Source organism: Aythya fuligula, chromosome 1 (genome assembly GCF_009819795.1).
Source record: "Aythya fuligula isolate bAytFul2 chromosome 1, bAytFul2.pri, whole genome shotgun sequence".
Classification (NCBI taxonomy): domain Eukaryota; kingdom Metazoa; phylum Chordata; class Aves; order Anseriformes; family Anatidae; genus Aythya; species Aythya fuligula.
The window spans coordinates 78,346,610-78,560,937 of NC_045559.1; the positions used below are offsets into that span (position 1 = coordinate 78,346,610).

A 214,328-nucleotide genomic window follows, 5' to 3' on the forward strand; every position below is an offset into this window, starting at 1 on the left:
TTCCTGCAAATCTTACTGTGGGAATATCAAGCTGCAGTGTTAGCAAGAATAGTTTAGTAGAGTAAGCGATCTTGGTTGGATAGTCTTGTTTGCTGCTTTACCTGGGACTCTCATCCTATGAAACAGATAAAATAGTCTCTGAAGTCAGTCATCAGTGGTAGTAGCAGAGGAGTCAAGTGAAGAGGTTTTTTACCCATAAACAAATTGCTACAAGCCCTCGGAGCTGTGGTTTCCAAATGAGCTCTATCTAGCTGAATATATGGGATATATGATGAGTGGCTAAAACATGTGTCGGGTTCTCACTGTGCCCTTGTGAGGGCAGACCCTTGTCTGATAGGAAGCTAGAGGTGCATTTATTTTCCTACTTTGTGTTTAACTCCAAGTCTTTTTATTGTCTTTTGGACACAGGCATGGCCTGAGTAATTTTTACATTAGTGATCTACATGCCCGTATTCTACTCTCTGAAATTAAGCATTGTCAGGCCTTCTGTTTCAACTTCTCTATAATCTGTTGCAAAGGATCCTCGGCAGGAGTTGAGTGTTGATGGTTCACTTTTTTCTTTTTTTTTTTTAATCTCATTGTATTGTACAACACTGTTTGTACACTGGCTGAAGATTAAGCAGTATAGAGAGGAACAGATTTATACCATGAATCTACAGATTTGAGCAGAGATTCAGGAATTTTCATTTTCTGAAGCAAAAGTTTGTGATTGTCTGTAGCAGGCTGAGAACATGGTGGGGAATGTGCATTAGTTCACATTTGTTTCACTTATCCATAGCTGAACAGCCTAAACCAATATTTCCAAGAGATGTGAATAGGAGTTTTCATTGCAATGACAAGTGTGCTCTGAAAACTGTTAGAGGTGATGACTGCAGAATTCTCTTTAGCTAGGGCTGGTTATGTATCTTGCCTGGGTCCAAAACCAACCCTTCCAGAAGACGAAAAGGACAAGAACAACAACAGAATGCCAGCCATCTGCTCCTACCTGCCTCTTACCCTAAAATATGTTTTTCATTTAAAAAAATAATAATTTCAAAAATATGCCTTTTGGATGTTGTTTGGTGGTACAGTTATGAGATGAACTTGTACATTCTGCCCATGCCACTCCCCATAAAAACGTAATAAGGAATTTTAGGACCACTTAAGCGCTGTATGATATAATCTCATGAAGAATTAGGACTGAATGAGCGTAGTCAAATTATTGAAATGGAAAATCTTTTGCATGCAAACTTTTGGTTAAAATGTAGGTTTGAGTGAAATGGCTTGATTCATTTCCATGCTTGTATTTGTCAAGTCTAATTTGAAGTTTTGTATAGATATTTTTACATTAACAGCTGGAAGAAAGAGTAGGTACACAACTGTACATGAATTGCCAGATTCATCCCTTTTGCAGTTCTGCTGACTTCACTGGAGCTAAACAGAGTTTACGGGTACACAGGCAACTTTTTTTTTTTTTTTTTTTACCAGTGGCACTGCCACTGGTGAAAACAGGGACAGCCTGTGGCTCTGTGCCAGGCCACATACTGATGTGAAGAGGCTTGTGTAATGCCATAAGCTTGTCTGTTACATCTGCAACAGAAGTTGCACTAGTATCTTGAAATCTTATTACTTAGTCTCCTTGTGCTGTTCCCTCTGCTGCAACTTCTACTAGAACTGGGTACATTTTACAAATGCTGTTTTTGTTGTTGTTTGTTTTTTTTTGGGGGGGGAGGAGAAGGGAGAGAGAGGTGTTTGTTTTTTATGTACTTTCTTTTCTGTGCTGTATTTTTTCAAGAAAGCTCAAGAGTACATAATGGTTTTTGGTTTTGTTTTTAAGTAACTTGTTTTAGACAAGAAAAATATATCCTTACAGACTTCATAGTTCCTATGAATTCTGTAATCATAGTTCCTATGAAGTGGGATGTATTAGAAAGTAACTACATTTATTCAGCTTAGCAGTTGAAATTCCCATTTGTATCACTTATTATCAAGATTGCTATAAATAGCATGAGAAAATAATCTGTTGAATGATAAATATTGATTTTTCTTGATATTGCTTTGCTAAGCACAAGAGTAATCAAATCCATTATCTGACAGTGCCATGTATCTTCATGGATGAATGCTGGCAAGTATGGAAACACACCTGTGATACCTCATTTAGCTTAATGATAATCATATCTTCAGAACTGATAATAAATCTGCCAGACGAGTATGCAGAGCATAAGATGCATGGCATAAGTCATTAAAACCAGCACAGAGGGACTCCTAGACACATTGCTTAATCTTCTTATGTGTCCCATGTGCCAATGTCTGCACGATCTCATCAGACCAGAGTTGGTACATCTTCAATTTTACACCAGCAGCTTCACAGAGACCAGGCTTCCAATAAATAGCCCAAAAGTTTTGTTGCTGGAGAAATGAACTGCAAAATAAAATATTTGATTTTATGGCAAAGCATCTGTAAGTACCCAGGATCTTAAAACTTCCGGTTATATACAGGCATATGGGCCACCATCATAGGATGCTTCTTGTCTCCTCTATGCTTACTATATATTTTTACAGTATCTAAAAAAAAGAGGATTTAAGGTCCTTTTTTTTGGTTTCTTTTCAGGAATTATGAGCAAAATGTGAACAATAGAGAAAGCCAAACACTGTTTTACCTGCAAAGTGTACATTTTAGGTCCACCTTGCCTACTGGTCCTGGGGGTGAAGAGGGAGCACAGCTCTTCCAGAGATCATTGCTGCGTTAGTGAAGCCTCTGTGTGTTTTCTGGGGCTAAGAACTGGTCTCTCTTTCTTTATCTGTGGGAAAATGTTTTCCTCCCTACTTTTCTTCCTACCTTTAACACCACTGCCTCTCCAACACAGCCTTGTAGAGAAGCTGATTTTTTACCATTTTTTTTTTTTTTACTTTTATATTTTCCCCCTTTTCTTCTGGGCATGCTACAGCAAGAGGTGCAGAAGAGAAGTTGTGTTAGGTTATGCCCTGACACACCTCTTGTGTGCTGGACAACCGTGTGTGCTCATGCGTGGGGTCACACCTGCCTGCCCAGGAGCCTGGGCAAAAGGCTCCGCTTCCCTTATTTATGGCCAGTCTTCCTTGCACCATGTACAGCTCCAGGAGGTGTCCAAAAATTAAAATGCCATGATATGTGGTGATGAGAGGTGGCGAGAGTCTCTTTGAACTACTGTAATTTTGGCTCTGAGAGGAGTGCATAAACACCAGTGGGAGAAGGCCAGAGAAAGAGTGCCAAGGAGAGAGGATAATCAGAAGGAGAGGCAGAACAGATATAAAAAGGTATGTTATGTGATCCCCTCTACACGGTGATGAGCATCCCCAGCCTGTGACCTGCTCCAGTGCTAGTTACAAATGTCTCTGTGCCTATGTGACAGCTCTTCTCTTGCAGCTTCTGCTTTGCATCCCCTCCTGCTGGCTCCCTGCAGCTCCCCTCCAAGGGGTGAATCGTGGTTTGGGTTGCAAGGGTGAGGGGGACCAGCCACAGTACTGGGGCACTGTTTGCAATCTGGATTTTTATGCTGGGATTGGTATGCTTAAGCATTACATACCAGTCCTCTCAGCTTGTCTTCTCACTTTGCTGGGGAGCATTTGGGTCTGTCTGAAGCCTTAGCAATGCCTTAATAGCCTTTATTGTAAATGAATGGCTTCTGGGCAATGACTCAACTTGAGTGGCTGTCAGGGAAGAAGGAACCAGCATAAAAGTTAACCCAAGATCCTTAGTTTGGGGTCCCACCCCTAGTCCAGGTCCTGAGCTGCAAAATGTCCATGGCGCAGTGGCTTCAGCGTATCTCATGAGGCTGTCAGAAAGAGATGTATCTGCTCTCGTGCCAGCTTCACCTACTGGGACTGGTCAGAGGTGCTTGGAGGAGCAGAAACTTTCTGTGAAAGCTGACACCTCACACAGCCACTGCCACGGCTTGGGGTTGGCATGAATTTTGAGTTGGTGTGTGAGCTGTGTGCTGCTGATACCCTCTATCCCACACACAGATGCAGGCTGTTTTGCCTGTGAGGTTGTTTACCCTTGCTCCATTTGAGACAACAAAGGCTGAAAATACTTCCCATAATTTCTGTTTGCTGTTGTCTGCAGAGCAGGCAAGGTTTATTTTTGCAACAATCTTCCAGTTTGGAAAGCACCTTCCTGTTTGTGCAGCGTTCCTCCAGTAACAGAGTGATACGTGCCCTTTGAGCACTGGAGGAGAGGCAAGATGTGACTGTGCTCTGCAGAAACACTGCACAATGCATCTGGAAGCATGTTCTCTGCTGATTCATTTAGTTAATGGCTCAGGAAGAAAAGCCCTTTGTGTATGGATGATAAATAGCAGCCAGTGCATCATAAAGCAAAAATCTTTGCTTTTTTTTTCTTGTCTTTCCTTTTTTTGTGTGTGTGTTTTTTTTTTTTTTAAAAAAAAAAAAAAACACAAAAAAAACAGGCTTCTCACCCTCTCCAAGCTGCTATACTGAGTTATTCCTCTGACTTATAATACTGTTTTTAAACCTTGTCTACACAAAGGGAGGAAATGGAGAGGGAATCCCCATCTCCCTGCCTCAGCATGGAAGGGGCTTGCCCTGTGCTGCTCCCATGGGAAAGACTCTGCACTGGTGACAAGTGGGTGAATCACTGGGGGGGACTATCATCTATATTAGCTGTGGTTACAAAGTGACTGAAAATAGGCAGTCTCAGAAGGCTGTAACAGAGGTGATTGTCCCAGACCCTCTGCAGATGCTGGCAGAAGAGAAAGCTAACAGCAGTGGGGCAAGTAGCCCCCCTAAGTTGAGCCTTTTATCTGAAAAGGGAGCTTTTGGAAACTCCAGGGGTTGCATCAGACTGCCAGTGCCAGCTGTGCACGTCCATAGCTGTCCTTTCAAGGGACTTGCTGAATAATGGTGGTGGCTAGTAATTAGGAGTATGATGAGGAGTGCAGTGTGGTCTTACACCTCTCCCAGCATCCTGGGGTAACCACTCAATTAGTCATGGGATGAGAGGAAAGAACCTTACACCAGTATGTACCCAAACTTACTTTGTGCTCAGGGTTACGCTCAGCAGCTCTTTCTACCCCAAGTGTGAGCTAGCCTGGTTCAGTGGACAGGGCACACAACCTGGAGGAGTGGGTGTGAATTCCTTCGGTGATAAAGCAACATCATCCCTCTACCAGAAAATGCTTGGCTATTTTAACTTAAAAGGTCTCCCAGCAGTACTGCTGGCATTATGGAAGGGAGGTGATGGCAAATGTGAAACCCAGAGGAGAAAGTGCCTCCCTCTAGCCTGGAGGATGGTAGCTAAGTCCTACAGGGACTTAAAACACTCTGATGCTTCCTTTTGGCTGATTTTCATGACTACATGGTTAGCAGCCCTGGCTTTTGTGAATCCTGTTTTTAGGAGCATTTTATCTGGAGCCTGAGCAGGCTCCAGTCTGGTGGTGAAGGCTCCTCCTGTGAGTTTAGCTCTTGGTAAATAAGTGTGTGGGCAATGGTGAGCCTATCTGTGAGTCCTTGCTGTCTGTCCCTCCCAGGCTGAGTAACCATAAGCACAGGAAAAAGAAGGGGGGGGGGGGGGGGGAGAGATTGAGGAGAGGGAACTCCCTTTTCCGCTTTGAAAACTGACCGTATAAGTGTGATGCTGTCAGGGAGAATGTTATAGGTGCTCTGAGTCCACACATCCTTGAGAAAAGAAGGATCCAGGGACACCTTATAGTGACTTTCCAGTACTTAAAGGGGGCCTACGTGAGAGATGAGGAGGGGCTCTTTGTCAGGGGTATAGTAATAGAACACGGAGTAATGGCTTTAAACTGAAAGAGGATAAAATCAGATTACATATTAAGAAGAAATTCTTCCCTATGAACATGGTGAAGCACTGGAAGAGGTTGACCAGAGAAGCTGTGGATGCTGCATCCTTGTAGGTGTTCAAGGCCAGGCTGGATGGGGCTTTGAGCAACCTGGTCTGGTGGGAGGTGTCTCTGCCCATGGCAGGGGGGTTGGAACTAGATGATGTTTAAGGTCTCTTCCAACCCAAGCCATTCTGTAATTCTATGATAATCAGATAATTAGGTTTCTGATCCAGGAGCACTTTTTGCTGTCAAAGGTATTTGCACAAAAGTAACCACAACATGGTTTTGATAGCAAGAAGTTATCTGGAGAGGGTTCAGAGGCAAGTCTGGAACTCTGTAGGACATTTTTACTGGTGCCTGCAAACCAAATGGAAAGTATTCTGCTTGCAGAAGAGGTGGCAGACAGAAAACCAACACTCAGCTTAGAGACAATACACAGATCACATCTGATGTGCAACCACTGGAACACACTGGTAAAGGGGCCTCACGTAGCCACTTCTGAGAGGGAAGAACAGTGTTTTGAAGAGCATTGGTATTGCATGTCAAAATACAGTAGAAAACAATTTAAGATAATAGAGCTGAGCATTCAAAAATTAGGAAATGTTGCTGTGGAGGTGCAACCTGTATTCAGCCTCTTTAGTGCCTATGCATTATAATAGTGAGTGATCTTGTACTTAAAGACTCATAACCTCTATGAAACTGTAATTAAAGGCTCATAACCTCTGCCTCAGCCAGTGAGTAGCCAGTAATTTGGATTTTTTGTGTCTTTTCAGCCAGAGTGTGACGGAGGCCATATTTACTCCATGTAATCTTACTTCCTCACTGAGTAGTTAATAATTTCCATGTGGCATTTTGATATTTTGATGACGCACATAGCATTGTTGGTGAGCGTCCCACAGACGTGAAAATATTCACATAATACCCTGCAGGAATAGGCACCATTACTGCAATTCTCTTCTGTATCTTTCCTTTAAAGCTTGGGAGCTCAGGCACAAAAACAGTTAAGTTCACATATAAGTACTTGGCATTGAACTAAGACAATAAAGCCATAATTCTCCAGGAGGTGCAATGTTTTGTTGTGCATTGCTCTTAGAGACTTCAATTGCTGTCATGTGTGCCCAGCACTGCAGAAAAGTTAAGTACTTTACCTGAAACACATAGAAAATGAGGAATACAGTAAGAGGCCAGGTGTGTGATTTGCCCTACATCACTCTGGGCCTAAAGCTGGGACTCTGTCTGGTTTTGAGGACATCACTTTGTCTTCATCACAAGGTCATTCCTTCTCTTCATTGAGTTCCTTGATATTAGCACCTTCAGTGTGCTGCCAAAAGGGAAGCAGAGGTCTTGCAGACCTGCATCATAGTGCATGAATACATGAATCAGTTTTCTTCCATGTTTTTCATGTTAGCATCACATGAGATTGTAATCTTAATGTAATTTATTCTCTGCTCCTCAGGTGTTTTCACTATTGTTGTTGTTAAATAAATGGCAAAATCTACATTTCATGATGTAGGGTCATATTGGCACACATAACGATTATTAGAAGTTTGGAGACTTTGATATCATCATCTGAGCTAAGGAGTTTGCTGGTGGAGCTTTTCATAGCACTAGTGTTTCAAGGCAAAAAATGCCTTTCTGTCTTTTATTCTGATTGTTTGCATAATAAGGCTGTTACATTTTCTCCCAGGTGTTACTTGTACCTGTCATTCCCCACACTCATCTTTGCCTTGTCAACTTAAAGATTTGTCTGAACTACAAATCCTGTACAAGTTTATCCCATACTTGAGCTCTGTATTTGTCCTCCTCACTCTGTTTCCAACTGACCCTTTCTTCCATCCATAGTTTTTCTCCATTCCCTTACTTTGATGCCAGAAAGGAAAGTGGGGTGTAAGAACTGTGTGGTGACACTAACCCCCTACTTATTCACTTAGGGTTATAGTGGTTAGCATATTTTGAAGAAATGCCTTTAGCTTCTGCATGGGAGATTTGAGGATCGGCACAAAGAAAGTTCACTGGCTACTCCACAGTTCTTCATTTTTCTGCTGAAACAAAACAATAAAAATCAAAATTGTCCCAAAGCAAAGAGCATAACCCCCATGCTCACTGAACCATCTTGGCAATGCAGAGACCTGGCTGTTCTACATATTTCCTTATAAAAGAGATCATTGTATAAAATGCATGAATGCTCTTGGAACTGGTATCTCCCTTCTCCCAGCTCCAGGAAGCGCTACAACCACTGAGCTGCGAAGTTATGCCTCTCTCTGAATGTCAAATTGTTCTGCATATTGCAACACCAGAACACTGATGAAGGTGTGGGCATGAGAAGACCTGCTCTCCGGGTTGCAGCACAGCAAGCTGTTTCTGCATCTGGCACGTTGCTCTGTTGTGTCTTGTGCAGTCTCTATAGGAACTTAGCAACACACCCAAGATAGTGAGTTTTACAATGTGACCATGAGGTATTTAGTGTAAAGGTGAGGGAATTAATATGAACTGGTTAACCAGAACGGCTGACTAGAGATGGAGAAAAATTTCCCAAAGCCAAATCAGTAGCTTCTATACAGTGGATACCTCCCTTCCTAAGATAAACAACAGGGCACTTGGGATGGGAAACCACCAGTAAGCATACAAAATGCCTGTCTCCCTTGATGGCCTTAACTCCAAATTACTCCAGAGCAAGGCACTCTGGCTTTCAAAAATGTCTGGGCAACAGCAACATTCACTGCCGGGGAGGCTGGGTACTGCTGGGTGAGGTATGAGCAGGTTAACCACAAACTAGGACTGCTTTTATGTTTTTCCCTTGCAACCTTGTGTTCCCACACTCTTCCTAAGGACAAGCCTTGCTTTAAGTCTTGCTAGATGTATTTTGCTTGTGTTTTATTGCCAAGCCTAGGGGTGGGCAGGGAAAAGACTAGATAACTACGAATGAAACCAGTAAATTTCCAGCGTGTTGTCGCACTGGTGGCAGCAAATGGGAGCAGAGGGATATTTGCAGGCATTCCTGAAAGACTTACACCTCAGGACATGTTTCAGGAGCCTTGTGGCAGCCTGAAATGGGTGTGCCAGGCCTGATGCTTTCAGATTTTAGCTCACAGGGAGTTTCTCTAAGGAGGGTGGAGAGCCTTCTCTCCTCCATGCAGCGCATGGCCAATAGCACACAGACCAGAACTGGTGCATCTATCTGGGGAGTTGTATACGTGTGAGGGATGGAGATGTTAAGTCCCTTGGCTAACAGAGGGCTCTTGGGGCACCTCCCTCCTGTCATGTCCTTGGAAAATGCATCATTGGCCTCTGGAGTTTGGCATTATGTCCTGTCCTCTGGGCACACCACAGATGTCCATAAGCAAGCACACAGCAGCAACCTTCCCAGGAGGGCAGGTGAGGCCATCTCCTCCAGGGGGAGCCCAAGGCAAGAGACGCCCTACCCAGCTCCGACCAGGCTGAGGATATTTGTTTGGCATTAAAGCACTACTGATGTTCCCAGGAAAAGCCTGATGGTTATTTACAGATGTTAGGTGTGTATTGGGCTAAGTGTAGGTGAAGATTTTGAACCGTGCACTTCTGGAGCTAGGGACGTGCTTCGATGCCAGAGATATTTGATGGAGGTCCAGCAGGAAGATACAGATGAAGGTATTTCCCAGAAACCATACTCATTTCCTTTCTAAAAAGCAACAGGCACATCTCTAACAAAAAGCAAAAGCCCTTCACAACCCCATTGCCTGCAAAACAAAGGGTGTACAATAATTAAATGGTTGCTAGACCTCCTCCCCAACCTCCTCGTTTAACTTATTTGAAATTTGCTGAAACTTCAGTTCATACAAAAAAAAAATAACAATAAAATCAATTTCAGGCAAGCAGCATCAAGAGTTCCATCCCAGACGCTTGAACTCTGACAATAATATGTAGCTGGCACCAGGCTCTGATCAGAAAAAGGATGGAAGAAGATGAATGGATAGTAGTAGCTGCAGGGCTTATTTTACAGGCAAATATGACACACCTTGTAAAGCAGAATACTTCTAGAAGGAAAAACTTCCAAGCTTTTTAATAGAAATTTACCCTAGGAGCAGAGAGGGTCTTTGCAGAAACCCAGAGGGAGGGAAGGTTTGCTCACAGCCTAACAAAATGTTGTTGGAAGTGAGTGGCTCCCTATTTGGCTCACATTTGCACAGCAGGGAAAACACAGGAAACAGCTTTCAAGATATGCTGACAGGATCAGGAAGGGGAACTGATAGCAGCAAAATCTGCTTTTAATAACTGCGGTGCTAAGCCAAGGGTGGATCTAAACTCGTCCTTGCTAAGAGAAATTTTTTCTTTCTAGTGGACCTTGGCATATTATTGGGGCTGCTAATCCAAAGACAAAGGGACCTTGATGTGAACAGTTTGGCAAGCGGTGCCTTTATTGGTGGTTCAGCTTCCTGCCTCATTTCCACCTTCAGTTTTGTTTCTTTTTCCTTGGTAACGTTCTTGATCATGAGCACTCCATCCTTCAAAAACCCATAAAAGATGGGTGTGGTTGATCTAACCTTGGTTGCTAACTGACCAGAGCATCACAAGAGAGAGCCAGAGGACAAAATCTACAGCTTCTCTTCTAAGAAAGCAGCTGAACAACAGCTGTGTCTGTGATAACTTTTCCCAGACAACTGCCCTATGTAAAAGACAATTGTTAATTATCTTGCCAGACAGGTGATGAAGTATTTTCCCTATACTTAGTGCACTTGCTTCTGTCAGGAACAAATTCTTAGTTAGCCCACAAGTGGTACATGTTTCCAGATGTATAAAAGAAATTCATTCTCAGTGAGGTCAATAACAAGTGGGGCACTGCAGGTGCCTACAGGAAACTGTCCTGTTTATGCTTAACATCTGTATCAATAAGCTTATAGAGATAATAGAGATAATGGACTACACTCTCCCTGTGCTTGCAGGTTACAGCAAACTGGGTGGACCAGTCAACATGCTTAAGGGCAGGGCTGTCATCCAGAGAAATAGACATGCTGGAGGAATGGGCCAACTGGGACCCTATGAAATTCAACAACAGTAATTGCAAAGCCCTGCACTTGGGAAGAAGTAGTCCCACTACAGGTTGAGGACTGCCAGGTGAGGAGGTGGGCAGCTCTGCTGAGAAGGCCCTTCATATGGGGGGAGGTCGGTGTAGACAGCAAGCTGAACATAAGCCAGGGGCGTGTCCTGGCAAAGAACACCAACAGCATCCCAGGCTACATCTGCAGGCTATATACATAGTGGATTAAAGAAAATCATAATACTTAACTTGTCAGCACTGAGTAGACTACATCCAAAATACAGTGTCCAGTTTTAGGCTCCCTTAATATCAGCCATTGACAAACTGGAGCGAGCTCAGTGGAGGACAACTGAGATGGTCAGCTTGCTGGAGCATATGCACTGTGAGAAGATGCTGAGGTTGTAGTGTTTGTCCAGACTGGAGGAGACTGGGGTGGGGTGTGGAGACACACACTCACCTAATAGCAGCCTTCCAATATGTGTGAGGAAGTTAGCAAAAATAGAAAGCCATTTCGTCTGTCCTCTCTCTTCAATATATTTACATTATATTTGCCACCTTCCTTTTTTTTTTTTTTTTTTTTTTTTTTTTTTTTTTAAAATGTGCACACCATGCAAGAACCTTCACCCATGTGTGGAGGAAGAGCAGCAGAACCACATATTGTGTGAGAAAGATGGGAGTGGGAAGAAAATCCCTTTCTGTCCCACAAACACAATCTGAATGCTTGCACAGCCTCCAAGCAAATTAAAATACAGAAAAATACAAATTCAGTGAAAATAATTTTCTTTGGATAGTGGCTAGGGTGATTCTAATGTTTGAGGGTCTACAACTCATACTAATCCCATAGAACAAAACAAAAGCTTTATAAGAGCAGAGGTTCCTGGGGGCTGTAGTTTCCTGATACCAGGGACAGAGCAGCTTCCCCTAGAAGAGACACTGCTTAAGAAGTAGTTTCTCATTTATTACGGACACTATGATGACTGAGGCCAGAGTTGGACTGGATACAGAAGGGCAGCTGGGTTTTTCACCCTAGGTCATGAAACACAAAGTAGGTCTCTGCTCACCCTTGTGATGTGAGAATTTTTACCCAGTCAGTATACTAACAAAAACTGAAGACAGACACATGGCAGTGGTTAATTTGGGCTTTGCCCTCTCTCTTCTCTCTGCCCCATACACCCAACCCAGCACAGGCAGCCTTGGTGCCATGGAAGATGAGGACCAACCAACCTGTTATGTAGCACAACACAGCTATGCAGGCTACAGGACTGGCCTCTACCCAAAAGAGGAGACAGACTTCACTGGCATGTCCAAACAATAATGATTTTTCTGTCTTCAGTCTCACTGGTAATAAAGTCACAGTGAATCGCAAAGGATGAATGAGTCCCATACAAGAAGGGGCAAAACAGTAACTTCTATTGAGCACCCACTGCCACTTTTAACATCTGACTGCACACTGTGCCCTGAACAGCCTCCACAGAGCATGCACAACTTGCTGAGAGCCAGCCCTATCTCCCCTCTTCCCCTATGGCATGGCTGATGGTGGGATGTAACCTGACATTCTGAGGTGCCAGCCTCCCTGCTGGCCCCTCATTCTGCAAGTGGAACCATGCTGGAGCACAGGGTGAGGTAGCGATCACAGAGACTGACAAACCCCAGCAGCAGAGGAATGTCAAGGATAGCAATTAGACAGATTCTTTTAATTACAGCTCCCAAACATTTCCAGCACTGAGGTGAGACTGTGGCTTTGGAAAAAGCTGTTGAGTGCTGCCTCAGCTTTCCACAAGCAGAGGCAGTATATGCATAAGCTGAAGGTGCAGTTTGCATCATGCTTCACCCATTTTTCAAGCTGAAAAACCTGTCAAGCAGCAAAACTTCCCTGGCTCTCCTCCACCCATATTCCTTCCTTGTTCCAAGCCCCAGAGCAGCATCTCAAGACAAACTCCTTGTTATCAGCAGGACCTGCCATGCTAATGTTGATGCAGCAGGAGCCATTTCTTCAGTAGGACAGAGCAGCAGAAACACAGCCATCCAGTGTGTGGCAAGTTCGGATTAAATGTCAGTGTTGAGAACAAGGCATAAAAGGTCACTTCTCAGCCTGAATATCTATTCAACATTAAATAGGCAGTTAGAAAAGAGAAGCATTCAAGTGCCATGAATAGCTGCCTTGTGGATTCATTTTGTAGAAGCCATGCATGTGGAAGCCTGTGTCCAGCAGTGGAAAATCTCACTAATCTATTTTTATCATTGCCAGCAAAGTCTGGCAGCTGTCTAGATGTTCTAGGTTCATTTAAAAGTGACTTTTGATAGGGTTCAAGGTCCTCAATGCTGACAGTTCAAATTAGGTCATTTCCTCAGAGCTGCCAACAGGCAGAAACTGAAGAGGTGGCTATCTTATAATCATCTTAATTATACAGTGGCTGTAGGCATAAACCACCCTCTAAACATAGAAGCACAATGAAACCCAGCCTGGACTGTGCTAAGTTTGTGCTTGTGCATGTTCTCCTCAGCTGGACAAGCAGCTGTCCCTGAGGGACAGCAACCCCCTCACCAAGCCGTCCCAGGAGCCCATGAGACATCCCCCAGAAATAGCAATCTGACTCACCTTTGTGACCAGCATCTTAGTCCTCATCACTTTTTTTCCCCTGCCCAGTTGTTCCTAGCCCACCTCTGTGACATGTGCTTGGACCACAGATTTAGCCAGAAAACACTGGAGTAGTAGAGATATATGAGCAGTTCCTAAAAACTGTCTGCAAACATTTCATAGTCTTTTGTCCTGATGGGTAGAGGGGACATAGGATAGTCCTGATCCAGATAACCTGTCAACATAAATCCATGTTTTTGCTACTGAAGAATTCCTTTCCTGAGTCATAGATATCTACAGCTTCTCTCCACCCTTTACAAGTCCATTAATTGCTGAAAGTCAGAACATGAACCAATGGTTTCAAGTTTTTTAAAAATGTCTGGTTAGATATATTCTCCCTCCCAATCTGTTGGCTTGCACCTTTCTTTCCACTACTGTCAGCTTCTTCCCACATCCCATTTCTACATTTCAGGGACCCATTTTCATTATACTTGATTCTATTTCTGGTGTGCTAGGACTCCTTTAAAATGACAGTGTGCTGTAATACAGCAGACTTTCCCAGCTCTACTTTAAAAAGAAAAGCTCTTTTCCCAGCGATAAATCCTGTTCCTGTGGAAAACCAGGTTCGCCCTACCTTCTTCCAACATTGCTGGCCACACAGCAAGCTTGAGGCTGTTTCTGATGCAGGCTAGGTCTGATTTTAAAGTATCTTTCTTCTGGTAAATACCTCAGATTCCTGGATCCAGTCTTCCCAAGAACTTCATAAAGTCCTTGCCGCTTGGCCAAACATCTGAGCTTGCAGCAGCATATGCTGTTTCCTGGTATAAATTTCCATATTTTGTACATTTATTCTTCCCCACTGTCCTTGGCTAGCTTACAAGAAATTAATAGCTATATTAATAATAATAATAATAAGCTAGCTAATAACAGCTAACTTACAAGAAATTAAACTTTAGCAGTTTGGCTTTATCTTCCCTTGTTTTCCTCACAGCAATGGAAAACAGGCAAAGCTGACAGCAACCTCAGAGTAATACAGTGCAAAACCCACCAATGCCTCCATACACACAAAACAGAAACCAGCAGCAAGCTGTGCTCTGCCACTTTGCCACGTGCATTTTGGCATTGTGCAATCTCCACGCATCATCCATTTGACAGCACTACAGGCAGTGCTTTATGTTACTGCATGACATAAGACTTACTCCCATGATCAATTAACACCTCTTGTGGTATCCCAGTCCAAGCAAGTATTTAGACCAGGGCTGCTGTTACCCCACTGTTATCCCACAGCTCTTTGCTATCCACAAAGATTTCCCATATGTAAATATGTTAAAAAAAGTGACACATCTGGCCACAATATTACTCCATGTCAAGCAAATTCAGTGCAAAGGATTAGCACCACATGTACTTAATTAAAAAAATCAGTTTATTTCTGTAGACAAAGCTACTTATGGCTTTTTCCTTTCTTCTAGTTGCTGATGGGGAAATTTGGATAGTGAAAAAGACGCAAAGTACTTTAACTCTTGCACATTTTCCCTTATGTTATAGACTTCACAATAGACACCACATTCCACCTCCAGCATCTTCCTGCAGTCCTTATGAAACAGTACTTGCTGCTCTTCTGAGCCAGCCACCCAGAACAGACCTTTCCCTAACAGTGGGCTCAAGTGTCCTGACTCATTTCACACTTCCTTCACAACATTAGTCACTTCTGACATGGCACCTGCATGGAAAAAAAAAAAAATCACTCTAGTATTGCCTCAAATGCAGTGTTTTCCCTTCAGTAGTGTAAGTCCCCATTATCCCTTAACAGAAAATCTGTTATCCCTTTTGTACTCTTAAGACTCTACATATTACTATTTCACACAATATTCTGCTCCAGGTTCAAGATAATACCACTACTCAGAGAGTCAATGCTACAAACTGTGCATTGTTTTTTTTTTTTTTTTTTTTTTTTTTTTTTTTTTTTTTTTAAATCATTGTCATCACTTAAAACCAAGTTCTTAGGAAAATGGACCCAGTTGCTACTTAAAGTCAACTTCCTCAGAAGCATTTGTTTCTGAGAAATATTAATTCCAGACCAGTCTGCAGGTCTGAGGACTGCAACCAGGTTTTGCACCTATAGCTCATATTATTGCTAAAAGGAAAGTATTATTCAAGTAGTCATCAGTAGCTCTCTTCTCTGATAAAAGATTTAGCTATTTGTTCATTACTCTGAAAGCATCATCTACACATACAGAACATATAAGAAAGGCTAAAGACTGTGCTATAGTACTTCAAAAAAAAAAAAAAAAAAAAAAGGATGGGGTTGGCATCACAAGTGTGAAATGATACCGGAAACACTGTAGTTAAGAAGGCAATGTGGTGAAGTAGAGATTAATGCACACAGGAAATCCAAATTCAGCTCCTGTAGAAAAAGGCAACAGTGGGAGGTGTAAGCTTAGTCTTCTGGCTATTCAGTCGACTTCTATGCCAGTTTGAGAGCTTCCACTATAGCTGATGCCAACCAGCTGTACTCATGCTGTTACACAAACCCACCTCATGAGCTGAGGTGCTAAGCCTGCAGCTGAGTTCATTCAAGTCTTTAAGATAAAGAAATGCATGCTTTCCAGCTTGACTTTTTGTCCTGGAAAATTAATTCTGTTCTAACTGAAACCAGGACACTTTTTTAAATTGATTTTTTTTTTTTTTTTAAAGAAAGTATATTAAATAGAATAGTACAAAACATTACAGAGGAAAGCTGTATGACATGCCACCTAAGTCCTTAGGCAACTGCAACACAAAGGTAAGACATCCAAGCATTAGTCTATAGCTACAGTCAGACCGCAACCCTCCACAGTCCTGACATCTCACAGTAAATGAGTTTCCTTACCAGTGAAAGGTGGGAACTACCAGGAATTTTATGAAGGACAAAGATCATAAACTCCTAGGAATGTAGCTGAAGTTTTACATGACAGGAACATAGAATTCAGGTATAGACCTTACCAGCAAGTTGTGCTGAGGTTTGTAGGCAGTCCCCATCAGGAGATGTTTTAAAGAAAACATTTTTAAAGGCCATTTAGGATTGGAATTACAGGGAAAAAAATGCAATTCTTTAGCTAGGGTTTCCAAAATAACATCTGCTCCCTCCCACATCTACTTTTAGACTGAAACAGGATAGCCACAGTTGTAGTTGCTGCTGTGAGCAGTGACTGCAGAGCAGTACACTGACTTCTAATACAACTTTTGCTCCCTCCCTCCCCACTTGGAAGTTTAAGATTTGGCGCACATTCTGTAAGCCCTTGAGACTGTACTTTGCAGGCTTTAGAGAGACAAAGCACAAAGCCAGCTACAAAGAAAAATCCTATGAGCACACATTACAGGAATCTGCCTTGTCAAGAGACTGAGGCCACATCAGATGCCCGAGTCATATCAGCACACAGGCTGATATAAGAAAGCCCACCTGACTCCAGGGGAAAGCCCAGCCTGTTTGCATCAGGGTACCACTGCCTGCATATCACCAGTGTGACAGTCATCCTTTACCATCCTGTGTGAAGACGAGAGTAAAAAAGTTACATCAGTAATATAGTGTGTGTTTGTTATATATATATATATATATAAATATATATATACACACACACACACACATAATAGAAAGGAGGAATCCTATGCAGTGATAGACTATGAATAGTTATCTTCGCATTCTTTGGAATCTTCTTTAAATAAGGCATTGATATCAGAATTATTTCCTGTGTTATGCTAAAACCCCAGTGATTGAACACACATGTTATGCAAGCTCAAATTCATCCTACACATCAAACAGTATGATTAATAGACATAGAATCACAGACTGGTTTGGGTTGGAAGGGATTTCAGAAGTCATTTAGTCCCAGCACCCCCCTGTCATAAACAGGGACACATTCCACTCAGGTTACTCATAGCCCCATCCAACCTGGACTTGTACACTTGCAGGAGTGGGGCATCAACAGCTCTCCCCCACAAACATACAATACATCTTACTCTTTATTAAGTATCAAATTGTCTCCAACATAAATTACATCCAAATTACATAAGTTTCAAGAAAGTAAGATATTTTATGTACAATATTTGTCTTGAGTCAGATATACCTTTATCATTTTAACCTATAGCATAAAAAGCAAACCTACATCAGTACCAAATAAAGCATTAAAAAGGTAACAAATATATAACTTTTTAGAAATGCTTTGAGAACGCTAGAGTTAATGACAAAGATTTTATAGTGCAGGTGTCTTGGATTTCTAGCTCTTAGACCATTTCTCTGTTTCTGCGGATAGCACAGCAAAGAACCATACTGAATATCATGCCGAAAATCTGTAAAGAAAACAAATTCATTAAGAATTGTGGGGGAACATTTTAATCAAAATGTAGACAAGCATAGCTGCATAGCCTGTCTTCCCTGTTTAAAGAGCAAGTTAAAATTTTATTCTGCAGTTCATGTCCCTGCCCCTCCTTTCCCTTACATCCCAAAGTTTCAGTCCATTCTCACCAATCCCCTTCTACCTAAGGGCTTCAAAATAGAATAAAGCTAAGTACTGTTGTAGTCTCTTTAGAAATCTTCAACATACTTTCCTGCATCTATACCGTATTTCCTCCAGAGAAGTCAAACAAGTGCAAGTTTTCTTACAGCACAGTTATTTCACACCTCTAGCAGAGTCTCCAGTTAGAAAGGAAACAAAAAATCCCTGAGAGACAACCAGGATTAAGATTTGTCTGGTAACATGACAAATATAACTTCACCTTCCATACACCACCCTCACTTAATACAACTTTGCCACTGCTAAAGCTACAAGGAGGAAGATCCAAATCCAAAGCAGAAGTAGGGAAGTCCCAGACATGCCCCACCTGCTGAGCTGCCTCAAAGCCATGAGACACACACCCTTATCTTGCCAGTACTTGTCATTAGTGGAATGGGCTTAGACTGCATCGTCAGACATTGTTCAATAGACTTGTGTATTAAGTACCCTTGGCCATGCAACTACCATTTAATCTCGGAACTCACCATTATAACAGCAATACCAAGGCCAACTGCTCCAATCACATTCAGTTTTGATTGAAAGACATCATCGATGGCTTTAGGACACGACTGAAAAGAAACAGAGTTCATTAGTTTTATATGTATGAAAGATGCATTTGTTTGCTTGTTTGAGTTCAAGTCTGCAGACTGATGCTACACCTCTGACCAAGTCTATCTGCATTAGAGATGAAGACTCATCTTCCAAAAGTAGTTTTGAACTGGCCTGTATTTTCCACATCTTTATAGAGAGCCAGGGATGCTTCCAAAACAGAGTTACTAGAGAAATAGTAACCTTCTTTTAGAACTGAAACCCCCTAAATGTCCCTTGTCATCAGCTACAGTTTATCAGGTAGTTCAGGATCAATAATGGTTGTCCCAGAGCTGGCTTTTTACTAATGGCTGTCAGCATTTAAGCTGCTAAATTGCTCAGCTCTTCTCAAAAGAAATTTGAGGATGGTCTTGATACTTCCAGATATTGTAACTACAGACAGTTAGTTTATTCCACTAAAGACCACAGTGAGCTGCTGCAAACCACTTATTTGTTCCATATCTTTCTTGGAAGAAAGACTGATTTGAGTATTGAGGGGATATGCTAGCAAGAATGAATCACTTAAACCAGAGCATCAATACAGTACTACTACCTAAGAAGCCATGCAGATCAGCCATGCTATTACATCCTTTCAATCTTAGAGTCTGTCTACTGTTTCTTCTACAGGTGGGACTAGGCCCAAAACACATTACAAGATGAATTCAATAGATAGAGCTGAGACACACAGAGTAACAGCAAAACCTGCTTACTGCCTCAGTTATACCCATATAGTCCAGCTCAAACCAGACAGGCTGTACAGATGAGATCAAAGATGCAGTCTAAACACAGACTGACATGTTTCACTTGGTCAGACATTTGAGGTCAAAAAAGGACATTTGCAGGGAGGAAGACAGCAGAAGTGATGTGAAAAAAAAAAAGTCAAGACACTAACTGACAACTCTGCATCTTAACCACCTCTGTTTCTGTGGAAGAACTGATACAGGCTGCCTTGGAACATAAGGCAAGAGCACCAAACTATTTTTAAGAACCACAGAAAGAAGGTAGTAAGAACCATTAAAAATGCCTCCAGTGTATGTGGCATACAGGCACCTTTGCAGCAGTATTTCAACCATAAAATCTGATTCAGAGATTCTGTTTCAGAGCAACATATCCACACAAGCAGGCTACCAATGCATTACCCACCTCCCATTTCCAAAAGGGAACCTTCTTAATAAAATTTCAGATTTGTTCCCTCTTCATGTTCTCCTTGTCTCCAAGAGAAAGAGAAAAGCTCCAGTATAGTACCAGGATAGGAACAGCCTAGAGAATGGAATTCTCCAGCATTTTATGGGAAGTTTTGATCTTACTTCGTCCATCATGCCCCTGAATTTATTGACAAGGGCTGCTCATTCTATGTGCAGATTCACACTGATTTCCTGCTGATCCTGTCTACTATAAGATTATGTTGTTTTCCCACAGGTGGATGTATCATGTAGATCCATCCTGATAGCTGCCTGTCAAGTGTGACATAACAATTCACTGTGGACTGAAAGATTTTATTCACAGACATTTCTCATTCTACTCATCTAGCAGAGCTACTAAAGAATTGCATTACCGTTACAGTAAATGACTCAGCCAAGGACTTCTTTGGACAGGTATCCATGAACTGCTGCTCAAGACTTCCTGCAATACCACAACAATTCAACTACAATAGAAAACAGGATAAGAACCAGGTTAAATAATCCTTATTTTTGTTCTGTACTTGGTAAAAGGAAAAAGTAGATTACATTAGATTTTATTACAGACCTTAAGCAAGTCTGCTTAGAAGTGCTGCCAGTTTGACTGCTATAAACCTATTTTTAAAAGGCTTTATTGCATTAAAGGACAAGATTCTGAAAGTAAGAGCTAAATATCATTAAATATATGCAAGCACACATATTAGTGTTGGTGATGGCTTGTACTTACAGATGCAAAGGTGGAATTCTTAAACATATGCAGCTATCCATACTATGGTGTCTTTAGATCAAGGCCACAGATTAGAGTTTCCCAGCTTGCTTTTAAGTTCATTTAGGAAAACCAGAACTAGTCCTATATATTTCAAAGGTTCAAAGGGACAAAAAGGTATACTGAATTCACTAGTAGTATACAAAAATATTGTCCACAATTTGTTACTAATGCTTCTTTGGTCTCTTCGAGCCAGTAAGGTACTAGTTTTGTGCAGGACACTGGATGTGATAGAGAACAGTGTTAAATTGCATTAATTCCTAGTTTAACTATGTACTTACAGCAAAATGAAATGCTTTCAAGGTTTCCCTGGCAGCTGGTTGAGATCTCTTTTCATAGGTTTCCTTGTAGAAGTCCTTTAACTCTTCAATAACCTACAAGATAAGAGTTGTATACTGTTACTGTTTTACCTTGATTAATAGTTATAGAAAACTTGTTTCAGATAAAGCAGTCATTAGTACTTCTACAACCTACAATACACATCCTTTTGACATATAGAAAGAGTGGAAATAGTCCATTTTGCACCTGGAACAAGTGAACCTAAGATCACCTTAAAAACCAGACCTGAACAGTTAAATTCTGCTTTCTCTTCCAAGCTATGAGCTCCTAAGAAGAGTGAGAAAACTGTCTTCACCCATTGGTTACGCAGAAGTATTTGTTTCCTACTTATTTCTGTAACCCAGAAGTCACTATATTCCTGTTGCATAATACAAGCAACAAAACAACCCTGAACCTGATCAACAAGTACCCCCATATTTAGCATTTAGGCTTCTAGCTTGTTTCAAAAACAGAATTCAGTTTATTCCACACAGCATATCTGCAGACAAAGTTTCAGTTGTTTCTGATGTTTAAGACTGTTACCAACAAAAAGAAGCCTAGAGCCACATCTACATTACCAGAGCTTCCTGGGCATAGCAGGACAGTTCTTCTATACCTACAAAGCTTTCCTCTCTAGTAGCCAACAGCACCTCCTCCATCCACATCAGCCAGTTTTGCTTACACAGCTGGCTGAGGAGGGATAAAACCACTCCTACTCCTGAGGAACAGCTAGACCAGCAATAATCTGTTGGACTCTCAGCCTTACTGAAGGGTAAAAATGGCCTCATCCACAGGGTCTGTACCAAGAACCACCCACAGCTTACTGCCATGCAGTCAGGTAGACCAGCACAGCAATGCAGTATTCAGAGCATGTCAACATGCACAAAAGAAAATGAGATACTATGGACTCAAACCTGAGAAGCACATAGACTTGTGAGGCAATAACACAAATCAGTCACTGCTCAGATGCAGAAATATTCAGCTTTTAACTGCATTAGCCAGCTTTTCTCTATAAAAAAGAAAGCTTCACTGATGGCCTACTTCACTTCACAGCTTAGACAAGTACTGCTTGAAGACACCTTTAAAAAGCAACAGCACCTTGGATTCTGGCTTCACTACAGCCTCCTTTTTAAGTCTTAGCATTTACTTAGTTTCTCATATTATTTGGCTGGAATGAGTCTCTCATCTCCATTATCCAAGTGATTTGTAGGAGATTTCACTAGGACTTGTACACTTTTCAGTAGACTTCTACAGGCACACATGCCCATCAACTTTAAAGCCAAGACAAAGGCCAGAATAAGCGTCGAGAAAATTACACTAGCTTGAGAACTGCAGCTTCAGGAAAAGAAACCAACACATTTGTATTTAAAAAATCATGTCACTGAAAGAGTCAAACTATCAGGTGTGTTCTTTCAAATAATGAACACCCATTTTGAGGTCTCAGACAAGAGATGGTTTTTTTTTTTGGTTGTTTAAGAGCAACCTACCTTTTCTTTATTTGCAAAACCCCAGATGGCAGCAGCAATTTCAAGGGCAAAAATCACAAACAGGAAGACAAAGAACTAGAAAAGAAAGACCGTGTAATTAGTCAAGGCCATCATACCACAAAACAGCAGACATAACACTAGGGACCAGACAAGTTTGCAAGTGTGTAAGCCTTGTGGGAACTGTCACTCAACCAGTTTTCAGTTGATGGTTTGAAACACTGGTAAAAACAGGGAATATTGTGATCAGTCAGTACTTCCTCCTGGCAGCATCAGAAAGCCTGGCAATGTTTCCCAAGCAGAAATCCTGCTTTTTGATCAGTGTTAATTAAAACCAATCATCTGTTAGCTCAGACTTTGAAGTTGCACAGGTCACCCAGACACATCAACAGTTAACACTAATTCTTTTCTCCAGTTTGTCACCCTTATTGCTTTAGTACTCATTACTTAATACCCAGCATGCCACCAACTCCCTGAGAACTAATGGTCACTTCTGTTGTCTCCTATAAAAACAGAAATAAAAGCATCATCTCTGTGTTTAATTGACTACCAGGTCCAAAACACCCCAACCATTCAAAGGCACTTTGAAGAGAGGTTCAGAACTAAAACAAAGGGCTAGAGGCATCATTTTGCAAGAAATATAAAGCTTCTTGCATGACACATAAAGGGAATTGTTCTTTCATCAGCTATAGTAGCCTTTTATTAACAAAGTCTTCTGGTTATTTGGATGAGTAGCTCCACCAGAGGTACAGATGTGCCCGAACCCAATAAGCCACTGGCCCCTCCAGACCAAAAACAATAGGGTTGCTTTCCAACAACTGACTTGAAGAGCACTTGTCAATTAGAAAAGCCCATGCAGTGATTACAAACAGTAGAGGCTTGTTGTTTCAGGGATCCAATACCCCAGTTCTTCTCTCAGAGATTTAAAGACAGTGTTCAGAATTCAGTACAAACTGTTAATAAATAGCACTAGTCTTACCAATACTTTTATTCTGCATTCACACGTATTCCCAGTCTTCATACTTTGAGTAAGTGAGATTTAGACGCTAAAGTCATCATGCTTTCAAATGTAACATACATATTTGGATTCAGTACCAGAAATGGGAACCAAGTGTCTTTATTTCATATTTTAGCATTATGTAGGTGACCATGAGTTAAACCATTACGGAACCCAACCAACCAGCATCTGCTCCCTTTAACTATGCAGCCAACTGTGATGTTGGCTGCTCTTTTCTTTTCATGCTTAAAATTTAACACTATTGTTTAAACACTTGCACTTACCAGGCCAAGCATACACTGTGATTCCTGCAATGCACCACAGCATCCCAAGAAGCCAACCAGCATCATCAGTGCACCGGCTCCAATTAAGATGTAAACTCCTAGAAGGAGAAAAAAAAAAGAAATGGGTATAAAAGCTAGTTGAGTCCTCAGCAGCAAGGGATAAGATTAGTTGCTCCACAAATAAACCTTGGCAAAAACTAGAGCTAAGTTTCTTTACTGAGGTGTTCCAAGCAAAAGACAGCTGTGCTTAATTGTAAAAGCAAGCATCTCAAAACTTGTGGGGAAACTATTGATAAATAAAAGCTTCAGCTTATGACAGTTGATGTGCACCACAGTTAGTTTCGTAAGTCTTAGAAAATGGGCAAAATAATGCTACCTGAGCCAAACCATAAATACACATTTAAAAACTGACCCAGAAACAGAATTATACACTTATTTTCAGATGAAGCGTGTGCTGCAGTTAGTTGGAACTAGTGATTTTATCAGTATTTGAGAATGCTTGATATCTACCAGCTCCAGGAGGACAGGTATCACAAGGCATCACAATGATCTGCCGTAAGACTTTAAATGCTTTCCTACCCTGCTTTTCCATCAAAAACACTGACTTATTTTGTCAGCCACAGTGGTGAAAACCTATGCTTCAACTACCTAATCCAACAACCTCTAACTACAAGTAATTCAGCATCTTCTGCCTTTAAGAAAGCATATACTTCTTTAAACCAAGTGGTTAAGTTTGAAGACCACTTTGACCAGAATTCATATAACAAATGTGATGGAGCACAGAGGGCAAACGCTTCTGGGCTAAAGGACTCCCTTATGCCAAAACATCTCCCCCTAATCTTGGGAACTACCAGCTAAGGAATGAATTATAGATGCTCAGCCACTAAATGCAGCAAGAGGTAGCTAGGAAATCATAAGTTACAAAGGATGGCAGATAAGTATCATTGGAGTGGTGAAACATGATATGAAAAAGAGTATCAGCACAAAGCATTCCTTTTGAATATAAATTAGTATACATAATACTGTAAGAGTTTGACAATAGCACATACGTTCCTTTTGAGAGATGAAGGGATACAGCTGTGGTTTTGCGTAGCTTGACATTTTTATCAACACAGATAAAAAGTTCTGGTCTCTAGAGACCTAACCAATGTTACTTAAAGAAAGTTATACTTAAGCATTTGCAAGTTCTATTTTCTAGATGCACACTGACAAATATTAACTGCCAAAATAAACATCTACTTAATTAAGCATATATAGCTGAATATTCCTGACATTCCTTATCAGCAGGAAATTCCGACATTCATTTCTTTACCCCAATTGAAGCTTTTTCCATCATGGGAAGAAAAAAGTCCACCAGAACCTCTTATTTAAAAGTTTATTTTCAGTAGTATAGATCACTTTAGAGGTAATTGACAGATTCTTTTAACATACCATTGAAAACAGCAGCTCATAATTAGTCCCGTAAGATGTCAAACAAATAATTCCTATTAAACTTTTTAAGAACTCAATTTAACTTAGAGTTTAAGTAGTTTTGTTTCGCTATTTTGCTGCACGCAGCCAGTGGCTTAAATATCACATCATAAAACTTTTACACATTTTATGAGGTAAATGAGTTGTTTTAGACTACCCAAAATTAGACTGGTTAAATATTTTGTTCAACTGCTAAGTTTAGATTTGTTCCTTTCCCAAGGTCCCACTAAAAGCATCTGGAAACCTCCTTGGCAGCTGCAAGAACAACCCAGCTTACAACCATGTCAGCATATTAACAGCTAAATACAAGCTTTCTTATAGATGAAGAATCTGCATGCCTGGGGACTGCAGAGACTTCATGTAAAAGTATCTTGATATTCCCAACTATGGCCCCTAAAAAAGCCTTTACTCTGATTCCAAACAGTATACTTAGTAGGCACAGGCTACTCTGGTATCCAAAAAGGACAGTATGAATTGTACCTATCAGGACGACTTACACTGTTTTTACTGACCCCTTAGACATTTGGATGCTGGAACAGCTCAAGTAACTCACCACAAAAAGAAAAAATTACTTGGCAACAGAAAGACTGACCTTAACCATGCTGGGGATGGCTACTTAATGATGCAGCACAGGACACAGCAAGTCCACATGCTACAGTGATATGAAATATGTATAATGAACACCCAAGTCTAAGGTGGCAGATGTGTGTGAGAAAGGTAAATATTTTATTTCTCTGTTCCCAAATGTTGGAAGTCTTCAAGCTCAGCTATTGTTTCAAAGGAGTTTGAGCCCTCCACAGATGATTACCAAAGGAACGTGTTCCTCTGTTCAAGCCCAACAGTGGGAGTAGAGATCAAAATCTTTCAGTTAAGAGTTCCTAAGCAAGTCAGATTTTAAGACATTAGAATTAATAAACTAAAACCATGCATCTCTATCACCTAGATAGCAATCAAGCCATCCTAGCTTGCAAAAAAACCTTGACTAAGATCTTTTAAGACCTGAAAATATTGAGGAGTAACTTCTACCTGGCCTATGTAAAACAGTGATCTAGGTTGACTGTAACTGTTGTTCATATAGACTAAGATATTGGACATCCTTTTGAATATAAATTAGTATACATAGTACTGTAAGAGTTTGACAATAGTATGTTCCTTTTGAGAAATGAAGGGATACAGCTGTGGTTTTGGGTAGCTTAAGTTAGTCAATTCAGAGAAAAAAAAATAGTTATTCATGTCACTAATTTTATTTTAGAGTGAAATTTTGCTGACTCACATCTGCACAAAGCATCAGGAAGATACATTTGCCTTGTTTACCAGGAGTCCCTGGTGCCCACTAACAACACTTACAGAGGCAGCCAGCCCAAGAGACACTACCGCTCTTAGCATTAGAGCTCAGAGCACCAGCCAAGGGGAGCTGTTCTCAGCCTGACTGAGGCTGAGAAGGACTATTTTTTCCTGTAGCTTTGAATAAAGGCTTATAAGTAACTAGGGACTCCAGGAACAAAAGAGTAATCTATCCCACTGAGTTCTCATCTCACACCTTACCTGTATAAAATGTTGTGTTGTTGGATTCCAGTTCAAAGATGCTTTTGGTCTGTGAATCAAACCGAAGCCATAGTCCAATTGCAAGAACTGCTGTTCCTGCAAGCTGTAAGAACAAATAAAACCTTGTTAAATAATACCAGTTAATATATTCACCCCTGCATTACCAGCAGCATCAGAAGTAATCACAGGATGCAGCTCTTATTTAATATGCTGGTTTTCTGTCACCAGATTGACGATAGGTATACCAGAACAAGAATAAAATAAATTCCTGACATGAGGCATCTTGTTGACATATCTGCTTACATATTAGAACTCTAACACAGGAGAACAATGCCATGCTTGTTTTTAACTGAAAGTCCTCTAGGTTTACAGAACTGCCAAGTGTCAGATTTTCCACTGCTGTCTCCACCCATGGTTTTGTTCTGGGTGACTGTAACAACACTGTGGCTTAGTGATCTTATATCCTCACTATGAAGGACAGGTATAATGCAAGGAAAAGCACCTTGTGATTTTTAAGGTCAGCTAAAAGTTTTAGCACATTAAACAGCCTTATGAGAGAGTACAGTATACTGCAGTCCTGAGTTTAGAAAGAACATTCTCGCTTGCAAAGCAGGAGCAACCTAATATGCTAAATAACCACACTGACAAGAAGCAGAAAATAAAGGCTGCTACAATAGCAACATTGCTGTGTGTTGATCCAGAACAATACAATTAAGTTTTAGATAATATTTAGGTTTTAATATATTGTCTTTGCCTGTATGCCTCCAGGTTCCTTTTGACATAGGTGCTCGTGTTTGTGGCAAGTTTATAAATAAAGTAACTTCTGGATGAAACATCTGGCTGAAGGCATCACAGAAGTGTTGCAAGAAATAGGGAATTGCACTCATGTGGCAAATGCTGCCAGTTTGTTTTGAAAAGACCAAGAAGCCTGACCTTACATGCTCTAAGAAAGCAAGCTGAGGTTTTCTTCTGTGGAAAAAAAAAAAAAAAAAAAAAGAAAACACACACAAAAAAACCCACCAGAACAGGACAAACTAGGAAATTAGACTGTTTTCCACCTCTTGCTTCTTTCATTTGAACACCATTTAACTAACAGAAGAAAAGTTCAAGACAACTATCATGCATATAGCAACAAATATAATTTTACTAGAAGCAGTAAACTTGAAGCTTAGGAAGTCCAGAACTTCTGTTGGACTAAAAATGCATGAAAAGCCTCATCTTTAAGAAGTCCCTTCTAGAAGTCAACAACATTATTTATCTCCAAGAAATTGGGAAGTGTTTACTTTAAAATGCCAGTTTTCAGCAAGAATATGCAAAGAATTCCCACAGAAGGCTTAGACACCACATCTAACCCCTGGCCCTGTGCTCTCCCCTAAGGGAGAGCAAGAGCCCTTTCTGCATACTGCAGGAATATTTGTATTTACTGAAGGCAGGCACACCTTTGTTGCCTATAGCTATCTTTTCTAACCTCCTAAACCTCCAAAAGTCTTGGAAGATCAATACAGGACAAAGGATCAAGTTAAGCAAGGGTTTAAGGGAAGATGCCCCCCTTGTAGCTTCTCAGCAGGAAGTACCCTAACTAAAGTCTTCAAGGGCTCAGGTATTAGCAAGGAAAAGTGAGAGGGTCAACTCACAGAGGAAGCCAACCCTGCTGGAAAAACAAGCACTACTTGTACAGCAGGCACCTGCGTGCCAAGCCAGCCCCAAAGAGGAGCTGCAGGGTTGAAGCTGGGAAAGAGATGAAGTGATACATAATGCATAAGTAGCCAAACCCAAACAGAGGTTTCCAGACCTATGCAAAGGACACTGTTACTGTCTTGTATGCGTAGGCACAGGCTTACTCACAAAGCACACGGCAAGAACAAAGCCTGCACAACTCCAAAGCCTCCCTTGTTAGAAATATGCTGACAAAATAATTTGAATTATGCTGAAGAACCTTGATGTAGTACCCAGTATGTTGTAACAGTGTACTATCTCAATTTATCATGCTGTAGCACCGCCTCATGGGAAAGGAGAGGTACAAGAAGGGGACTGGCAGGGAGAGGAGTTGCTGCTCCAGCATTACCTGGAAAAAAGCCTTTACAATCTCATCTCACTTCACTACTTTACTTCAAACACCAGGAGGGCTTGGTGTTGGAAAACACTTATAATGCACTTCTAACTTACCATCAAACCACACAGTATTTAATACTCTGCTAAAGCCCTACTCTCTGTGGTCATTTAAAAGCCTTCAGCTTTTATAGGCATCTGGATCTGGAGCATCAGAAGAAACCTGCAGCTTCTTCTTGCTTTAAGAACCCCTGAATTTCAGAGCCAAGAGCCTAAGCATGCTTGGTTGCATACATCTAGATATTTCTGCTGTTTGACAAGCCTCAGTGTTCAATCAGGGAGATGAAGAGCTGTGCTGCAAATGGTACAGAGCACAGCAAGATTTTGTACAACTAAAGCCAGAGTTTGTACCCCAGCAGATCTTTAGAGGCCAGACTATGCAGACTGTGGTAAAACTATGAAACAGTACACTATGTAGATAATCTTACAAGTCCAAGCAAAGCAGAAGGTTGTGTTAATGATCTTTCAGATAAACAAACTGGTTGGTTAACATTAGGAAGACCTAGCATACTTGATATGGCTCCTTTTAAAGTACAACCTTAATATGCACACACCCACACAACCACCATAAAGTTCATTGTGGTGTTTTCTCCTTTGGAATGTGGCCATCCAGTGAAAGAAAACAGTGTGATCACAGAGAAGCAAGGGATTTACAATTGGACAACTGAATAGTAATAATGCTTGATGTTAGCAAACTACTCCATAGCACTAAAACTCCTATGTTTAAAAAAAAACACACTCCTTTTCACAGTACCCTAAAAATTCAGCTCCCTCTTGCAAAAAAGAAAAGTGACTTTTTGCTAGTTTCTTGAGGAAAGCAGACTTGTGTTTAATGCTTGTGTTCTTACTACCCATGATGACCACTGAACTAAAAATAGAAATTTTAAAGCTGAATTACTTTCTTACCTTCAAGACTTCACATTTTCAACAAAATACTAGAGTAAGGAGAGATTTGGGAACTAACTGAGTCTCAGAGGAAGAGACAAGAACAGCCCCATTTGCACACCTTGCTGGCAGAAGCAGCAGCTCAGGCTGCTCCAGCTCACTAGCATGCAAATGCACAGCTTTTCTGTTCCCTGATGCTACTTCGGCAGCTTCCAATAGCAGTGATGTGATAGTTTTAGTAGCTGTGTTTTTCCTCCCTGGTAAAGGGGTTCAAGCTCCCTGCCCAGCTTGCTTGGAAGCAGAGCCACTGGTGGCAGCAGCAGATCTGCTCCAGAGGTTTTTTCATTCCAAGTGTTTTCCCAATTTAACAGACCAGCGTTCTGCATTGTCATAGGAGTTGAGTAATACCGGATATTTCTAAGTAGAAATATCTTGTACTGAAACAAATGTAACAAAGAATAAAACTGTCTCTTCCTGAAGCTAGCCACTCTATATATGCATAAGACCTACAAAACTAAAACCAACTGTTTTTCTGTGCTTATGAAATATATTGGAAAAATTTTGTAGTAACAAGTAGTGGCAAGGGAACTCGGGAGACAACTTTTACCAGTCTGACCAAAATTTGTAGTTGAATGGATACTATTCACTTACTGTATTGGAAAAAAGTTTGTGGCAGCAGTACTCCCGTAATAGCATTTCTGGCACAGGTATAATACAGACATCCCTCCTCAAGCTAGCTATGCTCTCCTTGTTTTTCCATAACCACTACTAAGCATCTTAGAGCTCCCAGCTCATTTCTCCTTGACCCATGTCTGTTTTACAGCCACAAAGGACATATGCTAAACAAGGATAAAAATCCCTGGTTATTCCTCCTCTAGTCCTATGGAGGCATCTTGTCATTTTTGGAATCACATACAAACACATCTCCATTGCTTCAAATGCTCTGCTCCTGAATGCATCCCCTTGGCTGCTGCTACAGGAAAAAAGTGGCCTTTTCAATCTTTTCAAATACAGCCCTACACCTCTTCTAGCAGATCTGTGTGCAGTATTTCTCCCACCCATCCAGTCTTAAACTTAGAAGCGCCTTCCAAGTCAACCCTTCCCACTGCTAAGGGCCTGCTTATTTAAGAGTACATCATGGCATTTATCTTCAACACTAGGCTTCCAAAAGATAGCTGACAAAGGATCTGTACCACAGCAGAAGACAGTTACTCTATAATTGAGATGAGAAAAGCTGCTGCCTCCAGAATAGATTGGCTATACAGGATTTTCTGCCTTCTTCTTTCCACCATATTTTAGTTAGCTTCAGCATCAATTTGTAGTGCCAAGTCACTGGGGAAACTATCAAGCAATTTCTGTCAGAACTTTTTTGCAAAACTACCTGAGGTTTCACAGATAGTCTCCTAGCTTTCGCAGGGAGTCATTAGGTTTCATGGTATTGGTGTAAAAACACATTAAAAGTTACCACATGAGCTGTTCAGGCTACCAATTTCTACTTTTAACAACATATCCCATGATATAGCAGTGTCAGCACACAATGATGCTACTTTGGGAACCTGGCAAGCTTGTTTTAGATTTACCCACTCTTTTGCAAGGGCAATTTTGTTCAGTCCCTTCTAAACTTGTCACCTTGAAAAAGCATGATCCCCTCAGTCACCCACATGCTGCAGACACCTCACAGCAGATCACCTTTCTACACATAGAACCTGCTCTCAAGGGGCTAAAGGTCCAAGCCCAAGCAGTTAGCAAGTCCTGACAGCTGGCTATTAAAGCCTAGACTTGAGACCCCATAGGAAGTACTCCCCAGGTTACTATCACCTCTTCCTCTACATCCACAGCACAGAGGCAGGGACAGGAAAGAAATGAAATTCTCCAGGAAATCTTGAAGTATGGATTGAAGCCCATAAAAAAAAAAAAAAAAGACAATTTTGTACAGAAAACTCTAGTTTCTTCTATGTTAGCACAAAGGCCAAGCCTATAGACAACTTGCATCAAGTTCATGGCACTACCTCTAGCAGAAGGTAAATCTGCATGTGGAAATATAACATTTAAAAATCAAGGTTGTTCTCAGTGTTGTCAGCTCAGCATGGCATATCACAGAAGACTAAACGTTTTATTGTCATAAAAAGGTATGTCAGGCCTCTACATGACTGTTCTTTATGTAGGTTTTACCCAGAGTATGCTAGGAGTACACTGAAAAAGCCATCATCTTCTCTTTACATCAGAGAATACCATACAGCTAAAAATGAATTCAGATCTTCCTCTGCATAAAAGACAACCTCACCACGAGGAAACCTTAGGTTTCCATGAGGAAAGAACCTCAACATGCAAGAGAGCTTATGAACAGGACCAGGAGCATAACTTTTGCAGAACATATATGCAAAGAAATTGAGAGCATTAGAGGGCACTACAAGGAGTAATGAAGTGCTTGTTTCTGTCCTGTTACCTGCTGGTGCTGTCTAAATGAAGACCCATAAATGGTAAAAACAGATTAGGTACAATGTTACTCTAAATCCGTAATTACAACATTGGTGTTATCCACAAGAAAATACTTTCAAATTTCTGAAAAACACCCAAACTTTCCCAACAGACATGCAATGAATGCTAACGGTTGTATAAGATGCTGCAGCTATTTCAAAACTTTGACGGGGGAGGGAATAGGTTGGAAAGGAAGTATTTTCTTTCTGCTTAAGCTGGTCTCAAGAATGCTGTGGGCTAAGTTGATGTCACAACATTTACTGCAATAAAATGGTGTTCCAGTACAGTAGGAGCAGCATTACAGAATTCCTGAGCCACAGCCAAGACCAAGGCCCATTTCATACAAGTTCCTATTCAGAAGGAAGTCTACTGTACTCACGATTTAAATTGCAAATACGAGCTGGGACAGCTAGAACTACAAATACAAGTGGCTGACTTCTGAACCCAACATCCTGTAGCTCCATTCCTGACTTCACAAGAATTTTGCCTGAGTTAAAATCCTTTAAGCTGAACCAAAGCAGCATTTGGTTCATGCACTGCAGTCAGCAGCTAATCAGTTGATTACAGAAAGCAAAACAAACTTCTATTGCTTTTGTATGTCTATATATGCACACAAACATGTGTATGTGTATATTTCTGTCTAGCCAGCAAGTTGCCTTCTCTACTTGAAGAGAAAATATCCTCCGAGGAAATCAGAGCATCGAACTGGCTGTTCCAGGTGCAATATAAATAGCCAAGATTATATACCAGAGCAAAGTCACACATCTTCAAGTTAAAAGAAGAGACCTCTAGGCCTGATCTAACTACTCTTGCTTTAGCAGGAACTCCCATAGACAGATACACTTGTTTAGAAAAGACAAAACACACTCTGAAGGTCTCAGATTGTAGAGTCTGGACAGGATCTTTGCCTGATAACATGAAGGAGCAAGAAGGTAATTCCTTGCAAAGACTCAGCATGAAATCTGACCATACACTACAGCACTTCCTTGGTTATAATACATTAAGTTGTAAACATTAACAGCAGACTTCTTTGTATTCCAGAAAATTTACTAGGGAAAACTGGCATTAAGTTTAATGATGCAAGTCCTGAATTTTAATCATCAGAAGCAAGTTAGCAGAAGGAGACAGAGGCACATGGTTGGTATACGCAGCCATGTCAGGAGCTCACACAACACAAAACTGCTTGGAACAGCCTCCAGTTTTGTTAGGAAGAGACTTTGTCACCAAGCCTAAGTAAACCCAGTGAGCTCAGCTGGAAGTGCTAACTCATTACACAATTCAAGGTAATCAAGCACATGCTCACACCAAGGTTATTCAAAAACAGCTTCAGTGAGAAAAATGCACCATTCAATTTAAGGAACATCATGGGATATTTCCATTGTTTTCTTGCCCAACTCAAGCTGTGATGGCAGAAAATCTTTACATCGGGTCTTTATAAAACCTTTATGAGACCACACACCTCCCTTCCCCACCCCAACTCAAACACCAAACTTTCAGAAGACTTGAACTAGTGTGGCTTTGATTACACATAGGACCAAAGATGACAGAGCCAGCACACATAATATTATGACAGAATAACAGCATGCAAGCACACTGGCCATAACAAAAGCAAGGGAAGTAAAAAGAAAAGCTAACAGTCTTATTATGCTTATAACCTAGCTCAGCATCCTGTGGATAGCCTCTTTGGGAAGGGTATCAGAACAGGGCAGAGCAGGTAGTGGAATTTTCCAGGACTAACCTCCCAATTTATGTGTCAAACATGTACAGGCTATGCAAAAATGCAGACAGTACCTTTGGAGATGAAAAATGAACTGAAGGCTTGAACCACTAGCCCACAACATCTGCTACATAGAAAGTAGCATCTACTGTGCAGACAGGCACATCTCTTCCCCTGAAGCTTCCTCTTTTCAGAGTCTGAACCCCTTAGCTCTTGCTCGCTGTCTTTCAATACAGCTATGCCCTACTCAGTGCTCAGCCAGTTGTGAACCTACAAGTCTCTAGCATGTGTCATTTATCCCACCTCCCCCCACTCTTTTCAGGTTGAAGAACCTTAATTCACTTAATGCTTTCTGACAGCAGAAACCCTCCTTTTCCTTTCCCAAGTATTACCAACCTTCCACTATGTTCCTTCCAAGGTAGGCAGAAGACCAGAGCAGCACACAGTAGCTTTTCATGAAACTACTGGAAACCCTTTTCTTCCAGCACTTCACCCCTGTGACAGTGGTTGCCTCTCAGCCCACCAATTTATAATCCTGGGCTGTTTCCTGATCCTGTACACATTACTTGATATCTGCCTGCAGTGAATGTCACATACTGCTTCATCACATTGCCTCTTCAAGTCCTCCTGCTATGCCAGCATGCGCTCATCTTTATCATTCCGGATTGCTAGCCTAGCACTAAAGTGTTACCTCACATACTATCCAGTTTAGATAAGAACGTATTGACTACCATGTAGTTCGTGCATGGGAACTTTGCCGGTTCTCTCCACTGCAAGAGACCTCTTTGCACCTGCCCTCATCTCGTTCCTGCCTCTGCTCAGGGAGGGGCTTTATACCTGCCGGGACCTTAGTCCAGGACTGCTTAGCTCCCCCAAGAACCCTTATTCTTCTAGGAGACAAAGTAAACTAACACTAATGAGCACTCACTCCTCCTCCTACATAGGTTCAGGCTTTTGAAGGCTTCAAAGCTACCTTGATTCTTCATTCCCCTTACAGTAGACATTCTCTTTCTTCCAGTGTCATGTTATCTCCATCTGTACAACAACTTTGTTTTAATAGAATCTTCTCCTCTTCCTGTTCCAGAGGCATAACATATGCCACTCAACATCCTCCAGAAAAAATAAAATAAAAACCAAGAGCATCAAGTTTGCTGCACCCAGCTCCCTGGCCCAGAGATGGGTGGCAAACAAGATGTTTTTATCTAAGCACAGTGCATTGATAGTTCTGAAGTAACTGAAGTGTGACCCCAGCAAGTTTCTAAACCAGCATTTTTTCTTGTTTTTGTTTCACAAGCTTTTCATCAAGAGGTCAGTTCAAATTTGTGAGGGATTTGGAGTCACAGACAGGTTGTTACATAGAACATTCCTAAGTCTTCCCTAAACACACTTAGCAAAATAAAAACTTGCAGAACTTCACTCATAGCACACTTTCATACCCAGACCAACTATGGTATTTAAGGACTCTGGTATGCCTCCTAGTCCTAGTGTGTAGAAGTAGGGTATATTAGTTGAGTTTGCTTTGGTAAGTTATTACTAAATCTTACTTTTAAGTTATCTTATTACATTTTTTTTTTTATTTGAACTGCCAGCATTTATGAACTTACTGTCTTTCTTTGGACATAGCTTCAACTGACTTTCCCTTTTTTTTGGTTTTAATAACCTCCCATACCCAGCTGTTTTGCTCTTCCTGCTTCTTCTTACCCTCTTTCAAGTCTCTTATGAAGGCAGATACATCACCTAATATGACTACTGTAAATACCTGCATATTTGTTGCAGGCTATTTATATTCCTCACTTCTGCTTTTGAGGCAAATTATTTTGAAAATAAATATATAAACTTGATCACAGCTTCATGCAACCTTTTATTTTCTGCTGGTCCAGGAGGGCACTGGCTCTAACTATATCATTGTCACCACTGCCAAGTACCTCTTAGACAATAACATCCATATTAATATTGTATTTGAACACCCCCCCACGGGCTGTTTTAGTGGGGTACAAATACCTATAGTGAGCCCTAAGAGCCAAGGACTACTACAGCTAGCTTACAAGCAGCCATATCCACAGCAGGCACCAGCTGTTTACATTTACTGCCTACTGATGCAAGCAGCCACTTGGAGAAGCAGCAGCATTAGTCTCCATTAACTACTCTCTTACGAGGAGAAAGAACATTAAAGGCAAACAACATTAAATTCAGACGTCCAACTTCTTGAGAAGCAGTCTTAACTTCTGAGTTATGCCACACTTCCTGATCACACCTGGCAGACAAGAAACAGTCACTCCAGAAACTGCACTGAAGACATGAATTCCACTCGTGGTGGTGTGCTCCTACAGGTTTAAGAGTCTCAGGATTTTCTCAAAGAGGCGTTGCCGATAAGACATGATGCAGACGACCCAGATTTAGCTGAGGGTTCCCCTAAGACAGGTTCATGCACAAAACAACAAAGACTCCAAATGCTAGTTTGCAAGGAATTAGTTCCACACCCTGTAACAGCCCACACACCAAAACAGTCTCCAGAAGCGCAACTGGCAGTAAAAGTTTCCACACAAGCGTGGTAATAAAAAACAAACAAACAAAAAAACTGCCTTTACATCGAGCACCCCCCCCCCCCCACACACACACACACGCATTAACAGGCAGGGTACGCAATGGTTCCAGAAAAACTAAACGAACAAAAAATAAATCAAGAAAAAAATCGTATCAATCGTATATAAAAAAAAAGGCAACGAGATAACTACGAACCCTATCCAGGCTCTCTTGCCGACTACATGGCGCGTTAAGGCTGCAGCAGGTCCCTCAGCCTCCCAGCTCCCGAAGAAGCGGGCAGAGGGTCCCGGGCAGCCCCTCCGCCCCGTCCCCCTGCGGCTCCCTTACCCAGAAAATGAAGTTGAAGCCGAAGAGCAAGTACTTGATGCACTTGGTGCCTCCTTTGACGGGCATCCTGCGGGCGGACGAGGGGACAGAGTGCGTATGGAGGCCAGTCGGGGAGCAGCAAGGCCACCTTCTTCCAGCGCCACTCCTTAAATCCGCCTCTCCTCGCCTCCACCCGGGGCTCTCCTCCCCCGGCAGCCTGGCCCTTTCTCCTCCCCCTGCACAATGACTTGTGCCGGTGCCCTCCCTCCGCACCTGCCCCGTCCCCCCGCCTCGGGGCGCCCGTCGGTGATGCTCGGAGGGCTGGCGGTGTCACCGGGGGGCTGTCGCCCAGCTGCGGGCCCCTCCCGGCTGCCCCCGTAGTCCCTGGGTAGTCCCTGCTGGCATGCTGCGAGCGAAAAAAGGGGTGGGGGCGTGCAGGACGGTGCTCTGCCGGCTCCGATGTGGGTTTGGTTTGCCCTCGGTGCCTCAGCCTGGTTTAGGTGGGTGGCGGTGTAAGCTCACGGCAGTTGAATCGCTTTCCTGGCGGCTGTGCAGAGCTGCAAGAGCACGGTTTGGAAAAAACAGGTGGGGTGTTGCTAACCGGCAGCTGAGCGTGGTGCCTGGTTGTGCGCCTACCCTCAGTTCACCCCAGTTGTTAAACAAAGCTTGTAACTTGCATCTCGGTGAGGATGTTCCTGTCAATTTTAAAAGGATGTTCAACACAGCTTCTGAATCTTTTAGGAATTAAGACTGAGGTTTCATACCTTTATTTATCCTTAATAGCACATGATTAGAAATTCAGCAGTTACTGAGAGTCAAAAGAAAACCCAGGCAGAACAGAAAGCACAGAAAAGAGTTACTGAAATGCAAATAAAAACATGTTGGAGTTGTTGCCAAAATAAATGATAGGATAGAGTACATTCCAGAGCTGATGTGCTAGAGGAGACATTGAATTGGGCAGCTGCTTCCCAGAGCAGGTTGCAAAATATTGATATGTTTCCACTAGAAAGCAAGATAGAAAAGTACAGCTAGGAAAAATTCAAAGATGATCGTGAGAGCACAAGCAGAGCCAAACCAAGAGGCCTCTATCAGTGCTGAACTGCTTGGAGCAGAAAGAGACCATTCTGCTGCTTTTGATTTGGGGCCTCTGATGCAATGGGCCAGTAGCAGCTCACGGGCTGGACTCCTGGGAGCAGGGTGAATGGTGCTTAGCTCCATGCAAACTCTGCCCAAAGTGTATTGGTCTGTTATTTCAGTTGGCAAAGGGAACCAGAGGGATGGAGGCTAGCCACAGCAGTACAGATCCAGCAAGGCTGGAAGTAATAAATGTGTGCATGTGACTCTTGGGGTAACTGTCAGCTGGGCAGAGGACTGAGTGAAAGTATTGTCGCTTTCTTGAGCTTTGATTGATTTTCTTGATGGCTTTATTTTATTTTTATTTTTAACTTTGCCATAAGAATCTATGTCAATGTCAGTAATATGACTTCCCTTACCTTTCTAACGTTAAGGATAAAAAATAGATTTAAAGCAAACAAAGAAACATATTATATATATATTAAAAAAAATGGGTTAAGAAAAACCATGATAGTACGAAGCTTTTCAGGCTTACACTGTATTAAAACTGCTTCCATTAAAATTCACGGGTGGTAGCCTTTTGATCAAAGGCAGAAATTGACCTGATGGATCAAAGCCTCCTGTGAGTTTGTATTGATTTAAAGCTAAACTCTCCCCATTCATCCAGGGCATTTATTTATCAACGTGTGAAACTGAATTAAGCATTTTTAGTATTCTCAAGAATATGGAGTGAAAATAGTTAAAATTCGTGTTTATGTGGCTTTCTTTCTTTCTTTCTTTCTTTCTTTCTTTCTTTCTTTCTTTCTTTCTTTCTTTCATTCATTTCATATGAAGGATAAGGAGACGGTATTCATCTTGCAGTCTTTGAGAGTCAGATGATCTGGTAGATATGTCTCTTAACATAATCTGAGCTTCTCTGACTATTGGAATGAGACAGTAATCAATTGAATTTCTGCAGAATAGAAAACACTACCGGAAATTAACGAGTCTTGTAGAATTACATGAGAACAATTACTATTTTAAAACCTTGCATTTACATGAGATAGTAGGCCATAATATTTTGCACCAAGTATTTATTATCTGCACTTAAAATCATACTTGATGATTAAAGTGTTATTTTTCTCCTACTGCAACAGAGATGAACAAACTCAGAATACTGCTAAGAAGAAATCTTGGGTTTACCAGAAGCCTCTTAAAATTACCTATCTAATAATCTTGGCAGGACCCTGATTTAGTTTTCATATACAGACCTGAATTATTTTCTCCCATTTTACTTTGAAATGTCTTGTTCATGCCAGTATGGAAGAAGTGTTTTTTTGTCATGGAGAAATGTTTTCCCCTTAGACCACACTATCCAAAAGATAGGATCCATTGATTAGCAAGGTAAGGGGGAGAAAGGGTTCCTTTCCAAACTCTATTAAGGAGTGGTGGGAACCAGTGGTAAGTACTGCAGAAATTCTGATGTTTACAGTCTCCTTGATGCATTTTACCCTTATCTCTACATACATATGGAAGGACTACTGTCCTTCTCTCCTCTTTGTATAAATGATTTCAGGTCTTTTAAATTTTTTCTTTCAGTTCCCTTAACCATCCAGGGATAAACAGTTCAAAACACAGAGAGATTAAATACAAAGCTTTCCCTGGTGAAGTGCAGGGAGTAAGTTTCCCAAGAAGCGCAGATTACAGTAGGAAAACAATAACGATTTTCTTCCCTGTAGAAAAACAGTACTGTACAAGCCAGTCAAATACACACACACACTCACACACCCACAATTTGTTTTGCTTGCTTTTTAACTTCAGTGATATTTTTTTATTTGTAAGTGGATGCTCAGGTATACTATGTACTGGGCTTGATGCAGCTGTCAGGTGCGGGAGGGGGCTGTAGAACCAGCCAGCTTCTCTGCTGTCACAGAATTGAGAGTTGATGATGACCCAGGTGACACAGTGTAGGCCCTCTGGCCTTCTATTTCCTCCTACCTTTCAAAATCCATCCTTGAGTTCATCCACAAAACTTCAGGACAAGTATCTTAGTTCTTCCGGTTTAACATTTTCAAGCAAATTTTAAAGATCCTTATTTCATTTATTTTAAATACAGCAATAATTTGAAATGGTGTGATAAATGAGTCATGATGTGTAAGTGGCTCCTGCTGGCTTTTGCACTGGGGCTGTGAGGGAGAGATGGGTCCTAGAGCTGGAGAGTCAAGATTTTCATGTCATTGCAAAGATGACTCATAGGATCTGTCATTCTGATAAGAATAGGGCAATAGCATTTGCTTTTTCCACTGCTAGAGGAGAAATGTTTAGTGTTTGGTAACATAACAGTTAAATTCTGGATGACCTCATGCTGTTAGGAAATCCATCCATTCTGGAAATTTGTCTGCCTTCTTCCATAGGAGAAAGGTTTTGAATTCACAAAGCCCCATGGGATTTCATTAGAAATTGGGTCTTCCTCCACTACTGGAGGAGTAGGTGGAAGTAAAGACCTGAAATCAGACCTCTTTGTTTTCCACATTTTTAACTCACTTTTTAAAAACAAAATTTGATGAAGATTATAAGAGATTTAGGCACATCCTTGCAAATATTTGGCATCAGACTTTTGTGTATAATACATTATACGTATATGTGTATAATACATTAGTGATTATATTTGTGTATTTGTGTATAATACAAATAATATTGTATTTGTGTATAATACATCAGTGATAATATCAGGTGTGTGACTGGAAAATTTCTATGTGTACTTAGGAATTCTTTTAAAATTGTGTCATAATCAGTTGCCATTTTCAAGTTCTGAGATAAAATTCATGGGACAAAAAGCAGAAAGATTTTGCTCTTAGTTGTTTAAAATAAGTCTAAGCTTCTGTTCCAAATAAATCAGACTCTCACTACTACCAATGATAAAAGTGCATTGTGTCAGGAAGGAAGGATATGGAAAGTGTCATAGTTTTACTAAGGGAAAAGAAATCACACATGCTTTTTTTAATTGACACAGAATACAAAAATAACCCCTTATTTTTTCATTGAAACAATTTGACACTATTGAATATATACCCTACTGTTTATTTTTCAAGTGAAATAACAGTTTATTAAAAGTCTCCTACTGCAGATAGTAATATTCATAACTCATTTTCAGTATGTGAGCAGGCTTGTGTTTGTAGGATCAAGGCCCAAATGTTTTAAAAACAGGATGCTTTTTGTAGTGACAGATTCTGTGACCGTAAAGAGTTGCAAAATCCCTTTTTGGAAACCATGACTGCAACAAGTATGCAGCTGTAACGTGATTCATCTAACTACCGCTGTTTTGATGCCTGTGTGTGTCAGACCTCTTGGTGTAGGTGAGGTTATTTTGAGATCAGAGAACACAATTAAGTGGGGCCGCAGGCTGAGGCTGTCATTGAGGTGCGTACAGGTAGGGGGGTTCTTGAGCACGAGGACCCACCATATGCCACATCTCCCTTGCTGTATTGCAGCACTGGAGCATGTGTGGTGATGTGTGACAAGCCCTTCCAGATGTCAGATTAAAAAATCAGGCCATCATGGGATCATGTAGTATTTTTGTGGAAGGAGTGGGAGAAAGGTCCTGGCTTTGCAAACACATGAGAGAAAGACACAGGTAGCATCAGGAAACAGAGAAATGGCACATGATCTGTGTCTCAACAGCCAAGAAAAGAGGTCACTGTGTTTTCTCATCATTCTAATGGGTAGGTGCCAATGTTCACCAGAGGTGACTAACTGTAAACCTTATTCCTTGACTGGAATTTTGATAAGTGGTGGGTTAGCTTAAATTAACTTGCTGCTCTCAACAGAAATGCTTCCCCTGATGTGAGTGGCTGGCATAAGCTCTCATGTATGCTCTCTTTCATTTTTATTTGGCACTTCATGCTAAGCTGTCCCTGGTTTTCATCTGTATGTCCAGTGGAAGAAATAAGTCATACACATGCCTCTCTTAAAACATCCAGTACTTTTTCCAAGTACTGCTCCCCCAGGGCTTGTCTCTAGCACTTTTATGCTACTGGAATTACAAGGAACTACCTGTTTAATAGTATTTCCATTAAAATGTGAACACTGCTGTGTGCATCGGGCATGCTGTTGTATATCTCAGGCACAGACTATTAGCAGAACAGATCAGAAAATGGTGTACACAGTCCTGTGTGGCCCAGACAGCATGGCGACTCAAAGTAGTGCTTTTCCAATAGATAACAAGTGCCTGTATTTAACAGGCTTTCTGGAGGCTTTTTTCCCCCTTTAAAATAAATGATGACTAGGTAACGCCCCAATTCTGAAAATATTTCTGGTCTTTGCTCCATTCCCACAAGTAGCTCCATAATCTTTCACAGATTTATTATGGTAGTCAGCATTAACTGGGGGGGGGGGTTGGGGGGGGGGGGGGGGGAGCAACTCTCTCCAGATATAGGTCTAGCCCTATGAATCTCATTCATCTGTACCTGCTTGGCTTGAGCTGTGTGTGTTGGCTGCTGCTGTTTGTTTGACCAAGCCAGGGGGAAAAAGTTCAGTGGATGTGGTTTCAGAGGCAGTGGCAACACTGAGAAGAGAGTGTTTTGTTAGCATTCTGTCACGTAGCACCCCTAATGCTCTTGTGCCTTTCAACCCTTGTACTCTTTTGGGATCTGCTCATTCTCCCTCTGCTTCTTGCTTTCTCCCTTTCCTTCTATTTTTCCATCTTATCTCTCTTTTCTTCCATTGCATCCATTGCAATATACTAGGTATTGACATCTTGCACTATGGCAGAAATTCTCCTTGGTTTTGCCTGCATGTGCTGCATGAGATAGCTGCCAGGACTGCATGTACTGTGCTGTGCTCTGCTGGCACAGCCAGACATAGATTTCCAGGTGATTTCCCCCAATTCCCCAGGTAGTCCCAGTGTCCCTCTGTCACATGATCCAACTCATGAAGAGCCAGACAGCACAGGTTAGGGAGACACTCGTAGTTTTCTTCTTGGTGCTGCTAGATCTGGCTGACTGGGAAATTGTCATGATGTTATTTTAAATCTGAGATTCATGGTTACATTATTAGTTTTACAATTTAAATTTCTGAAGCAAGCAATCTGACCACACTGGTACTATTTCAATTAAACATATTTCTAAATACTCTTTACTGTATAAGTGTATTTTTCACACTTGATTAGTAACATTAGAGTTACATGACCGAACATTATTATTTTTAACTTTCATTCAATTTAAGAAAGCAGGAAAGGTAATATTTTACAAGGGAGAAAGTGGGGTTATTTTCCCTATTTTTTCAGGTATGTGGAATTGTTCCAGAAGATTATTCCCACTATAGACTGAAAATAAGCTTTTTTTTTTTTTTTTTTTTTTTTTTATACAAATGCCAAGAACAGAAAAAGATAGCCAAAACAAACAAACAAACAAATAATAGACATGAAGATAAAAAAATAGCAAATAGTGCCTTTCATTTTTAGTGACAGAGGTTTAGTATTAGGAAATGGTATTGTTCCTAACAAACAAGATGCTCCATAAGCTCTGTTTTCACAGACAATTAACACAACTTGATTTGCAATTGGCTATTTGAGACTGGCTATTGCAGAGTAACTTCATATTTAAACACTGTATTTGAAAGGGAGAAGGTTTCATTTCTGTTTAACAGCATAGCCATTGCTGGTGAAGTTAAATCCTCTGTTTTAATTCTGAAATAGCACTCATCTGAGGGAGATGACCTAAGAGATATTCCAGCATAGGTTTAATTAATAAAGGACTAGATAAGGCTGACTTTGTTTTCTAGCACCAATCTCTTCAACTTTATTTGTCAGACATGTGGATTTGAGTTTAAGCTTACAAACAGCTTAATTAACAGGTAATTAAGGCAACTACTCAAACTTCGGAGTATAAAAAAATGCTGATGTGATTGATCTGATCACAGATCAATAAATGCTGTTTATAGGACTGAGATTTGTGTTTTCTATTAATTTCTCTTCTATCTTAATCATCATCCCTTCCAACTCCATTCCCAATTACTTTGTGTATTTTGTCGGTTCTTTTCTTTTTCTCCCTTCAGTTTCTTCTCTTTGTCTTGAGAATCAAGGATAAGAGGAGGAGAGAGTGCTGAAGCGAAGTTGCAGATGCAGTTGGTATTGCTCCCTCAAATCTGTCAGCCATGAACAAGACACAAGAGGTGTCAGAAAAAGTTTTATTGAACTGTATTTAAGGAAAACACACACACGCACACACATACACAAAAAAACCTTTATTTATTTTTTCCATTTTGGTGATGTCAATGCCTTTAATAGTTTCTGTGAGATAATCAAAAGAATAAGAATAGGATTTCCCAAATATTTCTGGTTACAGAATCTTAGTGTTGACATGAGGTCTGCAGTCATTTCCTTCTGATCTCTCTGCAGATTGCTTCATAGCTTGAAAAGCCTGGTAAAAATCACTTCCCCTTTTCATCAGCATGTCTTTGTTTATTTCACAAAATCCTTCCTGCAGACTTGGAAAAACATTCAAGGTCATATAGCAGCTGCTGCTTTATAACATTGTATATGTCATCTCAGCCAGTGTTACAGGAGGCCTATTATTATTATTTGTAGGAAAACTCCTAATAGGACTTTAATTACCAATGTGATATTAGGTCACAGATTGTCTTTTTATGTAAGATTCCATCATATAGTGGGGCCTGCTCTTTAGAAAAGGAAAAAGAGATGCAAAATTGAAGATGGGAAATCACTGGTTGTTGTGATTCAGTCTACAAGAGGAAGGCCAAGTCAAATTTGAGCTGATAGCCTCATCTTCTTCCAGTGAAAAGGGCTCAAAGGTGGTTGTGTTGACAATAAGTGCAGAAGCACAGCAAGATTTATCAGTGTGAACAGGTTGTTGAACATGTCTTCCCCTTTCCATACAATACCATTAGGGGCTAGAGAATGTCCTCTCATCAAAGAAAAGACGCGATGGGTAAAGCAAAGCAGCATTATTTTTTATATCTCACAACTGTTCTTCTGTGTTTCGTCCTCTGAATCACACTACCTTGAAGTAATGGACACACATTTCTCCAATGGCTCCTCAAATCATTGTTAATTACATGATGAGTAATTAAACCGTCCTGAAGAAATCTGGGCTAACACATGCCCTGTGGCTTTCTCAGGAAGGCTTGTTTCCACAGGAAGACTAGGTTTTCAAAGAATAAGGTGTTCTAAAGCCACAGCATTTTAGTTTCTCGTGTTTTAGCTTGTGTCATGTTTAACTGGAAATCTTTTCTTATTCTGGAATAAGGAATAGCTATTATTTTAATTATGTTGACATACATGTAGCTTTTGAAGGAAAAAGCATATTCCTGTTCCAAATGAGTTGGGCAAAAAAGCCCTAGGTTTTTTAATTGTGTGATTAGCCCAAAAATTAACTTAACTTTGCTAGCCACTCACCTTTTACTCAAACTGTAGTTTCTCATAGCCAGTGCCACAATATTCTTTGATTAAACCACAGATGAAACTGGTGTATGAAAACAAAGATCAAGATACAGCATGATTGATAATCATCCCTTCTGTGCCTATCAAATCATGAAAAAAGAATTCAAAGCCTCAATAGAAATGCAGGGTTTGGTATGCACATTGCTGAATATCCTCCATACTTCTCAAGGGGGTGGAGTTAGAGTCTTTAACTTTTAATTCTTTTTTTTTTTTTTTTTTTTTATGTAATAGTGCCTGAGATAAATCTCCATCTGAGAAGTTAAAGAGTTAAAGAGGTGGCAAATAAGCATTGTATTATTTTTTATTCTTTTCTACACTGACAGATTATTAAAATCCTTTGGTTTTGATTTAGGATAGGATGTTATCTTAGTACACTTCTAAATTTAAAATAATAATTGTACTATACATAACAATATAATATCACATATTGCCACCTAAAAGATATCTTGGATCTGTAGCTTTCTTTTCCATTTCTGAGACAACAAATAATATCCATTTGTTTCCATTGTGTGAGTAAATCATCATCTTGATGAGCAAATGACTTCAGTTTTGTAGTTGATCAAGCAACCTCATGTTGGCTTTCAGGCTTTGAAACACTGTCAAAGCTCACTTTAGAGTGAATCTCATGGCATGGAGATGTGAAGGGGTGGATGAGTTCATCTCCAAATCACTGTGAGCAAGTCTGGCTTTCATAGTAAGCAATGAACATTTCCAAGGAAGTTGTAACATTTTTTTGGTGTTCCAAGTTGAGTGCTGTAAAGCCAAACTGTATAGGGAACATCTGACTCTGGAGGAGTCTCTTTAGAAGGCAATACATTTTGATTCCAAACTGAAAAGGAAAAAAATGCTAGTAATCAGCACTGTTAAACTAAGGAAAAGTTATTTGCTCTTCAGAAATCTTCTGAGATACCTGAAGGCATTCTCTTTCAGGACTGGACTAAGTATTTTTATTTTCCCCCAAATATTACAGTTGCTTAATAAAATCTCTGAAGACTTTTCTTGGAGGAAGGAGGGGTAATATCTCAAGGTAATCTATAGGGCAGGGGATTGAAATAAGATTGATGCAAACCTGGATAATGTATGGCAAGGAGAAAAAATAGATGCAATAAATTTCCTAGAGCATCTTGGAAAGAGTAGTAGCATTTTAAACAACCAGTCTTTAAATGCCAGTAGGCTGAGGTAAATTGTGAGGTGTGTCTCAAAATTTACACATGACTCTGGTCTACCAGTGACCTCAAAACTTCAAGAAATGCCAAGCAATTAATCACCTTCCTAATAGAATATGACAGTCTTGCTTACATATATGCTTTGTATTGATCCTTGCCTGCTGAATTTATATTAAAATTAGATTTTTACCAAGTCCACTGTACCTAAAAATTGTTAATAACCTATTACATATCTGAACCTGAACAGAACTATATATGAAGCAAGCCTAAGTTCTGCTTGTCCATGTATGCTCTCTGAAGTGTTATAAAGTCTGTGGATCCACTATTTCTAGTTAATATTAAGATATTAAATGTGGATACAGACGTAATATAAATACTGCAGCTTTGCTTTTTTTTTTTTTTTTTTTTTTAACCTTCCATTACTTGTGTACAAACTTGTTGCCATGAAGCTAACCAGTGTTTGTTATGACTCATCATGGAAAGTTGAGAAAATGTTTGGCTTGAATTACTAACCAGTCAGTTATATATAAAGCAAGAATGGGTGGATTTTGTTCAGTCTCCAAGTTTAATATTGACTTAAGCTGTAATTCTCAGTGTTATGAGTGTCCTTAAATCATAGGAACTTATTCTCATTAAAAATAAAGTTATTTTATAAATGCTTACCTGTGAGTCAAGCACCCAAATACCTGTACTCAAGTCTCTAATATCTTCAAATTAAATGATTAATTTAAATTTCTAAGCTGAAGATATTGATCACTATATTTATTCTGAAGTAAGTCATAGAAAATATCAAGCGGGTCTGCTTGATTTCCTTTAAAATTACATTTGTGCTGTCAAATGTGACAAAGGCTGCTAAGTAGATAGGAATGGAAACTAATTGCTAATAAATAGAGCATGGTGTGAACAGTAACATTGGAATTCACATGGTTCAACTTTGAACTGAAGAAAGCACCTATAAGTGTTTACTCTGCAGAATGGCACCCCTTTACCCTGTATGAGTGGCCACTGCCCCCATCTCTGTTCCAAGATGGCTCTTGACTTAATTTCAAGCATGTGATGAGTGGTTATCTTCTGTAGTAAAAACACATGGATGCCAGAGAAGAATGCACTGGCCCTCCTAACAGGTGGCTACCAGGTATTTTTTGAGATACTCTGTGTTAATCCCAAACTGTTAGCATCCTGAGATTGCATTTCAGGGCATAAGCAAGTATCCCTTAGCCTGTAAGAGGAAACACTGTGATAAATGTCCATCTGATTTCTGATCCATTTGATGTGTTACCTTGTTGCACACATGCTCACTGAGTTCTTTTGTTTCCTCCAATTTTTGTTCTCCTCTTGCACATCTCAGGTTTTTCTGTAAATCTTTGTTCTCCCTGCTTTGCGCTGCTTTTTAGCCACAACACAAACTTGGTGGTGCCACAGAGGGGCTTGAATCATTTCTTTAACTTTCTGGGTGGAGGACAGAAGCCTTTTCAAAAGAATATGTAACACATTGTGCAAAGAGCTGGGTTCATACTTCAACATTATCCTGGAGCACACCAGGATAATCAGCAAGTATGCAGTACTGAAAATTTGCCAGCTCTGGAGGACTGGAATATATTTTTCAGAAGGCTGTAAGAGTTGAGTACACAGCTATTCTTTTCTGACTGGAGAGGTAACATGAAGATCTCTCTCTCTTTTTTTTTCTTTTCCCTCCAATTCTCAGCTGCCACTTGGCAGCAAAGCTTTTAGAAAAGTCTCCCACCCCCATTTGAGTACCTAGATTAGACATGAGTATTTAAAAAAAGCCTCTGCTTCTGTATGAGGTCATTCATTTTGGTAACTAAAGAGGAGCTGACACTTGCAAAACTCAAGGGCTGGATTCTACCTAGGCTTTATAGAACGTGGTTTCAATCTTGAAATTAGACAATACAGAAACAAATAAAAGTGATATTTGTGATGGATGCTATTACTGTCATTTGCCATTTAGTATATTCTCATCCTTTAAAAGTCCATGGTCATGCATCTAAAAGGGAGAAGCTCTGCCTTGCCTTGGATGCTGCCTCCTGGTTCAGTCAGGGGGATGGAGAACTGTGCTAACCAAGGAGCTGCTGCGCCCAGGGTGAGAGACCTAGAAAACAAGCTTGTGGAGCCTGGGAAATGACTGAGGAGAACGGGGAGCTAGGACTTCAGTGGAGGAGAAGGTGGAGAGGCTTTTCCAGGGATCATAGATGACATAGTAGCATCTGCTCCAGCCCAGGATGCCTCAGAGCTGGGCTGAGCGTGAACCTGGGAGACAGCGCTTGTGTTGTTCTTTGTCCTGCTAGCGCCAGGGGGAGAGGAGCTGCTTATTGCTCTTCTGTCACATCTCGGGTTTCTCTTTTAAAAAGTTTCTGGCTTTGGCCTTTTTGACAGTTTCACTGTCAGGCAGATGGGACAAAAAACTGCATTTGGGAGACAAGACTTATTCCCTTATACTCTTACTTACACAGCACTTGTATGCTCATTTCCATTGACCTGATATTTGGTTTGGGATGAAAGGGAGGAGAAGAATGTCATTCTCTCCACAGATTATTTACTTTTTGTGTCTGGGAATAAAGCCAATATTTATTTTTCTCTATTATATGTCACTTCTGTGGTCAAATCCAAAAGTGACAGCCTTCCTATTAGCGAGATTTGTAGTTGGTCTGTTTTTACTTCAAGGGACCCTCAGTACAGATAGCAGCTACCCAGTAGGTGCTTTCCTGCTGAATGCAAATCCTGGTGTCATTCTGTCAGTTTGAGTTGCCATGCTTAAAGGCGCATAAAAACAATTATCCCAGAGACAAATAGATTGAATTGTATTTGCACAGTTAGAATAATGTATCTTGATTTTTACCATGGTGATCACCATTGTATATCGGGTTTAGGCTTTGCCCAAAATCTGTTATAAAGCTCAGATTTAATCTGTTCCTTGTCATGCCTGATCTCATGGTCTGCAGGGGCTTGTGCTTGCCAGAAAGGATGTTTTCCTAGTATCTGAAGATCTGCCAAGTTACTTATCAGAGCAAGACTGGTTCTGTGTCAGCAGAAGTACACAAGAGTAATATACATATTGAGGAGCAGGAAAGCCAGGGAGACAGAGAGAAAAGTGATTGGCATGTGACAGAGGAAAGGCTTCAGTACACAACTTCCCATTGTAATGTATTTGCTTTTTGGAAGATGCACATCTATTTGTTCCCCCTCACCATAATACCAGGTCAGCTTCCTATTGCTGTTCTCTATGACAGTTTGGAGTATTTTTCTCAGGACTCTTATTTAATCCTGGCTGAAGATTTCAGAGTCCTTGACTTTTTCGCAGTAATTGTGTGGTGTATGCAATGCCTTATCTGTGTGGTTGTTCTTCCCTGGTTCTTAATCTCCTCTCCCTGCTCCCACCCAGTTCCCTCCTGGTACGGACCCCTTTTTTGTTATTTTCCACATGAGGCATCATAAGATGTGCAGATTGGTTCAAATGGTTGGATAGAGGAACAATGAAGGGACTGGTTGACCAGGTGCATGAGGTTGTGAGGGACTTCTAGAGAACATGGCTGAGGGCCATCATGTTCTCACTGTTATTCAGTAGCTAACAGAAACAATGGCATCAGCTGGGATCCAAATAGGCAAGAAATCCTTTGTAAGTAACTGGTATGATTTCAGTATTTTGATATCTGACAGTCTTTGATCTAGTAATTTAGACTGCATGCTTATAAGGCATAGTAAATTTTGTAGACAATCTAAGTCAGTGTGAATTTTGGGTGATTAAAATCTTCTCTAGCCTTAGGTGAAAGGCTCTCAGCCTCCATTGTAGAAGGGTGTAAGGCTGTCTTCCTTTGCTACTGCCCATGCTATTACCCTGTATTTTTTACCCCTTTCAGTGCACAAAGCTTTGTCTAGACTAGGATTTGTGTCAGTTGCGTGATTAGCTCCTTGATGGCTGTAAACTCTAGCCTAGACATGAATGTGTCTTTCTTCACTTGGAAAAGCTTTCCCTTCCATCCATTCCATAGGATTAAGGTTGATGAGTTCAGTGCATGTGGTAGAGATCAGTGTTTTTTCTGGGGTGGTGCTGATGCTATTTGTAATGCAGTAGCAATTAGCAGTCTGAGTGGTGGACCTGGTCCCTTCTTTAAATGCTATACAAATTGAAAATATCAACAAGGTGCCAGTTCTAAAACATGTACAGTGTATGCAGAATACAGGAGACAAAAGTTACCTGTTGATAGAAGAAGCACAAGAAACAGTGAACCAACAGTGGTCAGCAACATTGGCCACAGTCTTGACAGTCCTGAAGACGAGTCACCATCAAGGTCCCGTTCTGCTCCTTAAGGACACCCTGGTAAAGGTGGTGGTCTGGAGCAGGTCAGCCTATAATCCTGCTTTTTAATCTTTAACAGTATAAACAGTGTCAGTCGTTTATACATTCTTTTATTCCACTGAACTGCTCAGCTTGTGTACTGTACTGTGCAATGACCAGCTAAAACCACACTGTAATGTCCTTTGGGCATTATTCTACTCAGAACATCCTGGTTAGATTTATCTTCCTGCATAGCTGATTGGCATTTTGGGGTAAATTCACAAGCCTTCCTTTGTGTCCACTGAGAATCCTTCAAACAGCCTCCTTGTTCTTCTGGTGTTATACCCATTAAGCAAATTCTTGTATGAAGAGAGGCAGTGCTGTACTGTTTAACAGGAACTATGGTTCCTGATTTTTCAGTACAGCTCTTCAGAGACTTTGCAGCGTTGTCATTGGAAAATGCTGTTTCATCCCAAAATATGTTGTGCCTTTGGTACCTTTGGTTTATCACCTTGCCTGATTTCCTTGTTTTTCAGTATACTGCTTGATTAGGCTGTTGTGGAGAAGGGGGAATCTGAGGCATCTAGGAAAACTCCAAAGCTGGGATGAAAACTTTTTGGAAATTAAGAATTTTCCAAATGGCTTTTTTTAAATATCTATATATATATAGATAGATATTATTTTTTTTCCTCAGCTAGGTCCAGTTATCATTAGATTCAGGACTAACAGGAATTTCCAGGCTTTGACCTTCTGCGCAGCCCTTTGGATGAGGAAGCAGGACAGGAATTTTTTTAATTACATGTCAGATTTTCCAGGTGGAACATTAAAAAATACACATATGTTAAGTAATTTTGTAAACAGCGGGAGTAGCAGAGTTGAGTTTCCTACAGGTCTGTCTGTACCTGTACCCCTGCGACTCATTCCTACTGTAATGACACAATTTCTCTTCCTCCGACTATCCTCTCAGACCTCCACATGACCTGCATGTTTCATCTCTCCTGCTGTCACCATAGCCACCCCATAGAACAGGGACTTCCTGCTCCCTCCTGTGTTCACAAATTACAGTCAGAGTGGAAGACAACATTTAGTTTGTAGCTGAGTGGATGCTTCAGTTTTTCCTTTGCTAGGTTCATTATTTTTTTTTTTTTTCTCCCCTCCTTTATATGAGCTTGCTGCTATTGATTATATACATAAGAAAATCATTTGGTTAAAGCTGGCCAAAGAATTAAAAAGATTAAACAAATGGTGTGTGGAACTGATGAACTATGTGCTTAAAAATCTCATTTTCCTGAAATCAGCCTTAAAGTACATCCTTTAGGAAATTTTGAAATTTATTTCTAGTGGTTTCAATCCCCAGCTATGAGCTAGATGCCAAGGCATCTAGGTCCCATCTTGTGGATGGGACCTCAGCATGAACTTCAGGTCAGTGCCCATGAACCACCCCTTCAGGACAGAGCCCTCTTATAGTTTAATCACGTATGTGAATATGGCATATAAGTTGCTTTATCTTGTTCAACAGATATGGCAGCTTGAAGTATTTAATTTGTCACAGGGTCTCTGGTGGGACGGAGTCTGAATCTTAGCCCATATTTGTTATTTTGTGGTTACTGATGCTAGTCTGGTTCTTACTAGTTATTGGAAATTAAGGCTTGAGTGCTTTACAGCTTTGCTTTGAGGATCACTTTCTTTGTTTTGTCTTCTGTTAACTGGTCTTTTTGCTCTAACTTGAGTTACAAATTTTAGACTATGTTACAAATAGTTAAAATTAATGTTAAAATATGTAAAGCTTAATTTACTTAGAAAGCTTGTATTCCCCAAATGCTCTAGGGCCTGCTAAATGATCCATAAATTTTTTTCTACCTACCTCACTCAAGCTTTCTTTCTGTTTTCTTCCTGCTTGGGTTTGGAACAGTGTTTTTTGTCCTGTGTTTGTACAGCACTGAACATAATTGGATATTGGTCTGTGAGTGGTCCTATAGGTACTCCTAGGAGGTCTGTAATTGACATCTTTTTCTTTCCTCTTTATAAATAAAACACTAGTTGTGGGATGTGTTTCTACTTCTAGTTATATGTAATCAGCCCAACATTTTTGAGTCTGGAAGAAAATGAGCATGTGCTTATAATAAATGTTTTTCGTTGTCTTTCAGTGAATGAGATATGGCTGTGCTCCACATTTATAATGAAGTTCTTTAGATAATTTAATATTTTTTTTGTTGTTGTTGTTGTTGTTGTTGTTTTTTTTTCTTTGCTTCCCCGAAGAAATCCCAATGCTATAATAATAATATCATGCTTTATATAACATACTTTTTTTTTTTTTTTACTTAACAAAGTAGTTATTCCATTTTTTACACTATCTTGTACAGAGTAATTGTTGGTTCTGTATGTTAAAGAATCAATGAATTTATTTAGCTTACAGTGTTAATTAATGTAGTGGATGTTTACTTAAAATAAATGAGAAAAAAGCTCCATGAAATCAGTTTTGTCAGTATTATGAGCTTCTGCCAAGATTGTAATTGCTATAAAATTATCTCTAAGCAACTAGTAATGACACCTGTTGTTATATATAATAATATCTACTGCATATCTCTGCCTTCCCGTTCTCCCAAGAGTCTGAAAGTGGTACTACGTCCTGGGATGTATTTATGAAATTAGAGGGAGAAGGAAAGAACAAATAAAAAAAGAGTAGTGAATGACAGTGAACATAGTCCCCAGTCCAGACCGATGAGCAGGGGACATGAGGGAAAGCGAGCATGAATGTATGGCAGCTCTCTGGCATGTTCTGTGGATGAAGTAAGTTGATGGGAGGGGAGACAGGTTTTCTATTGAAATGCATCTGTATTTTTATGGACATATTAGCCAGGGTTGTTTTTTGTAGACTGTGAATGGCTGCAGAAGCAGTGAAGTGTTGTACTGCTCTAGAAGAGAAAGTATGTCACAGCATGTTAATGAAATAATTTATACTAAAGTAAAATGGATGAAGGTGTGTTAACTCTTGGAAACCTTTCATTTTCCCATTAGAGTTGAGAGATGTTTTCAGACTGTCTTGAAAGGTGAAATGGGAAATACCTTGCCAGTTAATGTAACAAGAGAGAAAGGTGCTTGTCATCTTCTGACAGCCCACTACATTCAAATCAAACTTGGTACATGACATATTTTGCCTGTTTCATAAAAAACATAAAATCTTCTCTAGCCTTCTGAAGATCTACATACTTGAATATCCATACTCAAATCTCACCTTCCAGAAAGAAAAACAAACCTCTGGAAATCTAATGTGAGATCAAGAGATCAGTTTTATATGTTTGTAGGGCCCTGAGCATTTCCAGAATTGTTTCTATGCATATTTTCAAATGCAGTACAGGTGATGCTGAACCTGTGCTGTCAGCAGGGGAAAAACGAGGCAGAAGAAAGATGTGAACAAAACTAAACAGTAAATAAACAAAAAAAATATATATATCCATGCTTACATAAATCCTCAGGCTTCCTTATAAATGGCATTTTTCTGTGAAGCAAGGAAAGGAAAAAATAAAATATTCAGCTTTTGTTTGATACAGAAAGCCAGAATGACATTTAAGTTTCTTGTTTTCAGAACAATTCAGGACTATTATTATGTTAAGTTATCAAACATTGATAAGCAAGGCACAGTCTTTTTTTTTTTTTTTTTTTTTCCTTCTTTTTTTTTTCTTCTTCCTTTCTTAATTCTAAAGATAAAATCTTTGGAGAAGGGCTTGAATAACAAAGCAGTCCCTAGGCAACATTGAGGCTAATATTAAGGCTGTTCAAATACCAAACCCTTACCAGAATGTAAATTTTATACAGTTTTCATGCCACTTCACATGGAGAAAAATTGGACTGCTTGACCCATGTATTTCTGTTAAAAACAGAGTGTTCAAGTTAAACTTAGAAGGTTTTCTTAATTTGTAATGCAATTCATTTAAAATTCTATAACTTTTGCAACTCTTCAGTGAGAGACAAGCCCCGTGCTCCAGTTCCCTAATTCCTGCATTTGCACTGTTGACTTACCTTATGCTATTTTGGAATCTTATGGTATCTGGAGGGTTTTAGCTTTTATTTAAATGCCAAATAAGGGATTTGGGAGTTTTTGTGAGTATCTCATCTTTGCTTTTCATCTTAAAGTATATTTGTAGCTATCATGCTAGTAAAGAAGATCTTGTAAATGCTTACCTTGCATGCTAGGAAAAAAAAAACAAAAGGCAAAAGAGAAAAAAAAACAACAATTATTCTAGAATTTAATTGTTGTTTTATCAGTCTTGTGATATTAGGATGTGTACTGTAGCCCAGTATCTGAAGAGAAAACAGAAGCTAGAAACAACAAAAAAAATTTGCATCTCCTCCTATGCTTACAGTAGATGACTGCAGGAAAGAAAGGGTGGTGGTGGGGAATGTGCATAAGACACAGATTTGTTGATCACATAATGGTGTCAATTGTTCTCTGTGAGCAGTGAATGTTTCTGCGACTTAATTGTCCTCCACAATGAGTAACATGCTCTGTCTTGCACTAGGATAAATCAGTGTTTCAGAAAGAGAAACACGTGACTTTGTCTTAACAATCTGCTTATCATTAGACTATGTTGTTTCTTGCTCAGCACTAGAAAAATGAGTTAAACATGAAGGGTGTGCATGGATGTGACTACTTTCTAAAAAGTGATTAAGAAAATGGAATAAATGTTTCAGGTGAAATTCTAGCTTCCCTTGATCTGATGTAAGAGACCTCCACAGGCCAAGACTTCAGTCTTGGAAATTACTCTTTGTAGTGGAGACCTTTAGAAACTCCCTTTGAAGAAAAGGGGAACTGGCATCTATATGCAATTTGCTGTAAATCATAACACTCTTCCTAATCTTCTACAGCTGTTTTGTTCGTGTGCAAAAGCTTCCTAACACTATAGTAGCATTTAGATAAATTTTCTTTTTGTAGCTCATATTCATATGACAAAGTCAATGAGTCTGAGAGCATGTATAAATATTTTATTAGAGGAGGCCAATGTGAATACTGTAATTAAATCTCTGGTGAAGGTATGAAAGTTGAAATCCCAGAAAAGTTGAAATCACTGGAAAAAATACTCTAATGGACAGGATCTTTCTTGTCAACTGGTATCTCTCTTCTCCTGTACTTTGGCAGCATTGACAACATTTTTCAGGGAATTGGTTTTTTTTTTTTTTTTTTTTTTTTTTTTTGCCACTAGTTACAACAGCAGTCGATATCTAGCATTCTCTTGCTAAATGTCATTAAAAATTCAAGTTAGATATTTTAAACTAGTTTGGCTAGAAATGTATACTTTTATATAGAAATATTTTTATACTTGTATAAATTATTCATGTGTATGTATATAAAAGTTTTGCAGGATGTGGTAGGTTAGTAGTTATGTTATGCTACTTGTGCTTTTTATCAAATTTGGTAGCTTTATGAAACAAACCTTATAAATCTTCAGTGAGATCACAACTTTGACAAATAGTATTAATGCAACATTAATTCACCTGCCTTTAGGATTTGTGGTAACATCATTTGGGTCACCAGAAAACCTAGAGTGATGCACAAAAACAAAACCCACCAACAACTGAATGCTCATCACATTGATTATAGCTAGTTAAATGATAATCACCCTTCTGAGACAGTATGTTTCTAGTAGTCTTGATAGCATCTCTCTCTGCTCTATGCTATTTAACATTACCAATCAGTGAGCTGGTGGAAAATGCTAGTGAGGGAGGTAAGGGGTATGAACTAGAAAGGCAGTATTTATGCTCATAGGGATAGTACTGGTGTCAGATAATTAAACATGGCTCTCGTTCTGGTCTCTACATGTAGAGAGTTAGATGAGTCATGAAAACCATTTGAGATGGGGAGGGGGGGATGGAAGGAGGAGATGGAGAGGGGGCGGGAATGTCCTTTAGGGAGGGAATCTAGGAGTTCAGTGAGTAACTTGATAAATGGATAGTGAAGAACTGGCCTGAACTCACTGTACAGGCAGGAAGGTGGAGAATACATGGTAATAGATATTCCTTTACTTTTTATATAATCCAGTGTCTGAAAACTGTATCTGGGCTACCTGAAACCAGAGTTACAGTGTGTTTTTAACCAGGTGGGATGTTAATTGCTGTAAGAGTTTGGCAATAGTTAGATCAGGTTTAGACATTGAATGAACACTGATAGTATTCTAGTTGAAATAAGAATTAATTTAGGACAGTCCTACAGGGGTCAGCCTTGAACACAGCAGCTCCTACTGCCTCTGGACTCTGGCTCAGTTGAGCAGCGGGAGACATTTAACAGTTGCAGCCCTAAATGTAAACTAAATGCACCTCAGGAAGTCTGTCATTAGTAAATTCCATCATTAGTAAACCTCCCTGGACCTTACACCAACTTCATACACAGAGTAGAAGATGTTAATAAATATATCTCTGTTTGCACACTTGTGATGCAAATACAGAAAGTATTGTTCTTGTCTTACTACAGAAGGGGATAGGGATGAAATTGCTTCTCAAACTGAAAAGCAGCAGCATGATGTCTGTTTTGTCTCTGTCCTGGGAAAGAAACACCTCATTCTGCAAAATAACCACTTATGCTATTTAAATCTCATCTTGCAATCTATGTTTTGTAAGCTGTTGTTTCTGTTGTCATATTTGCTGAAATAAGCAGATTTATACTGACAGGCTTTTGGTTTTAGGAACAAATGCACAGCTGCTTACATGATAGGTGTTTCAAAATCAAAGCATTAGTTGTAACAAGCTTCTGTAAATTTACAAATACCTTTAAACTTGTAATTTTTCATATGCTTCTTTAAAAAGTCACTGAATCAACCTCAAAGCATTCTAGCATTGGCCATCCTGTCAAGAGACTGCATACACACACACACACACACACAAAGATATCCTTATTTCTCTTTTTTATTTTTTATTTTTCTGCAAAATAAGTTGAGAAGGGTGTCTATGATATTTAGATTAGAGGCTGCTTTACAGGCTGTATATATTAAGCTACTGTATTTGCTTCAGAATGGTTTATTTAACTTGCAGTGGAGTTTCACCCAGTGGCTTTCCCAGTGCTGATCTGTGGCATGTGCTCACCACCCTCACTAGAAGTGTATGAAGGGTGCAGATCTCTTCTAAACAGATCTGCTCATCAGCAGGGATGTGCTACTGTGGTGGTTTTACCGTGCTGGGCAGCTAAACCCCACAACCGCTCTCTCACTCCCCCTCCTTTAGATGAGGAGGGGGAGAAGTAAAGCAAAGAACAACTCACGGGTTGAGATAAGGTAATTTAATTAAAGGGAAATAATTATAATAATTAAATAAAGACTACCATGAACTAAAATATTTAACTAAGGGGAAATAAAAGGGAAAGGGGAAAAAGGGAGGAAAACAAACAAACAAAATAAATGAAAGCTATATGGAAGTGCAGAGGAAAGAAATTACTCTCTACTTCCCACAAATGAGCGATGATTGACCACGTCCTTGAAGCAAGGCCTCAACGCACGCAGCCGGTGTTCGAGAGGAGGACCGACATCTTCTCAACGAGAGCCCACCCCTCCCCTCTTCTTCCTGTTTCCACCTTTTATTGCTGAGTGTGACATCACATGGTATGGAATATCCCTTTGGTTGGTTTAGGTCAGCTGCCCTAGTGATGTTTCTCTCCTCACTTTTTGCCCACCCCCTAGGAGGGTTAGAGAAAGGCCCAATGCTGTGCCACTGCTGCTCAGCAGTAGACACAACACTGGTGTGATAACACTGCTGTTCCAGCTACAAGTACAGAGTACGGCACTGTATGGGCTGCTGCCGGGAAAGTTAACATTCCAGCCAGACCCAGTACAGCTACCCTTCTGCACTATATTAGTGGAAACTTTTTAAATAAAAGAACAAGAAATTCCAAGGTTATTTGCGTGCTTGCATTCATGTTGCTACTTCCCTGGTCCTTCTTGAGCTGTGTTTGTAACTATCTACCCACCATAAGTTTTTTTTTTTTTTTTTTTTTTTCCCATCTTTTGGACATTTCTGTTTACTTTTGCACCTTTCTCAGCACATTAATGTTTTCCTATCAGAACAGATGTAATTGGTAGATGTAGAAGAATTAATGTGTATGTATATTTGTATATGCATGCATTGAATGATTTGTATATGCATGCATTGAATGTTCACTCTGTTTAGAACAGGCCAGATAAATAGAAAACATCCAACAGGGTAACTGGGGAGTTGGTAAAGTTAATAGCATGCAAGTACTGAGTACCTTGCTTAGAAAATCCCATGCATGCAAATAGACTGTGTAAATCAGGAAGGTTAGATTTTTTGATTAATTGGGAGAAAAAAGGAAGGAATATGAAACCCCAGTTCCAGAGAAGCTGGGGAGAAAACTGTTGAATTGGCTTCAGATTGACTTCCTATACACAGGGAATTTCAACCCAGGGGTAGAGGTTTAAAGCATTAACAAGTAAAAGAGAAGGAAGCAGCTGTTTGCAAGAGATCCCCTCCCAGGTTGTGCTGCTCTGCTTTAGGAACACCACCTTCCCAGGAATGCTAAAGCCTGGATTGGTGTCTGAGAAGTAGAATCAAGCATACATCCTCAAGGTGATACTTAATTCACATGAGAGACAAATTGTCCATAGACCAAGAGAAAAATAATCTCTCCCCTGACTCTTTGTTCAGTTTCTGGTGACTCTTTGCTATGTATGCAAATTTATGAGGTTTTTGGCTCTTCATTCAGCACAGACTAGAGCAGCACCACTGATTTCAGACAAGCACTACTAGATGACACCAGCTGAAGACATCAGTCTATAATATTATTACTTCCTAGAGGCTTTATAAGGTCACTGTACAGGAGGTAGATCTTTTGCTTTGACAATTGGCTGGAGATCCCTGGGCTTACAGGGTGCGGCTTGGCTTGGAAATCCCCATTTTGGATAGGACGAAAGGGGCTGAAGCCAAGCAAAGCACTGATTGGACTGCCACGTAGCAGGCTTGTGGTCTGGAGCTATGCCAAAGAGCTTTATGGTAACACCAAAGGTCCTTCAGGCTCAGGTGACTCAAAGCGTAACCCCCGTCAATGCAGTGGCTTTAGCTGAGATCTGCAAGGGTGCTCCATTGCCTCCTGGTCTTGGAAATCCTATGAACTTACCACCATGGAAGGAGTAGTAAAAAGGATTCTCTTTAATAATGCATAGTTACGAGGGAGAGTACCAGAGCATTTGTTTTTTCTTGTGAATTTCTCAACATGTGGAAGGATGTCCAGAGGCTGAGGGCTTACAAGTACAAAATGTGATTTCCACCCGGGTGTTCTCCCTTCCTCTGTTAGAGCAGTGTCTTTCTTTAAATCGTGTACCACTAACAGTGCCAGGCAAAGGAACTGGGCATTGACGACCAAAAAAATGCACTGAAGCCCCAGTAGTTCATACTGGACCAGAATGGATGGCAATGTTTTGTTTTCCAAACAAACTTTCTGGTCTTTTCAAATAAATGTATTCTGCTAGTTCTTCCTGCAATTTGATTTACGCTGCTGTGTGCTACAAATACAGCCCTGCTAGGGCAACTGCCACGGGGACAGATCATAGTTCCATCCTTTTTGTAGTGCTCTGGTGTTGAGGAGCATCTTAGATGTCTGTTTTACCATTCTGAGATCCTGCATGGCACAGAGCCAGCAGAGAGGCAATGTGCAGCCTCTTGCTCTGGTTGCCCCAGGGGCAAGCATATACCACTACTGCCCTGCTCAGGGGTATTGGGCACTCTTCTAGCCACCCCTGATGAGAATCCCTTACTTTTGGTATTGTACTGTGCTGCTAAGGTATGGTTCATTTGTTGTTTGAGCTGTTACAGATGTCTGCATGTCCTCCTTTCTCTTGAATATCTATAGTTGTTTTTTTTTCCCTACATTTGCTTATGCCCTTAAAATGTGCTGAGTAATTATGCAGTATAAATCTCATACAGTGCTCTTCTGCATGGGGAAGGTTTTACCTCTAATACTGACTTTAGTGATGGTCACCCCCAAATCAATACTCTTTTTCATTACTAGAGCACTTTGTTCATCTAGCTCAGAATTTTCCTAGGAGAGCAGTAGCCTAGACAAAGGGGAGGGTTCAAATACAGGGTTATGACTTTTCCAGATGATCTTCTCATATCCTGGTTTGTGTTTTTTATTTGTTTGTTTTTTTGTCTTTTGCCTTGAACAGGGGGAGGGTAGGAGGTGATGCAGAAGAACTTTTCTAAGCATGTACCCTGTGTTATTTCTGGCCTTCTGCTCTGGACTTCCAGGATCTGTCACAGGAGGCTCATATTTTTGGAACTGTTTTCTTATTTTAGCTTATTCATTGTTACTTATGCTGAGTTTCACTGTTGGGTCATTAATAGAAAAGCCAATGTGAATCTCTTTTGTAGAAAACACAGAGACATTCCTTCCCTCATTTTGGGGTGAGGACAGCTATCTTGTTTTTTGGACCAAAAGCTAGGATTTTGGTGGCTAACAGCTGTTGCTTAGGAGTAGTTATGAGAATGAAACATAACATTAAAGTATGGAATTTCTGCTTCCACCACTCAACAGGGTAAGCCAAGAGCTGCATCTGATTCGTCCTTTTACTAGCCTGTGGACCTGCCCTTCATCAATTTGTCTAACTGGCTTTTGACACAGTGACTGTGCTGTCTGAAAAAAGTACATCCTTTTGCCTGTTTGAAAGCAACTCCTTGAGAATTCCAATGGCTACACCAAGCCTGTGTACTGGCAGAAATGATGAATACTTATTTCTTGCTTACCTTCTCTGTTCCTTTTGTGATATGGCAGATATTCGTCATACTTCTCATTTTCCGTCTGATTTCTGAGACTGGAAAATTTCACCCCTTGCTACCAAACTCTCCCTATCTCTAATTGTCATTTTATCTTTTCTTTGTCCATACTTAGAGAAGACTGGGAGGTAGAAGGGAGCTGAAGAGATGCGTTTTCTCTCTTGTATTTTATCTTTGTCTGATTTATTAAAGTGACAGTTTAATTAAAAAAAGAAAAAAAAAGAAAAAAAAAAAAAAGAAATATCAGATATGCTCACAGTAATAAGTACTTAAAAATTCTACTGTTTCTGAGATAGATAGACCAAGAGCACAGGCAATATTCAAAATGAAAATATGCTTTGTATTTATTGGATCGCATAATACTTTTTTTCCTTACCTTTTTTCCTGTAATTCTTTCACCTTTTTGAGTACTACTGAGCAATGAAGCAACATGGCTTCCTTTCCCATGAGTCTCTGCTTAAGAATTTTCTGCTGACAAGTCATGTCTTATATTCTACTACATTTTAATGTAAACTGTCTTTCATTTGATTTTTGTGTAGCATTTGGGATTTGAGTCTATTCAAAATGCTAAGAACATTCTAGACCTCAGAAAATCAATTTATGACTTTGTCTGCACAGATGAAGTGATGTTTATGGAAAAAAACTTTGTCCAGAATAGAGCACTTCAACTCAACATGCTCACAGCAGAGCTAGAATCAGCCTGAAATCTTCAGATTGGATGGCTCTGTTTGACCTATGTGTTGACATCCCAGATTGGATTGTTTCTCTCTAAAAACACAGTTTCAAATAAAATTTTGTTACTGGAGCTAGTTGGAATTTCTTTTGTATTTTCCTTGAATAAGATGAATTCCTCTTACAGCAGATGCTTGTATCTTTTAGATAGTCTTAAAATGACATCCTGTGTTGTCTGTGTTGTCTTCCATAGCTAATCTAATTTGCTAGTTCCTAAGTGCAAAATCTAAATTCATTATTGCTAGACTTTAGTTTTCCATTTTGCCTACATCAAGGTATTGTTTCTGTTCAGGCCCTGTATGTTTCATCACTGTTCCTACATTCTGTTGCAGATCTCATAATACAGACACTTTGCCTCCATATTTGCCTGTGTCAAGAACTTGGTGGCAACTGTGGCATTCTGTTTAATGACTTGGTGTGTAATATATAATTCCAAGTAAATACTGGACTTGTTCAAATACTAGGTCATGTGTAGCAAAACAAGTGTTATCTATATTTTCTCTCAGAAGTCCTATTCCTTTAAAGAAACTATTTATAAGGGACTTTCCAGCAACCGTGTACTGTACTTTATATATTTCCTCCTGTGTCTCAGGTGTATTATTTGTAAAATTACATGTCGGAATTGCACAAACATTACTAAACCTCATAACAGAGCAATGTACAATGTCAGACAATAAATGTGCTTTTTACCATTTCCTTTTTTTTGGGGGGGAGGTGGGAGAAAACTGAGCCAGGAGAGGAAAAAAAGGAAATTTGTTCTTTGGGTGTAGCCCAATTAATTTTCTTCCTTATGTCCTCTGAGGTCTCTAAGGCACTTAAGAGGTGTTGTGATGTCTAGCTTATCTCAGCCATCTATTAAATGTTGGCAGTGGGAGTTGGAAGATGTCCCCCTGCTGTAGAAAAAGACTCCAAACACACAGAAAAAGGCATTCAGATTTTTGAGGCTCCATTCAAGTTCAGAAATCTGCCTGCATGTAGTCTGCTTCTCTTCAAGGCAACCTTTGGTAATCTCAGACTCGGGGTTTACTCTCTCGCTGGTGTTTCAGGTAATGCTTGTCAGCATATGAAGGCAATCACACAAAAGCTAGTAAAGGAAGACCTCGGCCATCCATCACAGTTACAGATTAAGTAATCCTGTATTGTTGAAGAGATGACCCCTTTTTATAACAATGGTAAAGAAATCACTACACAACAAAAACAGTGATGTCCCTTTTTTAAGGGGTATTTTAAGGGAGTCTAACTATCATGCATGTGCTAAACAAACAAAAAAGTTTTCAAAAAAGTTTTTGAAAACTTTTTCAAAAACTTAAAGATACCTGTTAAATTTGCATAGGAAGTTAACAAATGAAGGGATTTATTCAGAGCTCAGACACTAAAAGGATTAAGCCTGAGAAGAAGACAGAAGACTATAGTGACAGGAGACCTTGTTCCCCATACCAGGAATAATACCAGGACTTGGAAATCATCTCCCTTGGTGAAAGGTTTTAGGAACATCTCTCTGAAATTACTAATGCCCAGGATCTCAAAAGTATCCAGGACCTGCTGAGACTTGGCAACTGGACCCAAGAATGATTCCCAGTCAATATTATTTCTCTGTCTTCATCCAAAACCAGAAAGAGAAGCAAGATGAGAAGAATAAGAGGCATCTTGCCTGTTCTCTCTGCTCACTTTCACACCATTTCTGCCTGTTGTTCAGCTATAACTTCAGCCCTGAATGCTGTTTCTCATGAAGAGGTGCTAGCTCTCTCCATGGAGTCATAGCAGGTTTAGACTGGGTAAAGTCCCTGCAAGTTTCAGCAGGGTCAGAGGCTCTGTACTTACTGGTTCTTCTATTAAGAGGTTCCTGCATTTTGCTGTTGTGCCCACTAATGCTTCTACACATTTATTTGACAAAGATATCAAAGATGTATTTTATTTTTTTTAAAGCCTCAGCTTGCATATTTTTTTTCCCATAGATTTTTCTCCTGTGGAAGTGTAGAGGAACCTTTTGGGCAGAAGTCAGGGGAATATTTATTGTTCTTTCCTGGTACTTTATTGAAACAGTAGGAATTGCTAGGAACCCACAATCAAGGGATATCTCTGGAAGCACAGTGAGGGCCATGACTGCAGTGGATGCCAAGTTTCTGTATCCATAGAAGATTTTCTTGGGTGGTCCCAAGGATCTCCCCTGATGCTGTCAGGTGTTGGCCTTGCATTGCCATGAATGCAATTGGGACAAACCTTATTGCTATTGGAGAAAAGGCAGGAGCATCTGACTGCAAAAGATCCTGACAGGAAATATTCATTTAAAAACCTTTCTCTCTCTCTCTCTCTTTTTTTTTTTTTTTTTTTTTTTTTTACATGGAAAGTGAAAATTTAGCTTTTCTTCCTTCCTTCCTTCCTTCCTTTCTTTCTTTCTTTCTTTCTTTCTTTCTTGTGTTTCTGTAGCACAGTTTTATGACACTTTGACATGCAAATGTCATGAATTCACACAAGAGAAAATAAGTATGGCTAACAAGATCTGTAACTCTTCAACCTAAGCAGACACATCACCTAAACTGCCTTGAAAATAATCCATTGCCATTATGCAAGGATCAGCCTAGTTACTTGTAGAAACCATAAGGAAAATTGCCTGGCGGAAGAAATTATTATAATATATTTTTTTCTATTTATTTATTTATATATTTTAAGTGTTGCACTATTGGTTTTCTAAGAAGTGTGTGCAGGAAATACCATTCTCAGAACTGCCTGTGTACTAGGAGCTCTCAGGAGGCGTGTTTTTATTGTTTTGCATTGTTTTTCTGGGGTTAAAGTAAGGACCTGATTCTGTGAACTAGTGGCAGGATATGATTTACAGGGAAATGTGTTGCCTTCTAATCCCTTTGGTATTACTATTAGCTACTGAAAATACGAAGTGTGGAACATCGAGAGTAAAATTTGGTGTCATCTGCTCTGCATTTTTTGCTTAGTGCTGTACATATGCCCACAAAACTTGTGCCCACCTCTGTAACAATATGTGCATGATTAACATATTGTTCTAGAGGGTATCTCTATAAGTACAAATTCAAGGACTGGACGCGTTGATCTAAAAGAATATGACAAAATTTGTGCGTGTTTCATATGTGGTGTTAAGGGTAGAACAAAAGCATTACTAGCTCTGTTTCTTTTTCCTTTCACCTTTAAAGAAGTTGTACACATGAAAAAATATTGCATGTGCTCTAGTCTTTGAGACGTGGAGTATTCTACTATTCCTCTTTAATAGTTGTCTTCAAGCAAGTGTGCTATTGGCTCAGCCAGTGAGATTTGTCACACATACACATGCAAAATTTATTTCAAAGCCTTATCTGTCATGTAAGTTTTTAATACTACTTCCCCTCATTGTAACTTTCTGGCAATTAAGGCCATTGATTTACACCACAGCAATTTAAACTATTGTTTTGAGAATCAGGAGGATGTGACGTTTGGTCTTTATCTTTCCTTTTAAATGAGCAAGAGTTCCTGGCTTGTATAAAAACAAGAAATTTCAGACCAAAGCCATTCCAGTCCCTTCTCTTGAGGGAACAATGGTGGTGTAGAATAAAGGTGGAAACTGGAGGAGCTTCTTTTTCATGTGCAAGAGGAGTCTCACGCAGAAGAAGGTACATTACTTTCTAATTAAGTTGGTGATAAAAATTACAGAGGGAAGATATTACTGATTTTCTCCTGATTTGTTAGTGGCACCTGCTCTATTCAAATTGGGGGAAACTTCAAGTGGACAGCTTAAAACAGACTGAAAGATTGAAATAGGCTGAAGAGAGGGTTTTTAGATCTTGTATTTTATCTTTGCATGCTTTATAAAATCAAGAGATTAACAAAAGCAGTATCAGATTTGGCCACAAAAAAACAGTACATGCACTAAAAATACACCAGCAAGTGTTCTGAGAATAATGCCTATTGTTTACCACTGTTTTGTAGTCACATTCCCATGCAGTTGCCAGTTCTTAGCTATCTTGCAGAATTAACAGCCTTATGTCAGATTGGCATTTGCAGCATTATATGACCAGCTTTTATAATAGATGCTTTCCTTACTTTTGCAAATAAGGTAAAAATTTTATTTATGTGGCTGTTAGTTGGACCTACATAACTGACATCAGTAAGTGTGTGCCTGTAAGGTGAAATCAGGATTTGGTTCTGTGTAATGTATTTAAGTATTTAATTGGAGGGCTCTTTTAAGAAAAGGTGTGTCTGATCTCCTGGTATTGATATGTTAAGTATGGTATATTTAAGCCTCTCTGGTGGCTTAAACATGATCACTGAAATTAACTCACCTAGATAGAGCTCTGTGAAGCTTTCATCCATTAATTACTAAATGTCTGTCCACAGAACACATCTGTAGTTCACCATCTGCATAGCACTCATATTATTATTTTTAGAGGCCTGACATTACAGGATATCGTTTATAGACATATGGGCAACAAAAGTCAACATTGTAATTGTAGAAAGTATGAGGCAACAGTAAAACTGATTTTGGTGAATGGAAGTTTCTACCCTGTGTTTCTAATCTTTGCACCATTTCCTCCCTTTACTTCTCACCCCTTATCTCAAGTATATTATCACCCTGAAATCAATAGAGTACCACGTGGTTATAATGGTCTGCCAGCCAGGCCTGTTAGTTGGTGTAGAACCGTTATATTCTTTCCTTTTGATGGTGTTGGGCAAGATGCAAATCTTATGCAGCAGAGGTGACTTCTCCTGGTTGGCAGATCCGGTTTGAATGGCTTACTTCTTTGTGTTGGGTTGTCTGATAAACAACACAGTGTATCAAAGAGCTTTGTGTGTGCAGTGTACTAACTTGGGTAAATCAGAATACATGTGTATGCTGGGTTGCATTTCCTGTGAAGGTAGCCCATGTTTTCTTGCAGTGAGAAACGAAAATGGGACCAAAGAATTATACTACTTACTTTTCAAGGCATGGCTGGATAACTGAATTACTGTGAAAGTCTGTATGGATTACAGCTTTCTGAAATGGTGTAGAACCTAAAAAGTAACTTTATAAAAAAGGAAAGAAAATGCTGAGATGTTGTGAAACAGACTAAACACCCTAAACTAAGAATATTCTAATATCTCTCTTCATTTTTGACAGATGCTTCTCTTGGAAGTTCTGCTAACAAATCTACTGCTGGGCGCTGTAATAACAGGTAGGAAAACATGTTTGTTTCCTAATGCCTTGAAACAGAAATGTATTTTCATTGTTTCTTCTGTGAGATTGTTTTCCCCCCTCTTTTTACCCGCCTTATCCTGCAGTCTTGGAGTAGGCAGCATTCTCCTCATACTGGAGACATCAGTATTTCACAGAATTTCACAGAATTTTCTAGGTTGGAAGAGACCTCAAGATCATCGAGTCCAACCTCTGACCTAACACTAACAGTCCCCACTAAACCATTTCCCTAAGCTCTACATCTAAACGTCTTTTGAAGACTTCCAGGGATGGTTACTCCACCACTTCCCTGGGCAGCCTGTTCCAGTGCCTCACAACCCTTTCAGTGAAGAAGTTCTTCCTAACATCTAACCTAAAACTCCCCTGGCTCAACTTAAGCCCATTCCCCCTCGTCCTGTCACCAGGCACGTGGGAGAACAGGCCAACCCCCACCTCGCTACAGCCTCCCTTGAGGTACCCATAGAGAGCGATAAGGTCGCCCCTGAGCCTCCTCTTCTCCAGGCTGAACAAGCCCAGCTCCCTCAGCCGCTCCTCGTAGGACTTGTTCTCCAGGCCCCTCACCAGCTTCGTTGCCCTTCTCTGTACCCGCTCAAGCACCTCCATGTCCTTCTTGTAGTGAGGGGCCCAAAACTGAGTAAGGTTGTTCCTTTCTTTAACTTTCAACAAGCACTATGTTAAGTCACAAAGACTCCCTGAAGCCAGTGATGTTTGTCTGCCAAAAGTATGCCTGAAGTACTACTACCCTATTGTTTATGATGGGATTGCAAGCAGGCATAAATATATGAATATATGGCATCCCTTAAAGCACTGAAATTAGCCTTGTAGGGTTTAGGTCAGTAGAAATAAAGACAAAAAAAAAACCTTTTCAGTAATTTGTACAATACAAAAAAAATTACTTGATCCTATGGACTGTCATGCCAGATATACAGTGTACTTAGAAAATAGAGCTAAAGGCCCAGGACAGGTGATGTTCAGTGGTAAAAAAAATCCAGCAGATAAATTCCTAAACTACAAAATGAATGTTTTACATTGCAAGTTACATTGTGTTTCAATATTCAGGATCATCAGGTTCTTTGCTTCATGAGTCATCAGTTTCACGTTGCAGCCTTTTTGGGAATGATCATATCAAAACTTTTGATGATTCTTTCTACAATTTTGCTGGGGACTGCAGCTACCTCCTCGCTGGGGACTGTCATAAGCGCTCCTTCACACTCTTAGGTGAGTTTGAGCTACTACTTAAAAATAGTTTCAAATGAAAAATGTTGTAGGTATGTGACATGGCCTTATGCTGGGGAAAATATTGTTGCCCTTTGTGATAGGATAAAACATTGCATAAAAGGATCTTAGATTTTCTTCTGAGAGTAGGATTGCTTCTGAGGATATTCCGTCACTTTGGCTTATTCTTTAGTAATACTTATTGTTTAGTAATATAGCTCATGCTACCTAAGCTGTAAAGAAACAGATATTTTCTTATTGAGGGGAAGTGAGACCTTTTTAATTTTTGAATTTGATAGATGGGAGTGATTGTTAAAGCTGAGTACAGGAATAGGAGCCACATGACCCTGTAAAACTGATTTTAACCATGTGCTAAATCCCCATATATAAAAAAAAATTAAATCCCATCTTGCAAGACAAAAAGTATTTGAATTAGCAATGTTATTCTTAGGGACATGACAGATGATAAGATAACCAAAACCCTATGTTTCATAAACACCAAACTCTTTTGGTAGGTATTCTTAAATTCACTAAGAAGTGTTCTGTACTAATTTTAGTTTAAGCTGATTTTGTGCTAACTGTAAGTAAATTGAAGTAAACTCATCCCATCACTCTGAAAAGGAAAATTAAATTAAATTTAAATAATTTTGTTCCTAAATTTAAATGATTTAGCACATTTTATTTATTTATTTATTTATTTATTTATTTATTTATTTTAAATGTGGAAGAACTGACCAGTATATGTGAAGTATGAATTCATTGCAGTATTTTATTTGGACAATTAAATCTTAAAAATCATGAGCAGAGGCATTATATCTATATTAGGTACCTAAGTATAGTATAGTCTATTTTTGATTCCTATCTCAGCATATGTACATGGGTTTGTTTTGGTTTTGGATACTGGGCTGTGAAGTACAATGCATGTTGCTGAGTAAAACATTTCGGTCTGGGCAGAGCTGTCTACCTCTGAGCAGGAACTCCAGAACAGGTGCTGCATTGTGCAAGCAACCAATGTAAAGTCAAAGCTAGACAATGAAAAAAAGCAGGGAAAGGATTATGTGTAGTTATATGTCGTTCCAATCCCCCCCCCCCCCCCCCCCCCCCCCCCCCCCCCCCCCCATACACACTTTTTTTTTTTTTTTCTCTCTTGGAGTATAAGAGCATTGTCTACATATCATCTGTGCTTCTCCTTTTGAAAAACTGAGGATTTGCCCCTTGCCCCCTCCCCACTGTTGGATAGCCAATATTGACATACACCCTTTAAAGACTAGCTGAGTTGGTTACAGGGCTTATCAAGAAGAAAGATATGCAGACTCAGTTCTTCCTACAGTTCAGTGGATTCTACCCTCTTCTCTTGCTCCTGAGCTATGGGGTTGTTTTGGGGAGAAAACTAGGGAGAGAAAGAGTAGGAAGCAGGGCAGGTTGTTGGTACATCTTCTTGGGAACTCTTCCAGTGTGCAAGGTAGGATGAAGAATTCATGGACTAGAGACAATAATGGGAAAAGCTAAGTCCCCCACTGGTTCCCAGGTCATGCAGCTGATAGTGGACAATACCAGCCCTCATCCTGGGACTCTGTGTTTTACATCATCTATTTTGTCCTATAGCTGCTTAGATGGCCCTTGAAAATGTTGAAAATGTTAGAAGATACGCTCCCAGCTCTGCAATGTGTTCTTACAAGTTATCCTCCTCAGTCCCAGAGCTAACAATATTTGCTTATTTCCGATCTCTTTAGGTGACTACCAGGATGGGGAGAAAATTGGTTTTTCTGTGTATCTTGGAGAATATTTCAACGTTCACTTCTCTTTAAATGGAAGCGTGACACAGGAAGACAAAAGGTACTGTTGGAACAGCAAGTATTCCAGCAGGAAAAACAAAACAAACAAACAAAACAAAACAAAACAAAACAAAACAATGTCCTTTGCATGTCATATTCTGAGAAATTATCATTTTTCTTCACAGGGTTTCCATACCTTTTGCCTCCAATGGTTTATTTATAGAGAAGGAGGCAGGTTATTATAAAATGTCCAGTGATGAGCATGGCTTTCTTGTGAAGATTGATATCAGTGGGAATATTCAGATATTCCTTCAAGAAAAGTACTATAATAAAACCTGTGGGCTGTGTGGCAACTTTAATAAATTTGCTGAAGATGACTTCAGAACTCAGGAAGGTAAGACTAAGACTAACTGCTTGTATTGTGATGTACTTACTCTCTGTGCACCTAACTTCATGGGTCATTCAATGATAATTTTGCTGATCCAGCAAAATATTTCCACAAAACCTGTCAGGTACCTCATCTTGATGAGCTGAAAAGCTGTCCAAGTTGTTTCATCTTCCCTTCCTCTTAAAGAGAATTGTTGTCATCTCATGGCTGAGCAAAACTCAGAGCTATGAATGTAACCCTCGTATTTCAACTTTCAAGGTTTTTACAAATATGAAGCTATGGGCTAAGTTATGTGTAATTCGGTGGTCGTGGTGAACCAACTAGGAAAAGACCCAGAAAATAAAAAGATATAAACAATACTTATTGATTCAACTTCTAATTTATTAGTGAGTTAAGCAAATGAGAGAAAGAATAGAGATTGTTTCAATAGCCGAATATGAAATATGAAAGGGGATAGCTGCTGGCAAATTTACAAATGGATTTGGCACAGGATGCTGTTCTATAAAGCGGTTGTGCTTTGATGACATTTCTCTGCTCAGATAGGTTGTTGTGTTGGAGGTGCACCTTATACCACAGCAACTCCTAGCAAGAGGGAGAGACAAGATTGCTTCTGCTGGTTTCTGCACATTTGTGCAAAGCCTGTTATTGCGAGTAAACACTAAGGGTTTTGGAAAAGCCCTGAATGTAACTTTGAGGGACCAATTGTGATTCATACTATTTCATAGTGTCTTTCAATTCTTAGCATTCACTTGAAGAGAAAAGGTTTAGAGTAAAATAAGTTAATTCATTAACATGTTAAATTGATAATGTAAAGTATTTATTAAAAATTAAAGATATAGAAAATAGAGACAGACAAAGTAACTTGGAGAATAACCTGGCACTGCTCCGGGGGTGTGCATTCCTGACACTTGGGGTTCATAAGCATGGATTCAACATACAAAAAGAGCTGATTTCAAAGTATCTTAAAATTATTGATCAGCCCTTCAGCACCGTAAATAATAAGAAAAAAACTCATCTTACAGAATTGCTTGTCAGGACTTGAAAACTTCAATGTCTGAATGTGTTGATATATGAAGTTCACATCTTTTTCTTGGGACAGCATAAAGGGGGCAAGACTACTATAAACAATAAAAGCAGCAAAGGAGACTGTATTGCCTTGGACTGTTCAAATATATGATACTCCAGACTGCTGCTCATGTTTAAATGTTTCTTGCTGTATTTATTTAACATGCCTGAAGATTTATCCTCCCTTTTATAAAAACAGTGCTTTCCCAACTGCAGATTTCTGAACATAATGAAGTCCATGGCAGGGTTACTTGTTGGAAGAGCTGAAAAACAGAGAAGACAATAAGAACATGAATAGCTATTGCATAGTTATAGCTATTGAATAGTTATTGCATGAAGATCCTGACTTCTGTAATGTGTGGACACACAAATCTGTGCTTTTAGCCTAAAGAATAGACCCATATCTCAGCAAATCTGAAAGTTTTCCACTCTGATACAATAGACCTTTCATTTTAGCTGATCTAGAAGGAATTAAAATTGATTATGGTTGAATTTGTTGTATCAGTGAGAGACATCACCACTCCCACGCATTGTTTATTCCCTTGGCAGCTCTGCTGGCAGGGTGTCTGATATGAGCTTCTCTTAATAGGCTCCAAGTAAAATCAGCTTTTTATTAATTCAGTCATTTTTTAAGCTGCTGAAACTAACTTCCAGATGAGGGGCAACCCAAACAGCTGGGAGAGGTAAACTCTTTAGAGAAGGATCAAGAAAGAATATTGGTAACATATATAACAGTTTACTTTTTTTTTTTTTTTTTTTCCCCACTGCATTTTTTATTTGCTCTCCCTTTAGCTTGATTAGTTCTCATAAAGGTCAACCCAACCCAGGATGTGAACTTGATATAATGACTTAATGAACTGAGGGCACAGAAGGGTTATCTTAAGGTTGTCTGCAGACTGAGCCTGGCCATTTCAGTGTGTCCATAGCTTCCTGTTAAAATCTGGGCATATCTAGCCTATCAGATTGGGCCCTCAATTCCAATACATTAAATGTATTTCTGCATGGGATTTGTATTGACAATAAATACAATAATATCTGTGAGCCCCAGAATAAAATGTATTGTAAGTACAATGCACAAAGGAAAGACTAACGTGAAGATTATAGGATGTCATCTGGGAAACCAGTGGGGAGCACTATGCAGGTCTGTATGTCAGAAATAAAGGAAGAGAGATGATGGTAGATATTATGGATTGGGTATTTAGGCTACAGCCAAGGAGCTTGCTGGATAGCTGAGGTGTATTAAAAACCATCCTCAAGGTTTTTTAGCTGGGCAAGCAATTCAAGATATCCTAGCCTTCAAACTGATTACCATTCCAGCTTAAATGAAAGCTAGCTACTGGCTAATAGTTCTTTCCTGGTAGAAGGGGAGCTTGTAAGAGCTGCTGATTGGAAAAACCTGCTGATTTGGAAAGAGCTGCTGGTGGAAAGAGGACTGAAACTGAAATGTTTTTTTCTGTCTCTCACAGACTGTAGATCACGCAGTTTAAAAGCTAATGCAGTAGTTTCATATAATTTCTGCATTTGCCAGCACAGGAGGGAACTTGTGTGGTTTGATGACCCATTCCTAGGGATTGTTTGTGGCATCAGACAACCACATCCCAAATTTGTGCTCAGAAGTCAGAATCACGGACAGAATCTACACCATAAGCTCTGTTCTTTCTGGAGTGTCAGTTTTTGTCACAGTTTAAACAGAATGGCAATGCTTATGTTGAAAACAAATGAGAACACAGATTTACAATATTTTAGATACAAGTAGACCCTCTAATTTAACTACACTGGCCACTTTTGCTCAGGAAAATAATTAGTTTGGTTTTACATGGCTTGCTCTCGTCAAAGTGGATTATGATGTAGAATTTTGTTAATTTATATTTGGATTATGTTGAAGTGGTTGTGAAATAAGAGGGAAATTGTATTTTTGGACATTACCATATACTGAAAGTAAAGAAAGGTGGCATGAAGGAAAGTCCATTTAAACTTAGTGATGAGTGTGTGATTATTTTTGTTTTGTTGATATATTTATACTCATGTTATATAATCTCGCTAATTATGTGCTGTTGTCTTGGCACTTTCATGACTCCTCAGTGTTTTGGTATGGAAGCCGAGAACTGGTAGTCTGATTAGAGAATAACACATATCACTTTTCTGTATAGTTTTGATGCTCTCTTAATGAGCTCCTGGAGGTCTGAGTGATGTGACTCAAGCTATGATACTTTAACAAGTTAACATTGTATTGGTAAGACCCAGCTATGAAGGTAGTGGCTTTTCGCAGTAACTGTTGAAGCTTAAGAAAAAAGTGTATGCATCATGTTTCATAACTGTAGACACAGACTCTCATTCAGACAGAGGATGCACTGCTGAGTTGTTTACATTGATTTTGGTAGTTACTAAACTAATTCATCCTGTGGAGAAGTACTCATGTCCTGTTGAGACTTACAAATAAGGTTGTATTATATGTGGTTGCTTGTCTATTGGGCATGGAAGTAGAAAAAAGCCATCTGCCCCTTGGGAATTTGTTCTCACACTTCAAGCATAACTAAAATATAAAAGGAAAACTCTTGTGAGGTTTCCAGTCTTCTTTTCTCCCTTTCTTTCTCTCTTTGTTTTCCTTCTTTCAATCATTCATTCATTATTTTTTTATCTCTATATCCTAATGAAGGAAATAATTTCTCCTCTACTTTCTTCCTGCCAGCTAACCTCTGTTCGTTTATAAACATCCTGTGAATGCTTCCAAGACTTGGTTAAATTAAACAAGCTCAATTTTTCCGATGTGATTGTGTACTTCTATGTGGTTGCCAGTTGCCAGTTTTGCTTATATCATAATTATGAAGTTGAGTCCATTTTAGATGCTCAGATGTTTGGAAGCCTTCAAGCCATGGCATTTGAGTGTCACAAGATCACTGACAGGAGCATTTTACAATTAGGGATCCAAAACAACGACTAGAAGAGATAACTTAATACTACTGAGGAAATTTGACACAACATAGACAAAAGTCGATCCTGAAATCTCATCAGGTCATGTTCACATGAAAAAATGACCAAAAGAGACCTTGCAGTATATTTGTAGTCATAAATTTGTGGGCACGCTCTTACCTTGCAACAAATGTAAGGGAATTTCTTCCTAGAAAGAAGAAAGAAGAAGAGAGAAGCTGTAGTTCAAACTCACAGAGTTTTCTTTTGTGTGTGTGTGCCTGTGGCCTCAGTCTTTGCCAAGTACTCTTATCATTGAGATAAGAGTCTTAAAGTGCTATTGTTGTGATAGCATGGTAGGTCATGATTATAGTTTATTTGTGCATAGCACCTCATTTGAGACCGACAGTGGGATCTATCATTTCATCATTTGTGCATGTAACACACTCTTAGTATTATGAAAAAACAAAAAAGCAAAGAAAACAACAACAGAACCAAATCAATCTATTATACTTCTTTAGGCACTGGCAGGAAGCATGTTTCTGGAAATATATCTCCAAATCACAAAGACATTAATGATAAAACAACATCCATGGCTAATGCTAGATGCAGGTTTGATATTCCGAGCTTGCTCCAACTGAGTCTGAAACTGTCAGGCAAGACATTCCAGACTTTTCTGCTGCTGAAATACAGAATATATGATGCCACTAGAGAGTAAATATAGGTTACATAGTTTGAAGCAGACAGTGTAGTACAGGAAAAATCTGATCTTTCAGGTAGTTTTCTGTCCTGCAGTAGAATAAACACACATGAATGAATATACAACTTCCCTGTGTGCAGTACATTGTATATTCGTAGTACCTCAGCTTATAAAGCATATTCCAAACCTGTAGTGATGTTGCTACAAATTTTATAATTTTATATATATATACAGGTAAATATAAGTAAAACTTTGAGTAAAAAAAGTAAAGTTTGGGATCTTGACATTTTAAAAGATAGAGGTAAATTGATTTTAGGCAAGTTTAAAGTTTTTATTTGACCTAAGCAAATAATTTCATTTTATTTCTTGCATTTTAATTTGAAAGCAAAATGGATAGATTCACAAAGGAATTAAGCTGTCATTTGCAAGCAGAACTGGTGAAGGAAGAATCACAGAATCACAGAATTGTAGGTGTTGGAAGGGACCTCAAGAGATCATCAGGTCCAACCCCCCTGCCAAAGCAGGTTCCCTAGAGCAGGTTGCCCAGGTAGGCATCCAGATGGGTCTTGAATAACTCCAGAGAAGGAGACTGCACAACCTCCCTGGGCAGCCTGTTCCAGTGCTCCATCCTTACCATGCCTGTTCCAGTCCACCCTTACGATGAAGAAATTCTTTCGCATGTTTGTGCAGAGCTTCCTGTGATCCATTTTGTGGCCATTGCCCCTTGTCCTGTCCCCACAAACCACTGAAAAGAGGTTGGCCAAATCCCTCTGTCTCCCATACTTAAGGTATTTATAAACATTGATAAGATCCCCTCTCAGTCTTCTTTTGTACAGAATGCTTGCACAGTAACATTGTTTATTATATGGCATTTATCTGAGGTAACAGAAACTGGTATTCATAACCCCCTCTTCTTTATTTAGAGTTGTGATTCAAAGTTAGGTGTTTTTGTTGTGAAGAGTGTGTCTTAATCACTGGGTTTTGGAACTGGCTTTTTTACTCTTGTGCTAAAACTGTTCCAGTTCATAATCCTAATTTAATATATAAACCCTTGTTGTAGGGTTTGTGTGTGTGTGTTTTTGTTTGTTTGTTTGCTCGCCTTTCTCCTCCAAAGAGACAGAGACACGAGGGCAGCAATTAGATTGCTAATCCAATAAATTGAGCATCTGTGACCAGCCTCTGGTTGCCCTGACTGCTGCTGTGATGGTTGGCACATGTCTCTCTCCTGGGTCATGTTAGTAGAGTTATCAAAGTGTGGGACACTTCTGGGACATGCAAAGAAGGTGAGATCTGGGTTGTACTTTAACAGCTACTACCTGAACCCATTTTGTATCCTCCAAAAAGACTGCGCACTAACTAGCTGCCTTGGGTTCTCAGCTGGTGAGCCACAAGTTCTCATGCTGGTATCAGACCTCACACCAGGCACTAGTTATTGAAGTACTTGGGTTTTGATCCAACTTTGTTTTCATTACATTTTGTGACACTATCATTTTATTATTTTTTTTTTTTTTTTTTTTTTTTTTCCTTAAACAAACTTCTTTCAAAATGTACACAAAACAAATGCCTTAGAAAAACCATACCCGGGCCATATAGAGGATTTCTGGGTGTAGGGCTCTGATGACTCCTAGTTAGGCTTTGTTTTTTTCACGAACTTGTCTATTTACAGAAAGAAGGAAATTGAACATGAAAGGAACAGAAGCAAAACAAAACTCTGAGCCTACCAGATAAAGAGAATGTGCATCATAAATGCTCAGAGGGGGGATGGGAATAAGCAACGGGAGCAGGGCAGAGAGAGACATGCAAAAAGTTTGCATCCCAGATACTGTGTCAGGAATCAATCAAGAATCAGGACAGGCTGAAATCAAACTATGAGCCTCTTGTTAGCTGAGGGGAAGACTACACAACTAAGCTAAAAGGCCTTTTAAAATAAAAAGTCACTTCGTTCATCATCAAAAAGGGAAAGGCAGCCTCTGCAGAGAGTATGGTAGCTGTTCTGTATGATGGGTGCGTAGTGACAGAACAGGCAGCTGAACTGCCTGGCTGCTCTGTTAATAGTATCACTTGTGCACTTAGGAAATTAACAGGGGTTTTAGGCTGTTCTTGTGTTGTCCCCTTCACTGTCTTTCCTCTCCTACACCCTCATGCCCTTCAGCAGAACAAAGCATAGGTTTCAGGAGAAAGGCATCAGCAGTGGTGGGCAACTGCTATTCCCTCTGCCCGTTGCACTCAGACACTCTGGGGACAGTTCGCCCTCCCCACTTTTCTTCCTGAAGCCTCATAATATAGAGAATTACCACACTCATTAATAGGGCATATAACATGTGTGGTTTGAAGAGTCCTTTCCAAAGAAACCTTCTGCTGAAATAGTTAATTCCATGACCCAAATTTGTTCGGTAGGTCAGTGGTCACAGAGTCACTTCATAGCTTCAGCTAAAAGCTCTTGTGATGGTCAGTGAAACTTCCATGTCTAGTTGCTACTCTGAGAAAAATGGGTATACATTTTCCTCCATGTGTTATATATGGATAAAATTGCATTTATATGAATAGATATACTTAGAGCTCCGTTCTTGTGGTTAATCAGACATTGCTTACCCAGTTAGATTATAATTTTGGGGAGCAACGCAATACCTTTTTTTTGTATTTGGAAAGCATCTTATAGCTTGCACTCTGCTTCTCCCTGGGGACTGGACAACAATTTTTGAATGAAAGATCCTCTTAAAGAGAGTAGCTCTCTCAGGCTGGTGAGAAGATTGGAGTGCTGGTGGCTCAGTGGGTATTCTAGTAAGAATTTCTTAGAATTTCTAAGAATATTGTAAAATGTAAATATAAAATTTATTTATATTTTCTGATACAGTTATGAAGTTAGTTATTAACAGAGTGGGCATGGTCTGCTGTAAATATCTGCTGATGGGATTCCACACAGTGTCCTTCATCCTTCTTCCAGTAAGAACTGAGACTAATAGATTTGAAGTTGGGAAGCAAACCTTGTTAGTAGGAAGCCTGTCGCTACGTGCTTAGCAAACTAGGTTGAGCAGTACTTACTTTTCATGAGTCTCTCTCCTTTATTCCATTTTCCTTCCTGCTTTCTTTTCACCTTTCTAGGATTACATCTTACTGTGTATTTGTAAAACTGCTAGTTCAATGAAAATGCAAGTACTCTTCAAATACAGGTTCTACCTATCTCATATTAGTGTAAGTAATAAGTAGTGATATTTAGTATCTTTAGTGACTGTGTTACTTACAGTTGAGTACAAAGTTTCCAGGGAAAAGCAGGCTGGCAAACATGCATGTAACACTCTTGTTTTAAAGTTGAATGACTATATAGCCCTTTATCATAGAACCATAGAATGGCTTGGTGTGCTGGAAAGGACCTTAAGGATCATCTAATTCCAGCCCAGCTGCCTTGGGCAGGGACCCCTTCCACTAGACCAGGTTGATCAAAGCCCTATGCAACCTGGCCTTGAACACTTCCAGGGATGGAGCATCCACAACTTCTCTTGGCAACATGTGCCAGTGCCTCACCACCCTCTGAGTAAAGAATTTCTTGCTAATGTCTAATCTAAATCTATCCTTCTGTAGTTTAAAACCAGTACTCCTTGTTCTTTCACTACAATCCCTGACAAAGAGTCCGTCACCTGTTCTCCTGTAGGTACTGTAAGGCTGCTAGAAGGTGTCCCCAGAGCCTTCTTTTCTCCAGGATGAACAACCCCAACTCCCTCAGCCTGTCTTAACAGGAGAGGTGCTCCAGCTCCTTGATCATATTCATAGTCCTCTTCTGGACTCGTTCTCATAGGTCCATGTCCTTCTTATGTTGGAGGCCCCAGAGCTGAACGCAGTACACCGGGTGGGGTCTAACAAGAGCTGAGTAGAGGTGAGAATCACCTCCCTCTACCTGCTGGCCACTCTTCATTTGATGCAGCCCAGGATAAGCTGGCTTTCTGGGCTGCAAGTGCACGTTGCCATCTCACATTGAGCGTTTCATCAACCCAAACCTACAAGTTCTTCTTCTTAGGGCTGCTCTTAATCCATTCTTTGCCCAGCCTATATCTGTGCTTGGGATTACCCTGTCCCAGGTGCAGGACCTTGCCCTTGGCCTTGTTGAACCTCATGAGATTCTCACAGGCCTACCTCTCAAGCCTGTCCAGGTCCCTCTGGATGGCATGTTGGCCCCACCACACAGGTTGGTGTCATCGGCAGAGTTGCTGAGGGTGCAATCAATTTCACTGTCTATCTCACAGGCAAAGATGTTAAATAGTGCTGGTCCCAGTACTGACCCCTGAGGAACACCACTTGATATTGATTTCCACTTGAGCTTTGAGCTATTGACCACAACTCTTTGAGTATGACCATCCAGCTACTTCATTACCCAATTAGTGGCCCATCTGTCAAATCCATGACCCTCCAATTTAGAGACAAGGATATCATGTGGGATATCCATTGCCATAAATCACTTAATGCTAGACTGGGCCAATTACAAGAAAAATGCACTGTTGAATCAGATCAGTTTTTTACTATCATATGTTGAGGAGGCTTACCTGGGGCAAGATCTTGAGCTGTTGAGCACACCCAAATCCATCATGAATTGCCTGTCCTAGAACAGCTTGTAGCTTAATTTAAGGGCCCAAGTACTTTACAAGGAAGAAAAACTGCTCTGGCAAGTTGTTGGCAAGTCCCTTACTCCAGTGGACTACTCTGCTATTATACAGAAAGGCACTGGCAACAAGAGGTTTGAACAGCAGGGTCCAAAGGGGGAAAAAAAAAGGTTTTAAATGATTTATTATTTTTAAAAAATTTTACTTTAAAGTATTAATCAGAGTACAGCAAAATGATTAAAATGGTGTAATACAATTGCTGCCTAAAAGAAGTACGTAAGAGGTGTAACTCCAAGCACCACAGAAAAATTAAACAGGTGAACAGCATTTGTGGTGTTTTTTTTTTCTTTTCTTTCCTTCTTCCTTCCTTCCTTCCTTCCTTCCTTCCTTCCTTCCTTCCTTCCTTCCTTCCTTCCTTCCTTCCTTCCTTCCTTCGTTCCTTCCTTCCTTCCTTCCTTCCTTCCTTCTTTTCTTCTTTTCTTTTCTTTTCTTTTCTTTTCTTTTCTTTTCTTTTCTTTTCTTTTCTTTTCTTTTCTTTTCTTTTCTTTTCTTTTCTTTTCTTTTCTTTTCTTTTCTTTTCTTTTCTTTTCTTTTCTTTTCTTTTCTTTTCTTTTCTTTTCTTTCCTTTCCTTTCCTTTCCTTTCCTTTCCTTTCCTTTCCTTTCCTTTCCTTTCCTTTCCTTTCCTTTCCTTTCCTTTCCTTTCCTTTCCTTTCCTTTCCTTTCCTTTCCTTTCCTTTCCTTTCCTTTCCTTTCCTTTCCTTTCCTTTCCTTTCCTTTCCTTTCCTTTCCTTTCCATTCCATTGTGTGTATGCTTTTCCTCTCTAATCTCTACTGTCTTGTTGACAACTTTTAAATAGTAGGAAAATGTCTAGGCACGTCTAAGTTTCTGCCAAATATGTCTAACCAATGAATATCATCTAGTGTGTTCATAGAAATGTGGGAGCTGCTGGGAGCTGCCTTCTGCAAGCTTTGTTCTGTCCTGCTCAGGGAGGGAATTTAGAAACATACCATGCAGGAGTCGATCCAGATCAGTGAAGGTGGCTTTTCTACAGTCAATCTATTTGGAGTAGAAATTCTTTCAATGATACAGTTCTGGTTTTAAAAACATCCTTCACCAGCCCCTCATATTGATCATATCCACTAATGACCGCTTGTTTCTCAGAACCCTAAACAGCTATGTGCTTCTCCTCTTCTTGATTCACAGGGACCCTTGCGGGAAACAGCTATGATTTTGCAAACTCCTGGGCTTTGCGCAGTGAAAATAAGTGGTGCAAGAGGGTCCAGACTCCAAGCAGCATGTGCAACATTTCATCTGATATTGCAGAGAAGGTTGGTGCCACAAGACCCCATTCCAGTTTCAGTCCCTCACTACCTGAAGGTAGCTTGTCTGCTCTTTGGTAGAGGAACACAATTGTTCCCCGAGTCCTGCACCTGACACGATCCTCCCTCAGCAAATGGTTGGGATGCAAGGTGCAGGAGATGCCTGGTTTGGGTTCCTGAGAAGTAAAGTGGTCTACATTAGCTATACAGAGCACTACTTTTGCCCCCACACTGCAAACAGGTGCTGCAAAATGCAGGGATCAGTGCGCAGCTCCCCGCTTAGCCTGGCAGGAACACGCTTGGGAAGCATGTGGTGCAGCAAGAGGTGTCAGGGGTGGTGCATCCCATGCTGGGTGCTCTCCATAATGCTGGGTACAGGATGTAGCTGCATGTGTTGTTGTTCAGCTAGGAAGTGTGTGACCACCCTGCAGACTAGGCTTCTAAGTACTGTGAATAGCTGACCCGAGAGGTTGCATGTTGTGACCCATGTCTTATTTACATGCAGTGTTGCAAAAGGAACAGTTTACTCACTAGTTAGTGAATGCAGTTTTAACTCTACTGCATCTTGCCTGTGAGTATTCTTTCTAAAGTAGTAGTACATGTTGCCCCCCAAACCTGCTGAGAAAAAGTCCCCAATCTAACACACAAACCCCAAACAGATAAACAAAGAAACAAACAGCTCATTAGAGCCTGAAGCATGAGTTCCTGCCAAAGAAACTCCAACATTACTTGGGAAAGGAGTATTTAAGTGGTGCCTTCGAATTTAGGCAAGTAACAAGCCCTGTTATCCTGGGAGCAGGAAAGCATAGCCTCTGACATCTCTTTAGGCACCACCACCACAAATAGTATTTGTGCATGTGTTAAAGCTCATATACAGGGATGGCAACACACAAGGCAGATGCTTCAGCCAGGCTGTTTTTGACAGAGATATTCTCTGTAGCTGTTGTGCTGGCTGTGTGCCACCAGGCTATTTCTCCTGCCAGGAGGAGTAGGTTTCTTCAGATATGCATATAGATAGTAGCTCAGATTTGTTAAAGAAACACAGGACAGCATCAATCTACATCAACCTATTTATTTTCTTATTTAAAAGTATAAACGTGTTCCTTGTTTACTTTAGACACAGGGCAGACACACAGATATGGCCACCAGCTCAGGGAGGAAAATGTCTTTGAGTATGTACTGACTGCATGTGATATTACAGGTTATGACAGTCATGGTAAATTGAACTTTCATTCATTGAGGGTTTGCATCTGATCTCAGGTACACTGTGTAAATCAGAATGACTCTGTGGGTGCTACAATTAGAGTTATACCAGAGTAACTGGATCAAAATTTAGCTTTTACTATCTTGCTATGCAAGTCCCATAGACTGATACTTTTTAAACTAGGCTCAAATAATTTCTCAGGAGTAGTAGTGCTTCTTGGAACATATTTGTTCTACATTTACTTCTAATATTGGTTTTCTACTACTTGGAATAAGCTAATGAAGGCTGGGATAAGCTTGTAAACTTCTGACTACTTCCACTAAGCTTTTGAGAGGGGATATTTATGGTAGACATGTTCTGAAATTCAGCAAAGCATGCTCATACCCCTAAGCACAATAGCTTTGTGGTCTGCAAAACTGTCTGAGGAACTAGAGCAATGATTGCAGGGTTGAGATCTTCAGTGCATGCTTCTTGCTGGAACTGTGCCTGTATGTGCAGAGTTTCTGTCAGGTTCTGGACTGATTAAACACCTGACGTGAGTAATGGTGTATGAAGCCTGGCACCTCTTTAGCTACACCTGTTTGATACTCAAAGGTCATAACTTCAGTGATGGGTTTCAACATGGCTGAGATGTCTTCAGACAGACAGAACTGAGTTTTAAAGCTGGCCACAGCTCAAGAGCAGAGTTGGCTCTTGTGACTGGTTGTGGCTGCTGGAATTTTATCTATTTGGACAAGTTTAACTTGTAGAAAATCCAAGGGAGGCCATGGAGTGGCATGTGGGATGAAATGCAGGATGAAGTCCTGCCTGGAGAGTAGACTGCAATTGATGTGAGTTTTGTACAGACCACATTAAATATTGATGCTTTTTTGAACAAAGTTTGCTTTCGCACACAAAAAAAAAAAAATTAACTTGATGAAATTATCTCCTGTCTTGTGTGAGTTCATGAGCTCACAGCATTTAACATTGGCTTAATTTATTCACTGTACAAGAATAAACACAGAGCTATTAATAGCAGTCCAACCAAACAAGTGCTGCTAAAGAATGTCGAGCTTTCTAATAGCTTGCTTTGTTTGCTTGCTTCAGCTTTTGGAATGCAAATCTCCCCCGTCTCCCAGCCTCCCTCTGGGCCAGGCAGTCAGCTGTTAGGTAAGGGAAACAATAGCTCTGCTTCAGTCTGTTCCTCCTTCCCTTGCCCCCCACTCATTGCAGATCAGGCCTTTTCTTTGCCCTCTCTTCCCCTGCACAGCAGCCACTAAACCAGCATCCTTAGGGAGGTGGCTTCTGCTTCCCTTGAGAAATACGGTGAAACTGGAAAGCCACATTACTCCTATCCGGAGCCCAAACATTTGCAGTGTTTTATAATCAAGCTTAGAAGAGTTTGGAGATGGTGAGCTTTGTGCTGTGTCTAATTCAGTTTCATTTTCTGAATCTACTTGGAAGCTGCACAGAGTTGGTGGCTGACCAGGTGGAACTTTGTCAAGGAGCAGATTTGTTAATCTCTGTGCTGCCTGGTCCCATGGGTGGGTGCTCATGGTGACTAGGAGAACCTTGTGCCACATCAGAACCAGCTCTCAGCTGGGTGTCTCGTGGAAATACTGGTTGTTCTTTTCTGTGTGGAAGCCAGATAGAGCTGCTGGTGGTCCCGGCTCTTTAACTGGGTATGCTTCCTATGCTTTACAAGGTTTGTCCTTCCTGTTTTATTTTGTTCCAGTCCACTGGAGAGACAGGGCAATCTCCTGATGCCTACTTGTCTCTTCTTTCCTTGGAGCTTCTTTGCACTTGCATTCTGCACAATGCAGAATCACAGAAAAGGTGGGCAATTTAATGTTCTTTATTAAGAAAGTGCTCTTATTTTGTTTAAAGCTGCTGTGTATCAGCTGAGGGTCTGGAACCAGCTCACATTTTTACCCCACTGCTGCTCTGTGTCCCTCCCTGTTCTCCACCTCCAAAGCACATACACACTTACGTGTTTGACTACTGTTCTGCCCACAGATATGGTTTGTTTCCAGATATAAATATTCCCTTCCTAGGGCTGTATTTAGTTTGCCATCTACATGGTGGAGATGCTTGCTATCTACCTTGTCTTGTGATCTAGAGAACATGTCAAACTGGGCAGTGTTGGAGGGAGGGAGCTACTGCCTCCCTACCACAAATGAGCTTCTCAGTTTTCTCTGATCCATTTTTTCCACCACATAGCTGTGATGATTTAGGCCATCTATTCCATGAAGTACTGCAATCTACTAACCTCTCAGATGTCCAACAGCATAGGCAACAAGGATCTCAAAGTATTAAACTGAGTGAAAAGTGTGTAACTGTTGTAATGAGTCAGTGTTGAAAACATAAACATGTTTTAAAGAATCAGTATTCTTTTATGCATTCTTAGTTGTTGCCTTAATTTTCTAGATTTCATCCCTAATGGAAATGATGTATGAAGGCCACAGTTCACTGTATTTTTCCTTTATTTATTTATTTGTTTACTTGTTTTTGTTAGAATACTATATCTATAGCATGTTAGTTGTGAAAGTGACCGTAGTTCAAAGGTGAAATTATAATTCAACTAATGTATACTTTTGCTACTCTTGCTGTAATTGATAGAAAATACACCCATATTCCATGGAGTACTTCCATGTGCAATAAAGAAACAACATTTATCCTCAAAGCTGAAAGCAAGTGAGAGAGGTCTGAGACTTTTGGATTATGATAATGATAGATCTCACAAGCAGGTCAGCAAATACATGGACATAAATTACTGCAATATACTTCAGGACTGAAAATGAAGCCCACTTTGTCCAGAATCTCATTTGTCTGTTCCTGAAATCTATATATCCTGTGAAGACAGACTGGGAGAGTTGGGGTAGTTCATCCTGAAGCAGAGAAGGCTCTGGGGACACCTTCTAGTGGCCTTACAGTGCTTTAAAAGGGCCTACAAGAAAGATGGGATGGGATTCTTTAGCGTGGAGTTTAATGATAGGACAAGGGGTAATGTCTTTAAACTAAAATAGGGTAGGTTTAGGTTAGACATTAGGAAGAAATTCTTTACTTGGAGTATACTGAGGCACTGGAACAGGTTGCCCTGTGAATGCTCCATCCCTGGAAGTGTTCAAGGCCAGGTTGGATGGGGCTTTGAACAACATGATCTAGTGAGTGGCATCCCCGCCCATGGCGTGTGTGTGTGTTGGAAATAGATATTTCTTAATGTTCCTTCCAACCTGAAAAACTCTGTGATTCTATATTAGCTGAACCAGAATTTAAGGGTCTTCTGTCGGTTGTTAATATGTTTGTTCAAAGATATAACTACCATTTGATGTACTAAACATACTGGATTCAGATGCTCTTTTCTTGGAAAGATGAGAGGCTAAACTATTCTCCTTTGATAGGTGAAATAAAATAAGATAGTCTGAAAGATCATACCCAGCTATGGCACCAAAATATATCCTTCTTGGATGATATAAAGAAACCATGTACTATAAAATTAAAATTCAACAGAATGATAGGGTATCTCTGCTTTCTTTTGTTACTTTTTAGTTTTTAGTTCTTTACTGGCAATCACTAAAGAATAGACAAATGCAATTCATGCAGCAGCATAATACAATGCCATAGAAATTGGAAGAATGTATAAAATTCCACCTACAACTCTGTGTGGTGGGACTGGGGAATAAAGAAAGTCAGTAGGCTTGTGGTCAGTAGGACTTGCCAGTACAAGGACACTGCCAAGGCATTTAAAGAAACACTTAAAATAGAACTCATGCAGAAGTAAATGAAGTAATGTCAAGACCTTCAACTGTATTTCAAATACTGCAGTCAGTTCTGGTGGTTTTAATCTTACAGCCCTCTGCATTCTAAGCACTGTTTCAGGCTGAGGCTTTACTCCCTAGTCTGTTGGTTTTGGGCAGTTCCTTTTCTTGTGAAGCAGCTTTCAGGACTGTTATTCTGTAAGCAGGAACACTATAGCCATGGGTGAGATGGCTCTGATCTCTCCACACAGATGTACTGTCCCCTGACTAAAGAACTCTGTTAGTTCAGCTTGACCATTCAGTTTTAAAGAAAGGAGAGAAAATAAAAATAATTTGTAGAATTAATTAACCTGGAAGGGACCTCTGGAGGCCATCTGCTCCAAACCCCTAGTTGAAACAAGGCTGCCTTAGGTCAGGTTGCTCAGATCTTTCTCCAGTCACATTTTTATTATTTCCAAGGTTGAAGGTTTCACAGCCCCCATGAGCACCTGTTCCAGTGTTTGACCACCATCATAATGAAAATATTTTTTATCTTTTATATAGTGGGATTTTCCTGTATTTCAGCTGTCCATTAGTTTGTCATAATACATAGCTGAGATATATCTAAAATACAGGAAAATAAGATCTACAATTTCTTGTATAAAGTCAGTTGAAAATTTGAAGCAATTTGAATGGCAAGAAAGCCTTTAATCAGAGAAAATGAACTGCATGGTGATTTCTGGCATATATGACTTGTTTTCTTGACAAGCAGTTAAAAGGTCAGTCATTAGGTATGTTGCTGTTGAACAATAGAAATGAACACCATGGGGAAAAATAGTTTTAAAAGTTTTTGTTGTTGTTTTTAGTCTCATTTAGTGATATGTTGTGAACATGGTCCAAAAAGGTTGTTTTGGCTAGCTTTGTTGTCACCATGTTTTGCAGACTATACAGTCTAAATTCTATTGCAGCATAACAGTTGAGGTTTATTACCTTTTTAGCAAGGTTATTAACTTATTAACACAGCCTGTGAGTAGGCTTATTGCATATGTCATCTTTCTATTGCATTTGACAGTATCTGTATCAGGGCTTTGGTCCAGGAGCTGCTGTACTGCTCATCCTCTGAGCAGCTCTCAGCTCACTTCTGATTACATCAGTTTCATCTTGAAACTCTGCTTTAATAGCTCTTTTGGCTGTTTGTATTTTTATCACTTCCAGCCCTGTGGCACTTTGTCAATTTTCTCATATTTCATGTAGTCTAAGAGTATTACCAACACTATTTATGCACTTCCTGCTCCCCACTTTGTAGTTATCATTCCAGCTCTCTCAGTATGTTGTCTGCTGTTTGGGCATCAGAAATATTTCAGGCTGGATCTGTTTTTCTGGAAATCTGGACAATCAGCGTTGCTTTTACATTCCCAGAGACCTTTCTCAGAAGGCTCAAGACCTCCTTATATATGCAATTATTCACTGAGCACTTTGTTAAACTCTGAATATATTTTCAATTTTCAATAGATCAGACATTCTGTTTGCTTTGTTTTCATAAGTCAGAAGTTCTGTCTCAGTTCAGGTATGTACTAAGTTGATCATCCAGACAAAACACCCTCCAGCAAGTAAAGTCTTTCCTACTCAGCGGTAGAAACCTTAGTACCCCTATTATGCAGGTATACCATATGCCATTTAGAGAAGGTATCTAGGCATCTGCTAAAGTCTGTGGGGTTTTTTTGCTCCCCATTTTTCACCTTCCACCTCACCTCACCCAACACTGGAAACAAGACAACCAGACTTTTTTTAAGCACATCTATAAATCTATAACTTCTGTGTGCTGTCATCTCAGGTACTTGTCCTTACTGTGAAGGAACCAACTTAAGAACCTGTCATGTCATGTCTCTATGTAATGATAGGCCTGAAATATACAGCATGGTTACAAATATTTATATAAAACATTGATGGATAAGTAGAATAAAGTTCCACTTCAACTGTTTACGTTAGGGTTGTATCAGACATTGTTTTCCCACTTATCTAAGCATATTGTCATCCTTTCAGAAAGTTGCATTGAGGACCTCAGACTTATTGTGAGGACCTCAGACTTATTGAACTGTGACATAATGTAACCATAAGAGAAAATCTACTTGGGAATCTGCTTCACAAAATAAAGTGAACTCTCATTAGGTTGTGTTCCATTTACAGTTAATTCATACATAGCTTGTTGCCATCTGAAAAGGTAAGTTTTGGTACCTTCCTCGCCATCTCACTGTACAGTCCCATCCTTGTACTAGCTGTCACCATGCTGGTTTAACTTACTAGAAAAGCAGAAAATTTTGCTTTTTTTCTCTGGGTTATTTTTTTTTGCCATTTATCCGAGTTAAACTGACCTATCATGTATTGGACAAGCCAGCAGGAGTGACAGGAATATGAAGTCAGAAGTAGAAAACAAATTTGATTCCTTGGATCCCAGTCAGACTTGGTCTTTCAGCGTGAAACTTGCTCTGTTCCCTCATTATCTGAAAGATGGTCTGTCTGGTCATTTTTCTTCTGAAGTACCTTAATTGTAAGTTCCTCTCTCTTGCTGTGCATGTGTTCCTGGTCCTCCAGACACCATTTGGTTCTTCACTGGACAGCAAGCAGTTCTTTGCTTTCCTGCATTTGATAACTGATTGACCAACATGTTTCTGTGTGAAGCCTCTCTTATATGACACTATGTTTTATGTTAATCAGTGTATTAATGTACTTCTGTTTATATACAGATGTAGTGAATAAATGGATGTAGTCCACTTTTAGCTATCGACTGCAGTGTTTATGTGTGACTAATAACCATGATGTTATTTAACAGTGGTGACAGTGTGTTTGGAAAAGCTTTTTCTTCCAAAGTTTATAGTAACTAAAATATTTTGTCCCCTATCCCTCCTTGCACTGGTCATGCAGGGTGTCATGGAAATCTGCCAGCTGCTAAGAACATCTTTGACCTTTTCCCGGTGCCACCATCTAGTGGATCCAGAGCCATACATCCATCTCTGTGAAGGAGACATTTGTGCTTGTACCCATAGCACAAACTGTCACTGCTCGGTGTTCCTTGATTATGCAAGAAACTGTGCTCATGAAGGAGTGATTTTGGATGGGTGGCCTGAAGAGAGCTTGTGCAGTAAGTTGATAGAATTATTCCTGAGCTGCTTACCTCAAATGAGATCATGACTGTCTTGCAGATTTATGTGCTGCAGGTAAGAGCAACAGTTGATTTTTTTTAGGACGTTGTTGCAGGTTGATTCGAGCAGGCAAGATAAATTTTAATGTTCCCATCACCACCATTTATCTGAAGTGCCTTTGCTCACTCCCACTTTCAGATCCCTGTCATTTACCTCTTTGCTAGAAGTTGTTGTCCTTAAGTGAGGATTGTTTAAACCACATATGAATTATAGAATCATAGAATCATTAAGGCTGGAAAAGACCTCCAAGATCATTTGGCCCAACCATCCCCTTTACCACCAATATTACTCACTAAACCATGTCCCTAAGTAAGAAAATCCCCATGAAGAACATTCTGAGCTGCTACATATTTATGTGATCACACAAAGCTACCAATTATGATGTTCAGGAATTATTTCACACTCAGTTCAGATGTGTGACTTTATCCAGCCTATACTTGTAAGACAGCATCTTCATGAAAGGCTCTCCTTAATGCTCCTGGGTAAAGAGAATTATTTAATCTTTTATTTGCTTGAAACAATTACATTGGAATTGGGATGATTCATAGTTTAGCCTTTTTTTTTTTCTAAGTCAGAGATCCTGATTGCATCTTGAAATGTTATCTTTATTAACCTAATTTTGCCAAGGTCAGAGGTCTTGATTGCATCTCCGCAAAGATTTTGCAAACAGAGAAGGATGTAGATTGACTGGGATGCCTCTATAGAGTAAAGATCACATTTGCACCCAACGTGCAGGAGTTCATATACCTGTATGCCTCCACAGGAGAACCCCAGTTAAATACACAAATACACAAATGAATTAATAAAAATCCTTTAATATCATATTCTCAATGATTTTTCTCATGCTTTCTATATCAGACAGGAAGGACAGTTTTCTCAAAATGTTTGTAAATTGATTTCCTGGGCTAACATGACAGATTTGTAATGACAGCACTTACAAGCCAAATTTCTTCTCTGGTAAAGTTACTCTGTTAATAGCCACCACCGAAGAAAACACTATCTTCAGATTACAGTTAGGGCAGCAAGATATTGCCAACCACTTATTCAAGGGATTGTAAACCAAAGAAGACTCTTTCTTGAAGTAATTTGTTACCTTTATGTTGGGATATAAAAAGATCTAACTTGTTTCTTTGCTCAAGGTACAAACCAGAGGACACATTTTAGCTACAGCTTTCTGTAAGTCTGGCTAAATCCAGGAGAGAATGCATCTCTATTCCCAGAACTCATTTTTAACCCTTGACTTCACAAACCACACTTTTTCCAAGCCAGGAAAGGGAGGTACTACCCATGTATGCTGCCATGGCAGGATCTTAATTTTCTATCATCCTTCATCACCTTTCACTATCATGCTGTCTCAATAAATGATGACAGTAATTGTATTGGAGGCATGAGATGTTGCTGTGTTGCAAGGATTGTAGTGCTGGGCACTAGTGAGCCACAAAGGGCAAGACTACTCCTTTGTTACCCTCCCACCTCCTTCATTACAGGATTTTCTGAGAAAGGGCAGGCTCTAATCTTTTCTGCCCACTGCATGCCCATGCAGTCTTGTGGGATATGCCTGTACATCAAAATGAAGGAATGGCTATAGTTTGTGCTTGCATAACAGCCTCGCCTAGATAACGTCAGCAGTAAAGATACTGCAGCATGGGTGTTAGCCTGTGCTAGCAGTTCGCAGGAAGAAGGGTGGGATTTCGGAGTCTTAACTGTCTCCCTGTTCTCTCTGGGAACATGAAACATCAGTGTAGTTTCCCAAATGAATGTAGTAACCGTGTACCTTAAAAGTACAGAACATGGTTGTTTATCCCATCTACCCAGATATTATTGCAAAATTGTTCACCATGTTTGATTGTTCTTAACACACTTGGTTCTAGTTATTTAGACTTGATTTGTTAGATAATAAATTGGCTGTAACCCCTAAGTATTTACTAGGCAACCTAACTGAAAAATCAAGCTGAAAATCTAGTGTTCCTTAAATCTTTTTGCTTCTGAAAAAGAAATCATTGATTAGAGGGGATATGACCTTTTTGGTGTCTCTGTGGCCCAGGCTTTGATAATTAAGGGAATTTATTTATTTAAAAGTTATTGAGGAATTTGCATTTCTAATTTCTTGTAATTGTTTCAGGGCCAAGATGTCCAGTTGGCATGGAGTATAAGGAATGTGTATCTCCTTGTGCCAAAACCTGCCAGAGTCTGAATATCAATGAAGTGTGTCACGGACAATGTGTTGATGGCTGCAGCTGCCCTGGTAATTTATTTACAGAGCTGTTTACAGAGAAACATTTGGCAGTGGTGTTACCTATTTTATTAGAAGAAGGAAAGCAGTGTCTTCTCTTAAATTTTCCCAAAATCAGAAACACTTCTCTTTTCTGGGACCATGCCCTAGAATAAACCAGTTTCTATACTGCCTGTATGCTCACTCTATGAAAAGGCCATTTTTTAGAGCCAACTAAAAAGTAAATGTTTCTGTGAACATCAGCACCATCTAGTATTCTAGGACTACTTTTCTTTCTTGCTGAGGGACTACTTACCACTGACATGTCTAGATTCCTTCTCAGTTGCTTTTGGCTAGAAGCTGTCTTCCTCTAGAAGCTAGAGGAAAAAAGAATGGAGAATATACCGAAGACATTTCTTATAGAAAAACAAAACATGTAGAATTTGTGCTATATTTCCAAAGATCTTCAGGATTTTATATGAATGATTTTGCTTGTTATTGAATCCTTTCAGAGGATCCTGATCAGAGGAGATCTGAGTGGCTTAAAGGAAGCAGCCCAACCACAACTTTTTTTTTTTTTTTTATGGTCTTCCTCCTCTGCTTAGTGTACTTAACATGAGTGCAGGCAGAGGGTTTGATTCCTGTCTGAAAAGATCCTTATGGTCCTTTTTCTAGCTTTTATTATTTTTTTGAATAGGAATTTCTCTACATTTCACACTTCAAATCTGGACTTTATGTGAATGTACAGAGGTATTTACTGTCCCTCTGCACTAAGATACTAAATGTAACTGAGGTTTACTGAGCATGTAGTTTGATTTCCAAAACAAGGCAGTGATGATGATGTAAACCTTGTTTTAGGAGTCATTAATGCATTCTAAAACATTTCCAGTCATTCAAAGCTTGGCAGTTGCCCATTTAGCTGATGGTCTCTTGTGCATTGGATGTTTAAAGCTGTCCTTCTGTGGAAGAACTTGAGTATGTGTACAGGGAAGCTGGCAGGTGATAGAATTAGGCACAGGAGCTTATTTTGTTGTGTAGCAGCTAGCTATTAGATCTGTACAGTCCTGGGACTGTTGGGAAAAGCTGAAGGTGTTGAATCCACCAGCTGCATAAGGTCCCTGGCTATTCTTTCTTTGGTGTCTGCTCTGGTCAGTTCAGCACAGGAAAGGTATAAAGGGACAGAAACTGAGAGGCACAGAGACAGGAGCTCAACAGAATGGGTATTACATGAGAAACCTGTACATTACCGGAAGGAACTGAATGATAAGAAATAAGAATCATCAGTTCAATATTTTTACTGTTACTTGGTGCACAGTCTACAAGAAATAAATTATGTTTGAGTTTAATAGAAAGTGAGGAGGATCTCGCAGATCAATAGAGAAAATTGGGATATAGGATGATTATTATACCTTCTCTTAGCTTCTTTCCAGTTCTCCAAGAGTAAAAATGATCTGTTCCATGTATGTGTCTTTTTTACTTACCGCAGCACACAGTTATTTTAATAGCAGTAAATAGAATTACTATTGCCAGGAAAAAACATGGACAGTCTGTTTTCTTTTGCTCTCTGGAGAGCCTTAAATGCTCAGATCTTGTTTAAATATTTCTCAGTGGAAGGATTTTCTCTACAGTAAATATCCTTCCAGGAAACACTACAGCAAGAATGGGAGAAAAGGGACTTACCTGTGTGTCACTGTCAGTGGTAAATGCTGCTGCTAGGGAAAAGGGCCAAAATTTCTACAGGTGTTTGGAAGGATTCCCTCAAAGAGAAGGAAAAGGAGTTTTTAGCAGTCAAAATGTTTTGTTATAGCAGCTCTTTTTTGAACAGAGGAGTATCAACTACCTATCAACATGTGAATCTGAGAGAAAGAAACTACTTGCTACTGCTAGCTTATGATGCAATCTCAGGCAAGTCTTTATAACTGATATGTGCTTCCAATTATCTTTGTAAGATAGACTATATATAGAATAGGTAATTATAGTTGTGTAATATGGAAACCTCAGAAACTGGATCCAAGTTAGGAAATTAGCCTTCTCACTTTGCTTCTGCAGAAGTTGAAAAGAGAAACCAGATCTCCACATCATAATGCTGCTTTCTCTCTGACCCTGACTTGTGGCACAGTGCCTTCCCAGTATTTGTTGTTCAAGACAGCTGAAAGCACACTGCCTGCATAGGTTTCTTCTATTGCTTAGTCGCTGTCTGCTGGATTCTTGTTGCTCAACTTTGCTCCTTCATTCCCTACTTTGTTTTTCTTCTTTTCTGTCCTCATATAACAAATGCAAAACCTGTCTAGGCACTCTTTACTTCAGTCAGTTCTTGTTAGCTCTAGGGTTTATGATCTGCACTATTTCTAAGTACATATATTTTTTGAACAAGTTTCTAGATTAGCACAGATCAAGCTTGATTGTGCTCCCCAGATTTGACTCCTATATGTTCCAATATACAGGAGTCCTATATATATATACTGACTCAGGGACTGACTAAGCAAAGGGCTTTTCTGGGAGCACCAGAAATGTGCCATTCAGCACATCTGAAGGAGAGGCAGCACTGGAAGAAAAGTAGACACCAGCAGTTACCTTTGTAATTGCTCTCTGTGCAGCTATGTATAATAATGTATATGAGGTCTTGCCAAAGTATATGAAGAACCAGAAAATGTAATCATATTTATGTTTCTGTCCATGTGTGTGTGTTGTATGTGCATGTGCTGTTGTTACCTGATCTATCCAGAGGGAAAGCTCCTTGACGGTGAACACTGCATTGAAAGCTCTGACTGCTCCTGCATCCACTCTGGAAGACATTATCCTCCTGGGTTCACCATCTCCCGGGACTGCAACTCATGGTAAAATCAGTGTTGCTGTGGTATGGTTGCTGTTGTTCTAGGGTACAGCACACATTTTTGGTGACTGTTTTAGATGATCTATCTAGATCTCTCTCTCTGTCTCTTCTTAAAAATACTTATTTACATTGGCAAAGGACCTGATCTCTTATTGGAAACACCATCCCCTTCCAAGAAGTGAGCTGTTCACAAATACAAAATCAGCTTCGCCTTTAAAGGGATATTTGGCCTGACAGAACAATGTGAGGGTCATACTCCCTCAAACAGTAGAGAACTACCTGTTTCCTGTGGATAAGACAGACTGGCAGGTTCCCATGTCTGGTTGGTGTCAGCAGTGGTGTCTTTGTTTCAACTTCCTACATGTATTTGACCTCTAAAACCGGTTTCTTTCCAAGAAGAGTTAGCTCAGGCACGTCCTTGAAACTTCTCACAAAGCTAATGGATCTTCCCAGCTGCATGGCTCACAATTTTTCTTTCACTCACAAATGCCATTCTGAAGGGGAAGGCTAGCTGCCTAAAGAAAGGAAGGGGAATGAGTAATGTATTCTTGATCTGGTATATGTAAGTGTGAATGTATTTATGTAAGGAGTTCAGACAACACCGAGCACAGATGTTTCCAATTAGACCAAAGAAGAGGGACTAAGTCAGAGCCACCATATGCAGAAGAAAAATGGTGTATGTGTCATCACTATTAACCAGAAGTTTTTCATTACTAGCGCCATGTATCACAGAATATGAACCATAATCATGACATTAGCATTTTATCTTTTTTTCTGGAACTGTTTGCAGCTCTGAGCTTGGCCACATTGTTCAACCATAGTGTTTTTGAGAGGTTAATGCTGCCTGATAGACTGCATTGTTAGAAAATATTTCCTGTTATTCAGATTTGATAATGCTGTGGAGAATTGTTTGGACCTGATGATCTTAGAGGTCTTTTCCAACCTCAGTGATTCCGTGATTCTATGAATGTTGTTCCATCAATTCAGCATTCACCATCCTGAGTAAACTGACTACCCACAAGTGGTTTTCAAGGGCTGGAATAATTAAAGAAATAAAAGAAGTCTAGCATCTCTTGAAAAATTATTTCAGCTGGAGATTCTAGGATTGACCAGCTTGACATCACAGATCCAAGAATGACAGCAATCTCGATGACTGTCAGTGCCTGTTACTGGTTACTGGTAGCACCTCTGGGGATGGCACTAAATCCACCACTCAAAGACATTAAACCAGAAAAAACTCTTTGCAGAGAAAGGGAAACTGAGCAAGAGAAGCTTAAGTCAGCAGTGTACAGTTACAGTGATAAAGGTCTGCATGAGCAGAAGTCTAGCCAGCTGGCAAAGGACAAGGCTTATTGCCTTTTGGGTCAAACTGATGAGGCCATGCCTGGAGTAGTGTGGCCAGTGCTGGTCAGTACTGGTGTAATGGCCACTGCAAGAGGAAGGTTGACAAACGGGAGATAGTCTAGTGGAGGACTCTGGAAATGACTGGGGAAGAGAAGCATGAGGAGAAGCAAAGGGATCTAGATTTGTTTAAAGGCTAATGGGGGAAACTTTCACTACCTAAAGGGGGGTTGTAAGGAAGACAGAGACAAAATCTTCTCAGAGGCAAACAGAAAAGGAGCAAAAAGTGATGGACATGAGTTGAGACAATGGAAATTCCATTTAGACATTAGAAATAAATATTCCCTTGGGACGGTGTAGCACTGAGACAGCTGCCCAGAAGAGCCATTCTGGATATTTCTGAAATCAAATGGGCAAGGTCCTAAGCCACCTCATTTACCTTTGAAGTTTCCTTCCTTGAACTGGGGGTTGTAGGTATTATTTCCACAGGTTTTTTTTTTTTTTTTTTTTTCTTTTTTCTTTTTTTTTTTTTTCCCCTCTAAAATTCCATCATAGTAATAGACATATCTTGAGATTTGCATTTAAAACTAATTCCACATCAGTGGAATATAGTTGTAAACTATTAAATGTTTTTGGAAAAAAATAAGTTCTTTAATTTTTCAACCATTCCAGCTCATATTGTCAGCAGTTGCTGTCAAATGATGGTAGAAGAGATCAGGAGGATGGATATATTAAGAAACAAGATTATGGGAGATTGAAAGTATGCTGGGGGCTGGTCTAATTTCCCTAAAACAGGGGCCATATTTCATTTATTTGGGAAAAGCTTGCAACAGAAGATATGAATTCACATATTCTTGCATAACTTATAATTATGTTTCCTAGCATTTGTCGACGTGGCATCTGGATCTGCAGCAATGGGGAATGCCCAGGTATGTTGGACCTATTGTTTTTAGGTTTTGACATGTAAGTAAATATTGTCTACATCCCTCCCATTTACACCCAACGTACATTTTTTTTTCCACACAAACAGTGAATTTGTCTTTATTCTTACCTGCATACTCCAGTGCAAGCCACGTGGTATTATATTTCAGATGTTCTCCCTGTGAGACAAAACAGATGTTGTACTGTATGTTTAGCAATTAAAATTCCTGTTTAGTAACAAAATTGGTTCCTCTTTTGATTACTTTACCAAAATATGAGGGTCTGTATGATCAGAGGAACAGATTTCAGGTAGAGGAACACTGTTGGGCTGCTTTGTGCAGGTAGCCAACTTTCTAAACCAGTATGTTTTTACTGATGTTATAACTTGAAGTACTGGGAGTAGATTGGGTAACTCCTGATTCCCCTTGGATTTTGGCCCCAAAGGTCACCTTACAGGTGAAGGATCTCTAGCCTCTAGGAGAAGGTGGATGACCTTCCTTCCACAGGTGGTGTCAGACAGGAGGGGCAAATCTGTAGATATTGTTGCTCCCAAAGTTCTTGTTCACCGCCTCCCAAACTCACCAGTACATGTGGCTACTGTCTCAGCTTTTGCCTCCATGGTCAATGTGACTTTTTGTTCTGTGCATTGTCCAGCAAAGTGTCTCCTTCCTTATTTCCTCCTGGCAGGTCTGTGGCCAGTCCTCTGACTCAGTTCCTGTACTATGCTCAGCCACAGAAAGGCCTGTTTGACCTGAAACAACATCTGTCTCTGCTTGTGTTGTGTGTTGGAGTCTGCAGCGAGAGAGCACAGATCTTTATCTTGCTCTTCCTCATTGCTTTTGTGACCTGAGAGTTGAAGGACTGAGAAGGAGACCAGGGTTGGAAAAAGGAGAGCAGATAGGCTATTTATTCATTTAATTGTTTATTTATTGTGACATGCAACTGTGCAATCCTCACAAATTAGGAGAATTAGAAATGTTTATCAAAGTCTGTCTTTCTCTTAGCAGTAAGTTTGCCTGACCCATTAATGCAGCATTTCCTCCTGCTGTGGACTAAAAGAGCACTTGCCCCAAAATGTCATCAGGAAAAAAAAAAAAAAAAGGAAAAAAAAAAGTAGTGAAAGAGTGGGTACGCAAATGTTCAAAATAGAAATGACATTTTTACTGTGCTATGCCAAGCAGGACTGTGAGAAACCCTGTGCTTGAGGTTTTCAGTAGAGATCTCTCCAGGTACAGGGAGCCTCAGTACAACACAAAATCAAGGACATAGATCCAGGATATTTATGTCTTCTAGATAATGGGCAGTAACATGTTTACAAATGAGGAATAGGTCTTTTTGAACTTTGCTTTTGAACTAGAGTATAGATTTTAATCTCCTTGCTTTCTGGGCTACTATGAATAATACGTGGGCCAAACTCTTATTCTTAACCCCAGCCATTTTTTCTCCATAGATTATAGAAATGAAGGTAAGCCTGAAATTGAGGTCTGTGATCAGGTATCAATATACAGCTTTGTGCAAGGGGAAATCGCTACCTTTTTCCGAGTTGGGAAGCTCTGCAGAATCAGAAGTCAAAAGCAAAACTAACTTATTTTTGTGCCGTCAGCCAACATATCCAAATCATTTTCAGCTAGGCTTGTATAAGGCCCAGAAGGTCCCAGAAGTGCAGCTGTTATACAGGTACCCACTGACATCTACAAACTCTTCTATGGCCGGGCAGCAAAACTTTCTGAAGTAGCAGTCTTTGATAGCAACAGTAGCCATGTTATTGTTGTACCCTATCCTGTTCTGTCTAAATTTGAAGCAATATTACAGCATATTTTTATTACTGATTGAGTATTTTTGTAACAACTATTTCTGAAATCATGTCTGTCTGAAATCACCACAGATAATTCATACATTTAGACTCCCAAAAACTCAAGGTAATTTCATTCTTTTTTACTAACAATTGTCAGGAAAGGGCTCCTGTATATTGTATGAATGAATTGCCTAGCTGTAAATTAGTTGATAGAGCTGGGTACCCAGCTGGAGGCGGTGTTTCAGAAGACAGTCTTGTGTCAGCCAACTACCAATAGCAGGATAGCACTAGCAAGAAGCTCTCAAGCTGATATCATAATTAAATTAATTATGAGGGCTGTGGGTTTCAGGAAATCTCGTGGGTTGCATTAAACCAAATGGAATAGATAGAGGGACCCATAAGAAGAGACTTTGCCTCAGGAAAGAAATTTCAGTTCCAGGACCAATGCCAAAGGGCTGGGACTTGTCTCGGGGAGCGGGCTATAGCTCTTCAGGCTCAAACCTGTTTTTTGGGTTCTTGGTTGCAGAGAACACCCTGAAAATCAACCTGCACATAATGTGGTGCATTATTGTTTTCTTTAGGTCTCTCTTTAGGTTCTAGTAGCTAACTGACTGTATAGTTGATTAGAGTAACACTTGTTTTACCTTTGTCTAAACTTATTCTAACAGAAAGTGTGGTTTTAAAATTTATTTTTATTTTTGTATTTACCAAGCTACCCTCCAAACAGATGGGGGATGACAAATGTTCAGTGAGTACTAGATTTTTCTTAGGGTGAATCAGAGCAGTGAAACACTGGGGCTTCTCAGGAAGTTAACGCTGAATATTATGGAGAAGAGCAAAATTTCCTTTTGGCATTCATTAGGCAGAACTTCCACGGGACTCAAAGGCAGTGGAGAGAAAGTCATGGGCTTAACCTGCCAAACTGTAACATTAAACTTTCTCCATCCTTTGTCAGCACTGTCAATGCAGGCCCAGCACCTGAACTTCGTTCTAGGCAAGGAGAAACCCCTTGTTTGCAGTAGGAACATCTCTATGTGTAAAGCTCATATGAAAGACTTTGTTTGTAGGACAAAGTTTGAAGTTGGAACCTTCCTAATGTATTTGCAGAGGCTGTAGCATAGCAGGGGGCTATATCCCAGCTGTGTGTCCTGAATACTGCAGTCCTGAAAATGGAAAGCCACAACGTACAAAAATATGTTAAGATGTTGAAATGTTTCAATAGCTTCTTTTTGTAGAAGTGTGGGCAAGACAGACTTTTGTATTATTCTGTAAGGACTTTAGATTTAGCTATTATAACTATAGATTTATTTTTAGCTTTATGTATTTTACTCTATTTAGTTTGTTAATTAAGATAGTGGTTGAGAATAATTATCTGCATAAATTCTGCCCTTGGAAGAACTCCATCTGTGATTGTCTTCCAGCTCTTCATTCTGATAAAGTACATGTATTCTTACTTTAATGTTAGAAGAAGTTACTGGTATTCAAGGCAGCCCAACAAGGGAATCAACACTTATTTTGGGTCTGTGTTAAAGAAGGCCATTGTGAAGGAAGCTTTCAGACACTGTCGCCTTTATAAAACCATACTGTAATGCTATAAAAGCACAAGCAGATTGACAAAGACATGGCTGTCAGTCTGCCAGGACAAAACTGTGTAACATATATAGAAAATGAAGTACCTCTGCAGAAGAAGAGCAGTGAGAGTTCAAAAAGTATTGCTACAAATTTTGATCTTTAGCTCTGTAAAAACTCCTGCATTCTGCGATCAGGTCTGTGGGTGCAGATATGTGACTCTGGTCTAAGAAAAAGTGTTTTTCAAGTGTACTAAGCCAAGATGTTGCAAGCCCTTGCATAGGCGTAAAGGGGCTCTGTGACCCAGAGCACAACACTGTCAGTGCAGCTGGGGAATCCTGAGGACCTTTCTCAGCTCTGCCACAAATGGGCTGTAGCGATCTTGGACATTAGCACTTCCACCCTCTGTGCATCAGTTTCCTCATTTTATAAAGCAGGAAACTTGGTTGCTACATAAAAGGGAGTAGGGAATGTTGTTTAAAATTGGCTAGTGCCATCAGCATCCATTAGTTAGGTTCAGATTAAAATACCTTAAGGTAAATTTTAATTAGACTAAAACCTTCAGTTCAAAGTTCAATAAACTAGTTTACTTAAACTGGTGTGATTTGTGTATAAGCCAGCCAGAAGAAACATTGAGAAGCTGTGCTGATTTCTCAGGGCCACGCAGGTATATACCACAGAAGAATCAAATTCACTTCAGTGCAGGGAACTAAGGCCTTCTCTGATGTCCTCGTAAGCTTACTTTTGAAGCATTGGATAGGCTTTTCTGTGGACATGAATTTCAGTTCTTGAATGTGATTTATACCATGTTTCCCAGCTTTTCTTGGCGCCGCTGTTGCTACTGGTAATGACTTACAGGAATAAACAGTGAGATAAGCATCTTGTCCGTGCTCTCCAGCCTGCAGGGGACATGGTGTCTGTGCAGCCACCCGACTGCTGTTCCCCTTCCATGGCATGGTAGGACAGGATTTTACTCAAAGCTTGCACCGGGGTGATTAACTGCTCTACATGTTTTCCAGGGGAGTGCTCTGTCACCGGCCAATCCCATTTCAAAACCTTTGACAACAAGTATTTCACCTTCAGTGGGATTTGCCAGTACTTATTTGCCAAAGACTGTGTGGAAAATTCCTTTTCTGTTATCATCGAGACTGTCCAGGTAACAGCAGTTTTGGCCTGTGCATGTGCATGCTCTTGAGAGAGCGGGAAGGGCTGTGGAAGTATGATACGAGTTGCAGATGCACAGACAAACAGAAGTAATTTTCCTATGAAATAATCAGTTTAAATAACAGATGCAGTCTTTCTCCTTGGTTAATAGGCTGCCATTCTCAGGAGCCTACCTGGAGATTCAAATTTATAATGTGATTTGGAGAATGAGCTTCTGCTGTCTCTCTGGCAGCCGAGCAAATGCACACAGGAGAAGGTGCACCCCTTACTAAGCTCCCTGAAGGCTAGTGGCTCACCAGCACCTACGGAAAATGCATTTCCTCAGACACTGAGTGGGGTGCAGTGGCAGAGTAACATCGTGGGTTACTTTTCATTTGGTTAAGTAGCTGGATCATTGCTATTGCTCTCTGGCCTCTCAGCACCTCCTGGCATTCTCCACTGCTTCCCCTGAAGAAAGTGAGAAAGGCAACTGAATGGTCAGAGAATGGAGACAGGTTGGAAAGGAAGCTGGACCAAAATGGGGAGGGAAGGAAACACTGTAGGGGGTGTCACGGAGAGGTGAAGCCTGTCTTTAAGCTGATTGACTGGTTGCGTGTGGGAAGAGGTGAATGAGCTTGGAGACTGGAAGGGTTCTGAATCAGGAACAGGGGTGGGACCTACAGACAGGGAGAGGTGCGGCTGAGTCAGGAGATTTATAGGAGCGAGGAGAAGTATCGGTCTGCCTTGCAGGAGGAGAGGAAAGAGGCACAGGGCACAAGCAACAGAGGAGCTGCAGGCTTCAGAGGAATGGGGGTGTGACGGATATACACATCATCTACGTCTGTAGCCTACATCAGAAAGCTCTGATAATGCATCTCTGAGTCATCTGTGTTTGGAAATTTGCAAAACATGTTTCCATTGAAACTGCTTTCGAAACCAGGGAGGAAAACTGGGGCTTTGTTCCTCATCTGCATAACCCACAACTGGTAAAATAAATACCCTATCAGTCCTGGGTGTGAACTGGGTAGTGTGAACTTCAGGGCTCTTTCCCAGGGTGATGGGCTCTGAGGTGGATTGCTTGCCCCTACAGCAGTGAGACCAGCGCAGGCTGCCCTAGTGTCCTGCTGACACTGCTGCAGTGTAGTTTCTGCAGACTGCTTTCCAGGCCAGGAGGTGCAGAAAGCACCCTGGTGTGTGGTTAACAGCATAATGGAGCAAAGACTGCCAGCCTGGTGTTTGTGGGCTTCAGAGGCTAGGTCTGTAAAACCATCGAGGCGCTTAACACCTCCTGAATTAGATGTTGAAATGCCTTTTGTGAGCCTGGGGCTAAGTCACCAGTAAAGTGAAATACTGAGGTTCATGGCACATTTTCACTTCTCTGTAGTGTGCAGATGATCCTGATGCTGTATGCACTCGCTCAGCTTCTGTCCGAATCCAAGATATGGACAACAGCCTGATTAAAATGAAACATGGAGGAGGAATTTCACTGAATGGACAAGACATACAGATTCCTTTGCTACAAGGTGTGTTTGTGTGGGATAACTGGCTAGCCACTAAAAGTGTCCCCTTTGTTAATCTTTTCTGGGTCAGTTCTATCAAAATGTGTTTTCCATACCAAATTATCACTTGCTGCCTCTGTATTTCCGTGTTCTAGAAGTTCTGTCATTCCAGCTTCTCCAGCTGACACATTTTGGGTCAGCACTTCTAAAAGTCAGCAGAATTAAGTTGGTCTGGATTTGGGTGATGTTGAAAACTGCTATGGGTATATTAATTATTAATATTATTATTATTTTCTAAATAATATGTATATATACAGAAGCTTAAAATCCCACCAGTTATCTAGCAAAATGTCAAAATTAATACTTAATATTCTTTTTTTCAGAATGCACATTGTAGGGCTCCTAAGTACTGTAAAGCAGAGCCTATGGACAAGTTAACACAATTGTAATCTGCTGAGCAGGCACAAAGTTTGGGAAGCCTGAAGGGGGATAGTTTGTGCTCCTTGTTTTGGCAGACCTGTGTGCCCCTGTTGCCCTGCTTTGTGGCAGCTACCCTGTTGTTCTGTTCAGAGGGCTGCAGCAGTCCCAGAGAATGAAATGATGCATCTAGACTTGGCTGACACTGTGGTTGCCTTAAGGTGCCCTTCGGATCCAACACATGATGAGGACTTCGGTTCGCCTTACCTATGGGGAAGATTTGCAGATTGACTGGGACGGCCATGGTGAACTCCTTGTGAAGGTTATCTTTCTCACGTTCTTTCTGTCTGCTTTATTTCTGTCTTTTCACTACCTCTTGTCCCACCCAAACATGTACAGAAATTTTCTTGTCTGAAGTGAGAAATTGTTTTCTGTTGCATGGTAGAAATTCCATTCTCCTTTGCTACCCCCAGAGCAATATACATGTCCTTTTGTATTCCAGAAACAAATATTTTCATCCTACAGCAGCGTGGTAGCTCTCTTTTTTTTTTTTTCTTTTTTTTTTTTCCCCTCATTTTTGTGCAATGACAGCCATTATTAACCATGAATAGTTTTATGTTTTGTTCAGCAGATATCCTCCAAACTGAATTTTTTGTTTTCATTAGCTTTGACTGTTCTTTCTATAGCAATGGATTCATATGGCTTAAAATAAGGGAAGAATGTGGCTCCAGGGACACAGTTATTTATAATTTCCAAGAAAGATCAATTAACTGGTACAATATATGTTGCATGCCTCTTCTACTCTGAGGAATGTTTAATGTCAGTCTTGATTATCAATTAGGATTTGCCTGTGCTGCAGACAGCAGTAGAATGCTCAAACCAGTTTTAAAATAAATGAACTGTAAAGGAAGCAGTTTAGCTGCAGTAACAGAAAGTTTCATGCAGCAATCTTTTATGTATATATATATACACAATTATATACAAGTATATATATTTGTCTGTTGTAAGCTGCAGAGTAAGTTGCAGATCAGAAAATCCTGTGAGGGAGGGGAATAAGGGTGTTTACTGTGGAATATTCTCCTGATAGCTAATAAGCCAACACACACACCTGACCCTGATCCAATGGCTTCTGGAATCTCTGGAATGCTTAAATTGTGAAACCCCATACCAAGAGATACTGTAGCTCAAATAAATGAGAACGAGGTCCTGGCTGAGTTATGTGAAAGGTCAGGTTACATAGCCACAATGAGCTGCAGTGGTCTTTGCATCTGCCAAGAAGATAAACAACAACTTAGACTAAGTCATCCATCACCCTCCTGCTTGTACAAGAAACAGTGTTTCTTTAGATTGGTAGGCCCTGGGGACTGCAAATGTTATCTCTGAGGGCGTACTTGCTCCTTCAGAAGTGTGAGTCTGCTCTTAGCATTGCTTCCTGGTGTGCAGACCTGCAGGCTACCGGCACTAAGCCAGCCAAGGCATGCTCCCACGTGTTGTAGGGCGGCTGTGGACCCGTATCCTCGTGCTGTTCTTGTGTGGAGGAGTGCTTAACCACAAGCCCTATGTATCTGAGCCCTGCTTGTAAATGGAGCTCTGCAGCTGAACCCTGTGTGGGGCAGTTTTGCTCAATGTTTAATGAAGAAAACTGTTTTCCCAGAGATGATGTTTTTACCAAGCAATGAGATTTGCCATTTCAGAACCATGGTATGGCTTTTACCTTCTCCTTGCCTGCCCTGAAATCGGTCTGAAATGTTATATCTGGCACAAGCATAATGTTCATCAAAGCTCATTCAGGAGTGTGCACAAGAGTTGAAAGGATAACAGGGAAGAAAGACCAGGAATAAGTTTGGAAAGCACATGTGTAGGTTTTATTGTTGTATTGATCTGGTCAGAGACCCATATAGCCTAGCAAATTCTTCCTTAGAGATAAAACAAATCTTATTTTCTGCTCCAGATCCTTTTACTTTGAAAGCAGCGGAAGTTTCTCCAACTGTCTGCATTTATTCAGTTCTTCTCTGAGTTCCCTCCTTTGTTACGTATCTGAAGCATCTTTTTAATTGCTTTTAGAGAGTTAAATTGTGCTGCATTTGTAGGCTGACTGTTGCCAAATGTTTCTGACAATTCATGGAAGTGATACACTTCCATTACATCAGCCAGTCTTGTGGCAAAAAAAAAAAAAAAAAAAAAAAAGAAAAAAAACAAACAACAACATCAAACAAACAAGCAAACAAAAAACAAAACAACAACAAACAAGCAAACAAAAACAAAACAACAACAACAAAAAACCTATTGTGTATTCCTCAAGAAGCACCCCCCCTCCTTTCTGTGACCACTTGATACTTGTGATTCAAGCTTCCATTCAAGTATCAGTGTTTTGAAAATTTGTCAGAATTCGGATTTGTTTGTAGCATTATGTGTCTATGAAGTACATGTACATGAAGTACATGTCTATGAAGTACATAGACATTATGTGTCTATGAACTACAATGGAAATACTGTCCTTGGACATCGGAGCAATAAGAGTACATATACTCCAAGAATTCATGATTGTTCTTTTTGATGCTTTGTATTTATTCTCTGACCTCTGTGTTTTAAGGGAGGTTAGTATTAGGTTATATATTGGAGAATGTTTTAATATTTATTTTTTAATCATACAGAACAAGAATTTTCTTCAAAAATGTTTTGTTCTAGCTTTTTTGGTTTCTGTTTCACTATTTACCCTTGCCAGCGTGATTAAGAGCACTCTAGAAAATGCATGCAGAGCTACTGGAGCATTAAAGCACTGAGTTAGCTTCCAAGGAAAGTTGGCAATATTTGTGATGTATCAGGTCTCTACATCTACTATAAACTGACAATTCTTACTGAAATAAAAGATATTGACACATTCCTATTAATAAGATTGTTTGGGAGATTTCCTCCTGTGTGTTTCTAAGTTTAGGGTCCCATTTCAAATGTCTCTTGGTTTGCACAAAGAATAAGGCAGGGTAAAAAGTACATTGCTCTATGGGTTTCTTGCAATGTTTCTTTTAGTGTGTGATAAATTTCTCTAGGTGGGAGGAAGTTCTAATGTGAGGTAATGTAGCTTTGGGATAGTGCTCTCTTCTTTATTTTAATAACATTTCTTTACATTAAGGGAAACAACTCCAACATTGTTTCTGTTTTGTCACAAAACAATCTGTTTAAATATTCTTCATCTTAAAATTTTATTTTAAAATGTGAAATAGTTTCAGGTGCTGTATCTTTTCCCAAACTACTATTCCATTAGTAATATAATCATCTCATGTGGGAATGGTTTTGAAGTAAAAGAATTGAGATTTAGACTAGATATTAGGAGGAAATTCTTTACTCAGAGGGTGGTAAGGCACTGGAGCAGGTTCCCAGAGAAGTTGTGGGTGCCCCAGATGAGGGGTTGCAACTAGATTATCTTTAACATCCCTTCCAACCCAAGCCATTCTATGATTCAGTGATCTCACTATATTCAAAAATGCCACACATACTCCCCTGCCATCATCCTGTTCATTTATATGAATGAAAAGAGAAAAAGAGGGAAAGATTACACTAGACTGCTCATTAAGGCACAAAAGCAAGCCATTATTTCTCCTATTCACCCTCAGTTACCATCTGAAGTTATCACTGTAGCATGCAAAAATTTTCCTGCAGCTACTAATAATAGCATTTTTGTGAGTAGTTTAAAGACGTAATACAATGAAATTGCATCTAGAGTGCTTTAGAATATATTTTAGAAATTCTTTGATTGTTAAACTGTGTATGGTTCATTCTTTAGAAAATTTTGCTCTACAGTAGTGATTTGTTCTGGAAGATGACCAGGCTAACATTGTGTACCTTAGTTGTCTCCAGTGTATACCGAAAGAATGTGCGGGCTATGTGGAAACTACAATGGAAATCAAGGGGATGATTTTCTTACTCCTTCTGGCATGGTGGAAACTCTTCTGGAAGACTTTGGAAACTCCTGGAAGCTGAATGCAGACTGCCAAGACTTGTTAAAGCAAGACAATGACCCCTGCAATCTCAATCCTCATTTAGGTACTGAACTCCATCCAAAATTAACATGTCCCGTTGTGCAACAACCTGTGATCTTCTATTGTATGTAATAGAGGAAAAAAATAATAAAAAAAGAAAAAGGGGGAAAACAAAATAAACTCCAATTAATGCATTCTTACTGTGGAAAATGTAATGTTTTGTGAAAATTTAAAACAAAAGTCGGTAATGTGAGATCATGCTACCATTCAGTTTGAATGACAGTCCCAGTTAGACCATTACAACCACTCCACAAATGTGTGCCACTGATAGCAATACATTCTCCACCCTCTGGGTGGACAGAACACCCGTCCTTTTCATTCCTAAGGTGTCCTTGCACCTTAGACACTTTTCTCAATCCCTTGTCTTCCTGATCTTACTGCATCCCAACAGTCAGCTTCCCTCTTCTCTGTGCTGCTTGGCTGTCCTGCTGGGACACTGGAAGCAATTCTCAGAGCAATCTTCTTGTGCCAGGTGTTACAACAGGCTCCAATTTCTGGGAAAAGCAAGCACACAGCAAATTTTGTGGCCATAGACCAGATCAGGCACTGTTGATTTGTGAGTGGAGTGCAGCCTAGGAGGTTTAATTTTACAAATATAAAAAGCAGCAGAAAGCAGGGGCCCTGTAAAAGGAAGAACAGCACCAGAAATAGTGGTAACAAAATATAAAAGTATTGCTTTTCCTTGATTTGGTTTACTAGTGAAACATTATTCATTTAGTGGAGCTCATGACTTATGAGCTATGATGCTATCTATGCCTGTTTGATCCTATTTTATTCTTCTGTTCTTTTTTTTTGTTTGTTTGTTTGTGGTTTGTTTTGTTTGTTTGTTTGTTTGTGTTTCTGTTTTTTTTTTTTTTTTCCACAAAAGCAAAAGAAAATGCTTACTGTGTCTCTTCTATGTTTTGTTGAAAACCACCGATTGATTTGATGCATGCACATCATTTTTCTCTTTTCAATTTAGCCAAATATGCTGAGGAATCCTGCTCAGTTCTGATGTCTTCTGTGTTTGAACCCTGTCACCGTGAAGTCAGTCCCATTCCCTACATGAAGAACTGCCGCTTTGATGTTTGCTCTTGCTCCAATGGCAAGGATTGTTTGTGCTCTGCGATTGCTAATTATGCAACAGCATGTGCTAGGAAAAATGTTCTGGTCCAGTGGAGAGAACCCAACTTGTGCCGTAAGTGAAATGCTCCTAAAAATTACTTGCTTTCCTTTTCTTGGAGGAATTTCTTGCAGATGCTGAATGATATATCTAGAATGAGATGATTTCTGCACTTTGCCAAATATTTCATTTAGAAATGTTGAGAGAATACATCTTTCCTCCGGTCCAATAACGATGCAAGAACTGTTCGCAAAAACTGTTCAGCAGTGAGGGAGAAACAGTCATCTGAGAAGCCTCAAAATTTTGCCTGGATTTCCATTTTCTGCTGCATTTAAGTTTCAGCTACTCATCTGAAAACTTTTTGCATGTCCCAGGGTGGGAATCTCCAAGAGATTTGTAGTAATGTAGCTTTTCTGCTACCTTTGATGCCCAGGCTTCCCCAGCTCCTGACCATAGCAGAAGTTGAGGGTATGGAGAAAGCAAAAAGGCAGGTACTCAGTCAGGTGGTGTCATAGAACATAACTGTGAAATTATAGATTCATTTTTTGTCAGAAGGGACCTCTATCAGTCTTCTGCTTACAACAGGGCTAATTTACAGCAGATTTCCTAGGGCCTTGCCTAGGCTGTTTTTGAATATCTCCAAGAACAGAGATCCTGCAACCTTTTTGGCACCTGTCCCAGTGTTTGAAGAACTCCCTGGGAGTTTGATTACCACCCTGTCACCCTCTCAGAGGTCTGAGATCTATGTCAAATCTTATTTTCATGTACATCATTCAGCTAGTGGGTGAACATCATTTTGCTGACCACACTTGAGCTCCTTTACTTCTTCACCTTGTAAATTCTGATATGATTTGGAAGCTGGTTCAAGATGACAGCCTGAAACTTGATTATCTGCCTGTGAATTGTATCACTGAGCACAACAAACAGCTTTGGCTGTGGCATTTTGTGTAGACATTTAATTCCTATGAGAATCAACAAGAGTTGAGTTTTAAATTCCCCTATGGATCATTTACAGCACCCCACCTGTAGTAAGTGGCAACCCTGGTTCAAAGGCTGGCAGTCTAAAAGATGAGATGTTGCAGGAGCATAAAAAAAAATTCAGACTGCAGACTTGAGGAAATGGAGTAACAAAATGTTTTTGCATAGATCAGTCCAGTGCAAGATTAATAGCCAAACTGCTAAGAAGCTGGAACAGAAGGCGCACACACTTTTTATTTATTGCTTGCCTTTCTGTTACGTCAGTATGGTAGGAAAAAAATCCATTGCAATGGAATTTTGATGGACACATGCACACTTTTCCCCATAAATATTTGTGAAATTGATATTTTTCCATTTTCCCAAACAACTTTTCTATTAAGGAAAGAAGACAATTGAGAATTTTGATGAAAAGCATGTAGGCTTGCAAGCCTTCCAGATCTGTTTCATACTTCTTCCCAAACTGAGGCTGGAAAAAACATTTATAAACACAGTGTGTAGAAATTAGGAGGGAGAGGGAGGGGTAGATAGAGAGAAAGGTCACTGGTGTTCCATTTGATAGGATCTGTACCTGTAGGGACAGTGGCTATAGCTTCTGCAAGCTGGATAGTATTTACTGCGAATGAGAACGAAACCAGTTTATATTAAACTGCTGCATGGTTTCATAATATTTTACCTAATTTATGTAAATGTTCAGATAGTGGAACAATAATGTAATAAAAATCCTTTTAAAAATGAGCAGGTCTGGAGGTTGAAAGAAAGTGCAGCGATAATGCACCATCGTTCTTTCTGTAATTGAACAAGTCAATTTTCACAATTAATCTTTAATAGTGCAGTGCTGCTTCCTCTTCTCTGTGCATTACAGAGCGCTTTATGCTCTCATAAAGTGACAATTTCCCTGATTGCAGATCCATCAGTCCCCATTAAATAATCCCGATGCTCCAGAAATCTCCTGTCACATGAAGGAGAACATACCCTCTTTTAATGGGCTGGAGATGTGAACATGCAAGTTGCGTAATTTGTGCTGATGGGGGTGCACTAAACAAGTGCTCCATTTCTACATTGGTCAACTGAGATTCAGTTTTTTGGGAATGACTTGACAGAAATCGTTTGCTTGATTTGAAGTGGCAGGGAAGTAAGTCATTAGCATGGCACAGTATTTCTGCTTCCTATCAAGCTAACAAACACATTCATCTCCCATGTCTCTGAAATGATTTTTGTTTGATTAAGAGCTGACTCCTGCCCTTGCAGCCTACTGTGAATAACCAGTCGAGCCAGTTTTTTGTGGTGTGTGGAAGGAGCAGATAGGCAATAAAGTCAAGGTCTGTGTCACCGATGCACAGCATGCCTCTTGTGTGTGTGTATACACGTATGTATACATATGTGTGTCTACATATGTATGTATGTGTATAGTGTTTGGTGGCAAAGGAGAAGCAATAAACAATTCCCTAGATCTTTCTTCAGGTTTTAGGGACCTATTGATCATCCCAATATTTTCCCATATCTGGTGGGGGTAGGCTGGTTGCTTATTTTGTTTGCATGGCTTCTGTGAGAGGATTTGTATGGTAGATCCAGGAGTGCTGGATCTGAGCAGCATTTGAGAATGATTGCATTGCATTGTGGGGCTCAGCATACCAGCTGGTGCTGATGGAGCAACTGTGTTAAGTCTGCCACGGTGAGTCTTTTTGCAGAGCCTCTGACCTAGATGTGACTGTTTTCATCTTGTACTACCCAAGAAACTGGTAAGGACTTATGTCTCTTTCACTCTGGGTTGAAAGCCTGTCCACAAGAAGCTGTATGAACAACCTCACAAACAGAAATTTTCCAATGATTTCCCACTATTTGCATCTTATCCCCAGGATAGGCTGAGCTTTAGAGCACAGCATTGAACTATTGAGTTTTATAGCAGGCATCAGTAGAATGACTAGATGCACCTCGCCTTTTCCTCTAATTTTCCTGGCAATAAGGGGATTTTTTTTTTTTCTTTTTTTTTTTTTTTCCAGTGATGGTGTTATTACAAAGTGTACAGCCAGCAGTCCCCTCCCAGGTCAGTTGTCTTGCCCTTTTGCTGTTAAAAACAGATGCTGCTGAAAGGTGATGCAGTAGTGTGGTGGGACTTGGAATGTGAATGTAGCCTTATGTAATTGAACCAGAAAACCGGAGGATGTTTTAAGTGTTAGGAAGTGCATGGGCAGGTAAGATGAGTTACAAAGCTTTAGCTAAAAAAGGGATCCACTGTAAACATGTCCTTGTAGGCAGGGAGTGTTACCACTAACTTGCACATGCCTTTAAAATGGTCTTCAGCCCTGACCTGTGCCTATTCAGTATTTGGTTTGCCGCAGAGACTGTATTCATGTAAGTGAGAAGCGCTGTTCAGTGAATAGCTGCCAAAGACTTCTATAACTGTGAGTGAACCTAGAGTCATCTATTTATTTCTGAGTTAGAAGGTACTTACTCTGCCTACTGTGTCGATAAGCACATATGCATTTCTAGGTTTTGTGTTGTGAAAGGAAGGTTAAATAGTTTGGACACAAGTCCCAAATCTGGGAGATCTCTTTTCTGAAGAAGGCTTCAAGTCACCTTTGATGCCTGTTGCCTGGATCCTCAAATTAGGGGTTTACAGTTTACACTCCCATGTCTGGATTACAGGTACCTCAATAAAGTTGGGAGGGGATATTGGTGCAACCACACCTCTCTACAGTAAATAGGAGTAATTCTTCATTTCAGAAGAATTTTGTGAATGTAAACATTAGGCATTTGATAGCATGTTAATCTTGCTTTGTGATCTTCAGTGTTACTTCTGCTCTGCCTTCAGCTGTGTAAGGTTGCAGGGTTTTAGCCTTGCTATATTTTTTTCTTTTACTGCCATTGCTGCTACATTTCCTGGGGATTTGTGATCACAGAACAGGGGGGGCAGGAATTATTGTATCATTCTGCAGGGATGACAGGAGAAAGCTGCCTTGGTTTGAAACCTTCATGTTGGTTTTTGCACAATACAAATGTGCCTACTTTTGTTTGCAGCTGCTTTCCTCACTCCACTGAACATCCTACTTCATAATCTTATGACCCTGGCCATTTGCTCTGGAAGGTTACTACAAACACGATAGGTTTTGTAAATCCTGGTTAATAGGAGGCCTGTGAAAAGCCCATGGTAATACTAACCTGTTTTCTCATCTTTTGAAATGTGTTGTCACAACTGCCACCTAGTGCTGATGCTGGTGTATGCAGAGGAGCTTCCCTCAAAATTAGTGCTGTAGAATTGAGTTAAACCTTTATAAACAAAGAATCCAGTATGCCTCCAAAGCCATAATGAGGTCTCCATAAAAATGAATTCATCATCAAAAACCATTAGTTTCCAAGGTTTGGCTCCGCAATCACTAAGTGACTTTGTTATTTGCACCTGTTTCCACAAACCCCTGAGAGCTGGGTTGTGAGGCTTTGTACTGTTGTAGTACAAAGGCAGAGACATACGTTTCTAATTATTTTGACCAAACTGTTTCTGACTATATTGAAAAGGAAGAGAAGTGTGTATGTGCCCATGACATTCTTGTCATGCTCCTGACTTGTAGATGCAAATAATGACAAAAATTGGACAGAGTCTGTGTTTTTCATTCTGGATGAAATTTTGTGGTTGGAATTCCATCACAGGGGTTGCAGTTAAGTCTCAACATTTATTGGAAACTGCACTTTGTAAAGTTTTGCTTGTTCATATAAGCAATGCCCTAGGCTTCAATATTATTACAGAGTTAAAAGAAAGCCACTGTAATACAGGCATCAATTGGTGAATAAATTGAGTAAATACATTTTAAATCCACAGCTTTACAGTCTGGGTTAGTCAGCTTTTGTTGGCTTTAGATCAAATTCCAATTTACTTCATGTGCACATATCTCAACAGCAATGACCTGTCCTGAAGGCCAAATTTACCGGCAATGTGGGACACCGTGCAACCAGACCTGCAGATCTCTGTCCTACCCAGATGAGGACTGCAATGAATTCTGCATGGAAGGCTGCTACTGTCCCCCTGGGCACTACCTGGATGAGAGCAAGGAGTGTGTACCAAAGTTCCAGTGTTCTTGTTACTATGATGGTGAGATCTTCCAACCAGAGGATGTCTTTTCAGATCATTACATCATGTGGTAAGTGCAGTGTTCATAATTTATCCCTATGTGCTGTGACTCAGAAATTTTTGGATAGTCTGACTAACTGATTTTGTTCCTTAGTTCCTTTACCGCTGCTGAAACTACATTAAAAGTGAACAAGATTTTGCCTCTAACCTAAATAAGTTTTGCTGTTTCATCTTTATCCATATTATTTCAAAAGCCACCTTAGTCAGAAAACAGGGTATTAAGCCCTGTTCCATGAACAGTTCCCGACAGTTCAAAATGAAGTTCAGTTACTGACCATAGCTACTTTGTAAGCTTTTAAAATGACACTTTAATGTACTACAATATATTTCTTAAATGTTAAAACCTAATTACCTCTACCAAAGAGATAAATATTAAAAAGCATTTCTAATTGTTTAATTGAGTAGCGGTACACTGAGAGTAGTAATGTAATTGCTGGGTGGCTCACAGCAATTGGGTGGATCTCAATAAGCCCAGGTTTGGGAACAGTGTCTTCTCCTTTTCTCTTCTACCACAGAAGTCATATGTTGCAGGCTCTGAGTGGTCCCTTACCTCTCTCTGCAGTGGGCCTGACTACTGTCTTGCTCAGCTTCATGCCTGTGCAGATGCATGAGATTCAGTGGGATGGGAACTAGCATAAAGCTCAGCTACCATACTAGTACTTCACTGTGATTATCTTAAGGATAATCCAGCCTTTAACACTGGTAAACACAGTGGATGGAAAGCAACAGATCAGTTCAAATGACAGGTGTAATTTTGGTGCTCTCACTGGTTCATTGCAGGCCTGTCTGAAAACAACAGCATGAGTGAAAGCTATATGTCAATTTGTTAAACATAAATCTGTTTGCTTTTCTTAGCTATTGTGAAAATGGTTTAATGCACTGCAGTACAAACAAAGCTCCTGGTGCCTTCCTGCCAGATGTTTTCGCTGATGAGAGGCCATCTGCCAGAAGTTAGTATGCATTAATTTTTGTTATTATTTATTGTTGCATTTCTTTTTCCTCTTTGGTCTCATGGTAATTCAGGGTAGGGAAGAAGTATCGGAGATTGGAGTGCTGGTGCTGTTGTGAGTCTTCTTATTACTTTGTTGTTGTTACAGATAGAAATAAAATGTTTATATGGGATTATGCAGGGCTCATTTTGTCCCACTTCTCAAAATTATATTTAGCCAACCACCATTTCTTAGCAGTTGTAGAGGTTAAGGGGTTCTTTGGTGATCTGAGGCCCCCAGTTGCTGCTTGAGGATTGTATGACGTCACTAGCTAGCCGGCTTTATACCTCTTGCTTCTGACTAGCAAGGTCTTCTTTCCAGTGCAAAGGTTTTTTGTGGCCTGAAGGTTAGACTGTTACCATGCACCAAGTGTGCCTTCTGGCCATGAGGCATCTCACCGTAAAACCTCCCAGAGACTGAAAACTGCCTTGCTGAGCTAGGCATTGTGTTGGTCTGTGATTTTCTCTGGTTCATCACTGCTACCTGGATAGAGTTTATGGGATTGTGATGAGAGAGCAGGGTCTGAGACTGGATATCTCTCAGAGAGAACAGGGATAGTGGGGATTGGGTGAGGCCTGGAAATGTCCCTACAGTCACCAAGAGTAATCACAAATACAGTGTCTTCCACGGCATGTTGCCAAATGCACTTGCTCAGGGTGTTTGTAGAAAATTTTTGACTCATGACTTTGAGACAAAAGTTTGTTTGCCTTTGCTTCTTCTGATAAACTACCAGGCATCCTTACTGCCAAGTAAGGATGTGAAAAGCATCCTTAATGCAGTGAAAAGCACTGAAAATCTGTCTGGTTGATACAGCACAGTGTCATGCTTAACATTTCTTGGTAGATCACCCATAACAGTGTTGCTGTCTGCCCCCCTTCAGGTAGTCTTATTAGGTGTATATCATGTTGACCTCTTACCAAACGCATGCTTTAATACTGTGAAGAAATAATTTTATTGAATAGGGTACATTAACACTTAACTTCTGAGAGGCATATTGCTAGCATCACTTGAAAAAGAATTCCTTGGGAAATTCTAATTTTCTATCAGAAACTGAAGTTTTGGAGTTTGAAAACTTAGTATTTAATCTAAGAGCATTGTTATTAACAGTCACCAATGCAGTTACACTCAGTTTTGGAGGTGGGTGTAAATGCAACAATATATGTTGCTGGTGTTTCTCAGAGCATTGTTTTTATGCTGATATGTGCACACTGTCTACAGGTTGAAATATGCTTCAAATTAAAGTGTGCTTGCAGCTCTAGTGCAATCTGGAGTCCAACTGTTTATTTCAATAAAATGGTATTTACCCTAATGCAGATCCTTTTGCTTCTATGTTAGAATACATACTTTTGTGCTAGCCTAACTGAGGTCACTCCAGAAAAGGGGTCTGTTACCTTTACATTGTCATGAATATTAGTGTAGTGGTATTGCCGTATTGTATACTCAAACTTTGTTTTCCAGCACCAGTGTTTATCCATCCTTTAGAAGAATACTTGCTAGTAATACTTGAGTTCTAATAGCGATTTTTGTAAATTTATTTCTAAAAGTAAAAAGGAGCTTGACATGCAGATCACCTATGGAAACATTTATCTGTCCTGCAAACAACCCAAGAGCTGAAGGGCTGGAGTGTGCCAAGACTTGCCAGAACTATGACTTGGAGTGCATCAGCCATGGCTGCATATCTGGATGCCTGTGTCCAAAAGGCATGGTAAGCAGGCTTAACTGCGCCACAGGGAAGCAGACCTTCTTTTTATTGCCTTCATTATTTCCTATTGACAGTCTTCTTGCAGATTGGAAATATGTGGTTATGAAGCATTCCACAGTGACTCTGTGGTTTATGGCTGGCTTAAAATATATATATTAGGACAGGTGCTCACTCCTTCTAACTAGTATATCTGCATAGAAGATGAAGCTTGTAATAATTGATAATGAAATAGACAAAAAACACATTTTTTTTTTCTTTAAGACAAATATATTCTTCCTTCATCTGTCCTCCCAAATGTTTCCTCAGTCTTGCTGAACATCCCTAGTCAGAGAGAGAGAAATACATAGAAATCCAACCTCGAATTACCCACTCCACATCCAGCCAAACCCTTCTCAGTGTCTTCTTGTCAAGTCTCTGCCTGTTCTGCTGCCTTCCTTTGCATTGTATCAAACTGAGAGCTCCCCATGAGAGGGGAGGTAGGACATTGTGGTGGTTTTGCTCAGGTGGGCGGCCGAGCTCCACCAAAACTGCTCTCTCATTCCCCCTCCTTAAAGAGGAACAGGGAGAAAATACGATGAAAAGGGCTCAAGGGTTGAGGTAAGGATGAGAAAATTGCACAGTCATTATCGTGACGGGTAAAATAGACTCAGTATAGGGAGACAGTAAGATTTATTACCTTTTACTAACAAGCTAGAGAAGTGAGAAACAAAGGCAAGAAACCAAAAGCGCCTTCCCCCCCATCCACCCTCTTTCACTTCCTCCCCCCAAGTGGCGCAGGGAAATGGGGAAACAGGGGTTATGTGCTTCTTCTCCACTGCTCCTTCTCAGTCACTCTGGTCCCCTGTGATGTGGGGTCCCTCCCACGGGATGCAGTCCTTGCTGAACTGATCCGGCATGGGCTGCGCACAGGCAGCATCTCTTCAAGAGCTGCTCCAGATATGGGTCTGTACCATGGGATCCATCCATCAGGAGCAAACTGCTCCAACCTGGATGCCTCACGGGCAGCAGCTAATGTCAGGTCACCTACTCCTGCATGGTCTCCTCTCCACGGGCTACAGGTCTTGCCTGGGATCTGCTCTGGCAGGGGTCCTCCACAGGCCTCAGCCTCCATCAGTGCAGGTCTACCTGCTCCACCGTGGTCTCCTCCACAGGCCACAGCGTGGAACCCTGCTCCACCGTGGTGCTCCATGGGCTGCAGGGGGACATCCTGCTTCACCATGGTCCTCACCACAGGCCGCAGGGGATTTCTGCTCCGGCGCCTGGAGCACCTATCCCCCTCCTTCTTCACTGACCTTGGCATATGCAAGGCTGTTTCTCACTCCTCCCACTCTTCCAACTGCTGTGTGGTGCAGTGTTTGTTTTTTTTTTTTTTTTTTTTTTTTTTTTTTTTTTTTTTTTTTTTTCCTGCCTTAAATATGCTCTCACAGAGGTGCAAAACAACATCAATAATTGGCTCAGTTCTGGTCAGCAGTGGGGCCCTTACCTAACATGGGGCAGCTTCTAGATTCTTCTCACGCAAGCCACCCCTATGGCCCCCCTGCTACGAAAACCTTGCCACATAAACCCACTACAGACATGGAACTTGCTAGGGTGATGCCAGAAGGTGTCTTGGAATTGCAGGTAGTGTGTTGAACATGCTCTTTCCACTGGAAAGGTGCTTTCTGGAATCCAGGGCTATGTCCCACTGTAACCCTTAAATTTAATCATTGTTTTAGTCATCTTCAAATTGAGCAAACAGTTATTTGCTAAGCCAGTGACAGCAAACTCAATATCAATATAGAACCCTGATAGAAAGCAGACAGAGTAGAATAGAAAGCAGATTGCTGCTGTTTTCTCTGAGCAACGGAAAAATAATCAGTGTTCAGTGCTGTACTACACTGTCTGGACAAGCAAAGAGTTGTGTGTAGGATGTTGCTTTGGGTTGGGAATTGGGTGCAGTCCTGAGAGTAACATGAAATAGGATAGAGGTGGAACATATTGTACACTCTTTAAGTAAATAGCAATTTTGAGTCATCTGCCCAGAAAAACTATTGGGAAGAAGTTTGTGATGCTTGATGCATGAAACGCAGATGAAAATACCTGGTAGATACTGGAAAAAGAGAATTGAGGTTCCAACTTTATTTTGTTTGAGGGCTAAAATATTCTACAGTTATTTGCTACTTGTGGTACTTGGAGACATGCTGGTACAGTTTTTTGACTCAGAGGTGTATGCAGTGAAGCAAGAGGTTTTCAAATGCTGCAACCCAGACAGTCTGGAAATTGCTTTATTTATTTATTTATTTATTTATTCATTCATTCATTTATTTTCTGTTCTCTTATACCTGCTCCGAGTTCAGGTTCAGATTAATATGTACTGAATATTACTGTTTGCAAATGAAGGCATGGGTTCTAGAGCTGAGATGCATGTTTATATTTAGGCTTCAAGTCTAATGAAATGACTTTATGCAATAGTTAATTGTTTTTTTTTTGTTTTTTTTTTTTTTTTTTAAGTGGAATTTTAACCTTATGTGACAGTATATTTTTATAAAGGTTTGCCTTTATTCTTCTTCTGTAAATGGTGTTTTTCTCCCTCAGAATTCCTTCCACTGTCTTACTAGAAACAAGCCCCCACAATTCTCATAATTTCTAGCATTAATGTTCATGTATTTTTTGAATATTCCTAACATTTTTTTTGCTGATAAACACATATTTATGTAAATAGAATAAGATGTCAGTTTCAGACAAAAACTCAAACTTATAAAGTGTCTTGTAGATCCGAACTAGAAAATATAGAAGATAACTCAAAAAGGTGTAATAAGTAAATTTTCACAACTTTGGGAATAAGTTCCAGTATAAATGGGTCTTTCTCTGCACATAAAAGTCAGGATTACCTGGACCTCTTTTATTTCGTGGTTTGGTTTCAGTTCCAGGATTTGGTAATAGCACACTTTAGAAATATTCATGTAAAATAAATTATGGTAACTTCTCAATAGAAAAAAGAAACCAACTTCCTAGTAATTCATCTCTTTATTATTATATTATTTCATATACCTTTTCATTAGGTTAGAACTATTATTCAAACTATTGTTACAAAAAATTCTTGCCAGGCAAAACAGTCCCTGATATTTTGGAAAGAGAAACTCCAGTCACTTCTGGAGTGGTGTGACATGCCACTGAATTCAATGTGGTAGTTTGTCAGGCTTTTGATGGAAGAGTTGTGCCAATTTAAAAAACAAACAAACAAAACAAAACAAAACAAAACAAGATTTTTAAAAAAACACCCAACTAGTAAAATAAGCTCTTTTGTCCGCTAGATGACAGTATGGTTCAATCTTCCAATAAACTCAGTCTGTAATTGCTTCTCACTTGCTTCCTGTCTGGCAGGAAATAAAAATAAAAAAAGTTACTAGCATATAGAGTACTTTACTGTAACCATAGCAATGAAAAGGTAAAATCAAAGAAATCAAAGTTGGTGCTTTCTATTGAAATGTGGTTGTACTTTGCCATGCCTTAGACTCTTGAAGGGTGCTTGTATGGGACATGCCGGTTTGTTTCCTCTTCATCACCAATGGGTACCTAATGGTTTAGTGCATTTTCCTGCCTTTTTTTTTTTTTTTTTTTTTTTTCTTCTCTCTATTTCTTTTCATTCTGCAGGGAGCCGTTGTGCTCCCTGTTATCTGTTGCCAAAGATGATAGGACTTAGGGTGGTAACGAGCTGACCACCTTTCCCTTGCTATTGTACAGTCCCTCTCTGTACTGTACTTTCCTGTACTGAGGAAAAGCACTGCAAAGTCATGAAGTCTGTGTTTTCCAGACTTGTACCAGTAGACCTGAGAAAAAAAGGGACCAGGAAAAGGTATTACTATTTACTATTTACTATTTTAGTAATTTACTATTACTATTTACCAGTCAGTCTCCCTTGTAGGTATTTTGTAAGCCTGTTTAATTTACAAGCACTCACAAAGGTGAAGTACGTTTATAGGAATGTCTGTGAGCAATACCAGACTAGTGAACGTTTATGGGAATGAATATTTGCATACATTATCACCCTGGAAATACCTGTGCCATTTTACAAAATACTTTTTTTTTTTTTCCTGCTGTACAATAGTATATGAATATCATGAATGATCTTCAGTAATTCATTAGCCAAAGAATCAGTCTTCTTCCTTCTATAAAACAGGAAACACAATCAAAACTATTTAGTTTACATAAATAATTTTCCAGTATGATTTGCAAATACATGTATACGTAGCTGCTAATACGTAATTGAATGTAATGTTATCCCTACATATATAGAGGTATTTACAGATCTGTTAGTTATCTGTCTTAAAGCAATCTATAGTCTAAAATCTTTATGCAGAAATTGGCTTTAAATTTTGAATTACATATCTGAAAAATAATTTAAAAAATATAATCAAGGATTATTCATGAATGTGATGCTTGAGTTGGCTAGATTTTAAATGAAAAATTTGCTGGGTTAGAAATTGCCAAACAATTATTTCTCCAATTGGAAAATGCAGAAGAAAATTAACTTTTTTCAACTGATTTTTATTCCAGTTGAAAAAAAAAGTTTTCCAGTTCATCCTGACTGGAACTTTTACATTGTTTTGATTTCTTGAAAATAAAAATGTTCAATATGTCATGAAAAGTGATTCTTTTTTTCTGTCTTTGATTGTCTGGAGGGTGAGAATTTCTCCATACTTGTCAGTCTTTTGCAGAGCAGAAAAGATAAATCATAACATATGTGCAGAAGTGTGAGGAAAAATATGCTTTCACAGATTAGTTTACTGCACTCTGGGTTTTTCCCATTGGAAAATATTAATAAATATAGAAATGGAGTGTTAACCACCTTTCTGGGAAAAACGAGGCACAGATCATTTTGAAAGCACAAAATCTAGACACTCCAAAACTGGAAAATGAAAAATTTTCAATTTCCAACAACTAAAGCAAAATTAATGTTTAAAATTGAAATGAAAAAATCTATTGTATTCTGATTGCTGAAATAACAGTATTTCTAACTATGATATGTTAGTTGAAAAAAAAAAAAAGAATAAGCAAACTTCGAAGTTTTTTGTTTTGTTTTGTTTTGTTTTTCTTCCAAACTGTTTTTACAGAAACTTACTAGAATGTTATTTTGATTTTCCTACTTGCTGTCTTATATATTTTTTTACTTAGGCTTGTGCTGTATAATGACATTGCTATCTTCAAGGGGAGGTGGTAGCAGCCTTCTTGTATGTGCATCTGCCCAAGGATAATGCTTCATAAAACAAACATGAGAAGCAGACAGGAAACAAGAAAGAAAATTCAAATACCAAACCCCATGTTTTGAGTGGTCTATCCTAACATATTTTTGATTTGTTTTTGTCTGCACAGGGATGGTGACAAGCTCTTTCAGTTAAAATCTATCAGCTATTTGGTTCTAATCTGGCCTCCTACCTTTACGTAACCCTTTACTCCTTCGTACCTTTGGATGACTTTCTGCTGAAGTTATCAGGCTTATTAGGAGGAACAGAGTGAAAATACTCATTGAAATTGTATTGTCTAAAAGAGATTCAGATTCAGCCTCAGTAAGGCAGAGTTTAGGGAAGAAGAATTTTAAAGATTGAGCAACCTGTAATATTATCTTTCTTTTTCAAGATTTCTCAAGGTTTAACAATTAGGAAGACAGTTAGGGCAAGGAAATGGTGGACATTTCTGTTGGGTCTCCAACTGAGTGGGTTGGTTCATCAGCTAGTCAACCATTTGAAATCCCATGGATGCACTGTCAGGCGCATCATTGTCAGGTGGTGTGAACAGTAACTCTACTAATTACAATCCCATGTTTTTTCTTGTGTTTGCTACTTGTGTTCCCTATCACCTCCAGCACTCAGACATGTTTGATCTCCTGTATTAAATGCTATCTATTAATGAATTGAGATAACTACACAGAAAATCCAGCTGTTTGTGAATAACACAACTGGCCTAGTAAGTACTGACTGCATGGTACCGTGCTTAACATGTATGTAATCCAACATGGCACTGAGTTGCCAGATATGGATATTATGTCAACATGACCAGTAGGTTGTGTTTTGTCATTAACAAAATCTTCATTCATTAAGTTTTGCAGCAAACATAAATGGTCAAATTCCACTCTGAGTATTGATGTTTGGCTTTTTAAATCCTACCTACTCACTCTGCACTGTTTAGACAAGGTAGTCTTACCTCTTTGTGAACAAATTAACAGTTTTTGTGCTGTAATTTCAGTGGTGGCCATATGTTTGTGATGGAAAAGTGAAATCATTCTGTTCAGTTTATCAGTTTAGGATAGGCTGTGATGAGCTTCATGTAGATATGTGAGGGAGCAAGTAGGAGAGGTCCTAATCCTCCTTTTACTAACTGCAAGTATAACCCCAGGTTCTGTTTCCAGAGGCTAGCGCTCAAGTCTATTGTGAACAGTGCTGCTGAACACTGTGGAAAAATTCAGAAATGTAGCCATGAGTGAAGTCATACATTACATTTTCCTGAATGCCACCGGGAAGGCAGGATTAAATGCCCTATGAAACAAATGGTCTTCTCTGGCCTTTTTTCTGCCTGTCCTTTGTGGAGATAAAGTCCATGGTAGAGCTCCAGCTCTACATCTAAAAAATCATGTATTTGTTTCCATCTTCATTCTACTGACATGAGTTAATTTGGCATAATATAGCTCCCCATAAACGACAGAACTGCATATGAATGAAGGGTCTCTGGGTTGTGAAATCCTTTTGTTAGTAGTTCCCTTTGGCGCTTCTAGCCCCCAATAGGAAAAGACAGAGCAATTCTACTTTATTAACCTGGCATTCTGACTACATTGATCTCATTGGCCTGTATTTAATGGTAAAAAAGGAACAATTTTAGTGATTTTACAGAAAGAATTTAAAACGGGAAGGTGATATTTTGTGACTTTTGAATGAGGAGGGGAAGTGCTCTCCATTTCACTGTTCCATGAAGCAAGAGCCAAACCTATCACTGGCTTTGCAGAACCATGCTCAAGTGAAAAACAGTATAGCCAGCCTTAATTTTGTTATATTCTCTAAAACTGAGTAGCTTCAAAATAGAAAGGGAGTTGAGAGAGAGAGAGAGAGGTATAAAACTATTATGTTTTGTTTGTTGTAAGTGGGACAAATTGTTTTTATACAAAAAGAAAATAAGCTTAGTAGGGCAAAACTGAAAAAAAGAGTTTTATAGCTCTTTCTCAGCGACAGAGCCTATGAAGGTGAAATAATGTCTATAATGGGCTGCTACTTATGTGGTCTTTCTGGTCTTGTGGATAGGAAGTAGGCAAATTGACAGAGCTTTTTTTTTCTTTTTTCTTTTTTCTTTTTTTCTTTTTTTCTTTTTTTCAGAATGTCTGTGGTAACAGAATTTTTACTTGAATTTAGAACTTTTTGGCACCACTGCTTGTCATCTTCTCCTCTCTGTTTCTCTCTCAGCTGAGCCATGCATCTGACTGCTTTTCTGGTAGGCCACCCTTCAGTTTATTTTGTGTGAGAAACATGTGGTGTTTACTTGGTCTCTGTATTCAGGTTAGCCTATTTTACCTTCACTAAATCATGGTTTTGGTCAAATTGGTCTTTTTCATCATGATCATAATCTATTTCCTCAGCTGGTGTTAGGCTCTTGAAACAAGCCTGTGATTTATGTATCCATAGCTCTACTTTTGTTAATGGCAAAAAAAAATATTAGCAATACCGTATATTTCTTAACTCAGATAGTCTTGAACCATTTTGTTGATGTTGATCCTTTCCTTTATCCATCTTTTCTTGTGTTTATTCTCATGAGTACTGGCACATACCATGAGGACTGCATGATGATGAACTGTGTGTTTTGCTTAGGTGCGGCATGAAAACAAGTGTGTTGCTCCTGAGAGGTGCCCATGTTTTCACAACGGAAGAGAATATGCCAAGGGAGAAACAGTGACTAACGACTGCAATACCTGGTGAGCCACTGGAACTGCATTTTTCTATGGAACAGTTAACATATTTCTAAAACATATATAAAATAGTTTGCTTAATGGATCTTTTTTTTATATTAAGTCAGGCTTTTTAGTGCAATAACAAACCTATTACACAGACCAACATCTTCCCTTTGCATGTGGCATAAAGACCAGTGAAATGTCTGGCAACCTGTACTTGGTGCTTCACAAATAGGTAGCCCATGTAGAATCATAGAATCATTCAGGTTGGAAAAGACCTCTAAGATCATCTAGTTCAACCTCTAAATTAGTACTGAAGTTCACCACTAAACCATGTTACTAAGTTCTACATCTACACATTTCTTGAAGATTTCCAGGGATGGTGACTCAACTACTTCCCTGGGTAGCCTGTTCCAATGTGTCACAACCCTTTCAGTAAAGAAATTTCTCCTAATATCCAACTTAAACCTCCCCTGGTGTATTTATGAGGCCATTTACCCTTGTCTTATCACTTGGTGCTTGGGAGAAGAGGCTGATCCCACCTTGCTATAGCCTCCTTTAAAGTAATTGGAAAGAGTGATAAGGTCTCTCCTGAGCCTTCTTTTCTCTAGACTGAAGAACCCCATCTCCCTCAGCTGCTCATAATAACAATTGTTTTCTAGAGCCTTTACCACCTTTGTTGCCCTTCTCTGGACATGCTCCAGCACCTCAATGTCCTTCTTGTAGTGAGGGGCCCAAAACTGAACATGGTATTTGAGGTGCAGCCTCACCAGAGCCAAGCACAGATGGACAATCACTTCCCTAGTCCTGCAGGCCGAACTATTTCTGATACAAGCCAGGATGCTGTTGGCCTTCTTGACCACTTGATCTGGCTCATATTCAGCCAGCTATTGATCAATACCCCCAGGTCCCTTTCCAATGGGCAACCTTCCAGGCATTCTTCCCTCAACCCATAGCACTGCATGGGATTGTTGTGTCCTAAGTGCAGGTCCCAGCACTTGGCCTTGTTGAACTTCATACAGTTGGCCTCGGCCCATCAGTCCAGCCTATCGAGATCCTTTTGTAGAGCCTTCCTGCACTCGGTCAGATCAACATTCCCATCTAACTCAGTGTCATGTGCAAACTCACTGAGGGTGCATTCAATCCCCTTGTCCAGACCGTTGATAAAGATACTGATGAGAACTGGCCCCAACACTAAGCCCTGAGGGACACCACTATCGACTGACCTCCAACTCAATTTAACTCTTTGCGTCTGGCCTTCTGGACAGTTTTTAACCCAAAATAGTGTACAGAATCACAGAATGGCTAAGGTTGTGTTTCATTTTGTGCCTGTTGTCTCTTGTCCTGTCACTGTGAACAACTGAAAAGAGACTGGCTCTATCATCTTGACACCCTTCCCTCAGATATTTGTACACATTGATGAGGTCTCCCCTCAGTCTTCACTTTTTAGGCTAAACAGGCTCAGTTCTCTCAGCCTGTCTTCGTACGACAGGTGTACACCCATCCAAGCCTTGAGATGCCAGCTTCTGCAGGAGAATGCCATGGAAAATGGTGTCAAAAGCCTTAACAAAGTCTGGATAGAGCACATCCACAGCCTTTCCTTTGTCCACTGAGTACATCACCTTGTCATAGAAGGAAATCAAGTTTGTCAGAGAGGACTTGTCTTTGATAAACCCATGCTGACTGGGCCTGATCAACTGATTGTCCTATAAGTGCTGCATGATGACACACAAGACAATCTGCTCTATGAGCTTCCCTGGAACTGAGGTCAGACTGACAGGCCTGTAGTTTCCCAAATCCTCCTTCTGGCCCTTCTTGTAGATAGGTGTCACATTTGCTAGCTGAGAGTTGACTTGGACCTTCCTGATAGCCAGGACTGCTGATAAATTTTGGAAAGTAGCTTTGTGAGCACATCCACCAGCTCACTCAGTACCCTCATGTCTGTGTAGGTCCTCTGTAGGCACTGGGAGTTGCTCCTTGGTCTTGCAACGCAAGAAAAAATGCAGGAGCAGTGGGAGGAAGGGAGCCTGCATATTGTTGCTAACCTCTGCTTTCCTGCTTCCCATGGAAACCTACAAATCAATCCTTTTCAGGCAGGAGCATGCATCAGCAGAAGGGCTGTGATATGCCAACTGTATGACAGGAACCTTTCAGGCAAATGCTAAAGAGGAGCCTCAGGAAAGGTATAGGTTATTTGCCTGCTGGATATCTCTTGACTTTTGCCTGCACAGCACACTCACTGTTTTGGAGAGGCGTTTTGCTCTCCATGCTCTGTACCATTGGTACAGAAACTGTGTTCTTTTTGAACTTCTTTGTGTGACTAATTGGAATTGGATCAGAGAATCAGCACCTTGAAATTAGTGAGACTGCTCATAACTAGTTAGATTTGGATATGAGGTTTTATGGTTTTGTAAGGAAATAGTTCCCTTCCAATATATTACTTTATGAATCATGTATTACGATTAAAGCTGGGGAAAAGTATTTTTCAAGGGAGAAAGATGGAGGGGAAACTGATTTTTTTTTTTATAGATACCTATGCTGTAATGTGCTTATACTACAAGTGGGTAAAAGTGACTCAGTTAAAAAAATAGACACAATGATAATTTCATTCATATAGTGAGGTGTAAAGCTCCTTCATATTTTTGTGAAATTTGCAAGATTCACTATGTTCTTCACAATAACCATGCACAGTCTTTTACTTTTAATCATTCTTAAAATCTTCAGTCTTGAAATTGTTATAGCCATATTGCTTTGTTCTTGTAACTGGTCTTTTTTTTTTTTTGACAATGACATTGTAAAGGACATTTCCTCTTAAACACAGAATTTTCTTCAATATCAACATCAAGAAAATGTTGGAAAAAATGCTTTTGCTCATTGGTAAGAAAGCCTTCATCTTATTTTAGATATTTTTCTTTAGTATGAAAATAAGGTTGGAAAACAAGTTCCTTTCAAAAAGTAGCAATAGGGCTGTTTAAACTAAGAAACTGAACAGCTTCATGATAGTTCTCAGCAAATACCAAGTCAAATGTCATTTAGAAAGTGATATAGGAAATTACTATTGCTTTGAGAATTAATAAGAATTGAGAGTCTGCATTTTGGAGCTCAGATCTTCCTTTTCTTTTGTTTTTGCTTTTTGTACTGCTGTTGCAGGAGTTCTCATTCTCACTTGTTCTTAGCCAGATGTGAACACCTGCAAACGCAATATATGAGTCAGAGGTGTCAGATTTGGCATTTACATTTGACTTGACATATGGGAGACCCTAATTCATGAACAACGGAATGCCTCCAAGTCTAAGCTAGTGGCAAAACTTTTGTTATGCTATGTATTGGGAATTTGTTGTAGAGCTCAGTGAATATTTTGGAATAACATTTATGAAGCCAGACACAGAATAAATTTGCTAATCTGAATTTTGCTAAACCATATACTTGATAATCTGTCTTTGCACATACACACAAAATCTTGGTCTTACTCTACATATTTTATTTAATAGAGGATGGTGTAATAGGTTTCATGTTAGTGAAACTTCATTCTTTGAAGTATCACACAATTTATTATGCTTTGAAGTATTATCAAGATTAAGCAATGATTACTCTCGGGTTAAGGCATTACTCTGGGACAACAGAGAATTCAGTGCAGTACCTGTTTTTGCTTTGGTTAGCAATTTGATCTTGGGAAAATACTTTGGGTATTTTATCCCTCAGTTTTTACATCTGTAAAGTAGGGATAAAATTCCCCTTTCCCTGCCCTTACAGAGTTTGATTAGAAAATCCCTAGGGCACTAAAGTTTTCCATCTGCATTCATATACATTTTGTAGATGAATGCTTCTCCCACCTCATGCAAGCTATTACTTATTAGATTATTAAATTATTATTATTAGATTAGATTATTAGATTGTGTTAGATGCTATTCTAAACCCCCAAATTAAGAACAAAAGAGTGAACAGAATTTCCGTTGAATTTCATTGACCTTTCTTTTTATTTTGTTTGCTCAGTTTCTTGCTAGCTAACATATCAATTTATTTCACAGTTCAAAAGCATGGGGATGCCAAGTGAAAGATCCACTTTCATACTAGCAGCTTGTGTAGTAAAGCCTGTGAGTCTCCAGGATACATAGGCTTTGGTGGATACTCTGAAGTCTCTTATCTTTGTTTCTGAATTTGCCTTATTTTAACATGAGGATAATGGTATTTACCTCCTTGAGCCTTATTTGTAAGAGTACTTTGTATGATTTAGATTGTAATGTATCACAGTAACAAAAGGATGAAAGATTCTTGGCAACTCTTAGAAATTTAATAATGTTTGATGTTGAAAATGTCCAGTTTGGTATCCTCATGAAGAATAAGAGGCCTGATATTTTTTATTCAGCCTGTTATGCTGTTATAACTGCATTGAAATCAGTTCAATCAAAAAAAAAAAAAAAAAAGATGGAGGTAGTGGGGAAGAGAGAGATACCAAAAAAAAGAATGCAGTCTGTTTCATCATGGTATCACTGCATTTGCACGATAATGATAGTGCAGTTCAACTGCTACATCAACATGGCTATTATAATATCAAGAACTTAACCCTATGCCTGATTTAGCTTCAGAATTACCCTCTCTATGAAAAGACAAAACAGTATCTTATTTTGCATGTCAGGCTATACCATCCTTTTCTTACATAATCTGTGCTTGTGAGGAAGTCTAGCAGGCATCCTGTGTAGCATTACTTGTAAGCTATGCAGGCAGGGAACAGCTAGTGCACCTCATTTCAAGATCAGGCATGCTCTTGTCACAGCTTCTGTCAAGTAAACTGATATTTAGCTTGGAGTCAAATTTGTATGTATGTAGCCAAATGTGAATTCCCCTATACAGCGGATATTCTGCTTTGACCACCACAGGAGACTTCAGGGGACACTATCACACTGTATGACATTCCTCAGAGGGTGTATGTACATGTGTACCTATGTGCAGAAGAAGAAATGTTTCTATTCATATGTATGTTCTTGTCAGACTATGAGGTAATGTCTTCAGTTGCTAGGTCAGATAAACTATGTTGAAGAATTAACTTCAAGAACAAACACCTATTAAGAGAAGGGTGATATTATACTTAAGTATATAATCTGAACAAAAGCCACTGGACAGACTGAGTTTTACAGTTCTGGTTACTTTGTCCCAAAAATTGGTCACTAGAGAAAACAAGTCCTTTGGCATCAGCTGAATATTAAATTTGCTACTATTTTGGCTTTCAATGAGGAAAAATGGACAGTACTGCAGATAAAAACAGTGTTGCTGATATTATACTTTATATTTAAACTGTAATGGCCCTTGGAAGGCAAATTGTTTTTCTAAAAGGATGCTCTGAGCAGAACAGGACATCCAAAATAAAGTACTAGTAGTATGATGAAATAATCCAGAAGGCTCTGTTCAGACTTCTCTTTGTAATACAGATGTTCAAAAAGCACATATTCCTGTGTGTAGCTTGTAAGAAAAGGAGAAACACATTCTTTAGGCATTGAACATGTAAATTCACTATTTGGATTTTTGCACCCAGTGTTACTGCATGTTAATTTATGCTGATGAGTGAGGTTGTCATCTGGTGCATGGTGGTGTAATGAAAACTACCTGGGTAGCCCAGAGACGACCTGCTGTAGACACAACTGAGGACGGACAGCAGCAAAGAAAAATGCATAGGTTTCTCAGAGTTGCAGCTAATGGCCAGATTTAAGACATGCAGGGGAACAATGCTTCCATTTGGTCTACAGTAGGTTACTCCCTGACCTGTGCACAGGAAAAAGAAGAGAACAAGCTACAGGTCAAATCTCACTCTGGGGAATTACATGATTTACCTGTAGAAGACGAGTCAAATGCTGATACAACTTCCCCCGCTCAAACCAAAACCAACAAACCCAAAAATGACCAGCAAGAAATATTTACATCAAAATTTTTACTCTTTTATTTCCAGCTTAGCATATTGAGAATGTTATTTATTTATTTATTTATTTATCAAAGAATGTGTTGCTTTTATGTACTAGGCAAATGATTTCTTAGTGTCTATTTAGTTAAGATGATGCCTGGATTTATCTTAAGTAAATAAACAAACAAACAAACAAACAAATAAAACAAAACAACAACAACAAAACAGTAACTCTGCACTTGGAATAGTCACCACACACACAAAAAATCTGTTATATAAAAACAATTCCTGTATGTTGCAATTGCTCTTATCTTTTCTTATTATTTGTTAATAATATGCAGTTACCTATACATTTCAGTGCACCTTTTGTCCAAAGCTCCATTTCTTGCAGGGGAGCCTGGTCTTTCAGAGATGAGTTAGGTTTTGACATTATTACTTCCTTTGCAAGAAAGCAAAGGATGACAAAGTCATTCCATTCATAAAGATATGTATGTGTGCTTCTTTTTGTGGACGAATCATGAACACCTAACCTTATTTCAGATTTAAAGAAAGCTGATAACAAAGAAAATCAAACTGAAATATCAGCCTTTAGCATTTATAATTAAACAACTTTCAGCTAAGAATCTGCATCCTTAATATGTCTGTGCCTACTACTTACTGCAGAGTATGAATACATAATCAGTGAAAGACAAGTATAAGTAAAAGCTTTGTCAAGCAGATGGTGAAAGTTACAAGATAATAACTGTCATTGTTTGTTGTGTGTCCTTTGAAGAATCATCAGATCATGAGCTCATGGAGGCAAAAACTTTTGCTGTTTCTCTTTGCTTGAAGCACCTTACATTCTCTTACTTTTTATATACATTGGAAATAATGGTAATTGTCACTGATTTTTCTCTGTTGCAGTGTGTGTCGTGGTCGAAAGTGGGAATGCACCAAAAATTCTTGTGATGGCACCTGCAGTGTTATTGGTACAGCTCATTATTTGACATTTGATGGATTGAAGTACAGGTTTCCAGGAGACTGTCAGTATGTATTAGTTCAGGTAAGAGTATGTCAAATGCCTGAACTGTCTGATAGTGTATAAATTTTATTACACCAGGAGAGAAGTCCAGCATCTGGAAAAGTCACAGTAAAATGATCACTAAGTCATGTTCATTGCAGAGGTGAGCAGAGCTTATTAATGGCTTGACAGATATCCCAAGAAATTAGAAGACTTCATTGTGTTATAGAGAAGTGAATTAGGTTGTGGTATGTCTAGTTGGCTGTCATAAAACATGTGACAGCAGCATGGCATAGAGAAACCTTAAATCTCAGCTCTAGCAATGGAGTTTAGATGCCTGTACGTTATTCTTTCCTTGCTTCCCAGCTGCCTATTCATCCTCTAGTGAGGATGGCTTATTGTGTCAGACTTCTCCTTCAGACTAAGTGAAAAAAGAAGTGTTCAGTGAACCTGCTTTAAATACTTCCGGAGCAGAGATTCTACTCATTCAGGTTGACAGCATCACTGTCCTGTTCTATGCACCAAACTGTTTGCAGTACACTGACAATATCTATTTTGTTCATAGCAAAGAGGAGAGGTGAATAAAAACACAGTACAATAACATCAGCCTGTGATTTGTGGGAGCAGCTAGAAATTTAGAGAGTTAAATGAGAATAAGGCTCAACTACAAATGCAAATTGTTGTGTATTTATAAGTGTGTGTGCAAAAGAAGAAATTCTCTTAACATTTGGTCTAAAAGATGGATCCACTGCTAATTGATAACAATAGCTTTCTGCAATTAAAAAGCATTATTTTGCTTAGGTGAGCTACTATTTTCCCCAAAGACCCTTTTCATTCCTCCTTGCAGTTCTCCTTGGACCGGAAGGTATGATCAACCTGTCTGGATCTTTGAAATATGTTCTACCTAGCTCTGATGCTAGGAGACCTCTGCATGAAAGCCTTAGGGACAATAATAGCATGCAGTGCTGCAGTACTACTTAAAATGAAAATGTGATCCTCAAATGACAGACAGAATTATACATAGGGTCTTTTTCTTAAAAGGTGTATACTTAAAAAAAAAATCTGATAGTCACAAGTCATAACATAAATGTAATACTAGTTTTCCATGGATCTCAGAAATGTTTTACTTAAAAGAGAATCAATACAGTAAACTACGAAATTTCTCCCCAAGAAAGAGATTGATGTTGCTGTAGTTATTACTTGTGTAAACGTGGGAAAAAAAACAGGTGTCACGTTTTGCTCAAGACTGTGCAGTGAGTTTCTTACTAACACTTCTTTCTAAACTAACCTTATAGGGTTATATCTTTATTTTATCATTGGAGCTCAAGTCTCATTTTCACTGTTGTACCAGTTTGTGTATTAAGATGTACACAGTGACTAATCTTTGAAACATCACACACTGTAATAGTGTGGATTGTCCCTGCTAAAGAATACCCTACAAAATACGCAGACAAGTATATGTGTATGTCACTGGCAGAGTGTACCTTATTCTTGAAGAGGTGGACCAATGCTAAGAACTAAATAAATCAATATGGGAATAACAGACATGCAAACATATATCTTATTGGCTATGTAGAGTATTATTTGAGGACTTGTTTTTCTCCATAGATCTGTATGGGTTTCTCAAATATCCATATTAATGACTCATTCATTTATTTTTGTCTGATAGGATTTCTGCAAGGATGACTCTGGGACATTCCGGATACTAATTTCAAATGAAGGATGTGGCTTCACTGGAGAAAAGTGCTCGAAAAGGGTTATAATTCTGTATAAAAGTGGAGAAATAGAGTTGTTTAGTGGAAATGTATGTATACTTCAGTTCTCTTTCTTTCCCTTTTTGACGAGACTATTAAAATTTCAGGATGCTTGGTAACATGAGGGATGAATAATCTCATGTTCAGTGGTTCTTGAAAACCAAATCATAAATTGAACAGATTAGTAAGATAATAATAATTACAATTATAAAGGATTATTGTAATTAGCCATTTTATTGTATTTATTATATTGTATTGTATTTATTATATTGTAATTAGCCATATTAGAGATATAATGCCATTTTGGTATTTCTGCTTGATGTCAATAAGTTTATCTTGGATAAAAATGCCATTTAATACAAGCTCATTTGAGGAATGCCCTTTCTAAATGTGAGAGGTCTAAGAATATTTCAATCAAGATTAAACATAAGAAAGAGCTAAGTGACTGTCCTATGACTAGTAAAACTTCAGCCCTAAATTAGCAGTCTGAAGGACAAAGCACACAGGAAAAGTGCCTGTAAATTGATACTGCAGAACCAAGTATCAACTATCCTTTTCCTTCTTAAATTGTTAGATAGGAAATCCAGATTACTGGATTCCTTTTTTCCCCCCTTTCCTACCAACAAACAATGAAGAATTGACAAAGAATCACTTCTACCTCCCATGACAGGAAAGTTTCTTTCCTGTCATGTAGTGACATGGGAAAGAGTTCATCTCTTTTCCTTGGCTATGTAACAATTAAGACTGTCTGTGTGCTCAAACATTACATACAGTGAATTACAGGGTTTCAATTGCTCAGTTTTCAGAAGCACTAGGCTCTAAACTGGCATCTGGACTAGAGATCTGCAAAAAATGTTCCCAGTGAAATGTGAAACTGTTCTACATTTGCCTTGTTTGGGTTAACAATCAAAGCTGAACCAGATTTTGCATAGTCTGCAATTTGCCTGCAAAGTGCTGCTTGCCACTGATACTTGACAGGAACTTGTAAAGCATGACCATTATTAATAGTGTCTGTACAGTGTACCTTAACAGCAGATGATCCATGTAGGCTTTTGATTGCTGGAGGAATGAACGCAGGATGTTTTGGTTGTACAAGCAACTCTTTGTTTCTACTGATTTAAGTCTCCTACCTGAAGGAGGGCGAATACTAGTGCAGGGATCGGTCCACAAAACCAGGTGTAGTATGAGAGCTCCTTTAGGAGACATTTTTCAGAAGAGGTATGATTCTACTTGGACACCTAAATAAGGGGCAGAAAAGACAGGAGATGGAAATTAGGCAGCTGGTAAGTCCTAGTGAGAGCATCAGAGGGTGTTTGTTTTCTGAGAATGTCCTTGCAGGAGCCAGGTCTGTATCACAAGACCACAAGACAGTCTACTGAACTTTCAGTTGTCTTTCTATTGAGTGCAGGATTCTGTGTAATAGGGAAGGTTGTCTTAGAAACAGCAGCAACCAGAGAAGGGATTAAGAAAAACTTTCTGAAGACTGGCAAATGCTTATACAGGGATGACTATCTATATTCTTTTTCTATGCCAGTCCTTAGAAGCAAGCAAGAGAATTGAGTCTTTTTATTTTATTTTATTTTATTTTATTTTATTTTATTTTATTTTATTTTATTTTATTTTATTTTATTTTATTTTATTTTATTTTATTTTATTTTATTTTATTTTATTTTACTTACTTGTGGAGGGGGGCAAAATATTTCCAAATGACATTGCTTTAAGATGTTAATGTTTTGAGAGCAGTTTCTAGTTTTAAGCTAAATAGGGCTTAACTGAAGTATCTATATATTACAGTCATGCCTCATTAAAAATAAATAAATAATAATTTTTGCTCTTCTGAAACAAATATATTTGCTACTTTGCAAGGTCGAAAGTTTACAAGTTCATAGTTGGTCAAACAGCCTCCTTAAACATAGAAATTCTGTAATTTAGGTTAACCTGCCAGCTCAGCTTTGTCCTCCTTTGTTGTTGCTTTTTTTGCTGCTTTTTTTTTTTTTTTTTTTTTTTTTTTTTCTCCTGTGTTTGAAAAGATAGAGAATACTACAGAAACCTAGACGACACATGACCAAATGTGTCTAGATAGTATATCCATAGAATAAGTATGTACAGGCATAGAGGAAGGTGAAAATGCTTCCAGTTCCTAGAATAGTCTATCTTTTAGCATATTTTTCCCTACAGACATTGAAAGCCCTTTTTGGGAGATCCTTGAAGAATGTAAGCTGTTTTCTCTGGGGATAAAGGGTTTTGATCACACTGCAGAGCTGAAGAGAATTGAATTACATTGCAGCATTTTTATTGAATGAAGCAAGAATGAGTAGTGGGATAAGGAGGTATTTTTCCCTCAAACTAGGGAGCAGATGAATAGTTTCTCCCATCCCTTTATCACTGTTTATACTGACTAAAGGTTTTGTCTACCTCTTCCACAAGCCAACAGTTAGCAGTTAATGCATTAGTAGTGTTTAAAGTAACAGCCATTCCAGAACTTTCTCCTGAAACGTGGTTAATAATCCTATTAAGGTTCCCATTGAAAGGGGATTACAATGTGAAAGAAAATATTTTAAATGAATTTCTCAAGTTCTCAGTAGCTGGAGGCTGTGAATTGGCAGTCAGATGGAAAGAGAGAGGAGAGGCACACAGGGGAAGTGAAAGTGATGGAAAAATACAAAAGAAAATAAATGACCAAAATGATCCTCTTAGGATTTTTCCTATTGCTGTAGGTGGTTGGGAAAAAAAAAAAATCACAAAAAAACTTCCTGACTTCAGATTCAGGCTTTGGCCCTTCAGAGACCACCCATGCACATGTTTCTCTCAGTTTACATTACACTTTTACCAAGCAAGCCTTTTTGCCACTATCTGCCTCAGGGACACAGAATTGTTAGTTTCCTTTTAATAAATAAATGAAAAAATATATAATTATTCAGCGAGCTATTACTGCGTATTTACTGGTACACCCAGTACTCTTATCAACCCTGCTTCAGTTTATCAGTCTTGTTTTTTGTGTGTCAGTGTTTATGGTGAATGTATGTTTTATTTCAGGAGTGCATAAGACATTACCTCATTCAATGTTGTAGAAATGTGATGAGGTTGAAATACTGTACTTTTTGTACTTTTTTTTTTTTTTTTTTTTGTGTACTGAAATACTGTACTATTTGCTATTCAGCAGTGCTGCTTTTAAGACAATAGTTTATCCACTGCAGCTTTTCAGAGTAGAGACAGGTCTGTAATCAGTCCTGTACCTATACTTTGTTTGCAGTTTTTCAAGCACTCAGGATCATCTGTTTGATGTCTAGGATCTGTCTGTTCTCTGGTGAACAGCATGTCTGAAAATAGCCACTAATCTATGAGTGCATGTCCCACTGGGAAAGTGGCGCACATGTAAAAGGAATTAGAGAGACTTGATAACAGAGTGTTTTTCTTTTTCAGGTGAACATCAAGGTACCTCCTAAGGACAGTAATGATTTAGAAGTCATGAAATCTGGCCGTTATTATGTCATTTTACTGGGCAACAGCATCAGTGTGACCTGGGATCTTGCCATGGGAGTCTCAGTTATCTTAAAAGCCAATTTCAAAGTAAGTGTTTTTCGCTTTAATTCTTACTCTCACTAAAGAATGCACTTTAGTGAGACTCTCCATGAGGGATAGTATTTTATTTTATTTATTTTATTTTATTTTATTTTATTTTATTTTATTTTATTTTATTTTATTTTATTTTATGCAGACATGCAGATAGATTTCCACGGAGTGCTTACTTGAAAATGAAGGGATTTTTTGTAATATGTAAGGGTCGCTTACTTTCGTCTATGGTTCAACTGTAATGGCAAAATTCCGGGTCTTTGGAGATGAGCTATGATAGAAAAGAGGAATGCTATGGTGCCTTAGAATAACTTTGCTTTGAGGGACTGAGGTAATTTCTTCCATGTACAATAGGAACATAAGGAGCCAGATTTATAGACATGATGGTCATCTTGAGGAATGAGATGGTATTATAGGTTAATTTCCTGGAGCCACTCCAAATAGAGCCAACAGGTGCCACTAGTTAGAGTTGTCTTCTTGCATTCTGGAGACCCTGGAAACAGACTGGTCCTACTTTCAGCTAAGCAGAATGGGAGTAAGAGCTAAACATTCTCTGTGACAGACTATGTGTATTTTAGTGAACTTGGCAGGGCCAGGAACAATTCAGTTTTTAAGCCTTGTGCCATTATAGTAGTAGGCTAAAAAGACTTCTTAACAAAGTTCTGAGACAGCCTACAGATGTATGATTTATGTATTTTGTGTTCTTTCCCTGCAAGGATCAAGTGTGTGGTCTGTGTGGAAATTTTGATGGAATCCAAAACAATGATTTGACCAGCAGCAATGAACATGTTGAAGTAGATCCAGTTGACTTTGGGAACTCTTGGAAAGTTAATACATACTGTGCTGATGTCAAAAAGGTGATTATGAATAAACAGTGAAAACTAATTAATACTGGTTACAGTATCACTTTTGTGTGGGTAAAGAGCTTTGAAAAGATAAAAATAAATAGAAATGAACTCCTTCTCCTATATTTTTGCCAAATAATTTTCTTTCTTGAAGTCTGATAAAAGATCAATTTAATGCCTCTGGGCAGCCAAATGTTAAAACAGCCAATCTGTGTAGTAGAGGCTATTCATAGAGTTTGCCAACCCAGATGCTAGAAATCCAGGTATAACTGGAAATCTCATTTTAGAGCTTAATCTAAAAAAACAGCTGTAATTTTCAGACAGGAGGAGTTCAGATAAAGATTTCATATTTCTCCATCGAAACTCTGTATCCCAAGTCCCCAGGTCTTAGTCCATTCATTTTTGAACAGCTCAATGCACAGATTGATTTATTTATTTATGGTTCTTAATGTTTTCAGATAGCAGTCAGTTATTACATTCAGATTAGAGAGGAATGAGCAGAAAAGGCAAGATACAGGAGTGAGCGTAAGACCTTATTGCCATGTTATCACAGCTTTTGAATTCTGAGTGTTACCTAAGTCCTCATTCTGGAGATAAGGTGATTTCACAGGGCACTAATTATGCTAAACATAACTAGTGTACTTCCTCTTTTGCAAATATATATACGTCTTTAATCTTTCCTTAAAATGTTTATGTTGTCATAAAAATATTTATTTTTGATCACATGAAATCTTTTGTGTTACTTAGCCACAGAATTATCTTCCTGAATGCCTGTTTGTTTGTTTGTTTGTTTATTTATTTATGTATTAATTTTCAATATGACTGGACTGGAGCACGGGAGAAGTTGTAATAATGGGGACTGAGACTTCTGGGTAAGACTGAGAGGGAGCAGCTCCACATTTCAGTTCATCTGGCACAAGATACAGCCTACAGGATATCTCTGTGATAAATACCATGTCGATACTTGTGCTCCTTGTTCTTAGCTAAATTAAAATGAAGAGGGGGAGACTAGTGAGGCTTTTTTATTTAGCAGTGGCCTTGACTATTATCTGCTGAAGACTGACTGTATCTGTGAAGCTCACAGGCCTTCTGGAGAGCTCTGAACAACTGTTTTTTGGGATGCATGTTTGGTACAGTGAGATTAACATTATGAAAATTTTTGTGTTAAAACTACAGTATACAAACCTGCAGACAATGAGGGAGATGACCTGCCCTACTTTGTGTTCTTCTGCTGCAGAATTTATTCTTGCCATGTAGCACACTGAAACTTTATTCAAAGAAATAATTTACTTTGTCAGGAAAGGTTGGTTGGACTAGATCTTATGATGTCATTTCCAACCTAAATGATTCTATGATTCTATGAAAAATGTCTAGTGCTAGTGAGTCTCTTACTTCAGTTTGAAGAGTCCCTAAGATCCTGAAGTCAAGACTGATGCAGTGTCTCTTACAATATTAAGCACAACCAGGAACAAGCCTTGGTGTTTCCATTGTGTAATGGCAACGTATTGAAGCAGGTGATGGTAGAAACATCATGCAGCATTTTGTCTGGGAGTCTCTTTGAAGAATGCAAAAAGCTTGTAAGTATTGTTTCTTGTGTTTCATTTCCTTCAATTCTTCATGAGCTGTGCTGTCAGTGATTATAGCTGAGCAGAAAGTACAGTTGTGCTGACAGCATACAGGACATGAAGGGGACTGACTAATTGGCGTTCTCATCTGTGACCCTGTCCTGTAGCTGACGCTTTGTGGGAAAATGCAGGAATCCCCCTAGTGGAAAGCTATAGAAAAACTTCTGCTTGAGGGAAGTTTTACTCTAAACCCCAGACTGACACATGAAGTCAAGCACAGGGGTTGAGTTTTTGTTTTTGTTTTGGAGGATGGGGGAAGGAGGCAGGGCAGGGTGAGGGAAAAAAAACCCTGAGCTAATATAATGCCATTCATACTGCAGTCTACCCCAAATGCACAAGAGGATTTGGTAACAGGGCCCCAAATGTATAAAGTTGCTACATATCTGGAGTATTAGGGGACAATAAACTGCAATGTCTATAATAACTTTGAGAATGTGGCCTGATTTGAGTTCTTGCTGGTGTCAGCAGAAGGATTTCCGCTGTTTGTGGCATCTCAACTCTTGGCAAATGGAACAGGCAAACCACCTGAAGATTAAATATGTATAGAATAAGGGGATGAAGGGAATCAGTGAGTGTACTGTACCCTGAATTTATCCTTTTTTCAGGTGAATCCTGAACCCTACATAGATATTTGTATGTATGACACTTGTGCTTGTGAATCTACCGGGGATTGTGCTTGCTTCTGTGATGCTATAGCAGCCTATGCACATATCTGTGCACAAAAAGGTGTTATTGTTCACTGGAGATCAGCAGATCTGTGCCGTAAGTACAGGGTAGATGGAGAGGAATTGGGAATGATTTTGTCTGGGAAATAAACTGAAAAGGTTCAAGATCTTAATCAATAAACCATTGGCTCAGCTAGACTGTTCTTATCCAGCTCTGCTCCTGCTGATGTCCAGAGAAGTTCTCTTTAATTAAACTGGGCTAGAAGCTCATAGTGACATCGTCCTTCCAAATCCAGGGAAATATTCTTTTCTGAACTTTTTTTTTTAAATTATTATTTATTTTTTTTTATTAGTGTCAATTCTTTGCAATTGTTTTTATCAAAAACAAATCTCTCTCATCTAGAGCAAGTATTTCATTATATATAAAAAAAAGAAGTTTGAAGACGTGGCCTGCCATGGACGTAGTAGAGAAAAAAGAAAAGTAATTTTAAGATGTACATTTTTCTTTTGCTATGCATATATGGCCCACCTTGTACTCAGTTTGTTGTCTTTGTTTTGAGAGGCATAGTGACTATAGTCTGGTTTGATCTTCTGCCTACATTTTTTTCACTATATAGCACAAAGCTGTGAGCACCTGAATAAACAAGAATTAGATTATCAATGTGAATGGCGATATAATAGCTGTGGACCCGCTTGTCTTATAACATGCCAGCACCCACAGCCTTTGAAGTGCCCTCTACAGTGTGTAGAAGGATGCCATGTGCACTGTCCTGCAGGTAAGTCCATCTTTTGATTTTGTCATTTATTTACCTTTTTCTGCTCTGCTCCTGTTACTTTTTGGTATTGTTCAGTTATTATTATTTTTTTTTTTCCTCCACACTGAATGTTGCTGTTGCATGACAAGAAATATTACAGTCCAAATATTCACAGATTGCTAAGGCTGGAAATTGCATAAGATTTAGAAACTGCAGTTAACTCATCAAGTCTTACTGATGCATTTTCAGTGTGTTTTCTTAACTGTGCAAGTTGGAAGGTGGTTAGGTATCCTGATTTGAGTTTGTGAGATGAGCACAGTGTGTAAAGGATACTAAAAAATGGTGACTTGAAGAGGAGATTAGAATGCTGCCAGCAAGAATGAGAGAATGAGAACAGGGTAATAAGAAAGGGAGACAGGAGCAGAGTCAGGGGCTGTTGACTTTGTAGGGTATGAATTTGTGCTGAACACTCAAAAAAAGCTCTTCTTTAGAGAGCTTTTTTTCCCAACCCTACTGTGGTGTGGGAAACCCATTGACCTGAACTGACCTTCTCGCTGCCTTCAGGTCTCTAGTGCCCTTGAGACTGCCAAGCAGCTATCCTCCTCTGAGCATGAGCTTTTGGCCTAAATGTTCCCATCAACTCTCTTAGAAAAAAATACCTGGGGGAGAGGAAAAGATGGACAGAAAGAGAAAGTGTGAAAGACAAGCAAGATCCAAATGGAGAGTGACAACTGTGATGAATAAACAGCTTATAAGGTCAGAATGAGAAGACATGAAGGCAAAGAAAGTAGGTATTTTAAGACCAGAAATAGTTAGTCTGGGCTTTGGTATCTCTCTTTCACACATTTACAGAACAGTGAGGGGAGAGCCTTCTTGGATATAAATTTATGTAAGTGTTAAATATAATATTTGAGCTTTCAGTACTAGGTGTTTAAATTGTACTCCAGTATGATCAGAGCTAGGAGGCAGGCAATATGGGGCAAAATCAATAATATACAGATAAAAATGAAACAGCTATTTTCTCCTTGTATCTTTATTACTTCATTCTGAAGATACGTTCACCTTCTGCATGGTCCTGGTTGTTGTAGGTTATACATTAAGTACATGTATTTACAGTATCTCACTAAAAGTGGTTACGAAGAAATGACATATTTATCTGTGTCAAACTTGGAGTGACCTTAACACAAGCAGAGTATTTAGAACTCTTAAACCCAATTCACAAACCTTGTTTTATTTTTATATATATATATTTTATATATTTATATTTATATTTATTTTTTATTTTTATTTAAGCAGGTTAAATGCAATAATTATGTTTGCAATTAATTTATATACTACTACATTTTTATACTACTGTGCTATTTCAAAACAGGGAAAATACTCGATGAACTCTCTCTGGATTGTGTCACTCCAGAAGACTGTCCCGTGTGTACAGTTGGAGATGTCAAGATTCCACATGGAAGGAGCATAGTTTTGAACAGAGAAGATCCACAGCACTGTAAATCTTGGTATGACAGAAAGATTTATGCAGTGAAATAGCATGTCCATTGGGTAGGATGATGGGAGAGAGATGGAGTGAATCCCCATGAATAAGTTAAGACTTAACTGTAAATATACTACTGAAGATGAGGCTTGGAAACCCTCTTTTATGTCAATGCCCCTTATATAATCTGAAGCTGAGGTTCTTTGTTAATAGTTGGGATTATTGGATGTCATTTGAATTTAAGCAAGTGAAATCCAAATATTCCTTTCAAAAATGCCTCTTCCCATGTGTAGAAGGCCCCATTAACTTCAGTCATTTCAGTCTTCTTTCTGTGAAAGGTGTGATCCAACATCAGTAAAGGTATCAAAACTCTTTCCTCTTGCTGGTACTAAAAAAATCCTATATATAGTGCAAAATCTGAATGCGCACTCAGTCTAGAATTTTCTGAGATTATGAGCAGTTGAAAGTTTGTAGTATAATTGGAAAAATAATCTCCCCAAGATTTTAAGATGATATCTTGTGTCTTGATCCTGCATGAATGCTTTTCCAACTATGATGAAATTAATAGAAGGATGCACCATAATGTGGGATTAGGGTCTTCCGTTGCAAAGTGGCAGAGACGGATTTTCATTCTGTATACTGCCCAGTGGCATATTACACAAAGGTTTGTATTACCTGTAAGCTTGGCATTCTCCAGAGGTCTAGTCCCTTGATGGATACTTTCACTAGTCACTCATAATGCTGTCAATACAAAAGAGTTTTCCATCATGTAATTTGACCATATTTAATAGAGACCGAGTTGTAAAACTGCAGTAGCTATTAGCCTAGACTAACACAGAATCACAGAATCACAGAATTTCTAGGTTGGAAGAGACCTCAAGATCATCGAGTCCAACCTCTGACCTAACGCTAGCAGTCCCCACTAAACCATATCCCTAAGCTCTACATCTAAACGTCTTTTAAAGACTTCCAGGGATGGTGACTCCACCACTTCCCTGGGCAGCCTGTTCCAATGCCTCACAACCCTTTCGGTAAAGAAATTCTTCCTAACATCCAACCTAAAACTCCCCTGGCGCAACTTTAGCCCATTCCCCCTCGTCCTGTCACCAGGCACGTGGGAGAACAGGCCAACCCCCACCTCACTACAGCCTCCTTTAAGGTATCTGTAAAGAGCAATAAGGTCGCCCCTGAGCCTCCTCTTCTCCAGGCTGAACAAGCCCAGCTCCCTCAGCCGCTCCTCGTAGGACTTGTTCTCCAGGCCCCTCACCAGCTTTGTCGCCCTTCTCTGCACCCGCTCAAGCACCTCGATGTCCTTCTTGTAGCGAGGGGCCCAAAACTGAACACAGTACTTGAGGTGCGGCCTCACCAGAGCTGAGTACAGGGGGCCAATCACTTCCCTAGCCCTGCTGGTCACACTGTTCCTGATACAAGCCAGGATGCCGTTGGCCTTCTTGGCCACCTGAGCACACTGCTGGCTCATATTCAGCCAACTATCCACCATCACTCCCAGGTCCTTCTCTGTCTGGCAGCTCTCCAACCATTCCTCTCCCAGCCTGTAGCTCTGCTTGGGGTATTGCACCCCAGGTACAGGACCCGGCACTTGGCCTTGTTAAACTTCATGCAGTTGACCTCAGCCCATCGGTGCAGCCTATCCAGATCCTCCTGCAGAGCTTTCCTACCCTCGAGCAGATCGACACACGCACCTAACTTGGTGTCATCTGCGAACTTACCGAGGGTGCACTCAATGCCCAGATCATCGTCCAGATCATCGATGAAGATATTAAAGAGGACCGGCCCCAGCACTGAGCCCTGGGGGAAAAGGGAACACCTTCGCTCCAAACACTTTGAATCTCACAGAAACTCTGAATGGGTATGAACTTTGAATTCCTGGTGTCTTGCTGGAGCTAGCATACATCTGTGTTATAAACTCAGGGCATTAGACTATTAGACTGATCAAATTACATATGTATATATATTATGTATTTTATAAAATATATTTATATATATAACTATATATGAAAAGCCTTGAATTGCATCAAAATGTCAAGAAAGAGTCTTCAAACGTGAACCTCTGTTCCCTAATTTTTGTAATACTTAATAATAATTTATCTTAAATGTTGATACATTGGCCACCGGTCACAAAGATTTCAGAACATTACGAAAACTTACCTCACTAGGGAAACATCCTTTTGCATAGCTGTCACCTAATTTAGATGCCTACACCATCTGTACAAACAATAGAAAATATTGCACAAAAATGAATTTTATAGCAAATATCCAAAGAAAATTGGAAACTAGAAGAGTCTTGTTCATATTAGGATTAAAATAATAAATCTTCCATTGCTGTGCATTAATGCCAAAAGTATCTGTGCGTTCTTCAATTAAAAAGACACTAAAATAAACTCAGAAAGAAAATAGCCCTGGGAGAATTTAAACTAAGATGTCACATGTAAAGTGACTTATTTTCCTGGAAAATGGTACCTTCTTCTAGTATTGACTTGCTTATTTTGTACATCCATGGTTTTCTCTGGCAGTAAAAATGAGCACTTTTTGGTCCTTGCTCCTTCATAGATGTTCCCTATACTGTTTCTTTGGCTGTCCAGTAGTACAAGGAAAGTGTATTGACTGCATCTGTACTACCCTGTCCATGAGTACAGTGATGATCTTTGCTCAGATAACTAAAGTAAGAGAATGATACAACCAAGAGTTAGCAGGGAAGAAGTGTTAAAGCCTTGCTAAAGATAGAAATAAAGGAATTATAAATAAGTTCCTAAAAGGTGAAGAGTGACAGAGGTGAAAAATCTCATGGTATTAAGGAAGTATGAACAGTGGAAAAGGCAGAGATGGGGGGAGAAGGTAGAGGGGGAGAGGAAACTAGGAACTGAGATGGAAAGAGGAAGAGAAAATGTACTAACAGAGGTGAGTAGAAATGGCGAGGGAAGAAAAATAGAAAGAAAAAGAGAAAACAGCTATAAGTAAAATACATAATTCTTTTTGTGTGTAGGGACACAAAAACAGGACATAGTAAGTAAGAGGAACATAAAAGAGACATTAAAAGAAAAACACAAACAAAAAAAAAAGAGGAAAGATAACAAAAGAGACATTTAAAAACAAACAAACAAACAAAACAATAAAAAACAAACCCATATAGGATGATATGTGCCAAAGCTGCATTCAAAGCAAAATTAAATTAGGGAAAATAAAAGGAAACTAGTGCACTTTAGAGATAGGAAAAAAAAGGATGCTTATTGTTTTTAGTAAGGTTAAAACCTAGGTAAACAATGCCTTCTTACAGAGTTTGCTAGGTCCTATCGGAGTCAAAATTCTCTTGCCTACTCTAGGATTTTACTTTGTATTACCTACCTCCAATTTGCCTCACGGTTTTTCTTCCTTGTGAAGCAAACCATGTCTGCCAGTTAAGTCCACCAGTGGCCTGTAGGTAGCCATATTGCTCAAGCTCAGTGGGTTTCTAGACAATTCCTAGACACAGATTTTAGATATTCTACCAAAAGCTGTAATAAGAAGAGTATCCTCTGACAAACATACCATATGTTTTCATATGCTTCCTGCATCTAAACAGACATGCACAAACAATTCCTTCTCTGAGTGAGTGCTAAAATTTTGTACAATTCCTTATAGAGAAATGGAAGGCGTCCCTCCCCTCCCCCCATCACTATTTTTTTTCCTTTTCTGAGATACATAGCCAGTGGATTTCCTTTTGTTAGATGTGGGTAATGTGTTATTATAAGCATTGATTTATTTACTGTTAAACTTCGTGATTTTTGTAGTCTGTGTCAAAGGAAGAACTTATCCTGTGTATCCTGTGAACCAGTGGAAGAAATCCTAACACCAACAACACCTGCTCCAGAGGAGGACATTGAACTACCACCCAGTGAATACTCATGCAGCAAGATGATGGACTTGGCCTTTCTAGTGGATGGCTCCAATAAACTGTTAGAAGAGGACTTTGAACAACTGAAGACTTTCATAACTGGCATGATGAAGAAACTCCACATCTCCCAAAAGAAAATCCGAGTATCAGTTCTGGTATATTATAGGGTTGGCACCACAATCTATCTTGGCCTTAAAGATGTCAAAAAACAGTCCCAGATGAGAAAAATTGTCCAAAACATAAAATATACAGGTGATGAAGTAGCGTCTGCTGCAGAAGCCCTTAAATATATTGTGTTTCACGTGTTTGGAAAAGCAGAAAGGACCAATGCTGCCAAAATTGCTGTACTATTTATAGCAAGCAAGTCTCCAGGAAAAGTCCGCACCATTATCCCAGCTTTGAAGAATAAAAAAATCACTGTAATACCTGTGGGGATTGGACCATATGTTAATGAGGAACAAATCAGGTTCATTGAAAAGCAGTTACATAGTAGATCCTTCTTAATGAACAATGTGTTGGAGCTAACAGATAACAGAGATCTCCTTATTGATTATCTATGTGATCTTGGACCTGAAGAAAATCCTCTGTTAGAAGCTATGTCCACTCCAACAATGTCTAACATCAGATATCCCCCTTGGATGCTCACAGCACCGCCACCCCTTTCAGAAAAGCCCACCCCAAAAAGTCTGGACATTGCTTTTGTTGTTGAAGGATCGGATAATGTAGGGGAGGAAAATTTCAATATCATCAAGAAGTTCCTTGAGAGGGTGATCACAGGAATGAACATAGGGAAAGAAAATATTCATGTTACTGTCATGCAATATTCAGACACTGTCACTCTGGAGTATTCCTTTAGGGAAATACAGTCAAAGGAAAGTATTATTGAGAAAGTGAGAAGCATACCCTACCAAGGAGGGAAGGCTACCAACACTGGGCATGCCCTTGATTATATTTCCAAACACACATTTACAACAGTAAATGGGGGCAGGCAGGATGTACCTCACTTGGTATATATGGTGTCAGCCAATCCTTCCACTGATGTTATCACACGACATCCCAGAAGTATAAATGTTATTCCCATAGGCATAACACCCAATGCAAATGTCCAAGAGCTCAGAAAGATTAGTCAGCCTAATAGTCCAATAATCTTGGATAGTTATAGCACACTTATTGAAGAAGCACCTGAATTAGTGCTGCAGTCATGCTGCTCTCATAAACGTTGGACAGAAATTCCAGGTGAAGTTGGAGGTCTTTTTTTGTGTAATTTTCTGTTCCCTCTCTCCTATCTTCTTTGTTCCCACTCCATGTCTATGAACATTCTCGTCTCTCATTTAGTATTTTGTCCAAATGCCAAGGAAGGACCATTTATCCTTCAGAGTGAGAGGATGCTGCCCCAGTTCATTAGTACAGTTCACTGACTTGCAGTCAGTCCTCTATAGGCTTAGAAGACTTAAGCTGTATTTTTCAGTAATATACAGTAGCTTTCAGATAGTATGAAGAGTGACAGAAGTAAGTATTCTCATCTGCTTGCCTCAAGAAAGTAAGCAAGTTCCTTTTATCTGAGGTAAATTTTTCATTTTGTGTTTGGCTTATTTTTACTTTTTAGTCCCCTAAGAGTAAAATAACATTAGCAGAAAAGCAAGAATTGAAATATAAATCTCAAGGCCTTCATTAAGCAGGCATTGCTTACTGTTTCAAATGGTTGCTATCCTGCTTTGTTTACCCAAAATGCAGGTATCTGCCATTTCTGCTTCTACTGATAGATTAGTAGATGACATTTTGGTTATCATTTGATTACTAATAAAACCCCACAAACACCTACAAACACATTTTATCTATTTATTTATTTATTTATCTATTTATTTATGTATTTATTCCTTCCTTTCCCCCCCCAGAGTTGTGCAACAAACCAATGGATATCATGTTTCTTCTGGATGGAAGTTCCAATATTGGAGCATCAGAATTTGAGGAAATGAAAAACTTTGTACAGGCATTTATTGAAAGTGCCGATATCAGTATGTATCTGTTTTAACTCATACACACAAAGACTTTCTGCATTATTTTGCTTATACATGACAAAACAAAAACTCTCAATTTCTTTTCACCATTCTAATCCCTCAAAACAAAACAAAACAAAACAAAACATTTATATTGAGGAAATTCAGCTTGTAAAACTTTTGGTTCGGATGAAGTTCAGTTTTCCTCTGGTTCAGGCAACTAAAGGTTTGATATGTAGTTCACTGAGTAGTGTGATGCAAAATAGCTAGAACAGCATCTGTGATGAGAACTTCTCTTTTTATTGTAATGTACACAAGAAGTGAGTACACCAAATAGGTGAAGAGGTCTCTGTCAAGGGATGCAGATTTAGCTGAACTGTTCAATGGCAGAAAAGCAGAAGTATATGTTTATTTGTTTTATTTCTGAATTAGTTCCAAAAGTCTTGAAAATAATGATTCAGGTTTGGTTCTGGTTCAAGTAAAAATTAATAATTCAGAGGGCTTTTGCTTCAGGTTTGGTTAGACTGCAAGGTTTTTGTCTTTGGAATGAGCATTTCTATTTTTGATCAGCTGTTTGGGGCTAACCTAAGGCACACTATATGTCTTTTTAAGATTTAGTTCCTCACCCATGTTGGATGACAGGTGGTTTTTGGGAGTGCTCGACTCAAAGATCATGCAGATTATGTACTGATGGGAGGTATACCACTAGTCTGGTCATTTAGCCGAGATATTATCAGTGCAGCCATCCTCCAGAATGCTACATATCCTGGTATACATGAAAGTATCACGAAGCACAAGCAGTGAATTAGGAATTGTGTGCCCTTGCTCCAATCAGCATTCAATCCAGCATTAAACCATTTTGTGGTTTTCATGGTGTGTCAGCTGCTAGTGTTTGCCACTGTGTGTTGACATGTTTGTATCATATCTATATTTTCAAAAGATTACCAGCAGTTATACTAATTAGAGAGCACACAGAGGAAAAGTATAGCACTTCTGTATGTCTAGAATAACTTATATTGGTTAGAGATCATACTTGGAAGACACTTTTTTTTTTTTTTTTTTTTTTTTTTCTGAAAATTGTATACAAGGAAGATACAGAGAAGCAAGCCAAGTAAACAAAGAAAATAAGCAATAAAACAATAGACAATTTAATTTAGCCTGTTTTGCTTATCTTAGCTTTAGCCTGTAATAGTAAATGTTACATCATTAACAACACAACAGAAATAATGGAAATATGAAATGAGTTCTCACTACAGCCTTAGTTTTAAAATCTTTGAGAAGACCATGGACAAATTGTTGAGTGCAGTAGGTAGAACCATAGAATCATCCAGGTTGGAAAAGACCTTCAAGATCATCAAGGCCAACTATCAACAATATCTGGATTTGTGTAGGGCTGCAACATTTGGTACATGAAATCACAATAAATATTAACTTAATTCATAAATGTTTTATGAGCCATTGATAAAAAATAGTAATGTATTATGTACGTGTTGTAAGTACCTTCAATATGCAGTAGAAGTCCTTCTAAGACTATGGCAATCATTATAAACAATGTATTGCCCTGTTCAATTCTACAACAGTTGGCCACTGATTATTTATATCAACTCTCTGTTAGTAGTGTTATTCATACTTTCTACATAATGTATAAACAGAATAAGGATGTTAGAAAATGGCAAAACTAGGAATTTCTCTTAACTCCCCTTTGCAGGCCATGCTCCCTGGGAGAACTATGTCACATAGTCTGATGCATGTCACTCAAGTAATACATGACAGAGAAATTTGAATGAAATATAGTCTTCTGTGAGTCTGGGCCATCAGGAAGGTTGGGGGATAAAACTACCACACTTGCCAAACAATGTGCATGTAAAAAGTGATGTTTAGACAGTTTTAACATGGAAAAAAGAAAAACATTTGGTGATCAGTAGTGAAATTCTCCGACCATGGTCAAATTAATCTGAGACAAAATACTACATGCTGATTCTCAACAGAAAAGCGACTGTTTCCAGAAATATGTGCATAGTTTTTCCCCTAAGAATAGTTCAGTTTTGATCTTCTGATTGAATATGCAGCTTTCACACTATAATGGAAAAATCCATGCCTAGTTGTGTTTAATGTAAAACACAACCATAATGTATCCTTTAGATTTAATCTTAAGACATTCATATGCATTGCTTAAAGTGTTTGTTTTCTGCTTTTCACTTCAGGCAATACTTCAATTCATGTGTCAGTTCTCCAGTATGCCAGGGAAAATAATCTAGAAATTTCATGGAACATGCCTCAAGAGACTGTAAATCTTGTAGAGATGGTGCGCTCAATTCAACATAGGGAACAAGGTCCTACCAGACTGGGTGAGTGATTATGTGGATATTTATGTTTAAACAAGAGGGGGGAAAAAAAAAACACATGCTAAGTATAATCTGGCCCCAATCACCAATTTCTCTTCATGCTCTGCACCAGGACTGTTGGATTTTTAGTTCACTTATGTCTTTACAATATGTAAGTTTCTTAGTAAATGTTTAATTTTCGTTATTAAAATATAACTTATGTATCTCATATCAGGGTTTATCTTAGTGCATTTTGGAAAAAGGAAGGCCGGTTTCTTTTTTTTTTTCCCTGAAGTGATATTAATTTATTACTTTTCAAGAAAGCAGAACGTAAACAAAAATACTTTGATCATTAATATTTCAGCATCAATTACTGATTAGACATTTAGCAGCAGAGCTGCTTATACTCACTTTGATAGCTGCCCTCGCCAGCTGTTTGTTACTTCGTGCTGAGCCAGTGTAAAGGATCTTTTTCTCAAACAGTAGTTGTGTTCTGTATAGGTTAGTCCCCTCATCAGTTTGCCATGCTGGGCCCACAAAGACTTAGGCTGGCACAAGGCAGGGGATGGTGCCAGGGAGCAATGATCACCTAAGTTGGCACCCTACCTGAAGTTACTTGTGAAACATCATTTTCTGCTCCAGAAAACTGCATCCTGAAAACACGTCCACTTTAATATTCATGTACTAAAACGTAACAGATTTCCCACTGGGTCTGTGGAAATTCAGTACACACGTGTATTGGTTGTAGGGCCCAGCAAGCAATGATTTTCCTACAGCATATCTGATCTTTCACTAGACACCCTGAGAATTTTGTTCTTTTGGACTAGAACTACATTTGCTCTGGCAGCAGCCTAGCATTAGGGTCCTATAAGAGCTGAGGAATATACAGATTTTTAGGGTCTTTGGCCTACTTTGGACTGTAAAGAGTTATTGGTACAGAAAAGTGGGAAATAAAACCTGACTTCCATAGTTCGCAGGAGGATTAGCCATGATTGCTTTCTCAGCCTGGAGAAATAAAAATACCAGATGGCTGATGAGACTTCTATAGACTCATTGTGGGATAAACTATTACATACAAATAGATAAGTTTTCACGAAGTCTTCTATGGTAATGTGTATAGTAAGCCACACTGACCTGCAGGATAAACAGAGAAAACATGGCCTTTGGGAAATGAAAGGGGAGAGGCAGCCACATGACATACTCGTTAGTGATTTGTTTATGTCTCATTGGAAAGTGCTCAGAGACCATGATGAGGGATGTGGTATAATGAACTAAAATGGAATAGAGTAGAAGTAGTTCCTCCCAGTGAAGTAATGAAAATAAGTCACTGTGGTCCTGTCCTGCACCTTGTAATGTGTGTGAATTCGGCTGACTGAGTAGGAGATTCGACATCCATGGGAAATGCATTGTTGTTCATTTCATTCTGTCTGTGCTCAGGCCTTTGCAAACACAGAGGCTGCTTAAAAAGTTTAGATAGCTCAGTTAGGATGTTGCAGTTTCCCAGGCAACTTTTCTAGCTTATAGAGGACTTGACCAGATTTACCTTTCAAAAAATATCGTTGCCATCAAACCTGAATTGTTTCTTCTCATCTGCACTGTTTTCCCTATGGTAGAAACATGATTCTGTGTAATCCTTATGCAATATTTACTGATCCAGATCATCCCATTTCAGTCAAAGAATGCAGAAAATAACTGTGGACTTGGGGTGTGTGACTGACTCTTCCTCTCCTTAAAACCGTGGCACTAACAGGGCTTTTCTCCTAGGGTGCTTGCTTGCTCTCACATGCACAGTGTGAAAGACCTGATATATGTGTAATACTTAACATGTAATATGTGCTTGGAAATCATTACTCCTGCTTCAAAAGCTGGTAGGTGGAGACAAGTTAGAGATGCACAGCACCAGAACCTGAAGTGTGCCACAGACATACTTATAGGGACCAAAGCTGCTCATGTGGAGGGTATAGCTGGATTAAAATAACAGTGTCTGTCCCTGTTCTGTATGGAGTTATTTTCATAATGGGACTGTCACCATTATAGCAGCGAGTATACCCTGTGGGGGTAAATGTACCTCTTTAAATGCTGACCTCACTATGTGTGAACAGAAGTTTCAGGTGAGTTGTTGCCATTGCTGTAAAAGTTTAACTGCAGAGAGCTTTCTCTTTTTATGCTTTCTTTAACAACATGGAAACTCCATGAGAGATTTTATTAGTAAGAAATAGTGTAAAACTACAGAGTATTTAAGGGTATCAAAACAAAAAAGAGCAGCTTTTCCATGCTTATGGAGTAAGATAACACTGTGTACATTTGGGTTCAAATTAACTATTAAAAAGAAGTTCTGTGGATATTAGGACATAATGAAATAGTGTGTAATTTCACCTGAGAAACAACTGAAAACAAGAACACTTCTCTTCAGCATTCATGGGTATTTAGAAGAGTTATAGGAACTGGTAAGTATCACTTAAAACTTTATAAAACCATGATTTTGGTTGCTTTCTAAACATAGCTCATTTTAGACTGATGTTTTTAAGGCTGCCTGCCTCAGCCTCAAAATTTGGAGAAAGCGTAATTTATATGTGTCAACTGTATTAAAAGCATTGTTAGGGATAGATATGTCTTTTTTCTTATTTTTTTTTTCACATTTGGGAAAAAAACCTTGAATGTTTTTACTGACTTTCATAGCTATTAACATGTTTGTATGGCAGCATTCAGCATTGATGCTTGATTAAGACAGTATAAATGTTTCCTTTCAAAAAAAGCCCGTTTTTCAGCAAGTAAAAGCCCACCATAGCACTGTTCTTGACTCAGCCCTCTGCTCTGATGATTCAGTCAATACAGAATGTTCACAGCCTGGTCCCCTGTTACCCATAAGAGGCTTTGGCAGCAGCTGCTCTAATCTAAGGGCTCTCATCCATTGAAAGATCTTGCTTGAAAGGTCTTGCTTGTTTGTTCCCCCACTACTTTTTCTGATTTGGTAGTGCCAGCTGTTTTCTGAAGCCAGCTTTGGTCACCTACTAGAGCTTCTCTGAGGTGTTCTAATTCACACTCCTGACATGTTTTTTGCTCTCTTGCTTGTATATTAGTTCCTTTCTTACAACGTTTGTGAATTAAATTTGTTGCTGGTGGAGTCTGGGGCCATCAGAACCCCTTGAAGGTAAGAGAAGTGCAGTATTTGTGATCTGAAGACTCAGAAAAACAGAGGAGAGGTTTTGGGAACTAGTAACCTGCTTAGTTCAGTACTGGGGGACTGCTGAATGAATCTGTGAATAGAGTCCAGCCGTTCTGTTAACAGGCACACATTAATGCTAGAATATCAACGTGATAAGAACGGACCAATTAAAGCATCTGTCTTTGGGATCAGGTTGCAATAGCTATTGTGTTTCAAAATTAAAATGATCTGCTATTTTCTGCAAAAATAAGTAAAAAAAAATAAAAATCCATCATGTCAAAACCCTAAATTAAGATACAAAGTCCAGTTTCAGGTTTGTTGTCATGGGGGGTTGTTCCTGATTTAAAAAGATCTTTGGTTAACGAGAGGCATCTGGACTATCCACAGGCTTCATAGTGCACTTCTCAGCACTCTTCAAGTGCTGAGAAGCCGTTTCTTTTTTTGCTTCTTTCTCCAGAAGCTTTCAGTGCTTGTTGGTGGTTAAGACTTCTTGTAGTACTTTTTCTTTTTGAGATGTTGCAAAAGTGTTAGCAAAACCATTAAGGCCACTTAGGACATGGATTCATATATTCCCATCAGGAACCTCTGCATAGCTGGAATCTCCTGCCTGTCACAACTCCACAGACCTTCAGAAGGGCTTCACATTTTATTCCTCATTTCAGACCAAAAAAAAAAAGAAAATAATTGCTTTAAGTTGCTTTAAGCAGTTTCTGCTAACCCTGAAGTACCCACTGAACCATTAAACGTCTCAGTGTTCATTTATTTTCTTCTCAATTGGCTTATGCTGGGAGCAACCTTGTTTATAATTTCTTGGATATATTTCCAACATTTTTAGGGCACTTTGTACTCTCTCATTCCGTCCAAAATGTTCATAAATGCTAGAAATTTAATATCTGTGATTCAGATTAGTATGCCTTTTTGCACGTTATTCTTCCTTTATCCAAATCATTAATGAAATTATTCAGTAAGGGAGAATCTAATGTAATACTCTGTAGAATCCCAGTAAATACCTGCAACCCTACTCAACAGATTTTCTTTTGTCCTTAAAACTTGTTTATGTCCATTTAATCAGCTTTTAGTCCTTGCAAGAACCTGGACATGACCCATTGTGAATTACTATTTCAGAATACATCTGCCTTGACTGCATCTGATGATTTCTAAAAGTAAAATAAAATAAAATAAAACAAAAATCAAACTTATTCAGAAAAGTACAACTAAGTGATGGAATCCCTTCTCTGTTTTTTGTTTGTTTGTTTGTTTGTTTTCTGTCTTTGTAGGATGTCTTCCATTGTTTTCACTTTATTGGTATTCCATCCATGACTTTTGTTATAGTATAGTTAGGAATGTATCAGCACTGAAAGAAGGGAAGAAGGTGCTATGCTGTGGTGCTAGCCTTTAGAAGGACTGACCTATTCTTTCTAGAGTAGCCAATATAGATCAACTTTTGTTGTTGTTGTTTTGTTTTTGCTTTGTGTTTTTGTGTTTTGCCTTGATTTCAGTTCTTTCCTGGGTGTGCCAAATGATTAACAACCAGGTCCTCGTGACTGACCTGAAAGGCTGCTGGCGGCTCAGTGCACCTGCAAGCTACAATTTCTTTTTCAGTTATTTAGATAAATGTTTAGATGATCATATCTGAGGAGTGTGGGTGTGAATGCATGTGTGAAATTAATCTTGGCCATTATGCCTGTCAGAATTACAATACGTGTAATGTGTTCATGTCCACTGCCTTTGGTAACAGAGTTATTATATGTCTAATAATGATACTTACAAAATACCCCTTGTTAATGCTAACAAAGTTTTGGACACTGTCAGATACTCTTTAAAGAAAAAAATAAATTTGATTTGATTTGATTTGATTTTTAATGGAGCATGATTTAAAATATTTTCTATTTTAATTGGATTTTCTCTAGGGTCCATTACTGAAATAAATAGCTGATGGTGTAGTCCTGTAAAACTAAGCAGATTTAAGCAACTGATTAAAATGGCTGAAAATTATGCACTTCATTAGAACTGTTGTTTTTCAGACATGGTGAGCTCCCCAAGGTAGCCAGCTGCCTGGCCAGGTGGGCAGGACTACAGGGAACCAGAAACAATGCCTAGCTGGTGCAGCTGGAGGAGCAGATTCTTCCTTCTGCCGGCGGTTTTCAGACAGATGCATTTGAAGTGTGCATACTGACACCAGTGCAAACAGTCATGGTGCCAGCAGCAGCAGCAATGATGTTAGCCCCTAAAGGGGTGTACAGGAACCATGATGGTCTCATAGAGGCTGAAGCCTCTGTGGCTCAGACCTGATCCTTTTAAAGCTAGCTCAGTTATGTCCAAGGTGCTGCAATCTCTCTTTCCAATCCTAATATAGCCTTGTGGTTTGCGATATTTGTTTTGGTGTAAACACTTTAAGCATTTCCTTTATCGATATGAAAATGCCAGATTACGGCTATGTTGCAGTCTAGTAGTAATAAAATGTTCAAATGCTATCAGTGGACCAGGCCGATATACTAGTAGTCAATATTCTTTATAATAGCCTCTACCATTTTACTATTACTAGAAGTAGAAACAAAGAGCTGAGAAGTGGCATCTTCTTGCTTGGGATGGCAACTTTCTGAATCTCTCAATGTTTTCACTTGATCACATCTTCAGGAACCTGGCTCTCTTCTCTACAGCTGGCTCCAAAATAAGAGGAGAAATCCAAAGAGGTTTTTAGACAAAAAACTAAAATAATTTTTCCATGCATTAAATTGAGTAATTGTTTTTGGGGGGACTTTGAAATAGTCCCTGGTTATATTACAATGGAACTTGACTTTTTATTACAAATTATAAAAAAAATATATTTTTTTCCAGTTTACAGGTATGTATGACTGACTCTTCAAACTTTCAAAGTTAATGGGAGAAAGAAAAATAGAACTGGTGCAGCTGGTGACCACACAAATGACACAAAAGTCAAAGTGGCAATAAAAAAAATATATAAAAAAAGAAAAGAAAAGAAAAGAAAAGAAAAGAAAAGAAAAGAAAAGAAAAGAAAAGAAAAGAAAAGAAAAGAAAAGAAAAGAAAAGAAAAGAAATTCGTAGTACTTTTCACAAATGAATGAAAAAATCATTTGTAATTCTTACTTTGCAGAGGTCTAACCTAAAGTACTTGAAAGTTAGAAGCTGAAATACTTTCTTAGCAATTTCTCATAGGACAAAAGGGAAATGAGTTAATCTTCTGGCACAAGGACCATACTGGAGGAATCTCAGGGATTGGAATATACTCATATTATTATTTTCTGTATTTTGTAGTATCCTGTAGTTATTTATAACTAACATGCCATGCTGCATCTAGCGTCAGCATTTACAGACCTATTCAGCAACTACCAGAAAGCAAAGCATTTGTAGCAATGATTATGAGACAGCTTTATTTTATATAAGTTAGTATCTGGGACTAGTTATTTTTTTCTGGTCAGGAATAGTAGCTTGTAGAATGAAATCAACACCATCCAATTAATGACGATATTTCAAAATATTTTGTTGCAAGTAGAAAAACGTTCAAAATTTTCACATAGGAAGTTTTTACTGAATGGAAACTCTGAAGTTTTAATTTCTTATATAAAATATAATATTGGAATTATGGCGTAAATAAAAACAAAATGACAGAAACAAAATGAATCTACACAGTTGGAAGACTGAAATTAAACTTAGATGTGTTTTTTTTTTTTTTTTTTTTTTTTTTTTTTTTGGTAATTGATAATGCACGTTTCCAAAAAGCATTTTTATTAAACCACCATACACCTCTCTGCTTGAAAACTATTGCTTGAAATAATAGGTTACCCTTCCTAGACAGGAGATTGCTAATGGAGGTAAATGCTCTAGAAAGATGGACTTTTATCGGACAAGAACCTTAATTTGAATCATATTCCTGCGGTATGTGGATAGCAGTTCCTGGTGGCTCCCAGCTCTTCTTTCTAGTTATGAGCATCTACATGTGTGGAGAGATGAGACATGAAAATGAGGCTTAGCCTGCAGGGAGGAAATCATGATAATGAACTAATAGGGGTGTCTGGATAGGGTTGGAAGGAAATATGAGGCTGTCAAGTCACAGACTGTAGGCTATTGGAGGCAACAGGAAAGGATGGGGAAGGCAACAGTATTTGAGAAGGTAATACCACCTCCAAAACAGTACTGTGACAAAGGAGACATTTAGTTTTTTTCTAGATACCTGTTCTAGGCTAGATTCTTCCAAGGCTTAAAATCCTCCTGAAAGCCTAATTTCATAAGTTAAAGCATAATAGAATATCCATTTGGGGATCTCATGTTATCAATTGTAAATGCGCAAGTGGGCTTCATAGAGGCTGTCCTTGCTTACATTAGTTTAGGAAAAGGATCTTTGCTTCTGCAAATTAAAAGGGTAGGTGACAAGATGAAGTCCAAAGTGTTTAGGTGTGCAAAGCTATTCTGGTGGATTGATGGTTATTTACTATGATCCAACTTCAAACATTTTACAAATGCGTCTATTACTCAAAATTGGTCAGCAAATTCCTTAGGCAAACACATTTCTGCTCAGCAGTTCTTTGCAGACTACTTAGTGGAATTAGTCTTTCACATATTTATTATTCACCATTCAGTGTTTGCTCTGAATGTCACATCTGTCACACAGTATAATTTCTACTTCCTGACCTGATAATTTCCAAATCCAAAGGAGCTTTTAAGAAGGGTGCATATGATCATTCCCAGTATAAATATTTGCACATATACATATCTAAATACAAAGTGGTCTCTTGGTGAGATCATGATTTTGAACAAAAATTTGTCTGAGTGTTCACAGATGTTAAATGAAAGGAAAATAGGTACCCATTTAAGCCAATTTGTGATTTTTGCTGAGGTTGATTTCCACGGTATGTGTTTTGTTTTGTTTGTTTGTTTTTAATATGGGTTGCACGGTAATATTATTGGTTAGCCTGACAAGTCTAGATTTCAGATAATTTGCTGGTAATAGGTAGACTTTTCATACCCACAGCAAAAATTGATGACATTTGGGAAGGGCTAGATCTCTTGGAGCTGAACAACTTGACTGTACCAGTAATGTGGCATGAAGCTGTAGTAGTTCAGATCATATAACCACTGGATGTCACTGTTGTTCTGCTACTGGGAAATAAGTACATTTTCAAGATTAGTGATCTTTCTTTTTAAGTAATGCAGTGGTAATACTTCTGGAAAACATAATTACTAAAGCAAGAAGCGTAACTTTATCCTCTTAAGCTAAGGAAAGGTACTAAATAAAATTCCTAATACATCAGAGATTGAAAAGCAAAGGAAGGTTCTTCTATGTTGGGAGGTATTAGTAATACTGGTAGGTTCTTAATAGCTGAGATTTTTCATGTGATAGCAGTAAAGCAGACACTAAAAGTCCTTTGAAAAGAAATCCTGTAATTTTCCAGTGCTATATAACCTACTAAAACAACATAAGGTTTAATTTTATAGCCCTTTGTATGATTCTATGAAAACTCTAATGGTTTGGGCTGAAGGGAACTTTAAAGATCATCTAGTACAACCTTTCTGCCATGAACTGGGACACCTTCCACTAGACCAGATTGCTCAAAGCCCCATCCAGCATGGTCTTGAACACTTCCATGGCTGGAACATCCACAACTTCTTTGGGCAACCTGTTTCACTGCCTCGCCTCCTCATAGGAAAGAACTTATTCCTTACACTGAACCTAAATCTACCCTCTTTTAGTTTAAAACAGTGATACCTTGTCCTATCACTAACCCCCTCCTCCTCCCCCCCCCCCCTCCCTCATCATATCTTTAATTTATCTTTTCTTCTTAGGCAAAGCCATTGACTTTGTAGTTCAGAACACAATGTCAGAATCCCATGGAGGGAGACCAGGTGCATCGAAGATAGCAATAGTCATCGTGTCAGGGAAATCAGAAGACACCGTGGAGACTGCTGCGCTTGCTGCAAGAATGAACAGTAAATCTCATTTCACTGTCACTATTTTTAAGCAGAGTTGTTGGTTCTTAAGTAATGCACTAGAACAGAGGGTAAAAAATTCAGGCACTGGTATGTTGATTTAAGTTCCTTGATACAATCTTACTGTCTGTAGTGTTCTGGTAAGAAACAGGCCTGAAGAAAACCTTCAGAATGAAGATACCTTTGAATTACTGGTAAAATCAGGATTAATCTCCAATTTAAGCCAAACAGCTTCCATACAATTTCTAAATTAGTGGTACTTCATTTTCCTGGTGCCTGTGGATAGACAAGGATGACAGATATGTGATTTAATGTTATAAATTCAACACTGTTGCAGTACAGTGTATCTTGGAATATTCATAAATAAAGGGAGGATTTGGTCAGGTTCTGTATTGACTTCTACAGGAATTTGGTTTTGGTATTGATATGTGCTGCATGTTTTCTTTCAAATTTTTTTTTGGCTGTTGCCTCCGTACCTCAGCTTCCTCAGGTGTGTTCCTGAGGAACAGTGACTTCCTTTGCTGATTGCTTTGGGAGCTCTTGAATAAGACAAAGCCTAAATAACAACTATTAAAAAAAAAACACAAACAAACAAACAAACAAAAAAAAAACAAAACCAACAAAAAACAGCTTGAAGATAATCCAGTTGCTGTGATACTGAAGAAAGAAAAAGACACACTGAGATTATTTTACATTTGAAAAAAAAGTGAAGATGTTGTCATTAAATCTGCAGCTGCATTTTGTTGACCTTACATAATCTTATTATTAATGTTTGGGGTGAATAGAGTTCATTTTAGCTGACATTATGATTAGAACATCACCATTTCTTCCCCAAATTGCCTTTAACCTATGTGATGCAAGTAATATGTAAAAAAATTGACTGTTGAAAGAAAATTTTCTTTCTTTTTTTTTTTTTTTTTTTAAAAGAAGCAAATGAAATGCAAAAAACAGCAACAATCTTCTCTTGTGCCTTACCCATTTAAGACCATTTATTCTCTTTTCCTAGGAGTGTCCTTGTTTCCTATTGGAGTTGGGAACAGATATGATGAAGAGCAACTCAGGATTTTGACTGGGCCATCAGCTGTTAATAGAATCATGAGGCTCCAGAATTTTGAAGACTTATCCACTATGATCACACTGAATAGTGAATTTATCAATAAAGTGTGCTTGGGTAAGTTCACTATAGTTGTGGCCACAGAATTTGAGCAAAAACAAAAATCAAAATGCAAAAAGCAGCAAAACGAGCGGCAACGTGCTGTGATGTTTATTCCTGTGTTGATTAACGTAACTTTCACTTAATTTCAGACAAGAATCCAATAATTTATTTTAGGCTTAGAAGTCAGACTAATTCTCCTTTGTTACTATTTCACTGACAATCATCAAAAATGTTAACTTAGAGCACCTCCATCACTTAGGTGGAAAACTGAATCTGAGCACTTTTAGCATGTAGCCAAATTTTATTCTGATTAATCAGCTTTTTGCGAGCCTTTTAAAGTGCCTAGGCTTGAACTTTCAAGATACCATCTTAGTAATCAGGGCTGGACATTACATGAGGGACATCAGAAAAGCTCAACTTGTCATGAATGAGTGGGGGCATGCTTCAAAATGTTAAAAGCTAGTTGTGATTAAACATTTCAAATTACATATTTTTCTGCACAGACTTAAGCATTGGTATATGTGTGTCTGCAAATGATTTATATTAAGTGTAAGAAAATAAAGAATAAGAAAGACTTAACTCTAAACTGTTTCTGAGAAAAAATTAATGCTTTGTGGGAGGTGGGGAAGACGTAAAATGTTTTAAACAAACATTAGTTTATTTGTAGAGATCAGTGCCCACCAGTTAAAAAAGATCACTTCAACTCTGGACATATTTTACTTGTTTTGCCTCCTTGGTCTGTGTATGTATAGGAATTTATTACTCCTGTTGTTTTTGTTATTTTTATTACAATAGGAATTACGTGTCCTCTTCACAAACCACTGTCTTACTGTGTTAGACATTGCACGTTTACTAGCTTTACAAGTACTTAGTTAAGTCTCTATTAAAATTAGTGGACATTTTTTTCAGAGCCAAGTACCACTAAGAATGAGGAAGTTGCAAAGTGTGCACAGTCCAGCTTAGAGATATCCGATCAGTCTCCACTGGGATAACTTCTGGCATTAAAACCTCTCCAGAGCATCAAGCAGCTGCCATTTTCTAGATTTAAACAGCTGCCATTTTCTTTCTTTTCTTTTAAACTAAGCTTTTAAAGAAGCATTTCCTCTCCTCACACTGTAAAATGTGATTTTCTTGTCCTAAATTACATTGAACCAAGATATAGGATGGGGAGCAGGAATTTGAAACCAGTAACTGTTGCAATCTGTGCTTTAACCTATTGGTACTAGATGTTTTATATTATTATAAAAAACAATTTCAGCTTTTCCAACAGGACAAAGTGTGTGATGAAAAAGTTGAATAGTAGATGTCTTTTATGAGACAACCATATCTGAAAAATTTGGCTCTCCCTTTTGTTGGTGGTAAAACCTTTGTTATAAAATGGGAAATGATCTTCCTTTTTTTTTTTTTTTTTCATTTTTTTCTTTTTTTTTTTTTTGTTCTTTTCTCTTTTCTTTTTCCTTTTTTCCTTTCTTTTTCCTTTTTCCCCCTATTTTTCTCTCTCTCTTCTTTTTTTCTTTCCTCTTTATATCTTTACAAAAATTTATTTAAGTTTCTTACATTCTGTTAAGTATTATTTTCCCCTCCAGACTAATATAGTTGAATTTCTTGTATGGAGGGAGTCTTGTTTTATGTATGGAAGTGTACCAAGAATAATACTATTATAAAGGTTTAAAAGATTTCCTAAGTGCTTTCAAAATACATTACTTATCCTGGAAAAGACAGAGCATATAGGGTATATATGATAGCATAATGTAGTACTGTATAAAGAGTTTTACTAGTCAGTGTTTTAATTTCCTAGATGCATGCTCATTGCTATACTATACTACATATATGAAATTATCTACCACGTAACTTCAGTTGTATTGTAAAAGCACATAAGCATGGAAACTGCAATTCAGTGAACACCTTGTGACCATCTAAATCATTATATAACAAATTGCCCATTATAAGAATGTGTAAATGTAATGACACTGAATTTGAATATTCTTAGTGCAGGTTTTCTCATATTTACACCAATTACTGACAAACCTTACTGTGGGGTTACCCCTTGTATTTATCTTTCTGCATTTAGTAAAGGTGTGTGTGCGGAAATTCTCATCACCTGTTAATTAGAAGAAATATTCTTGATTCAACACAAGAAGTAAGGCTAGAACCAGCTCAGAGCTAAATCCACGATCTTTTAAGTACCATCTGGACAGCAATGTATGTCAATACAAGGAGTACTATGGAATTGGAGCCTAACTGGTTCAATACCTTCTGTTCACAGGGTATTTTGGGGTCCAGTGTCACTGCAGAAGTCAGGTAATGATAGCAGTAACAAAGTTTATGCATTCTTTGACTTACTCTAGTACCCTATGGGCCAATGATTGTGTTCTTCAGGTAGGGACAGTCACAGTTGATCAAATGAATTCTTATTATGGTCTAATTCACATTTTTAAGTAAACAATCTGTATTTTGGTGACCACCACATAAAAGCCTAGATAAGGGGGTGAGATGGTTAAAATATACCTGTTTCTCTTTCAGACCCTGTCAGAGAATGTATAGATGAGGATGGAAACAAAAAGAAAGTAAGTGTATTGCCTGTTCTTCCAAACAGTTTACAAGTTACAATGTTTATGCAGGACCACAAATACTTGCATACATACCTTCAAACAAGAAGTGTGGGGCAATATTAAGTAATTCTTTTCAAGACTTTTGAGGAGGAAAATTGTGGTGTTTGAAGTGATGGGATTACTTTACATCCCGAGAGAGTTCCTCCAACAACACCTGATCTTGCAGTGTGTAGAACGTGATTGAAGGCTGTGTAGGCATAATAAAGGCATGTGTTTAGGAGAAGGCAACATTACTACCCAGACACCCTGCTTTTACTTTGATTTTTCCCTTGTGAAGACATGAGTGTAAGGAAGGATGTGGCTAATAAGGAAATACTTATGAATTGTCTAGACACAGGGAATATATATATTTATATCAGATTTGCTTTTTAATGTTGACCTCAGTCAGCTAGTCAGACAACAGAATGGTTAAGCTTCAGCTGGATTAGACACTAAGTATGATATTGTGGCTGTGATGTTTGTCATAAGGTTTGACACGTAATTAAGGAAAAAAGAAAACAAACAAAAAAAAACCCAACTCATTTAATCAAGAAGGGAAGGGAAGGGAAGGGAAGGGAAGGGAAGGGAAGGGAAGGGAAGGGAAGGGAAGGGAAGGGAAGGGAAGGGAAGGGAAGGGAAGGGAAGGGAAGGGAAGGGAAGGGAAGGGAAGGGAAGGGAAGGGAAGGGAAGGGAAGGGAAGGGAAGGGAAAAGAGAGGAGAGGAGAGGAGAGGAGAGGAGAGGAGAGGAGAGGAGAGGAGAGGAGAGGAGAGGAGAGGAGAGGAGAGGAGAGGAGAGGAGAGGAGAGGAAAGACAAAAAATTCCTTTTATTTTTTCATTTGAACCACAGGTACCCAGACCTTTGTGCTCCTAGCAGCAGACACGTATATGTGTATAAGTCCTGGGAAGCCTGAACTTGAATTTCAAACATGCCAGGTTTCCTTTTTTTTTTTTGGTGATAAACTTATATCACCATTTCTGTAATGGTTAAAATGCTTTTGCAAGAAAAGAAGCCAGGCTAGTCCATATAAAAAAAGATTCATACTTTATAATGGTAGCCTTTTGGGGGACTTTATGTTACATATTCTGTAAGCCAGAAAACTGGGTTTTAGAAGACACTGCCAGCATGGTAGCCAGGACCTTCTGGAGCAGGCAGTTGATCATCACATGGTGCCTGCAGGACACAGTAGAATTGTTTTCTCTCTGATGTTCAGTACCACAGTCTGAATTCCTCTTCTGACTCAGGGGTAGTTATGTGCCATTGTAGGCTTGTTACCTCTTCCAGAGTAGTCTACAAAACCACTGGGATGAAGAATTGAATTCTTCATCTTCGCTATCATGAATTCTTTCCCAATGCAGAAAACACAGGCACCAACACTGGATCCACAATTCTTCAGACATTACTTAGAGTTGCTGCAAGAGACTCAGCTCCCCAAGTGGGATATCCATCAAGCACATTCAGATTGTGGGAACTGACCTCTTGCGGTTTTCAATGGAAACCAAAGTTCTCAGAATCAAAAATCTCAGCCTAAATCTAATCTAATATCATGAGTGATATGATTCATTACATATTTCTCTTATTACCTTCTACCCTGGAAATAACTGTTGAAAGAAATTTCATGATTAAGGTCACTGTCAGTAGCACAAAGACAGAAGATCAAATGTGCTAGGTCAGGGCAAAAATCCATCCAACTCTCTGTATTATGTGACCAAAACTAGAAATCAGGGAGGAATGCAGGTTAAGTATTTATAATACTTCCCAGAACTTTCCTAGCCTTGAACAATTTTTGACTCAGGAACACCCTGAACTGCAAGTGGTGCATTTTTGTGTTTAGTAGTGCTCAAAAGATTTCTCTTTCATTAATTTGTTCAGTCACTGTTTGAATCCAGTTAAGTTTCAGCACTTGTGGTGTCCTGTGCTGAGGAGTTCAAATAGCTCTAAATACAGACTGTGTAAAGAGCCACTATTTTAATATCGTTTGAACTTGCCACATGACAGAACATGAGAATGAATATGACAGATTGAGGTTTTTTAATATAGTTAATTCTCATTGGTAGTCTTGCTTTGATGCTTTTAAACAGGCATACAGGTGATAACAGAAGTGTAAATACTTGTCTTAGAGTGTTAGGACTTCATGGTGAAGTAATCTGCATAGCTATCTTCTGCATTTCTGCTGTGCGTATGGCAGTAGAAATCACATTCCTAAACTAGCGGTTGCCATAACCAAACTTTTCTAGTATTGTTCATCACTTGATTTAGAGAACAACAACCAATCAACCAAAACCCAGAGTAAATTAAAAGCTACCAGCTGATGAATCCAGTCTAGGCATATGTCTCTTTCCTGTGCATCCACAGTAATAGAAAGAGAGCTCAAGTCTAGGTCTGTAGATTCAGAGCTCCCTTAGAGCGGAAGTCTGAGTTTTCCTCTGGTGTGCTGGCAGGCCCATCTGTTGTGGCATGGTTGTCCTTCACTATTCAGAAATCTTTGCTTTTGCTTTCTATCCTACTTTCACTCCTACAATTTCATATCAGTTGGGATTTAGGATTTCTTTCTCTTCATAGTCCTCAGTTTTCCTCTGTACTGTAATTCTTGGCTTAGTTTGGATCCTTCAATTGATATTTTCTGTTTAGTGTGGTGTGCTTTGCTTTACTTGTCGAGCTCTTAGATATTTTCCAATAGATGTCCTATAGAGGAGTGAAATAAAAACAATTAAATATGTATGGAAGCCAGAGAGTCTTTTGCCAGACTTGCACAGCTGTGTATGTACCCTTCCAGGTGCTCCACTTTCAATGAGTTGTAGGCGAGACTACTATAATTAAAAAACATTCAATTTTTTCATATCTAAATATTTTTTCCCTACTTAAAGCTCCTCACATTACTTTCCTCTCGGCTCACAAGCCTGAAAAGTATATACATAAAAAAAGTATTAAGTCACGTTCAGGACAAGTTCCCTTCTGAAATCCTGAAACATACAAAGCATACACAGCAAATTGTCATATTTAATATGTACATTTTTATGGCTGCAAATCTGTCAGTTCTCTTCTAGACCTGATGGTATCACATAGCTCAGAGCTACAAAGCATGACTTTTACATCACTATTCTAGGTCTGCACAATAGTGAAGAATAGGCTATGAATTATGTGAATTATGCTGTTATCTATCTAGATATTTTATCACTTTGTTCTTTTTCATGGGAGTGAGAGATAAGCTAAAGAGGAGAGGGTGAGACATAATCTAACCCAATAACAATAATATTTTCTTTGCCTCATATTTCTGCTTGTGAATATCAAAAAATGTTATCCAATGCAAAGAAGCACTGCCTCATTGGTCTTACTATGGCTTCTGAACTCACCTCTGTAGATATAGACAGGTCTGGAAAGGGCTGTTTCCCACACTTGGGAATCCTCTTGGGAGTGCAGACCACAGGGATGAACACTCTGTTTTGAAATTCATTGAGCCTATTTATGGGTTTTAGAGGACTGTGGGATTGGGGCCAGAGAGCTCAGCTTTTTACAGATACGAATCTTGAGCTATTCCAGATTTGTGACCACATCTATTTCTTTGTCATTTAGCAGTATGCAATCCCACTGCCTTAAAATTTTGTTTATCCTAAAGAACAGTCTTCTAAAGATGAGGATGTATTTTACATATTATTTTTAATTTTACAGTAATACTGTGTATATCCTATAACATTAATCAGGTAAATGAACAATTTCCCTGTTGGCAGGGATGAATTGTTATAAAGTTTTGAAGCTGTGGATAAAATAGCTACAGTATTGCACGCCTTTCTAGCTTGGACTGAATATTGTTAATTCCTGCTGTGCCATGACCATCTGTGCTCAGAGCTCTTTCTAAAATAATTTTACAGCTTATGAAAACTAAAGGCTTTGACATTTAAAGAAACGCCAAGGGGAATTCTTTATTGACTATGTTATCCATGCATGCTGTAGGATGGCTAAGCTAACAATAGATGGAGTACCAGATACTTCATTCTATTGTAACCAAATGTCTCCTATTCTAGACTATTATCTTTTGCTTGGAATTTCAGTGTCTATTTCTTGCAATGGTGCTACATTTAACTTTCTCATGCTCATGAAGTTCTTAATACACTACATTATATTATTTAGTTATTCAAAGCTAATTTGAGTAGCACTGTTGTCAGTGTCACTTCACATGCTAGCTGGAGGTTATGGAATGGAGTATGGTAGAAGCCAAGTTTTACATTTTTCTCCCTTCAACCCACCTCAGACCCCTAATGATGTTCTCTTCAGTTACTTTATATTCATGTCTCTTTATCCAGCCTGGTGACAAATGGACATTACCAGATCAGTGCCACACCGTGACATGCTTTCCAGGTGATTACACCGTTCTGGAGAGCCACCAAATTAACTGTGAGAGAATGCCAAAACCTGTATGTCACAGCAATCTTCCTGCTGTTAAGGTTGAAGAAACTTGTGGCTGCCGATGGATGTGTCCATGTGAGTATCTATCTTTGCATGTATGTACCCCATCCCCCTCCCTTGAAGTATTTATCAGAAAGGTAATGCTGAATTCAATATAGAGATGCTAAGCCATTGCATAAATCAAAGATGCCCGAAGTGGGAGGAACTGACAGTGTACATCATTTAGAGAGCTACATGCATGAAGGTCTCACTGATGCCTGGAACATGTAGTAGTATTAGCAAGTTCAGGGCCATTATAAATTCATTTTTAGATAAGGATAGCTACAGTGCTTTATTTGAGAATCTTACAATCAATTTCCGAAGCTGTTCGTACCAGAAATGAGTATGCATGGGGGAAAGCAGAAATTTTTCTGAGCAAACCATAAGCAAATTATGTATTCTTGGTCCATCCCTAGGCTTTAGGGTTTGGCCTGACATCAGTCGAGCACATATACTGAAGACACAACAACAGAAAACTCTCCTGCTGACACAAAACCTCACACTGAATGTGGCATAACGACCACGTAGACACCAGGGTTCTTTTAGGATCAGTAACTGCTACTTCTTTATTGATGATATAACTTCATCTCTCTCTTACTGAGGGCCTAACTTCATCTCTCATACTGAAGGTGTTATAACTGAAGTCTCAACTCAATCTGAATTTAGTAATATTTATACTTATAAAAGGTATAAAAGGCAAGTAAACAGCTCTGGGTGTGCGGGGAGTCTACACTCCACCAACACCCACACACGAACATCAAACATTCTAAATATACAGAACATTGCTTTTACATACTAAACCCAAGTCTGCCTATACATTTGTACAATCAGAAAAGGTAACAAACAATCCTTTAAGTTCCATGACTTAACAGTCTCCATTTTCCATTCCTTTTGAACAATACGTCTTGCTTTAAGTTGTCAAGAAACTCGGTCTTCAGGCCTTATGTATCCCGTTCTTCCCGGATTGAAATAAAACATATCCATCTCCTTTTCAAAGCCAATGAGGCCTGGGTCAAAAGGCACGTTCAGGTCAACAGGGGGCGTAACAGCAAAAGCGTTCGATGGCTGTAGCAGCAGAAGGGCCCATGGCGTTAACAGTAGGATCAGTAAAGGAGCCCACAGCTCCCTCACTGTCTGGCAAACCACACGTTTGTGATTGTGGCCCCACAGGGCTCTTTAAGGCCTCAGAGACTGCTCACCAGGTGCCGAGCAATCCCACTGCAACCTTGTCATTTTTAGTTGCAGAGTCCCACACCTTGACCTCAGTTTGGTCCCATATTTCAGGCTCATAAACTGTCCTATTGTTAATAAGGAGAATAAGCTGTAAGGTTACCAGGACAGTCTTTGTTCCTAAGGGCATATGATTCCCGATAATGCGCAACTGCTTACCAGCGAGAGGCAGTTGTGTGCACAGATCCACTTCTCTCAGCTTGAGCTTCTCTCCAGCTCCAGTGCGCCTGTTTCCAGCGACTTTCTGTAGGAGCTTCTCTGAGTGGTTTGCTGAGTCTGGCCGAACCTATCTTCATGAGGCAATCAAAGTGCCTGTTCCCGTCCTGGTCTCCATTCTGCCTGTTCCAGCCTGTTCCTTTTCACTTCTTTTTCCTGCTTCTTTATTGATGTAACTTCATCGTTTTGCCTTTTTTTTTTTTTTTTTTTTTTTTTTTTTCTTCTCTTGAGGGCAGTTTCCCCTCTTATACCCTTCTCTCCGCAGCAGTTCTTTTCAAAACAACTTTTAATTGGTCAAACAACTTTGAATGTAACAACAACAGCATACACCCAGAAACATCCATGCCTTAAGGTCTGGAGAACAAGAGAACCATCTGGAGAACAAGAAACCCCAGACTGCATGGAGTCTCTTGCATGGAGTCTCTCTTCTTTGTTCCCACTAGACTCTTTTATATTCCTGATGGCCTCATCGTTAAGAGTATAATGTTATCTCAACCATGGGGCTTTCCAACCCCCATGGCCACATTCCTAAATCTCCCCCTTGTTTATTAATATCAACCATTTTCTCGACACGAATTACTACTCCATATATAACAAAGACCATCTAGTTCCACCACCCCTGCCGTGCACAGGGACACCTTCCACTAGGCCAGGTTGCCCAAAACCCCATCCAGCCTAGCCTCAAACACTTCCAGGGATGGGGTATCTACAGCTTTTCACAGAATCACAGAATTTCTAGGTTGGAAGAGACCTCAAGATCATCGAGTCCAACCTCTACCTAATGCTAACAATCCCCACTAAACCATATCCCTAAGCTCTACGTCTAAACGTCTTTTAAAGACTTCCAGGGATGGTGACTCCACCACTTCCCTGGGCAGCCTGTTCCAGTGTCCAACAACCCTTTCAGTAAAGAAGTTCTTCCTAACATCCAACCTAAAACTCCCCTGGCGCAACTTTAGCCCATTCCCCCTTGTCCTGTCACCAGGCACATGGGAGAACAGACCAACCCCCACCTCACTACAGCCTCCTTTGAGGTACCTGTAGAGAGCGATAAGGTCACCCCCGAGCCTCCTTTTCTCCAGGCTGAACAAGCCCAGCTCCCTCAGCCACTCCTCGTAGGACTTGTTCTCCAGGCCCCTCACCAGCTTTGTCGCCCTTCTCTGCACCCGCTCAAGCACCTCGATGTCCTTCTTGTAGCGAGGGGCCCAAAACTGAACACAGTACTTGAGGTGCGGCCTCACCAGAGCTGAGTAAAGGGGGACAATCACCTCCCTAGCCCTGCTGGTCACACTGTTTCTGATACAAGCCAGGATGCCGTTGGCCTTCTTGGCCACCTGAGCACACTGCTGGCTCACATTCAGCCGACTATCAACCATCACTCCCAGGTCCTTCTCTGTCTGGCAGCTCTCCAACCACTCATCTCCCAGCCTGTAGCTCTGCTTGGGGTTATTGCGTCCCAGGTGCAGGACCTGGCACTTGGCCTTGTTAAACTTCATGCAGTTTTCTGGACAAGCTGTTCCAGTGCCTCAGCTCCCTCATAGGAAAGAATTTCTTCCCAATGTCTAATCTAAATCTACCTTCTTTTCGTTTTGAAAAATTATCCCTTGTCCTATTTTTACATTCCCAGATAAAGAATCTTTCCCCATCTTTCTTGTAGGCCCCCTTTAAAGTACTGGAAAGCTGCTATAAAGTCTCCCTGGAGCTTTCTCTTCTCCAGGCTAAATAACCCCAACTTTCTCAGGCTGTCTTCACAGAAGAGGTGCTGCAGCCCCTTGATCATCTTTGTCGCCCTCCTCTGGACACACTGTAATAGGTCTTTCTTATGCTGGGACCCCAGAGCTGAACATGATACTCCAGATGGGGTCTCATGGGAGCAGAATAGAGGGAGAGAATCACCTCCCTTGACCTGCTGTCTATACTTCTTTTGATGCAGCCTTGGATATGATTGGCTTTCTGGGCTGCAGTTGTACATTACCAACTCACATTGAGTTTTTCATCACACCTCCAAGTCCTTCTCAGGACTGCTCAATTCACCACCCAGCCTGTATTTGTGCTTGGGATTTCCCTAACCCAGGTGCAGGACCTTGCACTTGGTCTTCTTGAACTGCATGATGTTTGCACCAGCCCACATCTCAAGCCTGTCAAAGTCCCTCTGGATGGCATCCTTTCCCTACAGTGTGTCAGCCACACAACACAGCTTGGCATCATCAGCAAACTTGCTGAGGATGTACTCAGTCCCACTGTCCATGTCAACAACGAAGATGTTAAATAACACCGGTCCTAATACTGACCCCTGAGAAATACCACTTGCCACTGGTCTCCACCTGGACGTTGAGCCATTGACCACAACTCTGTGTTGTCAGTTGAGTGTGACCATCCAGTCAATTCCTTATCCACCGATTGGCCCATCTATCCAATCCATCTATAATTTAGAGACAAGGATGTTGTGTGGGACAACATCAAATGTTTTGCACAAGTCCAAGTAGATGATGTCAGTTGCTCTTCCCTTATCTACCAATGCCTTAACCCCACCATAAAAGGCCACTGGATTTGTCAGGCCTAATCTGCCCTTAGTGAAGGCATGTTGACCGTCACCAATCACCTCTTTGTTTTCTGTGTGCCTTAGCACAGTTTCCAGGAGGATCTGCTCCATGATCTTGCTGGAGCAAGACTGAGGCAAGACTGACTGGCCTGTAGTTCCCCAAGTCTTCCTTTTTCCCCTTTTTAAAAGTGGGAATTATGCTTCTCCTTTTCTAGTCACTGTAGACTTCACTGGAATGCCATGATTTCCCAGATGTACTTGCTTAGCAACTTCATCCAACAGTTCTCTTAGGACTGTCAGATGCATCTCATCAGGTTCCTTGTAAAGTATCTTGAAACACTGCTTGTCCAAAACTGAAATCAAAGCCCTACTGAAAATTATAACTAAAATGTTCTTCATTTATAAACAAAAGTGATTTAAAGACTCTATACCTGAAGAAACAATAGCATAAAAAGTTGATATGACACATTCTTGTAATCACTATTCTTTTTCTCTTTTTTGTTTTGTTTTGTTTTATTTTATTTTTTGTTTTTCACTTTTCCCTTCTTATCTCATTGAATTATTTTCATAAATTTAGGAAGAAAATGTATTGTTTCTTGCAAAAATGTCTATCTACTGTATATGTATCTGAGCCCTGAAATACTGGCAAATACTTTTCCAAACAGGAAGTACTTGAAGAAGTGTTTTTATTATGTCATGTAACTGAGTTCAGAGGATCAGGATCAGGAGTTGTGCCATAAAGCTGCTTGTTTGCTGAACTAGTTAAAAATATTATAGCAATATGGTTTGCTGTCTGATTCATGGCTCTTGGGTATTTATGGACAATATTTAAATGGAATGCATTCATACATCTTGTGTTACAGAATACCTATGAGAAATGTAAAAGGATTCCCATTATCCTTTGAATCTTTTTAGATGTCCATGAATAAAAAAAAGGGTTGAAAAACTTTGTTTTATTGCTAACTTGTTTACTTGTTTCACTGTTGTTTACACAAGAAACTTTACAAGCTGGTTCAGCTGGGAAATGCAGTTTGAAGGTCAAGGAACAGGAAACAAATTATCCTTATCTCTCAGTGGAAGCCAACTTGCTGAGCTATTAATGAGAATTTTCTTCCTGCATTTTTAGCTGACACTTCTTTTATTGCCCTTATTGTCTTTAAGCAAAAGATTTGAAAATGTATGAATCTGAATAATCCTTTTGTTCAGGTTCTGTTTAGGTACTTGTGGTATTTGTTTTCCAGTTCATGAAGAAAGAAATGGAAGTGTTTATAATGTAATGACAAGAATATTGAACTGTCAGTTGGCTATTACTTGAGCCTGCATACATTTTTTTCTCTTCTCTTTTTCTGAATAAAAAATCTGAAAAAAAATCCCTTTGAATTCACTTTTGAAATTTTAAATAAGAATGAAATAGTACTGTTTGAAACAAAGTAATATGGCACAGAATAAAAAGCAATGTCACAATAAAAATACTGTGAGATTTAAAGATAAGTATGTTACAGCCTTTCTACAAATAGAGAAGGTATACAGCTTCCTTGATTTTATTTTTCATATTAAATTTATTAATAGATCATGTTCAATGTGAGGGAGCTTCACAGTAAGCAATTTTCCTAAAGTTTATCCAAGTATTTTGTAGTACTAATTGCTCCAGACAAAGATACTTTAAAAAATGTAACTTTTAAAAGTAATTAAGTGATTTTGTGATTGTGTTAATGAAAGTTTCTTGTCAATGATTTACTACAGCATTTTCAACTCAATAACTTCTTCACTTTCTCGATTAATTAACTGCATGTGCCCATAATGATTGTGAAGAAATAGTCTAATTTGAAGGAAAGCAAATGCTTACAAGGCTTTTTTTTTTTTTTTTTCATTGATTTGCAGGTGTCTGTATGGGAAGTTCAACTCGGCATATTGTCACATTTGATGGGCTGAATTTTAAACTGACTGGCAATTGCTCCTACAGCTTGTTTCAAGATATGCAACATGATGTTGAAGTTCTTCTCCATGAAGGACCATGCAGAGCAACACTAAAAATGAACTGTATGGACTCTATTGAAGTGAAACATCATGGTGTATCTGTTCAGCTCTTCAGTGACATGACAGTAAGCTAAACACAAGAAAGTGATCTGTGCATTCTCTGCTTATGCTGTAGAATTTTAGGTTAGGAGGACAGATTTGTTTCTTTTAACCGGTTTCTACTCCCCTTGCAGCCTATTCTTAGTAATCTAAGAAAATACCTCATTTAAATCTCATGATGTGTTCTACATTCAAATAATAACCCAGCCATGTTTCTCTTCTGGTTCTCCCGATTGTGCTGGGTTGACAATGTCAAGGACGTGGCAATGTCTCCCAGACACTTCTGCCAGAAAGGCGGGGATTACAGACAGGACCTACTGCACTCTGATTCTTGTTTGTTGGCAGAGGTTCTTTACACAATGTTATCATTTAGCATGTGGGAGAGCAGTCTCTACTCTTCACATACCTATGCAAGACTGTGGCCACCTGAAGAGTTAGGGAATCAGTTCCTTAACTTTTGTGATAGTGGACTCCAGCCTCAGAAGAAACACCATCTTAGAGATGTTTTTGCATATTTTATAGACAGAGAAGTATCCAAATTGTGAATGACAAATTTGCAGTCTATTCCTAAGGGAGTCAGCTAGCCTACAACAGTGATCTCTTGTAACTCATGCAGTAAAATAGGATGGACAAAACCACTGGTGACCAGTCAGGGTGGATAACCTTGACTTTCACTGATGTTTAATGATACTCAGGGTCTGGAGGTAGCATTTTAGCTTCATGGAATTAGTCTACTGGTCTGTATATACACGATGTGGTATGAATATCCTCGTATGGAAAAATGCTGAAGAAGTTGTTTAACTAATACACCAATAAAAAGAACCAATAAAAAGTTACAGTTTGCAAAATTAATTCTTATATTCAGGTTCAGTCAAAATGTGTTTAAACTGTAAGAATGGATTGATTTTTAACTGCTTGTCACAACTGATGTGATGATCTTGCCTTTGTGAAAACAGGTGGCTGTTGATGGTAGAAGCGTTCATATTCCCTATTCTAGCAATTTGTTTGAAGTCACTGTCTATGGAGCAATAATGCATGAAATCAAGTTCTCCCATCTTGGCCATAATCTCACATTTACTCCAAGAAACAATGAATTTATTCTTAAACTTAATCCAAAGAGGTTTTCTTCAGGAACACAAGGGCTTTGTGGTGAGTTTGAAAACTAGTCTTTTTAACAGCTTCCTACTTGGGCTTGAACTATGTTGGAATTTGTGTGATCCTGAACCTTGTAAACTCTTTGAGCAGATCCTGTGTTGCACACTGATAATCTTTGTTGTTTTCCTACTATGCCTATCAGTGTAACAGCTCACTGATTCCCAAAAATATCTTAAAAAGAACAAGGATATGCATCTGTCATGTTTTACTTATTTCACGTTTTCTGTTCAAGGAGATTTTTTTTTTCTGTTAAATGAGGCTTTAACCTTAGGTTCTTGCATATATTTGTGCATTTATGTGAGAGGCATATACTATGCTTGGACTGAAGATGAAGGGTTTGTGGGGGATACCTCTGCTTAGGAGAGTTAATTTTATGGCACCTTTTATAATAGGTTAGACATCTATGGCATAATATGTGTCTCCTGTAACAAGGAAACAAAACTCAGGGTCTTTATACCTATTTTGGTAACTGCTATAAAAAATGTCAACTCATCCTCCCCATGGAGTTCTCTGAGCAGCTCCAACCATCTCTGTCTTGTGCATGTTTTCTCTATTTTTTTTCTATTTCTGACTGTATTCAGACTGTTTCTTTTCATTTTACTCACCCTCCTAGGGGTGTGTGACCAGAACCATGCCAATGACTTCACATTACGTAATGGCTCTGTCACTTCTGACAGTGGCGTATTTATTCAGGACTGGACATTGAAAGAGCCAGGGAAGATCTGTGAAGTCCGGAGAGAAGATCGATGCTCTGAGCATGCTGCAAGACATTGCCACCTCCTGCTCTCCGATCAGTTTGCAGACTGCCACAAGATAACCCCCCCCAACGTGTTTTATGAGTCCTGTGAAGAGAACAGCTGCTATGAGGATGAAGCCTGCGAGATGATAGCTTCTTATGCTCACTTATGCAGGGAAAATGGGATCTGCGTAGATTGGAGAACACCCGAATTCTGTCGTAAGGAATTTACCATACAGTACAACAGATGCATAAATTCTACTTAGGAGCTGTCCAGGTTCTAATGAGCATCAGTATTAAACTCTGAAATAAATTAATCTAATTTTGTGCAGAGAAGGTTTACAAGATTTTCTTTAAGGCTATTTGTAGATAAACATGGCGAAAGCCATTGTGCTGACTCTAGAATAAAAATGTAGATGAAACGCTACCTTAACAGTTGCTGTGGATGTATTTTCATACATATTTCTTAGAACTGAATGGAGACCATCACAGACAATAAGCACCAGTCCTTACGGGCTTATTTGCAGATTTTTTTTGGTGAATGAGTTTTTCTGGAAAGCTGAAAATAGTCTAGGTAGCTACTAGTACAGATTTTTAAGCAGGCAATTTTTCCTGTTTTTCATGGGTAGACCTTTTGTATTTTCAGAATCCAGACAGAGCATTTCGTAAGGGGATTGGACTCTGTCAAGTTCTTGTGGCTTTTCAAGATTCTCTGTGCATGCTGGACTATAATATGTGTCCACACGTACAACCACAATAGACTGAAACAAACCAGAAATAATTGCATTTAGAATTTATTGAAACAGAAAAGGGTTAAGTTTAAAAGCCTTTATTTTCTGTTTCCTTTGGCTAAGAGGTGTGTGTGTGTAGACAGTTCATCTGATGAATGTTTGCTTTTTGGGAACTCATCTCTTCATTCAGTAATTTTCTGTCAGTGTTTTTTGTTAGGGGACTGAAAAAAAGGCTTTATAAACCTCACAGCAGTAACAAACTGGGAAATAAGAAACACTTTTCCTAGTTGAAGCTGCAGAGAAAAGTAAAGTAGACCTAAGGGAGTACACGGTACTGAAACAGTGTCCATAGGTTTCTTAAATAGCTATAGCCTTAGTTTTATGATTGCTTTTAGAGACAATACCCTCAGTGTTGTGAATTCATCAGCAAAAAATTTTATGAGTTGGATTAGGGGAAGTGCAACTTTTTTTGACTTAGGGCAATTCAATTAATATGGTGCAGGTATCCAACAGATTCAGTGTTGGAGTAACAAAATATTCTGTTTATTAGTTTTCTTTAGTTGCCTGGGAACACTACTACCCCTTGAGTTGTCAAAATCTCTTTATTCAATGCTGTAGTCCTAACTTTGTACTGTTATCAGTGCTTCTTTAAGACATGTAAAGATGGTTCCAGATTCTGTCTATTATCCAGTGATGTTCAGCTCATTTAAACCATTATTAGAGTAAGTTGTTCTATGCTGATTCATGGGACCTGAAAATGTAGCTTGACAATTATTTCCATGGACAGTCATTTAATGACAATCAGTTTCTACTGCATATTTTGCTATTCTTAAAGATATTTTTTCAAAGATGTAAATGGCTTCAGAGGACAAAATATGTTCATCAGATGATGGCTTTCAAAAAACTCAGCAGAATTCTGGAGAATGTATGAGTGGAAACATCACTCTCCATTTCAAATCTCCATCTAAAGAGTTTTTTTTCTGTCTTCCCCAGCAATGAAATGTCCCACATATTTGATATATGATCACTGTCACAAAGCCTGCATAAAGCACTGTGAGAATAGTACCAAACTCAGTGTCTGCAAGGATTATCCCACAGAGGGCTGCTTCTGTCCAGCTGGACAGGTGATTTTTAATGACAGCTGTGTTGGTGAAGAGGTCTGCACACAATGCATCAGTGAAGATGGCATGCACCATCAGGTAACTATATATTTAGCAGGTTACCTTTGTAAGTGGTTGGGGTTTGTACTTTTGCAAGTAAGTCTGTCCTGTATGTCTAACTACTTTTCCCTTTAGATGCTTTATTTTTTTAGCTCAGTTCCTCATAATCAGCCGGCTGTTGGCCCCATGTAGCTCCCCTAGTGTGAACCTAGTGTGAAATTGGCTGGGATGGATATAAAATTCACAGCTGGGACTATACACACCCGGAAATGCATGACAAATTTGTGTGGAGGGAGGGATAGGGGGAAAAGAGGAGGGATGGTGTAAGTCAACATTTACCAAGATAAACATTTCCATTCAGCAAGCTTTTACCAGTAATGACAATTTAATCATTAATCTGGAACACTTGCTTAAAATGTATAGTATTACCTTTGAAAAGCAAACCAAAATATTTTCAGTGGTTGGTGTGGAGCCATGAGACCAAGTTGACCTTATGTCAAGCCATACTAGCCTACCTCTTTTTTTTTTTTTTTTTTTTTAAACAAGAAATATATGCAGATGAGGATTGTTCTTTTGATGGAGTTCAACATTTTCTTTTTCTTGAAAATCCACTTTCCTCAGCTAAGTCAGACATCTCTGTGGCAGAATGGGATGGGGAATAGCTATGAGTGGTGGGTGCTGGACTTCAGTAAAACAGACTGTTGATTTCCCCTTCAGTATCACACAAGTGGGTGCACAAGCACCTCCTTATATCCTGTTGTGGGTGTGATGTTGTTCCTCTTCACCCACAGCTCCTTAATTCTGAGAGTTTTCATCTAAGTCATACAGACTTCTTAAATCTTCAGTTTTGTTATGGGACTTTAAGAAGGCTTTAGTTTAAGTATTTTATGGGCTTTAGATTCTTAGGAGTTTTTTTGGATGGTCTTATCATACTTGCAAAATCTGCTATTAAAAACAGACATTTTTTTAACACAGATTTTCTGTAAATAACAGAAGTTTGTGGTCTATTTTTTTTTCAGTAAAAAAGTTGAACTTTAACATGTAAATAAATGTACTCTGAATAACTTTATAACACAGATTTACACTCACATTTAGTTCAGCAATATATGTGTGCAGTTAATCTGAAAGGAAAAAAAAAAAAAAGCAGTGTTTGGATGAAACACCTTTCTTAAATACAGTTTGCATTGATTAGCATAAGATCAAGGTTTTTTTTTTTTTTTTTTTTTTTTTTGGTGATAGATGAAGCAAGTGCTAAGAGCACTCCTGTTCCAGTGCAGGAACCACGAGTCACCTTACTTTCACTGCGCCTGCCACCTGCCGGTGCTGCCACAGCATAGCTCAGGCGAGGTCGACTCAGCACATTTGGCTTGTATTTTGTATTAGCTTTTGTTTTAAGGTTACAGTATCTCCATGCATGTAGCCTTCGTTTTTGTGTGTTCTGTTGTGGATCTTTGTTTTAAATACAGTATTGTTGGTTTTCTGTAGTGCTTATCAAGCCGGTCAAAAATAAATAAATAAATAAATAAATAAAAAGGTAATTTTGTGTAATAAGAGGAATTAAAAAAAAAAAATCATATTATTTCTCTTGACAGAAAAAAAATAGTATGCAATGTATGTAATTTCGATCCTAAACACAGATCAGCTGTGCACAACTACCAGAAAGCCTGAGAACTCTTGTTATTATATCATGATTTTATATAAAATGGTTATTAGAATTAAAGTGTAGGTTAAAGTGTAGGGTCTGTATCCTTTAATCCCTGAATCTTTGGGCATTGTAATGCATTTTCCATTTAAATAATTGCTTCAAGCTGTCATGAAGAAAAGCTCAGGGTACATCTTGAGAATAATGTTTGCAGTGATATCTGCTTCTTTTTGCAGAAGTTCTGAAATTCATGCGAGTTGTCACACACCCCTTAGTGGGATCTTAACTCTGAGAACCTCTAGTCTAGTACCCCAATAGCAAGGCTTAGATGCAGCTGCTGTGTGGATGGGGAAGTGGCAGGCAGGGCAGGATCAGCTCACACAGCTGTTTTGTTTATCTTCCACTGCAGGATTAGCCATGTGAGCAATATATCAGGCAGCGCAATTTGTAGTGGGTTATGATTTCCTTAAACTCTGTGTTTCCCTCTGGTGCTCTTTCCTCTGTTCCATTCTACCCAAGATAGTGCTTGGGCTTATTGGATTCTCAATACTGATACTTATACAGAGCTCTACTGACACTGTTCTATCTTTTGTCGTGTCATCTGATATTAGAAAGAGACTTATTTACGCTGAGGAAAACCTGTCAGAAAATCGAGGCTGGTAAATGTTAGAGTAAGAGTAAAAAGTTGTGATTCTTGCTTTGTGTTCTGAAATGTCTAAATGCTTTTCACATCACTGCCTGCAAATGTAAGCATTCCCTATCAGCTTCCTTCTCAGGACTTCCTAACCCTGAGTCCATTGAAAGCTCTGGCAGAGGATTCTGAGTGGCTTTCTCAAGCCCTGAGATAATGTTCTTTACTAGAAATACATCAATGAAAGCTTTCCTTGACTAAAATAGATTTCTTGCAGATTAACCAACCTTATGCGATATGGTTTCTAAGCTTTGTAAAATCTCTGGTTGGCTTGTTCTGGCATGCCTCCTGTTTTATCCTTGCCATGGTGTTAACCTTTGAAAGTAAAATATCATTTTTATTGTCCTTTCAGATTCCTGTAATGTCTTAAAGTACATAGATATCTCTAGGTGCAGGTGGCAATATGTTTCCTTTCTTTATTACTGAGGGTCTCAGCAAGCTTTTATAAAATGCATTTCAGAGATTTCTGGTTGACACATTTTCCCTTAGCAGTGTCCTAACCTACTTTACGTGTTCTCACCCAGAACCTGGACTGACTGTGCAAATTAACTTTATTGTTCCATAGTGCATTTTTTCACTCTTATCTACCTATTCAAATGGATGTTAAATGTATATAGCGCTTTTTAGGTAACTACATCTTTAAAATCAATGATTTTTCCTCTCTCTAATGAGAGAGACCAGTGGTTGAATAATGATGTACTTTACTGGCAATTTCTGAGTATGCTTATTACCTCTTGGTAATCAGTACAGGAGTGATTGTTTCAGATTTGGGCTTTCTATAGTTTTTCCAGCCAGCAAACCACTGGGAAATCAAATGGTGAGACCCAACATATTTTTGATCAAAAATATTCATTGTTTATTTCTCTGTGTTTAAGTACCACTAATTTTGGAAGGAAGCCACTTCTATGTATTTCCTAAAATATCATTGGTTCCCTTATTATCACTGAACATCCATCATGGTATGTAGTCCACTGTTACTCTCACAATAGCTTGTGATTGCATTTATAACATCTGAGCATTTCTTGTGCATAAAACAATAGTAATTCCTCATCGCATTCATGCATACTTTACATGTTTTGTTAAATTGGTACACTACAGTCATTTCATAATTATGCATCTCCTTGGATTCTTACAGTTAACAGAGCAGCCAACTAATCTCTCTTGTAGTCTTCTTGTTTTTCACAGTAATTTTTCTCACCCACTCCTACCACCAATACAACAGTGATCAGGATATTAGATTATTAGATTTCTTTCTAACATTTTTTTTTCTTTCCACACAGCACATGGAAACATGGATTCCCTCCAATGAGCCCTGCAAGATCTGCACATGTCTAGACAATAGGAGAGTAAACTGCACTCTCCGACCTTGCACTACTACCAAATGTAAGTTGGTCTAGATCTGAGTATGACTAGACTTGAATTGATTTTTTTTTTTTTTTTTTTTTACCTAGCATTTTAGTTCTTATCCAAGCTTATTTTGTGAACGTTTTCTTCTCTCTCCAGCTGTTCAGTGTGGTCCCTGTGAAGTTCCTCGTCTGCGCAGGGACCCCAGCCAGTGCTGCCCTGAATATGAGTGTGGTAGGTTCTCATAAACTGTTGGAATCTTCTTGGTATGTGGTTTTATCAGATGTTTCAAAGGTATAAAATCTGCATCTTTATTTAACACATACATATATATTTAAATTTTATAACTCACTGAATGACTGAGTTATCATCTCTGTGGAAAAAAAAAAAAAAAAAGAAAAAAAGAAGAAACTCAAACTTGACCTTGCCCCTTTTTAAGAGATGAAGAAGGGAATAGAGAATTGTTTTTATTTTATTTTATTGTATTTTATTTTTTTCCAAAGTGACACACTAAAACTGTATTTTTTTTCCCAATTACCTATTTTTGTGTGATCTGTGTTTGCACATTAGGTACAAAATCAGAACTAGAATATTTATAACCTAAACTTGAATTGTTCCCTTAGCTATTTTTGAAAACAAACATTGACCTGCTGAAATCTAACTTACTTTGTATTTTAAGATAGCAATTGAGTGTAGGGAATAAATGAAATGGGGATGTACCTGCATGTGTATGTCTTTTCTAGAAGGCTAACTAGTCAGGCATGGTCTTGACCACTCCCTCAATTTCTCTTCTTAGTCTGTGATCTGGTTTCCTGTGATTTGCCTCCTGTCCCTGTCTGTGAGTTTGGCTTGCAGCTTGCACTGACCAACCCTGGAGAATGCAGACCAAATTATACATGTGGTAAGATATGTATATCTATATTTAGCCCTGGGTGATACTGGAGCACTGCATTTGAACAACATGGACAACATCCTTTATGCACTACATTTTCCCTCTGAAAGATTTTCTTTGGGAGCTAGTAGACATAAATGATTTCACAGACTTGAAAGAAAGTTATTGTTGGCCCTTTCTGAGTACACTGTTGAATTAAGGAAAAGACAAACACTGTACTTTTGGATATGTGTGCACTGACCCTTATGTTTATTTTATAAATCTTTCTGTATATGAGAGAAGATACAAATATGTGTTTGTCAGGATAGGAACTTCTGAACCTGCAGTACAATCTGGGTCTTTTATATCTGCATTACTTCTCAGTTTATTAAGCAGATGTATTACAGTTTGCAGTAGCAATTAGAGCCTTGCTGACAGAGAACTGTCCTGTTCATTTGCAGTGCTCTGAAATGCTCTGTGCTTAACCTTTTTCTGCTAGCTTGTAACAGAGAAGCATGCAGCCTAGTTCAAAGACCTTTCTGTCCACCACATCGGGAGCTGACTGTTAAGAAGACAGAGTGCTGTGATAAATATGAGTGTACCTGCAGCTGTACTAACTCAACGGTGAGCTGCCCTCCTGGATATTTATCCAGATCTCTCACCAATGACTGCGGCTGCATATCTACTACCTGTGTTCCGGGAACGGTAAGCAGGATGAACAGATAAGATTATCTTTTGCATACGGGGGGACAACATCACAGTAAGAGTGTAGATAGATATAAACAAAAGACCAAACAGACTACCTGAAAACGATACATTTTTAATTTACATGTCTGTGAGAAAATTGCACCCTTGCAACATACTGTGCTTGTTTCATTACAGTCATTTTATTCTGATGTTACCAACACATATTTTTGTGACTTTGAGATACTCAGATGATTATATCTATATGTAACCTTTTGTAACTTCGAGGCTATTCAGACATTTGGAATTTCAGAGGTCATTCTGATTTATTTATTTATTTATTTATTGATAACATGTATGTGCTTTTGGATGAGTACAGTTACTGTATTTTAGAATTGCATACTTTCAGTCCTATATTAACTTTATTGACATTTTTGGGACACCTTATACCTATACTCCTTGTGTGCCTTGATTACATTTACGTCTACCTGATGAGGTGTTGTATCTTGCATAAACTACAAGGCCATTTTTATTTTTTTTTTCCACATTAGTACCTAACTCTGTTAAAGCTTCACAAGGATGAATTTTTCCTATTTTGCCAACTTTTTATTAAGTCATTATATTATGTTAACTTTCAAGGTAAGGTTGCTTAAGGAAAAGTTGTGTGGCAGTATAACCTGTTCACTAAAGCAACCTTACCTAGCAGCTTAATATAGGGTTATTCTGTTTTGCAGCTCAGGAGATCTAGGCTTTATTTTCTACTCCTGAGTAGTTCATGACCTTGCATAAGTCATTTTATTTCTCCATGATCCATGATCATTTCTACATCTATAAAATTAACAGACATTCATGTCTTTAATAACGTGTTGTAAAATTTACTAATAGAGAGTGCAATATAAAAGATGGCACTGCTTTTGTGGTAGATGTGGTGGCCTAAGGATACAGGAGTGAATGCTTGTAGTCCAAAGTAGTATCTTTCAGATTAGCAGATACAATTGGCAGAAGTTTTGTGTGTGTGGCTCCTTCTACAAGACTCTCTGTTTATCTTCTCTAAATGTTGTATCGCATTATACTTACGGTGAAACTGAGTCAGAGCCTGGGTAATTCCACTGAATACAAATAAAAGTCTCCAATTCATTCTTTATAAAACAGCAGCTTCGGCTGTGCTTACTTTCCTTTCCTCAAAAGAGTGGCCACAAATTTAAGATCTTGTGTTTCTACTGGCTTCGAAACATTAATAAAAATTATGGTGGGTTTCATGTCTTAAGAATCAGCCTTCTGAAGCCAGCAGCGTGTCCTTAGAGCAGCATAGTATTCTTTCATGTATAAATTGTTGTATTCCATAGGTGTGTGTGCACAACAACATTGTCTACCCCATTGGGAAGACCTGGGAAGATGGTTGCAGAGAATGTTCTTGCACTAGTACAAGAGATGACATTACAGGACTTCAGATGATGGAATGTCGTGACAAAATATGTACCACTTTCTGCTCTCGGGTGAGTAACATTACTCACACAATGAGCATCTGCATTAGCCAGCAGAGTCTTGATAGGGAAATAAAATGATTCTTTTTAAACCTGCATGTTTAGAGAAACTAGAGAAAAATAGAAAATATGTGTTGTAGCAATGAATTATCTTGAGAACAGAGTCTAGAAGGCCTAAGTATTACTGACTTTATTTTAGAAAAGAAGTTATTCTGCAAATGTTAGAGACCACCACAAATACATTTTGTCTCTTTCTAAAACTTTCAGTGTATATATAGATTAATTGTTACTGTTTTTGATGGTACTAGCCAATTCAATTCAGGAAAAGGCATATCTGACTTGATGAAGTTCCTCCCTGCTCTGTGTTCCAGTGTTTACAGTCTGTGAGTTCAGATTCAGAATATTCTCTGTAAATCTTTTACTGACCCCGGGTTTTTCCCATAGGTTGTCTCTCCAATGATCTGTGAAGTGAAGCCAAGAAGGGTCTCTTTCTTATTTTTCTTTTTCCCTCAGTGCAGAGGCAAAGATGAGCTAGTATGCAAATATTCAAGCTGCTTAGCTGCTTTTTAAATGTTTAGATTGGGCTCTATATTGTATTAGCAAAGGAAAATTTGATGAGTAGGCCAAGCAACATGTGTTCCAGGTGTGTGTTGTAACATCAGTGCTTTCAGTGGTCCAGTGGCCAATATGTCTGCATGTTGGTCTGTGACTCAACAGTGTCATTCTGTAATGACACATCTGGGATTTCTCAGTGGGAAGTGAAGGGGAGAGCATGCTACAGTAGTAGCTGCAAAACCTTTTAAAAAAGGGCCATGTAGTCTGCTTCTGTGTTTGATTCACTATGCTGGCTGGCATGCTTCTGTAATATCTTCCAGTGCTTACTGTGAGACAAGAGTCACTTGATTTTTTTTCAGCTCCAGGAGAAACCATGCTCTGTTTCCTCAGAAATACAGTGAATTTCCAAACAAATATGTCATACGCTGTTCATTCCGAGTCTTCATTAGAAAACTTTGCAAATATACCTATGAAATGTTAGAGGCATTCTTTTTGCTTTCAGAAAGACATTGACAATGTGTCTGGGAGTCAAAGACCGTCGGTGTGCATAGAATATGTATGTGCAGCACCTCATGGATGAGTTAGCAATGCTGTAGAAACTCTGTATTGACTGATTTATTTTAAATTTAAACTTGAATTAAACTTATTTTAAAACAGTTAATCATTTATTGCAAATTTGACTATGAACATTTCAGTTATGCAAGCTGATGTATGAAAAGCAATTCTCTTTTCTCAAGTCTATTAAGCTAATTGTCCCTTGGCTTACAAAAAATTTTTGCCTTGATATTATTTTATTTTAAAATATAATTTAATTTTCAGTCTCCTTATGAGAACAAAGCTGGACAGAATATATATATGTGTGTACAAAAGAAGGTGTGAACTAAATATAAATGTTTTTTTTAATGTTTCCCTGTGCTGTGACTTGAACAGTATACAATTGTGTAGGATCAGAGCAGAAAATCAACCCATAAGAAAAAAAAAAGAAGGAAACAAAACAACCCCCCCCCCCCCAAAAAAATAAAATCCAAACTACTGCTCTTCGTGTAAGAGTGGTGTTTGGTCAGAAAAACCTCAAGGTTTTGACCATGAGGGTAGTTTACAGCTTTTGCAAAAGAATCCTTTTTATGTCTGTTCAGTTCATAAAATAGAATAATTTTGAGTATGGAAATGATTATGAAATATTAGATCTAAAATATCTGGCTTTATTTTGGCTTATAGCCACAATTTTATCAGTAATCTGTTATTCTAATAAAATATCATTAATACAAAGCTACAGTTTCTTTACAAATAAGTCTTAAGCACTGCAGTCTCAAAAAGCTTTTACTTAAAAAAACAAGGAAACAAAGAAAAAAGCTTAGAGGAAATTATTCTTTTTGGAACTCCGTCATTTCTTCTGTTCCTTTAATGGCTATCTGTAGTGGGTTTACGTGGCAAGGTTTTGGTAGCAGGGAGCCATAGGGGTGGTTTCTGTGAGAAAGATCTAGAAGCTGCCCCATGTTTGGGAAGGGCCTCATTGTTTTCCAGATCCGAGCCAATAAGCGATGTTGTTTTGCGCCTCTGTGAGAGCATATTTAAGACAGGGAAAAAACGCTGCGCCACACAGCAGCCGGGAGAGTCAAGGGAGTGGGAGAACAGCCTTGCACCAAGGTCAGTGTAGAAGGAGGGGGAGAGGTGCTCCAGGCGCCGGAGCAGAAGTCCCCTGCGGCCTGTGGTGAGGACCATGGTGAAGCAGGATGTCCCCCTGCAGCCCATGGAGTACCACGGTGGAGCAGGGTTCCACGCTGCAGCCTGTGGAGGAGACCACGGTGGAGCAGGTGGCCCTGCACCGACGGAGGCTGCCGCCTGTGGAAGGCCCCTGCCGGAGCAGATTCCGGGCCGGACCTGTAGCCCGTGGAGAGGAGCCCACGCAGGAGCAGGTGATCTGGCAGGAGCTGCTGCCCGTAGGGGAGCCAGGTTGGAGCAGTTTTCTCCTGAGGGATGGACCCCGTGGTACGGACCCATATCTGGAGCAGTTCTGGAAGAGCTGCTGCCTGTGGGAAGCCCACGCCGGATCAGTTCATCAAGGACTGCATCCCGTGGGTGGGACCCCACAGCACAGGGGACGAGAGTGACCGAGAAGGAGCGGCAGAGAAGAAGTGCTGTAGACTGACCATAACCCCCATTCCCCGTTCCCCTGCGCCGCTCGGGGGGAGGAGGTGGAAAAGGGTGGATGGGGGGGAAGGTGCTTTTGTTTTTTTTTTTTTTTTTTTTTTTTTCCTTTGTTTTCTCACTTCTCTCGCTTGTTAGTTGTAGGCAATAAATCTTACTATCTCCTTATGCCGAGTCTGTTTTGCCCGTTACAATAATTATTGCGTGATTTTCTCGTCCTTATCTCAATCCTTGAGCCCTTTTCACATATTTTCTCCCCATTCCTCTTTGAGGAGGGGGAGTGAGAGAGCGGCTGTGGTGGAGCTCGGCTGCCCACTCGAGCGGAACCACGACACTATCAAAGTTGCAGTACCAAAACAGTAGCTGTTGGACAATCTGTAGAGATCAGATTTTATTTTTCCTTAGTTTGTTACTGATTCAGCAAATTTATGTATCAAGAACAGAATTTCTGTAATCCAATTTGAATTGGCCCTAATGTTTATTGTCCAATTCAGATTAGATGACACTGAACATTGTGGTGTTAAAGACAGTTTAATTGTAGATTATTACTAAGATGGTGTTTAAACTCCCTACTCTTACTGTTACTAATTTGGTTGCCAGGTTTTAAAGTAGTGAAGTATCATTTTTGTCCATGTCATCTGAATTCTGTGAAAACAGTTTACAGTTTTCTACTTAGTGATACAACAACAAAAACAAATACACAAAATACAAAAAATGTCCACTCCAAAATAAAACAAAACAAAACAACAGAAACAAACAAAACCAAACAAAATCCCCAACAATTAAACACTTAAACTAGCTCCTTCACCCTGATGGTGGTACTGTTCTCCTGTGCTTGACAAAATCAATGCAAATCTGATCTGTTATTTTAGAACAAAAACACTATAGAAAAAGAATGGATGTTTTATTAAAATGAACCAATCCCCAAATTATTTGAAGATATTTAAATTAATAGCAAATACAGACTTCTCATTTGCAAACCAGTTGTGGATTTTCCTCATTACATGTCACAGTCCTCTCACTTCTGTTTTCTTGTATCTTACCGAAATTTTGAAAGCAAGCAGATAATTGTAATTATTGCGTCTGCCACAAGGAGGAGTGGTGTCTGTGCCTTCCTACCCTTCTGAAGCTTCTTCAGTAACGACTTCTCTGAGTACATTAAAATCTATCTCTTCAGAAAATCATGGTGATTAAATGGATAACAGCTTTCAGAACACCTTAAAATCCCTAGTGTACCAAAGTGAAAGGAGCAAGTGCTTTCTTAATTTCTATAAATGTTCTTGAAGTTAGGTACATAAGTGCTATAAAAGAGTGCAATTTAAAGTATTGGATAATTTAAAGCATTGCACGGTTATGAGAAGAATGAGGCATAATTTTCTGGGATAAGTGTTTAAGACAAAACCATTTGGCTAAGTGTGTGTGAATTAATTAGTGCAGATATTCAAGACTTTTAATGAATGTGTAAAATTAAAGTAAAGAACACTTGTACTCTATGTGGAAAGGCATAGCAAATTACAGTTGTAATTGATGCTGACTCTGAAATCCACAGCTTTAATCTCCAATATTTCAAACTGATATTCTCCTTTGAAGTAGCAGAATATGACTTCTACGTGTAAAGCATGGGAGTAAATGGCTTAGTAGTGCATATTAAGGAGGTCAAATAAATTAATTTTAAACAAAGACTATTGTTTGAGGATTAGATATGCAAGATCCTATTTAAAAATTGTGAAAGTCTTGGTGAGAAGTAATTTCAAACATCCTGTTTGGATTTTCAAGCTTACTTTATTAAGGAAATGATACCTCAATATTCTAGAGACTTCTAGATAGAGAATTAAGTCCTCACTTGGTGTAAATGAGCTTAGCTCCAGGGAAATCTCTAGAATTATGCTGATCTATCACAACTGAAGATTTTACTTTTAGCATTCCAAATTCATTTTTATCTATCCTATTATTTTTTTTCTCAGTCCCTCGTTCTTTTCATTCTCTTTGGTTTCTCTAATGCTCTCTAGGGACTATCATATCAATATATAAAAGGCAAATTTTGGAGCCTTTTTAAAAATACTGGGTGTTGAGTAATACTTTCCATTATTTCTTTCCTATGTTGTTGGCCAGAAGGCAGCTGATAGAGTTTTCTGGCCAAAACCTTAGCAACCATGAAAAGAGGAGCTATGCATCCTAAGCAACATTGGAATGAAACAGGGGAGTGCACAAATGCACCAAGTCATAGCCTGTGCAGATTGCTCCAATAGTCCTGCATGATAGATGAGACCAAAATGTGCATTCTCCAATTGCTGCAGAATTAATCTGTGTTCCTCTTCTATTGTCACAAAGCCAACCCCCAAATCAACAGCAGGCGTAATTCCACCTACCATGTAGAATAATGTCTTAATCTGTGTAATTTCATCTTCCATGTGGTAGAGCCATTTTATCTCTGCATTTATGTGATAAAACAGCCAGATCTGGTGGCAGAGCTGAACACTTGTCAGGTTCTCTGTAGCAGCTGCTTATTATCACTGGCAAGTCTACTAAGGATACTTGCTCAAATGCAAAGGGTGGCTGGTGTTGCCTTGTTCCCTTACCTGCCAAGGCACATGGATTTTTTAGTCCTGTAGACAGGGAGTTCCATGTCACTGTGACAGATGGCCAGACACTTACTGAGGACTTCTTCTGAGTATTAACACCCTGTTTGAAGTTTGAACTCTGTGTTTAAAAAAATAAATAATTAAATAAAGGAAAGTCAAGATGTGAAGGTGAAGTTAAGCAGCAGATCCAGAAAACTCAGAGGATGAGCAGAATATTGGCTAATGGCAGAAAACGGATTCTTGAACAAACCAGAGCATCTCTACAGTGTCTATATGCTAGAAAATGAATGATAATAAAGGAAGAGATGGAAAATGCTCTGGTATGATGCTGGTAGCATGTAGTCTTTGTACTTGGGTCATCTAATTAAAAACAACAATAAAAACAAACACCTCAAAATACACGATTTTTTTTCCTTTTCTTAGATCTAACAGTAAATATTAAAACTTCAAGTCATAAAATAAAGCTATTTTTACTCCTGTGTGCCCAAATTTTCATGGTTTAAATGCAAAAGTTAGGGTTTTTTAATAGGAAAATATTTCTAAAGCTGTGGAGGATGTATGACAGCAGGGAATCGCTGTCCATTTTCCTCCTTGTGTACAGGTGGCTGCTCTGCTCTTTGTGGAGCTCATGGATTGCTGCAGTTTGCAGGTTTGCCTTCTGACACGGGTTTGTATGCTGTGGTGGTTCAGGGGCTGCCTTAGGAGATGCCTGTGCAGATGCTGAGGTTGAAAGCTGTGACCTCCTTTGTTTCTTCACCTGAGGAGTCAGAGCACTCAGATCTTGAGTACACTGAATGCCAAAAGGGCCACTTAGATAGGTTGGACTGTGAAAAACCCACATCTTTGTTGTTGCCATTGTGGTATGGATCACACCTAGAGTCTGCTGCATGGCACCTTGTTTTGTTTACTCTTTAGAGGGCTCTGTTTTTTTCACACAGGTGTCATGAAATTTGAATCCCACAGTTGGGTTTTGCTTAGTCAGGATGCTGAGTTTATTCTGAGCATAAACAACACATGGATTTTTACTTCTCTGAGTTTGCCACACAAACAAAATGTTGTATGCCATATTTCAGATACTTCACATGCACATGTAGTAGGTAAAATTTCATATCAAACAAAATATATCATGCAGCACAACTTTATCTTCAAAGATAGGTCAAACTCTGGTATTACATTGTATGGCCCTATACAAAATTTTCTTTCATGTGAAAGTCTGCTGATTATAGAGGTTTGCTTAAGTGCCCCATGTTGCAAATCAAGGACAGTTCATGAAGGGTTGATTGGGAATACTTAAGCTATTTTAGTTTGAAGATGTAGATCAAAACAGATATTATGCTTATTGTCATTGGCATTTTTCACGTGAACAGTATTTTCTCTGACAGAAAACTTCCCTTTAACTCTGTATTGAAATCAGAGTTATATTTTTCCCCTTGCAGACTGTTAAATACAGCATGTGTTTTTTTCTATTCATAATAAAGTTCCTTGCTTTCTTTCACTTAGGTACTCCAGTGTTTGAATGTTTGGCTAGTTGCTTCAGGATATGAAAGGATGAAATAGTCAGTCAAAGCTAGTCCCCAGGCTACGTGTCTGACCAATCCCTTGCCTCTGCTTCAGCACAAGCACAATCAGATGTCTGAGTGTACTTAGACTGAATCCTAACACTGAAGTCTCAGGGATGGGAAAAAGAGTTTTGGGTGTCAATTAACATCCAAGATGCCACCAAAGCAATTTTTACCTTCTATTTTCTTTTGTATAATAGTATTATATTTTTTTAAAAAGTGTTTTAAATATAAATTTTTTTTACAGTTAGGTATCAATCCTATGTAAAAACAGATGTTTTCACATAGTGATTCTCAAAGAGATTTTTTTTTTTGAGAGAAAACCATATGCAAATGCTATGAATGCAGTTTGAGGGAGAAACTCCAAATAGTGTGGCAATTGAGACGGTCACCCTTAGAAGCAGGTTTACTTCTTTTTCTTTTTGCACTCATCTGTAGGGCCACAGTGTTGGCAGCTTGCTTTTTACAGTTTGCTAATATGTAAAAGAAACTGCTTGCACACAGTAAACTAACATTTGTAAATTATTGCTGCATTTAATGTTGTTGAAATACTCTGGTGTCCTCCAAAAGCATTTTTCTTTTACCTTTTCCTTTTTCATTTCTGCTTGTTTATGTCATTATTGTTTTCTGTTTTGTGGCAAATCTTTGGATTTTTACTCCTAATGTTGTGTGCTTTTTAATTAAATTATTGTTTTTTTTTTTTTTTTTTTCTGACAGGTAATGTTAACCATTAAACAGGATGATGAACTGAGTAGACCACTTGTTTGTAATTGCAGTGTGTGGCCTTACAGTTATGTTTTCAAAATACTCTTTCCATAAAAAGTTGCTGACATTAAGCATTTATCCCAGTGTTTTCTTTTTGCATTAACCTTCTCATTTGTCTTCTCTTCCTCAATCAATTCTTTTCTTTTCTTTTCTTTTCTTTTCTTTTCTTTTCTTTTCTTTTCTTTTCTTTTCTTTTCTTTTCTTTTCTTTTCTTTTCTTTTCTTTTCTTTTCTTTTCTTTTCTCTTCTCTTCTCTTCTCTTCTCTTCTCTTCTCTTCTCTTCTCTTCTCTTCTCTTCTCTTCTTCTCTTCTTTTTTCTTTTCTTTTCTTTTCTTTTCTTTTCTTTTCTTTTCTTTTCTTTGCTTTTCTTTGCTTTTCTTTGCTTTTCTTTGCTTTTCTTTGCTTTTCTTTGCTTTTCTTTGCTTTTCTTTGCTTTTCTTTGCTTTTCTTTTCTTTTCTTTTCTTTCCCACAGGGATATAAATATATTGTCCAAGATGGGGAGTGCTGTGGGAGATGCCAGAAGACTGCCTGTGAGGAACAGCTGTTCTGGTCTCGGGGTGATGCAGTTCCTCGTTTACACGAGGTGAGGTGACAGTGTAGTGGACACTTCCTTTTCTAGCAGAAATGTCCTGGAACTATTTTGTGTTCCACAGAAGGAGAAAAAGAACCTGAGATTTATTTCTATTATAAGGCAAGCAGTACTGTGAAAGAATGGATTTTGGTTCTGTGACTTATCTGCTTCATTCTGTTAATGAGCAAACCCTCCTCTCTCATTTCAGGCTCTAAGGAATCTTTGTATGTAAAATTAGTAATTTCACGATTCATAGCTCAAAAGAATGTTAATGGGAAATTATACTTCTCTTGCTGTAGGCAAATTGTTTAAATTATCCTAATTAATTTATATTACTCTATGGGTGGTGGGAAGATTGAATATTTGATATCTTGAATTCCATGGTCCAGATAGGCTATCCTATTTGATACACAGTGAAATATCTGGAACCGAATGAGCATAGAAACATGAATTGCTCTCTGTTTGCTAAAGATGTAGGCTGCATATCAGATCAAGCTGCAGTGGTCTAGGCCACACTTGTTGTCAGCTCAAAATAACAGTTTATTTTCAGCAGTGTGTCTCTTCCCTTTGGGTTCCTTTATGTCTCTTCCAAAGAGCACAATGGGAAGTAAATGCATGCCATTCAAAGTGTGCTGCCACTGGAATACTAGGTTGATATTGTTTTCTTTCTTTGCCTACATTTTAAATTCCTTCAGGCTATTCAGTTTGTTCTGTCCCTAATCCAACTGGCCTTGGCAAGCCTTTGCCTGCCCCATAAGCATTAAATTGCTTAATCCTATGCAGAAGTTTAGATTTAGCAAAGAAAGGCAGAAACAATAAGTTAAATAGATTTAAAATAATAGACCTCCCCATCTTTTCTTCTGTAAGTGTTATTACAGTGTGTCTGTGCTTACATCTATATCTCACTTTCACGTATTTGATAACTTCTTAATTGCTTTTTTTAGAAAGATAGTCTGATGCTGTCTGTTTTAAAAAGTAAGCTATATTTTGCAGCCTGCTTCTTCCCTGGTTTCAACAAGGACATTTCTTAATGTGGAACGGTATTATTCTGATTCATAAATCAAGCCTTCTGAAGGTCTATTTCAATGTCTCACTGATTTCTGTTGTCCTGATGGAGTAATAGATCCTTATACTCTGCTGTCTCTTTCTTGCTGTGTCCTCTTTCAGCTCCTCTGTCATTAACAAAGAACTAACAAACAAGAGAAAATATTTCATTAACTTTCTAAGGAAAGATGTTTGACCCCTTTGGAGGGGTCTGATTCTCACTTCCACTGTTCTTGAAGCATATTCAAAGTCCATTACAAGTGGAGGCATCCTGCTTTAAATTAGTGACTAGCTCCTCCTGGCACTGAAATGTGTCAGTGTCTTTCTCACCTGTGGTGATATCTCTTTCCAAAGTACCATTTGAAGTTCCCACCTTGTCTGAACCATGCGTGATAACAGCCAGTGTGAGACATCAACAAGATCTGGTCTCTTACATTTGCAAGTCTTTTCTTCTCAAGAGCTAATTGCCAAAGCCTCCTGTGGGCCTAGTACAGATGATTTGCAGCAAGACCCAGCAGAAAGAGGGCCAGCTCTGCTGCAGTGCAGTGCAGTACAGCCAACTACTGGGAACAAATGTAAACTTAAATCTAGTTAAGCTTGCATTTCCTTCTTCACATGTTATTTCACCTGCCCCTTTCATTTTCATCTTAGGGATATTCCTGTAACTTTTATGCACTGCAAACCAAGCAGCAGTCTACTCTGTAAACTGATTGTCACAGTAAGGGTTTGTGAAGAACTGTTGAGTGTCAGACTGTTTCTGTAGAAGTAAATGTACTTTTTGCAAGTCAGTACATTGTCTGGGGGTGCTCTTCTTTTTCTCTGGTGGCATAAATACTGTTGTCTGAATTCAATCCTTTTACCATTTCCTGTCAGGTTGGCACAGAGTGGAGATCCCCCTTCAATGACTGCATTATCAATGAGTGTGTCCGAGTGAATGATGAGGTTTTTGTGCAGCAAAAAAATCTGTCTTGCTCTCAGATGGATGTGCCTGACTGTCCAGAGGGGACTGAATTACGCTGTGACCAAATAATAGACTGCTGTCCTTCTTGCAGATGTGGTAAGGCTTAGTGGGTGACCAATGGAGTCACTGAAGAGTTAATCTCAGTGTTGATCTATTTCTCAATAGCAGTTTCAGAAGTGTATACTATGCAAGTAAAATACCACTTTTAAAATACTCTGTATAATTTAGGCATTGACTATAGTAGCTCCTGCTGCTATTACTTTCACTTTCCAAATGATGTTGACAGTGTCCTTTTGAACTAATTATTATTGTCACTACTTTGCATTGTTTCAGGGAGACATAACAGGGTATGTCTCTACCAGCAAATTACAGCACTAGCCTGCATTGTTAAGCTGCTAAACAAGGTCTTGATGTGCTTTTATCTTAGAAAAGTCCAATGTTATCATCAATACCCGCTATGAACAGGAAGTTTCCATGCAGCCATGCTGTCTTTTAGACATTTCTGAGTGTTGTGGCTGGGTCCATTTATTAGCACAGTCCTGGATCAAAAATACAAATCAAAATATTTGGCTGTTTGGACTCAGTCTGGGAAGACTCCCATTCGTATTTAATTGACAGGTATATAAGCAACCACAGGGTGAGGGATTGCAGTGGGAGGAGGAGGTGCTATAACTTGCAGAAAGCCTATGAGTGCATCCTCTGAGGGCAAGTGGCTTGAAATAGACGGTAAAATCTACATTTTACCATGTACTTCATAAAGAAAACAACAACTCATTAAGGAATGTTTGGAGGTGCATATGAGGATAATTGACAAATTGTTATCTTTGAAAATATAAGAGGGCTAGTTTGCACCTACTTACACTGAAACTGGATCTAAATGTCCTCAGATGGAACTCTAATGAGTCAAAAATGCATACTTGTGTTTTATTAAGTCGACATAATGATATGATATTCATAATGATAAATGGAATATTATCCTCTCTTTCAGTACCTGTGAATGGCTGTCCTTTGAATGGCACTGTTATTGGGGTAAGACTTGATGCTTTTATTTGCTATGTTGGTAAAATATTTAGATATTTGAATGAGCTTTTGAAAAACACAGACTTATCAGAACATACATAAGTGTACAGGGTAGCTTTGTTCAGCGAGAATCCCCACACGTTGCATCAAAAAGAGTGGCAAAGGGCTCTGTGCTATTAGGTCCAGTTCATGACCATTTCACAGGTTTTCCTGTATGACAATGAGCACCAACGAGCATGGAGTTGTTCAGGACCAGGCTGCATGGAGCTTTTGAGCAATCTGGTCTGGTGGGAGGTGTCCCTGCCCATGGCAGTGGGGTTGGAATTTGATGATCTTTAAGGTCCCTTCCAACCCAAACCATTCTATGATTCTATGATTCTATGATCTCCTCAAAATGGGACAGTAATATTTCTTTATCTTGGATGACTGAAGGAAAAAGTGAAGGATGCTTGAGGAAAAAGTGCTTAGATAACTGTGGTAATCTGCACTGTGTAATGTCTTGCAGGCTACCAAACACACTGGAAACTATCTGCAAGAGATAATCTCAGAGATGATCCTTGCCCACCTTGGGGAAGGGAAAACTTCCCATATTCTACCTAGAGGATAAGGCGGATTAAAAAAGGATGGAAATTCTTGCTCCACCTGTGTGGAAGAAGGGGTCTCCCTTCTTGGCTATTAGCAGGAACAGGAAAGCTGAGCTTCCTCACTCTTTGACCTCTGTCCCCTTTCAAGATCCCTGCTGATATGCCCTCAGAGGAAGTTTTTTCTCAATTGCATATTTAGTGGATAGATTAAGACATGTTTAACCCAGTCCATGACAGTGGAAATGACTGGAGTTAAGCATCTGATCTCATTTATGCTGAATTTATCTTTGGAGAGCTCAGTCAATTGTCCATTGTTTCCCTAAATCCATGTTCTGGCAGCACCTCTGGTGTCAAAGAACTCTAAGTATTCTCAACATCCCCCAAGGAAACAGGTCCTCTTTATTCATTTAACCTAACTTTTAACCTATGTATTCTTGTGTTGACAATGCATTTTTTTTCTTTTATTGAAGAAGTAAGTTTACCCATATCTCTTTGTGCTCTTGAGGTACAGCAGAAACTCTCTCCATCTATTTCTTCCATTTTTTTTCCATATTTGATAGGCAAAAGTTCATCAGTTTATTAGAGTTAAAGCCCTGTCATCAAACATCCATCATTCTGTATAGGGATTATATCCCTGTAGAACTAAATCCAAGGAGTAATTTTGCCTTTCTGTCAAAACATTGGGAGAAGTGTTTTAAAGTGCTTAAATCTGAAATAATCTCCTTTCTCTTTGATTCCTCTATTTGTCTCTCTATAATATGTTGTCAAAGCTAGTTGTGTCATTTTATAAAAGCCATACTTGTAGACAATTTCATGTAGTATAATTGCCAACTCCTGCCACCTTCTGTCATACAGGAGTTAAACATATATTATTCTGTGTTGCTAAAAGGTTTATTTTCAGCTGCATGCTCTTATTTTGTGAATTACTAATTTTTTTCTCTTCCAACAAAATGCTTACCTGACCTGTCAGAGAAAGTCTGCTCAATTGTCAAGTATTTTAGAATATTTTAAAATGCTTTAAGTAAAACATAAACAATGTTTGAAAAAAAATGTTATGCTGAATGCAAAACCAGGAGTATTTGTATTTTGAAGATCAAAAAATAAAATATTTAGTTTGTCAAATAATAAAAAAATTCCTTTTTAATAATTTTTCCCAAATTGGCCTGAACTTATGAAGTGTTTCAGGTGTCACTAAACTACAATTTGATTAATTTTTGTTTGCTATCTGGATCTCTATAAATTTCTTTTTCTTTTATTACGGCTTTTAAAATGTGTTGTTTGTCTTCTTGACAATTGGCCATTTTATCAAACACAGTCTGTGAAAGATTTTGAGGGCATAGGTAGGCACCAGCTGTTGCATTACTTCTGTGCTTTTCCTTTTGCACCGTATCAGGCTGTTAGCATTCAACAACACAGTTACTAAAATATTTTCTCAGGATGGAAAATGTGAAATTTGAGAGGAGATATAAACCTTGGAAACTTTCTAAACAAAATGGAAAGTTTGATGGAAAAAATGATAAAAATATTTAGTGGATCTTAAATTAGAACTTGTCTTAATGAATAGTTTCATTTAACTTAAAATAGTTTATTTTAATTATTTTTTTAAAGCTAATTAGCTGTATGCCTAAATTTTTTTGAGCAGCTGTAGTTGCTACAGCTTTGTCTTACGTTTTTCTCTACTTCAGTGACTGTTGCAGAGTTCTGGTGAGGAAAGAAGATGTGGTGTCCACAGAAGTTTATACTTCCTGGATTTCAAAACCTTATTCTATGTCCTTTAAGATTAGGTTTCAAGTTTGTTTTATATCAAGGGAAAACTTTTATTTATTAACTCATTCATTGAATAGTTCCAAGTTTTGAGTCTTTTACTGCAGTTCTGTTAACTGACTGTGTCCTTAATCCCTTTACATTTTTGTCTTGTATCTGGTTACCAATATTATAGTCCACTAATTTGGTGTATTGCATTCACTCCACTGTCCTAACAATGCTGTGAGCATTAACTGCAGACTTCCAAGCAGGTGGCTGTATTTACCAAAAGGATTATCTGCATCACTCATCTGTTTTCCCAGGCTTTTACTGAGTGTCAGTCTTGAAGGAGATCTGAGTAGATTTTGGCTTTATGCAGGTTATTTTGATTGCACTGACTAACACAGGGTTAGCAGATGTTGGCATTTTATACTATGTAAGCCAAGAAAACACAAGATAGGTGTATTATATAAAGGGAAAAAGTTGTATCAAAACTATTTCACTCAGTTCTGTCATGCTAAACTGTTTGTTCACAGAAATCCTTTTTTAAAGTCCATTTGCATGCTGATCACTAAATACACTAAATAAATATAATAAAACTAAGCTGTGATGTAAACCTTGGATCAAAGACCTTCCTCCAAAAGTTCAAGGAACTTACTTGTGTGTAAGGATTTTGTTTCAACATGTTTCTAGCATGCCCTACATTTCTTCCCACAGCAGTGATAAGCTTGACTTCAGCTACCTTTTTCTATAAAATCAAAATTTTAGAACTTAGGAGAAGATACAAAGAGGATATCAACTGTAATATCAGTTGTGGCTTTATTGAGTCTTTCTTCATGATGTGAAAGTCTAGTGTTACTAAGCATTCTGTGATAACTATTTACTTCTAGAGAGCCTGAGTTAAATGTTTAAGATAGTAAGAAGAACAAATTCGAATATATTTTGAAATATGTCACCAGGATGAGGACATCTCCTTGATTTGCAAGGCTTTTGTGTATGTGTGTGCACTTGTGTGTGTTTAGACTTACCAACCATTAGAACAATACTAGTGGATTGGTTGGCCTTCTGAGGCCATGTAGTCTGTACTAGAACTATTATATTGATATCTGAACTTTTTCCAATGCTAAGAGTTTAATGTTTCATATCACATTTGTTATCTATTCCTCACCTATAGGAAAATGTTACAAGTGTGGCTTCATGCCGTACATCAAGCACTTTTAACTCTCCAGATTAATGTCATAATATTCACTATAAAAGTTTAAACTGAAAATGGTGAAGAGCCCTGTATTGAGGTCTTGAGCTGAATTGTTAAAAGATCAGGACCTTCCCATTGTTATTACAACCTCTGTCATATTATTTGTGGAGAATCTTTTTTCTAGACCTCCATAAACTAAGAAGAGAGCGATTTCTGTTTTTGGTGCTTTATTGAAAGCCACTATGCTCTGAATGCATCTGTTATGCTGGAGTCCAATCTAAGAATGTTATTTTTTATTAAGAACATTTGTTCTTCAGTGTATATGTGGGAGTATTGGCTCAGAACTACCCATAAACTCATACTTTTACACAGTTACTCTGGCCTGCTTCTTGATTTTGAATGTTTACTTGTGTGGAAGAAAAAAGGAATTTGAGGATATGCATAGTGTAAGCATAGGAAATTCCTTTTCTCAGTGAAGTCAGCAATGATAGTCCATTGACTAGGATTCAAAGCACTACTTGAAGCTTTTATTATTTTATGCTATTCAGTGTCTGTTTATTATTATTATTTATTATTTATTAAAATGTTAAATGCACTCTATACAACCATACTGGTTCAAATGAAAGGCTGTATACTTGTGAGGCAGAAAGAATTTGGATTTAGAATTCCTCTAAGTACTAGGAATCCTGCTGTTAACTTCACATCCTGTTCTTTCCCGTCTAATATCGTGGCATTTTCCACTGTGTTTTAAATGCCATTTTTGCTTGCTTTGAAAAGGTGGTGGATTCAAGGAAACAAATTGCTGGGGGGCCAGCTCAGCTACTGCTTTTCTTGTAACTATGAACTTCATAGTTACCATTCAGTTACTTTGTGTTTTTTTTTTTTTTTTTTTTTTTTCTTTTTCCTTTTCTCTCTCTCTCTCTTTTTTTTTTTTCTTTTTCCTCCCATCTTTGTTGATTTTAAGCTTTTAGGCCTCCATAGATTCTAAGCAGTGTTTTTGTAAGAACAATAACAAGTAATTTTTGTCCATGAACTGTTGGTTGTGATCACTCAAGAAAAAAAAAAAAAAAATCACAACAACAAAAAAAAATCTTGTCAGTAAACCAATTCACTACATTTGGGAAAAATGAACTTGGTGGGAACCACCTAACACATGACAAAATCTTGTGACAAAACATTCCTTGCCACTTTCAAGGACTCTTTGCTTGTTTGCTAGCTTTGTAAGCAGGAAAGTAAGAAACACCCATGCCATTTTGCAGATTAAGGAATTCTAAATTATTTACTTGAAAAATAGCCTTCTGTTGGGTTGCTTGTTGAGGGATTGTGGATGCAAAATTTGGATCCCTGGAAAGTGGATGCACATCATTTTTCTGTTTTCTCTTGCAAAGAATTAAAGCACAAGATTTGATGAAAGACACTTAACCTAGATGAAATTGCTCATTTGTCTGAGTTTTGCTCAGGAGACAGTCACTGATGGCTACAAACTGTTTCCAATGTTTCAGCCATGGAAACGCCTGATGGTGGATCAATGTACAACGTGTCTCTGCTCCCTGCAGTCAATGCCTTCTCGGAGATACAGCCTGACGTGTACAAAATTCAGTTGTGAACCATGCCCAACAGTAAGTACAAGTGGTCTGGATGCTCTAATTAACAGTGTTTGATGATAAGGTCATGTTCTTCATTGTATATACCAGTTTATGTAGTGTACAACTTTGGGACCTGTTGCCTTTCTTCATTTTTTTTTTTCTGAGAAATCATGGACTTTTGTTTTTCTTACCATGAATTAGATCAAAAATATCAAATGTGATCTGAATCCACAGTGTAGAAAAAGGCAAGTTTTCATAGTACTCAGGTCCAGAGGTACATTTTTTTTGTACATTTCTGACTACTTACCTTTGGGGCAAAATGAGTTTTAGCAAATCATTAGTAACAGGAACTATCCTTTCCACTACAATATTATCTGTCCATCCTGGGACTGGCAGCTGAGCCAGATTTCCCTGCTTCAGGGCTTTCCTATGACTATTTCCAAATTTTCTAACAGCTGAGCCCAGTAATATTTCTTTCTGGTCCCCAGCCATGCCTTAAGTGATTTGAGGTAATTGTCCCCATCAGTTCCACTGGTCTTTTTGAAGTCTTTGCTGCTGCTTCCATCATGTGCAAGGAATAATCTTGTCTAGAAAAGCCAGGGGCAAATATCTCCCATTTTTACTCCACTGACTAACAGTGTGACTGGAGTGCCAAACTAGTTTGCTGAATCACATATTTTTTGTTTTAGCACCAGTACCTAAAGAAGAGGGAGAGCTGAACAAATTGCAGAGGCTGCCTTAGTTTTCCCCTGTCCAAAGAATGTAGACAAGCAAGTAGTTTTCACTGAAAAACTGAAAATGCACGTTCTTCTTCTGCCTTCACCTGGATAATAAATGGATGCCAATGTGCTCAAACAAATGCAGGGGCTCTGCTAGCAGTGGCCATTGCATCAAAGAGCCACATCTCTAACATGATCATATTGGATTCCTGGCTGATATCCGGGAGAAAAATAGATTGACAGGGTCCTTGCAAAAGAGGGAGGCAGAGTTTTGGGGAAGTCTGGTTTTCAATCCCTAAGTAGAACTGAAAGGACAACGTAGTAAGTCAAGTTTCTGTGGTTTCATATTCACTAATAAACCAAACAGAGCAAGGCTGAAAGCTCAAGTTATGGCCTGCAACCACTTATGCTGATGAATTTTTAGCAGTGGCCCAGCTTGCATGTCTTACAAACAATGCCTAGGCATTGTTTGTAACCACAGGTCAGTGGTTAGCATAATCGAAGGACTGTTTCCAACAGAATCACACAGAATCACAGAATTTCTAGGTTGGAAGAGACCTCAAGATCATCGAGTCCAACCTCTGACCTAACACTAACAGTCCCCACTAAACCATATCCCTAAGCTCTACATCTAAACGTCTTTTAAAGACTTCCAGGGATGGTGACTCCACCACTTCCCTGGGCAGCCTGTTCCAATGTCTAACAACCCTTTCGGTAAAGAAGTTCTTCCTAAGATCCAACCTAAAACTCCCCTGGCGCAACTTAAGCCCATTCCCCCTTGTCCTGTCACCAGGCATGTGGGAGAACAGACCAACCCCCACCTCACTACAGCCTCCTTTGAGGTACCTGTAGAGAGCAATAAGGTCGCCCCTGAACCTCCTTTTCTCCAGGCTGAACAATCCCAGCTCCCTCAGCCGCTCCTCGTAGGACTTGTTCTCCAGGCCCCTCACCAGCTTCGTCTCCCTTCTCTGGACTCGCTCAAGCACCTCAATGTCCTTCTTGTAGCGAGGGGCCCAAAACTGAACACAGTACTTGAGGTGCGGCCTCACCAGAGCTGAGTACAGGGGGATGATCACCACCCTATCCCTGCTGGTCACACTGTTTCTGATACAAGCCAGGATGCTGTCGGCCTTCTTGGCCACCTGAGCACACTTCGGGCTCATATTCAGCCGACTATAAAGAAACTATAGAAAAAGCCAGTCTGTTTTATGGGGAGAAGGCAATTTAGACATGCACATGTGTTCCACTTGTCTGTGGGGTGGGAAAAAAGGTCTTGATCCAATTTCTTTGCTAGCATAGATGCACCCTGTGACAAAAGGGTGAATCGGAATAGTTGGGTGTTGTTATGGACACTAATATCACTGTCCTATAAGGTAGGATTTTAGACACATATTCCTGAAAGGAAAATAAATGGCTAAGCATGGTGCTGAACATCTTTCTCACTTTCACAAAATATAACCTTGCAGATCAATGAAAAAAGCACTCAGATACACTAGAATAAATCAATGGCCAAAAATTTGTGTGCATACATATGCTTCCATGCAAACATGCACAAACAGTAATTCTTGCTTTCCAGTGCAGGAAGCCAGCTGTGGATATTAAAGGTAGAGGAATCAATTAAATACACTGTAAAAACAAATGGGGAAACATTCCACTCTTGCTTCTTCTACCACCCACAAAATTCCCAAATGGCCCCTTCTCCTCACTTGACTCAAATGTAAAGACTAAACAAAAAACAAATCAACAACTGAAGAAAGGTCTATTTCTAGATGGGCTTATTAAACACAATGAAATTAAGCGCTTACTAAGCACAGATACTCAAGAGAGGTTACAGGTCTAGGTGTATGTATCCCTTAATAGTCATTGTAATGAAACTCCGGAGTTTGAGTTAAAAACAAATCAAATAAGATATGTAAAATCTTATCCCCTTGAGGCCAGCAGGATTCACACACACTTGGATCTTTCCTGTCTCAATCACTGATTTTGTGGTATACCCAGATTAAAAGAAATTCTTTCATAATGGACAAAATCATGGAGTAGGGTATGTACTCTCTCAGGAGCACCTGCTTTCTACTGGATGCTGAAGCTATGAAAGTAAATGCACTGGCTGTTGAAGAGCAGCCAATTGCAGCATTCTCTGTTCATCAAGGTCAGTGTGTTTTCTGTCATTTTATGACCTGCTTTAGGTGCTTACATTTTGGCTAATAGAGGAAGTTCACCTAAATAACAATGAACTAGGCTCTCTTCCAATGATTTAATAGTAAACCCATACCCTCCCCAAATTCTTTTTCTAAAAAAAACATAGCGGTAGCATGCACACCTTCACTCAAACAAAAAGTGTTTGTTGTATTTAATATGTTCAGCTCATCATAAGCAGCTGTTAGTTATGTGTAGCAGCTGGAAGGACATCGTGGGACACTTCAAGTGTAAACTCAGTTTCTGTGTTTTTTTTTTTTTCTTTTTTTTTTTTTTTTTTCCTGTTATCCATTCTGTACCTTTCTTCTTCTCCATCTATTGCTGCTTGTTCTCTCATATTCCTTTCCCTGTCACCATTTTTCCTTCCTTTGACCATTTGTCAGTCTCCATTCTTTCTTTCTTCTTTCCTTCTCCCCTTTTTCGTTGTATGATTTTATACACTCTCTGATGTTGTTGTGTTTTGTCAGACCATTTTCTCTTTCTATCCGTAGTTCAGACTTTCCATCTCAGCTTCATTCTCCCCTTTCCCTCTCCCTGCTTAATGTTTTTCTCTTAGTTTAAGCTTCTAAAACCACTTTCCAAGTTGCACTGTACAGTCTTCAATTTTATGGAGAAGTTCCTACCCACCACAAAAGAACTGTATGCCACTCTAAAAATTTAAATAACATTTTTTTCTCTTCTTAATCCTTGTTTAGTGGACCCCGTCTTGCAACATTTATAGTCAAAGAATATTGAATTTATTGGACAGAGGAGACTTCGTATTTGGAAATAAACTTATCTTCCTATTTATTATAAGGATTAAAGCCAGTTTTTATAAAACAAAAGTACCTAATTAATTTGATTGAACCAGGCCTACTGTCAAAAAACAAACAAAGCAAAACAACTCACAATATTTTGCTGGCTATCACTTTGTTCACTGAATTTCTGTCCCCTCAGAACAGCCTTCTAGAAATAAGCATGCTTAAGACAAAACCAACCCAGAAAATTTTCCATGTGAACTTCTTTACATTCTAGAATTACAGACGGCAGGAAATCCCTGGCTCTTGCTGTGGAAAATGTGTGCCAACTTCATGTAGCATCAGACTGAGAGATGGAAGGCTTCAATACCTTCAGGTAAATTTTAAGAACTAGTTCTTTTATAGTTTAATCTTATTTTAATTTTATTAATTTATATTGAACTATTTTAAATACTTATAAATATTTATCAATTGTTAATTATTTATTAGCTTATAAAAATATTTAAATATTTTATTTAATATAAATGTAACCCAGACTTATGATGGCTCCAAGAAAAGTGCATTTTTTTTTTCTCTTTTTTGGTTAGGCAGCATGGTATTACTAATGCCTTATCTTTTATATCCCAGAATGTTTTCTCAAGAAAGTTCGTTTTTTTGTTGCTTGTAAAAGGAAAAAAGGAGACTTCACACCATAGCACAAAATTCTAGAATGACAATCTAGATATATCTGAAAGCATGAGTATTATTCAAGAAGTTTAACTGGAATAGGAACTCAAACAGCTACTTACAGGAAATTCAAAACCTAATTTTAAATGAAAGTGGATAAAGGAAATTTCTTCCCTGGTAAGAACTGAAAAAGGTCAGGTTTTGGCAATCATTGCTGAACTGTAATCAGTACTGTTATAAAAGTAAACAATTATTTTCAGAAGATTTCTGTTGAACAATTCTGTTTACTGAAGATTTCCATGTTTTGTAAACTTCACCCCCCATGTTATATTAATTATTCAATTAATTCATTAAAGGAATAGTCAGGTTGTACAGTATCCTGAAAACTTACTGACCTGTGCTTTTGTGTAAATCTAACAACCCTTAAATCTTTACAGCCAAATGCATCACTTCAGGATGGCTGTGATAATCACTCCTGTAAAATAAATGAGAAAGGGGAATTTATCTGGGAAAGGAGAATCACTGGCTGTCCTCCATTTGATTCCAGAAGATGTTTGGCTGAAGGTGTAAGTAATGAAATGGCCCCTAGGCTTCCTAGTAGACTGTCATGTTTATGCTTCAGTATGTAGGTACCTTATGTGTATATGTATTAGGGATGGAAAACTCCAGCCCTTTCCCAGCACCTTGGATAAACTGAATTTGAATTTTCTTTGAAATTCAGAAAACTTTTTTTTTTTTTTTTTTTTTTAATTATTATTATTTTAAAATATATGCTGGTTTAATGTGGGGCTATGCTGCAGGAGAGATGCTGAGATTGCAGTAATTCTATTCCACGTGAAGCAGCAAAACCAAGAAAATGGTTCTCACAGTGTTTTCAGTTCAGTATTCAGAGAAAAACTGCATGAATAATTATGCATATTGAGAAAACAGTCAAATTGGCCCCTTTTTTCTATGGTGATGTGTATGAAATACTAAGGCATTTTTTTCGCTACCCTCTTACAAGATTAGAAAAAGGAAGTTTTACCTGTATTCTGGGAAGAGCTCAAGCTTCCACGTTTGCAGTGGTTTAGTATAATGTCATATTAAAAGCCCTACTAAACTTGTCCACCTGTCTTTGAGGAACAGAGGGCAGGCTATGGACTCCAGGAAGGGATGTATCACATGGTGCCCTGGATGCTTATCAAGCATCACACAGCTACTATATCCACCTGGTCCCATTTTCACGACAGGATGTATGGCAGGACATAGGAAACATTTAACAAAGCTCATGAGCAAGCCTCTATCAACACACACCTCAAGCAAATGGAGGAGGTCTTGATGTGTTAAGTACAGGAAGAATAAAGCTTCCATTATCTATTTTTTTTCTAATGTATTATTATTTTTAATTATTTTTTATTATTACTTTGTGAAATCACTGCAGAACACAGGTTTTTATACAAACAAAAGTTATAATAATGTTGGATTATATTACAACCTTAGGATTATTATCACATTGTGAAGGCCCCTATTGTAAAACAATGGAGAATAACTTACTTACAATTCAAAATTTCCCAAAGTGCATTTTTTTTAATCCCTTCCAAAACAAATTTTTTTCAGAAATTCCAAAATTTAATTCAGATATAAAATTAGCTCTTTTTTTGGGTCTAGTTACACAGCAAAAGTTTAGTGGGGTTTGTTTGTTTGTTTGTTTAACCATAAAAATCCTCCTATATTTTGCGTGTAAATTCAGGTGTTTAAAACAATGTTATCACACAGAGCATAAATATTATAATTCTCCATTTTCCCTTTCACTATGAATTTTTCAATATGAATGGGTTTTATCACTTTGTTTCCCCAAAACTGGTTTGTATTCATTACCAAATTGATTGTATTCAACATGTTTACTTTAAAAAGCTGATATTATAAACTGTGGTAAAAGCAGTATTTTAAAGTGTTGAACTTGTTAAAATCATCAAATATTTTGAATTAGTTTTCAACAAATGTAATTACAAGTTCAACAACTTAAAATGGATTAAAATGGAATTATGATTACTAATGTAGACTTATACTTGTATACAGTATAGAAATTCAGTTTTCTTACCTAAATACAGTGTTTCAAACATCTTTTTTTAGGCTTTCAGCAGACCAAGTGTTTATTGCTTGTGCCAAAATAGAAGTATTTTTTATTGTTTTAGGGGAGAATTGCAAAACTTGGCAATACCTGCTGTGACACATGTAAGTAAATAAGCAAAAAGACTTGTTTGGCAATTGAAGGAAGTGTAAGCTAGTGGACAAGGAGCAAAGTTTAATATTATATGTACTTTGATAAAACAGGGATAAGCAATGTAGTCAAAATAAACCATTGGACAAGTCACCCCCTCTGATATGGGTACTGCTATCATGTTTTTTCCACTAGAACATGTGTTTTGTCAGTCTTCACAAACACTTTGAAAGAAATAGATACTCTATGCATTTTAGTATATACTGTTTTGCAGATGTTGAATTATGAATATTATATTTAATCGTTCATCTGAAAAGAATGGGAACAGTATCACACGCAGGTTGACAAGTCACATAACCTGATACTAAATATGTGAGGCAACCACTTCATGAATATACAATGGATTTAAAATGTATTTAGCAAAAAGAGATGGTTAAAATAATGTAATTATAAATGTTTCTTGATATTGTAATAACAACAACAACAAAAATAATTGGTGGGGCAGATGCTTATCAATGGTTCATGCCTGTTGAACAGCTTGCCTGCATCTTAAATTATGCAGTTTAGGCGCAAATCCTGCAACTCTTAATTTCATGCATCACTGTGTAGATAATCTGAATGTCAGTTTGTCTGTGAGTGTAGAAGGTGTTTCCTTACATGAGGAAGGATAGGCTCTCATTTCTAAAACAAATCTCTGAAGCTTTTTTGAACAGACAATGTCTCAGGTTTTCCTTATTAAGTAAAAAAAAAAACAAAAACAAAAACAAAAACGAAAGCATACAGAACAACAAACAAAACACTAAACCTGTAGCTTGTTTAAAAAAAAGAATAAATTGATATTTTCAAAAGAAAATGTCAGAATATCAACACCTTGCCTGTCCTCCACTATGTCTTGTTTTACTCTATGCATGTGCTAATAAATAAAAGATGCCCAGTATAGCAGCCCATCACCACACTGCCACAGTTGCTGATGTAATAATACCCCTGATGAAAGAAATTAACTCCTAGAGAGTTTGTAGCCATTGCTTGTCTACCTAATCAGTGAGTTCTGGCTTTAGAAATGCAAGTCAGAAAGCGATTGAGATAGACTGTCATCAAACCACTCAAACAGGTAATTTAGTTAAGAGAGGATTAATCTACATTTAGTCTTTGAGGAAGGAATACTGAAAATTATCTACTCTCAAAAACATCTTAATATTTAAAAGATGTGGGGATAAATGGACTACTAACTGAGTCCATATTGCATGGCCCTTCAAATCCTCATTCCCATTGACATTTGCTTGGATATAGCTCAAAACTGAAGTCTCATGTTATAGTGCAGTCCTTTTCCTGGTCACTTGTCTATTCAGATTTCTTCACACAAAAAAAAAAAAGGAATCCAACGCAAAAGCCAACATATTGCATGCAGTCAACTAATTGTGAGTTATCAGTTGATTTGTGTATGAAAGAAAGAACAGTGATTAACATGTGGTTTTGGATCAATCTGACACTTCTAGACACTAAACATTCTTCACTTCTCCCCATTAATTACATCTTTCTCAGACCTGGAATTCAACCAGGACAATCAGTACCAATATGCAGTTTGTTACATACTCTGTAGGGAATGCCAAGATCTGGCAAAGCTACTGCAAAACCAGAGTAATTTATTTAATCTTAAAGCTCAGATGAGAAAATAATCATTTTCTTATGGATACAGATGCTTAGATGTAGGCTACATCAGCTTCCCAGGTCTTGAAAGAGCTTGTCTTGCAGACACCTTAGTACCATAAGCAATTCGGCAATTAATTTCTTCTCTCAAGTTCAAAGCACAGTTTAGGCTGGTGACTTTGGCTCTGTAGAGTCCTTACATGGCTTTGAGCAAAAGTTGTTTAAGAAAACAGTTTCTCTTAGTATACCTTGGCAATTGCAGTTCATTAGTGTGTCTAAATGCATTGTTACAGGCTTTAAATACTTTTGAGTAGGAGCACGTAACTGAACAGGCTTATTTTCTCCATTTTTGTTTGTTTGTTTGTTTGTTTGTTTTTTGGTGTGGCACTAGCAAAGGACTTAATTAATTTTAAAGGATATTCCGTATTTTCCCCCTTCAGAAATGAGTTGCATCTCTGCTTCTTATGTCTGTTCTCAGTTGATCTCAACTGGATACGTCCTGTTAATCTATAAGCAGATGACTTTGCAAAGGAGAAAATCTACACAAAAGTAAATGATACAAGTAAAGTAACTTGAGAGCAAGTCAATAAGTCAGGATCAAAAAGGCAGCAAAGCTGTTGTTGAGACTAACAATTATTTTCTTTGGGATTTTCAGTTCTGCGGACAAAACTGCATATTCCTCCTATGTGAAGAAGTTTTATCAAATAAAGTTATGAAATCATTAAAAGAATTGGCAGCTCCAAGAGCCCTGGAGTCAGAAACACTTTTCAAGCTTTTTTTTTTTTTGTAGTCTATACGTATATGTGTGTGTGTGTATAAAATGTGAAGCTTTAGCAAGGCACGCAGGTAATTTGGAGATGACATTCACATAGAAAAATTATTGAAAGCTATGTATGCTGCTCCACACATAACAAATTCAGACCTACAGCTTCTTGTGTGAATTTCTCATTAGACAGGAGAGACAAAACAAACAAACAAAAATATCACACGGGGAACTTACTAGCAAAACATCAAAAAGTACTGGAAAATAAGTATAAGAATAATTCCTGGCTTGCTGAGGACAGTGGCAAAATTTTCATTGACCCAAACTTAGATTTTTTGCTATAGTATTTCTCTAACTGTTGTGTTGTCCCATCCTCATGGGCCCCATGACCCGTGGTCCAAGTGCTGTTGCTGGCACTTAATATACAGATTTATATATGTATAAAATCCATATATATATATATATGGATATCTTGCATACACAAACATGTACACAGAATAGAGAGTCTATCACCCAGGACATAATTAGATATGGAGTTTAATAAGAAGACAGGAGAGACTACAGAGACCAAGTTGGGCAGGGCAAGGTCAGACAAAAATATGGACAAGCAGCTGTTTAACATGCAACCACTCAACCTTTATGCCTTTATCATCCCTAAAAAAATCCCCTAGTGAGTCTTATAAAACCCCAAGCTGTACTTCCCTCACATCCCATAATGAGTCCTACGCATCTGTAGGCAGTGATCCACCTCAGTCTATAAGGTGATCTGGAGAGCTGCTCCCGTTGACTCATCTTGAAGGGCATCATTCTGATGGAATGAGATCTGTCTCTTGTGACAGTCTGAGGAGTAGCCAGGTCAAGATACTCTGTTTCTTTGATTAGGTTACTGGGGTTCCTACGTGTGTCCTCATTGTTTTCCTCTGGATTTGGCTTGTCCAATGTAGCATTGCAGAATCTTTCAAAACGGAGTAAAAGGCAGACATTAGATTGCAAAGAAGCATTAAAACAAAGCAGTCAACTGAAATATGGGGATTGTCCTCTTCTCGCAGATAATGAGTGATAAGAGGGAATGGTCTCAAATTGCTCCAGGGGAGGTTCAGGTTGGAAATCAGAAGACATTTCTTCTCAGGAAGAGTAGTCAGGCATTGGAACATGTTGCTGAGGCAAGTGATGGAGTCACCGTCCTGGGGGTGTTTAAGAAAAGGTTGGACCTGGTGCTTAGGGACATGGTTTAGTGGGTAATATTGGTGGCTGTGGATAGTTGGACTGAAGTCTTTTCCAACTTTTATTATTCTATGAGCGAAAAGCTGTTCTCCAGTGGAATTTTAGGAAGCTGCTTTATCCATGTAGAGCAATTCATTCACACAGAAGCAATTACCAGCATTGTCAAATGCTCCTCTCCTCTCCTCTCCTCTCCTCTCCTCTCCTCTCCTCTCCTCTCCTCTCCTCTCCTCTCCTCTCCTCTCCTCTCCTCTCCTCTCCTCCTCCTCTCCTCTCCTCTCCTCTCCTCTCCTCTCCTCTCCTCTCCTCTCCTCTCCTCTCCTCTCCTCTCCTCTCCTCTCCTCTCCTCTCCTCTCCTCTCCTCTCCTCTCCTCTCCTCTCCTCTCCCCTCCTCTCCCCTCCTCCTACTTCCCTTCTTTTTCTTTTTCTTTTTCTTTTTCTTTTTCTTTTTCTTTTTCTTTTTCTTTTTCTTTTTCTTTTTCTTTTTTCTTTTTCTTTTTCTTTTGTAGGTTTGGAAGTGGAATGTCGACCAGTAAGTACCAGACTGCAATTTCGGAACATCAATGGATGTGTGGCTGAAAAGGAAGTGCCTATTTCTCATTGTGAGGTAAAAAATAAAAGCACTCCCACACACCCACCCCAGCTTCTTCCCTTGCCCTTTTTCTCTCTTTCACAAGGGGACCTTTTGGCTCCACCATGGCTACACTTCAGTAAACAGAGCATCAGTTTCTGTCCTCACTGAGTCACTCAAACTATGTAAATCTAATTGACACTTACTTTCTAAAGTAATTTGGTGATGATGGATTTTCTGTATTCAAGCAACTATGCAAAAAGGCACATAATCTAAGGTGCAAAGGCTTAGTTCATACTCCTTTGCTTCCATCAGAAATGAACGTCTCTGAAATAGTTTAATTAGGACTTTCTACACAGAAGAGAATTTTCATCTTAGTATAACCAAAGCTGATTTTCAGATCTGAGTCTAAAATTAGGTACATATATCCTTCTGTAGGCTCTGAAGCTGGCTTATGAGTGTAAATAGGTATTTAGATGCATGATGCTTTAAACAGACATTTAAATTCAAGTGCTGTGATTTGACTTTTGTGCTCTGTAAGCTCTATAACTCCTCTGTTGGCCAGAACATTAAGCTGTTGTGTTCTGCACATCTTATTCATTTCCATAATTGGATTAAAAGCTTAATGGTATGGAATTTTCCTGCCCAGCACTCCTTACAACTTGTATAGCAACTTTCATTTGACACAGGAACATAGCATCCCTTCTGGATCTTTCCATCTCCCTGAGACTGGGAACCAACAAGGAAATTCTCTTCCCTCACTGGGTCATAGCAAGACAACTGCTCAATCTGAGATAACCATGCTTCATACAAGGACTGTATGCAACCCTTGTATGCAGTCCTAACAATGATGTACATGGATGGAAACAAAGAAGTTAGGTTGCACCCAGCTACTTGAGTATTATATTTATCTGATGCTGTAAGCAAAATGAATCTTCCAGTTTATCGTGACTACTGTGAAAAAAAAAAGAATGGGGACGGGTTATTAGGAGTACACATGCCCAGGCTTTTCTTATCGGTAACTGATGCAGGGCCTCCATTTACTACACAAGACTTAATATGAATGGAAGCTTTAAGAACAACAATACTTATCCTTGATTAAAAGAAAAAGAAGATATATGCTTAACCTCTTGTCCTGTCCACAAAAATCAGTGGTAGTCAGGTTCTTTGCCATCAAGTCATATGTACTGAAGTTTCTCCTGCATGAGTACAGATTTTATTTTGTGAGTCTGGCCATATGTTGAGTAAACTAAATGATTCTGCTGTGGTTGGCACTGAGTATGTTTTTTTCTAAACTCCTTCCTGATAATGATATATATATATATATATATATATATATATTTGGTATTAATATCATAAATAAAAATGAAAAAAAAACACAAAAACAAATGACTCTGACAGAGTTTGATGTGAGGTCCTTTGTTTTTATATCATGAAAGCGTACGTCAAAGTAATGGACAGCTAGTTCTAAATTCAGAAAGTGATCAGACAGGAAGAACAACGGAAATATCAATCGGGCGGACAACAGTGTACATGTTTAGCATGCAGAGCAACAAGAAATGCATCTCAGAAAAAAATGAAAATTTGAAGGGATTGCAGCAGTTGGACTAACGCACTTTCTGAATGCACATCCCATATGGCTGAGGTGATAAGAGTGTTTCTTACTACCATTTTTCTGTGTGCTCAGAAGCCAACACAATAATGCTGGATATCATCTATTGTATTTTAAAGCACAGATTTTTTTTTAATTTTTTTGTGTGTGACCAGTTCCTTCACCTCTTCTTTTCTATGCTTATGTTCACGAGACATTAGTCTTTGATTAGCACCCCACACTCTGAAATAAGATACCTGTTTGTGAGTTCATGTTTTGCAGCAGAACACTGAACTCCAGGCAAAGAATTCCATGGATGTTTTGAAGACCTAGATTTTGATTTCACTGTGTTTCTGGCACTATTCAAACTTAGTATCTCTTTTTCTGTCTAGGGCAAGTGTAGAAGCAGTACAAGATACTCTGTTCAGATGGGGAAATGGGAAGATGTGTGCAGCTGCTGTACAGCCACTCTAACAACAACAGTCACGATCCCACTCCGGTGTGCCAATGGCACAGTGGTGCAACATTACATCCCTTCTGCCTCTCAGTGTGAATGCAATTTGCGGAAGTGTACAGAGTGAATATTTTGAAGGAGCCCAGTGGTTTAATCTTGAGCTTTATGATGAAAGAACTTTACAGTGAAAGCCTCATTTCCTCTCTGTAGATGGTTTTATTTAGTAGAATTCTGACTAACTAATTGTATCAGCATAACAAACAATAAAATTTACTAGCACAATTGAGCAGTATTGGTATGGTTTATAGAAGAGAGATTTGAGATTACATTGTTCTTTCATCTTCACCATAGAAAGTTATCTTCATCAATAAAAGAAAATGGCGTGGTAACGGAAACAGTTGCTTCGACTTAAAGAACATGTCCCAAAGCTGTTAGAACTGACTTCAGAGACTTTGTACTTTCATTCCCCACTTCAGACCTTAATTACATGCTGTATACCTGTAATGCATATGGTACTTTACAGTCAGAGTTCTTGGTACACAATAATGATTATGGCTCAAGCAACCAAATATTTCTGCAATCCATACACATTTTTCTCCTTAAGTTGAATGCAAAGAAATTGTGTGCTAAGGACATGTTGTGTACAATATGCAAAACCTCAGCATCTGTAAATGGGGCTAAAAGACAGCTTTTAACCTATTTACCACGGCACTTCTACAGACCAGCTTAAGGATAAAGCTCATCTCTCCTTATTCCAGATGCCAGAACTTCAACTGTTGCATTAGCTAAAAAAGTTAGTGTTCTTTCAAAAGTGGAATTGACAGTGGCAGATTTAATTTACTTACTGCTGACAGGGATAAATTTATAAGGATTTAAATTCTATTTGGTCTGGTCAGGATATAGAAGGGAAAAGGATTTCCAGACGGTGGTTGTTGGTGGAATCTAGTGTCAGTCAAGCACTTTTAATGGGAGATACTAATTAAAAAAAAAAAAAAAAGTATAAAAGAAAAAAACTGTTTATTCCATTTATCCTTTTGCAAGACAAGAAATATTCCAACTTCTTGTTGAATTGAGTTACCTTTCTGATAAATCAGCTGGGAAGATGGGAGATGGTTGTTGTCAACACTAAACTTTCCAAACTTTTTTGATGAAATCTGTAAAGCTTAGAAATAGGCTATGGGTGAAAAAACATAGTTTCTCTAGATCTAGCAGAATCTTTCTTGAAATAATCAAAAGTGTATATAGAGGTCTTGAAGGGTAAGAGTGCTCCTGAAAAGTCTAGCAGAAAAGCTCAGGAAATCAGGTTGTCTCTGTGCAGTATTTACATTTGCATCTATAGATATGGAAGGCATTTCAGAGGGCATTTCCACCATTGCCTCACTGGTAACTATGAATAAAGTTTTGAGGTGAAGAGCCACTTCTCCTCACATGAATGCCAACGTCATGTGATTAAATGGGTCAAAACACCTCCTTATCTGCACGAGTGTTTGCCTTTGGAAGCATCACTTCTGAGAGCATTCTCTTTTGAAAAACTCCCTCTATGCTTTCAACTTAATAGGCAAGTTATACTCCTTTTAGAGAGGAACCAGATAGATCCCTGCTCCTCCTCTTTCGCCATTCAGCTGTGGACTCAATACATACAGCATGCAGGCCCTTTCTTTCCTTA

The 214,328-nt window shown here is 38.9% G+C and overlaps 2 protein-coding genes across 2 annotated transcripts; one reads left to right on the plus strand and one right to left on the minus strand.

The window, feature by feature from the left end:
• Positions 1-14,819: 14,819 nt before the first annotated feature.
• On the minus strand, positions 14,820-36,769 carry CD9 (CD9 molecule). The gene is made up of 9 exons (XM_032192084.1): positions 36,634-36,769; positions 26,574-26,676; positions 23,559-23,656; positions 22,281-22,355; positions 20,757-20,849; positions 20,087-20,176; positions 18,429-18,512; positions 16,854-17,740; positions 14,820-15,134 (listed from the first exon to the last, which is right to left on the minus strand). Exons 1-8 carry the CDS (start codon positions 36,697-36,699, stop codon positions 17,675-17,677), a joined length of 675 nt encoding a protein of 224 aa, XP_032047975.1. The 5' UTR covers positions 36,700-36,769; the 3' UTR covers positions 14,820-15,134; positions 16,854-17,674.
• A 28,845-nt stretch (positions 36,770-65,614) lies between these two features.
• VWF (von Willebrand factor) lies at positions 65,615-212,936 on the plus strand. Its single transcript, XM_032195251.1, has 52 exons — positions 65,615-65,703; positions 67,188-67,242; positions 68,322-68,480; positions 70,211-70,313; positions 70,438-70,646; positions 81,110-81,234; positions 89,068-89,284; positions 91,468-91,590; positions 94,283-94,394; positions 96,614-96,660; positions 101,036-101,172; positions 102,544-102,682; positions 103,297-103,397; positions 106,921-107,116; positions 108,074-108,289; positions 113,085-113,325; positions 114,171-114,265; positions 115,849-116,009; positions 123,836-123,939; positions 130,712-130,850; positions 132,478-132,612; positions 135,986-136,132; positions 136,852-136,992; positions 138,438-138,557; positions 139,211-139,367; positions 139,888-140,046; positions 141,398-141,533; positions 145,297-146,636; positions 147,296-147,415; positions 149,602-149,745; positions 158,690-158,833; positions 159,840-160,004; positions 162,513-162,556; positions 166,881-167,058; positions 172,892-173,112; positions 174,043-174,235; positions 174,855-175,196; positions 176,702-176,907; positions 180,482-180,584; positions 180,705-180,779; positions 181,342-181,446; positions 181,916-182,121; positions 183,447-183,596; positions 191,666-191,776; positions 193,682-193,865; positions 194,758-194,798; positions 199,814-199,930; positions 203,827-203,925; positions 204,653-204,781; positions 206,390-206,429; positions 210,556-210,653; positions 212,601-212,936. The coding sequence occupies exons 1-52, from the start codon at positions 65,674-65,676 to the stop codon at positions 212,787-212,789; spliced, it is 8,448 nt and encodes a 2,815-aa protein (XP_032051142.1). The 5' UTR covers positions 65,615-65,673; the 3' UTR covers positions 212,790-212,936.
• The last annotated feature ends 1,392 nt before the right edge of the window (positions 212,937-214,328 follow it).

What these genes read in the sequence shown, in the direction of transcription:
- CD9 (XM_032192084.1), bottom strand. Translation starts at nt 36,699, where the DNA reads ATGCCCGTCAAAGGAGGCACCAAGTGCATCAAGTACTTGCTCTTCGGC. An exon ending in CACAGTGTATGCTTGGCCTG is followed by an intron (nt 22,356 to 23,558) that starts GTAAGTGCAAGT and finishes TTTCTTTTCTAG; the next exon opens with TTCTTTGTCTTCCTGTTTGT. An exon ending in GTTTTGCAAATAAAGAAAAG is followed by an intron (nt 20,850 to 22,280) that starts GTAGGTTGCTCT and finishes CTTATCTTGTAG; the next exon opens with GTTATTGAAGAGTTAAAGGA.
- VWF (XM_032195251.1), top strand. Translation starts at nt 65,674, where the DNA reads ATGTGCAAGAGGAGTCTCACGCAGAAGAAG. An exon ending in GGAGTCTCACGCAGAAGAAG is followed by an intron (nt 65,704 to 67,187) that starts GTACATTACTTT and finishes CATTTTTGACAG; the next exon opens with ATGCTTCTCTTGGAAGTTCT. An exon ending in GCTTGCTGCAAGAATGAACA is followed by an intron (nt 158,834 to 159,839) that starts GTAAATCTCATT and finishes CTCTTTTCCTAG; the next exon opens with GAGTGTCCTTGTTTCCTATT.